This window comes from Sorex fumeus, unplaced genomic scaffold (assembly GCF_029834395.1).
Source record: "Sorex fumeus unplaced genomic scaffold, SorFum_2.1 ptg000098l, whole genome shotgun sequence".
In the NCBI taxonomy this organism is placed as follows: Eukaryota; Metazoa; Chordata; class Mammalia; order Eulipotyphla; family Soricidae; genus Sorex; species Sorex fumeus.
In genome coordinates this window covers 36,211,184-36,499,541 of record NW_026606155.1, presented here as the reverse complement: position 1 = coordinate 36,499,541, position 288,358 = coordinate 36,211,184, and the positions used below count along the sequence as shown (strand labels likewise).

The following is a 288,358-nucleotide window of genomic DNA, read 5'->3' as shown; positions in this document are numbered from 1 at the left end:
TTTGAAATCTTTGTCTCCTGCTATCATCTTGTAGGCTTTACCATCCAAAGATTCCTCATTAATCACCAGGTCCTTCACTTCTGGCTTTTCTCATATCGGGTGAAACTGTCACCACCTCATTTAAGCCAGTCACATATTGTTATTGTAAATACCTGAAATTTTTTCACCACCAAATTATCTCATCTAAGGACATTTAATTTTCTCCTATCCTCATGCCTATTCTTCCTGCTTGCTAATAAAACTACTATTATTGCATGATTTTGAGTTACACTGAACCATCCTTGAACCACTGCTTCTCCCTATCCCTGACCCCCATAGTTTTCACTTCCTTGGTATCAACTTTAGATGGCAAGACCATTCATTTCAATTCTTTATCTCATTCATCCACCTAATCTAACTGACCTTCTGTCCACTCTATCAGTAATGATACAATCTTGGATGAATATGTTCAACCTCTCTATTTATAAAATTGACCTCTCTATTTATAAGGCTGATAGGTCAATATGGTCATAGAAAATCAAAGAGCCAGGAAGAAACCTGTACCTCTGTATATTCTAGGCCTACAGCTACCTAAGAATCCCACTATGTTTCTGACTAGCTCACTCTCATCTCATCTGAATAGCAATGGCAAAACTCGTCCATTCCTTCTCAAGTCTCCAAACTCCTTAATCTCTCATCTCTTCACATCAGATGCTTCTTGTTTAAAGGAAATAGAAACTATCAAGGGGGAAAACACCTCAATTCAGTGAGATCAAATTCATTATCTTCCCTTCCTAAAACAATGGAGTAGGCACTCCCTCCAACCCCATCTATGTTCAAACATCTTGTCCTTTCATCTGCTGAAAACTCTTCTAATGTGCCTTACCTAGATTTCTAATCTCTTCATACCCATTAGAGAAACTTACCATTGCTATCATAAAAAATGCTTGATGTTATTGTGGAATTTCTCAGATAAAATTTCAAAGGATTCTGGCTCACTGATACATTTTAAGAGTCACCCCACTCATGTAGAGCTTCTTCTATTACAGGTTTATCCCAATAAGCACTTCATTATGATAGGGTATCTGGTATCCCTTAAAAAAAAACCATAGAAATGAGCCAACAAAAATAATGTTTCTACTGTCCCACATTATATCTCTGTGACCCTCTCTTCTCAAAAAAAAAAAAAAAAGCTGTTTCTCTCTCTCTGCCTCATTTCTTTTTTTTTCTCTTCCTTTTATTTTTTTTGTGTGTGTGAGGTTTTCTTGTCACTTTTAGTCCACACCTAGCTGTGCTCAAAGCTTACTTCTGGCTCTACAAACAGGAATCACTCCTGTTGGGCTCAAGGAAACATGTCATGCTGGGGATTAAATTTTAGTCATCTGAATGCAAGGTAAGTTCCCTACCTGAGGTATTATCTCTCCAGTCCCTTTATTTCTTTACTTTTCTTCTCTTCCTAATTCCCATTTGCTCCCACACCTGTCCCTGGAACATGCCTTACTAAGATCATCAGCTAATATTCCTTTTCTCCTCATTAGTCTTTCAGCAGCCCTCTCCTTCCATCCTGAAACAAAAAAAAAATAACATTGTGCCCTCTTTATTTATTTTTTCTTAAACTTCAAGTCACTTCTTAAGGTCACTGCTTGGTTCTAGCAGGTGCTGTGATTATACTCTCAATACCCCGGCTACTTAATTTTTAGATAATTAGAACAATGTTATCTAGATATTCAAGCCTCAGGCTTCAAACTCACAGACAATGTGCAATGGAGAACCTGACTTCACTGTATATTTATGTGGGTTCTGTGTGGTTTATATTAATCATCATTCTTCACTGGTTTTATTGAATCAGCATAATTCTATTCTGTGGTTTGCCAAATTCTGGTCGAAAAGTGATCATGTGACCCAACTCCAGCCAACAAAAAGAGAGCTTTTACTTTAGAGGGACTTCAGAGGAAAAAGATAAAAAGAAGTATGTAGAATTGGAAATTATAGGTAAACATCCTGTAACTATATGAGAGTGAGTTTAAGAGAACAATACCATGTAAGGCAGATCCTAGGAAGAAGGCACAAAGAGAACAGAAATGGAAAAATACTAAAAAAATCGATGGCATAATTAACCTGCTAAATCTGATCAACCCTGAAGTCCATATTGTCCTGGACCTTTACATTATATAGCTCATTGTTCAAGCAAGTCTGGATTGGTCTGATAATTTACTATCAAATTGATTGTTCCTGATACATTGACTGGTCTCTAATAATATTTGGATTTCCTCTAGAGTCTGATCATTTTTCTCTCAAATCAGTCATTCCATGACTCTAATAACCATTATGTTCATTAAAAATAAGTGATATCTCTGGCCTTCTCCTCTCAGTGTTAAAAAAGTATACCACATTAACCTACTGACTAGGTATTTCCCCCTAGATGATTTGAAAGTAATGAAAATATACTGAATCCAAAACTAAAGTTATTTCTCCTTCCACCATTCTCCAGACTCCTGGAGACTCTTTCTCCACTGCTTCTTGGAAATAGGGAAGCCATTAGGATTGTCACTGTCACTGTCCTCCCATTGTTCATAGATTTGTTCGAGTGGGTACCAGTAATGTCTCACAACAAATTGTGAGACTTTGTGTTACTGTTTTTGGCATATCGAATACATCATGGGTAGCTTGCCAGGCTTTGCCGTGTGGGCGAGATACTCTTGATAGCGTGCCGGACTGTCCAAGAGGGGTAGAGGAATCGAACCCGGGTCAGCTGGGTGCAAGGCAAATGCCCTACCTGCTGTGGCTTGATATTATAGACACCAACAAAGACCCATATTCTTATGTTCCCTGCTGCCTATCCCCACCTCTACTTTATCCTTAGCTAGATACATCTCAGTATATGAATCTAATTACTGGGGTTAATTAGAGGGGTTCGGGCTGGAGCAATAGCACAGCGGGTAGGGCGTTTGCCTTGCATGCAGCCAACATGGCCGACCCAAGTTCGATTCCTCCGCTCCTCTCGGAGAGCCCAGAAAGCTACTAAGAGTATCTCGCCCGCACAGCAGAGCCTGGCAAGCTACCCGTGACGTATTCAATATGCCAAACACTGTAACAACAAGTCTCACGAAGGAGACGTTACTGGGCCCACTCGAGCAAATCGATGAACAATGGGAGGACCATGACTGTGACCGTAATTAGAGGGGTTCAGCAGGGTGATACCATTTTACCAAAACTCTTTAGTGCCCTCGAGAATGTCATATGACGACTGGAATGGGAAGAAATGAGAGTGAAGATAGACGGTCGGCAACTACACCACCTCCACTTTGCTGATGACATAATTCTAATAACACCAAACATTAGCCAAGTGGCACAAATGCTGACCAACTTTGAGTGTGAGTGTGGAAAGGTCGGAATACAGCTGAATCTCACAAAGACAATGTTTATGAGAAACAGTCTCATTCCTGACGTTCCATTCACTCTCAATAGAACGACCGTCTCCAAACTGCAACAGTTATGTGTACCCAGGCCGAGAAGTCAACATGACGAATGACCTGGCACCTGAGTTGTGCAGGAGGAAGAGAACGGTTTGGAACACTTTCAAGATCGTCGAAGAAATAACTAAGAGGACAAAGAACCTCTGGCTTCAAGCACATCTCTTCAATTCCACAGTTCTTCCTGTATTAACATATTCCTCAGAGACCTGGGCCCTACAGAAGTAGGATAAGTACGCTATTTGGGTGTCTCAAAGAGGAATCCAAAGAACTATGCTTGGAGTATCATGTTTCACTCAAATGAGAGAAAGAATTTGGAGTTCCAACCTCCGTCAATGGTCAAGAATCAGGGACGCTGTCTTGTTTGCAAAGGCGTCAAAAATCAGATGGGCTGGACACTTATTGAGATTTGGAGACGACCACTGGACTAGAGTCATTACCGACTGGATTCCACAGGACGTCAAAAGATCGCGTTGCTGCCCACCTACAAGATGGTCAGACTTCTTCGTCAAGACCCTGAACAATCGGTTTGAGGCTCTTTGTGTTGCTAGAATGAACAGACGCCACTGAGCTCACTAGCACGCGACAGGGACAAAAGGAGACGTTCCTGGTGCCCGCTCGAGCAAATTGATGATTAATGGGTAGTCAAGTGATCAACTGATGAATCTCATATATATATATGTATGTATGTACATACATAATAGTATAACATATATAAAGAGTATATACATAACAGTGAATGCACAGTGGGTAGGGTGTTTGCCTTGCATGGACAAACCCGGGTTCTATTCCTCCGTCCCTCTGGGAGAGCCCAGCAAACTACCAAGAGTATCCCACCTGCATGGCAGAGCCTGGCAAGCTCCCATTGGTGTATTCTATATGTCAAACACAGTAACAAGAAGTCTCACAATGGAAATGTTACTGACACCCATTCAAGCAAATCAATGAACAATGGGAGGACAGTGCTACAGTGCTACATAACAGGTTAAAAATAGCCACCAGTGGGATGTGATAACATGTTTCATCTTTCTCATAAAATGGGAGACAATGTAGGGGTCTTTCCCCAACTATGTAACAACACTTCTTATCATTTAAGTCATGGAGCCAATTTAAGTTATAGAGTCTCTATAGCTGAATAATAATTGTCACAGAAGTATGCCATATATGATAAGATCTAATCCTCTAACTATATTTCTGTGCCAAAACAGCTAAGGAATAGATAAATGGCTCATCATCCATGGTGTTCTCCACACCAATTGGTTGCCAATTTAAGATGCATTTAATCTTTTAGGTAAAGGTAAAGGTAAAGGCCCTCCCGTTGATCGTCGATTTGCTCGAGCGGGCCCAGTAACGTCTCCATTGGAGACTTTGTTGTTACTGTGTCTGGCATATCGAATACGACACGGGGAGCTTGCCAGGCTCTGCCGTGCGGGCGAGATACTCTCGGTAGCTTGCCGGGCTCTCCGAGGGGGGTGGAGGAATCGAACTCGGGTCGGCCATGTTGGCTGCGTGCAAGGCAAACGCCCTACCGCTGTGCTATATCACCCAATTAATTCACTGAGATTTTTTGGATTCCAGACACTAAATTAGATACTAGGTTTTCAATGGCTAACTAAACAGACCAGGTCTCTGTTCTTGTGGTGCTTTAAGTTCTTGAAATGAGGTACATTTCTGATAAAAACTTCAGAAATGTTTGAGTACGTTTGTTTGTTTGTTTGTTTGTTTGGGAATCACATCTGGTAATGCTCAAGGTTTACTCCTGGCTCTGTAGTAAGGAATCACTCCTAGCGAGCTCCAGGGACCATATGTGGTGCCAGGGTCAACCCCCAATTGGCCACATGCAAGAGATACTACCTGTTATACTATATTTCCATCCACAGTGCTTGAGTATTTTAATAACTTAATTTGAAGTTAGAAATTTTAAAGTATATTATTAGAATTAGAATTTTAAAGTACAATATTTTGCCTCCAAAAGTGTTTTAAACTAATATTTGTTGAGAAATCATGACAGTTGTTCACTGAAGTAAAAGAACCTGATTCTTCAGCTCATTAAACGAATAGAATCTGATTCTGGAAAGACTGGTAATGGAGGAAATCTGAGACATTTTTCAAAATTGCCAACTGGCTTTTCAACTCACCAATCTAGCAATACAAATCAAGCAGTCCAAGATGAATCACACATGGTAACAGTGAAGGATGAAATAAGTAAGAACTTGGTGAGGAAATTTCAAAGTGCCATCCATGGAAAATTTGAAGAAAGCGAGGTCTTCTAGCAGGAAAGCCCAGCTCTATAAAATTCCATGCTATTGCTGGTTTGATCTCAGAGTCAAGTACCTGCCATTTCCAATTTAAACTGAACATGGAATAGTCATTTTCAGAATTGTTGTCTGAGTCAAAAGTTTATTCGATCTATAATCCAAGGGGTAAGTGGGAAAAGCCTACTTTAAATAGTTAATCTACTAGATTAACTAGATTATCTACTAGATATGTTTTGCATCAAAATATCCAGAAGGGCATCCAGCAGGATAGATCTACACTGTGTATATGGAAGCTATCCAATATCACCTGTGAAAAAAGGTCAAGTTTAAACTATGACTACCTGGGTTCCAACCACAACTATGGAAATTCCCAATTTTTTTTTTTGCTTTTTGGGTCCCACCCAGCAATGCCCATGGGTTACTCCTGGCTCTGCACTCAGAATTCCTCCTGGCGGTGCTTGGGGGACCATATGGGATGCTGGGGCTTCAACCCAGGTTGGTCACGTGCAAGGCAAATGCCCTTCCTGTTGTACTATCACTCCAGCCACAGAAATTCCCAACTTTTAATCATATAAATGAAGAAAATGTCTATGTGGTTCATGGTATACTATCTTTCCTGCTCTCCCCTGCACTGTATCTGGATAAGATCTTTGCCATCACCTTCAGAGTGTTTTGTTCTATAAAGAGTTCCTGACATACAGATATGACAATGTCATGTGAAGATGGAGATAGACTGGAACCATACTTCTATAAGTCAAGTAGTGCTGGCAACTACCAGAAGCTTGGAGAGAAACATGGAACAAAATATTTTTCTCAGTGTCCAAAATACAACCCTGCTGACACCCTAATTTCAGACTTTTGGTCTCCAAAACTATGAGAGAAAATAAAATTATTCTTGTTTTAATCCACTAAGTTGACATTGATATTTTACAGCTGTCCTAGGAATCTAATAAAGTCTTTCATCTAAAAGCTGGACATTCAAATTCCTTAACACTCAGCATCCTCGTTGCTAGGACTATTCTGAACCATATACAAATACACCTCATTTATTGAATTCTTCACTTTGCTCACAAAAATGTGCAAAACATCATTTTTTCAATGAAAGGATACCTTCATCCTCTCAGGAGAAATTTCAATTTTTTCATTTTTTTAAAGGAGGACTAATTATTCTTTGTCAGAACATATTAAAGTTTTAGCATTTATTTAAAATACTGTGAAAAAAGATTATTTGGTTTTTAGTGGCATCCAAATAGAAACTTAATGTTTGATTGTAGAAAATCAACAAAAGAATATAAGAACTTACTAACTTGACTCTGCTTTCTTACATAAGGAATTGATTACAATAGCACCAGTTTTCCAATTCTGTGATAAAACCACTAGTAAATCAAATCAGTGATTTTTATTAATTAATCGATTGATTGATTTTGCTTTTTGGATCATACCCAGCAATGCTCAGGGATTACTGCTGGCTTTGCACTCAGGAATTATTCCTGGTGGTGCTTGGAGGAGCATATGGGATGGTACTACATGGAAAGCATCATGTTAAGCGAAATGAGTCAGAAAGAGAGGAATAGACATAGAAAGATTGCATTCATCTGGGGAACATAAAGTAACAAAATAGGAGACTAACACCCAAGAGTGGCCGAGATCAGTACCAGGAATTTTGCTCCATGGCTTGGAGGCCAGTCACACATGCTATGAGGAAAGGGAGCTCAGATAAAGAAGGGAGCACCAAATAAAGGGTGTTGGGAGGATCCTCCCAGGATGGGAGAAACATGCTGAAAGTAGACTATAGACCAAACATGATGGCCACTCAATACCTCTTATGCAAACCACAACACCCAAAAGGAGAGAGAGAACAAAAGGGAATGCCCTGCCACAGAGGCAGGGTTGGATGGGGGGAGATGGAGGGTGGGAGGGATTCTGGGACCCGTGGTGGTAGAAAATGGGCACTGGTGAAAGGATGGGTACTTGATCATTGTATAACTGAGACCCGAACAAAAAAAAAAATTGTAAGTCTACAACTGTACCTCATGGTGTTTCACTAATAATAAATAAATAAATAAATAAATAAATGAAACAGAAAAGAAAATGACCACAGAAATAAAAAAAAATGGTGTCATTTTCAATTCAATCCTACAAGCATTTGTGAATTCGTTAATGGATTGTGCTTGATGATTAATGCTATGATTGCAAAGAACAAAGGTTGCAAATCATGGGCGGGGGGTGGGGGGGCGATAAACAACAAGGCAATCAAATCTCCATGAAGGTGCTGCAATAAGACTGTCTACAGGTGAATCACCCATAGGACTGTAGCACTGTAGTGCTGTCCTCCCGTTGTTCATCAATTTGCTCCAGGGGGCACCAGTAACATCTCCACTGTGAGATTTGTTGTTACTGTTTTTGGCATATCAAATACACCATGGGGAGCTTGCCAGGCTCTGCCATGTGAGCAGGATATTCTCGGTAGCTTGTGGGGCTCTCTGAGAGGGACAGAGGAATCAAACCCAGGTCAGCTGCGTGCAAGACAAACGCCCTATAAAGTCACGAACTCTGACCACCTCCCTTCTGACTTCTGGTGTCTCAGTGAGCCTTTTCAACTCTAAGGTGGAAGCTCACACAGTGAATTCAAACAAGGAAGTGTTCCTTGGAGTTTTGGTGTGGAGCAATAAAAGACAAAGGCAGGCAGCCCTAGATGAAAGAGCAGGGTGTGCTCCATATTCTCTGCCATGCTCCATCAGCCTTTCTGCTTCCTCGGAACTTCAGTTTGTACCCAGCCTTTAATTGCTCTTTCTCTATCTTATAACCTCTTCTCAGTTTCAGCATCAGCTACCAGTGGCTACATTTTCTCCATGTTTATTAATGCCAGCTCCTAAAACAAAAGAATCCTTATGGGTCTTTTTGCACATATCTTTTCACACTAAAATGTGTCTGCCTAAAAATAAGATCCACTCTTGTCCAGATCCTTGGCTAGGAATAGGTCATGATAAAACAGATTTAGATATGCCCCTGTTTACAAATTTTCAAAGGCGTGGAGAGAATTTGAATATTTTTTTCATTTCATATGAGGTCCCACATGATCTGGTTTACCAGTCTCTCCAACTTTACTTCAGGATGAATGAAATTCCAAAATCAGGCAAGATGAGGGATGGGAGTGGAGTTGCTGTTACTTGACAGTTGGTTTCTTTTTTAATTATTTTTGTTGTTATTGGTTTTTTTTTTTTTTGCTTCCTACTGGCTACCACATAAGGTGTTCCCTTTGCCCATAACATGTACTCAAATATGATATCCAAGAGATAGGAACCTTATCTAATTTGTGGATCATTTGCTGCCTCAACCTTGGCACAATGTCTGGGAATAAAGAACCACAAAAAGTATTTGTGAAGTAAATGTTGCCTTAGTAGTAAAACAACAGTGAATATGTAGGCTTGTCATGGCAGCAGAAGCCGAGGATAGGAATTGTGCTGATATGCTGATATCTAATTCACTGGCTGAGTAGATACCCCATGTTATACACTAATATTTCTCACAACTGTATGTTATCAGTCAAAGCTCTGTGGTCAATTTCACATGTACATTTTAACTTCTCTGAATATCTTCAACTAGACAGTCCTCAGATGTGAGGCTTAAACTTGAATATCCACTATAACCCTTTCCATATCCTTCTTTCTTATGGCTTCCTCATATCCTCTTATGCTCAACAAAATCATAAGTTTTTGTATGATACCCTGTGATTTACATTACTGTCAATGATAGGGTTTCATGCAAACAACATTCCAACACCACATTAACCACCATTGTCTCAGGGTCTTTTCCCCCTCCCCACACCATTTGTAAAGCTCAGTTTTGTAGACCAGTTCTCAAGGTTCTATTGTATTTGACCATTTAAGAAGCATAATAATTATCTTCCCTACTTGACCCTTATTCAATGCATGTTTATTGTGTTTTGTTTGGCTCATTATCTCCCTGTTAAATGACTGGAATTTCCTTCCTGATGTTTCCCAGAGATGATTCCCCATTTTGTTTAACCTAGTAACCACATTACCATCATGGCAATGTACTGAAAACACAAATTCAAAATAAAGAGAGGAAATGAAAAGAAACTTCTCCAAAAAAGTCAGATGGATGGTCAATAAGCACATGGAAAAAGTGCTCATTATCACTTACTATTGGGAAATCAAAATCAAAACATTTAAATATTATCTTAAACCAGTGAGAAAAGCACATGTCAAAAACAAACAAATAAAAAACTTATAAATAATCTGTGCTGGAATGGGTGTGGTGAAAAAGGAATTCTTATCCCACTGCTTGTAGGAATGTTGTCTGGTTCAACCACTATAGAAAACATTCCAGAGTTATCTCAGAAAAGGAAGTAGAGAACTTCCATATAATCCACAAATTCTATTTCTTGGTTTCTATCCCCAGGACACAAAAAAGAAAGACATATGCATACCTTTATTCATTGCAGCACTTAGCAAAATTAGCTAGGCTATAAAATCACCTAGGTGTTCAACATCAAATGTGTATTCTACAACAGGATAATGAAGATATCTTATATAGAGACAATAAAATATGATATTGATGCAAGGAATAATTAAATCAAGCAATTCCCTGCAGTTTGGATGGAACTGGAGAACATTATATTAAGTGAAATAAGTCATAAGGACAAATACCAGATGATCTTATTTATCTGTGGTATATAGAGTAACAGAACAAGGAAATGCAAGGTATCAGAGGAGATATGCATAGATTACCTTTGAACTTAGACTATAGAACAAAGAATTATAGGAAAGGAAAGAAATCAAAGCAAGAAGAGGCAAACAAATCAGACACAGGCAAAGATGTCCACTGTATCCATTCTTATTCAAAATTTTTTTTAGAAATATCAGCAACAATAATCAGGAAAAAAAGGGAAACAAAGGGGTTCAGATTGGAAAAGAAGTAAAAGCTCTATTTGTAGATGGCATGATATTATACATTTAAGACCCAAAAGATTCCACAAAAATCTTCTAGAAACAGTAAACCAATACATAAATGTGGCCAGCCACAAAGTGAATACAAAAAGTTGGTAGCATTATTATATACAAATAATAAATAAAAGCAGAAAAAAAATAAAGAATCTATTCCATTCAAATAGTGTTCAAGAACATCAAGTACCAGGAATCAACTTAACAAAAGTGGGAGATCTATACCATAAAATCTTTAAAAAAAAACTTAAGAAAGAAATAGAAATCTTTAGGAAATGAAAAAATATTCCATGCTCTTAAAATGAAGAATCAATATTGTCAAAATGACTAGCCTACCTAAATTACCATATATATATATTCAATCCCCATCCAAATTCAGACAACATTCTTCAAAAACTTAGAATAGTCTATAATAAAATTTGCACGGAATCATAAATGACCCTGAATAGCCAAAACCAAGCCAAAAAATAAAAAAACTGAGGTGTATCTCATTACCTAATTTGAAACTACTATAAAGCCATAGTGATCAAAACAGCATAGTATTGACAAAAATCAATTCAAAGTGAATCAAAAGCCTTGATATCCAGCCAGAAACTATAAAATACATTGAGGAAAGCATAGGCAGAAAGCTATGCTGGCAAAGGCAACAGAATTAATAATAAACAAATGGGACTGCATCAAATTTAAAAGTTCCTGCATGGCAGAAGAAACATGAGCTAAAACTAAAAGATAGACAACTTTATGGGAGAAAATATTTGTGGTCAACATGTGAGAAAAAGGGTTGATGGTCAGGATATACAAAGTACCCAAAATGATCAACAATAAAAATCCAAAAACCTCGGAGAGCCCGGCAAGCTACCGAGAGTATTCGATATGCCAGACACAGTAACAACAAAAGTCTCCAATGGAGACGTTACTGGGCCCGCTCGAGCAAATCGACGATCAACGGGAGGGTCTTTTTACTTTACACATAAAAGAAGGGGGACGCAAGCCTCCCTGCTCACAGCGGTAGGGCATTTGCCTTGCACGCAGCCAATATGGCCTACCCGAGTTCGATTTCTCCGGCCCTTTCGGAGAGCCAGGCAAGTTACCAAGAGTATCTTGCCCGCATGGCAGAGCCTGGCAAGCTACCCGTGATGTATTTGATATGCCAAACACAGCTACAAGTCTCACGATGGAGACGTTACTGGGCCCGCTCGAGAAAATCGATAAACAACGGGAGGACCGTGGTTTCGTGGTTCACATATAAAAAGAGGAGAGGAAACAAACAAGGACTTCTCTGAGGAAGATCAATAGATGACCAACAGGCACCTGAAAAAATTCTCACCATCACTTATCATTAGGGAAATCCAAATCAAGACAACAATGAGATACTATCCCACAACAGTGAGAATGGCACATATCAAAAATAATGGGAATAATCTGTCTTGGTAGGAATGTGGTGAAAATTGAAATGTGGTGAAAAGTGAACTCTCATTCACAGCTGGTAGAAATGTTATCTGGTACAACCTCTTGGAAAACAGTATGAAGGGTTCTCAGTAAAATTGAGCTACCATATGATCCAACAATTCCACTCTTGGATATCTATAATCAGGAAAGAAAAACATTCATTTAAAAGGACAAATAAACACTATTACTCAATGCAGCACTCAATACAATAGCCAAGGTTTGGAATTAGCCTAGATGTCCAACACAGATCAGTGGGTCATGAAGATGTGGAATATACACACAATGGAATACTATATGGCAGTAAGGAATGATAAAATGCAATTTGATGCAACATGAATGGAACTGGAAGAAATCATGTTAAACAAAGTAAGGCAGAAGAAGGATAATCACAGGATATCACTAATATGTGGTATTTAGAGTAACTGGTTGAGAAACTGCAGTGATTTAAAGAGGGTATGCCTAGATCATCCCTGGTCCTAAAGTATAGGGAGAAGAAAAGGCAACCAATGGAGACGGTGGGGGTGGAAGAGACAGAGGAGAAGAAACAAGGGACAAGGGTCAATATACATAGGCTGTATTCAGAGATGATAGTGCTAAATATCCAAACCACAGAGTCAACAATACTGAAATCATGAGGCCCAAACTTAAATAGACAAAATAAAAAGGTTGCCTGTCAAACTGTCGGGATGGGGTGGGGGTGAGGGTAGGAGAGGGAACCTGGGAACACTGGTGGAGGGAAGATGAAATTGGTGGTTGGATCGATGATGGAACATTGCATGTCTACAACACAACTATGAAAAACTTAAATTATTTTTATGAAAATCATAAAATAAAATTTGGGAACAAAGAAAAGGCAGAGAGGATGTAACATGGGGCAGGAAGACGGGGTCTTGAGCACATGGGTGATGCAGAAATGTGGTTTATCTATATATCTAAACCAAGGTGCCAACAACACTGAAAGTATGAAATCCAAACTACAACTATCAAAATTTAAAAAGTGCCTTCCAGGGAGTCAGGCTCGGGATTGGGAGGGTACCTAGGGATTTTGATGGAGGTAAGTTGAATTGGTAAGGAACATTTTATTTCTGAAACTTTTTATTAGAACTTTGTAAACTATGGTGCCCAAAGGCAACAGAAACTGAAAACTGGTCTTAAGTGGGAAGCTTACAATTTGCAGGGGAGGTGGGAGAGGGGGGACTGGAAGGGGGATGACACTCTATCCATATGCCATATGATGGAGAGTGTGCTGCCTAAATATTTTATACATGAAACCCCACATTAAGTTTTGTGAACCACGGTGCCTAAAATAAAATTTCTAATTAAGATTTTTATAAAGTAAGAAGAGCTACTTATGACCCAACTATTCTATTTCTTGACAGCTACTCCAAAATACAAGTAAATTGATTTGAAAGAAAACACAGTTAAGTACTATTTTTGTAAGCTAGCATATGAAATTAGAATGATTACAAAGGCAAGCAGTGTTAACAACTACTATGTTCTAATGAAACCCAAATTAACGTTTTCTTTAGGATCAGAGGTGCCCAAAATATAGCTTTAAGTAATTTACCTAGTAAGCCTGAAGTCAGCAAATGAACTATCAGTGGAATTATGACTACTTTAAGAAGGAAGTTTTCTTGATAAGTGATTCCAACATTATCTACATAAAGTCTCTGATTTATATCTACAGTTTGGAAAGCATTTCAGTGGTCAACAGCTTATTATGACTTTTAAATAATTTTCTCCATGCAGATGAAATAAAAAAAAAAGCGATCCTCCATTTTTAAGAAGAATAAGTTAATAGGGAAAACCATACTGTTGTCTTTATTTTTTTGGAGGTTTGGGGCCACACCTGATGGTGCTCAGGGCTTAGTCCTAGTTCTGTAATCACTTGTGGAGCTCAGGGGGTCACATGTAGTGCCAGGGATTAAACAAAGGTCAATGACTTGCAAGTCCTGTCCGATCTCTATAGCTCAAACCAGATAATTTTATGTCATACTAAAAGATAAACCAAAGATGTGAACTTTTCTTCTGTGAACCTTTTCATTACTCTACTACAAGACAGACTTGATGGTCCTCCAACCCTCTTTTGTGCCACATGAATATTAATGCTATGGCACATACCTCACCCTAATTATTCTTTAGGTATCTCTCACCTCAACTGAATTGTAAGTTATTTAAGGGCAGAAATAGTTTGTACCATTTGTACTCTTGCTGTCTGCTCAGACGACTTATATCTTGCCTGATGAACTAATTATATTACATTAACTAAAAAAGGACTCTCCATGTCCTCCCAGAGAATGTTACTGGCACAGAAATACTATAAAGTTTAAAAAAAAATACGTGTGTTTTATTGACTGGAACTCCGATGCCTAAATTAAAGTAATACCTAAAACAAAGCCAAATCTCTCTGACAGGATTTTAAATCAAGTGTTCTCTGTTTTTAAGAACCTATCCCAAATTCTCAGTCCCTTTGTCTGCTCACTCTTGCTGATGGCTTAATGGTCTCCAGCTGTTTTCACTTCCAAGGTTTTTAAGTTTTTCTTTCACTGACCAAAAAAAAAAGTCACTGAACAGCATATTCTGAAATTATATTTTAATTAAATTATTTCTCATAATAACCTCCCAAGTTTACATCCCTGCTACCGCCAACCTTAAAATTAGTTTATTCTCTTTCACACTCCAGTTATATCCTAATTCTATATCTTAGTGTCCAGTGGAAACCACCTGATGTCTTTATGTCCACCTCAGCACAAACTCTCTATCCCTCTGCTTGTTAGCAATGTGGTTTCCACTCCAATTTCCTTCAGATGTGTTTCAGATCATTGAGAAATTTATGAACTTTAGATTTCTATGGAAATAACGCTGAGGAAGCAGAGTCCTTCCAATTTTTGCAAAAAAAAAAAAAAGCTTATAGAAGAAATGCCATAAGTATGACTTTGCTCAGGCTTCAATAACTCAATAGAAAGCATTCCTTTTCCACACTAGAACGTCTAACCATGCTGACTAAATGATGTTTTTTTCACATATTTTTGTCTGGACTATTTAGCTAAGTGTTAATACTAAAAAAAATAACCATAGAAAATTAGAAGTTATAAATCGGAAGTTCTAGTTCCAGCTTAGAACTAGCTCTGTGATTTCTCTTAGTTGTCATTGTTGAGTTCACCAGACAAGCACTAGGATGAAGCAAAATAACAAGCAACACCAACAACAATAAAAAAAACAAGAGGCCATCTTACAGCACACAGCAACAAAGAAGAAAACCGGCTGGAGAGCCCCACAGCTCCCGGAGAATGCTCCAGGTCCCAAACAGAGCTGATATCACCGGGAGGTCCCAGATGGGGTAGGTGCTGCATTCCGCCTTCTCCAGATGGAACCCCGATGACCATGAGCCTGCAAGAGGGTACCAGGACATTTTTTCCAAACTGCGCGGCCGCTTATGCGGCTGCACAACATCTCCTTATATACAAAGTGATCAATGAAAAGTAAATCATCCAACGTTTCTCCCTGAAAATCAGACTTAAGTCTTTTGCAAACCACAACACCCAAAAGGAGAGAGAGAACAGAGGGGAATGCCCTGCCACAGAGGCAAGGTGGGATGGGGGGAGTGGGGAGTGGGAGGGATACTGGGGATCCGTGGTGGTGGGAAATGGGGACTGGTGGAGGGATGGGTATTCGAAATAAATAAATAAATAAAATGTCAAAAAAAAGAATATGTGTAGAAGGAAATAAAACTGAAAGGTCAAAAATAAAAAAATAAACCAGAATTGTACTGAACCTGTTTTAATACTGCTTTTACATATTTCAAGAACTATGAAGCGCCTGAGGTTGTCCCCAACTTGAAACATAAGAGGTTAATCTATCACAATTGCATGACAATGGCAAAAAAATATAATACATAAATAAAACATAAAATTCAAGAATAACATCACCATGACCTAGCAGAGTACACAATGTCAGCATATTTGTATCAGTTTTTCTTGTTCCCAAGTTGCACAGTTATGAAATGTAGTTCCAGAAGGAACCCTCCAAATAAATTGCTTGTATTTCAAGACAGAAGCCCTTGAGTTTAAGGAAACAGTCTTTTGTAATGGGCAATAAGCATACCTGCCTTTGCCACTAGGGGAACACTTTAGTCTCAGATGTCTGCCATACAAATATCTTTGAGAAATACTTTCGAACAAATTACAAACAATGCCTTGCTCACAGACATGCAGAAATGTGAGATACCCGTGGAGTACTGTTTTTTTAGAATTTGGCAGCCTTTTATATAGAGTATATCATGTCATACTTACATGTCATGTATCACATATCATGTCATGATAAATATTTATCATATATATATCAGATTGATCGTCGATTTGCTCTAGCGGGCCCAGTAACGTCTCCATTGGAGACTTTGTTGTTACTGTGTCTGGCATATCAAATACTCTCGGTAGCTTGCCGGGCTCTCCGAGAGGGGCGGAGGAATCGAACTCGGGTCGGCCATGTTGGCCGCTTGTAAGGCGAACGCTCCAGCGATAGCACAGTGGTAGGGTGTTCGCCGTACAAGCGACCAACATGGCCGACCCGAGTTCGATTCCTCCGCCCCTCTCGGAGAGCCCGGCAAGCTACCGAGAGTATTTGATATGCCAGACACAGTAACAACAAAGTCTCCAATGGAGACGTTACTGGGCCTGCTCGAGCAAATCGACGATCAACGGGAGGGCCTTTACCTTTACCTTTTTATATCAGATAATAAGTTAAAGGTAAAGGCCCTCCCGTTGATCGTCGATTTGCTTGAGCGGGCCCAGTAACGTCTCCATTGGAGACTTTGTTGTTACTGTGTCTGGCATATAGCACAGGGGTAGGGTATTCGCCTTACAAGCGGCCAACATGGCCGACCCGAGTTCGATTCCTCCGCCCCTCTCGGAGAGCCCGGCAAGCTACCGAGAGTATTCGATATGCCAGATAATAAGTTATTTTGATATATTGATCATCTTACTTAGAGAACTATTCCTAGATTACTTTTTATCTTTCTTTAGAATTTAAGTTTAGAATGCAAATGACAGCATCCTTTTTCTTTAAATATCTCAAAAATAAAATATAAATATTATATATTTAATGAAATTTTATATTGATTTATTATCAATCTTTATCTCCAACCCCAATATTATTTTAGATATGCGTATAACCTGTATTATTTTTTATTTCATACATATTTATTGAATGAAATAATATTGTTAAAATGACTATACAACCCATGGGATTGTTCACATTCAGTGCAGTCCTAGTTAAAACACGAATAACAAATTCTAAAGACATAAAATAAACTTTACTGATATTTATATGTAATTTCAAAAGACACTAAATAGTCAAAATAATTCGGAGAAACAAAGAATGGAGACATCACTATGCTGACTTCAAACTGTAAAAATACAGCAATCAAAGTACTATGATATCAAAATAAAATTGAGCTGACATATCAGTGGAATAAAGCTGATTTCACCGGCATGAATCCATGTGTGTGTCTGTGTGTCTGTCTGTGTGTGTGTGTCTGTGTCTGTGTATGTAGATAGATAGATAGATAGATAGATAGATAGATAGATAGATGCAAATATTTTTTTCTTTTTTTTTTTATTAGTGAAACATCATGAGGTACAGTTGCAGACTTACACATTTTTGTGCTTGGGTTTCAGTTATACAATGATCAAATACCCATCCCTCCCCCAGTGCCCATTTCCCACCACCACGGATCTCAGTATCCCTCCCACCCTCCAACCCCCGCCCCCCATCCCACCCTGCCTCTGTGGCAGGGCATTCCCTTTTGTTCTCTTTCTCTTGTTGGGTGTTGTGGTTTTCAAAAGAGGCAATGGGTGACAATCATGTTTGGTCTATAATCTACTTTCAGCATGCTTCTCCCATCCTGGGAGGATCCTCCCAACACTTTTATTTGGTGTTCCCTTCTCTATCTGAGCTCCCTTTTCCCTTACCATGTGTGGTTGGCCTCCAAGCCATACAGTAAAATTGCTGGTACTAATCTCGGCCATTCTTGGGTGTTAGTCTCCTATTTTGATACTTTATATTCCCCAGATGAATGCAATCTTTCTATGTCTATCCCTTTCTTTCTGAGTCATTTCACTTAACATGATACTTTCCACGTAGTACTACTTGTATGTAAATTTCATGACTTCCTCTTTTCTAACAAGTACATAGTACTCCATTGTGTAAATGCACCAAAGTTTCTTTAACCAGTCATCTGTTCTCGGGCACTCAGGTTTTTTCCAGATTCTGGCTATTGTAAAGAGTGCTGCAATGAACAAACAATTGCAGATGTCACTTCGACTATACTTTTTTGCCTCTCTGGAATATATTCCCAGGAGTGGTATTGCTGGATCAAATGGGAGCTCAATTCTAATTTTTTGAGAATCGTCCATACTGTTTTTCAAAAGGCTGAACCAGTCGGCATTCCACCAACAGTGAAGGAGTTGTCCCTTTCTTGCCACATCTGCGCCAGCACCAGTTGCTTTTGTTCTTGTGGATATGGGCCAATCTCTGTGGTGTGAAATGATATCTCATTGTGGTTTTGATCTGCATCTCCCTGATGATTAATGATGTGGAGTATTTTATCATGTGCCTTTTAGCCATTCAGATTTCTTCTTTGTGAAAGTTTCTATTCATTTCATCTCCCCACTTTTTGATGGGGTTGGATGTTTTCTTCTTGTGGAGTTCAACCAGCACTTTGTATATCCTTGATATCAACCCCTTATTGGATGTGTATTTGGCGAATATCCTTTCCCATTCTGTAGACTGTCTTTGTATTTTGGTCACTGTTTCTTTTGAGGTGCAGAAGCTTCTTAGTTTAAGATAGTCCCATTTGTCTATCTCTGTTTTCACTTGCTTGGCCAGCGGTGTGACATCTTTGAAGACACCATTAGCTCCTATGTCATGGAGGGTTTTGCTAACTTTTTCCTCAATGTACCTTATGGATTCTGGTCTGATGTTGAGGTCTTTAATCCACTTTGATCTTACTTTTGCACATGGAGTTAGGCAGAGATCTGAGCCCACTTTTTTGCATGTAGCCATCTAGTTTTGCAGCACAATTTGTTAAAGAGGCTTTCCCTGCTCCACTTCACTTTTATTGCCCCCTTATCAAAGATTAGATGCCGTATGCTTGGGGGGAAATGTCAGTATATTCAACCCTGTTCCATTGGTCTACAGCTCTGACTTTGTTCCAGTACCATGCTGTTTTAATTATTACTGCTTTGTAGTAGAGTTTGAAGTTAGGGAGGTTGACTCCTTCCATTTTCTTTTTCCCAAGAATTGCTTTAGCTATTCGTGGGGGCTTATTGTTCCATATAAATTTCAGGACTGTTTGCTCCATTTCTTTGAAGAATGTCATGGGTATCCTAATATTACCTGTATTATTTTATGTCTCAAAATGCTACAAGATAGACATATATTCACAGATGTTTGGAAACAAACTAAATAAATCATCAAGATCTAGTTACTTTTGCTTATTAAAGTCTTACTTCTCCATTAACTTGTAAGTCTGATAAACAAATAGCATATGAAAGTTGGGGTGGTCTAATGACTAAGCAATAGCCCTTAAAGTTCACTAAGTGCTTTACTGAACATCAATTATTCTCATTATCTAAGACAGTGCATCAGTTTTGTGTGTACAAGAATTATCTAAAGAGGATGTGAAGAGGGGCTGGAGTGATAGCACAGTGGGTAGAGCATTTGCCTTGTACGTGATCGATCTGGGTTTGATCCTCAGCATCCCATATGGTCCCCTGAGCACCACCAGGAGTAATTCCTGAGTGCTGAGCCAGGAGTAACCCCTGTTCATCGCCAGGTGTGACCCAAAAAGAAAAATAAATAAAGAGGATGTGAAGATACAGACTCTTGGGCCACAACCTAAAAGATTCTAATGAAACTGACCATTGTGCAGCACAATAATCACTATTTTCAACAAACTCTTTGAAGTATTTTAATGCAGGTTATCCTTGAACATCTGAGAAACACTGTGGCTTCAAGCTATAAAATGATAGAACATAGGGTTGCTGTGATATTATGATTTATTATAAGAAAGTTATGTATTGGATTTTTGTCTCCTTTTCTACCACAAAGCTCCTAAAACACTTGGAATTTTCTAGTAATGAGACCAATAAATGTGTCTTTTATTATGCTGTCAAAGTAACTTCTCAATGGGTCTGGCTGCTAGGAGAACCAACCACGTAATTAGAGGCATGAAACTTTCATCCCCACTCCCATCCCCCGCCCCCAAAGACACCCAGGGAGTGGAGAAGGGCTGGAGATGAAATTCTGTCTCCAAAGACTCATGATTTTCCCAATCATGACTAGGTAATGAAGGTTTCATAAAATCACATCCAAAAAGAATGAAGTTTGGAGAGTTTTTAGGTTGGAGAACATGTAGAATGTGGTGTCAACAATGTGCTTGAAGAGACCAAGGGAAGCTGGACACTCTTTCCCTTATCTTGCTCTAAGCATCTCTTCCAACTGGCTGTTTCTGAAATATATCCTTTCATAATAAACCAGTATGTGTAGAGTTGCTTCTGTACCCCAAGCCAGGTTGAGTCTTATCCAGATCTCCCCAGAAGAGGATGGGTGAGCCCACCAACTGTTCAAATAGAGCCTGACAGCTGAAAATCTCTACACTCCAATCACCGCCATGTTCATGGTCAGACTCCCCGGCTCAGAACAAGCCTCATCCAGAAATTAATCTGTTGGAAAAGCTCAGGTATGTGGGCTTTGTGACCAAATTCTCCAGACTATCATGGAGTCAGGAGTGGCCCACCTCCCCCCATCTCCCTGTTCTTCGGGATCTTAGTGGAACTACCTCTGGCACCATATAAGCTCATTAACATCCACAATCCAGAGACTCATAAATAAATCTCAAAAGATACCAAAAAGCTGCAGAGATCTTGCGGACTCCAAACTCACCATCCAGTTAAAAAGTTAACTCCAGCTGTATCACCCCACTCAAAATTTTAGAATTCCTGAAGCAAACAGCCATGACATCTCAAACTCTACACCATTGATATGCCAGCAGTAACACACCACATTAGATGGGATGTAAAGAAGATAACCAATCTCAATTATGAAAATATTAACACACAAGGCAAAACCTGTAATATGTTAGTAATCTCTCATACAAGGCCTTAAGGGCCCCAGGGTGAGACACAACAATCTTCCTACACTTTCTTCTAAGAAAACTTTACTGATAATTTTTAGCAAATTATTTATAATAAGTAATATAAAATAAATTATTTAGGTCCTACTATTGGGGTAGGCTTGTGTGGTGGTTGGGAAAATTGGAAATAATTGTGGTGGATAGGTGCAATAGTGATAGAATTAACGTTGAAATATTGAATGTAATAAATCAGGGGAGGGTGGAGCGATAGCACAGTGGGTGGGGCTTTTGCCTTGCACGTGCCCGACCCGGGTTTGATCCCCAGCATCCCATATGGTCCCCTGAGCACTGCCAGGAGTAATTCCTGAGTGCAGAGCCGGGAGTGACCCAAAAAGCAAAATAAATAAATAAATAAATAAATAAATAAATAAATCATCATGAACAACTTTATAAAAATAAAAATAATAAATAAATAAACCAATGATCTAGTAAGTGAAATGTTTCTTTGAATTCTGTGAGCTTCTCTAGCTAATTAATGGAGGGACTTGTGCAGATCTCTAACCATTACCCACTTGGTGTGAAGCACAGTGACAAGTTAGGATTGTGACCAGCACCTGAGAGGAAGGTCAGTTCTGTGAGCCTCAGTCCTTAGCCTGTGGTTAGTGAATGTCAGAATTTTGTTGAACTCTAGGATGCACAGTCAGTGTTTGAAGAATTGTTTGTTGATCTCGTCCTTGGCACACATACATTTTCATCTGTGACCAGAACTCTCATAGTTGCCACTCTAGAGGAAATTTTATAGTTAAAAAATATGAGAAAAATTAAAATAATAAAGTCAGCATCTTAGGGTTGTTACAAAGATTTAATTAATTTTTCAAAATTCTTAATACAGTGTCCTATATTTTCCAAGTCTACATTAAATATATATATATTCCAGTTTTTATGAAATATATCTGAATTCAAATTCATGATTTTGGATGTGTTTATTTTATAAATAAAAAATAGGTCTAATTCTAGAGAAATGAGAGAAATATTATAAGTGAAAGGTATAGATAGGAAATAATAAAAGATAAAGCTTGTAATATTTGAAGGTTATTTGCTGTTTTCTGTCTAAAAGCTGCAAGAAATTATTTGCTCTTTCATCTTCACTGCTCAGCTCCTGTCGGCTATATATTGAGTCAAATAACTCCTTTCATGCCCTCTACTGGATACTTGAAGCTAAGCATCAATAACACTGGGATTGAAATACTAATATATATGATCTTCAAAACCTTCTTTCATAGCTTTTTCAAATTAAAATTTAATTACATTGATTCTTTGATGTCAGAATTCCTTTTCTGTCCTTTAAATACAAATATTTTTATTTATTATGAAAATATTTTTTATAATAAATTTTCATTTGGTTTGATTTGGTTTTTTGATTTTTGGCCAATGTACTTAGAAGCTGGCTCAGTTTTTAAAGGTCATTCCCAACTAGGTGCTCAGAAGATCAAGAGGTGATAGGGATCAAACTTAGGACTCATGCATACCAAGAAATATGCATAATCCATTGTGCTATCTCTCCAGCCCCACAACACAAAATTTAGAGTTAGCCCTTCTAATTCCCTAGAAATTGTTTGTGGAGGGAAGGAGAGTGAATGATGAGGTTTGTGTTTATGCCACTTTTGAGAATCTCTAGAGTGGCAATGTCTTGATCAGGTATGTGGCTCAATGGTAGAATACTTGTTTTGCATATGTAAAGCCCTAACTTCAATTCCCAGAACCATCCTGGTCCTCCAAAACAGAAAAAAAAAAAAAAAGAGTAGTAATGTCATGTGATGTTTCTGAAATTTCTATTTTATTGTTGTCCCATTTCCAAAGTAACAAGTGAAAGTTGTATTAGAAGAGGGGAATAGTAGACTCAGCCTATTAATAAATTTTTATATTGGCTATCCCACTGCTCACACAGATTTTATCAGAAGAAAAGAAAAATAACTTTACTTGATCTTCTGGTCATCTCTCAGTAAAATGTTTGGGATTGGTGTCTAAAATGTATGCAACCAAATCAACTCATTCAAATGCTCTTCTCAATATTTAAATTATTACATATGGAATCGAACTCGGGTCGGCCATGTTGGCCGCTTGTAAGGCGAACGCCCTACCGCTGTGCTATCGCTCCTCCGCCCCTCTCGGAGAGCCCGGCAAGCTACCGAGAGTATTCGATATGCCAGACACAGTAACAACAAAGTCTCCAATGGAGACGTTACTGGGCCCGCTCGAGCAAATCGACGATCAACGGGAGGGCCTTCACCTTCACCTTCACCTTCACATATGGAAACTTCATAGTTGGTACACAGAGACTGCCTTAGGCTACCTCATGTCATACAACACATTTCAACCTCTGTCTGTACTGTGGGCCTCCTTCACTCAAGTGAGAGAAGGAATCTGGAGTTCCGACCTCCGTCGATGATATAAGATCAGGGATGCTGCCTCGTTTGCCTAGGTGTTGAAAATCAGAAGGGCGGGACACGTAATACGATTTAGAGATGACCACTAGACTAAAGCCATTACCGACTGAATTCCACAGGATGTCAAAAGAACACCTGGCTGCCCACCTAAGAGATGGTTGGACTTCCTCGTCAAGACCCTGAACAGTGGTTTGATGCTCTTTGTGTTCCTGAAGTCAGCAGACCATTGGGCTACATTAGTATGCGACAGGGTCGAATGGAGACGTTACTGATGTCCACTAGAGCGAATCGACATACAACAGGATGGGATCACAAGTGATTAAAAGTGATTACTCTGGGTCTCCAAAATTAATTTGCTGAAAGGTTCTGACCTGGTCTACACTGCAAGAAATAACCCAATCCAGTGTATCCAGTTACCAAGAACCTTCAAGCATTATGTAGACCCAAATGGGTGCAGAACTTTCTGAGTGAACTGTTACCTTTAATTAACATTCCCATAGTGTTACTGCATAGTTCAACTCATTCAGGTTGAGAAGGGAAGCTGCAGCTCTCAGTCTATAATTTTTTTCTTTCCATAATGACAGTAGTAAGATTTAGGGTGCACCTACATGCCAAGAACACTATTCAGAGTTTCATTCACTTTTGATGATAGCTTTATTTTGTATATGAGTCAACCAGAAACATCTAGCAATTTTCGCCAGATTACATAGACAGGGCATGGGATTGCTAGAAATTTGAAACAGGTCAGACCAATACCAAAGCCTGATATCTGCAAACCTTAGGTGACACCTGCAAACACTAGGTGAAATCATTCTGGGAGGTAAACAGTCTCCTCTGTCTGTTTTCATATAAGCTCAGTTCCTCTCTGTCATACCTCCGCATAAAGGAAGACTGGAGTATTATCTTTGGGTTACCTGGGCTATATTCTGATAAAAAATCACTGGAAAGAGGAATTAGATTCCTTCAGCTTTTTTATTTAATATTGCATGTTAAAAGAATTTTTTAAAAGTCTAATCATGACTGTTATACAAATATAAAACAAACACATGTCAAGACTTTTACTTACCTTATTAATTAAATGAGGGAACTAGGAAAATGAGGGACTCGGGAAATCTGAAAAAATAGATACAATACAATTGCATGGTGGTTTTTAGAATAAATCTCCATTTACAAATGCTTTAAAAGAGAAGCAAAACGATAGAGATTTATAAATAAAGAATAGAGAAATTAATTTGCAAATGTAAACAAACTTGGTGCCATTTTGAAGGGTGTGAAAGAAACTTGCCTCCACAGAGAAGAAAATTTTTATATATCTATGATATATTTGCATTGCTATCTATTTCTACAAGTTAACTTCAGAATTATAAGATATCCTGCTCAAAAACATATACATTTTTATAGGCAGATAATCCTAAATGATTAACACATTCTCATGAAAACTTATCAATATTGTTTATTACAATGTCTCTCTTGCCTTATATGAATCAAGTAGAAGAAAAATGAATTAGATTGATCCATGAGAATTTTCCTTTCTGTGAGAACATTCTTGGACAGTAATCAATTAAAAAAATTAGAAGAGTTAACTATTTACTCTTCCACACTAGTCAAAGCAGAGTATTTAGAGATTAATCGTAAAAGTAAAGATATTTTAACACACAATAATTCATGCAACTAACTGTTATTGACAGTTATTCCTATATGCCAAACTCAAGAAAGCCATTAATTTTCCAGGAACAACTCAAATAACCACAACTGAAACAATTAATCCCAAATAAGGTAAACTACAATCCTGAAAATGGTGGGAAAACTAGCCTGCCTGTTTCCCACATAGGCAGGGTCTCAGGACAGCTGGCTCATCTTTTATTTATTAATCTTCTTGACTGTGAATTTTTCACCATTCTTCTTTTACCCACTCTCATCACCCTCAACGCCATGCGGAGGAACTCTTTAACTTTCTTGATTAAAAACAATTAGGATATTCCAGTAAATTAATGACAGGTATTAAAACTCATATCAAGGTGGGTCAGAGGTAAGATTCTTTTTATATCAAAATAATGTCCCTCTCAAAAAAAAAAAAAGAAAAGAAAAGAAAAATCAACTACCTATTTCCAGGGAATGACATAGGTGGACTGGAAGATGACATGTTACTACCAGAAGGTGGCAATGTTGCTTCTCTGAACGTCTCAGATCAGCAAGGCACTAGCTGAGGTGAAAAACCAAGTGAGACCAATTCTTGACTCCTATATCTAATTGCTAGATATCACCCACAGAATTGAATGTGACTTAGTTCTACTTCAATGTTTACAAGATGATAGTCACTGTCACTATCACTGTCATCCCATTGTTCATCGATTTGCTCAAGCGGGCCCAGTAACATTGTGAGACTTGTTACTGTGTTTGGTATATCGAACACGTCACGGGTAGCTTGCCAGGCGTTACCGTGCAGGCGAGATACTCTCGATAGCTTGCCAGGCTCTCTGAGAGGGTCAAAGAAATCGAACTTGGATCAACCGTGTCGGCCCTGTGCAAGGTAAACGCACTACCAGCTGTGCTATCGCTCTAGCCCCATGAAATGATAGTACTCAATACATATGCATATCAAAAATGCAATAATATTTTTAAAGTATGAGTACATATACTTTTCCGCGCCATCAACTGACTGAAAAGTTCTGTCAGATTTCTATTTGAATGATATACAGAAGAGATGTAATCAAGGACTTAGGAAATTTTAAGTATACTTGGAAAGAACTGTATTCATAAAATACTCAGAATTTCTTCTAAAGAAATTCAAGTATTTTTAGCCTCAATCTAACTAGATGTTCCTTTATCTTCCCCCTCTGAAATATTGAACTGGTCACTTACTTCCCTATATGGTTCTTTATCCTTTGCATTTCATGGCCATATTTTCTTTGTCACCTTCCCTTGTTTGACTTGAGAAATATCCATAATTTATCTATTTATTATTTTATTTTTTCTCTAAGTTAAAAAATCAGTCTTAGAATAATCTCTTCCCAGTAGAAATAAAAGAAATATTTCTCAACTTTTCTTCCCAGCATACAAATAGTTTCAAACTAAGATTCTGGGTGATGTCTGACTTAAGCTTTACAATCCTCCTAAGGCCGACATGATATTTGAGAAAGATAACAGAAGCCACAATGGTTTATCCACACTTAATAAAAATTCAATAACCAAGAATTTTAGAAAAAATTAAAAAGTTTTTATTTCCAACTTAAATAATTTCACAAAATATATTTCAGTATATTTGCTAACATGCTATGGCAAAAAATAGTAATTGACTAGAAGCTCTTTTTCAAAAAATTTTTTCTTTCAATGCCAGGGATGGAACCCAGGAGTTCATTCATACAAGGCAAGCACTCAAGAGCAGATCCTCTATAATTTACCTAAACAACAACAGTTACAATAGCTTATTCATGGTCTTTTTATGTGTTACCTGGTTTCAATAACATAAAAGTTACTAAATGAAAAAGAATGATGTGTGGATGTTTTAGGTTCTGTCTCAGAAAGTTCATAAATCTCCATGAATATCTCTAGAATAGATATTCTAGATATTTGCTTAACTCTATAATTCACATAGCTGTGGCAAGAGGAGCAACTTCTTAGCCTGTTACCTTTTTTACCATATTCTCAGACGACAGAAATAATAATGTTATCCTACATTATTATCCTACATTATCCTACTGATCACCCACTACCCATTCAATCATCTCTCAGGTCAGAGATTATATTTTTTAATCTCAATCTCTTTGCTGAGAATACAAGTGCTGATGTTACGGATGGGACATGCAGGTTCAGCAACCCAACCACTAAAGACATGTGTGTCTGCACCATAAGTATTTACCTTTCATCTTTATGAACGTCAAAGTTACATAGCTAAGAAAGACAATGCAAAAAAAAAATATGACCACAGCAGAACACAGAAACTATGTTATAGCTACAATTAATTCTTCACAGCAGTCATGCATTTTTAATGTTAATATTTATGATAATCATCTCATATGTTTAGACAGAATTTTTATTCATTGGTTATTTATGATGCTTTGAGCTGGAAGCATAAACTGAAATGGAGAAGGCCGTGAATGGAGTTTAGTTAACAAGAATAATCTGGTCCTCTCATAAATATAAAGAAGAAAGCTCATCTCTTCAACCTGCATGATAATTAACTTAAGATGGAAAACCTATTAGGATTCTTTGCCTCTTTTCTCCTGTCCAATTTGCAATTCCCTCAGATGGAATATCTGATCGATTTCTCTTCTCACTAAGGGAGCTCTGGAATAATGTTTTATTTAATTGTTCCATTTTATTATCTGGAAAGTAACATGGGAAAGAAGCACTTTTAATAAAAGAGGTAACAATTAAATGCCTTCATCCAAATGAAAATATCGAGGGGGTGGTGGGGAAAAAAGATATCAGGAAATGTGCTAGACATTAATATACAGTTCGGTCTGAGAGTAGAAAAAAGGAAGACTTTGGACCCCCCCCCAGGAATGAAAGCGCATCCTAGGGCTGATGTTGAGGCCTCCGAATCTAGCTTTCACTTTGAAATGAATGTGTACATAGTTTCCTTGGAAGAATTCTAAAGATCTCTCATAGATGTTGCCCTTGGACTGAATTTCTTTAAGCCAATCCACCCATGAAGGAGTGAGCAATTAATTCCACATGCTGAACCTCCAGGTTGGATAACAGTATATTTAACTGATATATATATATATATATATATACACATATGTACACATATATGTAAAGTATGTGTGTAAGGTATGTGCATAAGATTGCTCTAAGCTATATGTCCTAAACAGCCATCTGAGTAATTCTGAATTCTTCAGGGAAACTAAGCATGGTAATATGTCTTGAAAGAGCTCATGAATCCCCACTTATTACTGGAATAATCCCTAGAAATGCTGAAAATGCAATAGAATAGCAATATTGTAAATTTTAAATGCCTGGAATGACTAGGGGCACTAGGAACTTGTGAGACAGCTCCATTTTTTGTTTCAGGAAAAGATCTGTGAGTCACTCATGACTATTTCCATGTCAAAGGAACCATTTAAGTTCTGTTTTCACAAAGTCAAGAGATGTTGCATGCCATGGTAAATAAAATGTTGCAAATAGGACATAATAACTGCTTTAAGTGGTCTCATCAGTCACTTACTCATAGTGAATGGTGGCTGCCTGCCAGTTAAACTACATCAAGATTCTAAGTATTTGCAGCAAATTTCTTTTTTCTTTTTTCCTTTCTCCATTTATCCTCTTGGTTTTGAAGTCACACCCAGCAGTATTCAGATTATTCTGAACTCTGAGCTCAAGGATTACTCCTGGTGATGCTCAGGCAACCAGATGTGGTGCTGGGGCTCAACTTTTAGTCACATGTGAAGCAAGTGTCTTCTCTCTTATGCTATCATCACTCCAGTTCAGAGAAGGTTTCTTGATAAAGGTGAACTTCACTTAGCCCAACCCTGACAGTATCTGGTCCCTTGTGGTCTTACCAACTATACTTTGTGGATCTCAGATCCCTCTGTTGCAGAGTTGGAAGAAGTCTCCTACCCCCGCTCCTGGCTGTCCTCACCGGGGCCCCTTGGAGGGGGGCAAGTTGAGTCTCCCTCCCTGCCCCGAGCAGAGCCCCAGCAGCTGAAAACCTCTGAAACCAGCCACAGCCATGCTTAAGACCACTCTCCACACATTTGGAGGAGACTCACGCATGAAGGAACCCACGTGTGCAGGACCCGGGGCTGAGATCTCCAAGCCTGCTCAGATCGGGACTGGGTCTCCTTCAACCAGATCCCCCATCTTCCAGTGGCTAGGCATTACACCCACCAACTGCCCTTGCGCCGTGTTATCCCATCAATGGCCAAGACCCAGGGACTATAAAACCCAGCTCCAAGAAGTGTGTGGCCACATGAGGCCGCGGGACCTCTAGTTCTCACTCTTGGAGAACCAACAGGCTACCGAGTGTATGCTGCCCACTCAGCAGAGTCTGGCAAGCTCCCCATGGCGTATTCTATATGCCAAAACCCAGTAACAATGATGCATCTCATTCCCCTGACCCTGAAGGACCCTCCAATGTGGCACTTGCTAAAATCCCAGGGCTTGGACGAATAGAGATGTTACTGGTGCCTGATGAATAGAGACGTTAGTGGTGCCTTCTCGAGGAAATCAATGTACAATAGGATGACAGTCATGCAGTGACTTTGTGGATCTCAGATCCCTTTGTTGCAGAGCTGGAAGAGGATTAAGTACTAGAGATGAAGCAGTTCATGGAAACTACCTGCCTCTGTAAGAGCCCCAGATGCCTGTGCAGGGATGGAAGGGGAAGGAGGCTGTCCTGAACCTCTGGCCTAGCCCAGCAGGCAAGTTAATTGTCAACAATGAGACTTCTAATTTGAATAGATATATGTTATATACATCACAGCATCATTTATAATATCCAGAAGTTGAAAAAAATCTAAGTACCCATCAGACAAGGACTGATTAAAAAAAATATGTGGTATATGTTCACAGTGGAATATTGCTCAGTCATTTTATTGAATTAATTAAAATTCTCCCATTATAGCAAAATGAATGGACCTAGAGAAGTTTTTGTGTTTATGAAATAAAACAGAAAAAGATAAAAATTGTAATATTTCACTTAGATGTTGAAGATAAAGAAATAAAATGGGTGAACAACCCAAAGTCATCTCCATGCCTCAGGCCAGACTGCCCGACTAAATATTCTGGATTTTCTGGAGCAATATCTCCAAACTATACAACACTGACATCCCAGTAGTAGCACAACAAATTGGATGGGATGTAATGTAGAAGTCAATTAATCTTGATTAACAAAAACATCAACACAGAAACCTTAACTGGCAACAACAGCTTAGTAAACCCTCAGATAAGGACTTTATGTCCCCAGGATGAGATACAACAATTATCATAAGTTTTCTTCCATGGAAAAATTTTTTGATCATTCTGTTAGCCATTTAACCATTTATTGCCAACAAGCAATAAAAAATAAATTATTTGGGACCTGCTACTCATGCTGATTAGGAAAATGGAGGCAATGGTGAAGGGAAGGTGACAGTGGTGGTGAGAATATTGAATGCCTTTAACAAATCATCATGAACAACTTTGTAAACTATCGTGTTTAAAATGTGGAAAAAATAAATGGTAAAATTTCTGATTTATGAAAAACAGGTAAACAAGCAAAACAAATTAAACTTCTTAGACTATAATAGCAAATCAGTGGATACTTCTGTAATCACCAGATGACTAGGAATCCCAAGGCTCTCTCTCACAGCCTGCATTCAATGGTCTTGCTCTGCTTCCCCACCCAGGATGGCAGATGCCATGAATGGACAGAGGAGTAAATGAGGGCTAGGCTGGTTGGTGATTAGTTGCCAATTATTCCATTCTCTCCACATGCCTGTTCCAATCTCACTAAGCCCCTCATTTCTGTCTCCTCCTGTCTCCCTCACTCATCTCTTGTGGGCCACTCTCCCACTAGTCTTGGTCTCTCTCCAGTCTCTCAACCTCCCTGCATTGGGGGTGGCATAATCAACATATCAAAGCCCTTTCTGATATCTGAAGGCAGGAGATCAGGCTCAAGGGTGAAATACCATGTAGGGGTTTTTCTCCTTTCCTTAGTCCAATAATTTAACTAACATCTTAATTAATATCTTAATTCTACTTCTTAATATTAGTTATTTTGTATGGACACAATAAGAGATACAATGAGATTGTAGAGTGGCTCTCCCAGGGACATCTCGCTATAGATCTCAGACTACAGTGCTCAGGCCAGATTCATCTTTCCTAACCCTAGCAGGGTCCTAATCTAGTTGTTACTTTTTGGATCATGATAGAATTTGTCCATGACCATGCTCTTAACTTAAAGTTAAGCATTATGGTGCTTTGGCCTGGCCCATTTCTAAACCAGGGTTGTTCACAACTTGCACTGGGTTCATCCAGTCTCTTGTCGGGACCCTACTTTTGGGGTGCTAGGAAGTAATGGTAACTGAGGTTTAAGTCGAGAAAACTTAAGATGCCCAGGAGTGAATATTATTAGGAGTCAATTAACTCCCAAGTTATAAAAGCGTAGTATTAACTGACTTCCAATGTCCATATAAAAAGGGTATTGCTCTGAAGTCACTGCAAAGGACATAAGGAGAAGAGAAAAGCAATATATACAAGTTAACAGTGTCTGATTAGGAGATAAAGGTGATTGACCAGTTGGGGAAGCAGAGCACAAAGAAAAAGTTTACAAATAAACACAGAGGAATGGGAGTACCTCAGGAGACTGAGGGTGGGTGTAACCCAATAAACCTAAGCTCTCTGTGGCAAGGCAGAAAGGTCAAACCAATGTTATACTACAGATACTAGAAGAATCGCTGGAGCGATAGCACAGCGGGTAGGGCGTTGGCCTTACAAGCGGCCAACATGGCCAACCCGAGTTCGATTCCTCCGCCCCTCTCGGAGAGCCCGGCAAGCTACCGAGAGTATTCGATATGCCAAACACAGTAACAACAAAGTCTCCAATGGAGACGTTACTGGGCCCACTCGAGCAAATCGACGATCAACGGGAGGGCCTTTACCTTTACCTTTACTAGAAGAAAATAGGGCAGTGGAGTGGGTAAGATGTTTGAAAACCCAGAATATCAATTCAGTCATGTATTATATATGGTTGTTCTGTGCTATAGCAGAGTTGACTGATAATGAATGAGAAATATGAGCAGCAAGGATTATAAATTATATTCATAGTATAGTATTTTTATTATATAAATGGTCATATTATATCTGCTTCTTTACAGAAAATGTTTGTTGACCTTTGTTCTATATATAAGGAAATAAAGGACACAGGATACCCAAATAGTTCAATTTTGATCTAAAAACAATGTTCCTATAAAGCACATTTTAGAAGCAATTTGGAAAATGTAAATCCTATATAATCAGACAACGTTTCTGTTACAATGTTACATTGCTGGCCTGATAATTGGTCTTTGAACTGTGGTTATATAGGTGAACGCCCCTTTTCCTAGGGGGTGCATATTATTGCAACTTGCAAATAATTGGAGCATGTAGACAAAGAGCATGTAAATGTATCAGAGACTTGCTGAAAGATTAATTATCAGTGAATCTAGGTAAAGTCTAAGAGCACTTATTCTATAATTCTTTCAACATTTTTATAGAGTTGCAAGTTTCCAAAACAAAAACTTGAGGGAAATAATAAGTTCAAGTCTAAAAACAACAATAATTTTAAAAGAACTTTCCAGGCAGAATATAAATAATGGATCAGTAGCACATGCAGAGGGTCAATCAGTTAAGACAAGTGGTTTGAGGTTAGCACATAAACCTCTTCAGCACTTGCACTTTGGGAGTTGTCATCTCTCATTCCCTGGCTCCCATCTTGTGGCTTTTCTGAATTCCTCTTTCTGGTAGGGTTTTTTTTTTTTTTCTGAGCTAATTCCAGACTGCAAGGGGTTTAACTAAAGATTTATTTGCCATTCAATTTCCACATTCAAAGCAAAAGGAGAGAGAGAACAAAAGGGAATGCCCTGCCACAGAGGCAAGGTGGGATGGGGGGTTGGGGGGCGGGAGGGATACTGGAATCAGTGGTGTTGGTGGAGAGTGGAGGAATGGGTACTTGATCATTGTATAACTGAAACCCAAGCACAAAAATTTGTAAGTCTACAACTGTACCTCATGTTGTTTCATTAATAAAAATTAAAAAAGAAAAAGTCTATGTTCATCCTTTCATAAAATTAAAAAAATAAAAACTCACATAGATGTATTTTTTAGCTTTTTTTTCTAGTGGGATATAGAAATCCATAATTGACTGTCATTTTGCCTTTTGAAACATTTTATTCCTTGAAGGCTTATTATCACTTTAATCATAGTAAACTCTTAATGTGCAGGAATGTTTAGCAGTTATACACCATTCTCAGCCTATGTTTCATCTGTGTTCTTTTAATAGATGCTTCTAAATTGCATTTTGTCTGGGGGCAGTGATCACAAGGGTTAGGAAAGAGGTGGGCTTAGCTTGAAAGGTTGAATATGGCTATGCTTGGGTGTGGAAGTTCCCACAGATCTGTGGGCAGAGACTATAGGCATGTGTGACTCTGAGCTGCCATCAGTGCAGTGGCAGCCTTCAGGATTAGTCCCTTGGCTCCCTTGTCAATTTGACCCATCATGACATAAAATCAATTTTAGCTCAGCAGAAATTGTGCAAGTGGTGACTTCTCAAGCAAATACAAGCAGCATTTTTTTATTAGTAGATGTCTTCGTCAAAGCCAAACTGTAAATCAGGAAAAATTATCTTTTAAGCACTAGCTGAAATTTAAAACAAGTTTCCAACTGTCAGAAAAAGCAATTAGGCTTAATTCACTGAAAAATGCTTGAACCATTTTCTAAAAATACAATTGGAAGCACATTAGTTGCTACAACCTTCATTCCAGGAAAGTGAGTTATATGAGTGTCTTATATTGTTTTATGGAACTTGGACACCAACATGATTTTTGGTAGACATCATGTCGGCTTCCTATTTGAGTGAGTTCAGAGTGAAGCTGAATAGAATTATATGGAAAAATGAATGACCATTATTGGCAGAGAAACAGCAAGGCATTGCCAATAGTCTTTAAGCACATATATACACACTTTAAACTCCCTTCAAATGTTTTACTAGTTATGTCCACATGGACTATAGATTCTATGCCAGTGGTACCTCTTAAAGCTGATTCCTAATGACTCAAACTGTTTTATATCATGGTCCTCTCAAAGTTTGGGGGAAAGAGAGAGTAATCTGTTGTTCATGACCCCGTATCTCCAACTCCCATTCAAGACCAGCAACAGGTAGCACCATACACCTTCAAAGAAAATAAACTATGATGGAAAGAAACATTTGGTGAGCCATGCATAAGATTTTTTTGCATAGTGAAATGAAAAGTTAAGCAAGCAGATAAATGCATGCAAATTGTATTTTATATCCTTTCTTTCTTTCCCCTTATTCTCCAGTCCTGCAATTTGCACTGAACCTTAAGTCTAAAGTTTATTGCCTGGAGAAATACATCAAAATCCCAAGAAAAACAGAAGAATAAAAATAGAAGACTCAAAAGTCTACACAGAATTCTCAAGTAAGTTCTTCAATATGAGTCAGAGACATGTTCAAGCAGTGGTTATGGGGGATAAACTTCTTGAGTTTCAGAAGGAGTAGAGTGTTTACAAGATAAAGTCTATTGTCTCTTTTCCTGAAACACAGAGAGAAGATAACCTCAAGAACTTAAAGATAGCTGAACACTTGAAGAAGGGGGAGTGAAAAGACATGTCAACATAGTGAGGCTTTGTACAAGGACCCCTCATCCCTGTGCATGAGCTGATGGAATATTCCCCCATGAAATTTGTGGAAAGACACAGCAAGGGGGATTGTACTAGCTTTTTCTCTGAAGTGCTGAGAAGAAACCATCTTCCCAGAACTTCCTCCACATGAAAGGGCTATCAAAATGAGTAGGATGTGAGCACTCCAAAGAATCTGACACAAAACCATCTCACCTAGACACTACCCATCTACATTCCACCTGTTTTCCTGCAGGGAATCCTGAGAATAATTAGAGGACATGGTGAGCAGAAAGAACTAAAGTGACTGTCAAGGAATGGGAAGAATTTCCAAGGAAAAGCTATGAGAAGGCAGCCAAATCAAAGATAAAATGGGAAAAATTACTGAGTTTCAGGATCACCAGCCAGAGTTGAGTCAGGAACCCCATGAACAGGAGAGGAATTTGAATTCAGCAGAGAAATTGTAGCTGTTGTGAGTACGTGGTTTGGATTACATTAACAATGGATATCATCAGAACAATGATTGAAACCAAAAGGTTTCTGTCTCGATGTCAACTTTACTCCCAAATCCCACAGAGTATCTGCCCACTGCTGGGGTGACGGCAAGGGCAAGGGAGATGAAATGAACCAGGAGATGACTATGAAGCCCCCAAAGAGATTGTTTAGTCTTTGTGCTATGGTTCTAAATACAGAGCAAGTTTGCCCTTCCAAGGACATGTGAAAATGCCTATAGAAATATTCTTTTGAGCTGGTAAAATCAAGGGAACATGGGTGTGGGGAGCTGTGACTACCAGCTTCTATGCAGTAGAGCCAGAGATGCTATTTAACATCCTATGATCCACAAGGTAGTCCTCATGCAGGGATTTATCCTGCCCCAAATGTTAATCATGTTAAGGTTGAGAAACCCTATCATGATGACAAAGTTACTGCCATTATTAGGAAAAATATCTCACAATTTTACTGCTATATTTTGCATATCTGAGTTTCTAGTATCTTCTCTCCCTCTCTATCTCTCTCTCCCTCTCACACACACACATACACACTCACACATACACACACATACACCATCACCATCACCACCACTACCACCACCATTATCACTACTGCAACAACACAAAGATGAAATGAACCAATCTGATACTTGAACATTCCTACCCAGAAGAAGCTCCACACCTATGATAGATTCAGTTGATATCTGCTCCTGCATTAGTTTTCAAACAAAACAAAATTAATCTCTCCTTGTGTTTTCATATAATGACCCAGAAGTGTTTGTTATTGCTTTCATACAAATTAAACACTGAAGTTTATGAAAACAAATTATGCCATCTGATACTTCCCAATTTCCCTATTGTACACAGCATCTCCCACAGTTGAAGATTAAAAACTCTTCAGGCATGAAAAGAGGAAGCCAGGGTGGTTTCCTATCATGACAATTGAGCTGTGGACTACTTTCAGTCTTTGCAACTTTTTACTGTCATCTAGACCAGGCCAGAGACCAGTTCTCTGCTCTTTAGTCTTTTTTTGCCCCCTGCAGGTCATTGCCCACCTTTTCTAGAGTTGAGTTACACACTAAACCTCCCAATGGTGGTGGTAGTGGTGTGGTGGTGGTCATGGGTGTATGTGTGTTGAGTTGAGGTACACACAAAACCTCCTAACCTTTATGGGAGTTGAGTTATGCACAAATCTGTGACCCTCTTCTACAATATATACTTATTATTTTCTTATCAATTAGCTTTTTATAATTACACTTAAGGTAAATGGAGTGATTGCGGAAAAGAGCACATCAATTTAGAATGGAGACAGAACAAAGACTGAGTTATGAGAGCCTCTGGAAATGTATTTTACAGAATTGTATCAATGATTCACGGATTAATGTTATCTAGGCAGATAATATCATTAAGACCATTTTTCTTCAAGTTGTCTGGCTTCTCTTTCAAGAAACTCGCTACCATCAGTGATAGTCTCAGGGTCCAGCAATATTCTGGCCAAATCCATCAACACAGTAGGATATTCATGGGGAGGTTTAGTGTGTAACTCAACTCCCATAAAGGTTGGGCACTGACCTGCAGGGGGCAAGCAAAGACTGAAGAGAACTGATCTCTGGCCTGGTCTGGGGGTGACTTGGCCACATATGTCTTTTTGGTTTCCAAAACTGGAGAAGTGACTTGTCCTTGCAACATTGTTCTTAGGTATCAGTTGCCTTGCAGTAATTTAGTGGCATCTCAAGTGTTTTTTTTATTTCAAGATTGGATCTAAACTCATTCAATTGCAATGTTGAAATTGATGGGTGAAAGTTAGCTCTAAATTGAGGTGGCAGAGAAAGTTCTTCAAGATCCAGCTGCTGGCCCCATCTCCAACCACTTTCTTTATCTCTCTCAGAGACCTGCACTCCATGTGCACCAAATAACGCCATTTTTTGGGTACTCTTATGCTCCAGTTACTGTATCTTGAACATATAAGAACACACTCTCCCAGTCCTCTAAATTGAGGAATAGAAACCCAGGTTTTTTTTTCCTGCTTCTATATCATTCATATAGAGGACCTCATTTTCTCCTACAAAAGATTAGAGAGATTTAATTGCAATGTTGGGATTGAATAGTGAAATTTAGTCCTAAGACACTTTATCAGGTAGTGTTTGTATTTACGTATACACGAACCATTAGTACTCCACTCTGTAATCCAGTCTGACCCCTACTACTATTATTACCTAAACCTAGGAGAACACATCTACATGAGTATCTGAGTCCCCCTGAAAGCAAATTGGACAGCAAGAAACCAGACAATCTTTGAGGTTTCTTCCAGGTCTAATGAATCAGGAACAAAGTAAAATAAATTAACTCCCCAAACCCAATCTAAGCAGTTGGCAAATATGCAAGAAATATGTAAGAGACATGGGTACCAAAGACCCTATCAAATAATCCTGCACTGATACCAAAATGGTTATGAGCAATAAGATTCCCTTGCCTGATCCCACATGGCTAATGGATTGTCTTTCTTTTACCCTGAACCTTCACTTGATCACTTGATCACTTGACTTCCCGTTAATCATCAATTTGCTCTAGCGGGCTCCGGTAACGTCTCCATTTGTCCCTGTCGCGTGCTAGTGTAGCCCAATGGCGTCTGTTCATTCTAGGAACATGAAGAACCTCAAACCGATCGTTCATGATCTTCACGAAGAAGTCTGACCATCTGGTAGGTGGGCGGCCACGCGGTCATTTGATGTCCCATGGAATCCAGTCAGTAACGGCTCTAGTCCAGCGGTCGTCTCCAAATCTCATTATGTGTCCAGCCCATCTGATTTTCAATGCCTTGGCAAAAGAGACAGTGTCCCTGATTCTTTACTGTTGACGGAGGTCAGAACTCCTGATTCCTTCTCTCATTTGAGTGAAACGTGATACTCCAAGCATAGCTCTTTCGGTTCCTCTTTGGGAGACCCGAATAGCGTTCTCATCCTGTTTTAGTAGGGCCCAGGTCTCTGAGGCGTATATTAATGCTGGAAGAATAGTGGAATCGAAGAGATGTGCCCGGAGCCAGAGGTTCTTCGTCCTCTTAGCTATTTCTTCAACTCTCTTGAAGGCGTTCCAAGCCGCTCTCTTCCTCCTGCACAATTCAGGTGCCAGATCATTTGTCATGTTGACTTCTCGACCTAGGTACACGTAACTGTTGCATTCGGAGATGGTCGTTTTGTTGAGAGCAAATGGAGCGTCAGGAAGGAGGCTGTTTCTCATAAATATTGTCTTCGTGAGATTCAGTATTTACCCTGAACCTTACCAAGTGTTTTTACTGTTGCTGCCAGGATTGTCTTATTTTTGCCACACAAACTTCTTTTTCCACAAAACACTTGCTCCTTTCTAAGATGTAGCAAAATGATCAGTCATCTTTGTTTTATATTAGTAATTTATGTGAAAGAAAGTGAAGGGCTCAGTAGTTCTCCTTTCAACCCAGACTAGAACCTACAGGTTTACTGGACCATGGAGAGAATCTGGAGTCCATTTATCTCTACCTTTTGTTTCTTATTTTAAGCATTGTGATTTACAATATAGTTATGAGTACAATGTTTCAGCATCACACCTTGCATCAGAGTGCCCACTTCCTCCCCCACCATGATCCAAGTTCTTGCTCCCCATTCGACCATCCCCATCTCCAAGCCTACTTTTGTAGACAAATTCATAGGTTCTGTTGCCTTTGAGCATTTATTTCCTTACTATGCCTCTTTATATCCCAAATATCAGAGAGATCATTTTGTATCTGTCCCTCACCTTTTGACTTCATTCAGCATGATAATCTCCAGATCTGTCTAGGTGGTAGCAAATTGCATGAATTTATCTTTTCTTATAGCCAAGTAGTCTTCCATAGTGTTTATGTGCCAAAGTTTCTTTATCCATTAATCTGTTCTTGGGCACTTGTGTTGTATCGATTTGTATATCCCTGATAATAAATGAAACAGAGAATTTTTTTCATATACCCCCTGGCCATCCATATGTTTTCTTAGTGGAAGTTTCTGGTCATCTCTTATTCATTTTTTGATGGTATTGTTTTTTTCTTGTTCAGTTTTGTAAGCTCTTTATATATCTTGAATAGTAAGTCTTTGTCAGATTAATATAAGGAAAATTGTTTTGTTTGGAGGCCACATTTGGTGGTGCTCAGGACTTATCCCTGGCTTGGTGCTCAGGGATCACGCCAGGTTGAGCTCAGGAGACCATATGAAGTTCCAAGGATTAATCCTGAGTTGTTGCATGCAAGGCAAGTGCCCTGCCTGCTGTACTGTGACTTAGGGTTCCAAAAAATATTTTCTCCCAGTTTATAGGTGTCTTTTTATTCTGGTCATTGTTTCTTTTGCAATGCAAATGCTTCTTAGTTTTCAGCCACTTAGTTTTTGACAGGACAGTGAACCACTGGAATTCCAGTCTCCTCTGGGGAAACTTGTACAGACTTTGTATATATGCTCTGCTATTCCCAACATTCATTTTATTTGACATAAAGAGTATGTCTTTTTTTTTTAAACAAAGTCCAGTTCATCGTTTGTTTGTTTGTTTGTTTGTTTGTTTGAGTGCCACATCTGGCAAAGAGCAGGGATTACTCCTGGTCCTCTGCCTAGGGATTATTCGTGGCCCTGCTTGAGGGACTATATGGGATGTCAGGGATCAAACCCAAGTTGTCCATAAGCAAGATTAGCACCCTACCCACTGTACTTCCTCTCTATCCCCAGCCAAACTTATCTTAAACTGGTTTGAATCTTTTAAATTCACATTGTTCAAGAACTGTGAAAATAAATGAATGACCTAGCTTTCGTAAAACAGAAAAATCTATAAAAATGACCAAAGAAAAGATAGCTGGCTTGGATAGTATCCGATAATCCTATATATTAATGATATTTTATTATTCAAATTTAAATTTCTGAAGGATAATAACAGATCTATGACAATAAGTTGATATCTCATGAATATAATTTTCTGGAAAAAATAACTGAAATTAATTTCTCTCCAAATGAAAATTAAAATCATTGAAGAATTAATTTCTCTCCAAATGAAAATCAGAATCATTGAAGATATCCATATGAAGACACAATTTCTAGAAATCAAAGAGGAGGGCAAAGTAAAGTAAAACTGGGATACACAAAATGACACTTTGAGAGATTTGAGAATCATGTCCAGGTAATTACCACATGTCTGGAGAGCCCAGTCTGGAAAATTGAGATGATTTAAAACTGAAAAACGATGTACAACAAACATATTTCAGGGGCTGGAGCAAGGGCACAGCGGGTAAAGCGTTTGCCTTGCACGTAGCCGACCCAGGTTCGATTCCCAGCATCCCATATGGTCCCCTGAGCACTGCCAGGGGTAATTCCTGAGTGCAAAGCCAGGAGTAACCCCTGCGTATTGCCAGGTATGACCCAAAAAGGAAAAAAGAAAACGTATTTGGAAGTGAGAGATGATAATCTAAAGTTAAAACTAACATTTATAGTCCTCTTAGAAATAGTTAAGTTTTTTTTTCTTAATGAATCACCATGAGGTACAGTTACAGACATACAAATTTTCTTTTTTTTTTCTTTTTGGGTCATACCTGGCGATGCACAGGGGTTACTCCTGGCTCTGTACTCAGGAGTTACTCCTGGCAGTGCTCAGGGGACCATATGGGATGCTGGGAATTGAACCCGGGTCGGCCGTGTGCAAGGCAAGCGCCCTACCCGTTGTGCTATCTCTTCAGACCTTATAAGTTTTCATGCTTACGTTTCAGTCATACAATGATCGAGTACCCATCCCTCCACCAGTGCCCGTTCTCCACCACCAAAATTCCCAGTATCCCTCCCATCCTCCCCCCATGTCTGTGGCAGACGCATTCCATTTTACTCTCTCTCTTCTTTAAGGTGCTGTGGTCTGCAATGCAAGTATTGGATGACTATCATGGTAGGTCTATAGACTACTTTTGGCACTCATCTCCCATCCCAAGCGAGCCCTTCAAACACCATTTACTTGGTGGTCCCTTCTCTATCTGAGCTGACTTTCCCCTAACATGTGAGGCCGGCTTCCACGCCGTGGAGCAAACCTCCTGGTATTTATCTCTACTATTCTTGAGTGTTAGTCTCCCATTCTGTTACTATATATTCCATAAATGAGTGCAATCTTTCTATGTCTGTCCTTCTCAGAAATAGTTAAGTTTTTTTAAAGGCTATAACTAAATATATTAATATTTCTTATCTTGACCAACATACGTAGAGAAAGTATACATAGTGACTGGAAATCCTGTGTGGGTATTCATGATGGCAGTTTTTGCTTCTGCTCATTCATTTGAAATTTATTTTTTCTGGAACTCATTTGACAAGGCAGCATTCAAATTGAAGCTAAAAGACATTGCTCAAGGCATATAATAAACAAACAACAGTAAAAAAAAATACATAGGTAAACCTCCTATGTCAAACTATGTGTTACTCCTGAATCTGGACTTTTGACCATTATGCAATATTGAAGTTTACGTTAAAGAAATTGTTCATTCATTCAGGAACTTCTGTTAATTGGTGAGCCAGCTGATGTTTTAATGTGTGCATGATCCCCCATTTTTACAGACTGCTGATTCAGGCAGTGGAGGGAAAGATAACTCATGTAGCGGAAACAACTGGTAGCAAGGATAGAATTTGGGGGACTGGTGCAATGATGTTAGCTAGACATGAAAACTACATAGTTATTAGCAGAGGATATAGAAAAGAGGGATCCAACATAAAATGCAGCTTTATAATAGGATTAGTAACTAGGGATGAGAAACTGGATAGCAAAGAGTGAGGAAGAAAAAAATTACTGACGATGACTCTACCTTTCAGATTGGAGACAGTGATAGCATTATGGAAAAGGAAATAGAATATTTAAAAGGTCATGTGAAAGGTAATGAGGACAGTGAGGATAATTCAGTTTTGTTGCCTGAGTTTATTCAATTAGGTGTACAGAGCTAGGGAGAGTCCTAGGGAAGGAGCTGTTGCCATATGATAGAGGTTAGCATCAAGAGAATAAGTGAAATCATTCAGGGGTAACTGGGATACAAGAGAAATAACAGAAGTGGAAGCTCAATGAAGCAAGAGCAATGAATGCATAATTAACAAAACATGACAACCCCAAAATTAAGGTGGCAAGTGAGGAGCACCAGGGCTGTACCGGGCGGGAAGCAGGGGATGCGTATCAAGAAGGAAATGATACAGGGAAGCCAAGCAAAAGAGGCCCAGTATAGATCTTTGGATTTAGCCATTAAAAAGGCATCAGCTCAAGGTAAATTGAACAGTGGCAGATAATGTCCTTTTAGAGGACATTAAAACCTACTTGGGAATAAACTATTTTGATGAAGGAATATTGTAGGTGTCTCACTGTAGCATTTAAAAAGTAGCTGTGGACATGGTATGGTAAATTCTGCCTCTGAAGTATACAAACATTTACAATCTTGCAAATAAAAGTTACTTTAATAAAAACTAAATTTTGTAACAATTAAAATAAAAATCTAAATATACATTGTATAAGAGAGTCTGATCAAACACGAAAGAAAAGTAAAACAGCATTAGCCAGGCACTGCTCATTCTTAGTTTTTAAGTGCACTGTCACTGTCACTGTCCTGTCACTGTCACTGTCCTCCTGTTGTTCATCGATTTGCTCGAGCGGGCCCAGTAACGTCTCCATTGGAGACTTTGTTGTTACTGTGTTTGGCATATCAAGTACATCATGGGTAGCTTGCCAGGCTCTGCCATGCGGGCAAGATACTCTCGGTAGCTCGCTGGGCTCTCCGAGAGGGGCGGAGGAATCAAACTCGGGTCGGCCATGTTGGCTGCATGCAAGGCAAATGCCCTACCGCTGTGCTATCGCCTGACCCTTTTTAAATGCAAAGTCAAAATAAAAGGCCTTCAAGATAATGAATGATCATGATTGCTTTAGTATGAGGAACAGAATTACATATTTGAAGTACATATTTTGAGAGTATAGACTCTCAGAGACTTTGATAATTTCAATGCTTACATTATTTGAACACCTGTATTATTCAGGTCTAGCCCTGAAAAGAATGTACTTCATTTTTATTTAACTAAATAAAATGATAAAATGAAACCATCACATGCTGTTGCTGTTAACTGGGTAAGAATAGCTATATGAAGTGTGTCCAGCTGCAAATATCCCATCAACACAACAAATAAGAAGGAGATCTTTGAAGCTGGAAATCCATTTAGTTTGAAAGTCTCAGAGGAGATTTCAAAATCATAGCCAATACTGAAACAAAACAAAACTAATTTCACTCACCATCCAATTCTGCAGAAATTGAATCCTGAATGATTAGAGGGCATGTGACAACCACATGGGTTTGTACAATAAAATAGAGAACAGTGGAGGGACTTAGATTTGGACCTAAAAAGCAAGAGTCTTGACATTTCTTTAAGGCCTTGCCAGTGAGTAGCAACCTAACTTGGCCCTAATTATTTATGCACCCTCTTTTCTTGAAATGTTTCCAGCTTTCTATCTATAGAAATCAGAGGGGAAATATATCTATAATGTACCTGGCAAGCTGTATGATAAAGGATTCTGTCTAGTCCTTCATGGAAATGAGTGGACAGGTTAATAGCCCAGAGGTCATCTGTGGATTTTTAGGAAACAATTGTCATCTTTCTTGTTTTATAATTGAATGTAAAAAAAAGTTGGGAAACACGTGAAACTAAAAATAATTAAAATTCATCCATGGGCTGGAGCAATAGCACAGCAGGTAAGGCGTTTGCCTTGCACGTGGCTAACCAGGGTTCGATTCCTCTGCCGCTCTTGGAGAACCCGGCAAGCTACCGAGAGTTTCTCACCTGCACGGCAAAGCCTGGCAAGCTACCCGTGTTGTATTCGATATGCCAAAAACAGTAACAAGTCTCACAATTTGTTGTGATACATTACTGGTGCCCGCTCAATGAACAATAGGACAGTGATACAGTACTATGAATCCATAAATCATCACCATTAGCACTTGGTACTTTGTGTGTGTGTGTCTGTGTGTGTGAGAGAGAGAGAGAGAGAGAGACCATTAATATACACCATTACCAAAAATCACAAAACCATACATATTAGATACTCGGCAGCCTATATTTTTCACTTAAAAGATAATGTCAATAATTTTTTAAAAGGGTTTGAAAATTCTTGGTGATTACTATATTATTTTATTGAAAGTACATATTATTTATTTAACTTATCTCATGTTATCATTTGGGTTATTTTAAACCACTTACCAATAAAGATAAGTACTTTAAATACTTTAATAATGAATTACTGTATTACTTAATTTTGCAGTTAACATAAATTTGAGGTTTTAGAATCATTGAATAAAAGTAAGCTAAAAGTTTTTCAAATGTTCCAAGATTATGGCAAAATTTATTTTCTGGATAATGCTTTATTTTTATCTTTACTATTTTATCACTTCAAGTGTATTTTATTATTTTTATTATAAATAAAAACTATTAAAATAGGCAAAATAACTGTATTTTCATTGAATGTTTTATTTTTCAACCTAGAAGATACATCAACTTAAAATTTTGTCTAGAAGAGTAAATTCCTAGCAGCCAGTTATGGAGAAAGAAAGGGAAACTTAAAATACAAGAAGATACCAATTTCTGCCACTGATCTTAATCAGAAAAAGATTGCTTATGCAAATAAATGTTAACTGCTTTCTCCCTCTCTCCCTTCATTAATTGGCAGGTGTTACTAATTGATAATGGTACTACTTACTTAATTAGTCTGATTCTGCTCAGAATGTTTTCTCAAAGCCAACCACTATCACTTCTAGCTAGTATGCCTCTTAAGATAAAACCAAACTGGACTGAGGATAATAGTTGAGTACTGGCCTTGCGTGTTTGAGGCACTGGATTCAATTCCCAGCAGCACAAATTACACAACACAACACACACACACACACACACACACACACACACACACACCAGGAAACCTTCACCTACAGCATAACCTACATATCTATAAGAAATGATAAATGCAGAGAACCTACCCTGTGAGATGACTACTAGACTTTCCTTTGCTGTTCTGCTCTTTTAAATATATATTTAAATATATATGTATGTTAATATAAAAATATATATCCATATATATTTGGAAATCAGTGTTAGCTACACAAATATTTTCCTATTGTGTATATTCCCTTGATACAGCCTGTTCACTTGTACATGTTCTTGCTCCTTATCCATGCTCTCCTTAATTTCTAAGCCAGTGCTCTTTGAAGATACTTAAACAGTTGTTGATGTCTATCAGTTTAATTGTCAGAATTCTTCTTAGGGGTCTTTAAGTTCAATATAAATTCTTACTCCAAAGTTTGCCTTCACTGTTATGTTTCCTTTCCCTTCCATTTTAATGTTCTATTTCAGTATAGCTGTAACTATTTTATGGGATCCTGAATGGACAAACTGCAGGCAGGCCCTTTCAAAAAGGAACATGGTGACTGCTGTGTAGTGTCTTAGTGATTGATAAAATCTTTCTTACGTAGGCTAATCATCTTAGGGGGAAAATGACTCTTCCTTTCCTGCAAACCAAGGAAGCAGCTGGCCAAGGGTTGATAATGCAAGCTGCCTTTGGTTAAGCAGCAGGAAGGATCAAGCCAGAAGAATCGATGAGGAATGACTAGTCAGCCTCTCCTAGAATGGGGCTTAGCTTGCTTCATAGTCATATGTCTTCTTTTCCAACAGCTTGGCTCCTACAATGAACTCTGGCCTTCAGTAGGAAGAGTCATAAAATATTCTAGTTTTCTAGTTTTATTAGGATTCAATGTATCTAGCTCTGCCCTTGGGCACAATAACTGATTCTAGGACTTCACACACATTCAATCCATTATTCACTTATCCAACATTTGGAGCAACAAAAAAGACAGGTCAGAAACCTATCAAAGAGGATAGGAGGAGGATTTGGAGAGGTTTTGGTCACCTCCACCGTCTCCATTAGTTTCCCTTCCCCTCAACGCATAGATTTCTACTGATTACTATAATCAAATAAGAACTCAGATCTATGAAAATTCTAGAGCCACCGCTGGTCTGGTCTTAGTTTTCATGGAACTTATATTTAGCGAAACACCAACAAATAAGCAATAAGTCCTACAGACACTGATGGAAACCGGTGTTGTTGATACTCAACATGAACCAGAGAAACAGTACAGGAGATAAAGTATTTGCCTTGCAAATGACTGACCTGAGTTCCATCCCTGACACCACATATGGTCCCCCAAGAACTATCAAGAATTATCTCTGGTCACCAAACAAGGAATTAACCCTGAGAACCACTGAGTTTTGCCCAAAAGAAACAAACAAGAAAAAGTATAATAAACCTACATTATGGTAGTAACATCTAAGATAAGACCTAAAATATATGATCCTGGTAGAAAAAGAGGCAGGTAAAGGAATCCTTTTTTAGAGGAAACAATATCTACAAAGGTGAGAAAAAATGAAATGATGACATATTCTATAAAATGTTAGTTGGAGAGGTTAGAGTAGGTAAAGGGTAAGAGAAATGGTAAATTATAAGATATAAGAAAGTGAAAGTGGGAAGGGCCCAAAGGGAGAATGTTCTAAGACATAGCATGGGAGCTAGACTCTATCTTAAAAGCAATGTACCCTCAACACATTTGAAGCAAGCAAATGAACTGATAAGTTTGTCTTCAAAAAGATCACTGATTATTGGATCAAGAATGGAAGGAAAGAAGCAAAGCTATATAAAAGTACTTTATCAGGCAGCTTATAGAAACTACAGATGGTCCTGTGACTGGAGCCAGGGAAGAGACAACTGGGTGACTAAAAGAAGTATAAATGTTTCGTTAGTTTTATAATAAATAGCATAAAATATGCGACTAAAAAACATAAAAATGTACTATGGCATCATTCTGGAGGCTGGAAGCTTAAAGTTACACTGATATTGGCAAAGGCATACTCCCTCTGATGCCTCACGCAAAGAATCTTTTCTCGACTCTTCTGGCTTCTATGTTTGCAAGCAAGCTCGTGCTTATAGATGTCCCTCTTAAGTCACATGGTCATCTTGTTCCTGTATTCTTCTGTCATCTTCACTCTGTTTGTCTGTCTCCATGTCCAAAATTCCTCCTTTTAGACAGACACCAGTTTTAGTAGATGAGTTGCACCCCAATGACCTCATTCTAACTTGACATTCTCTGTAAAGATATCATTTTACAATATAGGGTCACATTCTAAAGCACCAGGGATTTAGACCTCAACATATTTTTTCAAGGGCCATAATTAATCCCATAACATGGGCATGGACTTTTTTTTTTACTCAACACTGAAGTCTCGAGCAAAAGTCCTGGGTCCCAAGAATAGCTGAGATCAACACCAGGAGGATTACTCCATAGCTTAGAGGCCAGCCGGGCATTCTAGGGGAAAGGGCAGCTCAGATAGAGAAGGGAGCACCAAATAAAGGGTGTTTGGAGGATCCTCCCAGGAGGGTAGTTGCATGTTGAAAGTAGACTATGGACTGAACATGTTTGCCACTCAAAGCCTCTTTTGCAGACCACAACACCCAAAAGGAGAGAGAGAACACAAGGGATTGCCCTGCCACAGAGGCAGGGTGAGATGGGCGGGATGGGGGTGGGAGGGATATTATCCATGGTGGTGGGAAATGGGCACTGGTGGAGGGATGGGTATTTGATCATTGTATAATCGAAACCCAAACACAAAAAAATTGTAAATCTACAACTGTACCTCATGGTGTTTCACTAAAAATAATTTTTAAAAATTCCTGGGTCAGACAAGTGCCTTCTCCCTCAAACTGTGCCCCCCCAGTCTGCCTTCAAAGGACAGGGTATCCTCAAAAGGCTTGGGTATCCTCGGAAATGGGATCTCTGGGACTTTTTTACTACCATTTCATCCCAGTTTCTCCTCCCCTCAACTAAGAATATTTTCTGCATTTGGATTTTACATCTAGGATATTGTCCATCTACAGTTTCCTATTCCAAGAGGGAATGGTCCTGTTGCCAGTTTCCATCTCTGGCTACCACCTGTTACAAGTCTCAGCCCCTAAGAGCAGAGTTTCTCAAAGTATGGTTCACAGGTGCCTTGCAACAGAACCAACCAGAACTGTTGTTTAAGAGTTCATTTGCATTGGCTTACCCTACACCTCTCAATTAGAATCTCTACTTTCAAGGATATTATTTATAACAAGCTGTCCTAGTTGTTTTCAAGAAAGTTCAGAATTACTACTTTAGAATATGAATTTTGCGTACTTGGAATCCCTCCCACCTCCTGTTGCAGCTTGATCTTTCAGTGTCAACGCTGTTTCTAAAGATAGAGCTCATTCTAGGCCCTCCCCCACCTTTCCATTCAACCCATGCTAAAAGAAATAGGGACTAAAAACTTTCGAAGTAAGCTGATAATCTGACTGGCTTGTATTTATGAAAACCAGCCTGACCACAAGGTTAAGAACCAATGGAGGGACAAAGATGGTTAAACTTCAATGGTTAAACAAAACTTTTCAAGTTTCCAGTGTATAATTTGTAACAAGAGGGTGAAGAATAGTCCTGGATAACTACTCTGAAAAAAGTGTTGGTATTTCAGTTAACCTAGTAAAACAAGTGATGGTATACAGCTGATGGAAATTAAATGAGAATCCATTATTTATTGAAAAGTAAATAATACTATCTTGGAATTTTTTAAATAGCATAAAGTATATAAAACAGAATTAGTTAAGTATAGACCTATATGACATGTGTGTTAGCGGTAGTGGATACAGCCATACATAATCCTACTTGTTTCCCTCAGCTTTAAACATTAACCCCAAAGCCAAGAAAATTATAGTCTCAAAACTCTTAATTGCCTGATATTAGTTTAAAATAGAAAATTTACCTTATTTTTGGTACTTTAAGAGTTTGAACTTTTGAAAGATAGAGTCAAACAATTTGCTGATACTTGGATGGATCTGGAGAGTGTCATGCTATGTGAAATGAGTCAGAGGCTTAGGGACAGACACAGAATGACCTTCATTCATAAGTGAAATATAAAGAAACATAGTAGAGGAATAACTAATGCCAGAAGGTAATAGATAGGAATAAAATGAAAACTGGTCCTTGGTACAAACCTGGCCACTGTGGGGGAGGAAGGATAGGCCAGGAAAGAAAACACTAGGACAGCAATAGTGAGAAGTTGTCACTATGGAGGAGGACTGGTGCTGAAAGGAGATAAGGTGATATGCATGGTACCCTATCAGTAACGGTTTTGTAAACCACAGTTTACAAAAAGAAAAAAAATATGTGCCAGCCATAGAGGCAGGTTGGGGGCAGCAAGAGAGATACTAGGGTCATTGGTGGAGGAAAGTAGACACTGTAAAGGGAATGGTGTTGGAACACTACACACCTGAAACACAATCATGAATAACTTTGTAACTTTGTAATTCGCGTTGATTCAATTAAAAAACATTTTAAAGAATTTAAACTCTTGGAATTTGTCACCAAAATAACTGAGTAATACAATAGAGGGAGAAATATTTTTAAAACTGATTTTTTTGTAAATAAAACAAAAAAATGGTTTTTTGGAGCTTAGTTCACAAATTATTATGATTTCCTTGGAGATGGGATTTAGGATTAAACTGTACTTAACTACCATTAGAGAGCAGGCATTGAGCCCAGGGCAGAAATAGCACTCCTGAAAGTACAAAATGAATATTTAATGATGTTGATCATATTTTTGCTCAAGGCTGAGAGATTGTCACCTACAAAAGTTTAGGTGATCATCCTTCAAATATCTTATTGTCATTTGTAGATAAAACTAACAACAGACTCTTGTTAGTAATTTTTATGTTAATATTAAGAAGAGTATTTTGATATTTTTACTGAAGTAACATTTCAATGCAATACTCATATGCCTATTTTGAGTATATAAACGTACAAATAAAATCATGCAGAGTCAGCATTTCTGTGACCAAAGAGAAAATGTAGGGTAGAAAGGGCATGTTTGTTCTCTTTCTAGTATCAAATGGTTCTCCAGCATTGCTAGATCCCCAGCACCATTTCTTTCCATGTCTCCCCCAAATAAATCAGCATAGTTAGTACATGCCACATTAAGTACATCACTAACAGTTCAATTCTATCCTTTACTATAGAATTTTCCTTATCTAGAAATTAAAAACATTTAGCTGATGAAAGCAATTCATAATAGTTGCATTCTTATATGAAGATATATCCAATTCAATATGAAACAAAAAGAAACAAATATGTTTTTTCATGCCTATGAAATCAGTGATACAAGTGATGGACATCCCCATGACAGATAAAAAGGAGGGACAATTGGGTGTCTTATCTTTGCATCATCATCTTGTTTACTGCATACCTGCAAATCCACTGTTCTCTGACTACTTACTCTCAACCTTTCAAATATCAGTCACTATGCTTTGATTATCTTCGCGTATACAAATTTTATAAAGAGTTCCTCTCAGCTGCCACCAAGAACTGTTCTCTACAAAAACCCAAGTTTAAAAAAAAAGCTTTGATTTTCAATTTATTTTGTCTTTTCTTTGTACAGACTAATATTTTTGTGTTTGCTACTATTCAGGAGTGGGGAACATTTTTGTCAAGGGTCATTTGTATATTTATTACATTATTTTTCACCCACACAATAAAGGCATACAATCCTCTAGGAGTCAACAAGTAGCATATTTATCTGCTCATCATGTACCAGGATCAGACCACAGGATTTTATGGGTCTTATGTGGAGCTGGGCATTCAACACTTCTGCTGCAGGGAAACCCAAACTTTGAAAATAATTACATCCTTCCCTGGGTTTCAAATTTACATAAATTAAACTACTACCTCAAAAGATCTTTAAAAAGAGTCCAGATCTTTTTTTGTATTAGTGAAACACCATGAGGTACAGTTGTAGATTTACAATTTTTTGTGCTTGGGTTTCTATTATACAATGATCAGATACCCATCCCTCCACCAGTACCCATTTTCCACCACCATGGATAATATCCCCCCCACCCCCATCCTCCCATCCCCCCATGCCTCTGTGGCAGGGCAATCCCTTGTGTTCTCTCTCTCCTTTTGGGTGTTGTGGTCTGCAAAAGAGGCATTGAGTGGCAAACATGTTCAGTCCATAGTCTACTTTCGACATGCATCTCCCCTCCTGGGAGTATCCTCCAAACACCCTTTATTTGGTGCTCCCTTCTCTATCTGAGCTGCCCTTTCCTCTAGAATGCCTGGCTGGCCACTAAGCTATGGAGTAATCCTCCTGGTGCTGATCTCAGCTATTCTTGGGTATTAATCTCATATTTTGTTACTTTATATCCCCCAGATGAATGCAATCTTTCTATGTCTATCCCTCTCTTTCTGACTCATTTCGCTTAGCATGATATTTTCCATGTTGTACCACTTGTATGTAAATTTCATGAAGAGTTCAGATTTTAACATATGTACTTGTCCAGAAAGATGAGGAGCCGGTAGGAAACAGGAAGGAAGGAAAGAAGGAAGGAAGGAAGGAAGGAAGGAGGGAGGGAGGGAGGGAGGGAGGGAGGGAAGGAGGGAAGGAGGGAAGGGAGGAAAGGCAAGGTCATGACTAGAGAAATAGCACAGTGGGTAAGGCATTAACTTTGCACATAGCCAACCATAAAGTTTTAATTTTTCACAGTATTTAAGTCTATATAGAAGACTTTTGTATATTTATTTACATAAGGAAATATGGTTTTGGTTTTGGAGCCACACTGGTAGTGCTCATTGTCTACTCCCATCTCTGTACTCTGGGGTGGTTCCTGGTGACACTGTCGGTGGAGGTCATGTGGTGCTTGGGATTGGCCCTGGGCCGCCTATAAGCTTTGCATGCACTCAGTCCATTGAGCTATCCCCCAGCACTTAGAGAACACGCTTAAACATAGGCCCAGATCCCCGTATCCTCCAGCTTCAACCTCCAAGTCCAAATGGCTAAGCTCAGAATCAGAACAAGTTGATTTTAGGAACAATTCAGTGTCAGACTCAGAGCATTAGCTACACAAATCACATTTCACATACAGCTTTTTGAGAGCAAGCCTGAATTACTGTAGTTTATGCTATGTCCCTGTCCATTTTGACATTTGTTGTTAGTGCTTCAACCTGGGGGGGAAATGTAAGTGTCATTATAATAGCAGAATGTGTTAGTATAGAACCAATAGTGAGTTTCATAATGCAGACTTTTGTATGCATGTCAAGCTGATAAAAGGATGATAGATCAAGAGGAAGCAATAATGTAGCACTGAAGAGAATACACTTAGGAACAGAGCCCGAAGCAAATGTTGAATAAAGAGAAACATTTGTGGCAAGCTGGCTAATAAATGACATTTCCCATTACTATACAATGCTAAAAGTCTGCAAAAACCTATATCTAAAAATAATTTGTATTATAGTTGTGATAGAACACAAACCAGAGACCCAAGCATACAATGCCTTGAATCAGATCAGAATTTCTTTCACACATCACTTCCCAGGAAACTTAGCATTCTAGGGAAAGCAAGGTGACTATTTCCAGGTAGGAAAAGAAGGTTGGCTGCTTTTATTTTATTGTCCTGCCTCAGTAAGTGAAAGTGAAGGTGTTGCTCTCATCCTTATTATTTATAATGATTCACTAGAACTAGACCAAATTCTAACCCTAAAAGTAGAAAAGGAAAAAAATAGCTAGTCAACCAACCTCTTTTTCAAGGACATGGCCCAGAAATTGCATAAATCACTTATCCTTACAACTACTTGCAAAGAAGTCTAGAATAATTTAAAATTCAAGGTATATTTCTACTCACAGGAAAAAGCATTAAAATACAATTTTAAAATTCCCCCCACTTAATAGTTAACTAACAAAACATCAAGATATAAAGATATTTAAGGGTGTGTGTGTGTGTGTGTGTGTGTGTGTGTGTGTGTGTGTACAACCTCTCTCATATACAAGTATTCAAAAGAGTAATGAGGGAATTACCCTAAAGGCTATAATACTTAATGGTTATTATAGCTCAAAGCCAGAGAGACCTGAATTGAAATCCTGGCTCTACCTTTGATTAGGTGTATAGATCATACCTGTGTAGAGATCATAAAATGAGGATAATTCTTACCTAATAAAAATGCTATAAGAAGGACAGAGGAGATGATTCAAAGAGCTGGAGTGCATGCTTTACATCCAGGAGATTTAAAGTGAACCTTTACATGCATGCCCCAGGTTCAATTCCCAGCATTGCATGCCCCCCTAAAACTCACTGAGGAGTACACTGTAGGATGTACCTCCCAACTGCCATTTCTTTAAAAAAAAGTATCATGAGGAACAAACAAAATAATGTGCATTGCTGGACAAAAAAGAATTTAGTATTTGCCCTGCAATTCTGGTAGGGAGGTTGTTAAACCCTTAATATCTCTCCCAGGTGATGGGAGCTTTTTGTTATTCATGAACCCCTTTTGCCTCCTATTCCCTATCTTGGCAAAGAGGTTGGTTTCCAGATAGACCAAACTGGTTAGAAGGTTGGACTTTGGACCAATGTCCTAACCTGGAGATTGAATTAAATTATGTGTCTAATTTTGTCTTGAAATATCAGTGGAAAACTCTGGACATCAAAGTTTAGTGGAGCTTCCTGGTTTATGAACATGATGAATCCAGGAGGTCGACACATTCTGATTTCTAGAGAAGGAAATCCAGAAATTCTGTTTTGGATTTCAGACCTTGCTCCTGATTTGTTTCTTTCCTTTAAAAAATTATTTTTATTTAACTTCTGTGAATTACAAAGTTATTCACAATTGGGTTTTAGGTATACAAAGTTCTAAAACCAACCCCTTTACAGTGAATATTTCCCTCCACCAATGCCCCTAGTTTCCCTCACCCCCCCCCCCCCCCCCCCCCCGCCACCAGCCTGCCTCTATAGCCGGTACATTTTTCTTTTGCTTTCTTTTTTAAGACACTGTGGCTTATCAGATTGTTACTGATAGGGTATCATATATATCACTTGTTTCTTCTATAATAAAAACTGCAGTAGTAAATGCATTGTTTTCCTTAGTTTTGTTAGTCATGCAAATGAATTATCAAACCTGTATTTTGTAGTTATTCAGAACCCCCAGTTTATAATCAGACATATAGGTGCCCTAGGGACCCTGAAGTATGGCTGGCATTCAAAGAGAATGCAATCTTGTGGGCAAATGAGCCTTAAAATAAGCAATAAATCACTGTCACTGTCACTGTCCTCCCGTTGTTCATCGATTTGCTTGAGCGGGCCCAGTAACGTTTCCATTGGAGACTTTGTTGTTACTGTGTTTGGCATATCGAGTACGTCATGGGTAGCTTGCCAGGCTCTGCTGAGTGGGCCAGATACTCTCGGTAGCTTGCCAGGCTCTCCAAGAGGGGCGGAGGAATCGAACTTGGGTCGGCCATGTTGGCTGCGTGCAAGACAAAAACCCTACCACTGTGCTATCGCTCCAGCCCATTAAGCAATAAATATCTCATAACAATATACAAAGGCAGTGCTAGGAAAAATGTGAGTTTCAGACAAGCTATATACTATTGTCATGGGAATATGAGAATAATGAAAATGTTATCTGATCAATGTCAGATTGAATTACTAGAATCCTTCTGATGCTGAAATAATATTTAATTGTATGCAAAAGTCCTCATTGGAGTTTAGTATTTTTCTGAACAAATGATTCCCTCCGAACCTCATTATATGAATAGAAGATTGAGATGAGGACCTTGTGTCCCTATCACAAATCCCCAGGTCTTCCTCAATTAAGCAAAAAAGACTGTCTTCTTCAATAGCTCCAGCGTATAGTACCACAAGAAGGTCACTCATGAAAGATAGTCAGGTAGTTCCTTGGGACTTGGAACCCTCTGAAAGATGTAGTGTTTTATTCAAGCAAGGGATGACCTCATACCTAGATTCTAGGGATGGCCACCATGTGGAAGGGGAATCCCAACTCACTTAGTCATATTTTCTTGTAAGCCAAGCATCCAAGCATGTGATTTACAGTAAAGAGGAATGACCCAAATCTGGGTGAGACATGGAATGTGAAAAATATATACAGTGTGAGAAAAGAAACATGATTTGAAGTTTGGCAGTAAAGTGTTCAAATTCAGGGTCAGAGAGATAGTATAGGGTTTAAGGCACTTACCCTGCATACAACTGACCAAGTTTGGATCACCAGCAAGGTCTTGAGCATACACCCAACACAGCCAGCTGTGACCCATAATCCAAATTTAGTTTTTGCCACTAGTCAACAATCTTATTTGAGATAATTTTTTAAACTTTCCTGATCTCAGTTTCGCTTTCATGAAACACGGTTTCCACAGGGAAAGAGTGTAAATAACATCCCAATAGTGTTTAGCCAGAACCTGGCTAATCTAGAAACTGAACAGTTGTTAGTTCCCATCTCTTTTCTCTTCCTGGGGCACAGTAGAGGGGAAATCCTTCCACTCACTTGCTATTTAAAAAGCTCAGTGCAGAAAGCTTTCTAGGATTGGATTACCACTTATTCTTTTCCTGAAAGGCACGTTTTGGGTTACAGTTTTACTGTAAACATCTCCAAAACACTGCCGACAGAAAGATCAAGGCGATTTGCAGTTCCTAGAAGGTTCCCCTGATTCCCATGAAAGTTCGGATTTCAAGGCTGATTTGCTAGTTGATGGGATTCTGTCATCAGGAGTTTTCTTTCTCCGCATGGCTTCTTAGAAGAAAATCTAACTTTCACAGCATATCCCCCACAATCTCTCCCTTTTCCTTTGCACATATATTATGTTTTATCACACCGGCAGAGAGTGTTACTATTCGGCATTTGCCAGTGGAATGGAACTCAACTCTTCCATTACTGAGGAATCTTTAATTAAGTTAAAACTATCCACTTTTCTCTCCTATCTCCTCAATGCTGAAATCCCTTCTGCTGATATTGTGAATGCAGAAGTGACTGTAATTTCAAGGTCACTTTCAACAGATAACAATTTGTGTGGTGCCCTAGGGAGAAAGAATATGGGTCCTTCAGAAGAAATGTGCTCTTGAACTTGACATGATCTATGAGTTTCTGTACTTAAAGGTACCTTTAGATTGATACTTATCAAATAATAATTATGCACCTTTGATGAAGGATGTGTGCAAGCACTAATTATAAAATTGTTTACCCAGTATTTTTCAGTATTACTAATTCATAAAATGAGTCATGAAATGAGAAACAAATTAAAATGCCTCCCCCATAGAAAACTAGCTATAAATTATGAAAGTATATTAAGGAACATTATCTAGCCATTACAATGAAATTATAGATGCATATTTATTAGCATTTAGATACTAGCAATATGTATATATAAAATACAATGTAATAAATTGCTATATTAATCCCATTTTGATAAGCAAGTAAAACTAAATATTTATGAATTGTATGAATACTATGATTATGCTAGGAAGAGTCTAAAAGGGCCTGTATTAAAATTAAAATTATACTCCACTGCAGGCTCCTCGGGCAGCCGGGGAGCGTGTCCCTTTCACGCACCCTGCGTGTGCGCCCCTTTTCCCGTGGTGCCAAGCCCCTACCTCGGGCAGCCAGAGGAGACTTTGGGGAACATCTGCCAGAGTTCTGCCAGACCTCCCACCCACCTCTTCAGGGCCCCGCCTTTCACTGCAGCACTCTTGACTCACATCCCAGCCTTTATCACCTAATTCTGTGGAAAAAATCCTGGCCGCCTCAACCAAACTACAACAATAATCCACTGGCCTACTCCAATTCTAACAAAAGACCGGTACGCAACAAGCTATACAAGCCTAATATTAAAGAGTACCTCCTCCAACACTTCACTAGATGCCCATCATAAGCCACAGAATAATGCCTGCGAGGAAGGTCAGATTCTAGAAAAGGAGAAGGGTGACCACCATTGACTGACCTTATTCAGAATCCTTTCCCACGATAAGAGGGAACAGTGCTAGTGAATTTCAAGGTTTTATCTCTAGACAACCACAACAGCATGAAGATACAGTACAAATCTCCACTACAAGGAGAAAAGAAGAAAAGAAAAGAGTCCCAAATCCTCAACCGGGGTTATCCACGAATATGCTCTTTACAATAAAGAATTGTGAGATGAAATGCTGAGGATGTTCAAGGAACTACTCAAAGAATCAATGGAAGAGACATCCAGAAAATTAAATGAAGAAAGGAAAGAAACAGGGGAACAGATGGTAGAGAAAATACGGAAAGAAATGAGAATAGAAATAAAAAAGCTACAAAAATAAGTGTCATAAATAAAGGATTCAGTAGACGAAATTAAAAACTCAGTGGCTACCCTCAACAGTAGAATGAATACAGCAGAAAACAGGATCAGTGAGCTGGAAGATGAGCAAAAGAAATCACATAGAGAATAAAAACCAATGGGAAAAGACCTCAAAATAGCTCTAAGGAGAATCAGAGACCTATGGGATGATGTCAAGAGGAACAACATTAGAATAATTGGAGTACAGAAAGACAGGGAGGTAACCCCAATGAAAAAGTCACAGTCAAAGAAATCATTGCTGAAAAGTTCCCAGAGTTAAAGAATGCAGACATCCAGATCCAAGGAGCTATAAGGGTGCCAGCTAAAAGAGATCCTAATAAAAACATTACAAGGCATATCATAGTCAGAATGATGGATGCTGTGGATAGAGAAACAATACTGCAAGCAGCAAGGTCAAAGAAGGAAATCACATACAAAGGAGCACACCTTAAATTTACAGTAGACCTATCAGAGCAAACCCTCCACGCCCGAAGACAATGGTAGGATGTAGTGAAAAAACTCAATGAAATGAACACCTCACCAAGAATACTTTATCCAGCTAAACTCTCTCTCAAACTTGATGGAACGATACACCATTTTGTAGATAAACAACAGTTCAGGAACTTCATAAACTCAAAACCAAATCTAAAAGAAGTATTAAGGAGATACTGTAAGAGAAGAAGGAAAACACTTATAAACACAACCAATCCCTACAGAAAGATGGCACAAAACCCCATGACAATAATCTCTCTCAATGTCAATAGTCTAAATGCACCAATTAAGAGACAAAGAGTGGCAAAATGGATCCAGAAACTGAAACCAACATTCTGCTGTCTACAAGAAACTCACCTTAATGGTCAGAGCAAACACACACTCAAAGTTAAAGGTCGAAAAACAATCCTGCAAGCAAACAGTTCCCTCAAAAAAGCTGGGGTGGCCATACTAGTATCCGACAACATCAATTTCAGGTTGAAAAAGATTAGAAGGGACAGCAAAGGCCATTTTCTATTTATTAAGTGATACGTACAACAGAAAGAAATCACATTCTTAAATGTATACGTACCTAATGAGAGACCAGCTAAATACTTAAAACAACTGCTAACAGATTTTAAGGAGGACATTGCTAGCAACACAATAGTAGTTGGAGACTTCAACAGTGTCTTATCACTTCTGGATAGATCAACAAGAACAAAACTCAGCAACATTGGCTTTGAAGAAAGAAATAGAAGAGAGAGGGCTAATAGACCTATACAGGGCTTTACACCCCAAAAGGAAACAATACACATTCTTCTCCAGTGAACACGGAACATTTTCCAAAATAGACCACATGCTAGGCCACAAAACATACCTCAATAGAATCAGGAAGACAGAAACAATCTTTTCAGACCATGATGAACTGAAGATAGAAGTGAATCACACATACACACCGAAAAACAAATCAAACACCTAGAAACTAAACAACTCAATCACTTAATCACTTAACTTCCCGTTAGTCGTCGATTTCCTCGAGCGGGCGCCAGTAACGTCTCCATTTGTCCCTGTCACATGTTAGTGTAGCCCAATGGCATTTGTTTGCTCTGGGAACATGAAGAGCCGCAAACCAATCGTTCATGATCTTGATGAAGAAGTCTGACCATCTGGTAGGTGGGCGGCCATGCGGTCTTTTGACATCCTGTGGAATCCAGTCGGTAACAGCTCTAGTCCAGCGGTCGTCTTTAAATCTCATTACGTGACCAGCCCATCTGATTTTTGACACCTTGGCAAATGAGACAGCATCCTTGATTCTTGATCATCTTGATCGTCGAGGATGCTGTCTCATTTGCCAAGGTGTCAAAAAATCAGATGGGCTGGTCACACACCGAAAAACAAATCAAACACCTAGAAACTAAACAACTCAATGTTGAACAATGAGTGGGTCAGGAAGGAAGTCAAGGACGAAATCAAAAGATACCTGGAAACAAATAAGAATGAACACAGAACTACCAGAACCTATGGGGTGCAGGTAAAGCCGTGTAAGGAGAAAATTATAGCTCTGCAAGCATTTCTCAGGAAGGTAGAAAGGGCCCACATAAAAAAACTTGACTTCACAGCTCAAGATCTTAGGAAAAGACCAACAAAAAGAAGCAAAATTTGGCCGAAGGAAAGAAATAATAAAATTTAGAGCAGAAATTAACGATATGGAAACCCAAAAAAAAATCCGAAAGGTCAACGAAACCAAGAGCTGGTTCTTTGAGTAAATAGACAAGATTGATAAACCACTAGCAAGACTCACAAAGAAAGAGAGAGAACCCTAAAAAACCAAATCAAAAATGGAAAAGGGGACATCACAACAGAAACCAAAGACTACTTTGAAAGTCTGTATGCCACAAAACAAGAGAACCTAGAAGAAATGGATAAATTCCTGGATTCCTATAATTTCCCAAGATTGAACCAAGAAGTCTTGGGATACCTGAATTGGCCCATTTACATCAAGGAAATTGAATCTGTAATCAAAAATCTTTCCAAAAACAAAAGCCCAAACCCAGACAGATTCACTAGTGAATTCTTCCAAAAATTTAAAGAAGACCTTCTGCCAGTTCTCCTCAAGCTTTTACAGGAAATTGAAAAAACAGAAACTCTCCCAAACAGCTTCTATGAGGGACATATCTCCCTAATATCAAAAGCAAACAAAGACATCACCAACAAAGAAAATTATAGGCCGATATCCCTGATGAACACAGATGCGAAGATCCTCAAAAAAAATTAGCAAATAGAATCCAACAACTCATCAAAATGATCATACAACACAAACCAAGTGGGATTCACCCCGGGGATACAAGGATGTTTAACATTCAGAAATCAATCAACATAATCCATCATACCAACAGAAGTAAAGATACAAACCATATGATCATATCAATAGATGCAGAGAAAGCTTTTGACAAGATCCAGCACCCATTTATGATGAAAACTCTCACCAAAATGGTTTTGAAGGAATTTTCCTCAAGATAGTCAAAGCCATCTATTGACAAACCCATGGCAAGCATTATCCTCAATGGGGAAAAACTAAGGGCCTTCCCTCTAAGACAAGAATGCCCACTATCACCACTTCTGTTCAATATAGTAATAAAAGTACTTGCAATAGCGATTAGGCAAGAAAAAGACATTAAAGGCATCCAGATAGGAAAGGAAGAAATCAAGCTCTCTCTATTCGTAGGTGGTATGATACTATATCTTGAGAATCCTAAATCCTCTACTAAGAAACTCCTAGAGACAATAGACTTGTACAGTAAAGTCACAGGCTATAAAATTAATGCCCCCGAATCCATGGCCTTCCTATATGCAAATAATGAGACAGAGGAAAGTGACAGTTAAAAAAAACAATCCTGTTCAAAATCACGCCCCAGAAAGTCAAATACCTTGGAATCAGCCTAACTAAAGGGGTAAAGGACCTCTACAGTGGAAACTACAAAAAGCTACTCCATAAAAATAAAAGAGGACACGAGGAAATGGAAACATATTCCCTGCTCATGGATAGGAATAATTAACATTATCAAAATGGCAATATTCCCCAAAGCATTATACAGATTCAATGCATTTGCTATAAGGATACCCATGAAATTCTTCAAAGAAATAGATCAAGCACTCCTGAAATTCATATGGGACAACAAACACCCACAAATAGCTAAAGCAATTATTGGGGAAAATATGTGGGGAAGCATTACCCTCCTCAACCTCAAACTCTACTACAAAGCGGTAATAATTAAAACAGCATGGTACTGGAACAAAGGCAGGTCTGCAGACCAATGGAACAGGGCGGAATATATGTACACACAACCCCAAATGTATGAACATCTAATCTTTGATAAGGGAGCAAGAAATGTGAAGTGGAGCAAGAAAAGCCTCTTCAACAAATGGTGCTGGCATAACTGGACAATCACATGGAAAAAGATGGGCTTAGACCTCAACCAAACACCATGCACAAAAGTCAGATCAAAATGGATTAAAGATCTCAACATCAGGCCAAAATCCATAAAGTACATGGAAGACAAGGTCGGCAAAACCCTCCACGATATTGAGGCTAACAATATCTCCAAAGACCACAGTGCTCCACAGACTATGCAGGTGGAAACAGAGATAAACAAATGGGACTATCTTGAATTAAGAAACTTCTGCACCTCAAAAGAGACAGTGACCAGAATACAAAGACAATCTACAGAATGGGAAAGGATATTCACCCAATACCCATCTGATAAAGGGTTGATATCAAGGATATACAAAGCACTGGTTGGACTCCACAAGAAGAAAACATCCAACCCCATCAAAAAATGGGGTGATCAAATGAACAGAAAGTTTCTCAAAGAAGAAATCTGAATGGCTAAAAGGCACATGAGAAAATGCTCTACATCACTAATCATCAGGGAGATGCAGATCAAAACAACAATGAGATATCATCTCACACCACAGAGACTGACCCACATCCAAAAGAACAAAAGCAACTGGTGCTAGCGCAGATGTGGCGAGAAAGGGACCCTCTTTCAACTGCTGGTGGGAATGCCAACTGGTTCAGCCTTTTTGGAAAATAGTATGGACAATTCTCAAAAAATTAGAAATTGAGCTCCCATTTGACCCAGCAATACCACTCCTAGGAATATATCCCAGAGAAGCAAAAAAAAAAAAAAAGTATAGTCAAAATGACATCTGCACTTCTATGTTCATTGCTGCACTGTTTACAATAGCCAAAATCTGGATAAAACCCGAGTGCCCGAGAACAGATGACTGGTTAAAGAAACTTTGGTACATCTACGCACAGGAGTACTATGCAGTTATTAAAAAAGAAGTCATGAAATTTACATACAAGTGGTACTACATGGAAAGTATCATGCAGAGCGAAATGAGTCAGAAAGAGAGGGACAGACATAGAAAGATTGCATTCATCCGGGGAATATAAGTAACAAAATAGGAGACTAACATCCAAGATAGTTGAGATAAGTACCAGGAGTTTCACTCCATGTCTTGAAGGCCAGCCATACATGCTAGGGGAAAAGGCAGCTCAGATAGAGAATGGAACACCAAGTAAAGGGTATTAGGAGGATCCTCCCAGGTTGGGAGATGCATACTGAAAGTATAGACTGAACATGATTGCCACTCAATGCCTCTTTTGCAAACCTCAGCAATCAAAAGGAGAGGGAGAACAAAAGGGAATGCCCTGCCACAGAGACAGGATTGGATGGGGGTGGGGAGAGATACTGGGATCTTTGGTGGTGGAGAATGGGCACTGGTGGAGGGATGGGTACTTGATCATTGTATAACTGAAACTGAAGCACAAAAACTTGTAATGTCCACAACTGTACCTCAGGGTATTTCACTAATAAAAATTAATAAATAAATAAATTTAATTTAAATTAAATTAAAATGATAGAATAACAGCTGATTTTCATTCTATTCTTTTTAGTTTCCTATAACACATACATATTACTGGCATACATTTTAATTGTTATTATTAAAATAATTATTATTTTCTGATTGTTGCACTGAGCTCAATGAGATATAAGGAAAGCATATGGTTTCAGGATGAAAAGGAAGTGTATGTACTTGAAGAAGCATTGGATGAAAAAAGCATGCATCAGCTAAACACTAGGGTGCCTGCATCCTTAAACTTGCCTTTGTGTGAGATAACCTTGGGCAAACTGTCTCCCTTTTTTGTACATCACTTTTTCCACATGGAAAAACACAATGACATTCCACACCTTGATATGGTATCACTACAACTGGGCGCATACCTCTTACAGGCTCTGGTCATAGGAAAAACCTGCACACTGTCAGCACTCTGGATTTCCATTAGTGAAATGAGCTATGTGTTGGTTGGCGTATTTATTTAAAAATTCTGTTTATTTTTCTATTATTAGATTATGTTCTGAAAACTCTTCTACACATCATGGAGAGAGGCCTCTCTGTGGGTAATCTTAAATTGGTAATGATTTCCATCAGGAACAGTGAGCGGCTTTGCCTTTGTGCTTCTCTGTTAACTTTGAAGAGCTCTTTTTTTTTATAAGACACTGTATTGTTTAGTTTTTCAGTTAGGGCATTACTAAGGCAAATTTTCGCTGATGAACTGGCTTCTCAAAACTGGATAATATAGTGAAAGGCAAAGAATTTTCTGCGGTGGCTATTTCTACAATACATAGGCCACTGAAGAGAAATAGATTATAAGACAGACGTATCATTCAAGAGTGCAGGTTGACCTTCAGTTTTTAATGAAAGTTTTAATAATTTCTATGTGAGACTCTCTATGTGGACCATACGTTTGATCTTTGCAATGTCTGATGATATGGGGAGAAAGTGTCTCTATCTAAGAACAGCAGAACAAAGAAGGTGTTGTTAGCAATTGTTAACACTGATATTACACTGATGAGGATAAAGCTGATCTCAGGTATTTAAGTTAGAAGAAAATTCAATATTAAGAAGCCTTCAATGAATTTCTGAGATTCTTTTCTGGATGGACTCTAGAAGATGTGCACTTGTACATCTGGCAGAAAGCTGAATACTGGATATCCTATTCTAAGGCTACAGCTGATCAACCTCAGGTGTCTAATCATGATTCATTTTCAATTCCAATTTAACCATTAATTAAGGCAGCACAAGCAGTGTCCTTGACTTAACATTCGGTGCAAGAAACGCTCAGAATGAAACCATGATACACAACACTCTGAAAAGCCACTGTCGGGTTCCTTTATCACCTCGATAGCTGGTGCTCATGGTAGCTATGGCAACTAGCATTTAAGACACAGACACACAAAATCAAAGTCCTAGGCTGATGAGACAGCTCTCAGATGGCTTTGTTCCCTGTCTAAGATCTCACTGCCTGTTTTTGCATTATATTTAACCTCCTAAAGTCTCCAGTGATTAACTTACAGTTTGGGGAGGGCACGTATAGAGGAAACAAATGTACTAGAAGCAGGCTTCTTTAATGTCCCCTGATATTTCATAGGGAAAAAATGTGGTGTTTAGCACAGCTAGTGAGGCACCCTCCACAGCTCCCCCTGCAAGTTCTGCTGAGAAAGAGAAAGGCTGGTCTGTAGCAGCTGTTGCATTGTTGCTGGTAGTGTTGTCCAGCCCCCTCCAGAAGTACTGTCAGGCTCTGACAGAAGAGATCAAGCCCTGTGTTGCCTGGTCACAAACTTACCATAACCTTGCTCAAGCAGGGGGTGGGAACATAGTTTTCCCCTCTGGATGGATGATTTTTCAAGGGCTGAACTGAAAAAAGAAAGGAAGGGAGCAAGTGGGAGTGTATACTAATCTAGAATTAATTCTCTGAAAGTGTGAAAAAATGAATAAGTAAACTGAGCTCCTTATTTCTGTGTGGACTGAGTAAGCATTTTCATTTATTTTTTATATATATTTATAGCATGTATTATTTTTGTGTTTAAAAAGTAAAGGAAATGAAATTCACTTGGGAACTTGTAGTTTTGTTGATGTAGAGAATGGCCTGATATTCTAAAAGCACACTTTTCTGTCATTACAGAAATTTTTAAAAATTAGAACACCCCTTAAATTGGGAACATTTTCAGAATCCTAAAATTTGTTTTAGAAGACAAGGTATGGTGTACATTAAAGAGCACTTTAATCTTTTTTTTTTTTTCCCTTTATTTTATTTTATTTTTTTTAAAGTTGTAGATTTACAATTTTTTGTGCTTTGGTTTCAATTATACAATGATCAGATACCCATCCCTCCACCAGTGCCCATTTTCCACCACCATGGATAATATCCCTCCCACCCCCATCCCCCCATCCCCCCTGTCTCTGTGGCAGGGCAATCCCCTGTGTTCTCTCTCTCCTTTTGGGTGTTGTGGTCTGCAAAAGAGGCATTGAGTGGCAAACATGTTCAGTCCATAGTCTACTTTCGACATGCATCTCCCCTCCTGGGAGGATCCTCCAAACATCCTTTATTTGGTGCTCCCTTCTCTATCTGAACAGCCCTTTCCTCTAGGATACCCGGCTGGCCTCTAAGTTATGGAGTAATCCTCCTGGTGCTGATCTCAGCTATTCTTGGGTATTAATGTCATACTTTGTTACTTTATATCCCCCAGATGAATGCAATCTTTCTATGTCTATCCCTCTCTTTCTGACTCATTTCGCTTAGCATGATACTTTCCATATTGTACCATTTGTATGTAAATTTCATGACTTCATCTTTTCTAAGAGCTACATAGTACTCCATTGTGTAGATGTACCAAAGTTTCTTTAACCAGTCATCTGTTCTTGGGCATTCAGGTTTCTTCCAGTTTCTGGCTATTGTAAAGAGTGCTGCAATGAACAAACAAGTGCAGATGTCACTTCGACTATACATTTTTGCCTCTCTGGGATATATTCCCAGGAGTGGTATTGCTGGGTCAAATAGGAGCTCAATTTCTAATTTTTTGAGAATCGTCCATACTGTTTTCCAGAAGGGCTGAACCAGTGGACATTCCCACCAACAGTGAAGGAGTGTCCCTTTCTCGCCACATCCACGCCAGCATCGGTTGCTTTTGTTCTTTTGAATGTGGGCCAGTCTCTGAGGTGTGAGATGGTATCTCATTGTGGTTTTGATCTGCATCTCCCTGATGATTAATGATGTAGAGCATTTTCTCATGTGCTTTTTTGCCATTTGGATTTCTTCTTTGAGAAAGTTTCTGTTCATTTCATTGCCCCATTTTTGGATGGGGTTGGATGTTTTCTTCTTGTGGAGTTTAACCAGTATTTTGTATATCCTGGATATCAACCCCTTGTCAGATGAGAGCACTTTAATCTTGACTGGAATTCTTGTTTTGTTTTGGGGTCATACCTAACAGTGCTCAGGGCTCACTTGTGGCTCTGTGCTCAGGGATCACTCCTGACAGGCCCAGGGGTTCATTTGTGGTGCTGGGGACCAAACCCAGGTCAGTCATGAGCAAGGAAAGCACCTTACCCACTGTACTACCTCTCCAATTCCATGGCTGGAATATTTTTACACCCTTAACAGAAACTAATGATTGTCAAGCATTTCTCTAGAGGAAAAGTCATATTATTGTTGGCAAATATGCTTAAAAGGAAGTATTAAATTGATATCACTTTTGTTTTACACAATTGCTCTATTAGACAAAATACTTTGTTTTATTTTTTTGTTTTTTGGGCCACATCCAGCAATTCCAGTATCCCTGGAAGTGCTTAGGGGTCTATATGGGGATTGAACCTGGGTTGGTCACATGCAAAGCAAACTCCCTACTATTGCTCCAGCCAAGAATTCTTTATAATGGATGAGCCCTAAATTGAAAATAAAATAAATGTAACTTTCTTTTTTCATTTATTTCATGTGTTTCTCTGCTTTACTCTGTCAAAGCGATATTCTTAAAAATCTCCCAAATAAAGTTTTGTCTATTTCAGGACTCAGGGAAAGATTAAATGATTAATGGCTTGAGAAATAGAGTCAGTTACACTCTCTCTCTATATATATATATATATATATTCTCTATGTATATTATTCGCTGATCATATGTGATCAAATATGCAATGTTTATTTGCTAATTAAAGATTTAACTATGTGATCTGACCTTGGACACACTAAGTCAGGATGGAAAGAAAACCAATCATCTATGGATTTAAAATATTTTAAAATATGACCCATAGCACAAATAATTTTCCACTCCTCAGGCTCCTGGATTCTGTCACAGCCATTAGTGAGTTCTTCCCACCAATGAATATAGGAAAGGTTGGTAGGAAAGAGTTCTGAAACTTTCCTGTAGGTCTAAGTGCTGCATACAGGCATTTAGACCTGGAAATATTGTTTATTTATTTAGTTCTAATGTTGGTGACTATGTGAGGGGCACACAAGGTGAGAGAAAAGGAAGTCCCATTCTATTTACCTCATCATCCTTTTTAGCATGACACCAAAGAAAAGCAGCAGCAGCAGTTAAAAAGGTGCAGCTATTCGAAATGCTTTTTACTTTGGTCATTTGTCATCAAGTATAATGAGTATAATGTGATTTCTTAGCGCAAAAAGGCAGATGCCACTGAATGCAGCCATTAGCAAAACAAGGGTATGTCTTATTGATCTCTATAGCTAAAAGTTGTGCTTAAAATCCAGTGTTGACATTTATAAGGCATTATTCCCTGAGTAGCTCAGACATTCACCAGGGTGGAAACAGGGAATTGAATCAGGGTTTTCATTTACAAGTGACTTAGTAAGATTATTTACCTAGTTCACTTGAAAGCCTAGGTCCCAAAGCATAGCAACTTTCCATCTAAAAGTATAAAAGTGCACCAAAAACATGCATGAGAGCAATGAGTGGGCTGAGGGAGATGGAGAGAGGCCTGTTTGTACAAAAGACCCACCAGAACGAACATGCTCCCTATCTTGCTCCTTGTTCCCCAATACAGTCCTCAGCAGGACTTAGGATAGACTTAGGTTAATCAGAAACATGAGTTTTCAGTCAATCTTGGGATATGTAATCTTGGGAAAACTGCTTAACCTCTCTGAGCTTCAACTTTCCATCTACAAATCCATGCATATTTTTTAATTTTATTGAATCACCGTGAGATAGTTATAAGCTTTCATGTTTGGGTTACAATCACACAATGATCAAACACCCACCCCTTCACCAGTGCACATTCCCCACCACCAATATCCCCGGTATACTCCCCTTTCCCACCCTCCCTCTGCTTCCATGGCAGACATGTTTCTCCATAATCTCTCTCTACTTCTGGGCATTATGGTTTGCAATAGAGACCCTGAGAGCGTATCATGTTTGGTCCTTTATTTACTTTCTGCTCACATCTCCCATCCCGACCGATTCCTCTAGCCATCTTTTTCTTAGTGATCCCTTCTCTATTCCAGCTGCTCATGAGAAATTAGTGATCTTAGTGATCCCTTCTCTATTCCAGCTGCTCCCTTCTCCCCTTTGCTCATGAGGCAGGCTTCCAGCTATGGAGCAATCTATATGTCTCATGTATCTACTATCCTAGGTGTCAGCCTCATATTATGTTGTTTTATGCTCCACAAATGAGTTCAGTCCTTCTATGTCTGTCCCTCTCTTTCTGACTCATTTCACTTAACATGATACTCTCCATATCTATCCATTTATAAGCAAAGTTCATGACTTCATCTCTCCTGACAGCTGCATAGTATTCCATTGTGTAGATGTAACCAAAGTTTCTTTAACCAGTCATCTGTTCTAGGGCACTTGGATTGTTTCCAGATTTTGGCTATTGTGAACAGTGCTGCAATGAACATATAGGTATAGATGTCATTTCTACTGTGCTTTTTTGCATCCTCAGGATATATTTCCAGGAGTGGTATTGCGGGGTCATATGGGAGCTCAATTTCTAGATTTTGAAGGACTGTCCATATTGTTTTCCAGAAAGGATAGACTAGTGGGTATTCCCACAAACAGAAATCCATGCATAATTTTTAAATAATAATTTAAAATATATAAAGGACTGAATAAGCACAGCACCAGGTAAGTGTGAGGCCTTTCCTCTTCCTCCCTAAACTTGTCATCCTATTAATTGCATCTTAATCAGTAGAAAAAAGAACACTAGAAAAGCTGTGTCTCACATATGGATACATTAATTTGCTCAACATTTTATTTTCAGTCTACTGGTTTTTCCTCAACTACAAAACAACCATGAAAAAGTAGAATGGGATAGTTATGAGGACAAAAAGAAGTGATGTACATAAAGCGCATGTCAGAGGAGAGCATTCATATATTCATTCTTTCCAAAATACATGCAATATGTGACTGTGCCCAGAAACGGGGACACAAAGGAGGGTTGCCTTATCTACAATCTATATGGCCTGGAAAAGGAGTATGGAAAAGTATCAGGGCAGGACAAAATGCCAAAACCATATCCAAAGAAAGATGTAATGCTTAAGCTGAATCCTGAAGGAAAAGAGGGATACAGACAGATTGGGAGTAGTGGTGAACAGGAGGATATGTTAGACACAGTGCCAGTTAGCTAGAGCTCATGTAGAGCTTCCAATGCATTCTTTTTTTCCTCCCCTCAAACTTAAGTGAAACACTAAGCCTGAGACAACAAACAAAGCCCAAGATAATACTTTGGTGAAATAAAAGTAATGTAAGGATAACTCTTGTAAAAAGACAAATTAATGATTAATGTCACCATTGAGAACAGGAAAGCTGTCAGACCTATGAACAAGAACTATGTGCAATAAAAAAAGATAACCAAAACCAAAAAAATTGGAAGTTAGTAATTTGAAAGCCACACCAAGATAGTTGATGATTCCCTAAAGAGAAGGGGTTACTTGAAATTCACTCTATCACTGTATCACTGTCATCCCATTGTTCATTAATTTACTTGAGCGGGCACCAGTAATGTCTCATTCATCCAAGTCCTGATATTTTAGCAGTCTCTCCTTACTCATCTTTCCCAGCGCTGCTGTATGGGAGGCTCTTTCAGGGTCAGGGGAATGAGACCCGTTATTGTTACTGTTTTTGGCATATCGAATATGCCACATGTAGCTTGAGCCAGAGAGATAGTACAGGGGTTAAAGTGCTTACCTTGTATGCATCCTACCTGATTTAATCCATGGTACCACCTATATATAGTCCCCACAGCATCACCATGAGTCATCCCTGAACACAGAGCCAGAAGTGAGCCCTGAGGACAGCTGACTATGGTCCAAAAACAAGCATAAGATCATTCCTAATGTTAAATAGTAAGATTAAGGGGAGAGAAGTTAAAGAGAACAGGATGAAGAAATAATCCACAGAGAAATGAGTTGAGTTAAAGGACTCCAAAAGAGATGGTGAGGCTCTGCTGGTGACCAACCTCAGCAGGAAGTGTGTATGATTTGTAGGCTTAACGAGGCTGATGGAAGCAAAACGGCCAGAACTCAGAGAAAACTGAAATTATGTGAACAAAAACAAGCTGTGTGGACTTTCGGTAGAGGAGCGCAACCGTGCCAATCTCAGAGGAAAGAAGCCCAGGAGAGAAGTTGGGCCAAGAATCTAGAGTGAGTGTGGAAAAAGCCTCTTATTGCCATATTCTAAAAGATTCATCTGCTCTTTTTGCTATAGATAGGATGAACTATAAAAGAGATTTAAGTTGAGAAGGGACTGCAAAGTAATTGTTTAGAAGAAAATAGGCTAAATTTGGAGGGTGGGGGTGTGGCGGTGTTTAATTGTTTTGTTTTGGGTTTGCTTTGGGGGTCACACTCAGCTGTGCTCAGGCATCACTCTTGTTAAGTTCATAATATGTGGTGCTGATGTTCAAACCCATGTGAGCTGCATGCAAGGGAAAGCATAAAGCTTTGGTTCTGATTGTAGTAACATATCAAAAATACTATCATTGTGGCCAGAGAGCTTGATGGGCTGAGTATAAGCTCTGCACGCAGGAGGTCCAGGTTTAACCTCCAGCACCATATGGCCCCCAACTACTACCAGAAACATCCCTCTGAGCACAGAAATGGGGGTAACCCCTGAATATAACCAGATGTTGCTTCTTCCCTGAAAATAAATACCCATTATTTAAAAAAATTATAATATTTCAAAACAAGAAATTGACTAAATATATTATGGTCTTTTCTCAAGTATAATACTATATAACATTATAATGACATTAAATAAATAAAGCACTTCATACTTATTCTTAAAATTTACAATGGCATATTCAATATGATTCTCTTTATTACATGAACATTACTTATGCATAGAAATATTTGGAGAGAAATGCCTCATAATTTAACAGATCTTTTGTCAGTCTTAGTTTTTAAATTTATTGCTACTTTAATAATTTGTCATTATAATAATGTCCTTTGAGGTTTTTTATTTTGTTTAATATAAGCAAGAGAGGAACAGGGAGAGCCATCAGAGCAGCCAGAAGTGGTACCCACACACCAAGTGTCATGCTGAGACTGGCACCAGCACTAGCCAAGTGTGGGTCCCCCACCACGCAGAAAACAGAAATAATCAAAGCAGAAAATGAGAAAAGAATTTTAATTTTTAAATATTTTTTAAAAACTAGATATACACATAACCAAATTATCCTAAATAAAGAGATGTCAGTTCATTTATAAACTACATGACAGTGAGTTAATAAGAAATAGAATACCCAGGGGCTGGAGAAATAATATAGTGGGTAAAGCACTTGTCTTGCACATGGCTGACCCAGATTCAATCCCCAGGACTGTATATGGTCTCTGAGCACTGCAAGGATTGATCCTGAGTGTAAAGGAGAAACCTCTGAGCATTGCTGTGTGTGGCACCACCCCCCCCCCCAAAAATAGAACAGTAACATAAAAGAAGGTTAAAGTCATAAACTGTAATCTATAAAAGAAGAAATATGAATGTTTTCAAAAAAGAAAAACTATGTAACTTTTCCAGTAATCAAAAATAAAATGAAAACAAGGCAATACTTTTGTCTGGAAAAGATAAAAATGAAAAACCCAGAGTTTTACAAGAGAAAGAAAATAAATATCTTATCATTGTTTAACTTGAGGTGGAAAGCACACTTAGCTCCCGCTAAGGACTTACTCCTGATTCTTTACTCAGGGATCACTCCTGGTATTTCTCTGGGGACTTTATGTGGTGCTGGGAATTGAGCTGGCATCAGCTGCATACAAGAAGCAAGCACCTTAACCCTGTACTATCTCTCTAGCCCACTGTTTTATTTAAGGTCCTATAGATCTGTTTTATTATTGCTGTGTATTTTTTTTGCAGGATTGGGGCCATACCAGCAGTGCCCTAGTTCTGTGCTCTAGAGTCACTCCTGGAGGTGCTTGGGGGACTGAGGTACCAGGGATCAAACAGGGATTCGCTGCATGTGAGGCAAGTGCTTAACTGCCTGTACTTTATTTCTGGTCCCTTTACTGTCATTACTTTCAAAACACTATTTAGCAGCTACTTTTGTCAGAATGAAACTCAGGATTTCAAGCTGTCAAGGGAAACCCTTTGATGGTAAAAACTGTTTGAAGTATAAATTCAAAGAAAAAAATTCCTTCTAAGATAGCATATAGCCTAAGACCTAGCTCCTTAAACTAGTCATGACCCCTTGTTGCCTAACTAAAGACACACACACACACACACACACACACACACACACACACACACACTGGCCAGAGAGATAGATCAAAGAAATGAAGTTCATGAGTTTTATGCAGCTGACCCCCATTCTATCCCAGGCATGGCATACTTCCCTAAAAAGTATTACGGATAACTCCTAAGCAAAGATTCAGAAATAGTCCCTGAGGCCCAAATCATCCTCTCCAATAAATAAAATTAAATTAGTTAAAATAAGAAGCATAGACATAAGAACCTTGATTCTAGGGACCAGCAGCACTTCTGAACTACAAAAATCCAGGAAACCAGACTCATAACTGCCTGCTGGTGAAAAGAATACTTCATGCCAAGCCAGACTTTTGGGGACAAAGACCTCAGCAGTAACAAATACTCAACAGTAACAAACATCCTACATATTCCATCCTTCTCATACCAACATTTATAAACCTCTGCCACGGATGAAGCACCAAATCACTGATTTTTCAGTCTTCATCAAAATGACAATTCTAACAAACTGGCATTGAAACTAGGACACCATAATGGTTATGACCGTGCCTTGAGAAGTCTAAATACCAGATTGGACACAGCTATTATTATCAGTTCGCTCCCTTTGGAGGCAGGTCATTGGCATTTTAAAGAGGCCCAGAGACAGAAGGAAATACTTCCAGAGCGAGTTATCTTTAGGTAGTCCTAGATAGGAGAGATAGCATGGGTCAGGCGATTGCTCTCCACATGCCAAACCACAAAGGAGATTGTACAACAGCCAGGGCCAGACATATCACATAGGTGATGAGCGGGCAGAGACATAAATCAAACTTCCTAGAATGCAGGGAATGCTTCTGATGCTTTACAAAGAAAGTCTGCTTTTGACAAAAGACCCTCAAGTCCCTAAGGACCCCAGGATGCTAAGGATTGCAAAGCAGTTCCAAAACTTTAAAATGATTTATTCTATTTCTTTACTGTTTCCAAGCAATTTCTGACTGCAGGAGATAGAGATAGAACAAGAAAATGAAGTGTCCCATCTCAGCATTAGTACACATAGAGCACCCTCTCGGGAGGAATGTTCTGGACTGGCACAGCTCTCAATGCCACACCATAAGACTTGAAATATGGCTAGTCTAAATAGAGATTTGCTGATCAAAATACAAATTTTAAAGATGGTATTTAAAAAATGTAAACTAATTCATGACTTTATATTGGTTATATGTTGAAATAATATTTTTGACATTTGATTCAACAAAATATATTAGTAAATTTGATTTCATGAATGTGTGAGATCTGGGATTGATTCTTGAGGCTCCATCAAAAAATGAGATAAAACATTTTACTTATATTTTTGCACTCTTGCAGTGCTAGGAATGGATCTAGTGCTCCACATACAAAGTATGAATTTCAGCCATTTGAGCTGCCTCCCTGTTCTGATCAAATTTAGTTTTAATGTGGTACTAGAACTTTGGGGTTTTGTTTTTTATTTGGGGGCCACACACAGAGATGCTTCAGGTTTACTCCTGAATCTGTGCTCAGGGATGACTCCTGCCAGGGCTAGAAGGATCACATGGGGTTCTGGGGATTAAACCAGGTTGGCCTCATGCAAGCAAGTGCCATAACTGCAGTACTATAGATCTGGCCTGTTAATAGAACTTCTTAAAGAACATATGTGGTTCTTTATATATTTCTACCAGCAACACTCTGCAACACAAAAGGTAACAGAGACTGCCTACCACAAATATAAGGGAAGGATAAGTGTGCTGCAGATAGAACAGGGGTAGGGTGTTTGCCTTGCAAGGCACCCGCCCAGCCGAGCCCGAGTTGATTCCTTGCCCCTCTCAGAGAGCCCGGCAAGCTACTGAGAGTATCTCGCCCACTCGGCGAAGTCTGGCAATATACTGGTATATACCTGTGATGCATTCTATATACCAAACACAGTAACAACTGTGTATATACTGGTATATACCTGTGATGCATTCTATATACCAAACACAGTAACAACAAGTCTCACAATGGAGACGTTACTAGGCCTGCTCGAGCAAATCGATGAACAATGGGAGGACAGTGTTAAAATAGCCCAGACAGAAGTACAGATTCCATTTCAAATATGCCACTCTCTGAACCTGCTCACCTTGAAGAGATTTCTTCTTCCCCTTTCTAAGTTCCCTGTGGCAAAATGAAAGATGCATCTGATTGTAATTTTTTAGTCCCTCACTTCCTCAAGATCAGGAACCAAGTTGCCTTCAGTGTTTTGTCTGACTCCTCTCTACCTAAGAATGCTAGATAAAGATTTGATCCATATGAGTCAGAGATGGTACAGAGGTTAAAACACATGTGGAAGATTCCAGTTTGGTTCCCAGAACTACATGGTCTCTAAAACACCACTGGATGTAACCCTAGTGGCTCTGAGTACTGCCTGGAGTGTCCCCAGATACCCCTGAACTCTGCCTGGGGTGATCCAGTCATTCCCTAGCGCCACAGGGTCAGATCAACAAAGCATCCTCAGGCTTTCACATTGTGTCACCTTGTCTAGTGGACCAAGAATCTCCAGCAGGGTGTTCTGGGCATCCTGAGCACTGTGTGGGAGGGCCCTGCTCTCAAAATGCTTTGACCCATAAAGATATCATCTATGCAAATGTCCTCCTATAGTCTGTGATCATTGTTGAAGGCTATTTGTCAACATCTGTGATTGTCCATAGGTGTTCAGGTTCAGAGATCAACAAGCATAACTAATTGATGAGCATGAACATCTATTGCTAAAGTGCAAAGGTTTGATGACATTAGCGTTGACAGATGACAGTAGAGCAGTCTGGTTAACTCTGAACAATAGACCAAAAGACACCATTTTGGGCAAAGCACAAAACAGCAAGTATACATTTAAATAAGACAAAAGAAAGATATAGTAACATTTGATTTGTAAATAGAATAAAAAATATCTATTTGCAACAGAAAGCACTCATTCAATTACCACATGCTCACCATTCGCCACCAAAGTGTCCCAGACCTTTAACCACTGTCCTTACATTGCTACTAGCCTGCCTTTTCTTCCTTCCCCAAATTTTTGCTCCCTGCTCCTTTTGGTAGAACTCTAGCACTGTAGCACTGTCCTCCCATTGTTCATCTATTTGCTCGAGCAGGCCCACTAATGTCTCCATTGTGAGACTTGTTGTTACTGTGTTTGGCATATCGAATATGTCACAGGTAGCTTGCCAGGCTCTGCTGTGCAGGCAAGATACTCTCGGTAGTTTGCCGGGCTCTCTGAGAGGGGCGGAGGAATCGAACCTAGGTTGCCTGAGTTGACTGTGTGCAAGGCAAACACCCTATCCACTGTGCTATCACTCCAGCCTGTATTATAAGTAGAATCTGAAAAAAAAATTGTAATGTTCAATCTTGAAACATTTTTATTCTGTGACTACTCATACCAAAGGGCAATTACCAAAACAAGAACCTGTCCCATTTCTTTCTATTAAAATATCCCTGAACAAAGCTGAAGGTCTCCGCAAACTCTCTCCCCTTCCATTCAGGTACAGCCTGCCCCCAAGGCCTGGGACTCTTCTCTGGGCATGCGCAGCTAGCTCGATCTCGTAGGACAGCGGTTTTTTTCCCCTGATCTGCACGGGACCAGTGCAGGGACCCTTTCCGGAGCTGCAGCCACGTCCCACTACATATGCCCTAGTAACCATAAGCTACCTTCTTAGATGGAATCTTCTCTATTTTAGCTCAGCCACTAGAAACTCAGTAGCCAATAACCCATAAGCCTATCTCAACTCACACTGCATATCAAGCATAATAGTAACAGTGAACGTGAAGGACTAAACCACACTTGTCACAATGGTAAAGCAATGCAAAAGCCCACCAAGATTTCTTATTGAAGAGGCTAGCCCAGAAGACATCAACAGTACTGTAGTGTTAGACAACCTCTCTGACAAGGAATTCAGAAGGGAGCTACTTAGGATGCTTAGGGAACTAAAAGAAACAATGGAAAGCAATGCCAATAAAAGACAAGAGGATTTGAAGGCAGAAATGGGGAAAATGCAATCGGAAATGTCAGACCTGAAAAACCTGGTAGGCGAATTGAAAACCTCAGTGGAAGGCCTCAGCAGCAGAGTAACAGCCGCTGAGAACAGAATCAGTGAGCTCGAAGATGAAGTTCAGAGACTCTCCAGGAAAGAGCAGAAAATGGAAAAGAGACTCATTATTCGGGAACAGATGGCAAGGGAACATCGTGACTAAGTCAAGAGGGCTAACATAAGAATTACTGGAGTCCCAGAGGGACAGGAAGAAAACCTTGATGAAGAAGAAACCGTCAAAGACATCATTGCTACAACATTTCCAGAGCTGAAGAAAACTTGTGACCACATTCAGGAGGCTACCAGCTAGAAGAAATCTGAATAAAAATACCCCAAGACACATTCTGATCAAAATGACCAAAACCTTAGACAGAGACAAAATTCTGAAAGCAGCAAGATCAAAGAAAGAAATCTCTTACAAAGGAGCATCCTTAAAATTCACAGCTGATTTTTCTGATGAAACCCTCATGGCCCGAAAACAATGGTGAGACATAGTGAAAAAACTCAATGAAATAAATGCCTCTCCAAAAATACTTTACCCAGCGAGACTCTCATTCATAATAGAAGGAACAACACACAGTTTCACAGACAAACAACAGCTCAGGAACTTCATAGACTCAAAACCATGGTTACAAGAACAACTAAATGGGCTACTTTAAGCCAATAAAGGCCCCTCAAATACACCAAATTTCAACAGAACAATGGTACAAAATCCCATAACAATAATCTCTCTCAATGTCAATGGGCTAAACGCACCAATTAAAAGACATAGAGTGGCAGGATGGATTATAAAATTGAACCCAACATTCTGATGCCTGCAAGAAACACATCTCAATAGTCAAAGCAAACACAGACTCAAAGTCAAAGGCTGGAAAACAATCCTACAGGAAAACAGCTCCCATAAAAAAGCTGGGGTAGCCATCCTAATATCAGACCACATCGATTTCAGAGTGAAGAATGTCATAAGAGACAGTGAAGGCCATTTCTTATTGATCAAAGAATCTGTACAACAGGAAGAACTTACAATAATAAATGTATATGCACCTAATGAGAGACCAGCAAAGTACTTAAAACAACTACTCATAGATTTGGAAAAAGACATCAATAGCAACACAATACTAGTGGGAGACTTCAACACCGCTTTGTCACCTCTTGATAGATCAACCAGACTCAAGCTTAGCAAGGACATACTTCATCTGAGGGAAACAATGAAAGAAAGGGACTTAGTAGATATATACAGGACACTTCATCCACAAAAAGCTGAATACACATTCTTCTCAAGCGTACATGGAACATTCTCCAAGATAGACCACATGCTGAGCCACAAAACATGCCTCCATAAAATTAAGAAGATAGAGATTGTATCAACAATCTTCTCAGACCATAATGCGCTGAAATTAGAAGTAAATCACACACAAAAACAGAAAACTAAATCAAACACCCGGAAATTAAACAGTGCGCTATTGAACAACGAGTGGCTTAGACAGGAAATCAAAGAGGAAATAAAAAGATTCCTAGAAATGAATGAAAATGAGAACACGAGCTACCAAAACTTATGGGACACAGCAAAAGCTGTGTTAAGAGGAAAGTTTATAGCTCTACAAGCATTCCTCAAGAAGGAGGAGCGAGCACACATAAGTAACCTAACCTCACAGATTAAGAGCTTGGAGAAGGACCAAAAAAAGGAGCACAACCCGAACAGGAGAAAGGAAATAATAAAACTCAGAGCAGAGATTAACGAGATGGAAACCCAAAAACCAATCCGAAAGATCAATGAAACCAAGAGCTGGTTCTTTGAGAAAATTAACAAGATCGATAAGCCTCTAGCAAAACTCACAAAGAAAGGGAGAGAGAAAACCCTAATAAACCGAATCAGAAATGAAAAGGGGGTCATTACAACAGAAACTACAGAAATTCAAAGGATCCTCAGGGAGTACTTTGAGAAGCTTTATGCCATAGAACATCAAAACCTCAAGGAAATGGATAAATTCCTAGACTCCTACAGATTCCCAAGGCTGAACCAAAAAGACCTGGAATACCTGAACAGACCTATCACCATCAAGGAAATTGAAATGGTAATTAAAAGTCTCCCCAAGCACAAAAGTCCTGGCCCGGATGGATTCACTAGTGAATTCTTCCAAATCTTTAAAGAGGACTTACTCCCAATCCTCTTTAAGCTTTTCCACGAAATTGAAATATCAAAAACACTTCCGAACAGTTTCCACGAAGCAAATATCACACTGATAGCAAAAGCAGACAGAGATACCACAAAGAAGAGAATTACAGACCGATATCCCTTATGAACACAGATGCAAAGATCCTCAACAAACTACTAGCAAATAGAATCCAACTACTCATCAAAAAGATCATACACCATGACCAAGTAGGATTCATCCCAGGGATGCAAGGATGGTTTAACATTCGGAAATCAATCAACATAATCCATCATATCAACAAAAGAAAAGGTAAAAAGCATATGATTATATCAATAGATGCAGAGAAAGCATTTGACAAGATCCATCACCCCTTTATGATGAAAACGCTAGCCAAAATGGGTTTAGAGGGGACTTTCCTCAACATAATTAAAGCCATCTACCACAAGCCTACAGCAAGCATCATCCTCAACGGGGAAAAACTGAGAGCCTTCCCTCTAAGATCAGGGATGAGACAAGGATGCCCACTATCTCCACTGCTGTTCAATATAGTACTGGAAGTACTTGCAATAGCGATTAGGCAAGAAAAAGATATTAAGGGCATTCAGGTAGGAAAGGAAAAAATCAAGCTCTTACTATTCTCAGATGATATGATACTATACTTAGAGAACCCCATAACCTCCACCAAAAAACTCCTAGAAACAATAGACTTGTATAGTAAAGTTGCAGGCTATAAAATCAATACCCAAAAGTCCATGGCTTTCCTATACACAAACAGTGAGAGAGAAGAAAGCGACATGAAAAAAACAATCCCGTTCACAATTGTGCCCCAGAAAATCAAATACCTAGGAATCAGCTTAACTAAGGAAGTAAAGGAACTGTACAAAGAAAACTACAAAACGCTACTTCAGGAAATAAAACAGGACATGAGGAAATGGAAAAATATCCCCTGCTCAATGGTCGGGAGACTTAACATTGTCAAAATGGCAATACTACCAAAAGCATTGTATAAATTCAATGCAATCCCTATAAGGATACCCATGACATTCTTCAAAGAAATGGAGCAAACACTCCTGAAATTTATATGGAACAATAAGCCCCCACGAATAGCTAAAGCAATTCATGGGAAAAAGAAAATGGGAGGAATCAACCTCCCTAACTTCAAACTGTACTACAAAGCAGTAATAATCAAAACAGCATGGTACTGGAACAAAGGCAGAACTGCAGACCAGTGGAATAGGGTTGAATACACTGACATCTCCCCTCAATCATATAATCATCTAATCTTTGATAAAGGTGCAAGTAATGTGAAACTGAGTAAGGAAAGCCTCTTTAACAAAGTGTGCTGGCAGAACTGGATGGCTACATGCAAAAAAGTGGGCTCGGAACTCTGCCTAACACCATGTAAAAAAGTAAGATCAAAATGAATTTAAGACCTCAACATCAGACCAGAAATCATAAGGTACATTGAAGACAAAGTTGGCAAAACCCTCCATGACATTGAAGCTAATGGTATCTTCAAAGATGCCACGCCACTGGCCGAGCAAGTGAAAACAGAGATAGATAAATGCGACTATCTTAAACTAAGAAGTTTCTGCACCTCAAAAGAAACAGTGACCAAAATACAAAGATAGTCTACAGAATGGGAAAGGATATTCGCCGAATATACATCTGACAAGGGGTTGATATCAGGGATATACAAAATACTGGTTGAACTCCACAAGAAGAAAACATCCAACCCCATTCAAAAAATGGGGCAATGAAATGAACAGAAACTTTCTCAAAGAAGAAATCCAAATGGCAAAAAAGCACATGAGAAAATGCTCTACATAATTAATCATCAAGGAGATGCAGATCAAAACCACAATGAGATACCATCTCACACCTCAGAGACTGGCCCACATCCAAAAGAACAAAAGCAACCAATGCTGGCGTGGATGTGGTGAGAAAGGGACACTCCTTCACTGCTGGTGGGAATGTCGACTGGTTCAGCCCTTCTGGAAAACAGTATGGAGGATTCTCAAAAAATTAGAAATTGAGCTCCCATTTGACCCAGCAATACCACTCCTGGGAATATATCCCAGAGAGGCAAAAATGTATAGTCGAAATGACATCTGCACTTGTTTGTTCATTGCAGCACTCTTTACAATAGCCAGAAACTGGAAGAAACCTGAAGTGCCCAAGAACAGATGACTGGTTAAAGAAACTTTGGTACATCTACACAATGGAGTACTATGTAGCTGTTAGGAAAGATGAAGTCATGAAATTTATGTACAAGTGGTACAACATGGAAAGTATCATGCTAAGCGAAATGAGTCAGAAAGAGAGGGATAGACATAGAAAGATTGCATTCATCTGGGGAATATAAAGCAACAAAATATGAGATTAATACCCAAGAATAGCTGAAATCAGCACCAGGAGGGTTACTCCATAGCTTAGAGGCCAGCCAGGCATTCTAGGGGAAAGGGCAGCTCAGATAGAGAAGGGAGCACCAAATAAAGGATGTTTGGAGTATCCTCCCAGGAGTGAAGATGCTTGTTGAAAGTAGACTATGGACTGAACATGTTTGCCACTCAAAGCCTCTTTTGCAGACCACAACACCCAAAAGGAGAGAGAGAACACAAGGGATCGCCCTGCCACAGAGGCAGGGTGGGATGGGAGGGATGGGGGTGAGAGGGATATTATTCATGGTGGTGGAAAATGGGCACTGGTGGAGGGATGGGTATTTGATCATTGTTCAATCTAAACCCAAGCACAAAAAGTTGTAAATCTACAACTGTACCTCATGGTGTTTCACTAATAATGCAATAGGACAGCAGTAGGGCATTTGCCTTGCACGCAGCCAATAAAAAACAAACAAAAAATAAAAACAAAAACAAATAAAATAAAATATCCCTACCATCCCCCATTATTTTTTTTAAATAATTATTTAATACTTTAATTTTTTTCATAATCACTGCATTGTAGCACTGTCCTCCCATTGTTCATCAATTTGCTCAAGCAGGCCCAGTAATGTCTCCATTTTGAGACTTGTTGTTACTGTGTTTGGCATATCTAATAAGTCACGGGTATTTTGCCAGGCTTTGCTGTGAGGGAGAGATACTCTCGGTAGCTTGCTGGGCTCTCCGAGAGGGGCACAGAAATCGAACCCAGCTTGGCAGGGCTGGCTGCGTGCAAGGCAAATGCACTACTGCTGTGCTATCACTCCGGCCCCCACCCCCTATTCTTACTGGGCTTTATCAGTTTTTGTTTTGGTTTGGTTTTTGTTTGAAGGACATATCCAGGGGAATTCTGTATGGCCTGATAGTCTACTTGGCCTAGTACTTAGAACTCTTGCCCCAGAAATGCTGGAGAAACCACACTTTGATCTACCATATGTAAAGCATGCCAATCAACTCTTGACATATATACCTAGCCCCTAGACTTTGAAGTTTTAATCTCTTTGTTGTTGTTGTTGTTGTTGTTTTGTTGTTGTTTAGGGGCCACATTTGGTAATGCTCAGGGCTTACTCCTGGTGAGCTCAGGGGACCATATGGGGTGACCTGAATTTAACCTGGGTCAGCCTTTTACAAGGCAAAGAATGCAGAGAGCCATGAAGCAGTGGGAGTTTAGTAGAGAAGACATTATATATATACATACATACATATATTTCATAATATATGTTGAGAGAGACAAGCTTGGGGCCAGGAAAGTGGATAGATGAAGAGATAAACTGCACAGTTTCTGTTTCCCTTGGGCACCATCCACACAGGGTCTGGAGAAGAAAACAATGTACCTTTTTCTTCTTTCCTTGTTTCACTCTTGCAAAAGTCAGCCCCACTATCAGACTTCAAACCAATACGATTAATGCTGGAACTCAAATCAATTCTACAATGTATTTGCTTCTTTGATCCAACCTGGGAACTTGATCACCATTTATAGCAATCTTTTTTTCCCTTAAGAAGTATTCTTCAATGCAAGCAAGGAAAATGGGGACAAAATGGACTTTAGGGACAAAATAATTCCTTTGGGGGTCATATTGAAGCCACACCCAGCTTTGCTCAGGGCTTATTCCTGACTCTGCCACTCAGAGATCACTCTGCAATGATTGGAGTAGCAATTTAGTGCTGGGAATTGAGCAGAGGTCAGACATGTGTAGGGCTAGCACCTTGACTCCAGGCTCAGCTGGAGTTGGTCTATTTCGGTAGCCCCAACATAATAATCCTAAAATGCAACCTACCTATCTATCTATATTGAAATTATTTCATAGTAAACTATGTTGCCTCTTTAAGGACAACATGTTGGTCTCTATTCTAAGCTGCTGTGTAATTATGCAGTATCATGCCAATGTGGTTATTCCAGAATATTCTATGCATTACATCTGATACCTACTATAGGCCAAGCTTACTTCCTTCTTTTCATGTTTCAAAACCATTACACTTCTGCTAAAGCTATCGCCATATTCATATTCAGTTTTCCTGTTTAAGGAAAAGTATTCAGCTTCCTGAAGCCACTAAGAATCTAAGGTATTTGCTCAGGACCATATTTCTGCCCAAGTTGAGTACAGGGACACTTATTCTCTGTTTCTAAACCCCCAATCATAGAATATCTCAAGAGGAAAATAATACAAAGCATTGTACAGTGGTGAGAAAAGGGTTCTAGCTCCAAGATATGGGGAGGAGGATTCAATTAGTATTTAACCTTTCACTTTGTGGAAGAAACACTTGAGGTAAAGGTAAAGGCAAAAGGCCCTCCCGTTGATCGTCAATTTGCTCGAGCGGGCCCAGTAACGTCTCCATTGGAGACTTTGTTGTTACTGTGTCTGGCATATCGAAGACTCTCGGTAGCTTGCCGGGCTCTCCGAGAGGGGCGGAGGAATCGAACTCTGGTCGGCCATGTTGGCCGCTTGTAAGGGGAACACCCTACCCGCTGTGCTATCGCTCCAGCCCCATTGGCCGCATATGCAGATGTCCATGCTCAGTCTATTCTCACTATGATAGATTTAGAGCTCCCAATGCAGTGCCACTGAATGTGAATTGGAGAGATGGCGGTAATATACCATGACCTGGTTTTCCACTCTTAAGATTTAGATGAAAGCTTGTAATCATAGATAATAGCAAGATGTAGCAGCAAGTTGTGAATTTTTATTATTTATTGCCTTTTATTAAATATGTTTTCATATTTGTTTTTATTATTTGTTTCATATGTTTTTATTAAATATGTTTTCAACATATTTAAGTTTATAGGATTTAATTTTCAATAGTAATGGTGTTTAATGACTAGCTCACAAATTTCCTGAAAATACTAATAGGTTTTTGTGAGACAGTGCCAGGGGGCCCCAGCAGACTTATGCCGTAGATTGCTTTTTGACTTTGTCCATTTTAAGACAAGATGTGCATAGTGAAATCCTGAAATGATCCCTCAAGGACCAAACTTAAAATCCTATATTCTCTTCTGAGACATTTGGGGGTTTGTGGGTTTTTTGGAAGGGTCCCACCATAGTTCTGGTCTTACTCAAACTTTTTCAATTTGAGAATTTTTGTAGACTTATCGCTATAGGTGGTACATCTCCCAGCAAATTAACTTATATACATGCAATAAGAGGAAGATTTCCATATTCTTCAGAACCACTATTACTCATGAGAGAGAACTAATGGGTTATATTTTATTTGCTTCAACCATATTTAGATATAAATGAATATAATTTTCTTAAATAATAACATAAATCCCCCAAAAGAAAACCTGTCACTTGCTGGAAAGTGAAGCCAGAATAAAGCATTCCAATAGCTCCTTTCCCTCTTTAACTGGGTGGCTAGCATTCTGACAACCCAAAATATTATTTTAGGAGCTTGAGACACAGGGAGAGGGCAGAGACAACCCAAGAGAAAAGGTTACAATCACAGTTTGTTGAAGAGAAAATACTCTCACAAAGATAATAAGCCATGACATATTGCATTGAAGTGTGGCTTTCCATGAGAAATTCCACATCACAAGTTTCTCATGCAATATGGACCTGAAGTTGCCCCTAATCTTCACATTGAGAATCTAAGGGTTTACACAACCTGCTGTGAAACAAGGCTCTGACATAAATCCTCCTTGCTGCAATGTTTCAGCTACAAAGGAGACAACATCTGCCAGGATGATTCCCAACAAATTGTTATAACCCTCCCACCCCCAAATACACAGCATTATTTTTCTCCAGTGAAGGTCCAGCCCTTCTTCTACTTAGACACAAGTTTTGTCACATATGGCTGCCCATTTCAGGGTTAAAGTGACCATGCCGTGATTTGATGTTAAAAAAGAAGGAAGAAAATGAAAATTGTATGACACACTCAGCAGGGGATATTTTGAAAGCTAACTTGGATGGTTTGTCTAAAGTGCATGGCCAGGGGATTTTTACCAAGAGAAGGTCAGTGGGGTCTTCATCTGAAAATTCCCAGTGAAGAGTGACAAGGACTTTAACTGGAGGCAATACTTGACTTCAGCCGTGGAAACTAGGAACAGCATTCTGCGTGGCCTCACCACAGTAGAGGAAACACTATTTACTGTTTATCTGAAAGAAGCTTCAGGTTTCTGTCTTCAGTTTTTCAATGTTATCTTGATACTTCTTGATCAGATGTACCACTGCTTTAAAATCTTTGTGACTATACGATGCTGGTATGGTAGCTGGTACTGAAACTAAGAGAGACAGATGTGGGGTGAAGGAGGTAGCTCAAAGGACTGCAGGCCTAATATAAAAGACCTCAAATTTAATCTCTCATCCCCAAGCCTTCTGAATCACTGAGCCAAGTATTAGTCCTGCCCCCTGGGCACAATTAGAGGATCACTCTTCTCCATCCCCCCAAAAAAGAGAAAGCCTGGGGCTGGAGCGATAGCACAGCAGGTAGGGCATTTGCCTTGCACATGGCCGACCCGGGTTCAATTCCCAGCATCCCATATGGTCCCCTGAGCACCGCCATGGGTAATTCTTGAGTGCAGATCCAGAAGCATCCCTGTGCATTGCCAAGTGGACCCAAAAACCAAAAAGAGAAAGCCAGTTTTCTCTCATTTGAATGATTTTCCCACTACAAAGATAATTCTTCTATTGAAATCCTAACTCCCACTACCTTACACTGTGAGCTTATTGAGACATTGGATCTTAATAAAGGTAATGAAGTTAAAGAAAAGGCATCAAGGTGGGGCACAGACCAGTAAAACTGAGTCAGACAAGAGGGAACCTGGTATGACGAGACTCAAGGAGCAAACCCCTAAAAACTAAGGACAGCATCTTTCCTCAGCCTCTCAGAAGAAACCCACAAAGACAAACCCTTGATTTTGGACCTCTAGCACATTGAGAAATCTGAGGCAGCATATTTTTGAAGTTTATAATCCAGTCTGATGTACTCTGCTCTCCATCACTAGCAAGCAAATACTCTAGCATATCCCAGAGGGCAGTAACTAGCAAGACAAAATGCTCCCTTCCCTGGGTTTTTCATTCCTATATGATAATCTCCTCAGTCTTCCTGTTTGCTTTATAGACTTTGTCTCTAGCAGTTTAAACTGCCTTGAGGACATGGTTAAGTTCTCTCAGAAAGGGTACTAGGTAGACCTGTGCAGTATAATAGGAAACATCAGGCATAAAAACCACAAATAATAAAAACAAGACCAAAATCTGGACAATTTGGCAATAGGTACCAAAAGCATTAACATCCGTTGTATCCCCCCAATGCTATTCCTTTATTTTTAAAAGACACATTCTTGGATAAGCACAACTAAACTAGGATGTAGTCAACCACTGAGTTATTGATAATACTAGAAAAGGGGAAAAGTATTCTATTAGAGGTTCATCAAATAAAACCATATTACTGGGTCTAATCCAGAAAGGGAGGCAGAGCCTTCCATACTGCTTAGCTCCTGGCAACCTCTACACCTGAACTGCACACATCACAGTTCCTGAAGCACTTGGTCATTTATACAGCTGCACAACAGATGCACTCAGCAAATTATATACATCTTACCATTATTCTTCCTGTCATTTGATGAAGAGAGCAACCTTGATTTAACCCCTTAGCATCTTCCAGGGGTTTACAAAGATTTACGCCCAACACAGCAAGAACACTAGAAAACCAAAGGGGAAAACACACTGAAGCCCACCAAGCTCAATGAGAGAAAACAGTATCACTAAAGACATAAACAATACCAGCAGTTCCTCAGACAGTTAGTGACACTATGATGAGGATGTTCAATGAATTTGAAGAAATGATCATATAGATAGAAGAAAAAGATGAAAGTATAAGAGTCGAAATGAAAAAGCTACTACAATCAGAGATAACAGAAGTGAAGAACATGGTAGGTGATTAAAAAAAAAAGTCAATAGAAGCTCTGAATAGCAGAATAAAAGAGGCTGAGCAAGAGATCAAGGAGTTCCTAGATAAGGAGGAAACTTCTAGGAAATAGCTGTCACTGTCACTGTGCTCCCATTGTTTATCAATTTGCTCGAGTGGGACCAGTACCATCTCCATTGTGAGACTTGTAACTGTGTTTGGCATATCGAATACGTCACGGGTGTGCAGGCGAGATACTCTCAGTAGCTTGCTGGGCTCTCCGAGAGGGATGGAAGAATCAAACCCGGATCGGCTGACCCAGCCGCATGCAAGGCAAACGCCCTACCTGCTGTGCTAGGAAACAGCAGAAGTTAGAAAATAGTCTGAAAATAAATGAACAGCATACCAGAAAACTATGGAATGAATTTAAGAGGAGCAATATAAGAATCACTGGAGTCCCTGGCAAATATGATGAAGAAACAAGAATTAAAGAAGTCATTGATAAGAGTTTTCCATAATTGAGGATTATAGGCACCAAGATTCAAGAGGCCTAGAAGTCCCAGTGCAAATAGATTCAACTATGGTAACTCCAATATACATTGTACTTTAAATGACAAATATCTCAAATAGAGACAGAATACCCAATGCAGGAAGATCAAAAAAGGAACTTACATTCAAAGGAAAGCCTATAAGAGATGTACAATAGGTCTACCAAATGGAATTTTAAGCAGTTTGGAGGTATATAGTACAAAAACTCAACAAAATGAACACCTTCCCAAGAATACTCTGTCCAACTAGGTTATCACTGAGATTTGAAGGAACTATAGTTTTGTGGACAGGCATCAGCTTAGGGAATTCATAGCCTTCAGAAAAGTTTTGAAGGAAGCATTGAAAGAGCTCCTCTAAAGGATTGGACAGAGCTCGAGCAATAGTACAGCCGGTGGGGCATTTGCTTTGCCCATGGCCCACCTGGGTTCAGTCCTTGACACCCCATATGGCCCCTGGAGTTGCCAGGAGTGATCCCTGATTGCAGAGCTAGCAGTAAGCCCTGAGCACCACTGGGTGTGGCCAAAAACTAAAACATAAAGGAAAGGACAAACCTTCCAACATGTTCCACTGAGTATGTCACTCACTAATGGTGCATATGGCTACTGTTTTCTAGATTAAGAAAGCTGTATTTACTTTTAGCTTGCTAAAAGATTTATATATATTTTCAATAAAAAATTAACATCTTATTTATAATGTTAAAATCACTTAGCAATTGGGCCAGAGAAATAACACAGCAGGCTAGGGTTTTCCTTCTATCACTTATCACTTAACTTCCGTTAGTCATCGATTTGCTCGAGCGGGTGCCAGTAGCATCTCCATTTGTCTCTGTTGCGTGCTAGTGTAGCCCAATGGCATCTGTTCGCTCTGGGAACATGAAGAGCCTCAAACTGATCGTTGATGATCTTGATGAAGAAGTCTGACCATCTGGTAGGTGGGCGGCCACGCGGTCTATTGACATCCCGTGGAATCCAGTCGGTAACAGCTCTAGTCCAGCAGTTGTTTTTAAATCTCATTACACGACCAGCCCATCTGATTTTTGACACCTTGGCAAACGAGACAGCGTCTCTGATTCTTGATCATAGATGTCGATTGTCGGAACTCCGGATTCTTTCTCTCATTTGAGTGAAACGTGATATTCCAAGCATAGTTCTTTCAGTTCTTCTTTGGGAGACCTGAATAGCGTTCTCATCCTGTTTGCTTAGGGCCCAGGTCTCTGAGGCATATGTTAATGCAGGAAGAACAGTGGAATCAAAGAGATGTGCCCGGAGCCGGAGGTTCTTCGTCCTCTTAGCTATTTCTTCGACGTTCTTGAAGGCGTTCCAAGCCACTCTCTTCCTTCTGAGCAGCTCGGGTGCCAGGTCATTTGTCATGTTGACTTCTCGACCTAGGTACACATAGCTGTTGCATTCGGAGATGGTCGTTGCCTTGCATGTAGCAACCAAATGGGGGTTTGACATCTTCAGCACCCCATATGGTCCCTTTATCCCCTTCAGGAGTGATACCTGAGCACTGAGCCATTAGTCAGTCCTGAGCACAGCCAGCGGTGCCAAAAAAAATTCACTTAATGATCAATCATCAAAGATTGACTTCATTGATTTATTTTCTGATAATTCCATTTGCCATTTCTTTAAATATTGTTGGAGCAATTAATATGAAATAAGTTTGTTATATACCTGTGAGGAAGATAGGCTGGGGATGGAAGGGAACCTGGGGATATTGGTAGAGAGCGGGGACACTGGTGGTTAAAGCGTTGTATACCTGAAATAACTCTATTATGAACAACTTTGTAAATCACAATGTCTTAGTTAAAAGAAAAAATAAAACCATAAAAATTACTTTCTTGCATAATGAAATATGTCGCATTATAGTCTAGATTATAAAAGTGTAAGGTTGCAGGAAATTCCCAATTTATATCTTCAAATAAAGATAGCCAATTAGGATCAACAGAAAAAATAAAACCATGGGATCCAGAATATATAAAATAATTGCTTTTCTTCTTTCCTTTCTTTCCTTGCAGTATAAGGTATCAAGCTCTTGGCATCACACATGTGAGGTATGCACACAAACACTGGACTACATCCCTAGCACGGTGAAAGAGTGTTTTATGGGAATGTCCTTGAGATAATTTGGTCTACTTTTTATTTGGAGGATACTGCCAAGCAGTGCTCAGGGGACCCAAGGGCCTCATTACTGATTCTTGACCAACCTGGCTGATGCTTCACTGTGAAAGTCGAATATGTGGTGCTTTTAAGACTCTGTGGTGTCATAGATACCTGGGTCACTCTTGTGGTAGTCTCTAGGAGTATCTCTCAGTCAATGCTAAGTAAGAGAGCTGGGGAGCTGTGGAATTCAGTTATGACTAACCTGACTAGGGAACATGGCTAAAATTGTGAAAGGGAACTTTCTCATTCTGAATTCCCAGAAGCTGTCCAGATAAGACTGGTCAAAAAGGTTTTGTGTACCTGGGGCTACTTTCATGTTCCCTCTTGCTGCGGCCTGACCTTACTGTTATTAGATTTCTGTAAGATTCTATCTAACTCCTTATCCTGCTCCAATGATTATTTTTTTCAAGCTTTTCTGAGTTCTCAATTAAACTTAGTGCACTGGATCTTTTCAAGTGCCTTTGTGGTGACTAAATTGGTTGATTAGCCAGTTCACAAAGCTACAAAGTCTACCTCCTCAGGAAGAACCAATTTTTTCCCTAAATTTAAGACCCTGACAGATTTACTGGCTTTCCCCAACACCTTTTGGAATGGCTGCCAAGTTGACAACTTTTTGTCTTTAGGAAGATTCCCTACCGCACAGGATCCTATAAGTCCTAAGCAATCATATTTGAGCCCCCAATCTTGTCATTTTAGCTCTAGATAAACAGCTATAAAAAGTATTCTAAAAATGTTTATGGTTATCAGAATCAACTAGAGGACTTATTAAAACATGTATCAAAAGACCCACTCTAAAAGTTATTTATTCTACTAGAACTGAGGATAGGGCCCAAGTATTTATTTGCATATCTAACAACTTTTAGGTGACACTGATGCAGCTCTGATGCAGCTGGTCTGGGATCCACATTTTAGGAACCACCATTATAGTTTTCAATAATTTCTATAATTTCATTATAGGTAACTAAGTCAAGGATAGTCACCCGGAGATAGGGCTATTATCTTCTCTCAGGAATCTGTCATTTGGAACAAAGACATACATACTGGTAGGTATTAGAACAGCACCCAAGGAATAAAATTGAAAAAATCAGCACCATTTAATTTCTAGAACTGTTCTGGGTCATATTGTTATGGCCCAGTCATGGTTGTCAAATTTTCCAATAAATTCTATTCTTTTATTTTGCATACACTGGCTATAAAGGAATTTCTTCCCTCTCCCCCAACTTTTTTTGAGCCACACCCATGATGTTCAGGGGTTATTCCTGGCTCTGCACTCAGAAATTATTTGTGGTGGTTCTTGGGGACCACATGGGATTCCACGGATTGAACCTGGTCTGGCCATGTGCAAGGCAAGTGCTCTTCCGGCTGTACTATTGTTTTGGTCCCTGACACAAAAAATTTGCTTGCTCCTGAAGAACTTGAATGAAGACACAAGTAATTCAGTAAAGGACCCTACCGCAAAAATAGACTATATTCCAAGTGTTTTAGACAGATGTAACATGAGATGAACAGAGAACAGTGATAGAATTGATGAAACTCTGAGAAGTCAAATATGCAACCAAAGATTAACAAGAGCAGGAAGCTACCTCTGCCACTGGAATGGAGGGACAAAGGGAGGTTTGATCTGGAAGGAGGAGGAGCATGATGGACCAGTCCAACAGGTCAAGTACTGCTGCCACTGTTGAAACATCCCCCGAAGCAACTCTATGGAGGTGGAATGACCTGACCTCTCCCTTCCTCACAGCAGTGCCCTTCCCTGCCGGGAAGCTCAGAAAAGCCTGACTGATACACAGAACATTTTGGGGCACTGGGAAGAACAAGGTGTGACTACAAAAACAAATCAAGAATCAGAACTGTGCAAACTTGTAATTCTCAGTTTTTCTTCCATTTTTGCGTACTTAATAAATTAATGAGCTAATAAGTGCATGCTATATAATTCCTAGTCATTTTTGTTAAGAATAAAAATTTTATTACTGAAATAGATTTTAATTAACACATCCCATAATTAGGGCTGACACTTCTGAGATAATCTTTGGGGGTAATTACAAGTGTTAACAAGACCTGGCGTTTGTGTAATTCTTTTCAACTTGAAAATATATTTATGAATCTCATCTAATGTAATCTTTAAAGTCCTGCTGTATTGGTGTCTTTCTTAATCCAAGTTTTCAAATAAGAAAACAAAGGTTGAGAGAGAAACACACACACACACACACACACACACACACACACACAAAGGCAGAGAGAAAGAGAGACAGAGCAGAAACAGAGACAGAGAAATAATAACCAATACAGAATAAGCACTCAAATTTCTCACTATCACTATCACTATCACTGTCACTGTCATTGTCCTCCCGTTCATCAATTTGCTTGACTGGGCCCAGTAATGTCTTCATTGTGACAATTGTTACTATGTTTGGCATATTGAATACGTCATGGGTAGCTTGCCAGGCTTTGCCCTGCGGGCAAGATACTCTCTGTAGCTTGCCTGGCTCTCCGAGAGGGATGGAGGAATTGAACTCGGGTCGGCCATGTTGGCTGCTTGCATGGCAAATGCCCTATCCGCTGTGCTATCACTCCAGCCCCACATTTATTAAATGAGGGAAAATGGCAAGATTCCAACCTGAACTTAACACAAAGCCTCAATTGCTGCACACAACACATAGTATTGTGTGAAACACATGCAAATCCACAAATTGAAATTCTTTCTGTTGATATCTCATTTTCTCCCTTATCTAAAACCCAAATTCTAGAGTAAAAACTTATAATACCCAGAGAGGTATTATAAAAGAAGAGCAAAATACCTCATGGCGCCTTTTCCCCTCCTTCACTTGTAGATGGTCAATTAAATCTATTTTCAGTGGCCCTTGAAAATATCTATCACAGGTTTGTAATTAACAAGCAATGAGTATGAGAAGAAACAGTTCTTTTCATAAGGTCATTCCAAATAGCAGTGGTTGTTTAAAAAGAAGAAAAACTAAGAAATCCTTTGAGAATCCACGTGAATCTAGGTAGAGTGGAAGTATTATCTGATGATTTATGAGACTACTTAGTGTCCTAGAAAAATTTCCATCTTGGGGGCTGGAGTACAGCAGGTAGGGCATTTGTTTTGCATGTGGCCAATCTGGGTTAGACCCCCAGAATCCCATTTGATCCCTGGATCCTGCCAGGAGTGATCCTGAGTGCAGAGCCAGGAGCAAGCCCTGAGCACTGCTGGGTGTGGTCCAAAACCCCAATAAATAACAACAATAATGATAATTTCCAATTGCAACTTTTGGTCCACAGATTACATTTTTGGTGCTAAAGAGCTGCCTTCCGCTCTCCTGGTTCCCAATGAAACAGTGTTTGGGGCTCAGTTTAACTACTCATGACCACTCAGAGAAAATAGTATTTCCAAACACAATGCTCACTTTCAATATGAACTATTTTAATAGATTTAGTAAAGTAAGTAAAAGTAAAGGCCCTCCCGTTGATCATCGATTTGCTCAAGGTGGCCCAGTAACGTCTCCATTGGAGACCTTGTTGTTACTGTGTTTGGCATATCAAGTAGCTTGCCGGGCTCTCCGAGAGGGGCGGAGGAATCGAACTCAGGTCGGCCATGTTGGCTGCGTGCAAGGCAAACGCCCTAACCGCTGTGCTATCGCTCCAGCCCTAATAGATTTAGTAGGAAGAACAACTTAGATGTACACATTCACTCATTTCTATGCTCCTAGTTCATTGTGTAGTTTGTCCTTCATATATGCAAATGAGTAACTTGTAACATGATAGGTTCCTATAACACTATTATAGAGGGAGGATTTATTTATTTATTTTTGGCTTTTTTGAGTCACAGCCAGTGATGCTCAGAGGTTACTATTGGTTTTGCACTCAGGAATTACTCCTGGTGGTGCTTGGGGGACCATATGGGATTGAACCCTGGTTGGCTTCGTGCAAGGCAAATGCCCCATCCACTATACTATTGCTCTAGCCCCAGAATTCTTTAGATTTCAACTTTTGTTACTGAAGACCAAGGAACTTGCTCTAAGGCAATTTGTCCTGTGAAATTCTTATACTTGTTATCTTACAAAAATTCACAGGGATAACTTAATTAAGTTAAATATTAAATTAAACAATTTAAGCTGGCTAGCTTGTCTAGCCAGCCTAGACTGTAGAGAAAACTTCAAAAAGAGAAATGGAATCCTTTTTTTTTTTCCTGAATAAAGTTGAGTGATACAACTGCACTGTAGCACTGTCCTCCCGTTGTTCATCGATTTGCCTGAGTGGGCCCAGTAACCTCTCCATTTTGAGACTTATTGTTTCCGTGTTTGGCATATTGAATACATCACGGGTAGCTTGCCAGGCTTTGCTGTGTGGGTGAGATACTCTCTGCAGCTTACCGGGCTCTCCGAGAGGGGAGGAGGAATCAAACCCGGCTCGGCCAGGCTCGGCCGGGCTGGCTGCGCACAGTCTATACTTATTTAGGAGTTTTCCAGAAAAAAATATGAGGAGGGAAAGGCAGGGACACACAAATGGAAAAACCTAGATAATAAAGAACCTACATAATAATGCATAACCCTTGGAAAATAGTAGCGTTACCATCATCAGTAGTTTAGCATGACAGTGAGGAGGGCTCCACTGCACAGTGGTCAGGCAGGTTGCTTTTCAATGCAAAGGTGGTTGTCGATCCCATCAAAGCCAAAAGAATGTCTCCCAAGAGAGGGCACACTGTCTAAACTATAAGCCTCTAGCTGGTATAGTTTTATTTTGCTTCCTCAATCCAAGACAGTTGGAATCAAACCTAGCATCTCACACATACAAAGCATGCATGTTACCACTGAGCTAAATTCCTGGCATCTACCTAGTTCCTGATGAGAAATGAAAGGGGAAAAGAGTTGTACAAAGTTTTTATTATTTGTTTACAGACATATTATAGTATATACTACTTCAATATAATGTGTGTGTGTGTGTGTGTGTGTGTGTGTGTGTGTGTGTCAGGGTCAGATGCGGTAATGGTTATTGTATCACACCTAGCAGTGCTAAGGGGCTACTTCTGACTCTGTGCTCAAGGGTTGCTCCAGGCAATGCTCAGGGGATCATGGAACGCTGGGAAAACTGAGTCTCCAGCATGAAAAGCATGTGCTCAGCCCTTCAAGCTATCTTTTATCTGTAAGGATAAACCCTGCCTTATAGAGAGTATCCACACTCAATTTTTTGGTTCAATAAATTTCAGAGTCACTTATTATGTTTCCATCTAAAAGCTTTTCAAAGTTATAAAATTGGAAGAGTCTAGAATCATCCCAGGTCAAGTTTCTTTCTGAATATTTTCCACAATGAATTGCAATACATTAAGTCTACCCATTAGTGAGGCTATCACTGATTGTACTCTTGATCTGATGGCCAAGGGAACATTTGTATTGTCTGGGTTCCACTTAAGATAATATTTGAAGTGGATGGAATTGCTCAGACTAGGAGAGCAACAAAGGCATATTTTTCTACACTGAAGAAAAATGTAGGAAAATTTGCCTTGTCTATGAAGAATAGGCTTGTTAAGAGGAAACCTGAATTCAGCATTAAAACCCCTCTCTCAGCTAAACAAAACATTTCCCTCTCCCCTGAGGTTTGCAACTTGTTCCACAAATACTTTTCACTTGAATCCAAATTAGTGATGCACCACAATGAAATGATAAAACAAATGATAAAGCTTCCACCAAAGATTAGATGAAGTCGTTTGAAATTTTAATTATGTTCTTTCTTATTACTAGGTGCACAATCTTTAGAGATCTTACAAGCTGAATTAGGGGTGTGAACTGATCCTTACATACGATTGAAACACATCAAATGTCATTATAACATCCTTTACTTTTTCAACTGAAATAGTTGGCTGCATACAAACACACAGACACACACACATTAAAATGACACCCGGAGATGTGATTTTTAATAATAACTTTTCACAGTTGTTTTTCGCTGATTGTTGGAAAAATGCCATGGAAAATTTACATATCAAAATTAAAATCTTCCTAAAGAGCTAGAATTCTGCTATACACCTTTCGCTTACCTTTTAATCAGCATGTGGTGTATTAAGATCATGATACGATTATTATTCAGCTTAGGGAATTTAAAAACTATTTGAAAAGTCTGAAAAACGAAGGGAGAGTGTTGTGGATTTAAGAGCATATGTATGCATGCGTGTGTGTGTGTGTGTGTGTGTGTGTGTGTGTGTGTGTCATTCATTAACAGTTTAGACAAGGACGTCGTCTTCCTGGGAGTTGAATACCATCCGAGCGGGAAATCCGCTACGGAACAAAAGCATGGCTGCACCACCGTGCTATTTCTGCCGCAGCATCAGGCTCATGGTGGAGGGTTACGGCCACTGTTGTCTATTATACCGCATTTTACTAGTGACGGTCTCCGTTATTTTGTCCGTTCAGTGAACGAAACTGTTCCCCACGTTCGGGTTGGGTACTCGGACTTCAGTAAGGTTGGAGCGTGGGGGTAGAGAAGAAAAGCGAGGAGGAAACTGCTGCGAGTAGGGCACGTGGGGATTTCTCTCCCCCGGGGCTGGCGTCGCCTCTTCGGTGACACGGGGGAATTCCAGGTCCGCATTTAACCCAGAAAACAGTGCGTCCTACTAATTAGACAAGGCAGTGAAGGCTTAATCTCTTTTCCTGCTAGGGTCAACGGAGCCCGGTTAGCTCCGAACTTCCTGGCCCGTAAGTACTAGCCTCGGACTTCTTCGAGCTCTCAGAATCCCCGAGCGGCCGAATGGAAGTCAAGTCAAAGGGCACAACCGCAGAGGGGCTGCGACCCCGGCCTCTCTTGCCCTAGCTGTCCGCAGCTCGGTTTTCAGAACCACCACGACCAGCACAGCGAGGCTGGAGGGCGGGGAGGGGGTGGGTCTAGGAGGGGGGTGGGTCCGAGGGGCGGGGACGAAGAGGCCGAGGTGTATACCGGGAATTGTAGTTTTTGAATATCAGTAGCTTTGCTGTTTAGACGCTGTTTAGGGAAGCAGAACTACAACTCCCAGAAGCCTTCGGGCCTCGTCCGGGGAGTCCATGCGCACTGGGCGCCACATTGTATCCTATCAGGCGAGGCGAGGGTGATGTCACCTGCGAGTGGGCAACCTACAAGCGGCAGTGAAGGAAACTGTTTAACCGGATCCCATTGTACCCGGAGTGCAGAGCTGCCTTTCCAGCATGCAGGGGCTGCTCAGGTAAGGGGTACGTGCCGCCTTGCCCGCTGCACTCATTCATTAAGTCGTAGCCGCGCGGTGGCGCGGGGGTGGGCGCGCGGCTTCGGGCCCCGCGGTGGCGTTGCGGCGCGCCCTCCGGGTGCTTCTCGGGATCTCCCGGGCCAGTAGGTAAATATTAAACCCGTCCTTCAGGTTGCGTCTGAGTAGGAACGGGACCTAGACAGTTCTCAGCTGCCAAGCTGGGTCTGGGAAAATGGCGCAAGTGCGGCGCAAAGCGAGGGGAGCCCGGAGGAAAGTGCCCCCCAAGGACTGGGGTTCCTCCCTCTTTTCTTTCGGGGGCGTTTTCGGATGCCAGGAGACCCCTCGCGGGGTGCCACTCCACGCCTCGCAGCAGCACCTGAGCTGGGGGGCGCTGGAGGTCGTGGCTCCCGCTGGGCACTGCGGGCATTGCTGCTGTCGGCAGGCTCTGAGGCGGGGAGGCCAGCTGGCGATCGGGAAGGAGAGGCTCGTCTACGCGTCCGAGTCTCGCCAAACCCACCAGCCCGGGCGCTCTCGTTTCCAGCCTCGTTCGGAAGGGACCGGGCGACTGCGATCCTGGCAAAGTTGCAAGCTGAACGACTTAAAAGAGAGCGAGGAGGGAAACTGGGCTCTGCGGAGGGCACGGGGGAGGGGGGGGGCGTGTTGACGGACAGCCGCGAGGGAGATCGGGCGGCTCGCGGACAGGGTTCGAGGCGCGGGCTTGCACGCCCTCACCCTCTGGCCCGCGCATCTCGGTGCCCACCCCGTGCTGTTTGTTCCCAACAAAAGGCCACCTGAGCTGGGCCAAGCATCCGCCTTTGAGTCGTGCTGGACTGAGAGGTGGCAGGGCTCTGGGATCTAAAATAATCCCATGATCAGACTCCAAGTAGGACGGGAAGCTTGTCGGTAATCGGGTGTTCTCAGCTGGTGCCGAAAACTCGGCTTGTGAGCCCCTTGCCCGCCAAGCCCTGGTCTGTTCTCCTGGCTTTCCTCTCCCCTCTCCTCTGCGCCCTCGTTCTTTTCCTTCCTCGCCCATTCATCAAACCCAGCTCATGGCCCGGTTCTCAAGTTGCTCTCAGCATTCGGGATTGGGTATTTAGTCTCGAGCCTGGATGAAATATTTGTGTGGGCCCAGGGGTGTAGCTAGCTTCACTCGGTTCCCCGCCTCGGCCCGAAAGCCGAGGCAAAGGCCACCACGACTGGTTTGCACCCTTGGAGCGGGTCGTTTCTTGAGACTCGTTTCTTGAGGGATTGAACCGAGTTTGTCTGCAGGATGAATCCCCGTTGCCATGGCGACTCCTGCCGTCGGAATCTTAACTGCTCCCACTGCTGTTTCAATTCGATGTGGCTCTGCAGGCAGCTGGGAGGGCGTGGCCGGTGGGTGTGGTCACGGTTTGCTGGGGGCCCAGCTGCTCCTCCTTTGGGATTTTCACACCCCCAAAACTCCCCTTCCGCCACACACACACACACACACACACACACACACACACACACACACACACACACTTTCTCTTGCAGACCATTTCTTTGCTTTTCCTGTGCCCTGTACATAGCTCGCCCCTCCATTTCCCGCTCTAGAAATAATTGGAGCCATCTCTCAAGGCCATCTATGCACGCTGCAATGCAAAGGCCTCTTTCTCCTTGCAGGCTAGCTGCGGCTGTGTCCTAGTAAATGGGGAGACAGCTTTCCTGAGGAGGACATTTGCCTCTGTTCTTTATGAAGGAGCCCCTGGCCACCTGTGCAGGTCCTTGTAGCCTTGTGCAGGCCACAGTGCAGGCCACAGTGAGAAATTATTATGGACAGTTACTAACTGAAATTGAACTCTGCACCGGTGCCAGCCCTCGAGGCTCTCCTGAGAGCCTGCCTGGAGGCTGCAGTCCCTGGGGTCTAGAACCAGCAGCGCCTGGCTCTGAACTATCCTGCCTGCCCGCAGCTCTCCTGGTTTAATCCTTTACTTCCGTGCAATGTGGGGAGTCAGGGATAGTTTCTGAAAACTGATTCTAGGTAGAAAATCTTGTGATAGTGACTCTAAGAAGGAGGACTTGGCCTGCATCTCTTTTCTCAGTAGAATCTTGAGAATTTAAACCCAGCTTCTGACCTATCTCTGAGCCTAGACCAAATAGCCTGGCCCTTCACAGCGACCCTTCAAAGTGAGTAACAGCCTCATTACTATTTATAATAGTTTGTAAGTTATGATCCAGGTTGTAATATTTACCATACTAAAAATATTCTGGTATTACCATCCTAGTTATTTGGAGTTCTGTTTCTCCCTTTAAAATTGTTTCATCATTTTATGAATTTTCAGTTGATGCAGTTATTTGTAACATAATAGTCTTAAACATCATTAAATTGAATACAAACCTCAGTATTACATCCCTTCTGCTTTCACTTACTGCCAAGTTGGATTATGGCAGATCCTGCAGTAAAGGAGATAAAGGTGGAAATCTATGACCATCAATGTTTAAGTGTTGGAATACAGGTGAATGCAGCCGCCATTCTTCAGTTCATATTAAGTAGGTGGTTGTAGTTCTGTGAGAAATTGTTACACACTAATTTTGTCCAAGAACTTATTGACCTGAAGTTTTCATTTGTCTGCCTACTTGTCACCCTGAGTTCTCACACCTTTGCCACCGTGTGTGTTCTCACTCTCTGAAGGTCTCGGGGCTCAATTTTGTCTGGTCCATCTCTGTCTCTTCAGCATTTTAAAGCCAGTGTCTGGCTATTAGTAGGTGTGTAGAAAATATTTGTTTTGTCAGTATTAAATCATAGCAGCAGAGTTGGAGATCCAGAATCTGTATTCTTTCCACCAATAGTTCTGTCATCTGTTAATAGTCTCCATTTTCTGTCAAGCAGTTTCATCTCAGCAGGAGATGAAGCTTGTGAATGAATAATAAAAAGTTGCCTATGAGTTTGATGTAGATGTAGTTAATGATTTTTTTTTATTTTTGGAATATATTCACCTCCTAGATCCTCTCCAGTTATTACCCTAAAACAGGCATTTCTCTATTTCTCTATAACCCTGACCCAGTTAATTTCCCAGGATGTGTGTCAAGAAACTAGCAAGATTTGAAACTAAGAGAGAGATACCTTGAGGCATTTGCAGACCACTTCTTGGGTAGAAGTCCTGGATAATTGCTCTCTCATCTATGTTGCTATAAACAAGGCCCGTGTTTTAGGCTGACTGAGAGTATGAGGCATTTGCCTAATATTTGTAACATTATGTTATCATCTTGTCTTTGGATTCTGTGGGTTTTCAGAAGAATGAATTCATGAGGAGGTGTGATAGTTAAAAGAGGGTGTGGTGGGTCTTGTCCTTGGGCGAGCTTGTTGGAGCTTAGTGAATAGGTGCCAAGGAATTTGAATCCTGGCTTTCAGGCTTTGTGGACATGCTCTTGTTAAGAATGCAAGTGTGTCTGTGTGTGGTTTTATTTGAGCTAGTTACTTTGTTGAAAAGACTACTTTTGGTTGCTGCTACTATAGCCATCAGAACAAATAAGGTGTTTACAAACAAAACATAGTTAAGATTGAAAGTGTTTCATTTTATAAGTATTTTGGAGGTGGTGTAAAAGAGTGGCTATGACTTGTGAATCTTGAGGTCTCTTGTGAAATCACTTAAGAAGTTACAGCTGTTGGAACAGAGGAAGCAAGCTTTTCCCATAAAGCTGGTATCACTGAGAGCCTTAGGTGTTTGGTGCAGGAAATAAACATAGAACTTATAACTTCTGTGGGGCCCTCTCTGGCTTAGTGTCCTGCTGCTAGGATTTCCCAGTGTTAAGTTTGTCCTTATAGTGTAGGAAACAAAGTAATTTAGTAACAAAGTAACAAAAAGGCTAGCAAACTTGTTTAAATCTCAAAATTCTTTTACTTTGTTGTTCTACATTTTGGCTTTACAACTTCCAACTCTGTAATAGAAGAACAGATGATTTATCTAAGTGAATTTCTATAATCTTAAACACTCACAGGGCCCCTTCTTGGTGGTTTCCTAGAGAACTGGATTGAGAGGCAATTGATAGTATAGGCACAAGAGGGCAGTTTCTGTAACAGCTGGTTGGCAGACAGAGTTACAGGATGTCTGCCTTGACATTGCATTCATTTAGCAAATGTGCTCTCTTTTTTTATATAGGTTGTGCTTAGAGTGACAGGTAGAATTTGAAATTGAATGATGGTCTGAACTGTGCCTCCCTCCCCTTTCCCCTGAGCCGGCATTTAGCATTTGTTCTGAGAGACAGATGAAGATGAGATGCAAGTTGATTTGGGTGACCTACATTCCACTGCAGTTTGTGAGTCTATTTCTGCAGAGGAAAAAAAAAAGTGTTTGCCTTTTTATTTTCTGTTACCCATACCACTATTACAGAAGCAGAGAATTCAGCATTTCCAAGTAAGTTTGCATTCATAAGGTGCATGTCTGAAGATGAGTTCAATGTATAATTCTAGGGCACAGGAACACTGCAGCAAATATGTCAGGCTTCCCTTCCACTCCTCCATCCGAGTTAATCTGAGGTTACCAAACACACCCTTAGCTTTGGTGAGCTTATTTTCTTTACTGATGTTTAAGCGTGCCTGTGTTTTCAGCTCTGTATGTGACTGCTGTAATGGCCCTCTCAGCTGGAATGTGCACTCATTCTTCCAGTGTCCAAATTCTGCTGCTTTCCAATCTGTTTTGAGTGCCACCAGATTTCCAGAAAGCCTTCCCTGTGCATTCCTCTCCACATCGTTTATTTAACATCTCCATTCTTCTCTATAGTGCCCTTAGCCAGACCACACAACATAACTAACAGCCATACCAATTGTCAGGTTATGGAGGCAATATCTTCCTAATACTTGCATTGGCTACTCCATTGATTGTTCATAACATCTCTACACAGTAGGTACTGTTGTTACCATTTACAGATGAGAAAACTGAAGCATGAAGAAGTTAAGGAACTTTCATAGCTCACCCCACATAGGTAGTAAATGCAGAGTGTAATGGGGACCTAGAGCAATTTAGTTCTTTATACCTCACACGTATTGCTTTGCTTGTGCTATTCTTTTCACTTCATTGTGTTGGAATTCACAGCTTCCTTTGAGTCTCAATTCAGAAATAGTCTTGGGTATTTGAGTGCTGTGTTGATTAAGAATAAAAATGCTTCTGAATGGTTTCTTCTAGTCCAGTTTTCTAGAACAGAAAGTACTGCGGAAGATTAAATGTTGCAGTTGTGTGCAAAATTTCCTCCTTTTTTCCCTGTGAGTGATAGACACATTATTTGCATCAATAATGGTTTTATAATCCCTCCCTAAATCTATTTGGAGAAGGTCCAACATTAGACCCTATTTGCTAATTGAGATAACTTTCAGTAAGTGGATTCCCTTATCTGAAAAAGCCCTTCTCACCCAGAACAGGGCCTTAGAAGCCTGTTTTGAGAGTTAAGAGGATCCATCATTTCTTAGCGTCCCTCTTTTTGTTTTGTTCTGTTTTGTTTTGTTTTGTTTGTGTTTTGGTGCTACACCTGTGTCTGCATTCAGGAATTACCTCCTGGAGGGTTCCTGGACCATATGGGTTGCTGGATAGTCATGCAGTCTTTTGGCTGCATGCAAGGCAAGTGCCCTACCCACTATATTATCATTCTGGTCTTCCCTGTTGTCTTTTAACATAAGTTGTAAAATCTCCTTTGAAAAGGAAAATAATGAAAACTTGAGCAACTGTCAAATGTGTTGAGTATTGAGCATTCTTGGATATTAAATTTAGCTTACTCCCAACCTCATAAGAGAGATTTTTATTTATTTTAACAGTGGAGCAAAAATGGTGCCAAATATATAGTTATAATTTCTTTAAATCATAGCCTCTATAGTAAATTAAAAGTGTTAAACTAAGTTAGCAAGTTAAATTTCCAGTATAGTTGGGTGGTTTCTTGACTCACAATAGATCTTTTTTTGGGGGGAGTGGGAGTGGAAGGTGACTAAAACTGGATATTGTGCCACTCTGACAATTTTTAGCAAACACTGTAGCACTGCACTGTCCTCCCATTGTTCATCGATTTGCTCGAGCGGGCCCAGTAACATCTCCATCGTGAGACTTGTTGTTACTGTGTTTGGCATATTGAATACGTCACAGGTAGCTTGCCAGGGTCTCCAAGAGGGGCAGAGGAGTCGAACCTGGGTGGCTGGGCCGGCTGTGTGTAAGGCAAACATCCTACCGCTGTGCTATCACTCCTAAAATATTGTACCACGTAGGGGAATAATAGGAAAGTAATGCCCTGATAGCATATTGCCAGGAAGGGTAAATGAAAACAGAAAGCTTGTGAGCCATTAGGCTACTCACGTATAATATTCTGTCAATAAACTTTGATTTCAGAAGCTTCCACCTCACCTACAACCCCCATCATCTCGTCATACTTCCTAAGTATGTCATTCACCTTTAGTAATAACCTGAGCTCATTCTGTTCTATAAATTATATCAGGGCCTGAGTTGAAGTCTCTTTGTATTCCTGTCAGCCATGCAATTAAGGTCATCTATTTAACTGGTTTTTGTTTTTTTAATCCATTTTGCCACTCTGTACTGGTACCACTCTTAACTGGTACATTTACACCATTGACATTGAGAGAGATGATTATTGTGGGGTTTTGTGCCATTTTTGTGTCTTTTTTATTTCTGGAATAAAAAAAGTATCTGCTGTGTGATTGGTAAACATAGCCTATCTGATAATCTTTCTGAATTTAGACTTCTACAAATAGGAAGACTAGATCTAAGCTTCGGGTATTGTTGGGCAATACAGATGTCTTTTGTTTTTTGAGTTAGTGATTTTATATTGTGGCTTGCTGCTAAGCTCAGTTTGCTAGTGACATACACACCTTGTCTTGTTTTGGAGCCACAAACTACACCTGTAATCTTTGTCAACTTTGTTTTTGTTTTTACACTCATTATGCTCTTGGTCATAAAGGAGGATAGACAGAACACAGTGAATTTATCAGTGCATAAACTGTGCCGTACCATAAAATGCATTATGGATTTTTCAGACCTCTAAGTTATAAGAAAGATTTTGCCCTTAGTTTGCCAAGGAACTCTTGACAGGTGTCCTCCTGGGAAGAGAAGGTCTTAGGACCTTGGTGTTTCTTGGGATTGTGATGGAAGTCACTAGTATTTGTGTGATGCCATTTTGAGACTTTACTCTTCATAAGGCCACTGTAGATTTGCCCCTGAAGAGTAGAGAATAGCATCATTTGTATAGTGATTGAGCTAGCTCATAAGTACCTAATCTTAAGTTTATATTTGTTTCACAGAGATTTGGTGAGACCAAGCAGTGAAATGTCAAATCTTGAGTTAAGTTTGAACGAGTTAAGTGAGATGGTTAAACTGGGGGCACATGTAACATTATTATAAAGCTTTGTAAAACATTAAGAAAAATAAAATGGGTAAATTAAGCCACTTGAAGAAAGTTGCTGCATTCTTTACAGTTGGTGGAATTGTGGATGCAGAAAATTCCATATATATGGTTCTGCTCAAGGTATTGATGAAAGATTTTAAAAATGCATTTAGAGTTACCTCATATGGTTGCTAATTGATTTAGGATGGTGGTGACAAAATGACAATAATATTTTGCTTGTTTCCCATTCTCTTTGTGTCTCTTTGTGTTTGTATTAGAGTTATTTCCTTCCCCCCTTTCCAGAAACCCTATTGTTTTGCATTCAATTCAAACTAAAATCAGGGTCTGGAATGAACCATGTTGAATTTGAAGCTTGTGGCTAAGGATAAAGACATCATATTCTCAGAAGGTTAAATGAATAATGGCCTGTTATATTTTTGCACTTAAGTCACTAATAGAGATTGGATTGGACTAGAAGACCTTCATGACACATTTAGAGGTTTGATATTTTATGAGTTGGTTTACTTCCATCTACACAAGTTCTAGGAACTGTGAAAAGAGAAATTTCCTTGCCCATGACATGTTCTGCTAAGGGATTGATTTAAAATAAAGACTTAATTATTTTTAGTTTGACCCAATTTCTCTTCGGGCTACGACCGAAGCTACCTTTCTAACACACCCCAGCACTACCTTTCATACTCCAGTCCTTGAAGTGAAATTTGAGTCTGGAGGACCAGTGACCCTATTTCCTTGCCAATTCTCTCATGGTCTGCTCTGGACAGGAGATGATTCCTCAGTTGGCCACATTCCACTCAGAGAGTCACAATCACAGAATTTACAAAGAAGCACATCTTTCCCCTCCCACTAATTCCCCAACTTAAAATCACCACGTGTGGCTGCACAGATGGGAACTTTATGTCTTAACGCTCCAAAATTCAGGTTGTTTTTCAGATGGAACAACTTGGGAAGTGGTGGAGGGAAGGGCAGAATGAGTTATTGGGTTGCACTTATCTTATCATTTGTTTCCCACTAGATTGCTCTTGTTTATACTCTCTCTTAGACCAGGAATTCCTGCAGCCTTAAGCGTGCACATTCGCAGGGATAGTCTTTGGGAAGCTTCCTTTTACTTCTGCTTCATTTGTGGACTGGGTTTTTCTCTTTCCAACCTGAACTAGAAGCAAGGCTTGGTATATTTAACCTGCTGCTCACTCTTGTCCCTCTGTTGAAAAGGCCTTAAAAACTGTAACTCAGGGAAGACACCTGAATAATTTTTCTGATGAAAAGAGGATGTTGATGAGTAGATTTAAATTCAACACCCATGGATAGGCAAGAAACAACAGTTTAGGTTCAGATTTGGATAACCTTGGCAGTTCCTTTAGCTTCCTAAGCCTCTGTTTCCTCATCTTTGAGAGTGTAAAGATTCTAAAAATTGATGTAAGTAAGGTAAGGTAAAGGTAAAGGCCCTCCCGTTGATCATCGATTTGCTCGAGCGGGCCCAGTAACGTCTCCATTGGAGACTTTGTTGTTACTGTGTCTGGCATATCGAATACTCTCGGTAGCTTGCCGGGCTCTCCGAGAGGGGCGGAGGAATCGAACTCGGGTCGGCCATGTTGGCTGCGTGCAAGGCAAACACCCTACCGCTGTGCTATCACTCTGGCCAGGAGCGATAGCACAGCGGGTAGGGCGTCTGCCTTGCACGCAGCCAACATGGCCGACCCGAGTTCGATTCCTCCGCCCCTCTCAGAGAGCCCGGCAAGCTACCGAGAGTATCGAGCCCGCGCAGCAGAGCCTGGCAAGCTCCCCATGACGTATTCGATATGCCAGACACAGTAACAACAAAGTCTCCAATGGAGACGTTACTGGGCCCGCTCGAGCAACGGGAGGGCCACCAGTGCCCCCATGATGTAAGTAGTGTTATCTTATAAAATAATGACTATAAAAATATAGTATTATGCAACATTGGTATGAAACCCGTTGGTTTTCCTAGAACGGAGATCAGTGCTGGGGACCTCTACTTTATTTCATACAAGTCCTTTATCCCTCCCCCTTCTCTTTGTGGTAATGACCAGGGTTTTCCCACAGATGTGGTGGTGCTCACACATTAGTTGTGGTCCTCACCAGAAGTTGCATGTCAGATTGGATATTTGGCTTTTGTGCTCACTGAGTTTTTTGCACTCCTTTTTGGTGCCTGCACACTTGCTCACCAGGTCACAATCTCAGTTGAGTGATATGACCTATGTATGTGATACTTGCCAGAGGTTTCTGCTATGTTCATACATAGCTATGTTTGCCAGGGGTTACACTTCTTGGATATGAAACTTGTACATCTTTTAATTTGTAGTCCACACCAGGGCTTTTTATCCCCCCCCCCCCCCCACACACACACCATTTAATAGTGCTTACACACACACACCTAACTAAGCTGCAGTGTAGCTGGCAGTTATAGATAGCAGAGTTGCCAGGCTCAAACAGCGTTGCTCCTAGGGTGGTGCTTAGTGCATGTGGGATATCAGAGATTTGAACTCATGACCATATTCTTGCAAGGCAGATGATATAAGTTGCAGTGCTTTTTTTCTCCTCCTCCTCCTCCTCTTCCTTCTCCTCCTCCTCCTCCTCCTCCTTCCCTCCTCCTCCTCCTCCCCCTCCCCCTCCCCTCCTCCCCTCTCTTTTCTTTCTTCTTCCTCCCCACTCTTGACTCCTGATCCTATCACAGTGTACCTGATGTGCTGTTCTTGACTGAAACTAAGCCTTCAAAATCTCTTGATCCAGGACTAGAGAGAGATAGTGCAGGGATAAAGCACTTGCTTCACATGCAGCAGATTTGGCTCCGGCAGGAGTGATTCTTGAGCATAAAGTCAGAGGTAAATCCTGAGCACCACTGGGTGTGGCACAGCCCCACCCTTGCCCCCTTCCCAGAACACCCCAAATCCCACCCCCACCTGATGATCCACCCTATATTCTTTTTAGTAGAATAGTTTTTAGTTAAAGTTTCTTGGCCCTTGGCTTAGAAACTTCCTTAGGATGAGGCTAAAGAGTGTCGCTTGGTGAGATAGAGTTCTGTTTAAATTGATAATCACTTTAAACCAGAGTTTAACTGCAAGTGTATATAGGAGGGGTACAGCCAGCTGTTAAATATTTATGCTTTTTTTTTTTCCTGGTTTAGTTGCCACAAGCAGTGAGTGCTTGCCTGGACCCCTTGCATGAAAAGTAGGTGCTCTGTCCTCTTGAATTATCTCACTGGCTTTTGCTTTGTATGACCAGCACAGTACTAATGAAAAGTGTGGGGCCAGAGAGATAATAGAGGTTTGCATGTGACCGACTCTAGTTAGGTCCCTGGCACTACTTACGATCCCTCAAGTACTGCCAGGAGTGAATCCTGAGCATAGAGCCAGGAGTAATCCCTGAGCACTGCCAAGTGTGGTCTCCAAACAAAAAATAAAATGAAAATAGAGTGGATGAATCAGCATTTAGCTGTTTTATCACAGATCTCCCCACACCTTATTGCCACTTTATCTATTTCTTAATCTTGATCTTTAAAAGGTATTTGAGTTTGGTTTGTATTTAAAGTTTAATTAGATTCAGATGAGAGTCTCCAAAGAATATCCATGAGTGGGCCAGCCTATTATCTTTTCCTGAGATTTGGAAGCTCAGTACTACTGACAGTTTGGATAGAGCTCTTCTTTGTAGTGCAACTTTGGCTGCACACTATCAGGTCGTTAGTAGCTCCCTTGGCCTCTATGCCCTAGATGCCAGGATCAACCCAACTTTAGTAGGCAACAATGCCTCTAGACATTGCCACATGGCAACATGGCCTGAATTTGGATGGTCTGAGAACTGTAAACTTTGGATCAGAGTTGCATGTTTAGGGATGAATTGGAATTCATCTGGGAAACTGAGCCACCCTGCTGTCTTTATTTATTTGGGCAGTTGGTTAGAGCAAAGTAAAGGTCAGTAGATTAGACCCTTTGGGGTCACTTCTCCATTCTTCCATGACCACAGCCTGGGAGGCCAGCCACATTTTCAGGACATGTCCTTGGTCACAACAGGGGACTGTGAGACACTGATTCTGGGTCAGGGCAGACCCAGCAGAGCTAGTGAGTAAACAGCTTTGAAGCCCCTTGTCCGTGTTGGTAGGTCAGTTATGTTATCTGTGGATAAGGAAGATGAGGCTTTGGGAAAAGAAATGATCAGCCCTGTCTGTATTGTCATAGGCCAGAATGCTTTCAAAAGGGATGTTCCCTATTTAAAACTGACAGGTTATCTCAAATCAGCAGTTTGGAAAGGGCTCTGAACAGGATTAGCAGAATGTTCCATTTTCCCCATCTCCAAACAAAAAAAAAAGTCTCTAAAATTTGACTCTGCACCTTGGGTTTTGGCAACACTTAAAACTGTCTAAACTCAGAAAATCAATGTGCAAAATTGGTGTGCAAAGGAAAAATGCTGTAAGAATCTTAATCCAGGTTTTATTCTTGAGCAATCAGTGCCACGCTAATAGTGCTTAGGGACACATATAGATTCAGTTGAAGGGTATTAACCAAAGTTTCTTCTCAGGGAGAGATGGAATTTTTGCAGGAATTCACATTTCTCCCCAAAGTCTGGGTAGCAGCTCTGCACTCTGATTGAACATGAGAATACTCCAAGGGGGATTCAGAAAAGAGATGCCAAGGGATTCTGATTCAGTAGCTCTGGGTTTGGGCTCCATTTCCAAGATTCTTAAAACTCCTCAGGTTTTTGTGATATTTAACCAGGACTGAAAACAAGTGGGAAAAATAAGATCTTGCTACTGGGAAATGTGGTTATAGTTGGCAGATATGTGCTGAGCCTAGATTGCTGGCTGGTTAAATACCCAACTTGGGTTTTTTAATTTTGTGTTCATTTGATGTGAATACATAATATGTATATATGATTCTATGTATAATTCTCCTTTTCAAGTTCTTGCCTAGGGTAATTCAGTTTACACATTAACCTAGTGTTTAAAAGGGGGAAGAAAAGCAGAAACCACTAACCACAAATGATCCACACCCCGAGTTTCCTTGCAATAAAGTGGGTGGGAGAGTAACACTGAATGCTCTTACTCGTTTTTAATTCTGGAGAGAGAGTCATCCTAGAAAGAATCTAAATTAGTTCACACATAATTTTAACTCTGAATTTTTCATGAGACACTCCTCTGGCTTCACAAACATAAAATAGATTTGTTTGTTACAAGTTTCCTTCCTTAGAGTATCCCATGTACCACCATGGTCAACTTCAAAATCCAGATTTATAACAACCAAAAGTGTGAAATAGAGTAAAATGACTCACTTGGACTTATTTTTTTTTCAATTTTTATCAAGACCCTTCCTTCCTTCCTTCCTTCCTTCCTTCCTTCCTTCCTTCCTTCCTTCCTTCCTTCCTCCCTCCCTCCCTCCCTCCCTCCCCCCTCCCTCCTTCCCCTTCCTCCTCCCTCCTTCCCCTCCCCTCCCATCCCCTCCATTCCCCTTACCTTCCCTCTTGGCGTGATAGTGCAGCTGGTAGGGCGGTTGCCTTGCACACAGCCGACCGGAGTTTGATTCCTCTGCCCCTCTTGGAGAGTCCAGCAAGCTACCTGAGAGTATCTCTCCTGCACAGCAAAGCCTGGCAAGCTGCCCATGATATGCCAAACACAGTAACAACAAGTCTCACGATGGAGACGTTACTGGGCCTGCTCCAGCAAATTGATGAACAACAGGAGGATAAGGAAAAAATAATTGAATTTGAAAAACTATTTTAAGGACTAAAGAGAAAATAGATTGGGTAGGAAATCCAAGCCAGGAATATTTCCAGTAATTCCCCTCCCTCCCTCCTTCCCTCCCCCCCCCCTCCCTCCCTTCCTCCCTTCCCCTCACCTGGTGGTGCTCAAGTCTTACTCCTGACTCTGAGCTCAGGATTGGTTCTAGTGGTTCTTGGGGTGCCAGGGATTGTACCTGCGTCAGCTGTGTGCAAGGCAAATGCCCTACCCACTGTACTATCTTTCTGGTTTATCACAAAGATTTCTGGCATAGTAGAAACGGGAATAACCAAATTTGGGGGAGAATATTAGGCTGGACTAATAACTTTAGGGGTTCTGTCACAGGCTATGGAAGATTGCCTAAAATTCAAGCAATTAAAATATTATTAATTCTTTTATTGGTATAAAAACTGTTGGGTGTGGACATTTTAGAATGGTATTTTAATTATTTTGATTTGGAGATCATACTCATTTGGTGCTTGGAATTATTTCTGACTGTGCTCAGGAATGACCCCTGGAGCTGCTGAAGGGACCATATACAGTGCAAGAGATCAAACTAGAGTCAGCTCAATGCAAGGCGAGTTCCTTACCCAGTGTATTATATCTCTGTCCCTAAAATGGTATTTCAAATTCAATTATTTTTTCCTTTGGAATACAGAGTTCTTCCTTTCATTCTTCCATATCCTTCCTATATCCCATCTTATTTTCCTTTCTCCCTTCTTCCCTCCTTTCTTTCTTCCTTTCTCCTCCTCCCTGCTTTCTTCCTCACCTACTTTCTTTTTCCTTTCTTCTCCTTTCCTTCCCATTCTTGATTGTGTATGGTGGATCATTCAGTATCAGAGATCAAACCTTGGAGCTATCCCCAGCCCAGAGTTCTTGTTTCATTAAAAGGAAGCTCAGATCATCCTGTTTTCAGCTTCTGAAATAAACAGAGTACATTGTGCAATAAATGAAGAGTCTTCCCAGTGAAGGATGTGTTGCTTTCATGGACACGTATTTTCATGTTTTGCTTATTCAGATCATATTCTTGTTTTCAAAAGAATACTCACAACATCACTTGTAAGCAATATACTATTCTCTCAAATCAGTTTCCCTGTTACTTGTTATTTCTATAGATCAAAGTTTCTACTCTCAATTCTTTTATTCCCTATGCTAATTTTGAATCTCTTGATGGTCTATGTTTTTTAGTACTAGAGAAAAGTTAGTATGGTGTGGTATTAAAGAAAGAATGGCAGTTGAAAAGACAGACTATAGGGACCAGAATATAGCATGCAGAGTGCTTGCTTTACACATGACCAACCCAGGTTCCATTCTCATCACCCCTTATAGTCCTCCCTTAGCCCACTGTAGTGCAGAGCCAGGAGTAAACCCTGAGCACTGCTGGGTGTGGCCCTCCCTCCAAAAAATATTAAGTTTAATTTTAAAAGATTATAGGGTTTCCTAACCTCAGTACCTGTTATTGCAAACCTTGATGCCCCAAATTGTGTGTGTGTGTGTGTGTGTGTGTGTGTGTGAGAGAGAGAGAGAGAGAGAGAGAGAGAGACAGACAGACAGACAGATAGACAGACACAGAGAGAAAGACAGAGAGCGAGAAAGGAAAAGACAGAGAGAAAAGGCAGGCTGGGTGGGAGGGAAACTGGGGTCATTGGTGGTGGGAAATGTACACTGTGGAGGGATCGGTGTTGAAAGACTATATGACTGGAACTGACCATAATCAACTTTATGACTCTTTATCTCATGGTGACTCAAAAAAAAAAAAAGAAAGAAAAGCAAAAATTAAAAAAATAGATTATAGGGTTTTTTTGTTTGAAGTCTTGAAATATTCTAAATTGATATGGTTACATGGTTTGTGAATATACTAAAAAAAAGCTATACTTTAAATGGCTAAATTTTATGATATATGAAGTACATCTCAATATAAAATTTTAAAGGCTGAAAAATTTGACTTAAGTAGAACCTTTGAAACAGAATTTTATTTACTTATTCATTTTTGAGTTTTGTTTTGGAGCCACACCCGTTGATGCTCAGGATTTACTCCTGGCTGTGCTCCAGGGGTCATGTGGGATGCCAGGGATCAAACCCAGGTTGGCTGAGTATAAGGCAAGTGCCCTACATGAGAAACAGATTTTTTAAACTTTGAAACTAGTATCTGTTACTTTAGAGTTTTCCCCTTCATAAACATCTCCCCCCTTTTTTTCCCCTTGAACTAATTAGATGTTTAACATAGACAAAAAATAAAATAGGTGTTGTAATTTCCTTATGAATTATGGACTACTAGAGGCCTGAGAAACTTTGTTGTAAGGAAAGTTTTGTTGTAAAGAATCTGTTACATACTTTTCTTATACCTCTTAAGCATGAGCTAGGGCATTGAAGGATAGAAAGCTTTGCACATTTTTATACCTGCTGTGATGATAAGCTAGGGTTTTGGTAGTGCATTTGACTTAGTCACAATTTTCCTTAAACTTGTTCCATTTGATTATTTTGTAGGACTTTTTCACTGTAGAAACCATTTTACTATAAAAAGCACCCAAGTATATAATCTTACCTGTAAAGCTAACTGTGTATGTTGGATAAAGGAGTATTTCATTTATAAGGGATTATGTAGCTCAAGGTTTCTCAAATTTGGATTCAGGATCCTCCGAGAAACACTACATTAAAAGTTAAATTGCTGAATGTGTGGGTACTCATTGGTTGCCAGTGGGCTCATAAACTCATGCGCAGGGGTATGCTTTGTGGTATTGAGCTACAGTTCAATTATAATATGCCTACCCAGGCATATTAGTTTTACTGCTTTGTACCAAATTACCACAAATGTAGTGACTTAAAATGCCACAAGGTCAGAAATCTGGGCATGTTGTGGCTAGGTTCTTTTCTCAGGAGCTCACCAGGAGAAAACTCACATGTTAGCCAAGGACTTAGGGATTCGTTCAAGGCAGAATTAATTTTATTAATTTTCTAATGACTTAGGACCAAGGGCTTCTAGTTGTTGACTAGGGATACTTTTAAATTCTAGAGAGTGGTCACTGCCTTCCATAGCCCACTTTGGCACTTTATAGATGATATTTTACTTACTTTCAGACTTGCTAGAACACATCTCTCTGGCTTTCTTTCTGCACTCAGTGAAAAGACTCACTTCTTTCTGCATTTGTTCATTTAGTCAAAAGACTACTTTTTTAAAGACTCACCTGATTGGGTCAGACCCACCCAGAATGATCTCTTGGCCATACAATGTAACATAATTGTGAGAGTATTTTACCATATTCGTAGATAATATTCACATTCAAAGGTAGGGCACTTATATGAGGCAAGGGGAAAAGGGAACTTAAAGTTTCCCCTAATTTATCAGTAACAAATCATGCGGAGATACTGCTGATGATTAAGATGAAATTTCAAAGGCCAAAGTGTATGGAACCTCAAAAGTGCTTGAGGACCAACTTTGTCTTCCTAGAATGTCTCTTCCTTAGCTTTATTGTTTTAAAGTTTTAAAGTTTTTTTGTTTCATTTGGAGTAATAATTAAAACTTATTATTTAAAAATTCTTACACATTGCTGAATATAATTATGAAAATGCTCCTCAATGCCTTAGCTTCACTAATTATAATTCATGATTAATCTTCCCAGCCTCAACTTTTCCCCTGAAATATGGGAACATTTTTAAAAAAATCTGTGAATACTTAAGTCTTTATGTTAAAAAAAATCAGGAGTCTCCTTAACAATATTACTGTATGTCACTATATCACTGTATCACTGTCATCCCATTGTTCATTGATTTCCTCAAGCAGGTACCAATAACGTCTCCATTCATTCCTAGCCCTGAGATTTTAGCAAGTGCCACATTGGAGGCTCTTTCAGGGTCAGGGCAATGAGACCCATCATTGTTACTGGGTTTTGGCATATCGAATACACCACGGGGAGCTTGCCAGACTCTGCTGTGCAGGCAGGATACACTCGGTAGCCTGCCAGTTTCTCCGAGAGTGAGAACTAGTGAGAGGTCACACGACCGCAATTGTGGCTGCGTGCTTCCAGGAGCCTGGTTTTATAGCCTCTGGGTCTTGGCCATTGATGGGATAACATGGCGCCAGGGTCAGTTGGTGGGTGTAACGCCTACCTACTGGAAGATGGAGGATCTCCGTGGAGGAGGAGGCCCAGTCCCCATCGAGCAGGCTTGGAGGTCTCAGCCCCGGGTCCCCGCACATCTGGGTTCCTCTGCCGGTTCCTGCATGCGTGAGGCTTGTCCGAGAGTGGTCTTAAGCATGGCTGCGGATGGTTCCGGAGGTCTTCAGCTGCTGGAGCTCTGCTCAGGGCAAGGAGGGAAACTCAACCCGCCCCCTCCAACTGGACCTGGTGAGGACAGCCAGGTATGGGGGGCAGGAGACTCTGCGTTGTTCTCTTCCAGGAGGTTGGTTTTATAGTCTATATATGTATATAAATGGCATATTGGGATGAAAGGAGACATTACTGGCACCCGCTCAAGCAAATTGATGAACAACGGTGATTGTGATATATATATATAAATTTTATATATAAAATAACACGCGTTTGAAAGTATCTAGTGAGCTTTAAAATATCCCTCCCCTGTTTTTAGAAAGTTTGTTTAATCAACTCAGGATTCAAACACTATTCAGAAATTTTAGCTTTTTATGTTTCCCAAACTTTCTAAAATCCCTGTGCAGTATTTTTCTTGCAGCTTACTTGTAAAAAGAAATGATCTATTTGTGCTGTAGAATTTTTCATAGCCTGAAATTCTTGGTACAGCATCTTTCTCCATTTCCTATAAATTAGTTAGTATGAAAATAATTGTTGCCATGGACCTATCTGGTCATTAGAGATGGAAAAGCTTTACTTGGTAAACAGAATCTGTAGCAATGATTTACTCAATCCATGTGTACATAGATTAAGAAAGGCATTTTTGGGAGTAAAGCAAGAATACTAAGGTCTTTCAACAAAGTCTCACACTGGAGACATTACTGGGCCTGCTCGAGAAAATCGATGAACAACGGGAGGACAGTGACAGTGACAGTGACTAAGGTCTTTAGATTCCTATACTGGAGAGTAGTATAAGTGCTATTTATTTTAGAGTGCTTGAATTGGTTCAGTTTCAATTCTTACATGGAATATACAGCACATAGCACTGTAGCTCTGTCCTCTCCTTGTTCATTGATTTGCTCGAGCAGGCACCAGTAACATCTCCATAGTGAGACTTGTTACTGTTTTTGGCATATTGAATACACCACGAAGAGCTTGCCAGGCTCTGCCTTGTGGGTGGGATACTCTTGATAGCTTGCCGGGCTCTCCGAGAGGGATGGAAGAATCAAACCTCGGTCCGCCATATGCAAGACAAATGCCCTACCCGCTGTGCTATTATTGATCCATTATCATTCTTAATAAAGCAGCAAAAATAAATTTTTCAAAAGGCATCGACGAAGGGGATCAGAACAATAGTAACAGGTGAGGGCGCTTTGTGCTTGTGGCCGACCCAGGTTCCATCCCTGGCATCACATATGGTGCCCACAGGAGTGATCCCCAAGCAAAGGGGCAGGATTAAGCCCTGGGCATAGCTACCCGCAAGACAAGCCACCCCCAAGACAAGCCAAAGACGGCAGTTATCCTCCTCCGGGTATTCCGGAGGTTCATACTGATGTAGGCAGATAGGGAAGACCCCCTCCCAAGGCAATGGCAAAAGCCGACCTTGCAAAAAATAGGAAAAAAGAGGAACTAAGGCCTGATCAGACCCTCACCTATCTACAGCAACAAGCCCAGAGAAACTCCTGCAGAAACAAAAGGCTGGGAAAGGGGTTTCAAAGAAGACCATCACCACTCCCAACCCCTCCTTCCCTGGTAACCTCCTTTTGCCTAGGTAGAAGCACAAGTGGGGACAGGTTGGAGAAACCCTATGAAGGCCACCTTGAACAAAGGAAGGGCATGTGCTTCCCGAGTCCATGTGGTCGGGAATGGAACCCCTGTTGGCCACGTGCAAGGCAATCGCCCTACCGACTGTGCTATCCCTCAGGAGGGATAACTGTCGTCTTTGGCTTGTCTTGAGGGTGGCTTGTCTTGCGGGTAGCTATGCCCAGGGCTTAATGGAACCCCTGTTGGCCACGTGCAAGGCAATCGCCCTACCCATGTGCTGCTTGTGCCCATGTGGCCGGGTGGCAGGTTCCCGTGGGGGGTGTGGGGGGTGGGTGGGTGTCGGGCCCCAGGGTGGCCCGCGTGCATGGAGAGGAGAAAGATGGTCACCTTCTCCCCATCTGCCCCGCCACCCGGATCCAGGCTTACTGGGATCTTGTCTCACCTCGCAGAAAAGAAAGTCCAGAGTAGACGAGCAGTGAGGTGAAGCGTGTGGAGGTTTTGAAGGGAAAGAGGAAGAGAAAGTGGGAAAGAGTAATATGCTCAGGAGAGAGCCCAGGCTTCTCCTGTGAGTCCCAAATCACCACCCCTGGAGGACAGAGAACAGCTGATAATGCAAATCACATAGCGAGGTTTATTGTTCCAGCCTGCTGGGGTCCAAGTATCCGCCCCAGAGCAGCTGGCTTCAGCAAGGGCCTCGAGCATCAGATTCAGCGAGTTCTTATACTTTTTTTTTTGCCTCGTGACATCCAGCCCACAACACATAGGTCCATTAAGTGAAAATTGGGGGGGGGGGGGGCTGGAGGGATAGCACAGTGGGTAGGGTGATTGCCTTGCATGTGGCCAACCGGGGTTCCATTCCCAGCATCCCATATGGTCCCCTGAGCACCGACAGGAATAATTCCTGAGTGCGGAGCCAGGAGTAATCCCTGTGCATCGGCGAGTGTGACCCAAAAAGCAAAAAAAAAAAAAAAAAAAAAGAAAAGAAAAAAGTAAAAATTGGATTTGTTTAGTTCTTTGACTTAAGTGTTTTTGTTAAATCTGGTTTAGTTTTCCATAAAAGGAAAAAGTAAATTATTGAGAGGAAGATATTTCTGTTTTGAGTTTTAGAAAATAATCAAAATTTTTACAGCGCAAAGATCATGAAGTAATTGCTTTTTTTATATTAAGACTTTGTTAACTATTTCATTTCTGTAGATTCTCCAAAGACACGACCTTTCTTCATAGACCAGATGTACATTTTAAGTACTTATCATCAGAATATTCTATTTTTAAAACTGCTGTATTTAATATGTTAAGAGACTAATTTTATATGACTGCCACTAGAAGAGGTTGTTTCATTTTGTTTTAGAGTGAAAAAGAATAGTATATATTGAGATAAAATCTTAAGAGAATAATAATAGAAAAGGGAATCAGATCATGCTGTTTTTTGCCAACTGTGCCATTGGCTTTCATTTGCCACAGGCCATATGCAAACAAATTGGTAAGGAAGTTGGGAAGAACTAACATCTTGACAATATGGTGTCTTCCTACTCATGAACATGGAATATCGTCATTATTTAGTTGTTCTTTAATTTTGTTCATTGTAATTGTATAATTTTCTTCATACAGATATAATATATATTTCATTAGATTTGTACTTAAGTATTTCATTTTAGGGGTGCTAATGCGAAACAGTACTGTGTTTTTAATTTCAAATTTTAGTGATTGTATTCTATAGGAAAGAAACGGACTTTGTATACTAATATTGTATCCTGATATTCTATCTTTAGAGATAACCATTATTAAATTAGGAATGATTTCTTCTATTTCTTGTTTACTAAGAGTTTTTAATTATAAATGCAGGTTGATTTTGTCAAATGTGGTTGGTTTTTTTTTTTTTTTTTTTTTGCTTTCCCTTACTGATCTGATTATGTTATTTACTTACCAGGATAAAACCTACTTGGTTGTGGTGTATAATTTTTGGTGTAAAGTGCAATGCTGGCCTCATAAATTGAGTTAGAAAGTATTCCCTCTATAGTTTCTGAAAGAGATTGTAGAGAATTAGTTACTTTTTCTGTTAATGTTTGGCAGGCCTCCCCAGTAATCTTATTTGGGTTGGAGCTTTCATTTTTGAAGTTTATTAATTACTGAGCCTCTGTTTGTATTAGTTGTAGGTCCTTTGAGCAGAAATGGATCTATTTTTAACTGGTGCTAAAGAAGAATTTCCAAAGAGTTTAAAAGTGAGATTTCTTAAATGATAAGCAATTTTAATTAGTTCTTTGACTGTGAGTGAACCATTTGATGTTAAGATCTAAGATCGAGTCAAAGAATATCATGAAAAACATACATGCATACATATACAAACAACATACACATACATACTTTGAGTGTGTTTATATATCTGTCTATTTAACTATCCATCCATAAAATCAGAAATTCTGGAAAAAAATTATCAAGAGATAAAAATTGGGTTCTATTTTTAAGAGCTGTAAAGTGTAGCATTTTACATATAATCCTATGTGTATTTTAATAAGTGGCATGAATTTAGACACAATTTGCTTGCTTTGCTATAGATATTTCCATTTCTTTTTGTTTTGTTTTGTATTTTAGCTAGTTCCTATTGCGACTGAGTTTTAAAATAGTCTGATTCAGTGGTTTCTTAATTTTTTCATTAACTTTGATCCCATTCAAATGAAAAAATCCCCAATAAATTTGCTTAATATTATTAGTTATAGTAAAAATAAGAATTGAAGCCTCTACAATAATTCTTTAATTAAAAAACTGTAACCCACTTTATAGCAAAGCGGGTAGGGCATTCGCCTTACAAGCGGCCAACATGGCCGACCCGAGTTCGATTCCTTCGCCCCTCTCGGAGAGCCTGGCAAGCTACCGAGAGTATTCGATATGCCAGACACAGTAACAACAAAGTCTCCAATGGAGACGTTACTGGGCCTGCTCGAGCAATGTTACCAAATGATGATATGATAATTTTATTACTGGGCCTGCTCGAGCAATGTTACCAAATGATGATATGATAATTTTATTATAATACTGAAACTTCTGGAAAACTCTACACTTTCTGAGAGAATGACCAAAAATTTTAAAGTAATATCTTTAATGTTATTTTAAAAATAGCTTTTAATTTTTAAACATCCCTACAAGGTCTAGCTCTTGGGGATCCCCAGAAAATATTCTAGGAATTATCACTTTGGGAGAGAGAGGAGAGAGAGAGAGAGAGAAGGAGAGAGAGAGGAGGAGGGAGAGAGGAGGAGGAGAGAAGAAGAGAGGGATGGCGGAGAGGGAGAGAGGGAGAGAGAGGAGATACCTTGGAAAACTGGTGCAGCCTTTAGGACACAAGTAGAACTCAATTGAAAAGACACCCAGTAATTTCTTTCACCTATGTCTAATTCTTCAGTGATTTTTTCTTTTGGTGGGCGGGTGTTGAGTGCCACACCTTACAGCCTCTGTGCCCAGGGGTCACTCACTCCTGGTGGTTTTCAGAAACTTTAACCATTGTATCGGGGACGTATTTGGTGCTTTTTGTACCAATAGTTCCTGGAACAAATGGTACTCTACCTAGCCTGGGTAATTTTCGAAGCTCTTCTCAGAGTATAAGAAAATTTGTTTTTTAATTCTAAAGTTAATACACATTACTGTACAAAAGCGGCAGGCAGGGGGGTAATATAAAGCAATTGAGAACAATCTCACAAGAAGAAGCAAATATGTCCACATCTGGAAAATCCTTATGAAGTTTTAGAAATTGTTTTGATTATATGTTATTTGTTCTCTGTTGTATCCTACCCCAAACCAAATGTCACGAACATTTTCATATTATAAAGACTTAAAATTGTGCAAAAACCACATATCTTAAATTTTACCATCTTAACCATTTTAAGTATACAGTTCATTAGTGCCAAGTATATTTACAATGTTGTGCAACAGATTCCTCAAAACCTTTTATTTTGTTTAACTGAAATTTTATACCAATTATACAACTTCCCATTGTCTAATTGGGGTGATGGGGAACTATAATTGTTGTTGGGGATAGGACATAGGTTGGCCTTGTTCAAAGGTAGCACCTTTCCTGGTAGACTCTTTGGTCCCACATAGTATTTTAAAAATTTGTTGAATAGAGCCTATTTCTCCAGGCCATTTGTCTTTATTCCTTCTCAATTGGCCTATTTTGCTTTTTATCTAGTTAAATCTCAATGTTTTGGCCATATTATAAAATGCAAATTTGTAATTAGCAATGCAAATTTAAAGCTACCAGAACTTCTCATAAATATAGAAAACAATCATAAAACCCCTTTGTGGGGAACTTAAGAACTCTCAAGGCACATTAAAAATGACCTGGAATATATCTCTCTGATTAAGAAACTCTGATTGGCTTAATTAATTGCATTAACAAGTCCTTTTCCCATTATCTGTGGTGAAAACTTAGGTCAGTTCCTGTCATTTTATGGCCAATTTGCATTTCTGGAGTTTGCCTCTGTGGTTTCTTACTGTCCATGGTTTTTCTGCTGATTGGAGATAGAATGAGAAGAGAATAGTGATATGTAGTTTTTTCCATCAGTCTGAATATATTTGGAAGAATAGGAGGTAGAACAATGCATTTATCCAAATATTAGCAGGAGGGAGACAGAAGTTTATATTAGAATGGTTTATGTGATAAAAGAAATGTTATACCCAGTACTTTTTGTTTATAAACAGTGTTGTAAAATAGATACTCCGATGCTTGACTAAAATATTTAAAAGCAGTGTCTTTATAGTACCTAATAATACAAAAATGTTCTACTTATCTGATTGTCTCTGTGTTGCTATTTTGTTAGTTAACATTTTGAGACAGATGTTATTTCTCCTACCTAAATGCTGTAGGTTTATTCTAATATAGAAAGAAGAGCATTGAGAGGCTCATAGTTTGAAACTAATTTTAGAATTTTATTGTAACCCATAAATAGAGTATAATGCAGGGCCTCCCAGTCATTATTAAGAAGACGTCATTATTAAGAAGACATCTGCTTTATCACAGTTCTGTTTACTCTTCCCCACCCCCCCACCCCGGAGTTCTATTCTGAGGTGTCTTTTTCATTTAAGAACATAATACGCAACACATAATGTGTATGTACCTCTTGCTCAGGCAGGTGTTGCAGGTTGTTAGTCCCTATCCATTGTTTAGGAGATGTGATTTGACTCAGTATAAAGTTTGGGATCAAGAGTTCTTTGCAGTAAGACATAGATTCTGGAGAGGTCACTTTTGTACGTCTCCTAAATTCCTATCTTCCTACTCTGAAAGAATCAGTATTTCTCCTGTCTGATTCATTTATTTCTCAGGTATCATTCAGAGAACTAACATTCTAATCCAGGTGGTTGGACTCTTAAGAACTGATAAAGCAGTATTACAGAGAAACAGGCACTTTTACTGTGGATAAGTGACACTTTTGTAGGAAAATAGGCCATTGGATGTTTTAATTTCCTAGAATATTTCCTTGTCTTCCAGTGATAAAATCTTTTGAAATATTTTTAATAGGAAACAGAATAGAAATTATAAGATCTTTTGCTTTATGGTTGGTAAACTTCTAAACTAAAAATAATCAAACATACTTTTCTTGTTAAATGGTAAGGAGTTCCATATTATCTTTTTTTTTTTTTCCTCCTTGGGTCATACCCGGTGATGCACAGAAGTTACTCCTGGATCTGTACTCAAGAATTACCCCTGATGGTGCTCAGGGGACCATATGGGATGCTGGGAATCAAACCTGGGTTGGCCATGTGCCAGGCAAACACCCTACCCATTGTGCTATCACTCCAGCACCCCATATTTCTTATGTCTAAAAATATGCATGAGTTATGAAATATGAAACACAACTTTGTCATTCTGGTCCAGCTATTTCTTTTCATTTTTTTCTTTTTTGCCCCAATAGGAATCAAAATCCGGGTAAAAAATGTACAGGGTACTGTTCTGCATCCATAGTTCTCCTTGTTAAATTCTTCTTACAAAAGTTCTATAAATTTATGACTGATGAATTTATATTTCATAGCTTCCTTTAAGTAGTTTTTTTTGACCATTAGAAAAGAAGGTCTGGTCAAGTGAATCAAGCTTTGACCAACCATTTGCAAGTCATTTAATCTTTTATTCACATTTTTCCTTTACCAAGATTCTAAAATGCATAATTTCTTATTCTATTGAAGGAATTTTTTTTTATTAGCAAATCACCGTGAGGTTATAGTTACAGGTTTACAAACTTTTGTGCCTGCGTTTCAGTCATACAGTGATCGAGTACTCATCCTCCATCAGTGCCCATTTTCCACCACCAATGGTCCCAGCATCCCTCCTACCACCCCCACCCGTCCCCTCCACTGTACCTCGCCTCTGTGGCAGGGCATTTCCTCTTGCCATTGAAGGAATAATTTTAATATCCAAATTTAAAACTTAGAAAGTTTAGGTCCATGTTGTAGCAGTAACACATAATCCATAGGGTCACATTGTCTAGTTGAGAAGCATAAACATTTTGAAATAATTTTTTTTATAATATTAAACAAGTCATTTATATTTTCAGTGGTTCCCAGGAGAATTAGTACAAGAAATTAAGTCAAAGTTTCAAATCACATATTATGGCTTGAATGGTAGAAATTCTCCACTTGGGATATATAGATTCTTTTGTCTGCTATCTACTTGTATAACTGCAGTCAACTCTGTCTCTCTGTCTCTGAGTGTGTGTGTGTATCTGTCTTAGTCTCTCTTTCTGAACTATCTTTCCATCCAAGTATGTCTTTTATTTGGGGGTGGGGGAAATACATGGTGCTCAGGAGGTCTGTAGCATAATGTTTTCAGGGTGAATCCATGGTGGTAACATAGATTAGTAGTCTACTCTTTTATGACTGAATAATATTTTTCCATATGGCTAAAATACATTTTAATTATTCATTCATCAGTTGATGGATATTGTCTGTGCTTTCATTTTTTATTTTTATCTTTTATAAAGACACTGGTTTACGAAGTTGCTCATAATATAGTTGTTTCAGGCATGTAATATTCCAGCAATCACACTACCAATGTCCCTTTCCTTCCACCAATGTCCCCAGGTTTCCTCCCACCTCTAATACTGCCCCTTTAGCAGGCTTATAACAAATTTATTTCATATTACTTGCTCCAACAAAATTTAAAGAATGACAAATGGATTTTTCAGAAAATAAATCAATGAAAATCAGTATATGATGATTAACTGCTATATTATTATTATTATTATTTTTATAATTTCGCTTTTTGGGTCACACCCCGGCGATGCTCAGGGGTTACTCCTGGCTCTTCACTCAGGAATTACTCCTGGCAGTGCTAGGGGACCATATGGGATGCTGGGGATCGAACCTGGGTTGGTTGCGTGCAAGGCAAACACCCTGTGCTATTGCTTCAGCCCCCATGACTGCTATATTTTTAACGTTTCTCAATCTAGTAGAGGGCAATTATATACACCATTGGTGTGTAACATTCTTACTGCCACATGTTAGGAAGTTTGTCCTGTCCTTTAAAGGAGCTCCTTTAACTCTTCTTGAAAAACTGTGTTTTAAGGCCATGAATTCCCTAAACTATTGCCAGTCCATGAGGCACTGTACTGTTACTTCAAGGTAAAAGGTAAAAGCCCTCCCGTTGTTCGTCGATTTGCTTGAGCGGGCCCAGTAACGTCTCCATTGGAGACTTCGTTGTTACTGTGTTTGGCATATCGAATACATCACAGGTAGCTTGCCAGGCTCTGCCGTGCAGGCGAGTTTAAACAATAATACAGTTGGACAGAGTGATTGGTGATGTGTTTATTTTTGTAGTAAATCCTTCCATACTCTTTTGGCTTATACAGTTTCATTTGATAGATCTGCTATGGGGCTGGAGCTATAGCACAGCGGGTAGGGTGTTTGCCTTGCACGCGGCCAAAGACTGCCGACCCGAGTTCAATTCCTCTGCCCCTCTCGGAAAGCCTGGCAAACTACTGAGAGTACCTCGCCTGCACGGCAAAGCCTGGAAAGCTACCCGTGACATATTTGATATGCCAAACACAGTAACAAGTCTCACAATGTTATTGGGCCTGCTTGAGCAAATCAATGAACATTGGGAGGACAGTGACAGTGACAGATCTGTTATATATCTTATGGCACTCCTTTATAAGTAAGTTCTATTTTTGATCTTGCTGCTTTCAATATTCTTTCTCTGTCTTTGGATTTTGTCTTTTTGAGTATAATATGTCTTGGAGTTTTTCTAGTTGGGTCTATTTTTGCTGAGACCCTTCAGGACTCTTGGATCTTGGTACCTATAGTCCCCAATTCTGGGAAATTCTTATTGATGATTTTTTTAACTGTTTGTTCTTCATCACATTTGCTTCCTGTTCTTCAGGGATTCTGATGATTCTTAAATTGTTCTTTTTGAACTCATCCCACAGTTCTCTGGTATGTTGTTCATTTCTTTTCAAACTGTTTCCACCTTCTGCGGTTTCCTAGTGGTTTCTTCCTTCTCACCTTGGAGTTCCTTGATCTTTTGCTCAGCTGCTCTTATTCTGCTATTCAGGGCTTCTATTGAGGTTTTTTTTTTTTTTTTTTTAATATCCGCTGAGCTTGTTTGGAGGTTCTAGCAGGGGAGCGCAGCTACTCCTATACCCTCGACTGAAGACCGGTCCGTCTCTATCGGGGAAGGCCGTCCTCTTCGACCGAGCGCGCAGCTTTGGGAGGGACGCACATGGAGGGGTGAGGGAGGAAGGGGACACCCGCCTAGCCAGCCAGATCAGCTGAATCAACCCTGGCGATCAATGGGGTGACAGATGTTGCAGCCAGATCGCCCTCACATCCACAGCGATAGCACAGCGGGTAGGGCGTTCGCCTTACAAGCGGCCAACATGGCCGACCCGAGTTCGATTCCTCCGCCCCTCTCGGAGAGCCCGGCAAGCTTCCGAGAGTATTCGATATGCCAGACACAGTAACAACAAAGTCTCCAATGGAGACATTACTGGGCCCGCTCGAGCAAATCGACGATCAACGGGAGGGCCTTTACCTTTTACCTTTTTAAATATCCGCTACCATTTTTTTATTTCTGATTCTTATACTTTCTTGAGCTATCCTGACTACCTTTGCCATTGTTCTTTTGAGTTCATTAAATAGCCTTGTCATGGTGTTACTTACCTAAGTCATTTTCAGAGAATTTAATGAACTGATTAGTGTTGTTTTCATTCATTAAACTTGGTGGGGGCCTATGTCTTTTCCCCATTGGCTTTCTAGTGTTCTTGCTGTGATGTGGGTGAGTCTTTGTAGTTAGGTGCCCCCTGGAAGACACTAGGAGGTTAGATTAGGCTGAAGCTCTGCTTTTTCTTCTCTACCCGACCTCACCAAATGACAGGAAGCATAACCGGAGTGGTGGAGCTGTGGGCAGAAGATCAGGAAGGAGCTGCATGGTCGGCCTTTAAAATGGAACTGGTAAGGTGTGGAGGCTGCTGGGACCTACCTGGAGGGAGGGACTCAGACTCCCATTCCAGTGTAGGCCCAGAGATGTCAGCCAGAGCAAATCTCATCTGAAGTGTTAGAGCGGTGGCAGTCTCTGGGACTTTGATTTCCTATTGTCAAATGGAATGGTTTGGATTAGCTCCTCAGCTAAATAGATTTGTTGTCTCCAGTGTTTTGTGAAAGAGTGAAAATTCATTGTCTGAGCTGGCCCTGAGTGTTCATGATCAGAAATCAGGATTATTCCCTTCTATATCTGGCAAAATTGAAACATCAGATAGGTGATTTGTCAGGTAATAAACTTAATGTGATACGAAATCAGAATTAGAACTCAGGTCACCACTAACCATAACATTTTAGTTAATCATCTGACAGTAGCTTGGGATGTTAAATTCACCTGCCCATACTTTCTTCTCCTTCTGCAGCACTGATGGACAGTTTTTACCCAAAGTTTGTCTAATGTGGCATTTCTTTCCTACCCAGCCTGGACATGACCTTAGAATCAAAGCATTAGTCTAATCACCACAGTGAATAGACAGGGATATCCCTAGCATAACATTGTTGGAAGGATAATCAACAAGATTCAGAAGGACCAATATTCTTCATCCTAAAGGAGACTTATTAGATGTTTGATTCAAGAAGATATTGTTACTTGCTCATGTAGTAAATAAAATTATGGGTTGCTACATGACCATGAAAAAATTATGGATTTCTATGTAATCACACTTTAAATAAATAAACTTACTTGAAACAGCAGACAGTTTTATGTGAGACATCTACATACTTACAAGTGAAGGACCCCTTTAATGCCTGAAGGACCCCTTTAATACCGCTCTCCTACTCCCCATTTCCCACCCTCCAAGTCAGGAATTTGAAACTACTACTCTGTGCTACTTACTTTTTATTTCAGTTTCAGTTAAACTTGAAGATTTCTTTTTAAGAGATCTCATCAGTGGTTTTCATACTCAGTGCTTGTGTAGTCCCACGATTCCCAAGGAGCCTCCCCCAACCCCCACCCCTGTGCCTCACAGTCTTTTAGCCTGTCTGCTTCAAACGATAACGCTGCTTGGGATTCTCAATGAAAGTTCAGTTAGACAAAGCGTTTCACAGTTTAAAAAATTTGAAAACCGCTGTTAACCCCAATGTCTTATTTTGCACAGTGTTTGGGGTTGCCCTATGTGTTAAGGCTGGAGCCAAACTGAGAGAGTGTGGCTCAAGGCTGTTAGTCATCCCTACCCTAGCTGCTATTCATAGGACAATGGACGATGTAAACTGACACCGCCGCCAGCTGGGTGTGCAGCACAGACTTATATGGAAAGAAAAATTGTTTACATTGTTAGGCCAGGGGGACTCTAAGCTCTCCTACCCTGGAATGAGATTATGTTGTCTACATATTTTTGTTTGTCTTGTTTGTAGATATCTCTCACTGTTTGGGGTAGATGGAAGGATGGTAAGGCTTTAAAACTTTTTTTTCTTTTTGTCTTAACTATTTCATAGTACAACAGTGTACAGAGCAATGCCCTGGGTAGAAGATAGTTTCTTTTCTCTCTGCTTCCCCATGGTGGTTGTGATATGCTTTTGCATTGGCCTGGTTTTCAGCACTGTCCAAAAGTCTCTGGTCTCTTTCCTGGGTTTTGCCAACAGTGAATAACTTGGGCTCACTTCCCTGCAGTGGCCATTTATTGCCCTCATGCAGTCAGAGGCGATGAAAATATCAGCAAATATTGAATGTGATATTCAACATACTGAGCCTGGGCTACCCATTTGGTCGGGGATGTTAGTACCAAGCCAAATGTGGTGATTTGCAGGCTTCTCTTACCTCAGTTTCTCCTGGAAGGTGAGAGCGGTGGGGGATCCAGGGTAACAGGAGCATGTGGCTGATGACAGCTTGCTATGGAGATCTCAGCTCCATACCTGGGTGTGGGGTTTAGAGTATTTCTTGTCCTCACAACTGGCAGGACCCTGTAGGCAGTCCGTTTGTTTCCTTGTCCCGCTCAAAAAAGGTCCCCTCGTGCAGACCTTTCTGTTTTCTTTGCAAAGTCCAGTGTCACTTTGTCCTTCCTTCCTATAGATTTTAAGAGCTCTGATGATGGAAAAACTGTAAGGATGTTCTCCAGTTCAGCTCATATTTGACTAAAGTAGAAAAACTGAAAACTAGGAAATAAAAGGAAGAAGGAAAAACAAAACAAAATAACACAATCATGTGAGAAAGTGTTGTCAAACAACTGAACAGTCACTTTTGTTTTGTTTTGGTCCAAGAGTGCTCAGGCCTTCCTCTTGTCTCTATACTCTGTGGGGGAGCCAGGGACCATATGGGGTGTTGAGGCTCGAACCCAGGTTCGCCACATGCAAGGCAAGCACTCTGCCCACTATACTATCACTCCAGCTCCTGAACAGTGATTTTTGCTTCTCAGTCATAAAGATGAAATAAAGGGGTATAGTGAACCTGGTGAAAAACTTCACGAGTAGGGATTTCTTCTTGTCATCTCTCACATGGAAATGAAGTGATCTGCAGTTTTCTTTCCCCATCTCTTTACTTCTCTCCTTGCTACTACTATTGTGATGGTCAGACACACACACACACACACACACACACACACACACATGCTTGGAGGTGGTCCCACAGTAGTCCCACAGTTTATTGAAGCACTGGGATTGCCATTCAGCAAGTGAAAGTCTCTAGGCAAATGTTGGCAATAGTAGGGATCAACCTCATGACCTAAATTTATAGGGCATACTTCCCAGCCTCCCCCATGCCCGCCTCCAGCCCTGTCCTAGGCCCACTCTGCAGTTTTTAAGAGGAGACTATGGTATTATCTGTTAACCCTTGAACAGCCCTAAATTTCTTTCAGAATGAATTAGGTTGGTTAATCACAGATTTATTGTTCACCAGATTAAAAACTGGGCACTTGAGTTCTGTCATCAACATAATTTACACAAAGACTCACCAAGTTACCCTTCAGGGAGAAAGTTTGATAAAGTAACAATGAATTGGAAATTATAAATGTATTATATTTTGTACCTAGAAACTTACTGTGATTTTTAGCTTTCATAGCATACCCAGAAGTGTTCTGGATCTACTTCAGTGATTGGGGATTACCCCCAGTGGTGTTGGGGGACCATGTGGTTTCAGGAACTGAACCCTGAGCATGCACTTTAGTCATTTGACCCATTTCCCCATTTTCTTTAATTTGTTTTGATGGGGAGGTGTATCATTTGTAAATTTAGTTTTCTTCCCAAGGTAAATTAGAAATTAGGAAGTATTAAATGTTCCCTCATCTGTGCATCTGTGTCACTGGAGCTATTGCTTAGCTTATTATAATGTAAACTGGTCACTGTCCTCCCATTGTTCATCGATTTACTTGAGCAGGCCCAGTAACGTCTCCATTGGACACTTTGTTGTTACTGTGTTTGGCATATCATATACATCACGGGTAGCTTGCCAGGCTCTGCCGTGCGGCCGAGGATACTCTCGGTAGCTTGCTGGGCTCTCCGAGAGGGGCGGAGGAATCGAACTTGGGTCGGCCAGGTTGGCTGCATGCAAGGCAAACGCCCTACCGCTGTGCTATAGCTCCAGCCTAACTTATTATAATAAGATTATAATAATAGTCAAGGTACTAATGTTTCAGGTAATGAGAGTAGTAGTATAACCTCAAAGATTATTCAGAAGCTGTTATAAATGGTATCCCCAGAAATCTGAGAAGTTCTGTTCTTAAGTGCATGGTGGCAGTTTCCTGATTCTGATGATATATCTTTGTTTTATAAGATATTACCAATGGAGGAAGCAGAGGACCATTCTGTATCCTTTTAAAGAATTTCTTACAATTCTGTGTCTATGGCAAGTTTTAAAAAAAGTGCCTAAGAATGATTATCATGGGGGCGGAGCAATAGTACATGGGTTTGAGAGTTTGCCCTGCATGCAGATGACCAAGGTTTGAGTCCCTGCACCCTATATTGTCTCTGAGCCTGCCAAGAGTGATCCCTGAGTGCAGAGCCAGGAGTCAACCCTGAACATTGCTGAATGGGACCCTCTCTTCCCTACCCCTGAAAAAAAAAATTATCATTCTGCTTGAGACATTTTAAGTCTGATTTCCTTCCTCCTTTCTTTTCCTCCATTTTCTTTCTTTTCTCCTTTTTATTCTTTACTCAGATTTTTTGAGATATATTCCACAAAAATAACTGTCATACACATTTTTTTTTTCTTTTTGGGTCATACCCAATGATGCACAGAGGTTACAGTTACTCTGGGCGGTGCTCAGAGGACCATATGGGATGTTGGGAATTGGACCCCAGTAGGCCACTTGCAAGGCAAACACCCATGTGTTATATTTTGTTTATTTTTGGCTACTTAGGGTGTTTCAATTTTTGGTTATTATGAATAATGCTGCTGTCAGAGTTCATGTACAAGTTTTTGTGTGAATATATGTTTTCAATTCCTGGGTAAATACCTGAATGTGGAATTGCTGGGTCATATGGAGATTCATCTCTAGCATTTTGGGAAGTTGCCAAGCTATTTCCCAAAGTGGCTGCATCATTTTATAGTTCCATCGTCAACAAGTGAATGATTAAGCATTCCAGTTTTTCTGCCTCTCACCTGAAAACCCAGTGTCTCTTGAACACTGTATGTTTTATTCACAAAACATTTTCCCTTGTCTGGTGGATAAAGGGATAAGTTGTTGAATGGTAATTTTTGAGGAAGTGAAATAAATGAAGATCAAATAAATTGTTTTCAGAAAGATTCCATGTAGTTCTGAAAACCTTTTAGCTGTAATTCTACAAACTTTGACTAGCTTGATATTACCAGGGATTTTAGATTTCTGCTTTTATTTTCTCTAAGGACAAAAAAAGAAATATGTCTTTTCCTCAGCTAGACATGGAAGGTTCAAACAAACATAAAAGACCCCTGAGTTATGAGTAGTTCCATGGAAATATATGCTTGGTTTTTGCCTAGAATGGTTTCTCTGAAATCGTTCTGTGCTTCTTATGTGCTGTTCACCACCAGAGCGTAATGAAAGAGCTGAATCAAGGTTTGTTCCATCTGTGTTTGTAAAGAAATGGTGACTGGATGCTGGTCAGCTGGCTTGGGGCGTCTGACAGACCTGTAATAGACCATGTTTTCTGCAGACGGCAGCCTCTCAGCCTTGTGAAAGGCCTGCACCAGGCACTGGTGCTGCATTTGCTCTGTCAGAGCTGAGGAGAACAAGACCTTTCATAAGTCTACCATGGCAATAAACAGGCAAGGCCTGCGGTCCTGGAAATATCCCAACACTCCTGCCAAAGGTAATTTCCCAGCTCCTTTGCCCTGCGCAGCCAATTTAGGAAGTAAGCTAAGGTGAGGGCTGGGGTATAGGTAGGCCAGGGAACACTAAGAAATGTTAAGTTTCAGGTGCATAGATAGAGTAACTCCCACTGCCTCCTGGCCACTAGTGCATATTTTTGGTTTTTATGTTGGCAATAAGCAGTCAGGTAATTCCCTGCTGAAACCACACTATACATAAGTGAATACCAGCTTCTGTGTTTGCTTTTCTCACATTTTCTTCTTGCAAAGTATAGCTTTATTGTACTTAATTTTTTTAAATATTTGATTTTTGGGCACACCTAGTGATGCTCAGGCCTGGCTCTGTCTTCAGGGATCACTCCTGATGATGCTCAGGGATTGAACCCAGGTTGGTTGTATGCAAACTAAACTCCCTACTTATTGTATTATCACTCCAGCCTGCAATTATCATTTTTGCAAAGCACAACTTTCTTTTTTTTTTTTTCCCTTTATTTTATTTTTTTTAAAGTTGTAGATTTACAATTTTTTGTGCTTTGGTTTCAATTATACAATGATCAGATACCCATCCCTCCACCAGTGCCCATTTTCCACCACCATGGATAATATCCCTCCCACCCCCATCCCCCCATCCCCCCTGTCTCTGTGGCAGGACAATCCCCTGTGTTCTCTCTCTCCTTTTGGGTGTTGTGGTCTGCAAAAGAGGCATTGAGTGGCAAACATGTTCAGTCCATAGTCTACTTTCGACATGCATCTCCCCTCCTGGGACGATCCTCCAAACATCCTTTATTTGGTGCTCCCTTCTCTATCTGAACAGCCCTTTCCTCTAGGATACCCGGCTGGCCTCTAAGCTATGGAGTAATCCTCCTGGTGCTGATCTCAGCTATTCTTGGGTATTAATCTCATACTTTGTTACTTTATATCCCCCAGATGAATGCAATCTTTCTATGTCTATCCCTCTCTTTCTGACTCATTTCGCTTAGCATGATACTTTCCATATTGTACCACTTGTATGTAAATTTCATGACTTCATCTTTTCTAAGAGCTACATAGTACTCCATTGTGTAGATGTACCAAAGTTTCTTTAACCAGTCATCTGTTCTTGGGCATTCAGGTTTCTTCCAGTTTCTGGCTATTGTAAAGAGTGCTGCAATGAACAAACAAGTGCAGATGTCACTTCGACTATACATTTTTGCCTCTCTGGGATATATTCCCAGGAGTGGTATTGCTGGGTCAAATGGGAGCTCAATTTCTAATTTTTTGAGAATCGTCCATACTGTTTTCCAGAAGGGCTGAACCAGTGGACATTCCCACCAACAGTGAAGGAGTGTCCCTTTCTCGCCACATCCACGCCAGCATCGGTTGCTTTTGTTCTTTTGAATGTGGGCCAGTCTCTGAGGTGTGAGATGGTATCTCATTGTGGTTTTGATCTGCATCTCCCTGATGATTAATGATGTAGAACATTTTCTCATGTGCTTTTTTGCCATTCGGATTTCTTCTTTGAGAAAGTTTCTGTTCATTTCATTGCCCCATTTTTGGATGGGGTTGGATGTTTTCTTCTTGTGGAGTTTAACCAGTATTTTGTATATCCTGGATATCAACCCCTTGTCAGATGAAAGCACAACTTTCAAGGGTAGATTCTCTCAGATTTTCATCTAAACACCTCACACACTCATTGTGAGCCTCTGTGAGTGGGACTCGTTATACATATATAGGGTCTGGGGGGAGGTAAATGTTCCTTAGGATTTCCTTAGCCCTGTTTAAATTTTAGTGTTGTCTAGTCATCCTACCTCTGACTTCCTAAAGCCCCTCCTCAAAATGCCTTAGTCGAGCAGAAGAGGACCCCATGTTCCTATCCTCCTTTCCTTTCAGAGTTGCTCATCTTGGGACTGGAGAGGCTGTAAAGTGGGTAAGGTTCTTGCCTTGCACATGGGAGACTCAGATTCTATCTCGCAACAATCCCAAATGGTCCCCTGAGCACTTCTAGGAGTGATCCCTAAGTGCAGGGTTAGGAGTGATCCCTGAGTGCATTGTCACGAGCACAGTGATCCCTGAGCACATCAGGTATGGCCCCCAAACAAATCCCAAACAAACAAAAATTGCTGTTATCAGGCACAGCTTTTCAGTGTCTTATGTTCTTTTGTCAAATAGATTAAAATGAATTTGTGTGTGTGTGTGGCGGAGGGGGGTGGGGATAGGAAGGAGGTATGTGTGCTTTTAGGATACTTACTTATCATCATACCCATGTATGTTGCCTACTCTTTTTTATTAAGCCTGTGTCTTATAGATTAGGCAAAGAATAAACAACAAAAAGAAAAAAAAGAAAATTTTAAGTACATCCATTTCAAGAGTCAATTTTATTTTATTTTTAAAATTATTTTCATTAAAAATCCCCATGATTTACAAAGTTGTACATTATACAGTTGTTTCAATACCACCAGTGTGACCTTCCCTCCACCACTATCCCCAGTCAAGGGTCAATTTTATATCAACATGCAGTATTGGAATAGTTGAAGACTAGAGTGACAGCAGATGCTTTTCTTGCTGGCTGTACCATTGTAGGATTTTTGTAGTAATTTACGTATTTCACATAGTTGCTTCAATGAGAGCTATTAAAAAAGGAATTTTAAATATATGCAGTCCATACATATTTCTTTTGACTTGTTTGTGGCCCAGCCATTAATTGATTGGATTCAGATTTAATAGATAATGCCAAATGGCCCTAGGTTAGTTTGTCAATTTTTAATTTTTCAAAATATCTTTCATTTCTGGACCACGCTCAGTGCTTAAGGCCTACTCTGGGTTCTATACTCAGGTTGCTCCAGGCAGTGCTCAGGGGACTATGTGATGCTAAGAATCAAACCTGGGCCTCAGCACAAGAAAAGCACAAGAACTATCTGGAAAAGACTCTGTTAGGCGGGAGAGGGGAAGTAAATTGACCTCCCTAATAAATGCCTAAATTACATATGTATGGAGGGTGAGGGGTGGTGGTGTCAGGGATTAAAACCAGGGTCCCGCACATGCTGTGCTTTATCCCTCAGTCATATCCCTTGCTTGGTATTGGGGCCCTTTTTATTACTGACTATAGTGAGCCTGAAGGCCAGGCTATAGTCTGGTTGATCTCAAGACCAGTTTCTTTTGCCTGATTTCAAGGTGTCACGGTTTAATTGAGGATTAATCATTGTCAGAATTTATATACCTGCATGCAGCCTGAATACTGGGAATGGATTTATCTTCCTGGGCCCACTCGAGCAAATCGATGAACAAGGGGAGGACCGTGACCGTGACCATGACAACTTACCTACTGAGATTCTTTCCTTGATCTCTCTTACAATTTTGCTTTTGGTGTACTCTGATTGTATCAGTGTGGTTTGTAATTAGAACTCAGGGTAGAATTCTATATTTTTTTAATTCTTTAAAGTTAATCATGTTCTGTCCAGTAAGGTAGCAGCTACTTACATGTGGCCATTAAGAATATAATTAAAATTAAATAAAAATTCAGTACTTCAGTTACACAAGTCACATTTCAGATGCTCTACAACCACATCTGGTTTGTAGGTCTGCTGTACTGTAGTGGGAAAGAAAGATTGCATCCATCATTACGGAAACTTTGATGGCCGTAGGCTTTTCTCTACCCTAGAAGGCATTAATTGCAACAAAGTGATTTAAAGTGAATTAATTTAAAATGAAAAATCATAATAAAAGCTTAGGTAAGGAGAATTCAGAAGCTGGCTCAGCCTGTCTTTCTCCAGAGAAATGAGAAAGGTAAATGAACATACTATCCCTGTTCCATCTTTTTCACGGAAATGTTTCCTTGCTTAGTTTTATTTTCAGAGAGTGTAGTTGTATGCTATAATCAGACTTGCTCACAGTCAAATATAATAACATGAAACTGTATATAAGTATGTTATTATGTATCATTCCTTTCTATTAGGATCAATGCTTCTAAATCAATTTGCAAGATGAAATGAGAATAAATTAAAATTTTACCAATATCTGGCTGAGGCTAGATAGAGTTTAAGCAGTGGAGCAATCGCCTTACATGATGAGGCCCTGAATTGGATGCTTGATATCACATACACTTTTTATTTCTTTTCAGAAGGGGTGCATTAGGTTTTACTTTGGTTTAAATGTATGCTTCTTGAGTTATTTTTGGACACTTTTAAAGACTGGATATATGTTATCTTTATCAGCATTTAAGTTTGAATTCACAGGTTATTCATTTATAAACAGTAGTCATAAATATGCTCTTTCCCCCACACATCCATATTAATGCTTTTGTTTGACTGATATCCAAGGATCGAGTCTATATACAGGTGAATATAGATAGCATATTAGTGTTCTAGGAATTTTCAATAAGTGGACAGGGTAGTGGCAATGAGCTGAAGGACCTTTCTTAGTCAATCTAAGCATTCTTTTTTTTTTTTATCGAATCACAATGGGCTGGAGCAATAGCACAGCAGTAGGGCATTCACCTTGCATGTGGCCGACCCCAGGTTCGATTCCTCCACCCTGCTCGGAGAGCCCGGCAAGCTTTGGAGAGTATCACGCCTGCATGGCAAAGCCTGGCAAGCTACCTGTGATGTATTCGATATGCCAAACACAGTAACAAGAAGTCTCACAATGGAGACGTTACTGGGCCCGCTCGAGCAAATCGATGAACAACGGAAGGACAGTGCTACAGTGCTATTGAATCACCGTGAGATACAGTTACAAAGCTTTCATGTTTGAGATTCAGTCTTACAATAATCAAACACCCATCCCTCCACCAGTGCACATTTTCCATCACCAGTGTCCCCAGTATCCACCCTCACTCCCAATCTCAACTCTCCTCCTGCCTCTATGGCAGACGATTTCCCCCATACTCTCTCTCTGCTTTTGGGCATTATGATTTGCAACATAGATACTGAGAGGCTATCACATTTGATGCTTTTTATCTACGTTTGGCACACATCTCCCATTCCAAACGATCCCTTCGACCATCATTGACTTAGTGATTCTCTCTCCATTCCAGCTGCCTTCTTCCCCAGCTCATGAGGCAAGCTTCCAACTATGGAGCAATATTCCTAGCTCTTGTGTCTACTGTACTTGGGTGTCAGTTTCATATTATGTTATTTTATATTCCACAGATGAGTGCAATCATTCTATGTCCCCGTTTTTCTGACTCTTTACACTTAGTATGATACTCTCCATGACCATCCACTCACAAGCAAATTTCATGACTTCATCTTTCCTAACAGCTGCATAGTATTCCATTGTGTAGATGTACCAACGTTTCTTTAACCAGTCATCTGTTCTCAGGCACTCAGGTTGTTTCCAGACTCTGGCTATTGTGAACAGTGCTGCAATGAACATACAGTGCAGATGTCATTTCTACTGTGAATCTAAGCATTCTTTCATTTCTGTTAAGCAGTTCTCAAAGGTTTGGGAGTACACACACACACACACACACACACACACACACACACGCACACATCTGGTTTCTCTTTGATTCTGGATTTTGGTGGTGATGATGTCTTCACTGAAATTGTCTAGGTTCCTATCCAAACTTAGGCCATATGTGTGTTGTTAAAGATGAATTTAATACCACCACCACCAGAAGCAACAGCAGCCTATCTTTAGAAACCTTATAGGTGAGGTTTTTAAAATAATTTTACCTAAGGATTGGAAAAACTTACTCTATAGCAATTAAGCAGTTGACATAACCCCTTTGGGAGGCCATTTGGCATGCTGTGGTGAGAGTCCTGAATCTTGTTCTCTGCTGCCATCAGGGATAAGCAAAAAACTCTGTTTATCCTTGTATAGCAACTGAAGAAGCATATTTTGCATTTTCTCTTTCATGAAAGATCATTTACATATATATATGTATATATATATATATACATTTTTTGCTATAGTTCACACCTGCGTATAATCTGACACTTTTTTTTAAGTCTACAGCAAATTTTTATGTAGTCTTCTATAAATACCCTTTCTCCCAGGAGTAAAACTTGGGTTACAAGTCTAGAAAATTGGAATTTCTGCTCTCTAGATTTGGATCTTTAGATCTATTCAAGACTTAACAGTGCCTGTATTTCATATGTTTAGACATGTATCATGTAGAACTTGGTTTGAACAAGAATTTGTCAGTCATGTGCTCTAATTCAGTCTGTCTTTACTTACTCTGGCTTTAAGCTCCCAAGAGCCTGCTTTTCTAGTATTCTTTGGGTGCCCACTCCTTTGCCTCAGGGACTGTGATTCTGTATCTCTCCATGTCTTTTTTCATTCTTATTTGTATTCCAACATTGAATGCATGCATTTACCTTGTCTGGGTGATAGCCATTTATTGTTTTTTGACAAAACTGGCAACTGTGGTTATAGCTGTTTTTATTGAAAGCACAAATTTTTCAGAATGACATCCATTGTTCATATCTGAAACACAATGAAAAGTATTGTCTTGTATTCAATTCTTGCTTTGAAGCATTTGAGCAAAGATAAACTCTTACTCAGGTGTCAAGAAACTCAAGCATTATGCATTGAAAACAACAATAAGAAATCTAATGGAAAGTATGTTCAAGCTGCATTTTAGGTCTCTGTTGATAATATTTTTACACTTAGTGGTTAACTTGATATCTTTATCATTTACATAGAGTTTGAGAATAGCATTGTGGACATTTTCTTTATTGTAGTCCCTTTGGCAGAATGACCCCTGGAACATTTAATTTAACTTTGTAGTGGGGTTTTGAGCTGCTGTCTACTTTGTGTGTAAAGTATTTTGTGATGTCTTCATTGATGTGCTTTCTCTGGGCTAACTTGATTTTTACCTCTTTAGGAGCAGAGAAAGCACCTAGGAATAACAGAGGAACTATTCTTTTTCTTTTAGCAGACACATATACCAGCTAATACTTTTTCTAATAGACATAATTTTGTTGTAAGTAAGAGAAACTAACTTAAGTGGCCTCTCCATCTCTCCAGTTACCAGGGGGATGTAGGCTACCAGTTTTATCTGGACAGAAGCATAGGTGACCTGGGAATTTAGAATTCAAGGAAGAACATTGACTTGGATTATTTTAGGTCTTTACTGCATTGCCACAGTTTGGGAGCTGGATTGGGAAGGTAGAAGGTAATGACAACCATTGTGCAAGTATTGAAGAGGATCATCCCTGCAAAATCAGTTTTCTAGCAGACAAAATCAGTACCAATATTTATTTGTTTGATTGTCAGATCTTTGAAACTAGAGTGCAGGTTGGACATGTATCTATGCATCGTAGTTCCAGCCTTGATTAGAACCTCGCTTTTTCATTTACTAAGAAAAATAAAATAGAAGTTATGAAAAATCAAATAGGGAAGAATTACCATTGGATTGGGAGGCATCTGTCCTAAAGTAAAATGTAAGCATCGAAAAATAAATAAAGTTGAGGGGGAAAAAACTGGAAAAAAAATGCAAGCATTCTTTCCCTAGAATTGGAAATGGCACTTAGGTTGAACAACATTTCTGTGTTGTGTAAAGGGCACTACATGGCTGCATGGCTGACACTGCCAGAGTGGTCCATAAGGTCCTGGTTGCTCTCATTCTGTATCTCTGGCTTTGTTTCTTCTGCCAGATTCTCCTCCTGCTTGCAATGTAATTGAGCATTGGAAAAGAAGCCGCCATTTGTAGTGCGTATGACACACAATAATATTCACAGAACACTGTCAGATGAACTCCCAGTCAGTTTAACTCTTTATAATTCACAGTAAAACAGCTAACCACAGCTTTGAGTAAAAATATTGTTTCTCCATAAAATGAGATTCAAAGTAACGATTATAGGATGTGCCATTAAAGTATTTCTCATCTGTTCTAATATTAGCCCCTGATTCTTTATACAAACTCCTTTGCAAATACTGTTGGTACTTTCAGAAAGTGAGCCACTGTATAGAACTGGGTTTCATGTAAGCAGGAAAGGTGTGGTGTGCCTTTCATTTCCTTCCTTCTGTCCCTTACTCCTGAAAGTGGGCTTTTAGCATAGAGAAGGAAAAGTCTCTTATTGTCCATTAGAGACCACCTACATTTTGTCCTCTTAATGAAGGTAGCTGACTGTAAGACTGTGGGATTGATGTTTGTTGAAGGTCCTGAAAGACTCGTTTGGGATGGCCAGATATTAGACGTGTGATTTGCCAGTTTAGTTTGGCAGTTTAATTTGTTTCAACACCAAACATTTCTGTAGTTACTGTCTATGCTGCATAAAGTGTGCAGAAAAAGGAAGATTTCTGTAGCTATTTTATCAGTCAGTCATACTTGTGCCATTTTTTTTTCAGTTTGCCAGACATGACCTGAAGCCAGTAAGTATGACTAGGAGAAACTGTTGACATTTTAGAGGAGGAATTTATTCTTGACTCTTGTTGAGGAAGACAGGAAGGGATCCTGTTTACTGTGACAGTATCACTGCCAGCACCCATAAGCACACCCAAGACTTACAGATGGGTGTGGTGCTCTTTGTTGGGAATGTCAGGACTGTTGGAAGTAGGCTATCTCACTGAGACCAGTGATTTCTTAAGCCTCACCATTATCAAACTGTATCTGTGTCTGTACTGAGAGGGTCCCATTGGGACAGGACTGTTGCTGTGTGACTAAGGAATATGCCATATTTCCCTTCCATTTTTTTTCTTTTGGATTACCATAGTAGATACATATGTTATACAAGGGAAAGACAACTTAAAAAAAAACCTGCCATTGTGGTTTCCTCAGTTGGAGATAGGACAAAGATAGTAGATACCTTAAATATTTTTTTGTAAAGAAATTCTAGGATTACAACACTTTGATCCACAAGTTTTTTTTCTGAACACTTAAAATTTTTATTTTCAATCTTATGAGGGACATGGGGATGTGCCCTAACTGGTGATGATGAAATCTTTTGAATTTGTGGCATGAAAATATAACCACAGTGTCAACAGCTGTCATCTATTCATCTTTTTTTTTCTTAAGGAAAAAATAACAATTTCAGTGGTTCTCACTGACACAGTTTCAAGGACCTAATGGTTTCACATGACACAAGTTAGATAGTAAGATATTTTACCTAGAGATAATATCAGCTTCTCATAGAATTTAGAAACAGCATTCTAGCTCAGCATTGCCCCACCTCCCCCATCCCCACCCACTTACAAGGGCTAAAGGAAGGAGAAATTATATTGGTTAAAAAATTGTTCAGATCATCACTTAACTTTGATGCTATCTGGAAAATCACTTAACTCAAACTGTTTTGTCTTCTCTCATACATACTTTTCCAACAAAAACTAAAAGGAAAATACCTCTGTAGAAGCAGAAGGGTTATTTTTAGATTATTCGTCTATATTTGGGCTTCATTACTCAGAATTTTCCCCCTAGGGCCAGGGTCATGTTTATGTGTACTGTGCTTGATGACTTTTCCTTATTCTCCTAACCCAGAGCCACCTGGAGACGCATACTCAGTGCACATGGCAGTCTGTAATCTGAATAAATCCTGTGTCTTCCTTGCTGATCTTGCTGATCTTTCCTCTCTGTCCTCCCCCAAACCCACGGTTTTAGATCAAAGGTTACTTTGTTTTAGGCTTACCTGTGGTTTCAAGTAATTCATTTTTCCTTGTTATTAGTGGCAGCTTCTTGCTAGAATGTCTGCTCCCCTATCCCCCCGACCCCAGTCCAAGTTCTATTCAGATTCCATTAGTTTTTAAAATTAGATTGCATTTTAGAAAATGTGATAGAAGTCTTACCAATTCTTTTTAAAAAGAGATTTGATTATGAGTATTTGTAGCTCTGGTTAGCCAGATGTACTGAAACCAAGGACTCAGTGGACCGATATAGAAGACCTCTTGGAATTTGCTTGGTGTATGCCATCTCGCTAAATCTGACAGGTCAGCTTTAGAAGTTATTGATTTAGTGTGTTTACCAAGTACTCTTAGCTTTCATTGAGCTGAGAATGTTCTTGTTTTCTTTCATGTTTAGCAATCTTCCTAATGCCACTGTATCATGAGTTTTTTACTTTTGTGGACTTGATTTAGAAACTTCACATGGCTCTCAGAGGGCATTAAAACCTGTTTTGAAGTAAATATAATAGAGAGATTTCTCCACTTATGGTTAACAGTATGGCTTTTAGTTCTAATGAGAATGTATAAGGTGGTATAAAATTTGCTTGATAAACCTCTTGGTTGAAATCCAGCCTAATGGTGTGGGTCAGCGCCTGTTTTCAGTAACCTTTTGGAGTCCTTCAGTGAAGCCCATGCCTCTGCTTGGTATTTTCCATCCTGATGGGTGGCCATGGCTACTTTCCTATAAATAGTTCCCTGGATTGAATGCCAAGAACGCAAACCTCCTACCCCCAATTTTAATAGTAGAATGTTTGAGTTAATGAAAACAGTCATACTGGCAAAATTTGCATTGCCAATTTATTTGTTTAAGGCTTAAATTAAGGCTTAGCATTAACTTCCTTTGCAAATGAAATTTCAGTTGTGGTGTAGGTAAGGTAAATCATGTGAAAAACCTCACTATTTCTCTGTGAAGCAGAAGGTGTCTGGACCTCTTACTACTTCCTTGCAAATGAGTTCTAAAATATGATTGTCATACTTCTAGTTCTTTCAGACTAGAACTGGAAATAGAGGTTTTACTGGTATAACTTAAACAGAGTAACTGGAAGTAAGCATTGCAACCGAGCAGGATGGTGGTTGTGGTGATGCTGGGATATGGAGAGTGGGGGCTTTTTCACAAATTGGAATCTTCCTTATATAGGGAGCAGTTAGTGTCCCAGCTGGTAGCATGACACTTCTCCATGGGCTTGTGTTTTCTTTGTATGCAAGCTTTTAAACACTTAACAGTTAGAACATGTTAATTAAGCTAATCAAGACTTCCAAATCATATGACCTCGTCACAGTTTTCTGTGGCATGTGAAACTTCTGTCAGCCCATTATCAGATCTAACAGTACTCTCTTCCCTACATATTTTGCTGCTTTCAGTAATAGAGATGTTAAGACTGATCATAAGTTAAATTTGATCAGTTTGTCAGATCAAAGTTTCCTTAAGGTCAGTAATTAAGCTAAGCTAGGAAGGTAAACTGTCATCTGTTTTGCAAATTATGTATGGGAATTTTTTTTTTCCAGCTTGTTTCTGTCGGGGGTGGGGGGCAGAGAACATGTGGCACACTGTCTCGTTTCTTACTTTTGATAGAAACGCAAGACTATTAATCATTTTAATTTGTTCCTAATTCTACTAGGAAATAAGTTTGTGAATAATTATGATGAAAAAATGGTCATCGACTCTTAACTTTGGTGTTGGAGAAAGAATTGAGTGGTAGGACCATCACCGTCTGTATCAAAATGTTGCTTCTTGGGATTGAAAGTCTTTCATTGGTGAGAATATTTGGTGATTTGGTAACTAATACAATTACACTTCAGAACACATTATCTTTTAAAGTGACTGATCTAGTGATTAAAGAGTTTGGATCCAGAGCCAGATAGCCAGGTTCAAATCTCAACTGTATCATTTATTGGCAGTGTATACTTGGGCAATATTCCTAATCTTGGAGCCTCAGAATCGTCCTATGAAATAATGCCAGTAGTAAAAATCCCATTTAGACTAGTGGTTAGTATTGATGAGACAATCCACTAGAATTCAGTGTTTGGCATATGACAAGTAATTTTTAACGTTAGCAGTTACTGTCAACACTGAATAGGTCGAAAAGAGCATGCTGTTGAACCAGCAATATGCAACATAGGTATAGGAGCGTAGACTTTGGAGTCAGTGAACTTTGAGTCTGAATCCTGCCATTTACTTACTAAGTCAAGTTATTGAGCCCTGAGCCCTGAGCCCTGTGTTTCAAATTAATGGTAAAGTTGTAGGCAAAATAGTACATGTTTCGTGGTTTAATGAAGTTTCAGTGAGGGAAAGCAGGCTGAATGGTGAGCACATTCAGTAGATATATTATTAATTGAACATTTACTATCCATTAGGTCTGAGGGTTAGCATTATATTATCCCCATCCCTCCAGGGAGGAAACGAGTTTAAGTAATTTTTTTTTTTTAGCAGTTTGTGCACTGAATTTTTTCCAACAGTGTTGGTGTTTGAATATTTGTACTTCTTCATATTTTCTCAACATTCTTCTTCTATATTTGTTCAAGCCTGATAAATAACACCCATAGCCAGCCTCACTGCAATAAAGGCTGTTCTGCAGATCTGTGTATTGTCAAAGTCTTAGTGAAACAATTTATCATAATTTTGTATATCTCTGGAACTATTGCATTTTCCCATACTAACAGAATGTATCAATAACATCTCTTCTAAATGCCTTTGACCTCCTTTTTTTTGGATCTTAAAATGAGAAAAATGTCTTTTCAAACTTAATAATCATTTTAAAAATTGGAGGAGAAAATGCATTGATAAAGGAGACTAATTTGGTAACTATTTGCTAATATATTGAAAATTTCCTACTCGAAATATGTCATCTTCTTAGCTGGGAGATGGTATAGCAAGCCATTTGGTACATCTTTCTGATCAACTGGAGAGTATTGTGTTTTGTACAACTAGCCAACTGCTTTGAAAGGTTTCAGTAGGACATCAGACAGCTGGTGTAGAGAGGAAAGGTGACATCTCATTTAATTGAGTAACCTAGCCGACTTAAGAAAATATGTTTCATTATGCTTATTAACAGGAAATACTTTCTTATTTTTTAGAAAAGATCTCAATTGAAAAAGTCACTTTAAAGAGGGAGGACACTCAAGTTGTTTTTTATCGGAGGGATGTTGGTGGTGGTATAATTAACTCTCTTACCAGAAACCGCCACTAATAGTTTCTTAAGCTGTTAGATATAAGAAGCAGGTAATTTTCAGCAGATCAAAAAGAAGAAGTTAGATTTTTGTTTTTGGTGAAGTAATAGTTTTCAACATCTAAGCATCAAAAGACGGAAAATTGGTAGAATTACGATTCTGCTGACACACTGTCTGGTCCTTGCTTGAGCCCTTGGTTTTGCCTTTTGCCTCTTTCTCCTGTTCCATATGCTTTAGGTGCAAAGTTGCCTTTGTATTTCTGGAGGAGGCCTAGCATTTCCTACCCCCAAGCCTTTATTGTTCTCTCTCTTCTTTCTTTAGATTTTTTGTATGGCTGACTTCTTCTCATCATTTAAATATTAATTCCAATGGTATCTTCTCAGATGTCAAACTCATGACTTTGCATCTTAGAAAATCATTACTTCTCTAGAATCCTTAGAATCCATGCTCTCTAAACATCCCATTTTACCTCTGAAATAAGACTAGTTATGTTTATCTCCTCTTGACTAGATTATGACTTCCATGAAGATGAGTTCTTGTCTTTCTGATCTCCAGGGCTTCAAGAATCCTCCCCGAATGGGTTGATTTATTACTCACATATGTAGTTGTGAATACATCCTACAGCTTGTTGTTGTTGTTGTTGTTTCAAGTACTTTTCAATTCTTGGGCCACACCTGGTGATTCTCAGGGCATAATCCTGGCTCTGCATCAGGGATCACTCTTAATAGTGCTGTTGGATATGGGGTTCTGAGGACCAAACCTTGGTCATCAGTGTGCAAGGCAAGCACCCTATCTCCTATTATCTCTTCAGCTCCTTGCTTCATGTACTTAATGTAGAGTAGGGGTCGGGTCAGCAAACGTTTTCTATGAGGTGCTACACAGTAAATATTGTAGATTTGGAGAGCCAAAAACATCTCTGTAGCAATTGCTCAGAAAACCTCGATATAAACATGAGAGTGGATGTGACATAATAAAAGATTATTTAGAGGGGCAGATGAAAGGAAATTAAGGCACTTGCTTCGTTCTGGTTCTATTCATAGAAACAAATATGGCCCCCCAAGCACACCAGGAGTAAGCTCTTAACACAGCAGGTATAGCCCCAAAACAAATTATTTTGAAAAAAGTGTTTTTAAGGTGAGTGGTACTGCATTCATCCCATGGGCTGTAGTTGACTCATCCCTAGTGTTACATCAATCTAACTAGCCATTCTGGGAGATATGTGAAAAGGTGTGGGATGTGAAAGGAGCTGTCATAATTATAGGCACAGTTCACTTGGTTTGCAACTAGGAATATTCTCCTTAAAAGGATGTGTAAGGAAAAACTGCTTGTAGCATAACAAAACCATTCCCAAAGAGAAATTTCACGGGTGGTAGAATATGTATTAGTATTTCTGTTGTAAAAGAAAAATTAAATATTTCTCTGGCATTGCAGTAGAAATACCAAAAGTATTAAGTTTATTTTGACTGTTCCTAGCCAAGCAAATCCAACATAGGACTTAGTTTAGGCAAATGAAGTAAATTTAGGGGGTGGAATGATGTTAAATAATAGAATATTTTATGTATCTCTCAAGGAAGAATAACTAAAGGCTTTTGCTTTTATGTGCTTTGCTATGTGCTTTGCTATGTGCTTTGCTCTGCTTTTTATAAACTTGAATTTATAAAACGTTTTGCACCAGAATTGATGCAGGCCCTATTGTTTATAGTAAGATGTCTCTAGTAAGACACTACCACGTGTCCAGATTTGCTAGGAGCCAAGAAAACTGGTAGTTCCTGGACTTTAATATTGCTCCCAGAAGCAGGAACCAGCTGGTCAGTGGGAAGAGTCTCTGAATTAGTGCTTTAATTTTTTTGATTTTTTTTTTTTGTTTTGGGGGCCACACCTAGTGTTGCTCAGGGCTTATTTATTCTTGGCTCTGCGCTCCTGGTGTTGCTGAGGGACCACTGAGGTGCCAGAGATCAAACTGGGTTCTGCTGCGTGCAAGTGTTCTGCTGTTGTACTATCTCTCTGGCTCCTCTAAGCTAGCTCTTTCTTTGAAAGATCACAGATACATAAATGGTATGCTGTTTAGTTTGCCTCTGGAATTGGGTTTCTTTTTTTCTTTAACAAAATGGTCAAAGAAAATTCAATTAAAATTAATTCATTCAACTGAGCAAGTTGAATGAGATGGTAAAGTTTTTGGTAAAATTCCTAGCAGTAAAAATTCATATAGTTTTTTCTTAGTACCTACTATTGATTTTTTAAAATTGTGACTAAAATGTATATTCATGTATTGTTTTAATAGTCAGGTTTCTCACTTACCAAGAATCTATTTAGAACCAATCTTGAATTTTATTTTATTGCTAGATATTCAAATTAGTATATAATCTTGAGGAAGTCATTCAGTATTTCTTAGCTTCTTTATTTATATAAAGAATAAATATGATCACTCAAGTTTTTCATAATTTGTGATTATTTTTAGTTGAATGTATGTGAAACTTCAGTACTTTGGATTTTTTTTGGGGGGGGCACACCCAACATTGCTCAAGGGTTATTCCTGTCTCTGCATTCAGGAATCACTCCTAGCAGGCTTGAGGGATCAAATGGGATGCCTGGATTTGAACCCTGGTTGGCCGGTCACATGCAAGGCCAGCGTCATTGTACTATCTCTCTGCTCCCATCCCCACCCCTGAAACTCCAGTTTTATTGAAAATAGTACCAACACTCATGAATCCCATAGATCTCTTCAAAGCTATTAATATGTTTCTGTATCATACAGTAATAATTTGCTTCTCCCTCAAAACTGTTTCGAATAACTCCTGAGAATGTAACTGACGATTTTGATGAGTAGGATCTTTTTCTTTTGGACTGGGGTATTTGGAGTTGGACTTGGGGATCATTTTTATTGGGGCTTAATATGTGGTACCACATCCAAGGCAAGCACCTAATCTACTATACCAACTCTCCCACCCCCAAAATTCTGTAATTGACATCTTTCTATCAATATATACAAAGGCTATTTAGAGAAAAATAATTTATTTTCTTAATCTAATACAGGTCCTTGTAAGATGAGTGTTTTGGATATCTTTCATCAGTTGTTTAGGAGATATCTTTATGGCCTTCTGAATATGAGAAAGTTAGTTCAGGGAAGATCAGCAGCCCTTACATAAAGACTGTCATAAGCCCAAATGTAGAATTTTCTGGGATCTGTCTCCACAGAGACAGCTGCTGGCCTTTGTACCCCATTCATATTTCATCTTTTAAAAAAATTTTAAAGTTGCTGTAATTGCCTGTGGCCTGAACACTTAGATTGCTTAATACCTTTTGTGGTGCTTATCTCTAATATTCTATATTTTATTGGGTTTACGAATCTCTCCTTTGTTAGACTATAATCTCCTTAATAACTGGAACCAATTATGGTTTCTCTTATTTCTCCCATCCTATCAGACAGCGTTACCTGATAATATAGGTTTTTTTTTTAATTTCTTTTTTCTTTTTGGGGTCACACCATGCTATGCACAGGGGTTACTCCTGGCTTTGCACTCAGGAATTCCTCCTGGTGGTGCTTGGGGGACCATATGGGATGCTGGGAATCGAACCCAGGTCGGCTGCATGCAAGGCAAATGCCCTACCTGCTGAAATATCTAGTTAGCACTTTGCAAGGTTAGTCTTTCTCTTTTATCTTCTTGATTTCTGAAAGGCATGGAGTCTGGTTATTCAGTTGTGTATTCCTAATCTCTTTACATGTGGCAAATTCTTCACCCTTAATAAATTGCTTACATGCTAGTTATATGAATAGAGACTGAATAAAGCTGTAGCTGAACAATAACATACTAGGGTATCTAGATTTATGTATTTTTTTTCTGCTGTAGATACTTCCTGGCAGCATAATGTATTGCTCTTTAACATTAAATGTGTTAATTACACATAATAATTATCTGGTTCAGACATAATTTAAATGGTGTTTCTTGTATCAAAGCCTTCAATGAAAGGCCCTTGGGCTACTCTATACTCTATTAGGTGATTCTAGGATGAGCAGGCTGGCAATGCAGAATATTGTTAAGAGGGTGGCTTGAATTCAGGTCTCCACTATGCTAGTTAGGAGTGATTTGACCTTGTGGAGGTCGTGCTCAAAGGTAGTTTCTCATTAGTTAAGTAGAAATGAAACCAGTATCTGCTTGTGCCTCTTTCTCTTTAGGATCACTAGGAAAAATCTAATGATATGTTACATGTAGAAGTACTTAGAGAACTATAAATTACTTTACAAAGGGAGTATACTATTACATGTTATGAAGGAGGATGACACCCTATAGTTTTAGCACTTACATTTTTGTGTATGTGGTTATATAAGTAATCTAATCTGTTATTAGGAAGAGTTGGCTCTTATCCAAATAGGGTCCTCATGTTTCACCTGTTCTACCCAAGTAGAACAGTAAAAATAGTACTAACTAGTTAAACAGAATTTTCTTATTTTCATGCCTGTTTCTTTTTCTAAATGGAAAAAGAGAGCAGTACAGTGCAGCTCATGAATTTCATTCTGGAGCAGAACTCTACGTTCTAGACTCTGTGCACTCTTCCTATTCTATTTTCTTTGTCTCATTTGTTCTCATCTTCTGGATCCTTTCTTATATAGGCGCTGTGATAGAATTTTCAGATTCTTGATGTTTTTCTCAAATGTTTGTCTTGTTTTAGGCATTTCCCCCACCCACTTATTATATTCTTCCCTGTCACACAATCTGTTTTTCTCAAACTCTGTTTGTTGGGACAAAGAGGTTGAAAGGCAGAATTATGGACTGTTGTCTCTTTAAGAGTAGTGTTAGGTGCTGGTGTTTTCTAAATGATCCCTTCTTAGCAATGATGGTAACTTTCACATTCCTACAAAATATGTCCTTTTTGTGCTCTTGATTTTCAAAACTTGTGTTATTTTAAAGCCTTACAGAATAAGTCACCCCTTATATCCCACCCATCCACAGACTTATTTAAAATTTATGGAAAGTCAATTTGGTAAAATTTGCTTCCCAAATAAGTATCAATTGCTTGGTGAAAATACGCTCTATATTATTCACAGTAATTTGTAAATAAAAAATTTTGAAATTTTTCTTAAAAATGAAATATTTTTTGGGACTATCGTAAACTAAGAAGCTTCTGCACCTCAAAAGAAACAGTGACCAAAATACAAAGACAGTCTACAGAATGGGAAAGGATATTCACCAACTACACATCTGATAAGGGGTTAATTTCAAGGATATACAAAGTACTGGTTCAACCCCACAAAAAGAAAACATTCAATCCCATCAAAAAATGGGGAGATGAAATGAATAGAAACTTTCACAAAGAAGAAATCCGAATGGCTAAAAGGCACATGAGAAAATGTTCCACATCATTAATCATCAGGGAGATGCAGATCAAAACCACAATGAGATATCACTTCACACCACAGAGACTGGCCCATATCCACAAGAACAAAAGCAACCGGTGCTGGCGAGGATGTGGTGAGAAAGGGACACTCCTTCACTGTTGGTGGGAATGCCGACTGGTTCAGCCCTTTTGGAAAACAGTATGGTTGATTCTCAAAAAATTAGAAACTGAGCTTCCATTTGATCCAGCAATACCACTCCTGGGAATATATCCCAGAGAGGTAAAAAAGTATAGTCGAAGTGACATCTGCAATTGCCTGTTTATTGCAGCACTCTTTACAATAGCCAGAATCTGGAAAAAACCTGAGTGCCCGAGAACAGATGACTGGTTAAAGAAACTTTGGTACATTTACACAATGGAGTACTATGTAGCTGTTAGAAAAGACGAAGTCACGAAATTCACATACAAGTGGTACTACATGGAAAATATCATGTTAAGCGAAATGACTCAGAAAGAAAGGGATAGACATAGAAAGATTGCATTCATCTGGGGAACATAAAGTAACAAAATAGGAAACTAACACCCAAGAATGGCGGAGATTAGTACCAGGAATTCTACTCTATGACTTGGAGGCCAACCACACATACTAGGGAAAAGGGAGCTCAGATAAAGAGGGGAACACCAAATAAAGGTGTTGGGAGGACCCTCCCAGAATGGGAGAAGCATGCTGAAAGTAGACTATAGACCAGACATGATTGTCACTCAATGTTTCTTTTGCAAACCACAACTCCCAAAAGGAGAGAGAGAACAGAGGGGAATGACCTGCCACAGAGCCAGGGTGGGATGGGGGGATGGGGGGTGGGAGGGATACTGGGATGCATGGTGGTGGGAAGTGGGCACTGGTGGAGGGATAGTATCTGATCATTATATAATTGAAACCCAAGCACAAAAATGTGTAAGTCTGCAACTGTACCTCATGATGTCTCACTATTTAAAAAAATTTAATAAAAATATAAATAAATAAAAATATTTTAAAAAATAATAAAAAAATGAGATATTTTTGTTTGGCTCCATGACTTCATTATTAGGTTGTATTCTTATAAAATAATGCAGTGTTTTAAGAGATACTAGTTTATGACTTAGGGGGACTAAAGTGTATAGAAAGAGAGTGGGCTTAGGAATAGAGCAGGCAGGGTTTAAATCCTTGCTGACTCTTCCTAGTTCTCCTAGAACAACTGCTAAGATTTTGATTTCACTTCATCTTTTGATACCTTTTCAATTGTAGTGGGACTATGGTAATCTGCTTGCTACCATTAATATTAAAATTGGTTAAAGTGATGGTGTGTCCCATATGGTTTCTGACCCATATGGGATCAACTAGTAAGTTAGTTGTCCATTGAATTTAATCAAATGAAGCATAAACCAGGATTCCTTAGAAAACAAGAAAACCATTAACAATTGTCCTAAGAGCTTAAAGTCCACTGAATCACAGAATGAAAACGTTAAAGAATATTTAACTGTAGCACAGGCAGGTCTAGAAATTTAATAGTTTCATTAAAACTTCCCATCTTTCCCTCCCACTTGTACTATCACTGTATTCACAGGCAACCATTATAAATTCCAGGTATATATACCCGTATAACTTGAATTCCAGGATAGAGGAACCCTTTCAAGCTGTAGTATTTTCAAAACTTGTGTTATTTTAAAGCCTTACAGAATAAGTCACCCCTTATATCCCACCCATCCACAGACTTATTTAAAATTTATGGAAAGTCAATTTGGTAAAATTTGCTTCCCAGATAAGTATCAATTGCTTGGTGAAAATAAGCTCTATATTATTCATAGTAATTTGTAAATAAAAAATTTTGAAATTTTTCTTAAATATGAAATATTTTTTGGGACTATCGTAAACTAAGAACTGGGAGTTATATGAAGTTCCAGATATTAGCCTCCCAGAGGTAACACACCTTTCTCTGTTTCTTGTGCACATAGACATCACTGTCTTCCTTTCCTGGGTGTCCATATTTAAGGGAATAAGGAACTTTCTGTCAAACTGATTGCATTTGAAAGAAGCAGCATATTTGCTTATGCCTCTCAAAAACAAGGTGACAAATCAGGTATATCATACTCAGACCTTACCCATTTTTTCACTGAGCCAGAGAGCGGTTTGAGAAGTTCACAAGAAAGATGAACAAGTTAGCTTTCTGAGTGGCCCATATCTGCTTAGTTCATCCTTGTATCCCAGGACTGAACAGGGTACTGGGCACAAATTAGGTTCATGGGTAAAAGAATAAAAATATAAAAATGATCATCCCACAGAATTATAAGTTTGCGAATGAGTAGGGGAGGGTTGATTCTTAACCTCTAATGAATTGTACATATGAGGAAAAACCAGTTTGACGTGTGTGTGTGTGTGTGTGTGTGTGTGTGTGTGTGTGTGTTTAGGTTGATTATCTATGGGCATCTCTCTTAGTTGCTTTTCCAGTATGAGCAAGTACGGTTGTTAACCTGCATGCTTTTCCACAAAGGGACAGGCTTTTCCCAACTACGCACCACTGCTGGGTGAGGCGGGGCAGTATTTGTAAGAGGAGAAACCATGAAGGAACAGGTTGGCAGGTTAGAAGAACATTTTACTCTCTTGCCTGTAAATAGGAGAGACAACTAATGAGAACAACTCATCCTGGTTGATTATTTTCATGAAATGGGAAATGGTGTCTAGCAGGTAAGTAATGATTTTAGGAGAGATATAAAGGGGATAAGCACAGAGGAAAGGTGAAGGTTTATATGCTGAAATTGTGTATAAGCAAGATTTAAGCATTTTTCTATCATGTGTTCAAGTAAGTTGACTGTTCCCATAAAATGCGAAGCCTGACTTTCTTTGCATTGTTATTTTGAGGTCTTTTTTGGTGTAATACAACCTTTTATTTAGACATTGCTTTTTAAAAACTTCTTTAGAAAATAATTACCAGCATTCCCCTTAAAATTTTGTGATCAAAAGATTAAGCGGTTATACTTTCATTTGGTGCCCTTCTGTAATTTATACTTTCTATTACTGTATTTCTTTGCTTATTTAAGGTTGGGTCAGAAGCCAGTGTAATAATAATACATTGGAATATTATTATTCTAATGGCTATAGAATAGGTTGTAGGAAGCAAGAATTTGAGATTAAAAACAAAATCATCACTGTTGGGTCAAATTTCCCAACAAATACTTAGGAAAAATTCCTTTTTTTTATACCCCACTCGTAGCTTCTAGTCTCTTAATAGTGTCCCTGGAGAGGATAAAATTAGAAATATTTACGTTTGTAGCACAAAATATACTGTACTCAACGGGATTCTGAACTGTACTCTTTTAGTGAAAGTAAACAAATTTTTATATATTTTTAATTATAGGATTGTATTGATAGACAGTGTGGTAAATGTTTTGGTAGCTTCCTGACCACTCTCCCTCATTCCAAATTAGTTATGCTCCTAAGGGAAAGTCATTGCTCATATTGATGTTTTACAGTAAAACAGATTGTTTTCATTTTGAAAACTAACAATTGTAGGGTTGGGTGTGGTGAAATGGAAAAGTGCAGAAATGAAAGCATCTGTAAAGCTAAGTCCGAGCACACACTCTGACAATGGACTGTGTTCCCAGGAGGACATTAAAGACTCATTGCTTACCTTTTAATTTTTTTAAAAAAGTAAGATGGCACTGTACGGCACTGTCCTTCTGTTGTTCATTCATTTGCTCAAGCGAGCACCAGTAATATCTCCATTGTGAGACTTGTTGTTACTATTTTTGGCATATTGAATATGCCATGGGGAGCTTGCCAGACTCTGCCATGTGGGCGGGATACTCTCAGTAGCTTGCTGGGCTCTCCGAGAGGGGCGGAGAAATCGAACCCAGGTTGGCTGCATGTGAGGCAAACGCCCTACCCGCTGTGCTATCATTCCAGCTCAAATGGATATAAAGTACATTAAAACTGGCTGACATGGCAGAGGGTTGACAAGTAAGTTATTTGATTTTTTTAAAAGGTTAATTTACAACTTGCAGCACCTTTGTAGACATTAAGAAACAGCTTGATAATGAGGCCCAAACGAAAATGTAGCTAAAACCCATTAAAAAAAAATTGGAACAGAAGAAACCAATATGCAAGTGTGCTTCCTTTCTTCTCTAGCCTCCATTTTATTTTCTAGAGGGTACCATTCACTCTTCATATTTTTTAATCTATTATTTTATCACACGCTAGACAATTTATTTGCATTTTTAAATGAGCATATTCTTTTTATATTCATGGAATACTGTATCTATTATGTAATTAGATTTTTTATTTAGTACACTTGGACCTCCTAACATCAGAAAAGATTTGTTTGTTGTTATTGTTTTGTTCTTGAGGCCACGCTTGTCTGTGCTCAAGGATAAGGGGATCATAGGGTGCCAGAGTTGAGCCTGGGCCTCCGCTTGCAAAATATATGCTCAGGCTCATTAAGCTATTTATTTTCCTGGCCCAAGATGTCACATTCCTTTTAGTGTCTATATAGTATTTATAAATAAACATTACCATTACCATAAATAATCAACTAGTCCCACATTAATAGTTTCCTATAAAATTTAGCATCTTGATAACTTAGCTATTTAACAATATTTCTTAGTATCACAATCAATCACAATCACAAATCATCCTGTTATTCGTCGATTGCCTCGAGCAGGCCCCAGTAACGTCTCTTTCATCCTAGCCCTGAGATTATATTGAAGGCTCTTTTAGGAGAATGAGACCCATCATTGTTACTTGTATTTGGCATATTGGGTACGCACGGGGAGTTTGCCAGACTCTAATAATTGGGTTAATAACCTCAGACCAGCTACTCCAGACTAGGTGAATGAGTCAAAATGATAATTTCAAATAGAACTTTCCTTGGTATCTCATTTACAACTTTTTCAAGTGAGGCAGTTTCGTCTCTAGTGTCTAGTTTTGAATTGCTCAATAAAGCAATTACTGTTCCCACCAAATGATACGGAAAATTACAGAGTTGGGGAGAGTGGGCACATTGAATAGGATTAGCTTCCTTTGCACTTCCCTTTTGATAATGTGGAATGACTTTTTCTTAATTTTCTTTCTGGTTTAGACTTAGATCAAGAGTCTGATAATACATATATATATATACACACACACACATATATATACATATACATATACATATATGTATATATAGAGAGAGGCAAGAGAGAGAGAAAGAGAGTAATTAAAATCAGTAAAGATCTTTCTTCATACTTGTTTGGTTCCTGCATTTTCAGAATTGTTTGTTAAGCTCTTCAAATAACTTCTTAAGGTACAAGGGAAAGTAATATTAATGAGAAAACACTTTTTATTATAGCTGCTAGTAAGTGCTATTTTTTGTTGTAGTTTTGTTTCGTGAAAGTGATGATACAACGTTCACCAAATTCACTATGGTGTATGTTCTTTGTGGTGTCATCCAACAACTTTCAGAACATTGCCCTGACTACTTCCCGTCCTCTGGGCCTTAACATTCTTTCATTGTGTGCATATAGGTCAGACAATTTTTAAGTGCACATTAAAAGTAAAACACTCTTTTACCCCCCAAAAGTACATGTTCAACTTTATACTTTCCCAAGATTCTTTTACCTCTTAGCACCCAGAAATGTCATTTTTTATTTAACCTCTTTCCAGATTATTCAGGGATCCTGAAGGTGACCTAGAACTGAATTGCCCAAACAGCCCATTAACCAATCAGAACAATTTTCTGTTGCTGTCAGTATTTTCCCAATGGTTAATAGGCATGCCCTATATACTGATGCTGGACCATCTGTTGTTTAGATCTCATCACTGTCCTATGAGACATTCATATTTATACTGTAGTATTATGTAACAATCTCTGATAAACCCACTTTAATTTGTGTCTTTCAGTGAACTTTTCCTTCCGAGTTAGAAACTTAATTTTACTTGATAACATTATGCTAGGAATAATTTTATATTCTCAGAATAGTTTTTTCCCCTGGTTATCTAGAGTGTATATTTAGAGATTTTTTTAAATTGAATTACCATGAGATTCCATTACAAAGTTTTCATGTTTGAGTTTCAGTCATACAATGATCAAACTCCCATCCCTCCACCAGTGCACATTTTCTACCACCAATGTCCCTAGTATCTCCCCCATCCCCATCCAAGCCCTCCCTCTGCCTCTATGTTAGATAATTTCCCCCATACTTCTTTTTACTTTTGGGCATTGTGGTTTGCAATACAGATACTGAGAGGCCATCATGTTTGGTCCTTTTCTGCTTTGAGCACACATCTCCCACACCTAACGATCCCTCCAATCATCATTGACTTAGTGATTCCTTCTCTATCACAGCTGCCTTCTCCCCTAGCTCATGAGGTAGGTTTCCAACCTTGGAGCAATCTTCCTGGCCCTTGTCTCTACTATACTTGGGTTTCAGTCTCATTTTATGATATTTTATATTCCACAAATGAGTGTGGCCATTCTATGTCTGTCCCTCTCTTTCTGACTCATTTCTCTTAGTATGATGCTCTCCATGACCAAGTACTTATAAGCAAATTTCATGACTTCATCTTTCCTAACATCTGCATAGTATTCCATTGTGTAGATATACCAAAGTTTCTTTAACCAATCATCTGTTCTACAGCACTCAGGTTGTTTCCAGATTCTGGCTATTGTGAACAGTGCTGCAATGAACATACAGGTGCAGATGTCATTTCTGCTGTGCTTTCTTGCACCTCCAGTATATATTTCTGTAAGTGGTACTGCTGGATCATATGGAAGCTCAATTTCTAGTTTTTTGAGGAATGCTCATATTGTTTTCCAGAAAGCCTGGACCAGTCGGCATTCCCACCAACAATGAAAGAGAGTCCCTTTCTTCCCACATTCATACCAGCACTGGTTGTTCTTGTTCTTTTTGATATGTGCCGGTCTCTGTGTTGTGAGATGATAGCTCATTTTTTTTCCTTTTGGGTCACACCCAGCGATGCTCAGGGGTCACTTCTGACTCTGTACTCAGGGATTATTCCTGGCGGTGCTGGGGATGGAACCCAGGTCTGCTGCGTGCAAGGCAAATGCCCTACGCACTGTGCTATCGCTCCGGCCCCAGTAGCTCATTGTTGTTTTGATTTGCATATCGCTGATGATTAGTGATGTAGAGAATTTTTTCATGTGCCTTATGGCCTTTTTTTTTTTTGAGGAAGTTTCTACTCATTTCTTATTCCCAATTTTTGCAGGTTGGAGGTTTTTTTCTTGTAGAGTTCTACTAATGTTTTGTATATCCTGGATATTAACCCCTTATCTGACGGGCATTAGGTAAATAACTTTACTATTCTGTGGGCTCTCTCTGTATTTTGGTCACTGTTTCTTTTGAGGAACAAAAGCTTATTTAGAAATATACGAAGGGATAAGGTCTTAGTTGCATAATCTTCTGGAAGATATGGCCAGCAAATAATTAATATCTAACCTCATTGGACATTCAGACTTCAGTTTCATGTAAGTCCTTAATGAAGTCTTAACTTGATCCATAAACAGCATCTTTTTACCTTTTATATATTCATATAATTGTGTTCATTTGATTATTCAAATGAAGTGGCAACTGTTGTTTGATAAGGAGGACTACAAGCATTTCAAACATACATACCAAAGACAGAATCTCAAGAAGAAACATGTACTTCAGAGAAGGTTGCAGGAAAGGAACTTTACCATGTTGCTTATGCATACTTAAAAATAACTAAAAGAGAATAATTATGAAAAGTGTACTTTTATAAAAATACAATTTTTAAATATAATTGAATGCATCTTTTTTTTTTTTTGAGTCACACCCAGCGATGCCCAGGGTTTACTCCTGGCTTTGCATTTAGGAATTACTCCTGGCGTTGCTCAGGGGACCATATGGGATGCTGGGAATCAAACCTGGGTCGGCTGCATGCAAGGCAAATACCCTACCCACTGTACTATCGCTCCAGCCCCTGAAGGCATCTTTAAAACATAACAAGTACCAAGTTTTTTTCATGTCTGAGCGTCCTGATGCCCCCTGTTTTGGGTTACATTTGTGATGCCCTTATGTTTTTAAATTCCAGTATAAGTATAACTGAAACAGCAAATGCAGGGGGGAAAATACTAGAGTGAAAGAGAAATTGTACAGTGGGTAGGGCACTTGCATTGTATGTGGCTGACCCAGGTTCAATCCTTGGTACTACAGATAGTTCTCCAACCCTGTTAAGAATTAATCCCTGAGCACAGAGCCAGGAGTAAGCCCTGAGCCTCACTGGATGTCGCCAGAAAACAACAACAAAAAAATTCCCCCAAAATGAAAATTTCCCCATTCATCTTCTTACAGGCCCCAGAATATTTGAAGAACTTGTAGCATAATAGCATCTATGAATCAGAAATTATAAAAAAAACCTGCCTCACATCACAAGCAGAAATTAAATCAAAACATTGTTTTTTGAAGTTTGTCACATTGTTCTCTCTCTAGCTGACGGCTGCAACCTTGGATATTTACTTCTCTGTGTTTCATTAAGGTTGCATCAAGTATTACTGAAGTTGTTAGATTGGTTAGCTGACATAGAATAACTTTTAAATGGGTGATTTCTGTGGCTCTGCAAATCCATAGAATATTGACAGTGAAGCTGTCTTCGTTTTGAGGTATGGGTTTTGAGCTATCTATAATTTTATATAAAAGAATCAATATAATGACTAACACATTTTTATTCCGGTGTATACTTAGACTTGTAATGAGGGTAGTAAAAAGGTTTACAAACCTTTAACTTCCTATAGAATGCTGACACCTCAGTGATTCACTGATGAAAATTCATTATCTACATGAAATAATTCTTGTAGTCTCCACAAACTTAAGCACACACGGAAATAATAGTTTTCGTTCATTGAATATATTCTGAGGGCTAGAGTGATACCACAGTGGGTAGGGCATTTGCCTTGCACGCGGCCAACCCAGCGGACCCGGGTTCGACTCCTCCGCCCCTCTTGGAGAGCCAGGCAAGCTTCCGAGAGTATCTCGCCTGCATGGCAAAGCCTGGCAAGCTACCCCTGACATATTTGATATACGCCAAGCACAGTAACAACAAGTCTCACAATGGAGACGTTCCTGGATCCGCTTGAGCAAACTGATGAACAACAGGAGGACAGTGCTACAGTGCTACAGAACATATTCTGAGTACAAGGTATTGACTAATTACTTTAACAACTTTACATATACTTCCATTTTTGGAAGGTTATCTGTGCATGTGGGGAGTGCGAAAGGGGGCAACAACTAGTTTTCACTTTGATGATGATGGTGATGTATATATAAACATATATATGTGTGTGTGTGTGTGTGTGTATGTGTGTGTGTGAGAAACCTGTTTTCTGTTTTTTTTTTTAATTAGTACCCGTTTGTCAGTATTAGGTTCATATGAAAAACCCAATGCAATCTTTTAAACCCAGACCAAGAACTCTATAGCATCAATACTCAAACTTGGTACACATTGGAATCCGTGTAGAGCTTGGGAAAATCACTCTGCCTGGGTTCCCAATACTAGAGAGTCTCATTTAATTGGCGTAGAAATCTGCCTGGCCATCAGATTAGAAAAACTATTTTCATACTTTGTGCTTTCATATTTTATACTGTGGCTGACCCAGCATATATGGAAAAAGCCTTCCATGAAGTACCTTTAGATGATTTTCTACTACAAACAATGAATCCTGGACCCTGGTAGATGACTCACAGGGCTGGAGCACAAACTTTTATGTGGGAGACCCAGGTTCTATTCCTGTCACCAAACTGCCAAGAGCAGTCTCTGAGCACTGCCACGGATGGCTCCCAAGCCTTAGAAGTTAAAGGACCCTGTATTATTTCTATTGCAGTGTTGTTCGCCTGGAAAAGTTGTACAAAAATTAAGGTACGCTGATATATTACTATTTCCAGCACTGCCAGGTGTCCTCTGAGCACCACCAGGTGTCCCCCTCCCCCTCGCCCCTGCCAGAAAAAAAAAAAAACAAGAAAAGACAAATGTTGTAGTGGACACCCTTATTAATATTATCTGTACCCATATGTGACAATATCTGTAGGCTCATTAAAGCAATAAGTTACCACCAGAATGCCTCCTCTCAGTCAAAAGCATTGACTTTCCCATCCATAGGTTATCAGATTGATCATTGTGGGGCCTGAGGGTTTTTATTTTTCTTCTTCCCCTTGGTGTCTCCTTCTCCCCTTCTCATCCAGGTTTTTTTTTTCTTTTTTTTTTTTTTTTAGTTTGTTCTGGTTTTAGAAGCTTTTAACATGTAAGTGCCTTATGTAGATTCCCCACATGAAGGGAGGTCTGGAGAAATTTCTCTTGGTCTTTTTAATGCTTTCTCTTTGTGAATTCTTTTTATAGACTGACACTGTCCTCCCGTTGTTCATCGATTTGCTCGAGCGGGCCAAGTAACGTCTCCATTGTGAGACTTGTTGTTACTGTGTTTGGCTTTGCGTGTAGGCGAGATACTCTCGGTAGCTTGCTGGGCTCTCCGAGAGGGGTGAAAGAATCGAACCTGGCTTGGCCAGGCTGGGCCACGTGCAAGGCAAACGCCCTACTGCTGTGCTATCGCTCCAGCCCTTATAGACTGACATGACACAATAATGCCCTCACTTCTAGTCATTAGAGGGTAGGTATATCTCTTGAGGACTGGGGCATCCTGAAAGAAGCGGCAGCACCCACTACAATGGCATAATACCCACACCAGATGGAAGCCAGTGTACCCATTTACTGTCTGACCTGTATGCCTCAACTTGCATCCATTCGTAGTACACCCATCTGTAGGTGTCTCTTGGAGGTTTTCTCTGTATAGTCTATTGGTAGGATTTTTATGGAGGGTAGGGTATTTCTTTCTCTGGATGTTGCATTTTTTTCACAACGTGACTCCATTCTCTTTCCTCATTGTTTCTGGGTGGCTTCTCTGCCAAGTGATGAATAAGGGTCATTAGGAACAGCCTGAGCATAGGTGTGGCACTGGCTTCGCCCAAAGCGAACCATGCTGAGCATCAGGCATTGGAGAGTAGCAGGAGTTAGTAAACAGCTCCCCACATTGTAATTTTAAATCTGAAATCAGAGCCTTCTTAAGCATTTTTGCATTTGTTATGGGAAATGGTAGCAGTGTCTGTCCATGTTCAGAGTGATCTTTTTGAGAAGAAGTATGGAACCCAGTGTCCCTAGCTGCTTGGAGAAAGTTTTCTATTTTGGTGACCGATTATTGCCTTGGGGCATCCAAGCTGCCTTCAGACATAGAATATAGCATAATAGGTACATGAGTTCAGTGGCCAAAGAATGTATAAAGAGAATTCAGTTCAGTGTTGGTAATGTTAGAATCTTTACACTAAGTTGGGTGTGTGATGTAGTTTTTTTGCAAGTGGTTGGACTGAATTACTAAACACATTGAGTCCTTGAAGATACTCAAGCAAACTAAGATTTGGTGTTAAAACAAAACAAAACAAAACAAAAAACCCTTTTACTTAGAGCCCCAAACCTTCAGAATTTCCTACACTTTGCAGAGAAGTTGCTCATGTGCAGAGCTGTTGATGCAGCGTTGACAGTGGCCCTGTAGAGATTAATCCAAACTCATGCCAGGAATTTGCTCTGCTGATATATACAAGAATGTCAGCAAAAGGAATCTGCTTCATTTTTTCCACAGAGCAGTAGGTAAATAAGTCTTCTCTCAAACTTTTTCATGTAGATCTCTCTTCCTTTTATAATGACCACTTAAAACCCTCTGAACATATAGGGTTTATACAGTTCTTCAACATTTTTACCCTAGGGGACTGGCACATTTCTTAATTTCCTGTCCACAGAATGGCAGTTATAACCATGGCAGTAGGCTAATGGCTTTCAGCCTTTGTCCAGCAGTAGATTGGTCACACTACGTAGACAAGTGATTCAACACCACTGTCATGAAGGACTTCAGAGTGCTAGATTCTAGCTTCTTAAATCTCCTATAGGGTTGTGTAACTTTGGGGGGAAAATAATCTTAAAATAAATCTTTATGATTTGATTATCAGTAAATGTTTATTTGCATACCTATTTTATATACCTACATATCCAGGGCTACATAAAAATTTCTCAGGCTAAAATGGATCATGAATGGAAAAAGTTTAAGAAGCCTGAGGCTAAAGGATTCAAGGAGACATCACCTCAGCCCAGACTGTGAATGGTTTCTTGCTGGGCAGCTGTGGGGAATCTCCCACACAGGATAACCTGGTGTGCCTCTTTTGTGAAGTTGGCAGAGCTTTTTATTTGGACCCGGTTTTTGGAAGCTCACATCCAATTTGGGGCTCGTAGGCTGAGCTTTCATCAGTACTTTGTCCTGGATTTCACCTACCTGGTCTGCTGCCTTGATTCTGTTTTGGTAGGTTTGTTCTCACTGTTATAACTATAAGCCATCTCAAGTCATTTTCTTGCAAAATAACAGAGACAAACTTTTTGTTGTGTAATGGACAATGAAACTGAGTATCTAGGAATCCTGGCATCTTTCCTAAAGTCCTGTAAGAGGAGTGGCTGAAAGGGTCATTGAATGTGCTATGAGCACAGAGCTGCCCAAGTCATGTTGTGTCTGCTCATTAGTTTTTTCCCCCAGGTTCAAAACCCCAGATATTTTTCATGAGAAGGATGGGATGTCCTTAAAATGGGGTGTCCTAGTTACCAGGGAGTGAGGCTAATTTTAACCAGGAACTATTGTTCTAAATGGTGTTTCATCTTTTCCTGTTACAATTGTACTAAAGCGATCTTGGCATAAAGTAGGCAGAAGAACATGAAAATAGGAAGTTAATTAGTGAGTTTTCAAACTTGCTTTCTGTAAACTTGAACATAGAAAGCCCTCTACTTAAGTGTTTTTCCCTCTTTTATTTGCAGTTCAGAGAAGTGTAATTTTCTCTGGAGACTAATAGATACGATTCTCTCTTGAGGCTGTGTGAAAAGAAGTATACCTATGGCCATAAAATGCCTGGATGATAAACTGTAGCTGCCGTATTTGAGAAAGAATAAGATTGAACAGCATTTGATTTGGGGGCTGGTGAAGAACAGTGATAATACTCATTCATATGATAGCACTCATTCATTCTGGGATCCTGCCTCTGGGTTTCTGGAGAGAGAGACTTAGTATTACTGCAAAGATGGTGTCAAGAATCCTTGGTCTCGAGTATCTCGAGTATCTCTTATCTTCTCAGACTTATACTCAGTTTTGCTTGAACATCTGGAAAATAAATTTGGTCAAATTATGTGTATATACTTAGTTTTATATATATAAAAAATATATATCTTTTTAAAAAGATTTGCCGTATTTATCTCAGTTGTGAAGGAGTTCAAAAATATCTAATAACATATGTCTTCATAGGCAGTGTCTTCTAACATCATGTGTGTTTTCTGCGTGAAGGGTATCAGAGGTTTGGCTGCTGATCTGCAAACATCAACAATCATGTACTTCCACGTGTGATTGTTGAAGTGAGGAGACATTTTGAGAGCCCCACATTTACTTGCAGTGGTGAAGGTTCCTTAGGGGCTACTTCAGTTGAATCAACAGAGGATCAGAGCTTATAGTGTACAGGTGATTGCTAGTGTCTTGCAGTGTACAAGCATTGTTTTCTGGTGAATGTGATGCCTTAATCATATATCCTTTCCGAAAGATCAGTGATGTGAATCAGGAAAACTGTTTTGTTTTTAAAGAACAAAACTTGGTCTCTTGGAAGAGCAAGAGCTTTGATGTGACAAAGTTGGCCATTGAGTTGCAGCTTCCTATGTTTGTGTAAAACTCCCACCCCCGCTTTTTCCAACCTTTAAAATTGTCATACAATCTGAGTGGATTCCTCAGAGACAGAGAAGATAAAAACCCAGCAAGGGGGGGTGGGGTTTGGAGGAGGAAAGATAATTTGCATTTCTTTCAGCTTCATCCTAAATTTGTTTATTGATTTAACTTGTAGACTAGCAACAGGTCAGCTGGCCCAAGGGCATAGGCTGTCTGGCAAGGCAGTGCTTTCTTTGGTGGGGAGCTCCAATGACACTTTTGGTTTGGCTCTTCTCCCAGATGATCGAGACGAGATGTCCTGGTTTCCAGACTGGTTTCTGTCACGTGAACAGCACAGACTTCCTAACTCAAGAACTGTGTTATAGTGGCTTAAGGGATTTATACCCTACACCCAGGGTTGAAGTATTGAGTCATAACAGAAAAGTTGCAGCTAGTTTTCCAAGGTAAAGACTTGGAGGCTTTTGCTCTTTATGTGAGGAGGTGGTATATTGTAGCAGGAGTCTGGGTCGTTTGGAAGTTTGGAGGAAGATTTAATTTTGTGTTGGTCAAGAGTTAGTCTGGCTTGCAGGTTTTCCATGAACTTTACTCTGGGCGCCTTGTCTAGGGAGAAAATGAGAAAGGAAGGGATCTGATTCTGGCCTCCATTTTGTCCATTACTGCCTACGTTGGGGCAGAGCGCAGAGGAGGGAATGTGCCCTGCTTCCAGTGCCCTGCTTAATACTACAGAGCAGAAAATGTTGCCCGGGTGACAATGACCTTTTCAAATGTTGGGATTTGGGTTTGCCCATTGATGGTGCAGCTCATGGTTTTCCATTTGCATCAGAAAAGTCAGTGGGCTGAAAGAGCTGCCTGCTGGGTGAGTTTCCAGGAGCCACTCCAAGAAGTGCCCTATTAGAACATCCTTTTGGGACCAAGTATGTGGGAAGGCTTGTCCTTCCACTGGACACACTTGCTGAGAAACGCCCTTTCCTTTTCCTGATGGAGAGGATGTTGAAACTTGTGGGGAAAACACATTGCCTCAAACGTTTCTCCTACAACCTTTAGACTCTATCCTGTGATTTTTTTAAAGCTCCAAATAGTATTTGGCATGTGTTCTGCTTGGGAAATGAAACCAGACATGAGGAATGCGAGAGGGAAGAGAGATGGCCAGAGAAAAAAAAGCAAAGCAATTTTTTCCTTTCACATTCTTCTTGATAAGAGAATTTGGGTTAACATCATCAAGTTGTTGAAACCCAAATTGCTTGTCAGAGCCCTTTGGAAAATTGCTAAATGTGGGGTAAACTACCATCCTGAAAACAGTAATGAAACAATTAAAATTGACCATTCCCCTATTTGCCTTGAAAGTTGCTCTGAAAGTGTAAGTGCTTTCTCTTGCCCCTCTTTTTATTTATGTCTGTGGCATTTACTTTAGAAATTCCAAAGGCATTTACAATAAGAAAACAATGACAGTGTTTTAGTGTTGAATTATAATTGGAGCATTAAATGTGAAATACTGTCTATCTTGATTAAAATAATAGAAAAATTGTATGGTCCCAACCACACTTTGCAAGTGAGTACATGTAAGACTTCTCAGTTGTTTAACCAAGTTGGAGGCTGGCAGGAACACCCTGTGTCTCCTTCACTTCCTTTCTCAAACATCTTAACTCTTGTCTCCTGTAACCATTTTGGTTTTGGGAAAATCTTGGTATCTCATCCAGTGAGCTGAGTAGCTGCACGTCATTTTATAAACATGTGGTAGAAGTCCCTCATGAACCCATAGAAATCATGTATGTGGGGTTTGAAAAGATAGTACAGGGAGTAGTGTGCTTGCCTTGTGTGCAGCTGAACTGAGTTTGATTCTCTTTGGCCTGAGGTGCCCTGAGCCCTTCAGGAGTGATTCTTGAGTGCAGAGCAAGGAATAAGCAATGATCACCACCAGGCGTGTCCCCCCAAACAAGCAAAACAAAACAAAAAACCCCAACCCCAAAATAAAATCCAACAAAAAATCATGTCCATGTGATGCAAAGCTAGTTTGGCATCATGACTACCCAGTTTTCCGACTGTGTCTTAGATTCTCACAGTATGTTGCTTTGTGAATAACACATCTTGCATATCACATGTATTGTGACTTGGCATTATCAAAAGAATTATGTTAAGGAAGGTTTTCCTGTGGTCTGTAAGTTCTCCAAAAATACATTTTTAAAAATCATCTTGATTATCATCATCTACATTCCCTAAAATTTGGTTCTCATATTTTGACTGTTATCACACTCAGAGTCTTGTTTGTTTTATTAAAGAGCAGTACAAATGACTCTGACTTAGAGCGAGGCCACAGATGGATTGAATTTTTTACTCTTTGCTAAGCAAAATGCACCTGCTCCAGAATCTTAAGTAGCTTTTTAATTGCTTCCTTGTGCATGGCATAGCAATAGTCATCTGTAAAGTTATAGATGGATTGCATTTTGGATGTCCTAGAAGTGACTCCTTCCCCTGCAAGCATGCCAGAAGCTGAGATTAGATGTGTTTTGGTTGAGGGCCCAGCTGTCACGGTGGGATTTGTACTTTCCCTCAGGCTGACCTGATTAAAAAGGGGCTGAAATGTGGAAACATAGGCCTCTGTTTCAGTAACAGTACTCTCCCCCCTAATCGGGCAGAAGGGCCTACTTAACTGTTTCTAGTATGTTTTCATGAGGCTGTGATTAGTAAAACCTATAAGTTTTCCACACCTGTATCTCTAGCACCTAACTCATTGTCTGGCCTATTGAGGATCAGATATGACAGTGGAGTAAGTGAATACCTCTTTGGTAAAGTGTTTGCAGAATGTCAGGAATGGGAAAAATTCTAACAGTGCATCTATTTCCAATTGAGCGTGTCTGAGGATGGGTAGAAAACCAAGTGCTAACTAGTGGGGCCAGAAACTCTTGGCCAGAGTTTCCCAAACGCTTTGCTTTTGGGAATTTGCAAAGTCCACAAGGACAAAATCCAGTTGTGAGACTTCTGTCAGTATCAGAAAAACTTGACAAGTGGCTAAGGAGTACTTGGTCCAACACTGACTTCAAATGTTTTTGCAGTTGTGGAAAGCAGATCAACAGGCAACTATGGGAAGAACACCCAGTCACACAGCTCCAGTGTGCAGGGATGAGGCCATCTGTTCACTTAGGCATTTATCCTTTTGGATTCAGCAGACATTTATTGAGAATTTAGTGTCTGCCAGGGACTGAATGAAACTTGGTTTCTGTCTTCAGTATCTCATAGTCTAGTGGGCAAAATAAACATAAATTCAAAAAACAAAAAAAAAAGGACTTTATATGGATGGATATCAAAAACTGCTCTAGTCCATCATAGTCTTTTTTTTTTTTAGAGAAATGTTTATTGGGTGCTGATTATATCTCATGTGCTGTGCTAGGCTCTTTGGAAAGAAGGATGAAAAAAATGAAAGGGTGTACCCTCAAAAAAATTTTTTGAAGGAGGCAGGCATGTGAGGGATGGGGGGGAATCCAGAACAAAACAACGATTGATTTGGCTGATGTTAAAGGAAGTCAAGAGGAGAATAAAATAAAACTTTTATTTTCAATTTACTTGTAAAATTATTGTGGTGGGAGGGATTGCTATCTTAGAGAATGTGATCAGGAAGGGGCCTTCCAAAGGGGTAGCTTTTAAGATGGCACCTAAAGGATAAATGGAACTGTAACTTCAAAGTGTCAGGAAAGAAAATTCCAGACAGGAATATGTGCAGAAGCTCAGAACAGGTGGCATTTTGAATTGGGGAGGTAAGACCAGCCCGGTTAGAGCATGGTGAATAATGGCAAGTGTTAAGAGAGAACAGACTAGAGAGGGCAGGGGCCTGGACCCCAGCGCCTCATACTGCGGAGTGAAGAGTCTGGCATTTATTCTCATCACATCATAAATTTGATCATGTCACTCAGTTCTACAGTGTCTCCTGGACATAGTCCAACTTTCCTGCATGGACCACAAGTTCATCCATGGCTGGCTCTTGTCTTATTTTATTTTCTACCTTTTTATTATCTCTCATAGACTGAATTACTCATGCCCTCCTGTCCGCATAGTCATCAGAGCCGGACACTTCTGAACTCTTCCTGCAGGTTTTGCAATTAATTCTCTACCTGACTATTCTCCCTCATCTTCTGAGACCCTGCTCTGATACCAATGCTTTTTGTGCAGTATCACAGTAAGAGGCTTAATGGAGATAGACCTGGAAGATGTGCAATCTGATCTTTGACAGAAAAGATTAGCCAACCCCTTGACAAACCCTCAAGGGTCAGGAGGAAGAGTAATAAAACAAATTTAGTCATTGAAATGGAGGATGAGGGGCGACTGAACTAAGGTCATGGCCTTGAGGTCAAAGAGGGTGTGGGCTGAATTCCAGTCAGGTTATGCAGACAGGTATGACCTTTGCTCAGCTTCCCTACCCTATTTGGAAACCAACTGGGCTTCTCCAAAACACCATCTCTACCTTCACCACCAAATCAAATCTCTCTCAGTGGTTCTCTTTGTAATTGCCCCCACTCCGCCCCAAATCTCCCATAGGTCTCATGTGTGAAATGGAAATGATGGGATAGATAAAATGGTGGATGTGAAAGTGCTTATTGAAATCATGTGGGGATCACATGTCAGGTTAGGGGCGCACTGGAGCAGTATTGGGGAGCTGCCTAAAATGCCTACCGCCAGTGGTGGTATCCACTGTCAAGTGGCACTGTGACTTTTGTTTCCTGTTTTCATCTTTATGTAAGCTCTGAACAGTGAAGTACCCAACTTGGGTATATAAACAGCTGCTTGTTGTACATCTCAGTCTTGCCAGTTACAGTTTTAAGAGCTGGGTTTAATAGAGAACTTTGTGTTTGGGACTCCATAGAGAAGCCAGCATAAAATTGGTCTTTGGCTTTACTGAGGCTTTTAAACACAAATCACCTGTCAAAGGCAATATTTTGGTCTTTAATAAAATGATTTTCAAAGATGTTCTTCTATGTAATGGGCTCTCTATCTCATTCCCCATCTTAGAAACTAGCCAAGAACATCATATTCTTTTGTTTATGGAAATGTTGGCATTTTTTTACAACTTAAAAAATGCTTTGGACCAATTTTTGGATATTAATGATTCCTCTGCACCCCTCGTCAGTAAGGTCAGAATGTAATATAACTTAGGATTAAGTACAACAACTTCTAAAATGCAAAGTAAGACAATTGCTCTATTTGTTTCTCAGCTGCTTGCTTTATATTTCTGTATGGGCAAGGTACTTGGTGACACATACCGTGGAGATAATTTTTCAGGGCAGGGGGGAGAAAGACCCAGACCACAAATTACTCTGATTCTTGACTGCATTGTTGTTTGTGTGGATTGGGGGAGGGTGTGTGTGTCACAAAACATCAAACCCCAAAAAGGTCCTAGGCCACATTCTGCTGGAAATGCAGTTATCCAGGAATGAATGGACATGAACTTGAAAGCTGAACATAGACCATAAGGCACTTCAGGAGCTGGTCCTTGCTCTTTATGTTCTGGCCCTCATCTCCCAGTAGCCTGAGCATTGCTTCCTTCCCCATATGCGCAGGTGCTTACTTCTACTGAAAGGAACAGTAATTCCCAATCTCTTCATTTAACTATCAAGTGACAGAATGTAAAAGATGATAGCCAGGTTACTGAATGGGCTGTTGTTCCTGTCCAAAGGACACACCATAAATGTAACAGTTACATTTTAATTTAATAAGCTATATAAGCTACCTGTGGCATATTCGATATGCCAGAAACAGTAATAATAAGTCTCACAATGGAGACATTACTGGTGCCTGCTCAAGCAAATTGATGAACAGCAGGAGGACAGTGCTGCAGTGCTACTATATTACACAGTCTAAAAAAATTAATATTAAGCACAAGGAGAAATTCTGAATAATTTTGAACACAAGGAGAATAATCTGACATTGTTGAGATATTACTATATTTTACAAAAACAGGTTTGTAACAGATTGGAAGGAAAACAACTTTTTACCACACGTAGTTTGAGTAGCTGGTATGTAATTTGGATATTTTTGGTACGAACTTTTTCATATGCACATTCCTCCTTCTTTGTAGGTTTCTTTTTCCCCTCCCTTTAATCTCACTGCACTGTTTTATTATGACAGTAGTATGTCTTTATTCTGAGAACAACATTAAAAGAGAAGGGTTTGTGTGTGTTTATAAAGTAACCCAACTATCTAACATGAACTAACCTGCTGATCACATTTTGGCATGTCCTTTTTACCTGCATATATATATGAGACATTGTAAATCTTATTATATAACTAAGTGCACATAACTAAATACAAATACTAAAGACTGCTCAGTGATCTTTCATTTACTTACTGTCTTAAATTCAGGTCAAAATTTCTAACTTTTTGGATCAACATGAAAAGTATCTTGTGAAATGAAGTGAAATGAGTCAGAAAGAGAGGGACAGGCATAGAAAGATTGCACTCATCTGTGGAATATAAAGTAACAAAATGGGAGACTAAACACCCAAGAGTAGTAGAGATAAGGACCAGGAGGTCTGCTCCACGGATTGGAAACCGGCCTCACATGCTGTGGGGAAAGACAGCTCAGATAGAGAAGGGAACACCAAATAAAGGATGCTGGGGAAACCTATTCAGGTTAAAAGATACGTGCCGAAAGTAGACTATAGATCGAACACAATGGCCACTCAATACCTCTATGGAAAACCACAACACCCAAAAGGATAGAGAATAAAAGTGAATGCCCTTCCGCAGATACTACACAACAAAGTCTCCAATGGAGATGTTACTGGGCCCGCTCAAGCAAATCGATGAACAACGGGAGGACAGTGACAGTGCCCTTCCACAGAGTCAGGGTGGGGTGGTTGCGGATGGGGTTGGGATGGTGGGAGGGATACTGGGAACATTGGTGGAGGAGAATGGGCACTGGATGGGTAAACGATCATTGTATGACTGAAATGCAAACACCGAAAGTTTGTAAGTTTGTAAATATACTCACGGTGATTCACTAATGAAAAAATTAATTTAAAAAATGTAATATAAAACATTAAAAAAACAAAATTTATAACTTTTAAACAATGTATTTAAAAACAAATTTCTTGATTTATTTTTAGTCAGTGTTTGATTTGAACACCTATTTGTTATATATATGTGTGTATACATACAAACACATGCACACACACACACACACACACACACCCTTATTATATAAAAATGAGTCATGAATGGAAACAGTTTTTAAGAAGAACTGATCTCCTTAAACCACAACTTACCCTTTGTATAGTACTTTTTTCCTAGTTTTATATTCTCATTTTCTTTCTATGGATAATGCTCTGAAACTTTCCTGAAAACTACTTTGGTAGTATCTTTGAATATTTCCTTAGTCACTGTTTCCAGAAGTAGAGACACTGGACCAAAAAAAACTGTGACTAGTTTATGGCTTTATATGTTGCCCTTCAGAAATATTGGACAAATTGAGCTGCCACCAGCAGTGATTGGGGCTCACTGCACTGTTCTCAGAATCGGCACTCTCAGCATGGGAAGAATGTTGATGATAAGGGCAGAAGAAAAGAGTGGGCTGCTTGAGTTAAAAAAAAACAGAGGGAGTACGAGATGTTTATGGGCATTAAAAATGATGTGTTGGCTAAAATAGATTATAGCTTTAAAGAAATAGAAAAGAAAAATTGTTGGGATTTATTTTGAAGGGACATTCAGAGCCAGCGTTGGGTAGTCATTGGCAGGTTTAGAACAGGGATATGAGGACTTCCGTGGCGCAGCATACAGCACACCTCCTACCATACCTACTCATTTCCCCTGTGTGCTCTGCTCCCCTTCCTAGCCTTTGCATGTCCTCACTGCCTAAATGTCATGCTTTCCATAATCTATCAAAACTTTGCTCATCAGCAACCAGATTCTTCCCCTTTATAAGTCTTTCTCCATTACTTAATACTTATTGGCTTGACATAACAAGTAGTTATAATTATGTGCCACATTACTCTTTCCAACCAGATTATAAACCATGTGGATTCCTTTTTTCTGTGTTCTTCAGTTCTGCCTGCTATATAGTATGTATTAATACATATTTACCAAAGCAGTTCCAGCTATTCCGTATGTCTCATGCTCTCTTGCTTGAAACAAGAGATGTGTCTATCAACAGAATGGAATATTGGATGTTTTTACTAATTATTTCAGGGCCAGTTAAATCACCATATAGGACTTCATGATGGGTTCCTTGTTCTTAACTTTTCCCCCTCTGCTCATCCCAAAGATTTCTGGTTGCCATCTTTCAGAGCCTAATATCCTTGGCGAATGGAAGACATGCCTCTAGAAAAATTTTTAAACTATATTTGTGAAAACATTTTCCTGAGTTTTCATCATTGTATTAATTTCAAATTATGAAATTTAAAGGCTTTGCCCTTGTATTCTCTATTTGGAAGAGATGCCATACATTGATGCATTGGATTTCACTTTAAAACTCAAGTACAAAAAAAATCCATTGCCTTACTATGTAAAATTAACCATTGTTAATGTTGGCACGCTTGCTTCCAGTCCTTCTTCTGCGAATGTATTTTACTTATATAAATAACATATAAACATATTGTTCTTGATCACTTAATACATAAAATCTCCTTTACTTTTATCTTTATGTCCTAAGGTGCTATTTTGGGGGGGTGTAAAGTCCTTAGTTTAAATGAGATTTTGTATTCAATGTTTAGTTCAATATTCATTGAGTCAGTATGTATGTATGCCATGCACCCATGTCTCCCATTGCATCATATACCGGGTCTCAACATTGAACTCCTGTTCCTATGAAATGATTAAATAGAATAATTTCAAATGTTTGCAACTGTCGCAAAGAACACAGTACAGGGAGAGAGAGTAACTGTGCTTCTGCAGATACAGTTCGAGGTAGCCTTTCAGAAAAGTGAAATTCATTCTGAGATCTTTTTAATTTAATTTAATGATGAGAAGAATCAGTCATGCATATAGACCAGAACATGGGTCAGGACATCGTTGATGTCCTGAAGTTTGCATGACCTGTTCGAAGTACAGTGAAGAATGATGCTTGTTAAGGAGAAGGAACCAGATTGTTGGAGCCCTTGGAGACTGTTGTTTGACTTTTACCTATTATATTTGTAGAGAATGGAGGCAAGGTTTCTATAAAAGAAGATTGATACCTAATATTCATTGAACATTGGATCGATATTGTGAATAATATTAGAGCTACAGGAATTAAAGCTGGAGTGAATGATCCTTAAATGTTTCTTACTGAAAAATCTTCCGTCTTGGGGCTGGAGGAATAGCACAGCGGGTAGGGCGTTTGCCTTGCATGTGGCCGACCCGGGTTTAATTCCCAGCATCCTATATGGTCCCCTGAGTACCAACAGGGGTAATTCCTGAGTGCAGAGCCAGGAGTAACCCCTGTGCATCGCTGGGTGTGACCCAAAAAGCCAAAAATAAAAAATCTTCCATCTTGGTCCACTTCCCATCCCCCCCCACACACACTTATTTTCCATTTAATAGTTGGGGTAGCTTGCACTTGAGACATTTCTAACAGGTAATTCTAGTCTGAAGATAATAGAGCCAGAGAGTCGTCACTTAGATTCTGTCCCAATCTCAGACAGGAGAAAGTTCTTCCTTTGTGTCTCCTCATAGCGTCCACTCCTTAGTTTGAAATTACACCTTAGAGGTAGCACAGCTCTGATCTGTTTCTAGATAGCAACCCTGAAATCAAATCAAAGATAGTTGTTGGCCTCTATCTCCCCCTTAGGCCTTCTAGGAAACTTTCAACAAGTAAAGTGAAATGCCTCTGTTCCCTGCCTAACTTCAGTCCTGGCCATTTTGGGTTTATCCTATAAATTGTAGAGTGTGACTTTGCCCCCAGTACAGAGCCTGGAGACATTGGAGGGTGTGATGGTGGTGACTCTTTCTTGAATAGGTCTTTAAAAAAATTTTTTTTAATTAAGATTGTGTGCACGCATTTGTGTGTGTGTGTATGTGTGTGTTTGTGTGTGTGTGTGTATGTGTGTATTGTGAGAGATCAAACGTAGTGCTTCCACCTGCATGGAGGAAGCTCTATCACTGAGTATTATCCCTGCCCCAAATTGATCTAACATTTAGAAGAAAAAAGAGCACTTGATCCATTCTTGCACTTCTGATCATTTCATATCTTCATTTTTGCAGACGTTAGTCACTCCAAGGAATAGAAACACATTCAACCATGGCCCCAAGGAAGAGAGGTGGACGGGGGATTTCATTCATCTTTTGCTGTTTCCGAAATAATGATCACCCAGAAATTACTTACCGGCTACGAAATGATAGCAGCTTTGCTCTTCAGACCATGGAGCCAGCACTACCCATGCCCCCTGTGGAGGAGCTGGACGTCATGTTCAGTGAACTTGTGGTGAGTCTCAGATTTCTGTCTTGATATGCTGTAGATCTAGGAGAAAGCAAAATGATGGTGCAGGCAGATCAATTTGATTAACTATGGACTTGTCTCTCTTCAGTGATATGACCCCATGTGCATCCTCACCATCATTGAGACTGTAGAAAAGGGGGAAGAGGAAAAAGGATCATAGACAGAGTGCAAGGACACTTTGTCCGACTTTGTCCCCCATTTGCTCACTCTGTACTTGTGTGCAGTCAACAATTTCCTCCTTTTGCTTTGCACCTCCTGACATTTTTCTGTGCTTTCTCCAACCCCATTCCCAGTGTGTAATATTAATATCTTTTTAAAAATTACTCATACTACCCCTCCTGTCCTTGATCTTTTGATGAAAGACATTATTACTTAAGTACAGTATAATTATTTTTCCTAATGACAGGATTGGAATAATAACTGTTGTGGGAAACTTTTTATAGACACTATCACATTTTAGAACCCACTATACTGAAGTAGAGATGTATCTAGTATAGGACTCATTCATTAAGAGATGCAAGTGCACTTGGAGTGGTATTTTTTCCCAGTCCCTGTTTCATAGGGTATCATGGCATGGTTTAAAGGACATTCGCATGGAGTTTAGGATAGGAAGTCTTTGACCCAAACTAACTGCTCTGACTTTGTTATCGGAGAGCCCGGCAAGCTACCGAGAGTGTTGGATATGCCAGACACAGTAACAACAAAGTCTCCAATGGAGACGGTACTGGGCCCGCTCGAGCAAATCGACGATCAACGGGAGGGCCTTTACCTTTATCTGAATAAGTATGAAAAAAAAACAGAACTTTTCTGAGTCTGTTTTCTGGAAAAAAAGAGGGAAAAAATAATAACTTCTCAGTTCTCTATACATTTTAAATGAGAATAGTACATGTGGGAACGATCCAATGACAGACCCTTATTAGGTGCTCGAAAGATGTTGCATAGGTATTCTGTTCTCTATTGGTCACCAATGGCATTTTGTAATTGAGTTAATTCTAATCAGACCATTTCCTTCATTTAACAAATACTAGAGATTGGTATAATTTCACATAACTCATAAGGCCAAGAAAGTTATGTTATATAGGTCATGTCACTGCCTCTCCCCCAGCCACCAACTCTCCATCACGCATGTGTGTGTACACACACACACACACACACACACACACACACACACACACACACACAGAACTGAGGGACTCACTCCAGTTTATCTAGACAAAAGTTTGCCAGAATCTCATCTTTTAAAGTAAGCCAGTGTTTTGAGTTCTGCTCTACTGCATGATTAATGCTTGTATTACCAATCAAAACTGGTTTAGAAAATGAGCTGTTGGCAACTTTATAATGTTGAATATTTCTAGTATTTGAGGAATCTGTCCTTTCTCATCTTTACTGCTTACAGAACTGTATTCTAGATGTAATGAGAAGGCTCCAAATAGAAATCGAAACTTGCTCCCAAAGAGCTGACTGTTTCGGTAGCAAAAGGGGACAAGTAATGAAGGTGTAATGCCACCAAAATAAGTGACACCACTCACCACCATATAGGTTGTACACAAATGTAATGCGGGTTAGAAGACATGAGGACAAGGAGATTAGGGATGATTTTCTGGATCAGGTGAGTGATAAAAATTGATAGAGAAGAGGACCAAGGTCTTTCTCAGTCATTGTAGGTGAGTTTATTATATAACAGCAGATTCTCAATGATTATAACAGCAGAGGCTTATTGCTTACTGATGCTTGCATGTCCACTGTGGATCAGCTGTGGTTCTTGCTATCTTCTATGCAACACCTGGTTCCAAGAGAAAACCTGCAAGCAGGCTCTAAGACGATCTGCTAGCAGGCTCTTTAGGCTTGTGTTTGGAAATGACACAAGTCACTTCTGCCCATATTTCTTTGACGTATGCAAATCACACAGCTACTCTTGAGTTCACAGGCTAAGGAGTATCAACTGGCACCAGATGTCAGTGGCCAGACTTGAAGTCATTGGAGTGGGTGGAGGACACATAATTCTCTCCTAGGGAGGGGTAGTGAATCATCTGCCATGATGGCAATCAGAAATGACAGTAATGATGCATTGATGGGTTTGGTTTTATTTTCCACTTAAACTATTTTAAACCAAAATAAGAAGGAGAAAGATGTTGTTGATAGAGAGAGCTTTCCTCAGTGGTAGTAAAACTGGTAGTAGGGCTGGTGCCCTCAAAGCTTTCATATCCATTGGCCTTTCAGTGGTAGTCTGCCAGTCTTCTAAAATGTGATTGAAGCTAGAGCCTGTGTGGTGGCTGCTCTTTGCACGTCTTGAAGACAGTTTATTGTTCTCTATTCATCAGGGAGAAAATTCCACTCTGCCTCACTGATGTCTTTATTCTGTGTGAAAATTGTCTACAGCTGTTAGTTGTTAAAAAGCCAATGCCAAACTAGAGGTTTAAGCCAAAACCATTGGAAAACAAATTATCCTGAGGTTCATATGTGTCCTAGTGAGTGATGGATAGATTTATGTCTACTCCTGACTTAAGGGACTTAGACCACAAATCCATCCAACTGCCAAGGATGTCCTAGGGCGAAGGCATTGGGCTCAGAGCCACTGGAACCCTCTGCCCAATATTCTCCTGAGAAATTGCAGAAGCAATTCTGCCTCTGCCTATGCACAGGAGAAAAAAGCCACGTGGAGAAGTAGAGGGTGTATGACTTCCATAGTCCTAGGGTAAATTCCTTTAAGATGGTATCCGTTGAAATTTTCATTTATTTTCTTGTCTATAAAAAGGAGAAAATTTCATCCCTCTGAAGAAGTTGCTCTGAAGATCACAGAAGCAAGTTGTTTTTTTTTTTCAAAGCTGGCTCCTAGTATAGGAATTTTATTCCCTACTTCCTGGTGCAGCAAGAGGGATGTGAGAAAACTGATATTTTAGGGGACTCAACACCTTTAAGAAGTACCTCAGGTTTTCCCTGTTCTTGAAAGTTAATTTGCCTACATTGAGTGAGCCAGTGTTGAACCCAACATGCTGCCATCATACCTCCATGTGTTTTGGGAAGCAGCTCATCAGAGTCTCTTGTAAACCAGTTTCCTCTGCATAATGTGATGAGTCACTCATTTAAAAGTGATACCAAGTAGGTTGCTTTCAGAATTGCTTAATGCGACTTTGTCATCTCATAAATAAAGCAAGTTTGCATTTAATGAAGATGGACTGTGTCCTTGCCTTATTCTGTCATAGGTGGTCTACAATTGTCAGTGAAACTTTCGTTTGTCCAATTACAGGTTGTAGTGGGTTTGGGGTTCCCTGTCCCATACTCTATCTTTTATTATTCTATGACAGCTATATTGAGCTAGAATTCATATACTGTGTAATTTTACTCATTTTTTAAAACCCGGTGAAATAAAAGAGTTTTATTTAGGAAATAGGAAAGAAAAGAGTTAGAAAAAAGAATTCCATAAAGTAAAAAATTAATCATATGCCCCAAGTTGGGATGTGGATGATTCCCCATGAAATGCACCGAGTTAACCTATTTAAAAGATACAATTCAGGGGTCAGAAGGATGGCTCACAGGGCTGCAGCATATGCTCTGCATGCAGGAGCCTTGGGTTCCATCCCCAGTACCACATGGTGCCCCAAGTACTGCTAGGCGTGATCCCAGAGCACAGAGCCGGGGGTAAGGCCTGAGCACTTCTGAGCATGGCCCCAAACCAGAATAAAAAAAATTCAATTAGTGTAGTCTCTGTTAACTGAGTATATTATAACTTTGGGAAATTAGTCCTTTTTGTTTTTTCTCTGAATTATTGTGTCTCACCACCCTGCCCTCCCACCAGTTCCCTTTTGCTATGTCCTTTGCCTCCTCCACAAGTCAGGAACATAACCCCTCTAAGATTTAAAGCAGCTCCCATGAAGTAGTCAGTTACAATTCTTTCTCCCTCTTCTACAGACTTTTAAAGGACTTAGAACATCCATACCATCCAATTTAAAGAGATGTTTTAAAAAAGAACTCTTTCCATCGGTAGTTGGGGAGATTTTTTATGGAATAAACAAAAGAATGTGTCGTTAATTGGCAATTACTTTGTTCTCTCTCTCTCTCTCTCTCTCTCTCTCTCTCTCTGTGTCTGTCTGTGTCTGTGTCAGCATCTGTATCTGCATCTGCTGTATGCTAGACTTTGAGGTAGGAGGTGGGTACAAAAAATGACATTGCCCTTAATTATTTTGTGAGACTTTAGGTCCAGCAGGGGAAACAGGCAACTAAACAGTTTTAGACCAGGTGTCCAAGGGCTATGTAAAGGACTGCTCAAGCAGTGTGTTTAGATAAGGGAAGAACCTTTATTCCCCATTTTTCTTAAGGACCAAGTTACAGTCACAGGGTGATTTTTTTTTTTTAATCAACCTCAGTTCTTGTGTCTAGGAGTAACATTTCAGTTCTTAGGAGCCTAACTCCTCTTTGGAATAACAAAGCTCAGGCTCTCTTCTCTTCTCTGTTTCTCTGCAAACCTACCTACTTTCATGAAGTATATCCTGTGAACTTGATGCTATAAATTTCCCAGGAATGAACCTCCCGGGGCAGTTCTGCAATTGCCAAACTGTCCTTATCATTGGTGGATGTCTAATTCTGCATTGAATCTCAGCAAACCCACTTTTGGCAGATGAAAGTTGAGTCTTCCAGGTTAGCATTTGTGAATGAAAAGGAGGTATTTCATTCCCATCTGCTTGATTCTATAACTCCCAGCTGATTTCAACCACACTGAGGAAGAAGAATGTTATATTATTTAGGCCCAAGTAACTAACATGGGAAGGTATGTAGCTTGTGAAAGGTTCTAGGAAATTTCCTGGATGAAGTGACATTTCATATAAGACATGAAAAACAAGCAGGAATTATCCAGGAACAGCAACTATTAACGGCAAGGAGTTGAGGCAGAAAAGTGTGAAATGTTCATGAAATTGAGAATTCAGTATAGACTGTGCATGATTGAGACTGGGAGGATTGGGGATTCTGAAAGGTGAGCCTGGAAAAGGGGGTGGTGAGATTTATGTTGATTATGTATTTCAGATGTTTATTTGAACCAGAGCAAAAGTATCGCTGCTTTCCTATAGGTTTTCTCTGTGAGCCAACTATACTAAAGTATGTTAAATCTGTTTGCTATCTGGTTACATTTACAAAAATAACATTGTTCTTCACAGTCTGTGTGAGAGGCTAGTAAGTTTAGCAAATGGTGTCATGTTTCCCAGGGTAGATTCTGATTGCTTTCCTTTAACTCCAGTTGTTGGCTTCCTTTTACAATGGACACCTTCTCTGGGTCCTTTGATTTAAAAACAGAAAGGAAAGGGGTCTGGAAGATGACTCAGCTGGTGGAGCACATGCCTAGCATTTTTTGAGCCCAGAGTTCAATTCCTGGTGCGCCATGGACTAAGTAATGGTATTAAGTTGGTGGCCCCTGAGTACCTCCAGACTTCAGCACCGAACCATTAAGCCTGCACCACCAGCCAAGCATCACTGAGAGAAGCCGCTGTTTAAAATAAATAAATAATATAATAAAGTGAGAACATTTCTAGAGCCCCCCTTTCGCTTCTGTGCACCATACATATGCCAAGAGTTGGTTTAAGTGTTCCCACAAAATATTTCACAGCAAAAATTATACTGGAATCAGTATCCCCGACAGGATTCCTCAGCTCTTTGCCTTGTAAAAATGAAATGACCCACTTCTTTTTTTGGATGGCATTTTACCAGATTAATCTGATAAAGTTCCAGATTAAAAATTATTTTCTCAGTTAAACTGAACAGATTTAACTGATGTCTGATTATTATTTTGAAGCATATTGTAGTAAATCTCACCGTTAGTAGTAGATATATCATTTGCACATTTATACCTATTTCATGTTTTAATGTTCAAACCAGTATAGAATTTGAAAAATGAAGATTGTAGGAATGAAAGGAATTGATATATAAGATGAATTTACAGTTAAAGTAAGCGATGCCGTATGAAATCACTTTGGGACATATATCAGTAATCTCTTCATTTATTTTTCAATATCTCCTGAAGTCACTTTGGTATAAAAGGAGCTATGAAAATCAAAATTAGTTACATGAATTTTTTATGTATAAATATTAGTCTCTTACCAGCTTTGTAATTTGTTAACAATTATTTTTGAACTGTCAGCATAATTTGTAAGAGCTATTGAAGCTCTTTAATAAAATTCTTATTATCACAAGAACCTATGAAACATTTCAATAATTTTATCTTTTACTTTTATAGACTTGGATACAAAGATCATTTCTAAATATAGAATTCTTTAGAAAGCAGGTTTTTTTTTTTATTGTAGGAGTACTGCTATTTATTCAGCCACTGATTAGCTGATTGAATTGGGCATGAACTCCACCTTACTTTTTTTAAAATTTTTTTATAATTTTATTTACTGAATCACCGTGAGAGCATTTACAAAGCTTTTGCGTTTAAGTCTCGGTCATGCAATGAAACACCCATACCTTCACCAGTGCCCATTCTCCACCACCAAAAACACCAATATACCCCCATCCCACACTCTCCCCTTACCTGTGGCCTACCTGTGGGGCAGATGATTTCCACATTACTCTCTCTCTACTTTGATCCATTCAATATTTTGACAGCAGACCTACCATTATTATTTGGGATTTTACCCCAACACTCAGATCTGCTAAAAAGGCAACTGTAGACAATTTGTTTTCTATTGCTGGTTAAGAATAACATATGATATCATGTGGCTGCAGTAGTGGTCGTGCCATTTTGAAATTCTGAAAATTTAACACTTAAAAGTCTGGAGGAATTTCTGCCAAAGCCTGCTGGGTTCCAAGATTCATTCCTGAGTGTCTGGGATCATGGCCGTTAAGCAGCTTGATCAGGAGCCAGAAAGGCCGTTCATGGGTGGTGACTCAGAGTCTCGTTGGGATGGAGAGGAAAGGGCTGGCTCCACCCCCATCCCGTGAGGCCCCGCATGTCTCATCACTGAGGGCCCAAACCTGACTGTCCAGTGGCCTCTGGAAGATGGCAGTCACCAAGCCGCCTAGGGGGAGCAGGTGGAGAGACAACAGCCTTTCCCCCCTAGGGTGGTCCAGCGACAGTAACCTACTGCGGGGTCTGGACGCATTTCTGCCAAAAGCCAATGGGTTCCGAGATTTGTTTCTGAGTCTCTGGGATCATGGCCATTAAGCAGCTTGATCAGGAGCCAGAGAGGCTGTTCATGGGTGGCAACTCGGGGTCTCATTGGGGTGGGGAGGAAAGGTCCGGCTCCACTCCCATCCCGTGAGGCCCTGCATGTCTCGTCAGTGCCGGCCCAAACCTGACTGTCCAGTGGCCTCTGGAGGATGGCGGCCACTCTGCCGCCAGGGAGAACAGGGCAAGGCACAAAACCTATTCCCACCTGGGTTGGCCCAGTGCCGGTAACCTACTGCAGGGACCGGACACATTTCTGCCAACAGCTCTTGTGTTTCGAGATTTGTTTCTGAGTCTCTGGGATCATGGCCATTAAGCAGTTCAATCAGGAACCAGAGAGGCCATGCCTCTGATTATATAGCTAGCCCGAGGTGGTTTGTGGGTGTGTCTCCCACATACCTAATTTTTGGCCATTTACTTTCTTGATAAACTTTGCCCCAAGTTTTTGGGGTCAGGCCAAAGGCACAGCAGCAGTTTTGGGGTATCTGGAAGTCTGAAGGCACCATCAGGCTGCTGATGCACTTGCCTCACAGGTACAGATTGACCTGCTGGCGACATCATACCAGAAAGCAAGTATTCTTATGGGATCTATTTAATTTATCTCCAAATAAAGATGAGAATTATGTTAAAATTAAATTTCCTGCTACCTAATTGAAAGAAAAAAATAGTTATAGTTTTAACCTGTCATCTTTTAGAGTATTAAAAATTGCTGAGTAATTAAGTAGAGGACATCAGACTATATAAAAACTCGAAATAAAGATATTCCTAGATGAGTCTTAAAGTGTTCATTTGTTTAGAAACCAGAAATAACAATCTACAGAAGAAGGTGATATTAAAATAGTTCTATTTCGGTCTGGAGATAGAGTGCTGTGGGTAAGGTATTTGCCTTGCACACAGCTGACCCACGTTTGATCCCCGGAATCCCATATGGTCTCCCAGGATCCCCTAGGAGTGATCCCTGAGCACAGAGCCAAGAGTAAGCCCTGAGTACCACTAGGTGTGGCCCAGCATCCCCCAAGCCCGGCAAAGAAAAAAAAGTTACATTTCTATGCAGTTAAAAATTCTTGAGGCCAGAGAGATAAAATCGGGATTAAAGCCTTGCGTGCACCTGACTCAGGTTCGATTCCCCAGTAACCACATTTGTTTTGAGCACTGGTCAAGAGTGAGCTCTGAGCAAAACTGAAGGTGGCTCCCAAACAAAGAAAATTCTTTTCTTTCTACAAACATAGAAAGGACAGAAGAGAAAATTCTGTTTAGCTAAAGGATGTGATTAGTTCACAGAAAAGTACAAAATTATTAAGTAGATTTTCCATAGACTGGATTTTGGTATGAAACAACCTAATGAGTTCATACAGAAATGTTTAGAACTCTGTGAAAATATGTACTGTATCAAAAGGGAAATGGGAGCATAGATATGGAGTGTTGAATGTGTTCACTGCTAAAATTCCTATTTAGTTAAATTAGATGTGAACTGCTGCCAATAGAGAATCAATTCAAAAATGACAAAAAACAGCACCAGCCTCAGAACTTTACAATTATTTAAAATCTATAATTTATTTTCTATTTGAGGTAACATGATATACAGTAGTGTCAATGTCTCTTATTTTGTGTATGGTTATTTTGCCACTACCACCAAAATACCCCCAAAAGCCTCTGCGACTGCTCTTATGACCCTTAGAGGTTGCCCATTCCCTCCTTCCCTTTAGGAACTTTAGTTTTGTTTTAAGGGCCCAGGGTTTTTTTTCCACGGGTTACTGTTTATTCCCTTGCTTTGCTTCTTTATGCCACATGTGAGATTGTGACATGTTTCTCTCTAACTTGTTTCGTTTAACATGAAACTTTCCAATTCCATCCAAGTCATAGCAAAATTTCATCTTTTTATAGCTGAGTAGTATTCCTCTGTGTGTGTGTGTGTGTGTGTGTGTGTGTGTGTGTGTGTCCTTGAGTTGGTTCCAGAGTTTGAAGTGCACTGTGATGAAAATAGATGTGCAATATCTCTTTGAAATAATGTTTTTTTGTGTGTGTTCTTGGGATCGTTGCCTAGGAGTGGAATTACTGAGTCACATGGAATTTATATTTTTAATTTTTTGAGAAGTTTCTAGACTATTTTCTATAGAGACTGAATCCGATGACAGCCCCATAAACAGTAAATGGAATGGGACTTCCTTTTTCACTTCATCTCTATCAGCACTGGCTGTTTCTGGTCTTTTCTATGTACATCATTTTCACTGGTGTGAGGTGCCATATAACTTGACAATCAGATGGATTTTTTTTTTTTATATGTCTGCTAGCCATCTAGATGTCTTCTTTGAGAAAAGGTCTGTTAATTTCCTTTCCCTATTTTAGAGTGTAAGAAGGCTGCCTTTGCAGTGCTCAGGGACCCTGGTGATTACTCCCAGCAGTACTCAGCTACCTGGGCCAGATGGTTTATGTCTGGCCTGATCGTGATTCTGGGGCCTACCAGGGATACAGCAGCAGTGGGAGTGCAATGTTGGGGAACTCAGGGCCCTGTGCATGCAAGGCATACAATTCTACCCTTTATCTTTCTGATCTCTCCTATGTCCATGTTTTGATGGGCTGTTGATGTTTGAGCTTTGTGAGCATATGTCTCACATTATAGCCCTTTGTCAGAGAGGTAGATTATGTGAATACTTTCTTGCTTTCAATAAGATATCTTTTTATTATAGTGATAGTTCTTTTACATTACAGAAACTTTTTTTGTGGGTTTGTGTGTGTGTGTGTGTGTGTGTGTGTGTGCTATACGTGGTAGTGCTTAGGCCTGACTCTTGGTTCTGCATTCAGGGATCACTCCTAGTGGGGCCTGGTAACCATGTGGGCGTTCTGGGAGTTAAACTCAGGTTGGCTACGTGCAAGGCAAGTACCTTTACTGCTGTACTGTCTCAGCAGCCTCCCCACCCCACTGGCCAAAACTTTGTTCTGATGTAGTTACGTTTATTTTCGCTTTTTCCTTCTTTGCCAAAAACATCAAATCATCATTGAAGATAATACCTCTGAAGTCAGTATCATGGAGAGTTCTGTTGTGTGTATGTTTTCCTGAGTGCGTTTTATGGATTTATTTCTGACATTGAATCTTTGATCCAGTTTTTAATTAACTTTCGTGTATGTTGAGAGATAGGGGTCCAATTTCAGGTTTTTTTTTCTTTCCTTCTCTGTGGCTAACCAGTTTTCCCAGTACCATTTGCTCTACAGATCTTCCTTGCTTCATTTAATGCATCTAAATCCTTTGTCATGAACTGTCATGTGTGTCAGATTTTGTTTCAGCTTTCACTTCTATTCCCCTACAGATTCTGAGGATCTGCTGCTAACATCACACTGTTTTTTAATTATAATTTTATAGTATAAACTGAGAGGATATAGTACCTTCATCCTTTTTCTCAGAATTGCTCTGCCTATTCAGGGAGTTTTATGATTCTATACAAATTTTAGAGTTATTGTTCTATGTGCTGGGAGAATACCATTGGAATTCTGATAAGGATTGAATTGCCTTGAATTAAGTGTAATGCTTTACATAGAATGGTCATTTTAACGATGCTAATTCTTCCCATTTGTGAATATGAGTAATTTCCTTGCGCCTTTTTCTGTTTCTTTTAATAGTGACTTAAAGTTTTTAATACCTTTTTTTTTTTTTTTTTGCTTTTTGGGTCACACCCGGCGATGCACAGGAGTGACTCCTGGTTCATGCACTCAGGAATTACTCTTGGCGGTGCTCGGGGGACCATATGGGATGCTGGGAATCGAACCTAGGTAGGCTGCGTGCAAGGCAAACGCCCTACCCACTGTGCTATTGCTCCAGCCCCATTCAATACCTATTTCTTTCATCTCTTTTTAAAAATTGATTTCTAGGTACTTGACATTAATGAATTCAATTGTAAATGAGATACTTTTTTATTTTTCTTTAGGTTCATTGCCTGAGTATAGAAATGCAACTGAGTTTTGTGTGTTGATTTATGTGACCTGGTTCTTTATTGCATTATAAACCATTATTTTGACTTTGAAAACAACTAAAGGCATGTAGTACAGGGTGAGGTTGACATTGGTGACTTTTTTTTTTTTTGCCTATATCTGTATTACCTTTGAATTTTCATTTGTTTGGGAGCCACATCCAGCAGTACTCAGGGCTCTCTTTTAGCTCTGTTCTCAGGAGTCACTCCGATCAGTGCTTAGGGAACCATATGTAGTGCTGAGGAAGCACCTTAATCCCTAAATTATTTCTGTGACCCTGCTCCTTTGAATTTTGTTTGGCTTCTAACAATTGAATTACTCCTAAGAGTCAAAGTAGGATTGAAAATAGATGTTCATTTTAGTAGACAGTATACATTTCTTTGTGTTAATTGAGGACTTACCTTCTTAGACATGGTAAGATAGTCAACATAAATTAAGTTTCTTCCTTATCTTCTGATTGACCGAAACAAAAAAAATCCAAGGTCGGGGAAGTGGGTTGAAAGGGTTGAAGTGTGTGCTTTGCTTACAGGAGTCCTGGAGTTCAATCCTCAGACTGATTTGCCGGTGCCTGAGCATCCCCTTGTGTAATACATCAAAAATAAATAAATAAAATAAAATGAAACTTAAGGTGAAACCACAAAACTGTTTTATTTCTTCCAGATATGTATATTTTATTTCATCATGACGCTCACGGTCCTCCCGTTGTTCCTCGATTTGCTCGAGCGGGCCCAGTAACGTCTCCCTCATGAGACTTGTTGTTACTGTGTTTGGCATATCGAATACATCACGGGTAGCTTGCCAGGCTCTGCCGTGTGGGCGAGATACTCTCGGTAGCTTGCCGGGCTCTCCCAGAGGGGCGGAGGAATCAAACTCGGGTCGGCCATGTTGGCCGCTTGTAAGGCAAACGCCCTACCGCTGTGCTGTTGCTCCAGCTCCATCATGACAATCTCAGATAACCTTTCCTATTAAATTTAGATTTTATGTTGCTTTGTTATCAGTCAGTATATATTTCTGACGTTTCTTAGTTTAGATAAAGGGCACGGAAATGAAGAATAATGCTAAAAAAATGAGAAATACAAAAAGCAAAAACCTAGAATACAAATACTGCAAAACCATCTTTGAAGTATTAATGTTTTTAGGAAGATGATTATAAATTCCCTGAGATTTATTATTATTGTTTTTCATTAAATTTTCTCTAAATTTTCATAGCTTTTGGCCACAATTTTAATCTGTGGCCGGAGACATAGTATAAGGGTTCCTGTGATTGCCTTGCATGTGACCTACCCTGGTTTGATCCCCAATACTGCATGGTCCCCATTCCACAGAATTGGGGTATGTTTGTGCCCTACCCTAAATATGTAGTTAGCAGCTTTAATGTAGTGAAAATATAAAACTGGTAGTGGTAATTTATTAATTACTACATTTTGAAAAAATTCTATTAGCTAATATAACCCTCAGGCTATGATAGGCAAATTATGCAAAGTCAATGTATGTACTGACTTGCCAACTTGCTACATGTTTTCATATAAATCTGTGGAGGTTTTCAAAGACTGAGAGAATAATTTCATCTCCATAAGTTGTGTAATTCAGGTAAGCTTTCAAGTGTAATTTAGAAAATGGGTTTCAGTGACTTTCAGAACAGTCTAGTAGCTAGTACAAGTGACAGCACATGTGAATATATTTTTTATGTGCTAAGAATCATTTAAATGTCTTTTGCTCTTTGAAATGGTTATCATTTAGCTTGTGGGAAGTAAAGCCCAAGAAGTGGATGGTGTGTGTTTTGCTTTTAAACTGTCTTTGGATTTTTTTACTATTGTGCTTGGACCGTCCCTTGCCCTCACCTTTTATTCTCAGAATTCCTCTGGAATTTCAGATTACTACTTGATGCACCTTAAATGAGTTCAATACCAGAGACATCTTTTAGTTATGATGTTTTAGTTATGACTCATAGCTGAAGAACCACTTAACTACTGCTCCCCCCCCAAAAAGAAACAAAAACTAAAAATTGCATTTTTTCCCACTTATCCAACTTTAAAAGAATTCTCTAAGAACATCCTACAGCTGCTGTTTATTTTATTACACAATGTAATATTTAAAGACTAAACCAAACCAAATAATTTAAAGCAAACTTATATCTCTGTTTTAAAGGAAGATGGGTATTTTTTGGAAATAGAAATCAGTGTGTCCTGTTTGCTCTGTTTTAAAGAGACTTTAGTGTATCCCCAAAGGGACACTCACTAAGTTGAAGCCACTGTGAGTATACAGTTTGCACCTTTTAAAGCAGAATGGCATAGGTTTGTATAGGACTTTTTATCCTCAAAATCTTCCCAAGGCCTAGACAGTGCCTGGTCAAGAGCATAGTAAATGCTTATGACCTAGATGAAAATTACTGAAGGACAGCACATAAAATGCTCAAAAGTTTTTCATCAATGCCTACTGAGTCCTTGAGTTGTAAGATTTATATTTATCTCAAAGTGGTAGTGATAGATTTGGGCTGGTTCCTGTGCTTTTACTGTACTCTGTTCATCTGTTTTTGCTCTGTGTGTCAATTACTTAGAAGTGGCTAGCAGGAAAAGGTAGTAGATTGAATGTAACAGGATAATAATAGTTAAGAAATTTATTTGTCCTTAGCAGTGTCTCTGCTGTATATTACTGGTGAAAATAAATAGCTGCAGTGTAGGTAGAGACTCATTATGGTAGATGTATTTTCAGCCAGGTAAAACTAGTCTCTAGAGGGTTTGCTAAGCAGATTGGGGAGGCGACTGGTCTAGCAAAGAGCAGGGCATATGTGGAATTTAGCTTCATACTTCACAGAGTCTTAGGGCGCCTTATATGTTGTATTCCAACTGATTCTATATCTCAGGAAACAAACTCCCTCCATTTTGAAAAACTGCTTAAAAATTCTGTAATACGAAGAGACTGGCACTTATCACAAAGAACATCAACAATCAATGTTGGCATGGATACAAGGAAAAAGGGACCTTTATTCACTGCCTTTTGGGAAAACAATGTGGACATTCCTTTAAAAACTAGAAATTGAATTTCCATTAGAACCCAGTAATTCCACTCCTGGGAATATGCCTTAGGGCCTCAAAAAGACAATGCAGAAAAGACATTTGCATTCCTATTTTCTGTGCGGCACTAATCACAATAGCCAGAATCTGGAAACAACCCAAGTGCCTCAGAACAGACAACTGGATAAAGAAGCTATGGTACGTCTCCACTGTGTAATACTACAGAGTCATTTGAAAAGATAAAGTCAAAATTTACTGAGACGTGAATATATCTGGAGAGTGTCATACTGGGTGGAATGACTTCGAAGGAGAGTCATACACAGAATGATCATTCTCATAAAGAAACACAATAGGAGAATAATGCCCAAATACAATGTAAACAAAGACCAGGAGAACTGATTCTTAGTAGGAAACTTGCCATAGTGGAGAGACGGTGGCTAGGACAGAGAAGAGACCATTATGACAGTGATGGGGGATGTGGTCCTTCTGGACTAGAATTGGGTGCTGAAAGGAGGTAAAGTGATATGCCTTTCAGTAACAGTATTGGCACCTGCAGTGCCTAAAAGGAAAAGGAAAAAGTGCCTGCTGGAAAAAGTGAAAAGAAAAAGGCACGTTGGGGTGGGCTGGGGTTGGGGGGCAGGTGTGGGAGAGAAAGTTGGGACTTCGGTGAAGGGGTTGGTTCTTGAACATGGTACCCCTGAAACTCAGTCATGAGTAACTTTATGATTCATGGTGATTCAATAAATTTAATTTTTTTTCAATTCTGTTATGCCTGGTCACCAAAAGTTGTACTAGGTTGTTGATGTAAAAATTGAGCATTTGGATTTATGGATGGCTGTTGGGAAATGGTTTTAGCATATATTTAGTTCTTTATTGTGGATTACTTGGAAACTGTCAATATGTCAGCCATGTACTGTCAATGGTCCCCTTCTGACTATGTTTCCTTCCTGTGGCCTCATCCTACTTATCTCATGCTTATGTGCCCCCATTTATGCAGTTTTTACATGTGTCCCCTTTGCAATTCCTGGAAACCCAGGTTTAGAAATGATGATGTAGACTATTTACAATTTAAAGTTACTCTAATGAGTTTCTACTTTAAAAATAACCAAAGAAACTAAATCAGAGGCCTACAGGTTACCCTGGATATAGTTTGTACTGCCTACAATTAAAGGGAGGAAAGAAAACTGTATAAAACAGTTAACTATTGATAGTAAGAAGCAAAGAATTATTTCTGTTAGTAAGCTTTTGCTTGTGGAATTTCTCACTTCTTTTTATATATCAAAGGAAAACATGTCTGTCAGACATAGAAAACCCTACTGTGTAGGTGGTGGTGAGTCAGATTGTGGTAGTTCGTGGAATGACTGAGAATGTTGGCAGAATTCTTACAAAACCTTCAAAGACTCTTATATGTGTATACATATCCCTTTGGGGAGTTAAAGCGGTCTGTTGTTTTCCAGTTTTGTCTTTCCTGACTGGTTAGAAGCAGATAATAATTCACTCAATTTAAATCAACAAAAATATTACCTTTCATATTTCAAACCACACTATGAAAATAAGACTGATCTCAGGGTCGTTGTGGTTAAATTTGAAGAGTTGCATTGGTAATTCATTACTCCTGGATGAGATAGTCATTTGCTGCTGTGGGGATGGATGATCATAAATTTAATGAATTATCACAAAATAATAGCATATTTTCTTTGTGTGTATATATGTGTATATACTAAAAATAAATTGTTTTCATCTAAGAAATAATGAGGGAAGAGACTCCCTCTAATCAAACGGTAATACACTGAGTTGGAGAATGCAACAGAAAACAGTGTTCCCATCTATTTTTTAAGCATCAATTTTATTTTTATGCCATAGCTTGAGCTCTCAATCCTTCATCTGCCTTGTTGGACTTTTTCCCATTATGAACTTTTCACTGTGTAATGTGACTTAAGTACTGGTACTTGCCTGTTGGGTAGTATTGAGCTGTGTGATAAGAGGAGAGGATTGAAGCACCGGAAGGTTCTGTCCAGAGCTTCCAGCAAAGGCATTGCTAAAGTTGGGTGTGTCCCTGAAGTGAACTTGAGGGTGCTGCCTGCTGGGCATGTGGTGACCCTCCCTTGGGTGAGTTTGGATGGATGAATAGGGCCTATTTGCTAGGGGCAAATACTGAAGTATGTAATTTGAAGGAGAAAAGTTAGCTTTAATCATGTGGTAAAAAATTCTGTGAGTTCCATACATTGATTCAGATGGACCAATACCTTGCCAAGGAACACTAAAAAGCCAAATACCAGGTAAACAAAAACTCCCAGAGTCCAATCTTGGCTTCTCCCTCTCCTCAGTCTTAAAAACTCTACATTCTCCCCACAATTAAATTATATGTTCTCCAATCTCTTTGTGAATATATATTAGTCTATGTGTGGTTAGCTTAACTCATCAGAAATAGAAATTCTGAATTCCTTTATTAGAGATTTTTCTTATTAAGAATTAACTTGTTGACTCATGAAAATTGTTTGATTTGGAAAGTTTTCAAAGAATAAATGCCTTAAATATTACTTTGGAAGTTTCATAAGTAATCCCCAATTTCAGTTCATTTACATTCCCCTAAGCTTTTCAATTCATCCAAGATTCTGATTTTATATTATTTGAAAATTCCTTCCCACTATCTGGGAATTCAGTCAATTTCCATCTATTTTTCCTATGCCAATTATTCTGATTCTATATAGATTTTCTCTATTTAGCTACCTTCTTTGCAGAGGACTGGCAAGATTTGGGGGTAGGAATTTGGTGTTGGGCCACATCTGGCCGTGCATAGGGCTTAGCCTTGCCTCTGTGCTCAAGAATCATACCTGGAAGTGCTTAGGGGGTCATAGTGCCAGAGCTCAAACTCAGGTGGCTGTGTGCAAGGCAGGTGCCTTACCTCTGTACTATTTTTCCAGACCAAAACTGATGAGGGTTTTTTTTTTTTTTGGTACAGAATCTTATAGAAATATGGCTTAATAATATGTTTTGTTAGGGTATAATATACCTAAAACTTTGATTTCTGCATCCAGCTTTCTTTCACATTCCTTTATTCTGAATAAGAACTGTATAAACAATGCGTTTTCTCTGATATGAACATGTAAAATATGTATTTTATAACAACATGAGAAGTTTTATTGATTTTAGCTTTTAGGAAACTTGAACTTGCTGTGGAGAAAAATGATGGTTGGTGCCAACGTTTTTTCCTTTCATTATTTGTGAAACCAATTTACTTTAAATATTTTCAAACCTTGATCCAAGAAGAAACATTCTGATCAATGAAATACTTTATTTCTTAGGTCATTCAAATCTAAAGTTTAGTAGCAAAACCAGAATTTGTTCTGCTCATCTTTGCTTTATCAAATTGCAAAACAGTGGGGCTGGAGCAATAGCACAGGGGGTAGGGCATTTGCCTTGCACGCGGCCGACCTGGGTTGATTCCCAGCACCCCATATGGTCTCCCAAGCACCGCCAGGAGTGATTCCTGAGTGTAAAGCCAGGAGTAATCCCTGAGCATCGCCAGGTGTGACCCAAAAAGCAAAAAAAAAAAAAAAATTGCAAAACAGTATATTCTAACACAGCCATGTTCAAGAAAAGAAAAAAAAAATAAGGTGAAAGGCAAGATTAGAAGGTGACCTAGAAGCAATCAGGATGTTCCTGGGGTTTGACTAAATACATCTGTTTGTTGATATTAGTGGAAAACTTAAGCCAATATTTCTCTGTTGTGTCTTCATAAGAAAAATACAAACAGAAGAATACCCAAGGATTTCTCCAATGGAGACGTTACTGGGCCCGCTCGAGCAAATTGACGATTAACGGGAGGGCCTTTACTTTACTTTACTTTACTTTACTATTAGCACTATCACTTAATTTAATATTAAGGGACTTGAGGGGAAATATTGACATATAGCTTGGCAAAAATGGACTGTGTACTAATAAAATCTAAATAATATTTGAAGGAAAGAAAAAAATATTTCATGGTAGTGATTTTGGCTTCAAATAAAAGTTGTGCTTGAAATTATGGTATTTCCCATATTGAACTAGTTAGTCTAATGGGGGTCCATATTTTTCCCCTCTTTTTCATACATTTCTTTGCAGTCAGTTTTTCTTCTAAACCAGCTCCTTGGTTTACCTAATGTGCAGCCAATATTTTCTCTCCTTACTGAACAAAACTTATACATGTGTTTTTATGTATATATTTCTCCTCTAAGAGACTTCATTTACTGTCTTTTGTTACAAGAATAATGAACACAAGAGGCATATATAAAAATGTAGTGTGGGGTTGGAAACATAGTACAAGGTACTAGTACTTAGTACTGGTACTTGACTTGCATAGGGAAGATTCTGGTTTCATTCCCAGCACCACATGTGGTCCCCTGGGCATTGCCAGAAGTAACTCTATAGCTAGGAGTTAGCCCTGAGAGCTACTGGGTGGGACCCACCCACAATACCCGGTCCTCCTGCCCAACCCCTCCAAAATAACCTTACCTGGCAGTCTTAAGTCCAGAAAGCCACATTAGACATGGAGGCACAATAGGTCTGGAAGTAGCTGCTGACTTGGCAGTTACACAGCTCTTCATCACCACCATCCCCAGCCCTGCTTTCACACCTACAGCCTCCCTGTATGGAGTGCTGGAGGGGCAGGTCCTTCTTCCAGACCATTTGGGCTGGATGCTTTACCAACACTGCAGGCTGCACTTGCAGTCCACATGGAGATGCCAAGTCCAACTGAGGCAAAATTCATCTTGGTCACTAGGCAGATCTCCTAGAAGCTCCCTTAAAGTTCACCAGGAAACGAGTCCAATGTTTGGTTTTCTTTTCTCTATTCTGGATTTTTGATTTCCTGAACTCCAAAAACTAGACTTTTTTTAAGTATAGTCACTGTTTATTGAGATATCATTTACATGCAATAGAATTCACCCCTCTTAAATATAAAATTCAGTGCGTTTTAATAAGTCTGTTTGTGTAACTACAGTTATATAACTGTAATACAGTTCTGTTTTGTTTTACTTTGGGGGCCACATCTGGCAGTGTTCAGGGCTAGCTTTTGGCTCTGAGCTCAGAGATTATTCATGAAAATGTTCAGGGACCAAATAGGGTACAGGAGATCAAAACCAGGGTCCACTGCATGCAAGGCAAGTTCTTATCCTCTGTTCTATTAAATTGCAGAGTTTATGAAACCAGTATGTTGAGATGATTATCAAATTATTCATATTCTATTTCCCCCTCCTTTCAATTGGGCTTTTATTCCTCTTCCTCCATCAGTAGTTATGAGTGGCAGTAGCTGGAAAAGAGAAGCCAGAAGTTACCCAGAAATTTTGTAACTGAAGAAAACTCCCCAGGAATGGCATTAAAAGGATAAATTCAAACACTGAAACTAAAATTAAATTAGAGCTCCATAGGAACCATAGATTTATTTTTTTTGAGTTATAAGTTGCAAAGATTGAAAGAAAAAGACAGTAACTTTAATGACAACAATCAACAACTTAGATTTTATCAAGATAAGTGTCTAGTGATTGTCAATGAAATGAAAATACAAGGGCTAGAGAGATGTCTCAACAGGTTGTGCACATGCTTCACGTAGGGTAGGTCCAAGTTCAATCCCTGGAACATGAGCAAAAAGCTGGGAGTAGCCCATTGAGCATCACCACCATTGGGTGTGGCCACAAAACAAAAATAAAAGGGAAACAAGCCACAGACCAAGATAGTTTTAGTGTACACCTCTGATAAAGGACATATTTTTCAGAGCATATTTAACGCACTAATAATAGGACTGTCACTGTCATTGTCCTCCCGTTGTTCATCGATTTTGCTCAGGCGGGCCCAGTAACATTGTGAGACTTGTTACTGTGTTTGGCATATCGAATATGTCACGGGGAGCTTGCCATGTGGGGGAGATACTCTTGGTAGCTTGCCGGGCTCTCTGAGAGGGCTGGAGGAATCGAACTTGGGTCGGCCATGTTGGCTGCGTGCAAGGCAAACACCCTACCTGCTGTGCTCTCGTTCCAGCCTAACAATAGATCAGGCAACTTAATGAACATGGACTGGAGAATAGATGCTTTATGAAAGAACTCTTGTGTATGGCTTATGTTAGTGGTCAGCAGGGAAATGCATATTAAAATTAGGAGATACTTAATTACATAAAGAAGAATTTACACTGGTTTTTAAGTTTTTGCAGTGCTAGGGATCAAATCCAGGGACTAATGTATGGTGTACATGAAGTGCCACTGAACTACCTCCTCAGGTCACTACTTCATGTAAATTGAGGTGGCTAAAATTAAAAAGACAGCATCACCTCAATAAAAATAAAAAGGAAGAAAAAAGACAGCACAACTTTTAATGAGAAGGTGGAGTAATTCAAACTGACATTTATTGCTGATGGGAGAGGAAAATGGTACAGCCAGTTTCTAAAGTGTCAGGTGCTACACCCATTTCAGTGTATACCTTTGCCAAACTTACAATTATGTACTGGGCATATCATTATATTTACATTGCACTGCAAAGAAAAAATGGGTTTAATCTAAATGCATTTGTAATCACTATAATAATCACCATTTTTCTTCCTTCGTCTTCCCTTCCCGACTTCTGTCTCCCTCCCTCCCTCCCTCCCTCCCTCCCTCCCTCCCTCCCTCCCTCTCTCTCTCCCTCCCTCCTTTTCCCTCTCTCCCTCCTTCCTTACCTCTCTCTCCCTCTCCTCTCCCTCCCTTCCCTCCAATTATGTCATATTGTTTTGGGAATTAGTAAGTAATGCAAAGATGTTTTTGTTTGGGAACCACACCCAGTATTGGTGGGACTCAGGGGACTCTATGGGGTGTCGGGGATCAAACTCAGGTCAGCCCCATGCAAGGATAGCGCCCTTACCTATGTTAGGGCACGGATCGTGATCTCCCTTTAACGACAAAGAAACTCCAGAGACTGCAAACAGCAAGCAAGGTTTATTGTAAGACTGGCTAGCCAGGGTCAAGCTGCCTACACAGACACGCAGGTCAGTTAGGTGAGGCAAGACCCCGAACTTCTTCAAAGGGGATCTTATATAGGCCTTCACTGGCCGTTACAGCAAAGCCCGCGCATTTCATAGCCAATAGATTTGTAACAACATATGCTTTCTTAACCAATCCAATTAAGGGTACATCACTTCCTAGCCTATAGTTTAAAGATCAGCATTTTGCGTCGGTGCTTAGGAACTGACAGGTTTTTAAGGCAGTCCTGGGTCTTGCAACATGGGTCTTATGAGAGACATCCGGTTATCTGGTCTGACCCCCACCCTTCGAGTACCTGTATCTGAATTCCTTGCTCAGGGGCAGAAAAACCAGTTATTTTGCAGTGCAGGCTCCTATAAAGTGGATCTGAAAAAGCTTATCTAGACCTGTTCCTTGAAAAACAAGTTATTTTGCAATGCAGGTTCCTATTAAGCTAAGCTAAATTAATTCTGGTGGTAGTCCATTTTGGGCCTGTCCCTTACAACCTACTGTCCTGTCACTTTGTCACCAGTAATGCAAAGATGAACAAAACAAATTTAGGAAAGAGAGAACAAAAGGGAATGCCCTGCCCTGCCTCAGAGTCGGAATGGGGGGGTGGGGGGGTTAGGGTTGTGGTGGTGGGAGGAATACTGGGATCATTGGTGGTGGAGAATGGGAGAATGGGCACTGGTAGAGGGATGGTACTCGATCATTGTATGACTTAAACACAAGCACAGAAGTTTGTAAGTCTGTAACTGTACCCCTAATAAAAATTTTTTTTAAAAAATTAGTTCCTAATGCTCTGATAATGAGCTTAGAATGAAAGTCAAATATACCATAATGCTTAAAGTAGATGAGGACAGAGCTTCCATCCTAGATAAATCAGGAAAAACTGCCTAGAGAGAATAGTAGTTTCCTGTTAGAGCTAAGATGCGAGGACTGATCCTGAAACATGCTGGGAAGGGTTCTGTGTGAAAAAGAACAGCCCAGCAGATGCAGAAGATTCAACAGTGTAATCAGAAGAGGTAAAAGGCAGCTGCTGTTGGAGAAAGAGGAGATAAAGGAAAGGGAGGGGAAGAGGTAGGGCTGATCTACAAAGGCTATTATCAGGGAGAGCCTTAATCTAACCAGCAGTGGAATTTGGACTTTATCCTGAAAAGTAAGAGAACCTAAGACTTTTGTCACCTTATCTTTCTAACTAGATTATAAATTCCATAAAATCAGGTCTGCTATTCATCTTTGCTTTCTTACACCCCCCCCCTTGCATATTTTATTTTGGGAAGCCTCCCCAGCTCAGAGTTACCAGGGATATACATTTTGTGCGGTCTCTGGAGGCCAGTGCTGCGGACTGCACCCAGGCCCTTGCATGCCAGGCATGTTCTCCGGCCCTCTGAGCTTTTTCCTCTGACCCTTTCATCCTTGTACTCTTTATACGATATGCCAGACACAGTAACAACAAAGTCTCCAATGGAGACGTTACTGGGCCCGCTCGAGCAAATCGATGATCAACGGGAGGGCCTTTACCTTTACCTTTTACTCTTTATAATGTCTGGTGATAGGCTGTCATGGGTGGGACAATGAATAAAGGAGAATTGATCTCTAAGGCTGACTGTTGAGAATGCTCTGTGCTTGGTTCAACCATATTACTAAATGGAATGAGTCAGTGGAATGGAAGTGGGAAGGGTGGAGGGAAGATGTTACTACACTCTGAACCTGTATCTAGCTCTTCCAGTTATTATCTATATAATCTATGTCACTCTCCCTGCTTAGAATCTGTTTATGTCCTCTGGTTGACCTTAGGATAAAGAGCAGAGTAGACCATATTGCTTTCTGTCTGTTTAGTTCTTATTCATCTTTGAGCTCTGGCTTCGCTTCCCTTCCCTGGTCAGCCTCACCCTTTCCCAAAACTAGATTCTCAAAGCTTAGCTTCTGGTGAATCCCTTCCTTCCTTCCTTCCTTCCTTCCTTCCTTCCTTCCTTCCTTCCTTCCTTCCTTCCTTCCTTCTCTCTTTTTCTTTCTTTCTCTCTTTTTCTTTCTCTTTCTTTTTCTTTCTTTATTTCTTTCTCTCTCTTCCTTTTTCCTTCCTTCTTTCCCCTCCCCCCCTTCCTTCCTTCCCCCAGTGGTGCTCAGGGCTCACTCCTACTGGAGCTCAGGGAACAATATGTGTTGCCTAGGATGAATTGGCCACATCAAGGCAAGCGCCCTACCTGCTCTAGTCCCATGCATTGCTTCTTGTGATTCTTCATGTGATCATGAAATTATTTTATTTTTACCTCTGCCTGATCAAGTATATGCTTTCTTGTATTTTTTGATCTCCTGCATCTTGCACAATGCACATTTTGTAGAGCCTCAAAAAAAAATTTTTTTTTGAATGACTGAATCCTTTTATAAATTCTCCCAGATGTAGCACAGCAGGTAGGACATTTGCCGTGCACACAGCTGTCCCGGGTTTGATTCCTCCGTCACTCTAAGCAAGCTCAGCAAGCTACCGAGAGTATCCCGCCTGCGCGGCAGAACCTGGCAAGTTAACGAGAGTATTGCACCCGCATGGCAGAGCCTGGCAAGCCCCCCGTGGTATATTCAATATGCCAAAAACAGTAACAACAAGTCTCACAATGGAGACATTACTGGTGCCCACTCAAGCAAATCGATGAACAACCGGGGGACAATGCTACAGTGCTACAGTATATTATTTCTTTTAATTTTTTTTTCTCTTTCTCTTTTGTTGTTCTTGAAGTAATCAGGTGTCACACACTTATTGCAGTCACCACTGTTGTACCAGAAGTTGCACATTTGTTGTGGAACCAGTAAACAGGTGTGGTCACCAGGACCACACTCTGGATGTGTGCACCAGGCATTGAATTGGCAGCCTTTTGCCTCCAAGGCAGCCATTACACCACTCTCTTATCTCTGTCCTATATATATATATATTCATGTTTTTTCAGGTGAAGTTGAGGCTCAAAAGTTAAGTCACATATTTAAAGATGTATGATTCAAAAGACCCACATATGGACTGAGAGGTCTCTGACAAGAGCCTTGTTCTCCTAGTGCGCTCAGGAAGTTGAGTGGATACATGCAACTTCTGATTCACCCCGTGCTGGGTCTCTCCCCAACAGATGATGAATGGGTATCAACATGAGCAGTCTAGTGATTAAGATTGTGGCTTATGAGCAGTCTACTTTCTCTCCTACTATTTATTTGCTTTGTTACCCTGAACAAACCTTTTTAATGCTTCAGTTTTCTGGAGATTGGGTAATATTAATCATGATACAGGACTGTTGAAAGGATGGGCTAAATTAACACATAGAAAACACTAATTTCAAGCACTCAGAGAGTAATCAATAATTGCCAGTTATTACTATTATCAGTAACCAAAAATTACAGAGATTCTATGGCAATACTTGGAGCTGTTTATTTCCTGGAAATTTCCCTTTTGCACCAAACATTCTGTTAGTCCTAGTTCAGGTGTTTTCTCACCATTTAAAATGGCCTATTTCTGTGTCTTGATAGAAGTTTTCTACCTCGAATAGCAAAATAAGGTTATATAAAAATCCATTGCTGTGAATTTCTAGGTTTTAGGCTTTACACATTTTCTTCACACCTCTAATGGGTTGGAAATAACAGGTCGTTTGTGTAGTAAAGGATGCACTCATAATAACACTGACTCTCTCACAGAAAGCTCAGGCCTTTTTCCCCAACTAAGCACCATATTATTAGACTATTTGAACAACTCACCTGACTCTACCCTAAATAAAATCCTAATTAATGTAAAGTAACCTACATCACCATTATTTTTCTCCTTCCTCAATAGGCAAGAATAGGTATGACTTTTAGAAAATTAGAAAAGGAAGAAAACAAGCAAAAGAATCACTATACATATACACCTCACCCCTCCTTCTTTGTGCACACATGCATGCGCTCACAGAGACACACACACACACACACACACACAACAACAACAACAATTGCTTGCTGAAACTTGAATATGCTTCCTCATGGTGAAGTTTTCTGCAAGTGTCTCTTGATCCTTCCTTGGTTGCCCATTATTGAAATTCCTTATGGTTCTTTGTGGTTAGGGTGTAATAGTGTATGGGCTGGGTGTGTGTTTTAGTGGCTTACCTCTCTAGCTTGCTCTGAAGAAAGTAGCACCCAGTTTGTATTTAAATGATGAAGGAAATGGCAACAGTATAGTTTCCTCCATCTCATATAGGCATTGCACAGGCTCAGTTGATATTGATGATTTTTCATAACAGCCCTTCTAGAGAAATTATATGTCCATTTTAGATATGAGAAAGTAGAGACTTAAAGAGGTAGAAATTTCCCCAGAAATCAGCATGTATCAGTCAGGATGTCTGTGAACAGCCCAGGAGGTGTTGGTATTACTAAGTTGAGGTGGTAAATGGAAGGCTTCAAAAGACAGACTGTGGAATGTGTAATTATTTTATAGGAAATGTGGAACAAATGAAATTTTTTGAAATGGGAGCTTAAAACAGTGCAGGTGCTCTGTTTTATTTTAAGGCAGTGATTTTAAAGTGTGGTCCCCAGACCAACTGCATCAGCAGCACTTAAAAATCTATTTGAAATGTGAATTTATGCTCTTCCTCTAGCCACTCAGTTCTAAACATTGAGCCATCCATGATTTAGTAACCCCCCATACTTCTGATGCTGGAGTTTGGGCACCAGTGCACCAGGAAGTCTGGGAAGAGAGGTGGAGGGGCCATGCCAGAAGTTATGTGAGCAGCTGCTGTTCACTTTCCTCAGGAAAGAAACAGGGGAAACCGTGAGACTTTTTAAGAAAAATAGAAAGACTTGCTGACCAAGTAGAGGAAGAAATGTAAGATTTGAAGCAAGTGAAGTTCGAAATGTAAGATTTGAAGCCAGAAAAACTACAGATACACAACAAAAGCATTCAGAACAGGGCTTTGTTTCTAGTTCTTAGGGACTTTAAATCTCATTGTAACTTTTTTTTCGTTGTTTCATACCCACCAATCTAACAACCAGATAATGTTCCACAGAGAAATAAAAGATGTGCCAGATATTAAATACCAGTTATTAAATGCCAAAATTTTTTCTTGAAACATTTTTTGTTAATTATCCTATTGCTGAATAGGTGGTGGTGGTGATCAGGAGGTGTTGGGTCACACCTGGCTGTGTTCAAGGATTACTCCTGGTTCAGTGCTCAGGGATCACTCCTTGCAGGTTTAAGGAGATCATAAAGGGTGTCAAGGATCAAACTCAGGTCTTTCATATGCGAGGAAAGCACCTTTCTGGCTGTTCTATATCCCTGGCCCTTCATCTGGTTTGTATGCTTGTGAGTTTGTAAATCACCTTTCTTCAGAGAGCCATCTAAGCTGTACACCACAGTCACTGTCACTGTCCTCCCATTGTTCATCAACTTGCTTGAGCGGGCCCAGTAACATTGTGAGACTTGTTACTGCGTTTGGCATATCAAGTATGTCGTGGGTAGCTTGCCTGGCTTTGCCATGAGGGCAAGATGCTCTCAGTAGCTTGCCAGGCTCTCCGAGAGGTGTGGAGGAATTGAACTTAGGTCAGCCATGTTGGCCGCATGCAAGGCAAATGCCCTACCCGCTGTGCTATTGCTCCAGCCCGCACACCACGGTAAAATGAATATTTCCAGAGCCTGGTCTGAGAACTGCGTCTGGGTTCTTCAGACGGCTCTGAGTTTAAAGCCCCACCATTTACAGGTGTGTGGTCTTGAGCAAATTACTTACCCAATCTTCAGCCTAACTTTTCTCTAGCTGGCATTACTCAGGGATTGTGATTACAATGGGATAATGAATGGAACTTCTAGGGTTGTCATAGAAGCTGCAGGAGATGTCAACCTGGTGCTCAGCAGATCAAGTGCTGAATAACTATTACTGGAATCAGTGGGGATAGAAGATGTTACTCCCATGATCAGGAACTTCTTTGACTTCCCCTAATTAAGAGAATGAAATCTTTTAGGACTTTTCACAATCCAGTCACATCCTATTTCTCAAATTTCTTTTGGTTGACTTTTTGGGGGGCCACATCTGTCAGTGCTCAGGGTTACTCCTGGCTTAACAAGGTCACTTGTGGTGAACTTGGGGAATCTTGTGGGGTGCTAGAGATCAAACCAAGGTCTGCTGCGTACAAGGCAAGTGTCCTGCCCACTGTATTATCTCTGTAGACCCTTCTCACATTTTTAATTTGATGACTCTTTGCATAAATATATCAGATGCTCCAGCTAAGCTGGTCATTGCAAATACTACCCAAATACAGTAGCTACCCCAAATACAGTATTATGTTACCACTTCTAGTCCTTCAAGGTCAAGGTTAATCGCTGTTTGTGAAGAGATCCAGAGCAAACCCTAATCCAGAATATGATTAATCTGTCAGAACTCAAACTTGATGGTCTTGAATGTTCAGTACCCTCTTCCTATAGCAGTATATGATGTCTCCAAATAATTTGGCCTATGCTGACTCACTTTCCCGTTCTTTTGGTGTGTGTATTGCTGTGACTCATCCCATTGATGCCCTTGGTGCATAGTCCTATGTTGAAACGTGTTTTCTTAATGGTCACATGTACCTTAATTTCTTGATATTTTAAGCCTTGCTGGTAATCCTATTGTTGTTTGTTTCGTATCACCATAATGATGCTAAGAACTTTCACTATAGGAAAACATTTAATCTACAAAATACTAAATATAGATAAAGGGATATACATGATAACCTTTCATTATCTGTATTGCAAACCATAATGCCTGAGAGAGAGAAAGGAAGAGAGACAGAGACAGACAGAAAGAAAGAAGAAAAGTGCCTGCCAAGTCTGGAGGGAAGTTGGGGACATCGGTGATGGTAAACATATACTGGTGAAGGAATGGGTGTTGGAACATTATGTCACTGAAACCCAATCACAAACAAGTTTGGTACTGTGTATCTCACTGTGATTCAATAACAACAACAACAAAAAAAGCATAATAATAAAAACAAATACTAATTATTATTTCTCTTTTCAGGATGAGCTTGACCTCACAGACAAACACAGGGAAGCTATGTTTGCACTTCCAGCTGAGAAAAAATGGCAAATATATTGTAGCAAGAAAAAGGTAAGATAATCCTTGTGACTATAAGTAGCTGGGACCATGGTTATATACTCTTTGCGACTATAGTTAGCTGAAAAATCATTATGTTTGATTCGCTTTGGTTTACCTTTTCACCACCAAAATTCACTCAGCTCTTTATAATGGAAAGGCCATGTTGAATGTGTCTTATTGTGTCCTGGGTACTACCTGGACTCAAATGCCTACTCTTTGACTGCTTTTTTTTCCCCCCAGCATTGCACTGGGCATCCTCGCCCCCCATCTAACTCCACCACTTCTTTCCTGCATCCACACCTCTAGCCCTCACTTTTATTTTTGTGCAACCGAGACCTGAAATCACATTTTGTTGCACAAGATCAGATCACAGCACCACCACTCTTTTCCCCCTTGTTCTTTACACAAAATTTTGTTACAGAAAGAGAAGGGGAGAGAGATACTGGGCATAGAAAAAATACCAAAGTTCTCATTTCTTTACCATTCAAGGCCCTAGGCATCATGCCATGAATTATATCTTTTGCGGTCATTGTCTCTCAGCCATATGGCAAATTATTGGACTATATCCACCCTCGTTTTGGGAACCAATCCTGGTCATGATCATTATTTACCTTTTTATTCAGTAGAGATTTAAATCAAGATGGGGTAGGTGAAAAAGTCTGGGCTAGCACCTTAGGAAACCTTTTGTCAGTTTCCTAGAAAAAAAAAAGGGGGAACAAACTAGAAGAATTTTCAAGGCACAGTATTATCAGCTTCACCTTTTTTGTGGTGACTTGTTATGTTTTGGGGCCTCCTTTGCCTACATGTCTCTTAGAACCCTTGCCCCCTCTTTTGCTGCTGTCTGCAGTGAATCTGCTGCATTCAAGGAGCTTCTTTCCAGCAGAGAACCCATTCCCCTGACCCACCAGGCTTTATGCACCTGGTTGCATGTGTCACTCATCTTGTTAAGTCCAGTATCTGATACTTCGAAATGAACAGATGATGAATGAACCAGTGAGTTGTCACTACTGTGATACTGAATACCTTCAAAAATTTTTAAGGAATGTGTAATTTTCTACCTGGGCACCTCTAATTGAGAAAGCAATGTGTTGGGTTTAATTTCAGGGTCATTTGCTGAGAGATGTGTCCCACTGTAATCTCTCTGTCTGATTTCTGAGTCACTATCAAATCAGACCAAATTAGTTGAACGTAGTTCTTAGTGACCAGAAAGATATATCTGTGAATGACTATTTCTTTTCTCTCTTGTACACATCTCAGCAGCTAGGGGTTGAACTGATTGTTATAGCTCAGGAAATAGATGTAATATACCAGGAAACAATTTTAAAATGAAAATAAAATAATAGGTAGAGAAATAGTTCTATGGGCTGAAGTATAGTTTTATGGGCAGGAGGCCCAGGTTCTATCACCGACACCTCATGATTCCCCCAAGCCCTGAGCTGGGAGTAGCTCCTTAGCACAGGATGTCTCCCTCCAGAAAAATATTGAAATAAAATTTGTTTGTTCTACTTGGAAGCTGCTGCATTGTCTTGTCTTTGGAAACAGGGAACTTGTCACATCTTAAAGACCTGATCAAGGATCAGAGAGATAGCACAGGGGTTCAGGGACTTACCTAATACAAGTCTAATGTAAGTCTAACTTCATATGGTCTCCTCAGCACAAGGCCAGGAGTAAGCCCTGAGCACCACTGGGTGAGGCCTAAACCTCCTCCCTGCCAAAAAATTAGAACTAAGAAAGCAAAATGTTCCAGTTCCCATGTACACAAAATAGACAACACAGTTGTCTATTTTGGCTCGTCCAGGTTCAGATTTCTTCCTCAAAATTAGGAAGCAGTGTGAAGTGAGGATTGAAAATATGCGCACAGGAAAAGAAAGGGCAGGAAAATGGAAGCAGAGTACAGAGGGGAAAGTTTGCTTCTTTCCCAGATTTTATTACACCCTTGACAGCAATTGCAAGTTAATCATGGGAACTACTGCCCCTTCGATTAGAAGAGAAAACCCCTGGAGATAGTAATGACCTCGGACTCACAGCTGCTGCTCATTTTTCAATTTCAGTCCCATCAAATCCCCTAGCAAACCTTGTCTAATGTGTGCATTGGTGGGAATAGCTTTTTGTTTGAGGATGGACATATACAATTCTCATTTCCTGACAGATGAGTCCATCCTGCTAGTACCTGGCCTGGCTGGTACTACTAGTACAACCAGGCCAGTTCTACCTATTTCATTCTCTCAGCTTAGATTCCTCATGTGATTCCACAGTGGCATGACTGAACAGGAAAGTCCCATGAGCTTATGGATTGGCCTCACTTTATAATGGATGTTTTAACATTACATTCTCTCAGACTGTTATCATAGAGAGTGCCTTCAGTTTTAAACTGCCTTGGAGGGGCACTGTAATGATTTGGGAAGTCACGTCATAAATAAAAGGACCCTCAAATCAAAGCAGGCAAAGACTCTGACCCAAGTCTCTGGATGGCAGGTCCCATATTCCCCTAGTAGTCTATGATGATCATCCTTAATACAAAGAGCAGATTATTTTCCTTGGAACATTTCCGGTGAGCCTTTTCAAATCAGGCTTGTCATCGGCATGCCAAACCACATCCATTTCTCAGGCTGAAAGTCGCACACCCGCGGCCCCTTTAGATTTTCCATCGTTCAAGATTAGAACCCAGGGCATTACATTTGTTCTCACACATAGTGAAGCCATAGAGTAAGAACCGACTAAAGCCAACAGAAACATGAAGCAGTGAAAGGCAGGCTTTTTGTGTAAAAGTCAACAGCGGTTTTGGAGGCAAAGAGATTGGGAAATGAAGATGGGGCCAGGCCTTTCCCAGCCAAGTGGCTCTTTTCCATCCAATCATGACTTGAGTCCCAGCACTGGCTATCTGCTTATCAAGCTCTGCATTCATTTCTGAAACTTCTCTAAGTCTCTGGTTGAAACCCCATTCCAGAGCCAAAAAAGCAAAAGTATTCTGGAGCTAAGAGAATTGGAAAGAAATTAATTGGAATGTTGCCTAATTGAGTAATCCGGAGGAGAGCAAGAGACGGATGCTGTGCCTTCTTGAAAGTCCAAACAAATCACTAAAAGTCACTGGATTGGTTGGTGTCTTGTGCAATGATCCAGTGTCCTTTTATTATTGTTAATTTTTTTTTTTAAAGCTTCCCATGAAGTTCCAGAAAAAGGTCCTATTGGTAAGGCTGGGGGTATTTTCAAATAGGAAATGTGTGTGGTTCTTATCTTTAAAGGTAATTCCCTTTTTAGTTCCAATCATAACATACTCTTTTGTTTAAGTGAGGTTTTTCCCATTCTCCAGCCAGAAACTGCATCTGTTAACAATCTTTTGGATTTTTAAACTGAAGCTTTTTAAACAATGAGCCATCTGACCACGAAAGGCATCTGGCCATGCTGTATTTGCTTATTGTTAACATGATTTTTAAACCCTGGGAAAAGTAAGGAGTAAATCTTCAGAGATGATGAAATAGAATGGTGTGTGCACTGTATTATGCTAACAGCAATCTTATCAGCACAGGCAGAAATCTTCTTTAATTGTAGTTCTTCACAGAAGCAATAACTGTACTAATTGTATCATGTAACCAGTTCCTATAAGTACCCAGGAAATACCTTTTCACCCTTTTGAACTTAAGAGTTTACAACTGAAGGGGGAAGAGGCAGATATTGTTAGCTGTAGTATCAGGTCATGGAGGTGACAATCAGAACTGGCTGATTGCTCAGAACTTTTTCTTTTTCTTTTCTTTTTTTAATTTTATTGAATCATCGTGAGATAGTTACAAGCTTTCATGTTTGGGTTACAATCACACAATGATCAAACACCCATCCCTCCACCAGTGCACATTCTCCACCACCAATATCCCCGGTATACCCCCCACTTTCCTACCCTCCCCCTGCCTCCATGGCAGATCTTGGAGCTAAGCAAATGGCTCTGAATTCTTCATATTTCCTTTCCTTATCTTTTAAACACTACTTTGGAAAAGGTAAATTTTTTTCTCTGCTGCTTCTGTGTTTGACTCTTAAATAATCCAAAAATCTTCCCTTTTTCTGGCTGCAGTTCAGCCGCTGTGATTTGTGCAAAGCTGGGTGTGTGGTGCTGGGCACACTTTGAAGAAATCTAGAAAAGTGGCAAAAAATTCAGTTGCTACTCTTCAGTCACTCCTTTTATTTGGTTTGTTTACCCTAATTGGATCACTTTACTCCTTTCCACACACACCCACACACTGCTTGTATTGTTTATGGTTACCAAGATGCAGATCTTTCAGTTTCTTTGAGAGTTGAGTTACTTCTGTGTTTGGAGTGGAGGGAGGAAGTGGATGGATCAAAACTTGTGTTTAAAGGAACTTATGCAAAAACAATGGAATTAAAAACAAAAGAGCCATCACATTCTACACAACTGTCAAACAGCTTCACAAACTGGAAGATGAGATGATATACATCAATCCCTTGAGTTGTTCACAGTACCCTAATGAGAAGTTGCAGTGGGTAGGCTGAGAAGCAGTGGTCTGATGTAAGGCTTGGACGGTTCAAAAGTGAAGAGAAGTTAGGTTACCTCCCCTTTCTTAGAGGGAAAAGGTTTTGAACCTTCAGATGTCCAGTTTGCTAGATGTATAAATTTGGGAGAGGGAGCCAATAAAAGAGAGAAAGAAACCAAGTTTCTAGACTTCTTTAGAAGTAGTACTCAGTATCAGCAATAGTTTTCTGGGAAACTGTGACTAATTTTTTTAATTTTTTAATTAATTAATTAATATTTTGCTTTTTGGGTCACACCTGGTCACACCTGGTGATGCTTAGGGGTTACTCCTGGCTCTGCACTCAGGAATTACTCCTGGTGGTACTTGAGGGACCATATGGGATTCTGGGAATCGAACCTGGGTAGGCCGCATGCAAGGCAAACACCCTACCCACTGTGCTATCTATAGCTTCAGCCCTGTAACTTTAAACAAAGTTACATATAGAAGATAGAGTTACCATAGCTAATTACTATGAATAAGAGGTAAGTGTCTATGTTATATCTCTTCTGTGTTATATTTTTCCCCACACTGTCATCACTAACCCTCCCCCCCACGCCCAAACACAACATATAAGGTTAAGCAATTTCTATTCATTTATCATATTCACACCTACTTGTTCTAGTTCAGGGTCTCAGTGTCCAAAGCCAATTCTAGCAGCTCAGGGCTCCAGGTGAGAACCAACTGTGGTGCTATTCATTACACAGCACATCACACCCACAAGCCTGTATTCACTCAGATGGGGATCCTTTAGAATTGCCAGTGAACTGAACATGCACACCCTTGACTGTGAAAGAAATCAAAGTACCCAGAGAAAACCTAGGCATGGGGAGCACATGCAAAGTCCTCACAGACAATGACCCCTCCAGAATATTTTTTTCTCATCAACATTATAATGAGATGATGTTGAGCAAATGTTGCATTTGAGAACTTTCTGTACCAAATTTGGTTTTGTATTTGAATTGAATTTTCAGCCTAATAGTGGATTTCAGTTGACATTTGTGTTTATACATGATAGGGAGTTAACGTGATAGAAGTAGTAACCATTAGCAGTAAGACTGGGCAGTTTTTCTCCTTCTCTGTAAAAGCCATCCAAGGGGAACAAATTTACTGGAGGACAATAGGCATGTCTAGGCTCTGCAGACTCTACATAGTCCCTAGCTTTGTAAGATGGGAATTGATCCATACTACTAGATTAAAACAATAAAAACTAAAAAGCTCTGATATCTGGGGCTTCACTTGGTGAAGCAAATTCACCCAGGGAAGCCCACTTGGTGTGTGATTTAATGGCTACTTTCTCTAAGGCAGACTTTCAGATGGAGTCCTCTGATGATAAAATTCTTCAGTCAGATTTCCTAGAGTGGATGATCCTAGTAGTAGAAGATAAAATCAAATAATGCCAAAATCAAATATTCCAAGTGTTGCCAGAAGCTCCATGGTAGGATAAATAGCTGGACTTGGGCATGTAGAAAGGCACAGTTAAGCTCTGAGGTGAGGATCTGGTAGGGTTGGTGACTGAGAGCATAGTTGACCCAACACATGCATCCATGGAGCAGTTTAGCTAGTGAAAACTGATGCTATCATACCTCCGTGCTGTCACCTGGAAACTGACTCTTTTCCCAACATTTGATCTGTGTTCACATACACTGTATGCTTTTCCTCTGGGTTTGGTCTTTGTCCCTTCTGCCAATGCTTCAAAGGTCACTTTTAGACTGTTGACCTAATGTGATCTTTATCAAACACAATTGGCAGCACTCATTAGGAAATCTATGAAGAGACTTTAACTCTTGAGAGATGAGGACAATAGGAAAAGATAAAAATAACTGAGATTCATTCATCAGTGGGAAGAGAGACAGTCAGCTGGGAAGTTTGATGCAGTTTGATGCTTGTAGGGTATGGCCCAGAGAAGCTATGTATATAGTTGTTTTCTTTTTTAATAAAGACACCATTATTTATAAAATTATTCATAGTTGAGTTTTAGGCATACTGTGTTCTAGCATCATTCTTACCACCAGTGTCAACTTCTCTCCACCAGTGTCCCCAGACTTTCTATAATCCCCCAGCCTGCCTCTTTGACAAGCACATTTTTAAGTTTGGTTGTTGTGGTTTGGATCTCCTGCTTTCAGTGTTGTTGAATCTTCACTTGGAATATGGAACTTTACCACTCCTCTACACTATCAAGATATCCAAGGGACCCTTGCTCCCCATTACTTCCTGTCCACCTCTTTTTGCTATCCTCCTTGATTTCTTTCCCTCTCTGTTCTTCTTCCTATATTCTAGGGTCCAGGGTGATCAAATTATCCCACTATTTAATACCTTGCATTTCCTCATCTGGTTATATCAGCTATATTATCTGTCAAAATATTGCTAACTGCTGGTTGGTAAAAAGCAGTTGTCTCACACCCATCCTGTAAAATCCACCATGCAATACAACCATCTCCCCCAAAGTTCTACCAGTCTTTCCCCATGATTCAGGAACTCCTAGTATGACTCAGCCACAGACTCTTACAATGTGTTCCTACATTGCCTCATTAGTTCCAGTTTACTGATGCCTGTTATTATCCTGGTTGATAGTATTTTGAACACTGGTCTGATAGTATTTTGAACATTAAACAAGTGTGAGATGCTGACTAGCCTGACACTGGTGACCAAAACCCAGTTGATAATAGTGTTCAGAGGCTCAACCGTTGGCCCTGGAGTCAGGTCCCATCCCTGGTATTGCATGGTTCCCCCAAGCACTTTCAGGTGTGACCGTCAACCCTCCTCTCATTTTCTTCGAAGTATAACACTGTATAATTAGTACAATAAAAGGTTTTGCTGAAGGTTATGTAGAGAGGTGGTTGGACAGATGGAAACGGTTGTTAGGTGGGGATTGTGGATACTTTGTTTTGGTTTCAGTCATACAAAATTTCCATAGTGCATTTTTCTTCCTCCTCCTATGGAATATTTTTTTTCTTAATATAAAAATGAAATTGCTCTTTCACATAAAGGCAGACAGTGTATCTTGTGTAATGCAGTTTAGTCAAAGCATCAGGATCTCTGAGACACACATGTGTACCTAGAGAGATTGGCCCTTATCATAGAAGCTGACTAAGCAGCCTCCATAAAACTATGCCGTTACCAAGTCCATGGAGCAGGCGCTTGGGAAGGAAAATCGAATGTAAACTGAAGGAGAGCAAGGATAAGCTGGAGCCCACAAGGACGTTCTGGCAGCTCTGTCATTTCTCTGTTGCAGGTGTCCTGTAGAACCCTGGGCTTAGTCAAGGAGGTCAGTACTCACCCCACTGGCTCAGGAAATGCTCACAGAGGAGCCAGTGGGGGTGGAGCAATTACAGAGCTATAGTCTGTTCCACAAGGAGGATGGTGAGCCTGCAGAGGGGACACATGTGTAAGCTGCAAAATGGGACACTGCTCCCCACTTCTCCCGTATTTCTTTTGTGGCAGCCCCTATCTGGAAGCCGTAGAAAGGGTGCTCTTCAGCCTTTGCTGCTTGAACATTAAAAAACCACCTCATCTCTGGTGAAATGAGAAGGAATAAATATTATTTAAACTGCAACCAGGCTTTTTGTTGTCAAGACAACCTAATTCCTCCCCCCCCCCCCCCATGTCTACTGTGGGGAGCTGTTTTCTCTCTTCCTCTTTTCTTTTTTAAATTTTTTACCCTTCCCTAGAGAATAGAACAAAGAGGAATCTGTGAAACACCCAGAGTTTTTCAGATTGAAAACACAGTGACCTTGACCCTGATGAGATTCCTCCAGTTTTTTGCCAAGAAACCCACTGAAGGCATCTTTGTCATTGCTCTTTATCCCCTAAAGAGTGTGCTCTCAAAACCGGTGACCCATTTTCTTCTCTTTTTTCGTTATAAAACCCAGTGCTATCAAAATGAGTAGTGAAATTTAAATTCAGAGAAAACATTCAAGACTTCTCTGCCTCTAGTAGCAAATAAAAATTAAATGCTAATGAACAATGATGGTTTATGAGTATTTGCCTCTTCCTGTAATCCCTTTGTTCAGTAATCCTAGCTTGGGATATTTCTTTCTTCCCAGGGCTGCCAGCACTATTATCTCTGCTGTGCCTTGCTCCCACCCTTGCCTTGTACAATCTAGAAGGGTTCTGAGCAAGCCTAGCAAGCTCCCCGTGACGTATTCGATATGCCAAACACAGTAACAACAAAGTCTCCAATAGAGACGTTACTGGGCCCGCTCGAGCAAATCAACGAACAACGGGAGGGCCTTTACCGTTTACCTTCTTTTTTAAAAATTCAGTAACCAATTTAAAATTCTGTGGACAACCTCTGGGGCCTTTTGAGGTATATTATGTAATAGTGCTTTATTTTTAAGACTTAAATGTACTGCCAGCATAAGACCCTTCATTGGGGAGCGTTATCTCTAAACCATGTTGACCCCTCATAATTATTCTAAATTATAGCCTAATATGTGTGTGACTCTATTTTTCTAAGATGTCAAGACATAGTTATAGAGAATACTTTGCATTTAAATTAAGGTGCATTTGGAGGGTAGCTGTGAAGGTAGGATTTCTTTTATTAGTTGTAGAATAATTGAGATGATTTGATGTAGTGCTATCAGATCAACTGAGATGTGCTCACACTGGCCATTGTTACAGTCATGGATAAAATGACCACAGTATGGATTGTTTCTGTTGTTCATTCACCTGCTAACCTGGGCTTCCTCCCCATCTTCTTGGAACAATAGTAAGAAATTCAGAAGCACCTCTGAGTTGAAACTGCACTTTTAGAGTTGGAGGTATTGAGTAAGAGGATACAATGTAGATTATAGAACTAGGTAGAGTTTACTGCCAGCAGAAGAAATTGGTAAATAGAGGTCCCTGTTGATAGCAAAGATTTTAGGGCATTTATTATTAACATGTCTCAGCTCTAACTGAATCTTATTTCAAGTCTTAATTCTATTTAGGAAGACTGAGGCTAAGAGAAAGAAAAATTCTACCTCTTTTCTCCTCTCACCCAAATAGCCCCCCACCCTCCTCACCTGCAAGACTTTTCTGATTCCCTGCTAACTCTGTGGAGCCCCAGGAACCCCACACTTCATTTGACTTGCTGGCATATTATTTGCTCCCGTTTAAGTGGGCATATGTATAGCTTGAGCTAGCTTTTAAAATATTTAAAAAGTGCCCTTGAAGGGACTGGGGAGATATTACAGCTGGAGGGTGCTTGCCATGAATTCTTCTTATTCAGTTTGATCCCTAGCACCACTTATGCTTCCCAGTACCCCTCCAGTAGAGACCCCTAAGGACAGAGTTAGAAATAAGCTCTAAGCACAACCAGGTGTGGCCTCAAAACCAAAAACCGGGGGCGGGGGTGGGGGGAGTCTCTCTTAGTTGCTTAGAGAAGTCAAACAGTTGATGATATCTTAGGGTTTGGGTGTTTTTTTTAATGGTGTAAAGAGTATTGTAAATGAAAACATTGCAATTCTCTTGTAATGGGAGAAGATCCCTTTGTAAAATATGACATCAAAAGATTGCATTAGCAAGTCAGTTTTCATAAATAAGTAATCTATTAGATTGGAATGAGCAAGATTTACAAGTGTTCCCTGTTCAGCAAGAAAATTTGTTCAGAGTTGAGGCATTTTAATTCATTCTAGGTATGTGGTTTCTGGAAGTTTAGCAACAAAAGAGAACGTCACCATCAAAAGGGATAGTAGAAGAATGTTTCGCACAGTTGTGATGCTGTTACTAGAAATCTCAAACCTTATTACAAGAGTAATCTTTCTGGATTCTGGTGAACTAGCATTCTCTATTTATTTCATTTTTTTCTTTTTTTTTTCCTAATTTTCACGATTAATTGATTTGCAATACTAGGGCTTCAGGGGTTTAGTTTCACAACCGTATATGTTTTATTGTTAACCCTCCTGCCATCAGAAAGATCCTCCTTGCGCCTTTGATAACTCTTCCCCCTTATTCCCTTTGCAACTGCTGTAGTTTTTATTGAATCTAGGAGTTATTTTTCTGGTTTCTTACCAGTTTGTTTGCTTGAGATATTTTTATTCCACATATGAGTAAAACATCGATCGTCTTTTGCTTCCTTATTTCACTTACCATAATTACTTCAAGTTCAGTTCATTTTGTTCCAAAGGGCACACTTTGAGCTCTTTTTTTAATGACAAGGGTACTGTTCTATTAACTATACATTACACGGCTTCTCTAGTTATACATTGATGGACATTTAGATTGATTCTTTTTCTTGGCTGTTATAAATAAACAACAAAAACATGGATCTATAAACATTTGGTTGAAAATATCTTTTTTCATATGCTTCAGATAAGTTCCTTAGAATGCTGTTGCTGAATCATTTGGGATTTCCATTGTTACTTTAAGAAGCCTCCCTACTGTCCTCCACAGAGACTGCATCAGTTTACACTTCCACCAAGTACCAGAGTTCCTTTTCCCCAGCATCTCCCCAAAACTTGTTTCCAGTGTTTTTGATATAGACTATTCTCATGGATGAGAGGTCATATTTCATTGTGGTTTTGGTCTGCATTTCTCTGATAAGAAGTTGTGTTGACCACATGTCTTTTTTGCATAATTGTCTAGTCATGCCTTATTCCTTTTTTTGTTTGTGTGAATTGGGTTGCTTGCATTTTTTGTGTGAGTTGTGTGAGTTCTTTTTATATTTTGGATATTAACCCATGTGAGACGTATAGTATATAAAAGAACTTTTTCCCAATTGCTAGGAGGCCTATTTGCTTTTATTACTTTAGAACTTTTTACTTTGATGTAATCCCATTTGTTTATTTTGTGTTCCCCTTGGGGGAGAGGGCAGGTGGAACAGTGGTGAGAACCACACCTGCTGGTACTCAGGTTCTCCACAATCAAGACATGCACCTACCCTGACTGCATCTCTGGGCCTTATGTGTATCCTAACAAATCAAGTTAAAGATTACTGTAATTATAAAAAAAAAAAAAGGAACTCCAAGGTTTAGAAAACAAAAAGCATTCTATTCAAATAGTCATAAAATTGTACAAAAGTACAGAGTATTAGAAATATTTAAAAATGGACCATTCACTCAGTATTATTTATTTGGATTCAGAACAAAGGAAACTGCTCTATGTGGTTCACTCTTCCTCTCCTCTAGACCTCTTTGCACCTCCAGTTCCAGAGCCAGACTTCAGTTCCAGATAGAAACAAAACTTTTTGTTTCTATCTTTAGCAAGCTCTTGACTGATGTGTGCTATCTCCAAACTCCGGAAGTTCCTCTGAGGCATTCACCACTTCCCTGGCTGGTGACTAACATGCAGGTGGCAGAACCCTCATCACTGCACAAACTGCTGACTACAACTAGAAATTACTCACTTGATTTCTTTCTTCTTCTCTGACCAGAGCATCTTGATCGTCAGCATCTCTATAAAAACTGTGAAAGTCTCACCTCTTGGTTGTATTCCTTGATCCGTTCACATATTACAAAATTGAAATCTGCAACTTGTTCTTCAGTTCTTAGGGCTAAAGTCCAAACTCATTTCTACCCAGAAGTTAATGCATGGATTTGGGTAATGTTGATTCTCTAGTGTGATTACTTGATCTTGCTTTATTCTTTGTGGAAACAGTGTGTGTCTGCCTTGTAAAAACCACCTGTTATTAGTGTTCCTTACAGTGATATTTCTTCAGTGAGTAATATCCCATTATCCAAGACCTTACTTCCCCTTAGGAAAGTTAGGGAACACTTGGGTAGACAAGGGTTGAGGAGAGTGATGTGTGCTTGCCTTCACTTGTAATCATTCAAACAGTAGTAAAAAAAAAATAACAATAAGGCAATGTATGCTGGAGTAAAGTATGAAATCTTACAAACTAAGGGATATGAAGTCATGGAGAGTGTGAGGATTGGGTGGCCTGTAGAACTCTGATTTCATCATGAAAATAGGGGCCAAAATAACTACACCCACAGTGTTCACCCCAGGCTTATCATTCTTACCTACTTTGAATTTATGTTCTGTGGAGAACATTCCTGCCAGAGCTCTCATCACTGGCAGATTCATGGAACCATGGCTTTGAATGGATGCCCTAGTAGCACAGTAATTCCCAGCTACCACAGAGAAGCTATCTTTGGCTTCCAAATCTTAGTTCTTAGCAGGTTCCTTTTAACAGCTCACTTTCGACAACTCTGGTACAAGACAGTTCATCATGTGCTGATTACAAGGTTAGGAGTACATGACTAGGTTGGAGCTTTTTTATCTTTGTCATGGAGTACTTGTCAACAATGCTATCATGGAACCAAGATTCTAAATGCAACTGTGTGGGTTCTTTGAGTCCCTAGCATACGTGTGTTGAAGTAGCTAGGTATGGCTCCTTTTCATTTTCAAAATTCTTTAATCTGCAGGTTTAGAATTACACATTGAGTAGTCTCCATGATATCTGGTGTCTCTGATGCAAAGGGATATTATCCTGTCTTACATCTGAGGAATTTAATACCAGCTGCCAGTTACGGTTATCACCAGACCAAGAGACTTTCAAGGGACTTGCAGCAGGGGAGGTGTTCCAGAGCAATGTACAGCTTTTGTTTCAGATTCCTTAACATTATGATTCAGATTCTTTAGCACTGTGACTTCCTTCCCAGATTAACTGAGTGTACTGTGAATTACCTCAAGGAAGCTGACAAGGAGATTTGTCTTTATTACTAATTCTGAACAATAGGGAGTTGAGGCTAGAGCATTTTGAGAAGCATTGAGAGGTTATGAATGGTCTCAGTAAGAATAGTGTGGTAATTGATTAGTAATGCCTGCCATGACACATGATGGGAGAGTATGGCATATGTTACAAATACTTGCCATCTTTGCCCTTAAGGGCTTCTCTTGATTCTTAGATCATAGTTGGACCTAAGTATCACATTCCTTGCTTTTTTCACCCGTTGAGTCTCCTGTTGGGGGTTTTTGCAGGCACAGAAAAATTGTCAAAAGCTTCCTAGCTTACTCATCTCCAAGATACAGTGGTATTAAAATTATCAATGGAAGAGAGTAACCACTTTGAAAATGAAAGCAGAGGAAATTAAATCCCACATTTCTTGAATTTTTCCTACATGTATTTATTTTATTCATTAGTACTAATTTGCCATTGCTTTTAAGTCCATGTTATACATAGTTCATAGTATGGCTTCTTCTCTTTGGGATGTAGCAAGAAGCTTTGAGTTTGCAGTATATGCTGAATATGCTACTGATATTTCTAGTTTGGGTTTCTCTGAATACCTTACACTCCCCAGGAATTGGGTAATTTGTGAATCTAGAAAAGAAAGGTTATAGTAGAAAGTCTACCAAAGAATACCAACCTTAATTAAATACAGTATGTTTTAAATTCTCCTGTTATTCAGTGTAGTACAGAGCAACATTGACTCCGGCAGTCTGAAAGATGGTATCCTTTTATTTAACCCATATGTAAAAAAAAAATGTTTTATTTTTCCCAGTTTCTATGGTGTATGTCTTCATGTCCTCACCATCTGAGTATTTTGAGACAGATTTGTTAGATGCTTTATTTCAGAAATATAGTTGGGACTCTGTTTTATGGACAGTTAATCCCATTTTAACATTTTTCACAATCATCCTAAGAATGCTTCTTGAATGCAGTGTCCCTTTGGACTGTTTGTGTGATTCTCTCTTCCTAGTTTAAGTACTATTTTCCACAGTGCTTTCTTTATAACCTTATGTTAAGCCTTATGTTGCAAATCACAAACACACCTTGTTTCCCTAAGAGCAGGTTACAGAACATCCAGACCTGCTTAGGACATTCTGAAAGCTGGTCTGGTAGCCACAAATCTGGTAGCAAGATGTGAGGCAACAAAGGCCATTGACGCCAGTGATTGGATTTCCACACTACATAAAGGTTTAGTGATGTGTGTCCAAACACGTTAATTAACCAACCAGCTGTGCTAAATTGTACCTGGATCTCTAACTCTCCCTGGTGGTTTGTAGGTCCAAGCTTTTACTTAACTCAAAATTACTATATGCAAGTAATTTTGTTAAATGTTTTCGTTCATCTTTGTATCATAAGCAAAGTGACTTTCTTTAGGGAAATGTGGGATTGTATCATTTTTGAAAACAATTACTGGAGAATGTTTCTTTTGCCACAAAAGTGAAGGGGAATTGTCATCTGCAATTGGCTTCAGCTGTTGGAGTTAAGCTGATTGAGCTCTTTGGACCCTTGTCATACAGATTCCATGTTGTGAAGGCCTATGCCAAGGAAATGACTAGTTAAAATAAATAAAAGAAATGTATCTTAGTTTGGGAGACTGTAAACCCTCAGCTTTTTTGTTCCTGTTAAAATTTTTTTCAAAGATAGGTCAATGCATGAAATACTCCACTAGAATCCTATCATATATAATTTCTTAAGATTCCAGTTCTATATGAATAGAGGTGGGTGGGGTATTTTTGTTGTTATTGTTTTGTTTTTAGGAATGGGAACTTTCTGGAACAGATAGGGTCCCTGAACTGCTTCAAAATGCAGCTGGTTTCCTTACTCTTGGATCATATTGTTTTCCTCTTTTTTCACTGCTGCTATTTTCCATAAGGAGATTAGATCTCTTAAAAGCAGCACTCCAAAAGGAGTATGTGATTTGGGAGAAAAGACAAATGATAGCAGGATGAGAGTAACACAAGCTTGACTTTTGATGTGCTTGTGTTTTATTTGTTTTCTTTTGTGTGTGTTGGGGGGGCAGGACAGTTCACACTTGGTAATACTCAGGAGTTACTCTTGGCTCTACATTCAGAAATTACTCCTGGTGGTTCTTAAGGGACCATATGAGAAGCTGGGGATTGAACCCAGGTAAGGCACTCACAAAATTGCCCTACCTACTACTGTTGCTCTGGCCCCATGCTTGTGTTTTGATTCATGTCATTCTGATGTTTTTGCCATTCTGATGTTTTTGCTTTTTACCTGCACAAACTTTGAGCATACACAGAAAATGTAATGATTTTTGCTGTCAAGGAAATGTTTCAGAGCATTTTTTTGTGGTGGAGCATAGGAATGCTTAAAAATTATTTTTCTCTTTTAATAATATGAAATTAAAAGATACATTAATAAAGGCTGAAGTTTAGTAAATATAATAGGAGTGTTGATGACACTTGACTCTTGTCATAATGAGTTTAGTTTATAAATGGGTACAATTCTTTGTAGTTAGATTTGCAAAGTCTAAGCCCAGTGTCATAAGTTTGTGATCTCGTAAACCCTCAACTCTAAAGTTAGGAACATGTTCTTGTGTTCTCATTTATTTTCTATTTATGGATCACTAATAAGGAAAGCAGATAGCTTTGATCTTTCATTCATTATATTCTAGGCTATTATAATATATAATATCATCCTGTTATATATATAATATATAACACATAATTATAATATAGTTCCTAGGTTACTAAAACTCAGCAAATGTTTGTTGACTGAATAAATAAATAAATGAATGAGGAGGACAGCAGATGGCCATTTAGGTTAAGGTCAGAAACTCGGAAATTTGAACATGATGAGTAGAAGGATTTGGTTCCTATCCTGCTCTTTTAGAATCCTTACGTTCAGCAGTGTCGTGTTAATACTGCTCTCCAACTAGACTATATGTTACTCTTACATAGTTTAAGGCTTCGATTCAAACTGTAAAGGAACAGTAAGTTGTCAAGTATAATTTTCTCTACGGCCCAATCGGATGGGATAGGGAGTGGGTTTAAACTGGCTGAGGTCACAGCGTTGTCGTCGTCGTCGTCGTCGTTGTTGTTGTTTTGATTTAAGAAGTCTTGAATAAGTGCCCCCACTATTTGCTCAGTAAATTTCTGAGAAAGATAGAAGACCAGGTGTAGCTGTAGGTGTAAAGGAAATAGAGTGGAATGGTTTTAATTCAGACTTTCATTGATGCATAAAGATGAATATTATCACACTCAAAGTCTACTCAAGGTGACAGAAATTGGCAGCTTTGAGGAGAGTGGAATTGGGTGGTCAGGGTGGGATAGGTGTTCTTGAGTAAGCAGTTTTGCAAGCCTGAGCACTTAGTTGTAAAGAGCCTGGAGTAGAATACAAATCTGAAAGCTTGGCTTCCACATTGTACCACTAGAGTCTGTATTCTCTTCAACCAGGAAGTACTAAAGTAACTCTTACTGTATTAAACTGGTTATTTTGAAATAGGAGTACTGAATGCTCCACTGCATTCTTTGGAGTTATATCTACTTTTCATGGTTTTTAAGATATTCAACTAATCTTAAGTTTCTAGACCTGAGAGATAATTTAGGAGACTGCTCTGTATGCAGAGGACCTATGTTCAACCACCAGCACTGTGTGGTCCCCCAACCATCACTGGGAATGATCCCCTCCAAGTAACCAAGCACTAAGCAGGATGTAGCCCTGAGTACCATTGGATGTAGCCTGTTGTAAGAACTATATCTTATGCACACGCGGGGGAGGGATGTGAAGATGATGATGTGTTGTTGGTGGATTCTGGGTGCATCTCTCTCTCGCCGCCCACGTTCAGTGCTCTTGAGCTGCTATGTATGAACTAGATCAGGATGGCTCCTCCTTTGTGCTTTGCTGCTGTGTGTGCTATTGTGCTCTCTTCTGTCTGTCTCTCTATTTCTGACTCTGTCTCTGTAGTCTCTCTTCTGATCTCTTCCAATCTCTCTCTCTGGAGCTCTTCTGCTTCTCTCTCTGGAGCCCTTCGCTCTGGATTCCTACTCTCTCCCTGTGGATTCTGAATCTGCCCCTGAATTCTGACTCTGCCCCCTGGATTCTGACTTCTGACTCTGGCTCTCTCCAGTCTTATAGTCTTAGTTTATATAGCAATCACATGGGGTGGTGACACAAAGGTGGGTTGAGCATTAACAAATCAACAAAGAGAGGTAAGACCACTCTTCCAGGAGAGTAACTCAAGGATAAAATTTCATCTAAAGAGATTACTCTGGATTACTAGGAGATCCACTTAAGGGTGGGATCCCATTCAGAGTGTGTCACTTTCTTCTTTCCTCAGCTAGTAATCCACTTAAATAGTTGTAGTAAATCTACTTCTAATATTTCTAGCAATGTCCTTCTGTATGATTACAGTAAGAGATATATCAACTTAAAGTTTGGTTCTTCCTGAGGACGTCTTACCACAGTTCTCAGACCAGGTTAGTCTTCCTAACCCCAACAGGGTCCTAGTCTCGTCGTTACTTTTGGATCATTACAGCATTTGTCTATGATCATGCTCTCAACGTATAGTTGAATATTGTGTCACTTTGGCCTGGCCCATTTTGATGCCAGGGTAGCTCACAGCTTGCCCTGGATCCATTCAGTCCCTCGTAAGTACTCTGCTTTGGGGGTGCTAGAAACTAAGGGAAACTGAGTCGAGAGAGCAGATGCCCAGGAGTAAATATTATTGGAGTCAATCAACTCCCAAGTTACAAAGCATAATATTAACAGTCTTCCTGTGTCCATACAGAAAGGACATTGCTTTAAGGTAAACTAAGTTCCCTGCAGCAAGGCTAAAAGGACAAACCCATTGTTATCCTACAGCCTGTGAATTTTTAAAAAATATTTTAAAAGAAACCTGATTATCAGTAAAACTGATTATTTTTCTTTTTAATTTTTTAACTGAATAACTGAATTACAAAGTTATTCATGATTTAGTTTCAGGATTACAGTGTTCTAATAGTCATCCCTTCACCACTGTTCACCAATGTTCCTGGTTTCCCTCCTACTACCCAGGCTGCCTTTAAAAGTAATTCTTGTCCATTTAAAAGCAAATTGTGCCTGGACTGGAGAAGTAGTGCAATGGCTAAGGTACTTGATTTGCTTGTGGCTGCCATAGGTTCAATCCCACACACCACTTATGGTCCTCTGAGTACTGCCAGGAGTAATTCCTTAGCACAACTGAATGTAGCACAAAAACAAAACAAAAAAAGCAAAATTTGTCTGTGATTATTCCCCTGTTGACCAGTGTTGCATCTTATTTGTAACTCAACACTCCTCTAAGCCTTTAATGTATCTGAACTGGTCCAATCCCCAACATCACATGTGGTTCCACCAGTAGTGATCCCTGAGCACAGAGCCAGGAGCAAACCTCCAGCACAGGTGGTTATGGGCAGGGATTAGGGAGTGAGAGAGAGATGCTCTTTTGACATTAAGGGGGATAAGGGAGGATCTCTTAGAGTATGTTTACGAGGCACTGACCACATACTTAGAAGAAAATTGTGCCAAATTAAAAAAGCTATATATTTATTTATCTTCAAATTAGGTTCATTGATTAAAGATTGATAATGTGTATAGAGTATGCAGTTGATTTAAGACTTTTATGGATATAGACATAAGCAAATATACTCATCCATTTGTGCTCTATCCAGTCTCTAAAGATTGATTTAAAACCAAAAAAGGTCTGAGGGAAAGTCACACTGGTGATGGGATTGGTGTTGGAATATTGTATGCCTATAACAGCTGTATTATAAATAATGTTATAAATCAATAATAAAATTAACTTTAAAAGAAAAAAAGCAGTGTTCTTAAAAGCCCTAGAGTTCTGTTTTTAGCAAAAAAAATTTTTTTGTCTTTTCAGAGTTTGAGGTAACAGGAGCAAAGTAGATGACCAATAAAAGAGGTTAAAACTATAGCTTATAAGTTGAGTGCAAAGGCATTAAATGTTGATCTTTTCCATCTTCAATAATATTATAAAAGGTGTAGCTGTTAAAGCTAAGAATTCTGTAACTGAATCTGTATTACAAATGATAATGCCCAGAAGGAGAGGGGTGGGGAGAGAGGGAGGGAGAATAAAAAGCAGGAGGGAAGAGAGGGAGAGAGAGAGGCACGAGAAGGAAAATGCCTGCCATAGAGGCAAGCTATGGGGGTTATGTAGGAGGGATATGGGAAATGTACACTGGTGGAGGGATGGGTGTTGGAACATTGTATGACTAAAACTCAATCATGAAAGTTTTAAACTATGTCACAGTGACACAACGATTCAGTAAAAAAAATTAAAATTAAAAAAATTTTTTAAAAATTTTGTAATTGAGTCCCTGAAAAACATTACATTAAAAAATCATTAATGTGGGGGCCAGAGTGATAACACAGCAGGTAGGGCATTTGCCTCGCATGCAACCAACCTAGGTTCGATCCCCGGTATCCCATATGGTCCCCCAAGCACCGCTAGGAATAATCCCTGAGTGTATAGCCAGGAATAATCCCTGAGCATAGTTGGGTATGACCCCCCCCCCAAAAAAAAACTCATTAATGTTAGAAATTAGGACCTCAAACCAAGTATAATATATACAATGTTTTCCATGATACTTCACTATTAAAGTTGTGTGGAATTCTTGGGGTTTATAAAGACTTTGGAAATTTCTCCTCTCACCCCCCATTTTGGAGAGAAAAATAAAATGAGAACTAGAAATATTTATACTTATCCAGGAATGTTGATTGAGTAAACTACATAGTAAGTTCTGGGCTATCATCTTCAGTTGGTCTCTCTGGTCATCTTTCTACCATACCACCCTCTAAGAATAAGTGCTGTTTGCAAAGATTCGCAAAAACCAATAATCAGTGGAGAATTTAATAACATGCTCTATCAATTCAATTCTAAGTATCTAATATAGTGGTTTTGTAGCTGCTATGTGATCTAGGTATACCCATGTGTTAAGGATGGCCAGAAATTTCTGTGGACTAGCATTGGTCTAAAGACCAGCAGTGGAAAACCACTGAAATAGACTTTGTGAAGATAAGCATCTGAACTTTAAATGTTCATATATCCAAGAAAAAGCTAAACTAGATTTCAACATGAATTCTCTATTCTGTAGGTATAATAAAAAAACTATTGAATGTAATTTTAGACATTCATATTTAGGATAATCTTCTCTAGGTGATATTGTTACCAATAGTTAATTTTAGAGAAGTGGGGAGCAGTGTTAAAGACTAGAATGAAGTCAATATTCTTATAAGAGAAAATTTCCTGAAGTAATTGGTAAAGGAAATAACCAAAATTAGGCTAAAATGTATATGATTTAGGGATGAATTTTAGTGTCCATAACTGCTTAATACTATAAGCTCATATTCAAAAGCTATTGAGAAATCATGAAGATGACCTTTAGACTGAAGTGTGTAACAGAAGAAAACAGGTTAGGAAAAAGTTTTGAAATCATGTTGATATGCACACATAAAGAGAACACAGTGATAGAAGGGTACAGGAATCTCTCTGTCTGTCTGTCTCTCTCTCTCTGTCTGTCTGTCTGTCTGTCTCTCTCTCTCTCTCTCTCTCTCACACACACACACACACATACACACACACACACACAAACTCATACACAAATTTAAGGAGGTAAATTAGATTTAACCTGGGTTGAATATTAGACTTATGTTTGAATCTTCAGAAATGTTGCCAAAAATGGCAACAAGGACTTGAGAAGTGAATGCATTCAGTGCTACTAGCAATATCTGGTTCAGAGTAAGTGACCCGTTCTTATACTTAATGTCTGATTGTGATTAATCTGCAGTTTAATTCTTCCACTGCCTCTGAATCTGCAGCAAGATGAACTTTGGCAACTCATCCTTTCTCTCTTTGCCTCTCTTCCCTTTGTAGTAAAACAAGTATAAGAAAAACACCTAACTCATAGGGTAGGTCAAATAAAGAGTACAGTGCTTAGGCCATTTGACACAGAGTGCGCTATCTGTTAGATATTGCTGTGGCTTCTGTTACAACTGATCCAATTTAGACAGTCGTGTCTATTTTTCCACTTGTTTCTTCAGAACAAATATGTAGAGCTGAAACATATGCCTCAAAGAATAATACATGTAAGGGGTTAGTAATACATAGAACCCTGTTGCTTTCCAGGAATATCTTACACATTATACTTCCGTCCACAGTGTCTCTTAAGGACTTCCTAGGAGAAGGTCTCCCCCTTGGCATGTGTTGTAGCCAATGTTCCTCAGGGGGTGCCAAGAGACCATTTACTTCTGGCCTGTACACGTGCAGAAGTACACAACTCCAACAGTCAGAGGAAGTAGGAAGAGAGAATTCATTCACAGATGTGTTTCATTTGGCTACCACAGCACACATCTGTATTAGAAAAACCAGGATCACACAGAGGAAACTGAAGATACTTTGCCAGAATGAGGAACTCTGAAGGTTACCCCCATGAATACAATGATAAAAGTACATTTGCAAGAAACTTTCAAATATATTAACTCATTTGATTTTCTCAGCATTGAAGCATATGATATAAAAATAAGATTTTATTCCCTATTTTGATAATAGTATTTAGGTCTACTCTTAATTTGTTTGCTTACTAAAGCATTTCCAAAGCATAAATATTTCTCTATATGTACTAATCTCCAGTTTCTAAAATGATTTTTGTTTTATAACCATGACTCTTAGGCTTACAATATAGAAGCTCTCTTGGGATTTCAGACATGGGATGTGATTTTGTTATAGTTTTGGAAATTTGCCCTTGTTTGGGGAATAAAACAGGTCTGGCACCTTCTATTCATTTTATGGGCTCAAATACCATTGAATATCACTGTGGGTTTTGGCTTGCTGAATATATTGGGAACAGTGAGGTTTTACTAATGTTAATACCCCATTTTAAGAGATCAGGGTTCAGCATTTTACTGCCAATTTTTTTTACATGTTAAATAATAGCCAAGGGTTTTTCTAAAATTCATCAAATGTCCTAGTTATTTTAGACCATGGAAGTATAGTCCAGCCCAACTTCAAAGTCACTGCTGTAATCTCTCTGCCTGTCATCTGGCTTGCTCAGCCTCTAGATGAAATTCATATAGCTGTGAGAGTTCAGGTAACAATTACTACCAGTTTGTAAGGTACTGTGAACACTCCCTACTTTGCATCCTTTTTGATACTCGAGCGGGCCCAGTAACGTCTCCATTGGAGACTTTGTTGTTACTGTGTTTGACATATCGAATACGTCACGGGGAGCTTGCCAGGCTCTGCTGTGCGGGCGAGATACTCTCGGTAGCTTGCCGGGCTCTCCGAGAGGGGCGGAGGAATCGAACTCGGGTCGGCCATATGGGCTGCGTGCAAGGCAAATGCCCTACCACTGTGCTATAAGAATAGTTTGAGACTGTGTTTTCTTTATCTTTTTTTCAGCAAGGTATTGTGATTTACAGAGTAATTCATAGTTGAGTTTCAGGTATCCATAGTGTTCCAGCATCAATCCCATCACCACAGTCAACTGCTATAGGACCTGGAAATTCCACTTCTAAGTATCTACCATCAGGACACAAAAACTTTTTTTTTTATGTAACCCAAGTAGACCTCCTTGAAAGGTTTACTTAGAGTAAGGTGGTTACTAGTAGTTATTGTTTAAAAGTCCTACTTTGAAATCACTATCTCAAGACTGGGGTTCTAATACAAATAAATAGATTTTTTAAATGAGATATTAAAGCAAAATAAGTGGTTAATTCCAACATTGTCATGTGTCTGAACGAATATCTTCTTCAAAGGGATAGGAATGGGAGCCATCTACTGTAGGAAGAGGAAGATTTGTTGTACTGAGGTGCTTTCTAAATGTGAAACTGGAAAATAGTTGAAAATTTCTTCTTCATGCTATTTGACCATACAAATGACTTACAGAGGTTTGCCAGCTTGCATAGACATCACAATGCATGGACTGGATATTTTCTTCAGTCAGAGAGAACTTCAGCTACCACTTTTCTGGAGGGGGGGGCGTTGAAGCTAGTGGGGTGTGAGTTCAGGCTGGCATAAAGTTTTCATCCATAGAAGAGCTGTGAGCCTGCTTCATGAGATACAAGCTTGGCTCAATAGGGTCCTGGCCTCGCTGGGTTTTGGTACCCCTGAACTCAAAGCATAACTGCAGGACCAGGGACTAGTGTGTGCCCACTTGGCACCTTTCATTCAGTGTCAGGCTTACCTCTGTCTCCTTGTCAGAAGTGATATCCTTTGGTCACAATAAATAAGACTTTTCAGAATTTTCACTCTCTGCTAGAGTCTGAATGAATTTAACTGAACAAGTCTGATTAACAACAGGATGAATCCAGTGGTCATTTTAAAAACAACTTTCTTCCTGTGGATATTATCCAAATGGTCTATTATTGTCCTCAGTGTAATAGTGAACCCAGAGGTGCAACAAACACAGCCTTTCCCAATAATTTTGTGTCCCAGAAGGAAAACAACTCCATACCATTATGTGGCTAAGTTCCTGTCTAAATTCCCCTGGACCTATAGATACCCTTCAGGAAAGAGCTTCTTTGTCACACTAACTCAGACTATACTCTCTGTAGATAGGGTGAGCTGGACACTCTCCCAGTGAAGCAAACAGTCTAATGATATAAAACCAACATTTAAATACAAATACCTTCTCTCTCAGTGTTTTCTGATGCTTTGTTTGCACTTTGTATACTTTGGAAGTCAGACGTGCTTATGGTTATTATGTGTGTATCACTTTTTGTTTTTTGGATTTTTTTTTCTCTAGGACCAGGAAGAAAACAAAGGAGCAACTAGTTGGCCTGAATTCTACATCGATCAGCTGAATTCCATGGCTGCTGTATGTATGCTCTGTGTTCTACAATCCAGTTTCAAATGAAAATCAAGTACAAAGATAACAGTTGCACAATAAATTAAATTGAGCAGTAGCTACCGAATATCATTAATTTACAAACTCCATTCCAATACTCAAAGTTGGAAAATAAAAGGAGCAGCAATGATACTTGGCAAAGTGATTTTTTTGCAGTATGTTTTAAATAAAATCACACACTAAAATAAAATCACACACTAAAGTAAAAAGATTTTAATGTTCTAAGGAACCATAATCTCAAATCTGGCTTATGTTCAGCTTCAAACTGTGATTGCTCTGTGATTTGGAGCTTAGTTATAGCAGCACTAGTCTAAAAGTTATCATTATTTTAAAATAGTTTGGTGAAACTATACTTCACTGCATTCCTCCCATTCTCTCTTTTACTGAGGACTTGCTTAGTTCTTGAGTTCTTGATTTTATAGAGCACTAAGGTGCTCTTTTACTACTTTTACTACTATAAGTGACTTGTGGAGTAAAGTGATTCAATGAAAAAGTATAACATTGAGATGTCCTTGGGAAGTCTTTTGTACGTGATTTTTTTTTATTCAGTCTTTGCTTAAAAGGCATTTACTGAAATATGGATTCTGGTCACTTAGATGTCTTGTGATGTCAGTGTTTCATGTAATTTGAAGGTTACCTATTGATCCCAGCTAGAAAAATGCAACAGAAAATACGTCATCAATCTTTGAACCTTACTGGCTTAAATTCTGTTAATGTTGATAAAAATTGGTGGTTATACACAGTGGATAACTCTTTCCTCGACAGGTATGCTCATCATTCTAAGAATCTGTTGGATTTAGTGTATTATATCCCTTATATCCATACTCATTCCCTTAAGATATTCCTCTACCTCTTTTCCTGTTTCCCCTATATGGAGAATTCATTTCTTTTTATTTATTTATTTATTATTTTAGTGAAACACCATGAGGTACAGTTGTAGACTTACAAATTTTTGTGCTTGGGTTTCAGTTATACAATGATCAAGTACCCATCCCTCCACCAGTGCCCATTTTCCACCACCACGTGTCCCAGTATCCCTCCCACCCCCCATCCCCCCCACTCCACCCTGCCTCTGTGGCAGGGCAGAGAATTCATTTCTTATCAGTTAATGCAAACATTTTAAGTTACTAAATATTTTGCTACTACGGAAAAAGTTAAAAACTGAATAGAATATGTGAATCATTTATACTTTCCCTAAACTTTTAGAAGTCTTGAATCTTAGATTTCCATTTTTCTAGCTTTATAAAATTTTTTTAAAGATACCTCTTAGGTGTCACACAAAGAATAACAAAATGAATTGGCAAATAGACAGGGGTATTTAAATTAAAGAAGAGCTGTTTAAGCTTTTGCCGTTAAGATTTCTAATCCTAAAAATAATAGAAAAAGAACTGAAAATAACCACTAACCCTTATATACAAGTAACCTAACCATGACAATGAGGAGTAAAGGTCAGCATTTGTATGAGTATGTGAACAGATTGTGATGATCATCATGAATATTTTTGCACTCACCTAAATAATAATTTAGTCATTTATATTTCCTGTCTATAAAGTCTCTTCATTTTTTCAACACTTTTTTGGGAAAGAACTGTCTGGCAGGCTGTCTCTTTCCAATTTAGTATCTGTAGTCCAACAGAACCAGAGAAGTTACTTAATGAATTAGTGAATTCAGTTCTATGAATAGAGAATTACTAAATATGGATTGTTCCTTTCTTCAAATTTGGATCAGTCAGATTAATTTGCCCTTCAGTGATTTAATTCACAGCTTAGCTCAGTTCCTGTGCTGGAGGGTCTGTGATGTGCAAATATGTGGCACTTTTTCAAGAGCGTCCTTTCTCCTCAGACTGGCTTCTTGGACAACCCTTTGCTGTGTTGAATGCTCTACATTTATAATTTTATTTACTTCATAACCCAAAATTGTTTCTGGGAGTGTCTCAGGATTATTAAGTTGCCAATTTCTTAGCTATTGTTTGCATGTTTAACACCTAACAACGCTTTGTAGTGCTTTTCTAAGGTTGAATCAACAGCTTTCTGGGGTTAAGGTAAAAAAAGCATTAACAATTGGCGAATCATGAGGCTTTAGAACTCTTCCTGCATACTTAAAGGAATGGGGAGACCTGATGAGAAGTATAACCCTTTGCCGAGTTTTCCTTTTTTTTTTTTTCTCACTGTATTTGTTCCCACCACTTCCTCCCACGGTTCTGGCTAATCTGTGTAGTTACTATATTGAAAAATTCCCAACAGCACATAGTAGAAATCTTGAGACTTTGTCCTTGGGGACTGGAAAGGCACACAATTCCTGCAGGCCCTCTTATGGCCTTGCCACTCAACTCTTTGGCTCTCTGATTGCAGAATTGTTGAGGGGCATTTGTCCACATTGTTACTAGCCATTGTCTTAAGCATCAATAGCAACTACTGCTATTCACGGTATATCATGTGACAGACAATGTACAGGCACTTTACATGTTGTTTTAAATCCTTTCAAGCACCTAGTGCTCAGACCGCTATTAATAGATGCGGAGTCTGAGGCACAGAGAAGTTACCTTGCTTAAGGTCATTCTCATTAGAAAATAGAGCTGGAATATAAATCCAACAGTCTAAGATCAGAGGCATCTTCCAGTTTAACTCGGTCCTTAAAACACACTCTCTCTCTCTCCCCCCCCCTCACACACACGCGCGCGTGCGCGCGCACACACACACACACACACACGTGTGTGTACACATTCACATGCCTTTTCTAGAGTAAAGTAGGCATCTGTAATGCCTTGAAAGCCTGACAGACAACCAGGTTGAGAACTGCAGTACTCATTGGTCTGTGACGTAGTTTGTGAATTGAGTTCAGTTACTTGCCTTCTAACAAGAATGCTTTGTTCTCTAAAGGACCCTCTGAGTGATATGTTAGCTTTTAAAGAGTGAAAAACACTATAATAAAAGTGCAGCCATACAGGTTTGAGAACCTGGCCTTTCTTTGTAGGCAGCTTCTCTATTCACTCTGAAGGAGGATGGTTATGAGTTGAAGTTGTGTGTTTAGTGGAGCTGTGGTTTGCTTTTGTAGCAAAGGAATGGTCCAGACAGGGGCTTAATTCCAGACTTATAGTCAGGCACGATTTCCATGCCTAGATATGTGTCTCAGTCCTGCATGTTCCATATATCCCTCAGCGGCTTTGGCCCAAGATTCTCTGCCAGGATGTGCCTTGTGCTTGGCCCCCCTCTCCAAATGAGTAGTAAGTGCTCAGAGTTCCCTATGGGTCTACTCTGGACCCATCCTGTGTGTGTACCCCAGTGCACACTGGATGTCTAGCAAATTCACCTTTCTCTGAAATGCAGGGCCTTTCAATTTAAGCCTTTTTCGTAAACATGAAGTGTAAAAACTTAAGGCTTTGTAGAAATTACATTAATTTGAAGCTACATTTAAAATATCGGGTCCATCTGCATAGTCTCTGTTTCCACAGTACAATAAACAGAATCTCAGATCCAAATCCAATTATATCACATATAGAAAAGAGTACATTGTCTTCAGTCTCAAGAACAGGTAATGTTCATAGATTGGGAAAGTTTCCTTTACTTTTCTTGAAATTTCATAAACCTCTCAACTTTACTAGAAATGTAGATGTGCAGTATCTCTTTGTTCAGATGTTCTACCCTCTCCATGATTATTAGAATAAATGCGTGCCTCTTTAGAATTAGTGAACTTTAATAGCAGATTTTTTCATTTTGAAGTTGTTCTTTAATTTTTTTAATCTATTCTTTAATTTTGAAGTTGTTTTGTGTGATTAAAATTACAAATATGTTGTCTAAAACTCAACTGTGAATGACTTTGTAAATCATGGTGCTTTAATAAAATTCTTTAAAAATTACAAATTTGGGGGCTGGAGCAATAGCACAGCAGGTAGGGTGTTTGCCTTGCACGCAGGGTTCAATTCCTAGCATCCCATATGGTCCCCTAAGCACCGCCAGGGGTAATTCCTGAGCACAGAGCCAGGAGTAACCCCTGTGCATTGCCAGGTGTGAGCCAAAAAGCAAAAAAAAAAAAAAAAAAGTACAAATTTGGTGTGATAGGGGTAAAGGATTTGATTCTGAGCTATAGCTTCAAAGTGATTGCTTAAGAGTCTAAACTAGTTCAGCTGCTACTTCAGCTATACTGGAATGGATTTATGCTGAATTTTCCAGAAATATGTCTCATGGAGTCACAAAATAATTCATTTGCTATTTCTGCAGATGGTTTTTTTCCTTGAGCATCCTCTGATGATAGCTGTCCAAGTGCTTTACCAGCAAGAGGAAAGCTTTAGCAGAAATAAACAAGTTAATAAATAAGAGCTTAAAAATGGACATGAATGAGTCTGATATATCTTGTCCTGATAGCAGAGTAAAATTTAGGCTTTAGTTACCATTTGATAAATTAAATGCTAATATTGTTGACTTAGAAAAATTAAGTAATCCCTTGGTGATTTGTGAGAAAGTTCTAAAAGAAAATGAGAGACTAGATCATTCATACCCTTGGATTTTAATATCTTCATATATTTTCCAGCCAGAATTAACAATAAGCAAAACACACCAAGCCTTAGAGACCTATTCAGACTAGGATGAGGCAAAGAACTGCTCATCAGAGGGTGAGGCCACCTAACACCCTAAGAACGAGAGATGTTTTTATTGTAGTTAGGTGATCATGAGCAAAGGAATTGAAAAGACTTTTTAACAAGTCTATAGACCTTACCGTCATTTATGACTTTTCATTGTCAACTCAGATCTGCCTCTTTAGAGCCAGATTCCTCAGAGGAAGGCCCACAGACCTGAACATCAGCTCTGCGAACTAGTCATAAATGTAGTAACTTAGACTTGACCCCAACCACACCAAGCCAGAACCTGCATTTTAATAAGATCTTTAGGTAACTTGTGTCCGCATTAAAATTTAAAACTACTGTAGGAATTCCATGGGAGAAATGTTGTCTCTCTGTCTGTATCTATTTTTCCTCTCTTTCTTACCCTAAACTCCCTGCCCTCTCTGTCTCTATAGCCTGATCCAAATAATGCCAAATTAGTTATAAAAGTTAACCATTTACCCTGAAGATGTTGTCTATCTTAGTATAATGTCCAATTTAATTGTTCATTTTAAAAACTAATATGATTCATCGAAATGTGTAAAAGACTATACTTTTCAGTTTAGGAATAGCAAAGAGAGCATGGTACTATTGTAGCCCACTTCTGTTTGAGAGTATATTAGTTCTAATAATTTGAACTGCCAGGATGTTGTGTTTAAGCACAGGTTCAATCTTCTATCAAACAAATAGGATCATCTGAATCAGAGTGCCATTATAGAATGCTTATGCAAACACTGGGACAATCAAATCACTATTCAGATTTCTAACCACTTCCTTAAGGCTTTATTTAAAATTTGAAATATCTGACTTCTATAATGATAACAGATCTGTGAAATTTTTTATGTTTCTGCCCCACAGTTTGGCCTGTAGTAAATCAGCCATAGATTTGTTGATTGATTGTATTTAAAGGTGATGGTAGCATGTAATCGGTGGGCTTGTCTTGGTTGTGCCATATTTAAAACAGAATGTGAAGAAATAACTTGTTTTATTTATTTTATCTCTGCATAGAGAAAGTCTCTCCTAGCATTAGAAAAGGAAGAAGAAGAAGAGAGAAGTAAAACTATAGAAAGTTTGAAAACAGCACTAAGAACAAAACCAATGAGGTAATTTTTTTCCTGAGTAGCATGTACTATTTCCTCTCATCTTTCTCTTTTTTATCGCATTATTTTCTTTTGTTTTCCCTTCTCCTCATTCCTCCTTGCCTTCTGTTTTCTGCAATAGCCAAACTTCCAAGAAAGTTTTAAGTTAAAATCATGCAATTGAGTCCTGGAAGGTCTACTTCAATCAGTACATTGATTTTTTGTTTGTTTGGTTGGTTGTTTTGTTTTGGGGGCCATAAGAGGCAGTGTTCAGAATTTACCCCAAACTCTGTGCTAAGGAATCACTCCTTTAGGTGCTCAGGGAACCATATGAGGTGCTAGGGATGGAACGTAGGTCACTCATTGTGCAAGGCAAGCACAGTGCCCCTGTACTAGCTCACTGGCCCCTCATTACTTTGGTTTTCTTCAGTTAAAAGATACTCAAGCAACAACTAGGATGAGAAAGAAAGAAAATAATTATTTGTCTGTTTTTGAGCCACACTGGTGATGTTCAGGGTTTATTCTTGGCTCTTTACTCAAGAATTACTCCTGGCAGTCCTCAGGGGACCATATAGGATGCAGGGATCACACCTGGGTTGGCTGCATGCAAGACAAGCACCCTACCCATGGTGCTATAGCTCTGGCACAAGGAAAAGAAAAAAATTTTAGGAGGCCAACTAATGTTGGTGAGGAAGTGGAAAATTTGACAGCTTCGTTTATTGTTGGCACAAATGCAATTTTTCAAATTATAGAGGCTTTGACAAATAGTTGAAAGTTCCACAGAATGCTAAAGCAGAGTGTTATCATATGAACCAACAGTTCCATTTAATGAATAGCCAAGGGAAGTAAAGAATGTTCTCAAAACTGTTGCACTTGAACACCTAGATTACCATCATTCATAGTAGCTAAAAAAAGTAGAAAGAAACCAAATTCTATCAACTGATAAATGAACATTATAAAGTTTGTAAGTCCATACAGTAGAATATTATCTAGCCATTAAAATGGATAGAGTAATGGTACATGCTATGACATGGATAAAGCTTCAATATATCTGTGCAAAGTGAGAGATGCCAGATACAGAGGGCTATATGTTACGTGATCTTATGTAGATGATATATCCAGAGAAGGTCAGTCCTTAAAACAGGAATATTCGTAGATTGCCTAGGATTGGGGAGAGGTAGAAGTAGACTTTTTGGAGTCGTTAAATTATTCTAAAATTAGACTGTGCATATGTTTATCTGAATATATTAAAAAGTAATTGAATTCTAATTTTTAAGAGTTTGCATTTTATGGCATGTGAGTTATGTCAGTAAAACTGAAGGGAGGATGGGCAGACTTTCTGGAGACAGTGATTCATTTCCTCTCTGGTAATCAGCTTTCAATGTGTGCCTCTAGCAGCTTCATTTTCCATTAAGAGCTACAAAGTCTGTAGAGTTGATTGGAGGGCTTTACTGATACATGGAACAAGTGATATGAGTGAAGCCAGCTTATTTATTTACTTTTGATATATCTGGGCCATATTGTAAATTGCTTAAAATGCCTGGAAAAATAACATTTTTCTTTATTTGACTAGCAAATGCTACATACAGCAGATAAGGCACTTTGCCTTGCACATCCCAGGTTCTATTCCTGTCACCACATATGTTCTGAGCACCTGAGCACCACCAGGAGAACACTGAGCAGAGAGTTAGGAGTCAACCCTAAGCACATCCAGCTGTGGCTCCAAAGCAAAAATAATAAAATGCTACTTATGAAAATATTCTGATCAAAAATCCAAATCAATTGTGTAACAGGTGTTTTAGCCTATTTTAACTAGATTGTTGTTGAGAGTTTGAGGGACAGAGTGAGATAAACAGAAGAAACAGTAAGGGTGGGGGAAGAGAATAAGACAGAAATAGAATGTATCATAAATTTGAAAATTTCTGGAGAAGTCATATAACCTACTAGTTGTTAAGGCTATGTTATTTCACGATAAATATTTTGTTTCACCTACATATTGGTGGTGGAGAATGTGCACTGATGGAGGGATTATTTGTTTGATTGTTTGATAAATGTATGATTGAAACTCAAACGTGAAAGCTTGTAGCTGTATCTCATGATGATTCGATTAAAAAGTAATAAAAACAAAACAAAATCAATGGGAATTATTGTGAATTATTCTCACTAAAATTTGAAAATTTCTGGAGTAGTCAGACAACCTGCTCGTTGTTAAAGTTATATTACTTCTCAACTTTTCAGAGGCTCTAAGAGCAGATATTCTCACTAATAGGTAAAGGTAAAGGTAAAGGCCCTCCCGTTGATCGTCGATTTGCTCGAGCGGGCCCAGTAACGTCTCCATTGGAGACTTTGTTGTTACTGTGTCTGGCATATGGAATACTCTCGGTAGCTTGCCGGGCTCTCCGAGAGGGGCGGAGGAATCGAACTCGGGTTGGCCATGTTGGCTGCTTGTAAGGCGAACGCCCTACCTGCTGTGCTATCGCTCCAGCCCAATAGACTTTATAGTAAACAATGCTGTGTATGAGTATGATCAAATTAATGTAGAACCATATATTATTTTTAATCTGGCTTTTTAAAATTGGAATTCCATGTATTCCATGTATTACTAAGGTTTTCATACAACACCTTCATGATCATTAACTTCATGAAGAAATATTTTTGAATTTATGGATCCTTTTTTATTTTATTAGTGTGTAATCATAGAGATTTTGTTTTGTTTTTTAAGTTGAATCACCGTGAGATACAGTTAGAAGCATTCATTTTGAGTTTCACTCATACAGTGATCAAACACCCATCCCTCCACCAGTGCACGTTCTCCACCACCAATGTCCCCAGTATACCCTCCCCTTTCCAACCCTCCCCCTGCCTCCATGGCAGACAATTTCCCCCATACTCTCTCTCTACTTTTGGGCATTATGGTTTGCAATATGAATACTGAGCGGTTATCATGTTTGGTCCTTTCTACTTTCAGCACACATCTCCCATCCCAAACGATCCCTCCAACCATCATTGTCTTAGTGATCCCTTTTCTGTTCCAGCTATCTTTCCCCCCATCTCATGAAATAGGCTTCCAACTATGGGGAAGTCTTCCTGGCCCTTGTGTCTGCTGTCTTTGGATGTCAGTCTCATCTTATGTTATTTTATATTCCACAAATGAGTGCGGTCATTCTATGTCTGTCCCTCTCTTTCTGACTCATTTCTCTTAGCATGATACTCTACATTACCATCCACTTACAAGTACGTTTCATGACTTCATCTTTCCTACCAGTTGCATTGTGTAGATGTACCAAAGTTTCTTTAACCAGTTTTCTGCTATCAGGCACTCGGGTTGTTTCCAGATTCTAGCTATTGTGAACAGTGCTGCAATGAACATGTAGGTGCAGATGTCATTTTTACTATGCTTATTTGCACCCTCAGGATATATTCCAGAAGTGGTATTGTGGAGTATTATGGAAGTTCAATTTCTAGTTTTTGAAGGAATGTCCATATTGTTTTCTAGAAAGGCTGGACCAGTCGACATTCCCACCAACAGTGAAAGAACATCCCTTTTTCCCCACATCCATGCCAGCACTGGTTGCTTTTGTTCTTTTGAATGTGTGCAAGTCTCTTGGTGTGAGATGATATCTCACTGTTGTTTTGATTTTCATCTCCCTGATGATTAGTGATGTGGAGCATTTTCATGTGCCTTTTGGCCATTTGTATTTCTTTTTTGAGGAAGCTTCTGTTCATTTTTTCTCCCCATTTTTTGATGGAGGTTTTTTCTTCATTGTACAATTCTACTAGTGTCTTGTATATCCTCTATATTAATCCCTTATCAGAATGGTCACTTGTCACTTGTCATCCCATTGTTCATCAAGTTGCTCAAGTGGGTGCCAGTAACATCTCCATTCATCCCTGTCGCATTCTTACTTGTCCTTCCCAATGCTGTCATATTGGGTGCTCTTTCAGGATCAGGGGAATGAGAACCATTATTGGTACTGTTTTTGGCATATCAAATACGTTACGGGTAACTTGCCAGGCTCTGCCATACAGGCAGGATACTCTCAGTAGCTTGCTGGGCTCTCCAAGAGGGACGGACTAAAATACTCCTATCAGATGGGTATTGGGTAAATATTCTTTCCCATTCTGTTGGCTCTCTATTTTGATCACTGTTTCTCTTGAGGTGCAGAAGCTTCTTATTTTGATGTAGTCCCATTTGTTTATGTTTGTTTCCACTTGCTTGGACAGTGGCATTTCATCCTTAAAGATGCTTTTAGCTTTAATGTCATGGAGGGTTCTGCCTACATTTTCCTCCGTATAGCTTATGGATTCTTGTCTGATATTGAGGTCTTTAATCCACTTTGATCTGGCTTTTTGTGCCCGGTGTTAGACAGAGGGTTTTTTTTTTTCAGATAGCTATCCAGTTTTTCCAGCACCACTTGTTGAAGAGGCTTTCCTTGTTCCACTTTACATTTCTTGCTTCTTTGTCAAAGATTAAGTGATCATAAATTTAAGAGTCTGTGACAGGGTATTCATTTCTGTTCCATTGGTCTGCAGGTCTGTTATTAGGATTTTCTAAGTATAGTTATCATATTGTCTGCAAATAGTGATAGCTTAACTTCTTCCTTTCTTATGTATAAGAAATGGTGTATAATATAATATAATATATAATATATATTATATAATATATGTAGCATATATATATATACACACACCCTTGATATCTTTTTCTTTCCTAACAGCTATGGCCAGAACTTCCAGTACTATATTGAATAGAAGTAGCAAGAGCAGGCAACCTTGTCTTGTGCCCAATCTTAGAGGAAAGGCTTTTAGTTTCTCCCCATTGAAAATAATGCTTGCCATGGGCTTGTGGTAGAGGCTTTGACTATATTGAGGGAAGGTCCTTTGATGTCCATTTTGCTGAGAGTTTTCATCATAAACGGGTACTGGATCTTGTCAAATGCTTTCTCTTCATCTATTGATATGATCATATGGCTTTTATCATTTCTTTTATTGATATAATGGATTATGTTTGAATGTTAAAACCGTCCTTGTATCCCCGGGATGAATCCTTCTTGGTCATGGTGTACGATCTTTTTGATGAGTTGTTGGATTCTGTTTGCTAGGATTTTGTTGAGGATCTTTGTGTCTGTGTTCATCAGGTATATCAACCTGTATTTCTCTTTCTTTGTGGTATCTCTATCTACTTTTGGTATCAGGGTGTTATTTGCTTCATAGAAACTGTTTGGAAGTGTTTCTGATTTTTCAATTTCCTGGAAAAGCTAAAAGAGAGTGGGAATAAGTCCTCTTTAAAGATTTGGAAGAATTCACTCATGATTCCATCTCGGCCAGGACTTTTGTGTTTGGGGAGACTTTTTATTACTGTTTCAATTTCCTTTATGGTGATAGATCTGTTCAGGTATTCCAGGTCTTCTTGGTTCAGCCTCAGCGGGCTGTAGGAACCCAGGAATTTATTCATTTCCTCAAGATTTTCGTGTTTCATGGTATAAAGATTCTCAAAGTAATCTCTGAGGATCCTGTGAATTTCTGTAGTTTCTGTTGTGATGTTCCCCTTTGCATCTCTGACTAGGTTTATTAGAGTTTTCTCTCTCCCTTTCTTTGTGAGTCTTGCCAGAGATTTATTGATCTTGTTTATTTTCTCAGAGAACCACCTCTTGGTTTCATTGATCTTTCAGATTGTTTTTTGGGCTTCCATCTCATTAATTTCTGCTGGAAGTTTTATTATGTCCTTCCTCCTGCCTGGTTTGGGCTCCTTTTGTTGGTCATTCTCCAAGCTCTTAAGCTGGGAGGTTAGGTTACTTATGTGGGCTCGCTCTTCCTTCCTGAGGAATGCTTGTAGAACGGTAAACTTTCCTCTTAACACAGCTTTTGCTGTGTTCCATAAGTTCTGGTAACGCGTGTCCTCATTTTCGTTCGTTTCCAGGAATCTTTTGATTTCCCATAGAAATATTTTCATACTTCCATTTATACCTAACCAGTTGACTAGACTAGAAATTAATATCTATGTTTGCATTATCAAGCCCTGGATTCAATTCTAATTCAAAAAAATAAAAAAGACTTCCTCAGTGTAAACCTTTTAATGTTTTAGAAGTGTTCCTTTTCCCCTAAACTTTTCCATTAAGGCCAGTTAAAAATGTTCAAAGATACTTTTGTCTAATACATTTTCATCTTTCCCTTGTGGCAGATTTGTGACCAGATTCATCGACTTGGATGGCCTGACTTGTATTCTCAACTTTCTGAAGACCATGGACTATGAGACCTCAGAGTCTCGTATACATACCTCGCTCATTGGCTGTATAAAGGCGCTAATGAATAACTCTCAAGGCCGGGCCCATGTCCTGGCTCATTCTGAGAGTATTAATGTAATTGCTCAGAGTCTGAGCACAGAGAACATTAAAACAAAGGTGGCTGTGCTGGAAATCTTGGGCGCCGTGTGCCTGGTTCCCGGAGGTCACAAAAAGGTTCTGCAGGCCATGCTGCATTACCAGAAGTATGCCAGCGAAAGAACCCGCTTTCAGGTGGGTGCCCAGGTGCTCCTCCTGCCACAGAGACTTTATTTGCCTTGAAGGGGTACAAAACTCTAGATGTCTCCTTGGCATTGATGACTCATACTTCAATTTCAAGCATTTCCACTTCCATAGGTTTTAGTACCAGAAAGTAAAAATAAACTTTTGTACCTGTCAACCTCTAGTCTAGGATTTATTGAACTTTAAATGTGACCCTACCTGCTATACATTATCGAGCACATGTTTTTATTTTTTTAGTCCTCAAACCATTTTTTCATTATTAAATGATGGAAGTTCATAGTGGTGACTTTCTAGGTTTGTGTGAATACACCGTGGCATTGGTATAACCGAAGAATCACCTAATATGTCTCTTAGAACAGTGTTAAGTGATGCATGACGGAGTTATTCAGAAATTTATTTGTGCAGAGACTCTAATAATGAATTGTATACTGGTAATTTAAATTAGTTAAATGTTGGAAAGTGAATAAGTAAAGTCAAGATTCCATTCTATCAAAAATAAGGATAAATATTTATGTTAAAATCAGATATTGCTGCAGAAGCACCTCGAGGTGTTAGGGGAAGCCTGAGTTGTAGGCAGTTCCCTCCCATGGCCCTTCAGCCCAACCCCCACAAGGCATCTTAATGTTCAACACTGTGCATCCCTCCTTGAGAGTCAACCCGTCCTCTGTTTACCAAAAATAAAAGTCACATATATGAAATTATTCTGCTGCTTTGATAGTAAGACAAAGACCTGCAAAGTAAAAGTCCACTTACTGTCTGAACCTAGAGGAACTGTGAGAAGAACAGCATATCTTTTAAAACAAGAGTGGGATGTTCCCTAAAAATGTTAATTTGTCATTCTTATTTGATGAGCTAAATAAACAATGAGATTATGTCATCATATTTAAAAAGCCAGCAGTTAACAAAGCATGGTCTTTTTTACTTTGTATCATGTATATGCAAATGTATACAATGCACAAATTTTGAAGTAGAGGTTTTTCATCTTAAGGGACAACAGTGACTTTTCATGGATAAATGTAACTCTGTTGAGACATGAGGATAAAGCAATGAATAAAGTGAGTGTAATATTAGTAATGATGAGTTCTTTGTTATATTTGTGTTTTGACAGACATTAATCAATGACTTAGACAAAAGCACAGGGCGGTATCGAGATGAAGTGAGTCTCAAAACTGCTATCATGTCTTTCATCAATGCAGTGCTGAGCCAAGGCGCAGGAGTGGTAAGAACTTTCTGTATCCCAACTTAAAACACATAATTAAAGAGTAATTCTTTCCAAATAGGACTAGAGAATCTAATAATGATAAATATGTATTGTATCACCCCTTTGCTTTTAGGAAAGTTTGGACTTCAGACTTCATCTTCGCTATGAATTTCTGATGCTAGGAATTCAACCTGTAATAGATAAATTAAGAGAACATGAAAATTCGACATTAGATAGGTAAGTCATACTTTTCATCAGAGTTTCTGTCTTTCCCACAAATGTAGTTCCAATCTGTGAATGCCCTATGACCTCTTCTTTAACCAAGACCCTTGCATTCGTGTTAGTGTAGTTCATGATGCATTTAGAGTAAGTCTTTCTCAGGGAAAGCAGCAGCACATTGTGTCTGTAGAGAACTTAGTGTGAGCTTTCGAGTAGTCTGTAACAAGTCCTGCCTCATACTTGCTGTGCATTCTCATCAATTTTTCTGAGCCGTACTGTTTAAATACCTACAAGAAATAGTGTTGTGATACAGACAGATTGCTCCATAGCTGGAAGCCTGCCTCATGAGCAAAGGAGAAGAGGCAGCTGGAATAAAGAAGGGATCTCTAAGAAAAAGATGGCTAGAGGAATCGGTAGGGATGGGAGATATGTGCAGAAAGTGGATAAAGGACCAAACATGATAACCTCTCAGTGTCTGTATTGCAAACCATAATGCCCAAAAGTAGAGAGAGATTATGGGGAATCATGTCTGCCATAGAGGCAGAGGGAAGGTGGGAAATGGGGGGTATACTGGGGATATTTGTAGTTTAGAATGTGCACTGGCGGAGGGATGGGTGTTTGATCATTGTGTGATTGTAACCCAAACATGAAAGCTTGTAACTATCTCACGGTGATTCAATAAAATTTAAAAAAACAAAAATAGTGTTGGTGATAACAGTGTTAACACTCTTTTAGACTGTTAAGGAAATTGGCTATAAAACATGTAGAACGACTTGGAACCTTGTTTAGGCAGTCTGTGAATGTTAATTTTCACCTTCCTATTCATATTTTCTTGTCTGCATTCATTTTGGTTTCTATAGCATGTCCAACTCACCTTCAAGAAATAGGATCCCACTATCAAAGTCTTCTACCATTCTTCTTCCTCATCTCCTGCACTCTAGCCTGCTCTTGATAGTCCCTAAACATGTCAGAGACCTTAAGCAGGGCCTGTGCGCTAAATGGTTTCCTTAGCATTAAAACACTTCCCGAGACAATGAAATTATTTGTTCCCTGCAGAAAGAAAATTCCAACCATTATGTGCACATTACTCATCTCATCTTTCATCTTCCTCTCTTCCCTTTACTGTAGTATGTTTGTCATGATAGAGCTTGGTATTGTCTGCAGCTGACTAGTGGTTTTTGCTTCTTTATACCTGCAAACTGGGGCAGGCAGTGGTTAAACAACACTGATGTAAAATACATGATTTGGTTGTTTAGAAATTTGTTAAGTATTTATCAGTTACCAACTATGGGCTAGACATCTTGGGCTGTCAAGCTGGTTTCTTATGGTGATTTTGTTTCAGAGTCTTTTCCTTAGAACATATTTAATTGAAGGCATTCAGTTTGTTAGTTCTTCAGAGAAAAATCTCTGAAAACTTAAGAAAAGCTTTAGCATAAATGTCCAGATTTCTATACATCTGTTTTTGAAGACTGTTCTAATTTGAATAACTTCTGTAATTGTCTTCTAGGCATTTAGATTTTTTTGAAATGCTTCGCAATGAAGATGAACTAGAATTTGCCAAAAGATTTGAGCTGGTACGTCTGTGTACAATGATTCCAATTCGACTTTTCAGTTCATGGAATTTACCCATTACAATATATGTCTCAGAGTTGACATGTGCCATTGTCATGGTAGTTGCAAGAATCAGAGTTCTGTTTTGCTGCCAAAGTGGCAAGTTTGCTCTTGCTTGCCTTGAATTTGCTTCCCTTGCATTATAGGAATTGATAACTGGGCATTTAACTTAGATGTCTTTTTCATGTGAAATAGGTTCACATAGACACAAAAAGTGCAACTCAGATGTTTGAGCTGACCAGGAAGCGGCTGACTCACAGTGAAGCATATCCCCACTTCATGTCCATCCTGCACCACTGCCTCCAAATGCCTTGTGAGTATCTGTCATTTCCATGATTGTTTCATATTTGAACACAATCCAACTTTGGTGCTAATGAAATTAGGTGCAAACCAGGGATTTCAGAATTTGGTTTTGTGACAGCCCAGTGTGCCTCTATACAGCTTTCAGGAGATTGTGAAGTTTGCAGAATTAATTTTAAATTAATTTAACTTAAACAGTAAAGATATACTTTAAAAAAAAATTTAAAAGCAGTCAAACGTGCCTCTCAAATAAGTAAATGTTCATCGTATGTCAAAATTCCAGAAACTCTGGGACACTTGGTGTAGACGTAAATATCTCTGGTTCTGTGACTCTTGTGGGTAACCACTATTGAAAAGTATTTGTTCTGTTTTAGAAACAACTGGAAGCTTTTACCCCCCTCTTTCTTTTTTAGACAAGAGAAGTGGCAACACTGTTCAGTACTGGCTACTACTAGATAGAATTATACAGCAAATTGTTATCCAGAATGACAAAGGACAGGACCCTGACTCCACACCTTTGGAAAACTTTAATATTAAGAATGTTGTTCGAATGTAAGTTTCTAATTTTGCTTTCAATAAGAAAATAATGACAGTGTGAGACTTTAATTTTACCCTGCTTCAAAATAGCACCTTGAAAAACTGAAATGTCTGAGCTGTCCAACATGAGTTCTTACTTATGCATTTGTGATGTATTTAAGTCACTTCTGGGTTTAAATGGGTTTCATGCACAGTGAGAATTTTATCTGCACTAGACTATTTTTGTACCTAGAGAGCATGCATTTAGCATTGGTCCTTTTATATTTTTTGTAATGGGTGTTCCTTTATTATGCAGGTTGGTTAATGAAAATGAAGTTAAGCAGTGGAAAGAACAAGCAGAAAAAATGAGAAAAGGTAAATGATAAAGTTCTGATAAGAGAAGTGATGGTTTTGTTGGTTATTAGAAAACTCAGTTTTATTTTCTACATATTTTAGAAATTTACATGCTTCTTTTCATTGACTTTATCAGAGTTGTCTTCCATGATTTAGGGCATCTTACATTGTGTTTTCCTACTTTAATTATCATGTTGATTCTCAAATACTTTATCCTTCTACTATAATTGTGACAGTTATTTGGAAAAGTTTTTAACAACTGCTGCTTAGTATTTTCTTAATTCACACTTTATTAATTACTATTGCAACCCTTCTCCCTCTGCAGTAACTGTTCTGTAAAGCATACTAGATTTTAAGAACTAAATAGTAAGGGATTCTTAGGATAACCCAGAATTTTTTTTTGGAAGGTGGGATTTGGTGTTTGGATCAACCACACCTAGATCTGGTCAGGGATTATTCCTGGGTCCCTGAGTACCATATGTGGTTTCAGTGATCACACTCAAGTCAGCTGCATGCCAGGCAAGCACCTTAACTCGATGCTATCTCTCTGGCCCTGATTACCCAGAACTTATTTTTTTTTAACTTAATATTTATTTTTATTATACAATATAGGTATCAGACACCTTTTTTTAATTCTTTGTCTTTAAATGTGGCGATAGACTTATTTCATTATTTATATGTCAGATGAGTCATTATATCCAGCATTTTAAGAGAGAACACTCTCAGTTGGTTTCAGCAGCCCTGTTCTCCACATAATCTTAACTTTGTACTAGTTCTAAAAAGATAGCTCATTCAGATAGACCTGTTTTAGAAAGTTACATTATGAAACAGATTGACCATGAGTATCTGAATATGTTTTTGATACTACCACTCAGGATCAAACGGCAGGAGAATCAGTTGTGCCCTTTACTTTGTCATTCACTCTGTCATCCACTCACAGAATTATAACACTCCCCCTCCCTCTAGCATATTAGCAAACTAAATGAACCCCTTTGAGAAAGCAATCCTGCTCCTCCCCAACACTCTTCTTTCACTGTGCTGGCCAGCTGACTTCCTTTTCCTTGTCCACGTTATTCAGTCAACACGGGTGAAATATAATAGCAAAATATTTAGTGTCTTGAAAAAGAAGGTCTAAGAGATGCTCACACATTTCCTTTCCTCTCATCACATCTATCCTCTGCCATTGAGCAGAAAAGCATACTGGTTGCATAATAAGTGATAGAAACTTGGAGGATTTAGGCAACTAAAAGAAATGGCAATGGGAATGTAGACAGATTTAAAGTTAGACCATGGGTTGAGAGTAAGAGAAAAGTAATAAAATAAAATTAGTTCTTTTCAAGTACCTATTTTATTGCATAGTCATCAGATTTCATGATAATTATTTTCCCAAAAGATTCTTTAAATGATGCTGTTGCTTAAAAAATTATTACCTAAACTCTGTTATAATGCAGTAAAAGTTTATAAACCAATCTGGGGGCTGAAGAAAGAGTGTGATCATTCTGTAGTGAAATATGGGTAGCAAGGGGGCTGGAGAGATAGCACAGCAGTTAGGGCGTTTGCCTTGCATGCGGCCAACCCGGGTTTGATTTCCAGCATCCCATATGGTCCCGTGAGCACTGCCAGGAGTAACTCCTGCGTGCAGAGCCAGGAGTAATACCTGTGCATTGCCAGGTGTGACCCAAAAAGGAAAAAAAAATATATATATATATATATATATATATATATATATGGGTAGCAAGGACAAATAAAGAAGGCATATGTTTACTAATCAGAGAGAGGAGACACTGAAGGGACAAGAAGTTCCTTGGACCTGATAAGTGAAGACAATTCGGAGAGCATTCCCATTAGTGCAGCACACCAAATAAGTGCTCAGTAAAAGCTCAATGAGTGGGAGGTAAATCCTGTGTCAGGAGAATCCTATAAACTGGAACTCTCAAAAACCCTGGCATCACAGCAGGAACAGAGATTTTTTTTTTTTTTGAAGGAATGTTTTGAATCTGAAGTCCTGCCTCTGACCTACAGAATAGATCCCTGCAACAGGATCTGGAAGTCCTGGAATGTTAAAGCTAGCAGGTGGTTCCACAGCACAGCCAGATTAATCAACAGCTTGTAGTAGGAAGGTCAGGTCTCACAGTTCTGTTCCTCAAAGCGGAATGAAATAGAGAGAGAAGGAAAATGGGATGCAGTGAGGTTGTTTTTCTCAAGTCAGGGAGGCTTTCCCTAGAATGGTATGAGTGGGTTGATGGTTATCTGAACTGTAAGGTTGGTAAAATCCAAGAATTTTAGTGGCTTGAACCCTCCTCTGCCAATTCCAACTTTGGAGGACTTAGAAGAGAGAAAGTCAGACAGAAAGAGCAAGAATTTAAATGTGTTTATAAGATTCAAAAATAAAGACCAATTCTGTATAGCTCGGCCACAGTGGGTTATGTCTCTAGTGGGTTATTGATATAAAATGAATAGGCGTTGGAGCCAAGTATTTGAAATGGAAACCTGCAGCCTAAACTTCATTAGTTTTCTTTTCCAGCGTTCATCACTCCAGTCAGTGCTAGAGTCAGCAGGCTTATTGGCAAAGTAAATAAGCATTATGCTAAATTGGCTGCCTTGTTCCATTCTAGCTGAGTTGAGGAAGTCAGTAAAACTACAGCTAAGAGCTAATATTTTTTTCCCCCATATTTTGGTGACTCTCATGACCAGCCAGTAACACTGCCCTTAAGATATTTAATGCTGAGTGATAACATTTGCTTTCACACGTTTAATAATTTTTTGCTGGAAGCTTAAAATAATTCAGGTCCACGTAGCCTGTTTAGCGACTGGGGGACAGTAGAGGGTAAATGACTCCACTTGGGGACAAATGGTAGGTCTGACAGCAACATTTCCTCACAATGCAAGATCCTTCCATTCAGCCTTCCTGCTCTTCAGACCTGAGCCAACCACCTAGCTCAATAAATGCCTTGTATTCATTTCAGATGTGTAAAAAAGAGGCCCTTTTGTATTTACCTTTCCTGCTTTGGCTAAAAGACCATTTCCTTGACAGGTTTCTGAATTCATTACCCAGAGACATCTTCACCACAGCCTGTTGTTCCATCTTTAGAAAAGTTACCTTAGGGCATCATCCGGAGCCTTCTGCAAAGTGAAGTCTAGACACTTTGGGGTCTGAATCCCCCTTAAAACAGGAACACCTTAGAGACCGGGAGTTCCTCCCTTTGATGGGAGAAATTTAGCTAATCAGAAACCTCATGCACATGGGCACAGAGAGAGAGAGAGAGAGAGAGAGAGAGAGAGAGAGAGAGACAGTGAACGTTCATTCTAGAGAATATGCTTTAACATTAGAGTTCTCTGTTTCCTTGTCCAACTTTTTTTCCTGCACAGAGCACAATGAGCTACAGCAGAAATTGGAGAAGAAAGAGCGAGAATGTGATGCCAAGACCCAAGAGAAGGAAGAGATGATGCAGACCTTAAATAAAATGAAGGAGAAGCTTGAAAAGGAGACCACTGAGCACAAGCAAGTCAAGCAGCAGGTGGCAGACCTCACGGCGCAGCTCCATGAGCTCAGCCGGGTAAGGAGCGAGCGCCCAGGCCTCACTGCATCTGTGCTTCCCAGGCGGCTGCCCAGGCTCACTTCCCCCAAGCCGCTCATCCGTTAGGAGACACTTTGCCTGGACAAATAAGGCTGAAGCTGTGTCTTTATTCATCACTGGTGATAAGCCCTGCCTGCCTCTAGCATAAATGTTAGGCTGGCGGGGAGGGGTGTTGACTGTGAGTGTTTGGGTATACCTCCTCCAATAAGAGCAGGAGAAATCACATTCACTTCTCAAAATGAGCTGCTCCAGGAACGTCCAGCTGTGGGGTGGTGCAGGGGAGATGCATGAACCTTTGCAAACAGGCTCTAGCGTGTGGAATACGCTGTGCTGACTGAGCAGAGTCCTCTGTGGCCCTAAAAATTTCTTTGGTTTATTGCCCTTTGAAAGCAGTCTGTGTCAAAGAGTGACTTTCTAAGCCAGAGAGACAGTGCAGAAGTTAAGACACTGACTTTGCATGTGGTTGATACCCGCATGGTCTCCCAGGTACCATCAGAATTCCCCCCTGAGCACAGAGCCAGGAACAGCTCCCTGAACACTGCCGGGTGTGGCCCAAAAACTTCTTCAAAAGGAGTGAATTTCTCTATAATACACATTTTAGGCAAAATGTCATACTCTCAAAGTCATTCAGAGACGGCTTAACTTCTTGAGCTGACCTCCTGTTTTTCTCTTTTTCCTTTTTCAGAGGGCCATTGGTGCGTCAGTCCCAGGAGGACCATCTCCGGGAGCCCCAGGAGGACCCTTTCCTTCCTCTGTGCCGGGGTCTGGCCTTCCTCCTCCACCACCTCCACCTCTTGGAGATGGAATGCTCCCTCCTCCACCCCCGCCCCTCCCTCCTGGGGGCCCTCCTCCTCCCCCAGGACCTCCTCCCTTAGGGGGAATCATGCCACCTCCTGGTGCTCCACTGGGCCCGGCCCTCAAGAAGAAGAATATTCCTCAGCCCACAAATGCCCTGAAATCCTTCAACTGGTCTAAGCTGCCTGAGGTAAAGTGCTTGTTCGCTTTTTCCTCTTGCTAATGGGAGCCATAGCAGCTCCTGGGCTGTCACTGCCAGGGGAAACCGCTTTAGCTGATAAAGGACTTCATTTTATAGCCTGGACTCAGGATTCACTCTTGCACCAAGATTTAAGTGAGAAAGCGACTAAAATAAATGACATGTTGGCTGAAATCAGCTCACTTGGGAGCATCTGGTAGAATGAAAAATTTGTGGCAGCAGCACTTCAAAAATAAAACCATGTCTGTTCTTTTTGTGTGAAACTGTATGTAAATCACAGCACTTGCTGACTTGATGTTTGCAGAACAAACTTGAAGGAACAGTATGGACCGAGATTGATGATACGAAAGTATTCAAAGTTCTAGATCTTGAAGACTTGGAAAGAACTTTCTCTGCCTACCAAAGACAGCAGGTAACAGCATGTGCCCTCTAAGGGAAAAGAAGAAACGTTAGAAACCATGTTATTGTGCATGATCCCTGGGCCATCTGCCATAGTCTTGATGCAATAGATAACTTAGTCCTAGGCCATTTGATATCCTCTGCTGTTGTGTTTTTCTTGTGATTTTTAGGGCCTATGTGAAAGTGTGTGTGTGTGTGTGTGTGTGTGTGTGTGTGTGTGTGTGTGTGTGTGTGTCTGTGTGTGTGTGTGTTCTCAAGAGGAAAGTATATAAACTTCCTAATTAGGAAGCTTTGTACCCTGGTAGTGTGTCCAAGATGCTGTCTCCATTGGTGGAAAAAAATTCTGTGTATTGTTATCATTTGTGTTATTCAAAATGGGTTACTAGCTCGTAGAAGTAGAATTGCCTAATTTGTCGCCTCATAATCTGTTTCTGAAGCCATATTAGTTTCTCTGACTTTTTAAAACTATATATCCACTGATTGTTTGGTCCCCCTCCTCCCCCCTCCACATACACACACACACACACACACACACACACACACACACACACACACACGTGGACTGCTTTTATGAAATAGATTGGCTGCTTGGAGTATGGGCATTGGTAAATGGCAGCTAGCTAGAGCCAATAGCCAAGTTTTACTACATGTAATGGATGTTATATATGAAGAAATAGGGCTGAGAGAGCTTAGCAAGTGTGAAGATGGCAGTGATACAAATAGAACCAAGAAAGCTGCCAAAATATGTGCAAAGCTTTTGTGATAAGAGAGAGAACCAGCAATTTGGTGTTTGCTTTCTGCCTATACTGATATGGTGAAATTATCAGTTGTCCCACAGTGAGCCCTGGGAATGTATAAGTGACACCTCACATTTCTCAAGGGCATCTTCGGGATAGGCCCAAAGAGGTACCAGCAAGGTTTCTCAGTACAGAGGATTTAATTTTGTTTGCTTTGTTTGTTTTGGGGGCCACACTCAATGATGCTCAGGGATAACTACTAGCTCTGCACTCAATAATCACTCCTGATGAGCTTAGGGTACCATATCAGATGCTAGGGATCAAACTCAGGTCCACTGTGTGGACCAGAGCAAGTATCCTACATGCTATACTAGCTCTCCACTCCCATTGGTACAGAGAATTTAAGAAGAATAAAGAGAAGATGTGTGGGGTCAGATACCTGAAATAAGAAAAAAAATACAAATTTCAGCGTATAGGAAGAAAGATTCCTAACAATTCTTAAAGGTGCTTCAAGACAGACAGAGAGCAAGGGGCAGAGAGCCGAGTGTGTCTTATACAGGAACACACAGAAGATGGGCATCCGCACAGGGACTTTCCCTGGACTTGGCCAGGAGTCCTCTAACTCCCACATGATTCATGCCCAGGGTGGAGCAGCCTCAGACAAGCAGCAGATTTCCTAGTCTGTTTAGTCTTGGCCGTTTCCCAAGAAAGTCTCAGGACAATTCTAAGCAAGCATGGAGGGAAATGATCCGATGCTGGGGGAGAAGCAGAAGTTGAAGACTTGGGGCTGGGGAGATAGTGCAGGGATTAAAGCACTTGTTGCCTTGCATGTGGCCAAACCTATTTTGATCCCCAGTACCACAAGTGTTCCTATAGGCACTGGCAGGAGTGATCCCTGAGCACAGAGCCAGGCCGTAAATACTGCTGTGTATAGTCCAGCCCCTACTAACCTCACACATACACACACACACACACACACACACACACACACACACAAAATTTAAGGTGTAAATTTCCAAAATGGCTGTTGATACATGAGGAATTAAACAGAAGTGTATTATGGCATTAAGCTAGAATATTTTCAGAGAAGAGAGGGGAAGCTTCTGAGCAATGGATTTTTGTTGTATTAGGAAAGTACCATAACATAAGTGTTTTGGCAGTGTGATCCATAAGTGGGAGCTCTTAACTTTGGGCCCTCAAAATATTTGAAGGCAAATTTGTGCAACATTGTACGAACCAAATAAAAAGGAAGAACACACTCACATTCTCTCTCTTTCCCCTCTCTCCCCTCTCTCTCTCTCTCTCTCTCTCTCTCTCTCTCTCTCTCTCTCTCTCTCTCTCTCTCTCTCTCTCTCTCTCTCTTTCCTCTCTCCACTCTTCCCCTCCCTTCACCCCGCCCAGGAGTCCTGACCTTGACATAAAACCTTAGGACATTTTAGCAGATTTCATAGTGGATTCAAATACTTAGGCCTCATTACATGTCCTGTTGAGTTCCCACTTTAGTTTCAGCCTGGCTACTGGTCCTTTCTGGCTGCATAAGGAAGATTTGGAAACCACAAAGTCATCAAAAGGAAGGGCTTAAAACAGCAGTTACTCCAAATGATGCTATTCAAGTCTGAGCTTGTGGGTTGCATTTTTTTTTTTATTAAGGCAGGTGGTTGAAAGACCCAACTTTACAAGATTCATAATTAACTGGCTTTCAGCAGAAGGTGCAGAAGGATGCTGCCAAAATGCTCTGGGACAAATATGTGGACAGTTCTCTAGAGCTCTGTGAAACAGGGTTGCAGAAAACCTAGCAATTGGGTAATTGTCTCTTAGCAACCAACCACTGTTTAAGTAATCAGGAGTCATTCCAGTCAGGATAGAGCAGAATATTTCAGTTATACTTAACACTTAGTAGACTGGTAAGTAGAATCATTTGTGACATTTTCCATAACACTTCCTGGAGAAAAATTTCAACACACCTGCTCACTTGATTCAAGTATATTTTCCCTCTTGGTTCAAGTATTTGAGATGAGCACTTTCAAACCATAACTGTATTTCCCCAATTAAGGTAATTTAATCCATTTTAATTGAATTTACTAAATGTTGGGAATAAAAATCTTCCAAGATTCTATGTGCATATGTAGGACAGAAGGAAGCAGAGAGCCTGTCATTAACTGTCCCCTAGTCTCAGAACTAATTGCAGCATCGGAGACCTTCCAGTCTTGGCGATGCAAGTGTATTACCATCACACTTGAATTGCTCTCTTTTAATTGCCAGTTACTACTGGGACCCTATTTTTATTACGGAATCTCCTCTCTTTCCTCCAGAGTTATAAAATCAAACCCTCTGGACCTTAGCTGCTTGTTTAGCCATGTAAAGTTATCAGTGGAGGGGAAGGAATACCTGAATACAATATCTATATACAATCAGTAGGACCACTACACACAGTAAGATTCTGAAAAATATCTAAGGTTGAATTGGTGTAATTTAGATAAAAACTAATTACTGATACAAAGTAGAGAGTTTATATAAATATATAGGCACACAAATATGCCTGCACTGATTTGAGAAATATTTGATCATTAAAATCAGAGAAGATATTTACACTATCTTCCTCTTTTGAAATGCTTCAGAAGATACAAAACTTTTTCTCGGTTCCATATGTCAGCTTACAGTATAAAAGAGGTGAAGAGGGGCTAGAGCGATAATACAGCAGGTAGGGCGTTTGTCTTGTACACAGCCAGCCCGAGTTCGATCCCCCAGCATCCCATATGGTCCCCCAAGCACCACCAGGAGTAATTCCTGAGAGCAGAGCCAGGAGTAAGCCCTAAGCATCGCTGGGTGTGACCCAAAAAAAAAAGGAGAGAGAGAGAGAGAGAGAGAGAGAGAGATGAGGAAAATCTATAGTCATAATGCACAGATAGATAATATTATGTGCCACCTACATCCTTTTTGTTGAGTATGATATTCAAATTTTCCAGTCTCATGAGTACTAAAATTTAACTCTCAAGGAGTTAAATTTTCTCTTTTACTTCTTAACCACTATACTGATCCTAGAGATAGGCACATCTATTTCGCAGATGATAGAAATATGACCATGTGTATTTATTGTTTGACAGATGGCATAGTCAAATCTACAAGTAGCAGAATTCTCACTATCACTTTGTTCTTATACCATCATCTTACTCATTGTGAATGTCAGATTTTGTTAAGGATTTTTTTTTAGCTCCAATTTTAAGATAAGACCGTTTCTCTTTAGGAATTTGCTTTCCCAATGTGGAAATCAAAGGTGTGCAGAGCTGATTATGTAAACTTATGTGTTGCATGAAATGAAATGGAATAGAGAATGGTTATACCTGTTCACATTCCAGAAGTTCATTTAAAATTCAATTTCTTGAAACTCAGACTTCTCTTTCTCATTGAAGCTGTATTACATGTGCTTTCCAGGTCAGCCACAAAAGACACATGTTAACATATTACGTTGCATTAACATAGTGCCTTTCCCAGTAGTACTGTTTCCGATACAGTAGTAATAGTACTAACTCAGGTACAATTAAACACTTTTATTTTCATGTGAAATTTTTATCCTTAAATGGTTTGGATTTATTCTCCCAATTCATGTAGGTGGACAAAGAGAAAATGAAATAAAGGTGCTTACTTTACCTAAAGTATCATATTCAAAGCTATCTCTGCCCCTCTATGATTTTTGCCTGAGGATACCCTTTCTTGAATTATTGTCAGTAGACAACAAGAGAGACCTATTGTCTTATTCTAAGAGCTGAACTATCGGTCTTATTGTCAGCATGTAAAGTTCAAGCCTCTATGTTCAGATTAGGGATCAAAGAATAACTGCTATTTCAGGCTGCATAACCCGACCTTGCTTGCTAATATATAATATATGTCATCCTTAAGGTCTCATTTGGAACATCTTTGATTTGTCAATATCTTTTTTTTTTTTAGAAAATAATTGAAAAACTATATTTTGGGTATTTATTTCAATAATCATGTCCTTAGCCATGGCATATGGCATCTGAAAGCAGAAGAAGAATATTATAGATAGAGGCATACTTCCCTCACCCTTTATCCCCCCCCCCCTTTTCCTCCCTCTTCACCCCTCTTTTCATTCTTCTATCCAGAGGACTGAACTGATGGCAACCCGGCAGATAGGCAAGTTCTCTATTCCTGACCTATACCCTGGTCTATATTTTTCTTAGGGCCTTTTATTAGTTTTATAAAGGGATCTTAACCTGAAAATGATTAAGAACCATTCATGCTAAGGTTCTCAATGCCTTGAAAGTGTTGAGTCATTATTTCATATGGAACCCTATCTACTGAAACCTGTCAGTGCTAGTTCCTGCAAATGCAAGTCCCAACATCTGATTTGTACTCTAAGTCCTAGCTCTACATCAAAAAGTCATCTGGAATAATTAGACGTTCTGTTAGGTGTAGCCAAATATAGCCAAATGCAAATAATTCTCTAATGGTAGGCCCAAGCCAATTAGTGAATAATTTAAGGTTTCAGAAATTATCTTAACTTCTTTCACTAGGCCTGGAAGTATTACTTTTAACATATCCAATGTAATAAGCTTTGTGATTTTACCTATATTATAATTACAAGACTCTTAAGGAAGGAGAATCTAAACGGTTAATAATTTACCAAATTCTCCCTTGGCATTCCTCATCTTTCCCTCTGGAAAGATAAGATACTTCGCTATTAATTGTTAACACTTATTGCTGCTGCTAATTACAAATGGGAGATCTTGGCCAGCTGTTCAACTCAGCTGAAAGAGGAGCAAAAGCAGGGGAGAAAATGGACCTTATCGTCCTCCTAAAGGACAAATAATGTCTGACAGCCTCCAATTATTGAACTTCTAAGTATGTTTCAAGTACTCTACAAACTGCTTCATGTGCCTTGTCAAATTTAATCTTCACAATAACCCAAATGTTGACCTTATTTTGTAAATAGTAATACTGAAGCTCAATCCACATATTAAATGATAACTGCTTGATTCCATTGTCCAGTGTAGGAAATAGTTAGGAGCTTAAGTTTTCTATCATTGGGAACTCATTGGGAACTCATTGGGATCTAAAATATGCCAAGAAAGCTGTAACATGTCAGATGCTTTGAGAATGAGTTGCCAGAGAACTTCATTAGATGTTATCTTCTTCGAAGGCCAGGTAGTAAGCAGCAGGTCTAAACTTGGCTAGTAGTTAGTGTCTTTAAAACAGACTATAGGGTAAGATGACCTCATGAGTTCCTTCACCTCATGAGTTCCCTTCACAATAGTTTTCTTCTATCCTTGAAAGGACACACTGTACACAGCTTGACAGAGCAGGGAGAAAGAAAAAAGTTTCTTGTGACTTTTTTTTTTTTGATGAAATTTTGGAAAAGTGCTCCTTCCTTGTTTGGGTGGCGCAAGGGGAGAGCACATTTGGTTTCCCACTACAAGAATGATGTGAAGCAGCTCATGTGTGTAAAATTGGCCTTGGCAACTCTGTTGGGACCAAGAAATGAAGGAATTTGCTGAGCAAATGCTGGTTGTGCAAGTGGTTGGCCCAAAAGCCAATGTGCATTTTTGCACACCAAAGCTTTTATTCATTCCAGCACTGCAAAAGTATGCCAAGAAAGCTGTAACATGTCAGATGCTTCTTCCTATTTTCCTTCTTCAAAACTTTTCTGTGAACCATTTTTTTAAGAAAAGAAGCTGTTTGACCTTGTATCTGCTAAGAGTGCCGTGAAGCAGTTGAAATAGAGCTGCCAGTGACTGCACATCAGATGAATATTGTTGTCTCTTAATTGCACATCCTTTTTCTCATACCTACCCATAAGCACCATAGGACTCCTATGGGATCCTGAAAGTTAAATTTTACTGACACATGTTACTGAAATTGTCTTTTGTCTTTTCCTAGTCTCCCTTATAACAAAAGAAGATAGGAGATTATTTCTACCCTGCATAAATGTATGGCAATAGAAGTAGTATCCTCAAGTTGATGTAATTGATCACTATTTCTTGATTCAGATAAAATCATCAAGTTGAATAAATGGAATCCAGTGACTCTTTCATAGATATTTTCTTACCCAACTTGACTTTTTCTGGGATGTGTTAACTTTTTCTCTTTTCTGAATTTGATTTGCCATAATTGAAATTTGTGCGTAATATATACCATCTTCTCCAGAAACCCTGAATGCTTTGTACTGAGCTTTGCGCTATATCTTGAGTCGCTTTGTACTAAGTTTCACACTGTCTCTCAAGCCAGCTTCTTTCACCTTCATTAACTCTCATTGCTGATCCACGGGACATAAGTCATCTCTTATCCCGGGGACATAAATCATCATGTGTTTCTGATCTCCTTGACTGCTTTGACTTTCCCTCCATTTGTTGATATAATTTCTGAACTGCATGTGTCTGATTTGCCTTTTCCATGCCTCTTGCCATGGCTGTAGGATTTCTTTGTGAACAGTAACTCCAAGCAGGTAAGTAAGAGAGTTACTACATAATCCATGCTCAGTATAATCCCTAAGCTTGAAATTTCTTGGTTATATGTATTTTTTTCTCCAAATAAAGTAAACCCAATTCCATATTGAATTTCAACTCTTCACTGAACATGTAGAGCTGTACCCAAAATCACAGCATGACGAAACAGTTGAAGTTTGATTTCATGGTGCTTCTTGTTATAAATTCTATATTGCCTTTGTTTTCTAAACTGTTAGTTTCAGAGCTCTTTGATTTCCGTATATCTTCAAGATGCTATAATCCATTTTAAAAATTGATCCTAACTTCTGTTTAAATCAAGCATGCTATTTATCAAATTAAACTCCCATGTTTTCACCTTGATGATAAGTTTATTCAAACATGATGATAAGTTTATTCAAACAGTATTTTATTATATATAATTACTTTAGTCCTCCTCCACCATAAATTATGACTGACTGTCATTACTTACAACTTTCCTGCATAACAGTAGGGTATGCAAGTGTTTTATAGTTAATTCAAGTAATTGAACTAATGCCATGAACTACCTCCTCCCTGCTGTCTATCTGACTCCAGGGAAATAAAAGATACCGTCTGGGCCTGGGGCCTTCTTATTACACATGAAGACATTTGGAAGATTTTATTGCTCAGCTCTTTCAGTGCTCAGGATGCAAATGGTTCTGGGATGAATGGGCCCTGCAAATGTCTGGATCAGCAATGGCATGTCTTAGCTAAGTTTGATTCATAGTGACATTTTCTTCTGTCTTCACTACATAAGGATCTGAGGGACAAAAGGAGGCCAACAACTCAGTGATAATTTATGCACACTTAGCATCTTCAACTTAGAAGCCCGTTGTTCTTCCAAATAATGCTTTTTCAAACGTGGGTGGTCAGCTTTTCTTACATTTCCCATTTGTCAACTAGATTTGAGTCTTTGTTTTAATCCCACTGCCTCCCCACACCCACCCTCACCCCCACCATCTTGGCATTGCCTGTGTGTGTGTGTTTGTGTGTGTGTATTGTGTATGTTTGTGTCTGTGTGTGTATTCAAACAGAAAGATAAAGGGAAAGTGTGTGTCTGAAGCCAGAATGTCCCTGTTTGACTCAATGGATTTTTTTCATGTACTTTATAGAAAGAAGCCGATGCCATTGATGACACACTGAGTTCCAAACTTAAAGTCAAAGAACTTTCTGTGATTGATGGTCGGAGAGCCCAGAATTGCAACATCCTTTTATCAAGGTATTATTGATGTTGAATAAATATATCTGACAGAATTTACTTTTCTATCATGTGATTCCAAACCTTGTTTGAACTTGATCTCTTAATGGTACTCTACTGAGGTTCAATTCTAAGATTCTCTGCCATTTCAGGTCAGGAGAATTCATGGTGTTTGCTTTCTCCGGGGGAATGTATCAGACCTGGATGCCTACTTTCTTAATAACCACAGCCTCCTAAATTTGAAAAGCAGAACAACCCAAAACAATGTTGGTTTTGTCCGCCCCAGGGAGCCTATAAAATGTACTTTTATTTCTTCTTGGCTTCGGAGTCAGGACCAATGATATTGGCTCTTTGTTTTATTCTGCTTTTGACAGTCGCCTTTTTATCCTTTGAGGTTTTATGATTTCATGCACATTTTTAATGTTGTTTGTTGTTGTTGTCTATTTTTTTAATGACTACAAGGGTATGTAAATGTAAAAGCTCAGTGAAATGCTAGTTTATCCAGTTTGTACAGAAATCTGTCTTATAGCTAGTGAACCATCACAGCATTGGAACTTGAAAAAAATAAAGGAAATTTGGAAGCTTAGAATCTAATGGTAACTACAGGTGATGTCAAATCATCTTGGGCATTTCAAGTAGCTTTTCTTTATCTAGTTTCTTCTTTTCTCTAAAGAAACTTTGACTTTAGGCAAAAACAATTAGGATAAATGAAGAGGTAAAAAGTCCAAAATTTGGGACTTTTAAAGATAAGTTATTTGTACTCTTGAATGAGTATGTAAATGTATTGATACTGGTATAAGGTGACTTTTCTTCCAAGTAGCATAAAGAGGGGAGATGCAGTCCTTATGTTTTTTAAACATTTTTAAGAGCAAGTTTTTTTGAACATAAACAGCTGCTACTAAGACTTTGGAAATGTGATTGTTTTCAGATATATTTTACTTTAGGGAGCAAAGATTATTTTTGGTGAAAAAGAAATTGAAGATGATATATTTAATTTGACTGGTAAAGTATTATGAACTACCCCATTGCCTTTTATTATGCCTCAGTCTGGAAGCTCTGTCAGTGCCCATGTTCCTTTATTCCACATTTGCTCCCCAAATACATGTTCAAGGAGACAGCACTGGAATCTGAAAATAGACTGATAGTTCTCCTAAACTTTTAATTTATACATAATTTATTAACATTTACTTTCTACCAATAACGTTTTAATAGCAAAACCAAGTGACAATTTGGGGAAAGATTTTGTGTTTTAATCTTAGAATTTCACCGCTATTTTGTGCCTTGGTAACCTAGAACAGTGTTTCTCAGTTTCTCAATCCTTTTTTAACCTTGGCCCTTTTCCATTCTAGATTCCTACCATTTTTTCCTATTAGTTTTGTGCTTTGCCCCACCCCCCCCACGCACCCCCATTATGAAACGTTCACCTATGGCCCCTTGGAATATCCTGAGGACCCACAGGGAAATACTATGGCCCCTTGTTGAGAAATCCTGAATCAGAAAAATACTTTAAGAACAACTTTCCAGGGACGGGGAGATAGTAAAGTGGTTAGCCTGCTCCTGATCTTTGTGCAGTTTCCAGGTCCACGTGTTCTGTCAAGTATTGAGCATCATGAGGTGTGGCCCTGGAGGTCCCCAGCACTGCTGGAGTGGCCCAGATATCCCCAGTACTGCAGGGCTGGAGCAGCATTGCATCCTGGGACCCTTATTCTGAGCTCACAACCCTGTTGTCAGAGAATCCCCAACCCCTTGGGCCACGTGAACCCCTCTCCCACATCTTGGGGGTGGGGGTTGAGGGGTGGAGGAGAGGGGAGGATTGACAAAGGGATATATTGCTCCAATTTTCTGTAGTTTTTTACTATTCACAGAGGTAAAAATGATTGCCCAACTCTTCAGACTGATTACTCACAGTATGAGGTGCCAACCAAAACGATTACACTGATTATAGAAAAAGTTGTCACTCTTTTTGGCAAATTTCCCATGCCTGTATTGAAGGAATTATTTTGTATTTGTGGTATATAATTCCGTGGTTATTTCAAAAGTGGCAGAACTCGAGGTAACCTAGAACTTGAATATGTCCAGATCTCCCTAAAAGATAATTTAAAGAACTTGCCTCATATCTGTTACCTATGAAAATTAATTTAAAAGTGTATTGAAGTGAGCATAATTTAAAAGTATTTAGGGGATAGCAATGCAATATTGAGGTTAATTGGCCTTAGGGTAATCCCTTCTGGTTCAGAGGCCTAGAAGGCAGGGGGTTTAGGGTGTCCTAGCTCCCACCATGTGAGTGACTGGGTCATTGGTCTAGCTCTTAGAAAAGATACTGCCTAAAAGGGTGTGGTTTGGGTCAGAAGCTCCAAGCCTTGACTTCCACAGACTTAAGAGACTAGAATGAATAGAATAGACTGCAGTGGGCTAGACAATGCCAACCCATCCTTTACGCTCTTCACAGAGAAACTTTTTTTTAACTGAGTATTGGCAACAGGTGGCAAATAAAATTCATTCTGCTTTATTGCCTAAAACAGACCTCTCTCACTCCTCCTCCATTCCCCTTCCCCTCCACCCCCCAAAAGATAGAAACTTAGAAGCGGGTTTATATTGCAAAATGAAGCCCCCTAAAATATACTTTATGAAGTGCTCTGCCATTCTTACCCCCTTCTCCCACCCCCATGCTCACTTAACATGGCAGCTGGAGTTTAGTAAACCACAAAAACTACTTTAAAGTTGGGGGATTTGGCTCAAATCCACTGAAGCTGAGCTAAGGCTGATCTCGCCTTCCCTCCGAACTTACTTTAATTACGCCTGGATGTTCCAATTCTCTTGGCAATTTTTTTGAAATACTTGAGTGGAGCAAGGTAGACTTAAGTGCTTGTTCTAAATGGCCAGTTTGTTTCCTGCTTGTAAAGAAAGTCGAAGGCAATGTCTCCAGAGTTACCACCTGCCAGCACAGCAGAGTACTGCCAAGCTTTAAAAGCAATTAAAAGTTTAGAATTGGTAGGGGCCTTAAATTACAGAGATTAGCCACTCATTCTGCGGATGACAGATGATACTAAGAACTCAGCAACCTAAAGAACCATCCCTGAGGGCGGCCTCCCCAGCTCCTCTTTCCCCCAGGGTCTGGTTTCTTTGTCTGCTCCCAGAGGCCACGTGCTAGGCGGCATGTTGACAGGTAGATTTTCTTAAGTACTAGACTTTAAAGTCTCGGGTCTCTTTGTGAGCCACATTAGGAGAAACCAAAATTGTTATGAATTAAAGCTCATGTTTAGTCCAGACTGCCTCTGGGGGTTGAGGAGCATAAATATATACAATTTCAAAAGCTAAAACTTCTGCACTCCATATGGGGATCTAATGAAATGCAAATCTGATACTTCAAGTATTGTTCTCACTCAGATTTTCAACTCCTTTTCTTTTAAATACAAAACAGGAGGACTGAGCAGAACTACACCCTGGATTGAATTGGTCTCTTCAGCTCCGTGTGAAAAAGCTAACATTTTTGTCCTTATGAGCAGAGCTTTCCTCAAGATGACTGTAGATGCCCTATGGCCAGTTGGTTTTTCTTTAGTATCAGCTTCACTTCTCAGCTGCTTCTCTTCCTTGGTCTCTAGTGGCCCACTTGATGTTCACACCTAACTGATTCAAGAGCCTTTAGTGTTCTATAATCTAGGGTCCCCAGGGCCTGGATTGAGGCGCATGCTCCAGGAGCTTTTGCCTCTGACCTACAGTTCTATGCCAGCTAAATTGTTCCATTTCAATGTGGGGGTTTTCCATCACTATTTTTTTTACAGCACAGTGATTGTCCCCGGAATGACTAAAACAATCTGGAGAAGTTTGTCCCAAGTCCAAGGCTGCAGATTATAGCCCTAGAGTTGTAATAGTATTGCAATTTTGAGTAATAGGATGATTTTTATTTCTCAATATAGGTAACTTGGCAAGTTAGTTAGATGCTGTGTTTGGAATTAAACCATGAAATAGGTAACAATAGCAATATAGTAGAGTTTTCCAATTTGTTCCTTCCCTTTCCTACTAATAGACGTTGTTAATATTGTTTTAACAATATTATGTCTAATTTTCTAGAAAAGGACAAACAAGGGGATGTACAATGGGATAGATCTTCTTTCGCTCCACCCCTAATTCATTCCTTCTTCCATGGTCTTCATGCCACACACTCCAAAACCCCCATTTATGTGTGAAAGCACCAGGTAACCCCATGTGCTTCACTTCACAGATCCCTTGCCACCTTTCAAATAATGACCATGTCTTCTCATTCTTTAATTCTTCCCTTCCTGATGGGTATTGTATACAGAGAGGAAATAGGAAGTAATACTATGGGAGTGTTTCGGGAAGTGTTCATAAAAACCCTGCAAGGCATTCTTTAATGATCAATAGTTGCTCATGAATATTAAGTTATATCAGAGCTGCATTTTTTCTGGTATAAGAAAGTCTGCCTTATAGAATATAATTTATTGAGTCCTTTTGTGGATCATACACTATGCTGAGAACTACAGTGCCTTTTGTACATAATTACACGTGCACAATTCCTTTTTAATACAAATGTTATTATTCCTATTTTATAGATAAGGAAACTGGGGCTTAAAGAAAAAGAGGGGCTTGAATGCCACACTCAGCTGTTCTGGAAGTTACTCCTAGCTTTGTGTTTTATGGGATCATTTCCAACAATGCTCAGGGGATCATTCTGTGCCTAGCACCTTAACCCCTGTATCTCTCTGGCCGAAGAAAGATTTTTCCAAGGTCACACTGACCAGGAAGTATCCATCTGGATTAGGACCCATTCTATCAGATGCCATAACCAGTCCCTTCAATATGTTGTCTTATTCTACATCTGCCTTTCTCTTCAGTTCTAAATGCAGCTATTCTTGAAGAATAAGTAAAGTAATGTAAATTTGCTCCATTGGCAGTAACTTACAAGAAAATAAGATTTTTAAAAATAAATCTGGGTCTAATGCTTTTACAAATATACAACAAAATATTGTTACAGCTAATAATTCGATTAAGATTTCTTGCCCTGATTAAAGATTTGGTTGTGTTTAAGAAAAACACATTTTTATAAGTAATGTTTCAGTTTTATGACTCATGCCATTCAACACATTATTATTCTGACACCACCGACATGAGTACTTAACTTAGTAAATCATATGAATTTATAGCAGACAAAATAGAAAGCAGATTTGTGTTCTTAATTTAAAATTTCCCTGTTAGATTCTAGCCAAATTAGCTATGTTTGTAAAAAGAATTTGGGGTTAGCAATTAAGAGCCTGGGGTCTGTGTTTGGATATTACCACTCTCTAAAGACTTAACCTTGGGTAAATCACTTACAGGCAAATCACCATCTGAACCTCAATTTCCCTCTCTATTGGAAAAGGAAAAAGACCATCACAGCTATTTTGAAATCCAAATGAAATAGCATGTGTGAAAACTTTTGAACTGTAAAGTGTTTATACATTTTATTTTGTATGTTAACTGTTGGTCAGTTTTTAACAATAATAACGTTTCCAATCTTCTTGAACTTCATTTTTAATCTGACAACAAACTTTAAACACTTGTGATAGATCAAGTTAAGAATTCGGTTTTATTCTTCTACCTGCAGTTCTCAGTAAATGTGAAAGTGCATAGTTATGTATGGTTGTTCTCCCTGTTTCTTCTTTTCCAATCCCTCATTCAAGGAAGCTCAGCCATAGAACACAACAGCTTTGTTCTCTGTGTCAGCAGAGCATTACAAAGCCCCCAAAGAATGTGAAAACAGTTCAAAATACTATTTTTAGAAGCAATATTTTCAGGAAATAAGCTTTCACTAATGGACTTTGAGAAAAACAGTTTTTGAAAATAAGCAGCTGTTGTAGCAAAATGAATTACCTTGTATTAAATTTTACTAAGTAAGACAAAAATTGTTAACAAAATAAAACCTTCTTTCCCCAGGTTGAAACTATCCAATGATGAAATCAAACGAGCGATTCTGACAATGGATGAACAGGAAGATCTGCCCAAAGACATGTTGGAACAGGTGAGCTGTGAACAGGTGATGATCTGTCTCAGATCATCAGTGACAGCTGTCAGTTGGGAGTTGGGTGTTGAGAAACCCCGTTTGTTGCCCAGAGACACTTTCCTCATCTGTGAACTGTGGAGCCTGTCCCAGGCCTCCTAAGGCTTCATGACTTAGTTTTCTCATTTCTCATAAGAGTTGGGTGAAGAGAAAGATCACAAGTGTGTCACATGCTTGGGACTCACAGCACCAACTGTGCCAAATTCTACTACAATTAAGTTAGTTTGCCTTAGAGGGTCATATAAGTGTACTAGGTTGAGTGAAAAAAATTCTGTTTCATACAAATACTTCACTAGAGCTGTGAGATTGCACTACATCTCTCATTCATGACCAGATTCTCAGTACTATTTGTGTCTTAGTCCTGGCTCATCATTGTTACAAAACCCACCCTTAAACAAACCCCAAGCACTGCCATCTATATCACCTTACTTGTACATGTCAGAGGATAGAATGTAAATTTCTTGGGGCTAAGTTTTTTCTCTAAATTGTGTGGTATTCTTCTTGTGACATAAATTCACAGTAAATTCAAATGGTAGAAAATATGGAGTAGAAAATATGGCTCTCCATATTTGTTAGAAAATATGGAGTAGAAAATGTTGACTCTCTATTCAGAGTCAACACACATCCTTGTGATGTTTGGAGACCGTGTATATTCTTATATTCTCCAGGACAGGCAGCAATTAAATGTGATAATCTAGCCTTTCTTTATTCCTAAATTTTTCAGCACTTTGTGATGAAAGTGTGTGTGTGTGTGTGTGTGTGTGTGTGTGTGTGTGTGTGTGTGTGTGTGTGTGTTGCTGGGAATCAAACCCAGGCTCTCAGACATGCAAGGAAATTTCTCTACTGTTGAACTCTAGAATCACCCTGTGCTGTTTGTCTCATTCTACTTGGGATGTAATCACAGTCTGAGTAGTTTTGGTCCAGTCTAATTGAACTGCTTCTGGTTGACTGTGAAAGAAAGGAATCCTGATTCCTTAGGCTGAGTTCTGCTCAGCTCTAAAGAACAGATAAAATGACTACATTGCGCTACTCACAGTGAAATGTGAAATGGTGAAATAACCCCAGCGGGATGGATTGCCTGTTGGATTAACTTTCAAGGATTTTACCCAGGTCATAAGAGGCCTGAGACAATCAGGGAGAGTGCTCATTGCAGTGTCAGTAGATCTAAAGGGATCTGCTGCCCCGACCCCCACCACCCAAGTGAAAACCCTGATACTTAGTGGTAAGAGAACTTCTCGTGTTATCCTTGACCTAAATATTCCAGCAGTTAATGGTTTTGCATCCAGATCCATTGGATGCCCAATTATGAATCTGAATCTATCAAAGTAATTCCTAAATCTAAAATCCATTTTTCCAATTATTTTCATCTCCGCCACTCGCTTTCCTCTCTCACAGTATACCAGTGAAAACTATCACTGCCTTCAGAGGTGGAACCCACCTTCCTCTGCCCTCTCTAACCCCCAGGTGGCCCTGCATTCTAGTTGCCTGTGTCATAGGTTGCTTACCCAGAGTAAGAACATCGCATAGGCCTCAGGCCTACAGCCCCTATCAACAAGGTCATATGTTTAAAATTCCACAAGATCTGTTTACTGTGAAGTTGCAACCAGCAAAATTCCTCCTTGAGAGAAAAGATTTCAAAATCTTGCCAAAAGGGTTTGCAGTGCAAATAGGATGTACTTCAAATAAATACAAGTAAGAAAATCAGTCTACTGAAGCAAAAGCTGGCCAACTAGGATACTTTTGACTTAATCTCTCCTGATTAATTCTGTGTGTTCCCCCTTGCTCGCTCTTTTCATAGCTCTTTTACCACTTTTCCTCTTTACCTTTCTTTCACAGAACTCTTCCAGGATGCTAAAAGTCAGCATTTCCATATTTGTATTTCTGTTTTATACTGAGTCACATTCATTCCCTCCTATTTTCTTTGCCCCCATCTTCTCTATACTCTACTATCTTGCCTCCCTGTACCGAGAAAGAATCAGAAAAATTTCTGATTCATTGTTATGGTTTGAACATGGGAACATTTATGTCCAGAAGCTATCAGGCCATAGAGACCTGTGAATCCCTGGTATCCATTTTCATCTCCCTATCTTGTTAGGAAATAGGGGTGTCCCTAGCCTCTCTTCTGGCCCATCCCTTCCTTCTGTTCAGGGTTCCAGCTGACTTGGAGGACTTACCCCTACATCTTCCACCTCACTCTTCTTGATATGTAACTTGTTCAAGACTCTCTCTCTCTCTCTCTCTTTCTCCCCCCCTCCCCTCTCTCTCTCCTCTCCCTCCCTCCCTCCCTCTCTCCCTCCTCCCCTTCCTCCCTCCCTCCCTCCCACCACCTACTCTTCTCATCCCTGAGTGGCTGCTGTCCTCTTTTATCACCCAAATTCTTGAAATTTTGTCTACCTCAGTGTGGCTTTCTTACCTACCTAAAGCTGTCCTCACTAAGGATGGTCATTGCCACCTTATTGCCAGGGCAGGGGCACTTCACAATCCTTTTCTTTGATTTTTTTTTTTTATGGTCACATTAATGAAACTCCTTTCTTTGGCCCTGTGACATCACATATTCTCTCCATTGCTTCCTCACTTGTTTCCACCCCTTAAATGCCCTCCTGGTGCTATTTATTTGGGCCAAGGTGAAGGCCGGGAGCAGAGTTGGACCACATCCCACCATGTCCAGGGCTTATTCATGGCTTTTTGCTCAGAGATCATTCTTGGTGGTGCTTGGGAGACCAGATGCCGTGCCAGGGATCGATCAAGGTTTGGCTGCATGCATGGCTAGCACCTTAACCCTTGGACAGTCTCTCTGGCCCTGATTTTTGCTCTTGCTGGTTGCCCTCTTTACCAGGATTTCAAACACTAGACTCAACTTTCTCCACTCTTATAGTCCTCCAGTTCTTCTCTTCCCAAATTCCTTATTAAATTCTGTTTACATTGTTGCCTGAGCCAGAAACCCCAGCCTCATCCTTTTGACACTCAGCTACAATAATACACCCAGTAATACTGCAACAAGATAGGCCAGTTCTATTAAACCCCATTACTCAAGGCCGACTCCTTTTATGACTCTTGCTCCACTGCTCTCCTTCCCTCAGTACTGTCACAGTTCCATAAACTGATATGCTGCCCATTTCAGATCCCAATACACTCTTTCTGGGATACAACTTCTAACTTTACAAACTCTGCCTCTTTCCCTAGAATTTCAAATCTTTCTCTCTGCAGTGTGATCCAACACTGACCACCTCTTCTAAGGTTCTTCAGTTACCTACAGCAGGCAGTTGAAAACCTGCTACGTGGAGCACCCATTGGTAGCATAAAATCATGGGTCCAGAGGGACAGTGTCACTAAAATATATCCAAGGGTTTTTGATCTAGAGAATGACAAAGTGCACAAACCTGTATAATAACTGTTTATGCCTTTAAAGAAAACAAGATATTTAGAAAGGTATTTTCCAGCTTTATTAATTTTCCACATTCCATGCTGATCTTCTCCAAAATAAAATATGGATTCAAAAACTTTAGTTCCCATTATATTCCTCTTATCTATCCAACTCTACCTAAAACCTAACATGAGATGCAATTATATAAGCCAGATAAATAAGCAAATTGAATGGAAAATTCAGGTAAACTAAGCATTCTAGCATGATGTAATAGGGGGAAAAAAACATAGAGCTTGGAGTCAAGAGACCTCATTCTATTTCTGACCATAAACTTGCTTTGTAGTCCTGGGTGAGTTGCTTAATCTCTCAGGACTTCACTGTGTCATCCTCCAAAAGAGCAGATTACCTAAGGTTCCTCTAATGGTCTATCCAAAGTGGGTCACAGTAAAGAACTTCTACATTCTACAATCTGATTTGAGAGGCAGTATATAAGAGAAAGTTACCAGGAATGAAAGCTTAAAAGAATTTAACTACTTCCCAGTGAAAATGAAAAGGTTTAATTTATTTTGTGTCTCATCACCTACCTGTAACCAGAGTTAGTAAACTACGCATGTTAAAATTTCATCTTGAGAGATAGATTAACTGAAACTACAAACAATTACCACAGTGATTTATTATAAACTTCACTTTTTAATATTGCATATCCTTTTCAGCTCCTAAAATTTGTTCCTGAAAAAAGTGATATTGATCTATTGGAGGAACATAAACATGAACTGGATCGGATGGCCAAGGCTGATAGATTCCTTTTTGAAATGAGCCGGTGAGTTTTAAAATGCTAGAACAGTTCTATTTAGTCAGAAGGAGAGTGGACCAACACAGAATGATCTCTCTCATATATAGTCGATAACAAAAACTTAACAGATGAATAACAGATTCCCAAAGGCAACAAAAACTGAGAACTAGCCTTCAGTAGAATACAGACCACAAGGGAGGAAAGAGGGATAGGATGGGGAGGAGAGTGGCCACTCTGGGGGAGAGTGTTGAGCTGGAATGTGTCAGGCAGAAAACCATATCACTAGCAGTATTGTAAATCACAGTGCCTGAGGGGGAGAGTGCCTATTATAGAGACAGAGTGGGGTGGGGGTGGAAGGGAACGGAAAACTGGGGACACTGGTGGAGGGAAGTGGACACTGGTGATAGAATTGGTGCTGGAACATCAGATGACTGAAACTCAATCATGAATAACTTTGTAAATCACAGTGCCTTTTTTAAAAAAAATAAAGCATTAAGAATAGGTAAGTAAATGCTGAAATAGCATAAGAGGCCGCTAAGGAAGTTCAACTTTCCATTCATTTTGAATTGTTACAGCCAATTAAGCTTGTTTAAATTCCAAGATCTTCTCGAGTCTTGGTGGTGTGGAATGTGGCTATTTTGTTTGAGCTCTTGCTCATGGATGGGCCAGGGTCAGAGTTTGCTCACAATTATCTCTTTCAGGGCCTCTTTGGCTTATGAGTTTTGACTTAATCAAGTTATAACTTTTTCTGGTTCCAGTCAGTGTCATTCTCCTCACCACTTTGATTTCTTGGCATTGCATCTCTATCCTCTTAGTAGTTCTGTATGTCAAGGTTGTTATAAAAGGGGTGAGGGATAGGAATGGGACAAGGGCGGGTATGGACAGATTTGACCATATCAACCTGACACCCACATGCATAACATGCATAATTGATTGGCCAGTCTAGATGTCAGATCATGACACATGCAGACATTAGTAATTGACAGTGGCACCTTTCCCAACAAGGTGGGACACACTTTTGCAATCCTACTCTAAAGAGCCCTGGGGCAGGCTCTGCTTCATAATTAAGTTTGGCATGTGAGCTGAGTCTCTTCTCCCCCATGCCTAGTGAACTGAGTCTGCATTAGCAAAGGATCAGTGGTCCTGAAACTTGTCAACCCCAGGGCAGAGCTCTTCCGCCAGTGATAAAGGTTTACAGTGACAGGCCCAGGTACATATGCACCCCACATTGCATATCTGATGTGTTCAGGCTTTTGCTTCTTGCTATTTATTTTCTTCAAAGTAATAATGTAGGACATGGAGTGTTTTTGAAATATTATTAAGTATGCTCAGCAATTCATATATAGACAAAGAGATGAATATCTGCAGTAGTTGCCACTTAATAATTGTCTAGACCTTTGCATATGATAGTCCACTTAATCCTATTGCGAAAGGCTGCTGATAGCTACCAACAAGAAAGACTAGACTTGGAAAAAAATGGGATTTCTCTTCAAAGTCACTGAATAGTAGAATCTAGACTGCAAATCCAGCCTATCTAATTGTATGGTATAACTCTGGAGAGAAGGCTGAACTCCAGTGCTACTGAAGGTTCTACCAGAGAGCAGATTAGGCAGTGATTTCTGAGGGTTAGGATGAGAATACCCTTCATTAACCCCACTTATTCTGGTATGGACTAGAGGTCAGTGTGGTCAGTGTGCATCCCTCTGCTCTGTGATCACTAACTGCTTTCTTGGAATGCAAAGCTTGTTATCTGAGGGAAGCTGATACAGAGTAAGCTGAAGAAATAAAGTTTGGAAATGTGAAGGTAGGAGAATGGGGAACAAATGCTAGAAACAAGTTTTGTTTTATAGTTTTGCCACATGTGAACTTTGTCGAAAGTTAAGAAGCATGGGAAGAGGGTTAAGAAATATCACTTTAGAGGACAATGAAGATAATATAGTGGGTAGGACATTTGCTTTGCAGGCTGCCGACTTGCATTCAATCCCCAGGACTATATATCATCCCTCAGGCCCTACCAGAAGTGACTCCTGATCATAGAGCCAGCAATAAGCCCTGAGCACAGCCAGATGTGCTCCCCGCCCCCACCCCCACCCCCCCAAAAAAAGAAAAGAAATGGCCATTTAGGAGTCTTACATGATCATTCCCATTTTTCCATGTTTACAAGAGGCACTAGCACTCTGTGGAAGGAAAGTGGGCTACAATCAATCGTGGTCAGGTCACACTTTTCTTTTAGCAGTTGTGTAATCTTTTTGAAGCTAAGTACCATGCAGCAGTTGTCCAAATACCTAATGTAGGTCAGAGGGAAATGGGTTCCCCAGAAAAAGCAGGCCTCATCCTCTGTGCTTCTCTCCAGGAGAATAATTAGTGCAAGTGAATTGAGTGGGTAAGTGAGGGATAGAGAGAGGAAGTGAGTTGACTGCATGTGGTTAGAGTAGAAACATGCTCTGAGGTACCTCTGCATCGATAACCACTGAGTGAACATAAATGTATTAAGCGAATGTTCATTAGTCCTTGCTTGTTTTTTACAGAATTAATCATTATCAGCAAAGATTGCAATCACTGTACTTCAAAAAGAAGTTTGCAGAGCGTGTGGCAGAAGTGAAACCTAAAGTAGAAGGTAAACCAGACTGAAATGGTGTTTATGCTCATCTATAAGTGAAATCCAAGTGCATATAGTAAATTATATTCCTTTGGTGATTTCCGAAGGGGGTGCAGGGGGTCCGGGGGCCATACCTGACACTGCTCAGTTTATTCCTGCGCTCAGGAATTAATCCTGGCATTGCTCGGGGGACCATATGGGATGCTGGGGATTGAACCCAGGTTGACTGTTTGCAATGCAAATGCCCTACCCGCTGTACTATTGCTCCAGCCCCTGATAATTGTTTAACCTCAAACTTTTTTGTCATTCTAATGGGTCATTACTGAGAATCTGCTTGACTGGTTGGCCTAGCTTCATTTGATTCCAGGGTTCACACACACTTTTTGGTCTTCTCTGTAGAATGGGTTTTTTGACAGTAGGATGGGTTTTTGGATATTGTTAGTGAGGAATTTATAGGACCACTGTTTAGCAATTGCACTTGTAATTAGTTTTCTTGCATTAGAACCTTACCAGATTTTTCTAAGAAATGGTTTAAGATATCATACACCTTGATTTTAAAGCTGTTAAGTTTTTTATTGTTTGAAATGTAAGCAAGGCAGCAGAAGAGAATGGCCACCAACGCAGGCTAGACTCAGGACTCTCCTCTCAAAGCCTGCTCTTTGATGATATGTGCAAGCAGTAACATGTAAGGCATCTGACCCATTTTACTATCAATGGAAATGATCAGTAATCCTGTTGATCTGACACATCAGGCCAAAACAGTATTTGCAAAAGAATTCGGGGCATTAATTGGTTGTTCTTTGTATTTGTACCTGCTTAACATTTATGAGTCAGTCAAGAAAGGGACTGGCAATAGGATTGTGAAGCTGTCTCCTGAGTCTTTGGAGCAAGTTGTTTCAGGTGTATAGGTATAGAATGGGTATCGCTGAAAAGGCTTGGTTATAATAATAGTGTTTTTGTGTATTTTGTTGTGAAGCAATTCGTTCTGGCTCTGAAGAAGTGTTTAGAAGCAGTGCCCTAAAGCAGTTGCTAGAAGTGGTATTGGCTTTTGGAAATTACATGAATAAAGGCCAGAGAGGCAATGCATATGGATTCAAGATAGCCAGCCTGAACAAGATTGCTGACACAAAGTCTAGTATTGACAAGTAAGTATGGGATCATCCAAAACTCAGAGGATCAAGGTGGTTCACTCAGACCTTAAGTTGCGCTCCTGGACCTCTGTTGCAACTTCAGGTTTGTTCTCTCCTTCTCATCATTCTCATTGTTTCTCCAACACAATCCTCTCCAGTGTCACAACCACAGGTATCCCCAAGTGCCTCTTGGCCATTTATCCATCCATTTTCTATCCACAGGAGTATCACTTAGTGTAAATTTTATGCTATGGAATTCTTTTAGTAAAACGATTATAGTAGAATATACTAAGGTTCACTCATCATAAATGTGAAGCTTGATGAATTCTCACAAATTTAATACATCTGGATAACCAGTACCCAGATCAAGAAAGATCAGGGAGACCAGAGGTAGTACAGTGGGTAAGTCACTTGCCTTTCATGGAGCTAACTCTGTTTAATCCCTGTTTAATCCCTAGCGTCACATATGGTTCCTTGAACACCGCAAGGTGTGGCCCTAAAATAAAAACAAACAAGAAACACTGTAAGAACATAGGAAGTCTTCTCAGGATCCTTTTAGTCTTTACCCCTTCATAGAACTGTTCTAGATAAGAACAAAACTGATGATAAAAAGTAAAGTTTGCTATGTTTGTAGATTATATTTTCCCTAATACATTGAGGCTGCCAGCTGTGTGGAAAAATTAAGATGTATCAATGCATTTTAGCTGTTGGTATTCAGCTGCTCATTTCAAGACTCATTAAAATGCATCCTAGAAAGTGCACAGCCCTGTGTGTTCAGTGAACTGAGTCTTGTTAGAGCTACTGAGATGTGAAAATGTACTGGTGGCCTTGACAGGTACACCACGGGTTTCCTGGCTCTAGTTTCCTATGACCCTCCCTCTCCCACTGCCCAATGCTGCACCTGTGTCTTATAAACCCATATTGCCTTCTAGAGTGCCCGCCAAGGCACCTGTTTCGATGAATTAATTTTGCTTGATCTGAAAACGTATGAGCAGGAGGGCTACGTTCACTCCTTGATATGCCTTGTTTCTTGTAATGATCAAATAATCAAGTGTGTGACGATTTTATTTTTTCTTCAAGAATTCGCATGTCAGGTGGAGTTCATACCCAATTCAGTCAGCCTAATCAGTGGCTGAATAAATAGCAGTACTCCTACAATTAAAAAAAAAAAAGAATTCACATGCCAAATGAGGTGATACGTGGATAGCAAATAAATTTGGATATTCTGACCTGATTATAAGTCATCCTACTCTAAGAAAAGCTTGTATGTATAACAAAAGATTTATATTATATATATATATATATATGTATCATACTGTAAAAAACAAAACATTTCTCTAAAATACAAAACAAAAAAAAAAGCAACACTCTTTCCTGTGAGGGAAGCTGGCATAGCCTCTCTCCTGCTGCTCCTTCAGCAATGGGCAAGTGAACAGGCATGTTGCTTCCTAGGACAACAGAATTCAAGTAGATGAGGCAGTGGGACATCTGCAGTATAGTGGCAGAAATTATTGGTCCCGCTTTACTCTGCTGAGCTTTCTTAATTATCGAGAGCAGAAAAATCATGAAAATGGTTTTAAAATGTTCACTTAGAGGAGTAAAATTGCATGGACTTCTTTGACACCACATGAGTAATCAGAAATGGTTTTTATTACTGTAGAAGTGAATATTTCTACAACTCTGTTTCAGTGTAGCTGGAAGTGGATGGGACTGTTGTGATTAGGTGGTAAGCAAACTAAGTTATGGGAGTGTTTTGGGTTTTTTTTTTTAAATGTATTTTTACCCTCTTGTTACTTTAAGTAAACCAGTGGTTCTTGACTCTGGCTGTATGTTAAACTCACCATGAAGTTTTTTTAAAAAATACCCAGACCTGGCCCCACCTCATTCCAAAGAAATGAATCTCCAGTTGGCCCAGGCATCTGGGGTCCAGGTAATTGTAATATGCGGTGGGGTGGCGTTGAGGACAAGGGACCGAACGCCCACAATTTGGCCAAACAAGACAGTGTTATCAGATGACTGCTTTTTCAACCCAGGTCAGTCAGGGTTCAGCCCCATCAGCACCAAAGAGGGAACTGGGGTATGCAGTTAGGAACTGAAGTGTTGCTAAAATTAGAAAGTGGATTCTTGGCTGCAAGCATATCACACCCATGATGGCTTAGTCCTGGCCAGTTCTAAGACCAGGCATGAAATCAGGGCCTTCTGGCTTTCTGATCATTATGCACAGCAGCAGCAAAACAAATGAGTCAGATGCAAGGTACAGAAATTAGTAGAGTTGGAAGAAACCTTGGATGACAATTCTCAATAATTACCATGAGTGAGCTGCTACTCTGAACTTTTAGATTTGAGGCCAGAGCTGTCTCTTGGTGGATTAGACACCCACCACACCCTGCTCGCCCTAAGCTTAAGGAGCAGGCCTCGCCCGGGGTGGATGCATTGAAAAGCTGGTCTCCTTTGGCAGTGATTCACCTTCAGCACCGTCACCACCACATGACCCAGATTCTGAAGAATGCTCAGTCTGGGCCAAAGAAGAACTCTTAGCCCCCGCATGTCCTTTTCAGGGAATGTGTGCTTCCTGCTGGTTGATATTCACAGTAAGCTTCCATAGCTGTTCCCTTTCCCCCACTTCCCTTACAAAGCCCTACCTAACAGAAACCTCCAGAGTTTGAAATGAATGTATTTGTATGAGTTCAAGTACTTGAGTTTATCCCAATCAGAATGTGGAGGTATTAACTATGTTGAATGCTCTTTTTTAATCATAGGAACATCACACTTTTGCACTATCTCATAACTATTGTGGAAAATAAGTACCCCAAGGTTCTCAGCCTAAATGAAGAATTGCGGGACATTCCTCAAGCAGCAAAAGTAAAGTAAGTGTTTATGATTAATTGAGTTTTTTTAAAAAATCACTTGGAGTCTGCTTGAGGCACTGCCACAGTTAATACTGCATTAGAAAGTCCTCTGTTTGCTTTCCCCTACAATGTGTAGCATCACGTTTAATCATAACCAAATTATTTGAATGATCCCACAATTTGCAATCTAAATGTAGTACATTGACCCCAGTACATACCACTGGTGAGTTAATTAACACAGATTGCAGCACCGGTGACAACGTGTTCAGTGCCCTTGGAGTGGTTTTTTGTTTGTTTTTGTTTTGGGGGTTTTATTTTTGGATTTTGGGGTCACATTTGGCAATGCTTAGGAGTTATTCCTGGCTCTGCACTCAGGAATTACTCGTGGCGATGCTCAGACCATCTGGGATCCTGGGAATCAAACTCTGGTCAGCAGTACAGCCAACACCCTACCTGCTATACTATTGCTCCAGCCCCTTGGAGTGCAATTTTTAACTTTGCAAAGCCTAATTTTTTTAGTTACTAGTGGATAGGAAAGGAATGTGATTTTACTAGTCCTTTTAAAAGGCAGTTCTAAAATACTTGCATAAATGAAGGTATGTGGCTAAGCAAATAAAATACCTCAAGGTAAGAGCATTTGCTAGTTCTTTTCCCATCTGCATACGTCCAGAAAGCAGCTATAGTCTTTTAATGGAAAGCAGCCTTTATGCAAATGAAGAAACTAAAAATAAAATGGCAAGTTGCCAAACTTTCACCACAAACTTCGCACCACTTCTCAGAGATGAGGAGTAGGCAATTTTTCTTCAGCAATTCTCTCTCTCTCACCCACTGCCTCCTGCACCCCCTACACCCCAAGCTCATTTTTAAACATATTTAAACTGCATCTTTTTGCAGTGAATTCAAAATGTATGATGATCAGCTAATTTTTTTTCCCCTCTCTAAGGCAGTGGAAATGAAAATCAGTTATTACAACTCTAAGAAAAACTACATTTCATTGAAATTTAAGCCGTCACCTCATAACACTCATTATCAGAGCTTTAGTGAAAAGCAGTGAACTAATGATATAGAGCAGCTTATAAACGTGATCATGAATAAGCCAGTTCCTTTTATTTGTTCAAGCAAAATGTCTCAAACTTATTTCCACCTAGAGTCATTTGCTTAAGTATGGTTTGGGCAAGATTAAAGCACAAACTACTTTGTATAGATGGGAGATCTTTATAGTCTGGTTCGTTTCCTCTACCCATCTTGGAGAGCCTGGCAAGCTACCAAGAGTATTCAATATGCCAAACACAGTAACAAGAAGTCTCACAATGGAGACGTTACTGGGCCCGCTCGAGCAAATCGATGAATAACGGGAGGGCAGTGATGATGATGATGATCATAAGTTTAAACCTATAAGACATATTTGCTGGCTGGAAAACAAAAATACAATTCCATAACCCAAATTTTTTCATTTTAAAGTGCATTTGTCTTAATGCCTCTTTTCTTGTGTCTTAATATTCAGCAACTATCTTTTTGCTTCTGACATACTTTGTTTAGCATTACCTCCTCAAATTCCATTTATGTTGTCATGAAAGAAGATCATCTTTCTTTTTCGCTGAGTAGTATTCCATTATACTCATATGTCATAGCCCCTTTTTTAGTCATGTTGTTATAGCATTTAGGTGTCTTCCATATCTTGGCTGTTGTGAATAATGCTGCTATGAACATAGGGGTACAGATACATTTCAAATCAGTGTTTTATATTCAGTGGGTAATATATGGGAGCAGCATTGCTGAATCATACAGTGTTTCTGGTTTTAGTTTGTTAAGAATTGCCATACCATTTTTCTAGAGGTTACACCTTTTTACATTCCCACTGATTCATTTTTCTCCATACCCTCCCCAATACTTACTGTTTAGTCATTTTGAATTTGGTTATTTTGAAGGGAATTTTAAACTTCAAAATAATAAGCTAGTTGGACCTCCAAGCATAGCATCTTTAAACCTGTCTTATATTTACTACGTGTAAATCCCAAATTGGTAACTGAAATGTTGCTACTGTCACAGCATGACCGAGCTGGACAAGGAAATAGGCACCCTGAGAAGTGGCTTGAAAGCAGTTGAAACGGTGAGTATTTGTTTTTTATTCTAATTCCTACTTTCTCTTTACTAGCCCTAGTGCTTGTAAATTCCAGCAGATGAGTTGCTGGTTGCCTTGGTGTGGGGAATAAACATTGATTAAAAAAAGAAAAACAATAAAAACAACAAGGAAGACACAAAGGCAGCTGTGTTTGGCCTGGCGGCTGGAATACAAGCAACAGGATGTCCTGGGGAGCTGCTGGTGTCAGAGCTAGGAAATAGGACCAGAAGTTCCCCTCTGTTTTCTGCCTTTGAGGCAGGACTCCTCAACATGGATTGGGCTCAAGAATGCCCTCGATGTTCAGTGTTTAAGAAGCAGTGTTTACTTTTGGTCATCCAGCAAGACTTCTGTTTCTGTGAACTGAGCCTTTGGGAAGTATTTATTGAGCAGGTACTTGTGTGGTGTCGGTTCTCAAGAGAGGAGGTCAGGGGAATTCAGAAACCTGCCCTCCTGGTGTTGCAGTGGCAGAAAAAATTCCAACCGGTGAGCACTCACCATGGCTCAGCCTGGCCATGTCCAGATAAGCACAGTGAGAGCCAGGGTGCCTTGAGGAGGACAGTGGATTTAGGTTCATCCATCCAAAGCTTGGTGAGATTGGAGATATTAGAGGACATTTCTCTCCTGGAAGAAGTAAACTTTGAGCTGTGTCTGAGAAAGAAGTTGTGGTGAAGTTGAGCAAATAGGAAAGATGTGGATTGAGGAATAGGAGAACTTGGTGAGTTCAGGAATGGGGGGGTGGGGGTGGAGAGCAGGACAAGTTCCCAGAAAGGGATTACAGGAGCGCCTTCCCCTTCTTAACAGTTCAAATGATAAGATATAGACTTTGGGGCTGGAGCCATAGCATAGGGGGTAGGGCGTTTGCCCTGCATGCAGAGGACCCAGGCATGCAGGCATGATTCCCAGCATCCCATATGGTCCCCTGAGCACCGCCAGGAGTAATTCCTGAGTGCAAAGCCAGGAATAACCTCTGTGCATTGCCGAGTATGGCTTAAAAAGCAAAAAAAAAAAAAAAAAAAAAAAGATACAGATTTAAAGCAAATATTACCGGGAAGATCTTCACCTACCCAAGTATTTATGCATCCTAAGTGTTTTGCAGTTATCACTTCCATTGTTTAAAAGTATTAAAGATGATATTCTCCTGATTTTATACTTCAATCAAACACTTTGAAGTTGCTTTCATATTTCTATCTTCCCCTTTCACCTACCCCCGCTAACCCTACCCTAGAGATACTCATTTTTAGGCCAAAATACTAGTGTTCTGGTGATTTCTTCCAGTCAGAGCAAGCCCCACAATTGATGTGTCTCCTTACACTAGCATTCGATTTTCATGGTGTAGATAATTGTCTTCCCTCTATCAGTGAAGAAATTGAGACCCAGGCCACTTAGCATAAGAAGAATCAAGCCATGGGTCTGGAGATGTGACTTATGTCATTCAAGGCCCTGGCTTTAATCACAGCACCATGTGCTTCCCCACTATATCTCCCTGAACTGCTGGGTGTGTCTGTGATGATAGCAATAACAAAAAAAGAAAGAAAAAAAAAACCACACTAGTAGAGTTGAGTCTGAATCAGAACCCTTAGTCCATGATCTGCTCATTCCTTGCTGTTAGTGCTCTGCCAAAGAAGTTGCAAAAAATAAATAAATAAATAAATAAATAAATAAATAAATAACCAAAGTACCAGAGAGATAGTGAAGTAGGTAAGGTGCTTGCCCTGTATGCAGTCAAACTCCAGTTCAAATTCCTAGCACCAGATACAGTTACCCAAAACTCAACAGAAGTGATACCTGAGCACAGAGCCAGGAGTAAACCCTGACTACTACCAGATATTGCCCAAAAACAGAGGGAGTGGGGGGAGAGAGAAAGAGAGGAGAGAGAGGAGAGAAAAACCTAGACTTAGGTAAGTTAAGTGATACATAGCATTACTGGTGCTCGAGTTAAAAAAAAGTAAAGGCCCTCCCGTTGATCATCGATTTGCTCGAGCGGGCCCAGTAACGTCTCCATTGGAGACTTTGTTGTTACTGTGTCTGGCATTACTGGTGCTAAGACTCTGAAATCAGGCAAACCCGAGTGAAAATTCTGACTCTGTCACTTACCAGTTATTTGACTTTGAGCAAAGAATTAAAGCCTTCTAAATCTGATTTAAGTGTGTGTACAGTGCCTCACTTATAGAGGTATAATGGGATTAAATAAGAAAATATATGTGGCAATGGCTGAGATTAATTAATGGAATTATATTTGAGTCAGCCGTGTGTTCATCTAATTAATAGATACAGATAATTAACAAGAGATTAATACTCCTACTGGCCTCCTCACAAAAACAAGAGTATAGAGAAAAAGAAAAAATGTAGCTGTTAATGGTGCCAAAGGCTATAGTTAAAATTCTACTGACCCAGATATCATAGTTGAGGAAGTAATTAGACTTGGCATAAGGGAAAAGAAGAAAAAAATTGGAACACCAGAATTCTCAGCACAGACTATCTATAGTCAGACTTTCTTGCTTTCAGCCACACATCCTTTTAAATCAATTTGCTCTCCATTATTTATTTCACTTCTATTTTATCAAAATTCTAACCTGCTTTCTAAAGACAGTATAAGAAAAATTTCTTTGGTTGTTGATTAAATTGCTGGTTTTTCAGATATGTATGTACATGTGGGCATGAATTAGGTGTAGTGGATGGAAGGGTAAGGGAGCTAGACTATTACAAAATGTTTAAGGACTAATCTCGATGTGTTTGCCATGCTGATTTATTCCATTTAAGGCATAAGAAAAATAAACTAGGTATGTCTGTCTGTGAAACTCATGTTGACATTATTCATTTCCTGTGTCAAGGAGCTGGAATATCAGAAGTCTCAGAATCCACAACCTGGAGATAAGTTTGTGTCTGTTGTCAGCCAGTTCATCACAGTGGCCAGCTTCAGCTTCTCCGAGGTTGAAGATCTTCTAGCAGAAGCTAAAGATCTGGTAAATGTCCACTCTGCACCTGAGTTTTGTTAACTGGGCTGCTACTTTCAAATAATAGACTCTAAGAGCATTTTGGTTTCTTCAATGGGGATCAATTGGAAACACCCAGTACTCTGACATATCTGCATGATGTAAACCATAAGTACTGTGATAAGTTTTTCCTGGTTGATACTGAATCAAAGTTACTTCTGGGAATCAGAGAAAAGTGCCTTATGAAAACCAGAGGCAGAATAAAACATGAGCTCAGGGATGACCAAAGCCACATGCCTCGGTACCTATAAATAATCCACTCACCTGAGATGGTACTCAGGTGATGGGATGTCCCCTTTTGAAATCCCAGGATAACTTATCAAATGAGATGCATTATAATCCACAGGCTCACTGCAACAGACATATTTTCCAATAAGACATTTCTTTTTTTAGGATATTTGCTATTTAATTTTTTTTTTTTATGTAGAGGAAAAGGTCTTCCTCTCCACTTCTCTCAATTTTTTTCCTCTCCCTAAATATGGACATAATCATATGCATGTATGCATTTTCTCTCATTTCTTCTCATTTTTTGCAAATATTCAATCCCTAGCTCACCCAATTACAGTCTCTGATACCATCCACCTCTCACCCACCCACAATGCTCTTTTGCTTTAAAACTTGAATAGTGGCTGTCCTTTTCCTGTTGTCAGCTGTTTAGTTATAAATATGAATGATTACTTATGTACATGTATTATACACAAACTGGTTAAAATTCAGCAGTAGTATTTGCTAGGTGTGTTAGCTAGGGACCAAGGGCAACTAGCAACTAATCACTCCATGACTAGCCCCTGCCCTTCCCTGCAAACTTGAATCCAAGAGTACTGGTACTGCTCACATGTCCTGAGCATAGATCTGGCAGCTCAGTCCTTTGGAGTCCCCACAATTGCAATATAAAACCCCCAGTGAATACCAGAGCCAAATGTGCAAATACTTCAACCAAATATGACTCCCCACCATCACCACCTCCTCCCACTCACAACAATGCAAAAGAAAGGAGAGACGAGAACCAAGGTACATGGGCTAATCTCCAGCTTCATGAAGGAGGTGGGAGGACAATACCTGTTCAGTTGACTGCTGGGAGAGAGCTGCCCTTTGCTAGCCGGTGATTGCCGCAGTCAACAAGTACCAGCAGCCTCCATGGTGGGAGGCCCTGAGCACCAGTGTATTATGTACTCACTGTGCTTTCGAACCCGCATTTTTTTTGTTTTGTTTTTTTTATTAGTGAGACATCATGAGGTACAGTTGTAGACTTACAAATTTTTGTGCTTGAGTTTCAATTATACAATGATCAAATACCCATCCCTCCACCAGTGCCCATTTCCCACCACCACGGATCCCAGTATCCCTCCCACCCCCCATTCCCCCATCCCACCCTGCCTCTGTGGCAGGGCATTCCCCTTTGTTCTCTCTCTCTTATTGGGTGTTGTGGTCGAACCCACATTTTGTAAGGGAAGCGACTCCACCTGGATCTCAAGCCAGCCATTATAGTCCCTACCTCATTAAGGGTCCAAACAGTTCATAAAAATTAATTCAATTGGTAATTTGGGGTTTAAATGCACATTCACATAAAGCCTCCTTTTTTTTCTTTCTTTTTTATTTTTTTTTTCCTTAGTGTGGGAACTTTAGTCTGGGGCTAGTTTACTTCAGATTTCTAAGACTAAAATATACATGACTTCATCATCACTAGAATTCCTAGATAAAAAGATCATTCAGAATGACTTGAAGTGCATGAACTTGAATGTTTTAGGAACTCAGTTAAGAACTGTCTATTGCTGTTTTGTTCATGCCAGAACTTTTAGAAATTAGCTTATAAAACCATTTAGTGAGTGGGAATGCTGGGTAGCGTGTAAAGAATGTTGGGTTTTTCCCTAAAGAGCTCTGGTTTCTAACAGAATATTTCCAAATAAGTAAAACATTATGAGCTGCTCTGCAGTAAAAATAAAAAAATAAATAAATGTGCAAGGTTGGAGAGGTCTTTCAGGGGTTAAGGCACTTGCTTTGCATGCTGCCATCCTCAGACCAAATCTCCTAATCCAGATGATGGTCCATGTGAAGGTCTGTCACTGCCAGGGGTCTCTCCTGAGTACAGAGCCAAGCCAGGACCTCAGCACTTCTGGCTGTGACCAGCAGAAAGGGAAAGGAAAGGGAAAGGGAATGGAAGAAAGTTTTTGTTATAAATTTAAAGATAGGAAATAATCATTTAGGAAATGTTATAAAATACATATAACTTGATCAGTTATTTAATAATAAATATGTGCAACAATTTCTTTAAGTAGTTATTATTGAATACTTAAATAGCAGAGAATAAATGTCTACCTTAATATTAGAGAATATCTACCAAAATGTTATTGAAGTATTAGAAAAACAACAATATGTAAAGACAAAAATGCAAGAGAAATAAAAGCAGAAACATGGGAATAAAGACTATACAGACACTTCATAGTTGAAATATGAAGAAAGTTAAGATCTGAAAAATGTTAATTAGCTGATTGGGCATGGAAGGATTGAAGAGTCATTTGACTTTGAAGCTAAGGGACACTATCCATAGTGATTTATGAATGTGAGCATTAGATCCTTAAAGAAATATTCTAACAGTTTGACTAGTATTAAATATTTGACTATCATAATAATGCTGAGACTCCTGAAAATCTGAAAGACTCAGTACTTTACTGAGTTATGAAGATAACCACCTGCAGAACAAATCATAGAAATGATTAGAATGAAAGGAATGCCCTGCCACAGAGGTAGGGTGGGATGGGGAGGATGGGGGGGTGGGAGGGATACTGGGACTGGTGGTGGTGGAGAATGGGCACTAGTGGAAGGATGGGTATTCGATCATTGTATAATCAAAACCCAAGCACAAAAATTTTTAAGTCTACAACTGTACCTCATGGTGTTTCACTAATAAAAAATTTAAAGAAAAAAAAAAACAACAAAAAAAGAAATGATTAAAATGGAAAATACTGTAGCACCATTTTATATATCTATATATAATATATTTTTAAACTATATATAATACCATAGACAACACTTTATGTATGGTACTTTATTTTTTAGTTCTCCTTTTAAAAACAATTAAGGGCTGGAGCGATAGCACAGTGGGTAGGGCGTTCGCCTTACAAGCGGCCAACATGGCCGACCCAAGTTCGATTCCTCCGCCCCTCTCGGAGAGCCCGGCAAGCTACCGAGAGTATTGGATATGCCAGACACAGTAACAACAAAGTCTCCAATGGAGATGTTACTGGGCCCGCTCGAGCAAATCGACGATCAACGGGAGGGCCTTTACCTTACCTTTTTAAAACAACTAAATGATATTTAGTTGTTTTAAAAGATTTTCATTAAAATAATGAAAAATAAAATATCATTGAAAGATTTGATTTGCATTGTGTCTTGCATTTTGTTTTCCAAAGTTTTAATTCTAAAATAAATTTTTAGAGTAAAATATATTTCAGTCATGAATTATTGGTTACATTGAATAGTCCATAATCAGCTGTTGTTTTCTAATTGAGAATCAGCATTATTAATTAATAATTTGGCATTATTATATAGGATTAAGAAAAACAACTACTGAATCCCATTTGCTTTTTATAGTGACCATACGCACCAAAAAATGATATTAAGCTATTTTAGAGAAAAGTTGATCACTTGATCACTTGACGTTCCATTAATCATCAATTTGCTCGAGCGGGCACCAGTAACGTCTCCATTTGTCCCTGTCACTTACAAGTATAGCCCAGTGGCGTCTGTTCATTCTAGGAACACGAAAAAGAAAAGTTAACAAGACAAATCTTCTTCCTGCTGAGTTTTCTCTTAGTTTTAAATCTTAAATGCTCTGTCCTACTATATATTTTTTTTTTTTTTTTTTTTTTGCTACAGTTTGGTTAATACAAGTCATGGGAGGTAATTGTTGACACTAAGTTGAAGTGAAGTCTAGAAGAATCATGTCTAAAGTCAAGGAGTCCTGACCGACCATTTCACTTTAGGAGTTGGTAGGCATACTCAGAGAGACACATCTACATTCACTAAAATCTAAGGAGTTGTATTTATTTCACTGTAAGCCTTCATTATTCTTGAGATATTCTTACCTTATCAAGGAACTGAACTGAACTTCTCAAATTTTTTTTTCCAGTTTACTAAAGCTGTAAAACACTTTGGGGAAGAGGCTAACAAAATACAGCCCGATGAGTTCTTTGGCATTTTTGATCAGTTCCTTCAAGCTGTGTCAGAAGCCAAACAAGAGAATGAAAACATGAGAAAGAAGAAGGAGGAAGAAGAGCGCCGAGCCCGCATGGAAGCTCAGGTAAGAGGACAATTCATCAGTCAGGTCTACCTCCTAGAAGTTCTATTGATGAGCTTAGTCTTTAAACAATATTCATTCTGGTTTGGTAGCCAAAAAAAGAGAGAGAGAGATCAAAGTACTCTCTAGGATGCTACTGGGCACTTCAATGGGTATAAAGTTTCTCTTGAGCAACTTGGCAGTATATATCCAAAGCTTAAAAAAAAATCCACACTCTTTGATCTAATATTTCATTTCCTAGAAATTATTCTAGAGAAAATCTGTACAAAGAGAGCAGAGATCTTAATAGCCTCAACTTGGAAGCAACCTATTGTTTACCAAAAGAAAATTGTTCTAAATGATCTAATAGCTACATAGTGGAATCTTTTCACAGGCCTTAAAAGTTGTTTCTCTTTTAGGGGGGATTGTTTTTTGGGGCGTTGCACCCAGTGGTGCTCAGGTCTTACTGACCCTGCACTCAGGAATCACTCCTACCAAACAAGGGGACCTTATGTAGTGCTAGGGATTGCTTGATGGCTATATGCAAGGCAGTACTATGTGGTAGCCCAGAGTTGTGTCTTTAAAGAATAGTTAAGAATTCAAGGAAGCTTAAAAAATGAATTTAACATTTTACAAAATGTCAAAATCATTTAATAAAAATAATTATTTTGTTTTTGTAATATTAACATAGAAAATCAAACAGTAGACTATATCCTCAAAAGATGCACATATTCCATCTCTTAGTAGTAAAATTAAGCCAATAACCCTTCTCTTACTTATTATTTGAATTATCTAAATTTTCTATAATATGTATTTATTTGCTGTTTTAATAATCAAAATTCCTTTTTGTGATGATGAGGATTGAACCCTGGGACTTGCTGTGCTCAACCGCTGAGCCACATCCCTGATCCAAAACTCTTCTGTAGCAGTATCCAGATCCAGTGACTACAGGCTGAGCCTTTGATTAAAGTAGTGCACTCTGATGATTTCCTCTCTTTGTAGCAAAAGAGAAGCCAACATTGGGGGGGGAGGGGCATTTAATATGATAGCTTTTTGTTTCCTAAATGAAAATGTGAATTCCCTCTTTACCGCCCTCACTTTCTTTTTTTAACTAAAAGTTTACCTAGGTTCTCTAAGTGGTGTGAGTTGGTATAGGTTCCACTGGCAAAGCATGGTCATTTCTCTTAATTGTCCATTCCTCCTCCAGTGAGACCTAAGTCCCAGTTACCACTCTCATGATATTGAAGGGAGCAAGGAGCTATAGGTGCCCATAACTCCTGGGATTTAAAGCATGTAGCCATCCACTGCCTCACCATCTTCCCTAAAACCCAAACTCAGCGTTTGATCCTTCTCTCTAAGAGGATGCTTTTTATTTGCAGCTCAAAGAACAACGTGAAAGGGAGCGTAAAATGAGGAAAGCGAAAGAAAACAGTGAAGAAGGTGGAGAATTTGATGATCTAGTTTCAGCTTTACGCTCAGGAGAAGTGTTTGACAAAGACCTTTCTAAACTGAAACGGAACCGCAAGCGTATCACCAACCAGATGACAGACAGCAGTCGGGAGAGACCAGTCACCAAACTGAATTTCTAATTTTCCCTGAATACTTTTTTAGAAAACTCATTAGCAGCCCCTTTGAAGTGAATAGAACTTTTCATTACACTGCCTTGTAATTTCGCACAGTGGCAATTTTTTCTTTTTTTCTGTGAGTGAATGCGTGAATGTATGTATATGTAAATGTATGTGTATATGTATATATATATTAAAAAAAGTGTATATAGAAGTCTGGATTTTGTCTGGAGACCTATATGTAAGGTTAAAAAAAAAGTCTATGTTAATGTATGTGCTCAGAAGCCTTTCATGTATGCATTCATATTGAGTGTGGTTCATTTTCTGTCCCTGAACACCATGTCTGTTCAGAAGCACAATACTATCTCCTGAAAGAGATGACAGAGACATTCCCTAGAGTAAAAGAAAAAGAAAAAAAAATCTGAGAAATATTATATGGTTTCCAAGCTTGGTATGCTTTTAAATTCTTTTCATTGGTAGAGCTGGTGTTGGAAACGTACAGAAGATAAATGGGTTTTGATAGCTGAGTGTGGTGCTGGAGACATCACATCGGTAGTTGGCAGAATCAGCTATGAAGTTCTGACATGGGTGTGGGGATTCAGTGTGTAAATGTGTATTGAGAACTCTGCACACAATCTGAATTATGTAGAATGTCAGCCAGAATTCTTTTATATATTTAAAACTTGGACATAAACTTTTTTCCTATTGCTTTGAGTTTTCCGCTGAGCGCTCTTGATGATTTCTTTACATTACTTTCGGAAAGAACACTATTTATCTAAATGCAGTCTCTGTTCTTGTCAAAGAACAGAGATTGCCAGAATGTGTTTGTTATTCTAACAAAATAGCTGTAGAAACATGTAAAAATAAAAAATTCCACCCAAGACCTAAAAAGAGGAGTTCTCTGATGGGATAAACATTTAAAACATTTTTTTAATGGGGTGCCTTTTTTGTATTTTGTTTTATAGGACAAGCTGCATCTTCTGTAAATATAGGTCTGAACTTAAGGACATTTAGTGAATGCACAAAATGTTGACAACACCACAGAGATGCCAAGATCTATTTATCTCTTAAGCCTGTTTGAAGCAGTTTGCTGTTTATATGTTGTCATTTAAAATTGTGTGTCAGTAAAGCTACCTGTAAAATTTCAGTCCAAAAGATAAAGCTCTCAGGGAGAAATGAATAAAAACAATGAACATTAGAAAAGAAAATATAGATGCTTACCATTAACTTACCAACTCTTAATATCCTTAAATTATATGATATATAAAGAGGACTGTTAACTGTTGCTTTTCTTTGTCTTTTTTTTTTTTTGGCTTTATTTATTTGTAGTTGGGGAGGATGAAGTTTCTCTCTTTTCTTTCCATCAATCATATTGTGGTTTGGTTTCCTGTGGAGAGAGTAGTTTATCCTGTTGCACTAGACCATTATTAAATTGAGTTTTTCAGTCAATTAACAAATATTTATTAAACATCTACTATGTCCCAGGCATAGTAGGGTTTCAGTGGTAAGTAAGCAAGACAGTCCCTGCCCCCAAGGAGCTTGAGTTCTAATGGGGATCATACGGGGAATAGAATTCCAATGTGTGCGCTGCATAGGAATTGTGCTATTTAAAACTCATTTGTATAGACTCTAATGCTTAGTACAGATGGCATGGTCTCTGTGCTATGTGAAAGCTGTGAAATAGTGCTCTAAGAGTTGTCAAGAGCTGTGGTTTTACATTTTCCCCCCTCATTGCAAACTTAGTGACTGTCTGCACAATGTACGGAAGAAAATGATTCAAGCCAAGAGCAGTCACAAACACCCAGCAGAGACTGTGCTTCCCCTACCCCTAGTTACCAAGGTCTGTAAATCTCCATGGATAACATGCAGCCAGATACAGCTTGAAAAGATGTGGAGATGAGGAGTGGGATATGCTGATGGTTGGTCTAGTCCTTACTTAACTAAAGTGCCTCTATGTATATTCTTTTCTATTTATAGCAGGAGAAATTTTGGTCTGGCTCAATGTTGAAACTATTTAGAACGTGGCTCTGTTTCACGGTTTAAGGAATAGACAAACGGAGTCCCACATAGGAGCAGGCAGGTAGCATGTCCCTGTGCCCTTGGCAAGCTTCCTCATTTTGATTTGATAATCCTGGTGGGCCTCCCTTACCATTTCCATGTTTGGTTTCTTTCCCCAAAAACTGTGTGCAGGTAATTCTATGTGCCATTGTTGAAGAAAAATCTACTTTTTTAGATTGGTGCTGGTGTAAGTAGCCACTTTTCTCTCTTGGGTGTGTATTTTCAAGGTTTTTTTGTGTTTTTAAATTAATGCCAAAAAAGAAAAAGCATTATAATTTGTAAACTTAATTTTATGTCTTGTATCTTATTAGCTTAGTAGTTGGAACCACTTAGTCTTTAGGTGCAAGACTGTTGTTAGAGTACAAAGAAAAAATGTTGTATGTGTTATAAGACTGTACATTTTTAATAGCAATATGCAATAAAGAAATGAATTCATTGGTTGTATGTATATGCTTTCTCCAGTTATTGAAACAGCATTTTCATTTTTGTTCTCTCTACCATCAAGTTGAAATTTTGCAAGTTGTTTATTAACCTGATACATACATACATACGGGACCAAGAAGGGTATCATTCTCTGACAGCATTAAGTGTGTCCAGAGTTTACCATGTGCTACCTCTTCCTATAAACTTCTTATATAATTTTATATGTAATATGTAGTTTCATTGGGCCTATAGGTGAAATTATTCAACTTCAAATTTTTCAATTATTGTTTCAGTGAATATTTGAAAAAATTATTTTCTAGGATCAAATCCTTTTTTAATTTTGAAGAATTTATTTTTGTAATACTACAAATTTGGAAAGTATCACTTGTACTGAATAAGGACTGTGTATTATAAATATTTTCTAAAGATTTCACCGATACCATTTTTACCATTAACTAAATTTGAACTGAAACTGCAAAAAAAAAAAATTGTCCTGTGATTAATAGAGTGCCCAAACTTCTTTTTTTAATCCTTCTGATCTTTGAAATGTATTTATGATATTCCTATAACCAGCGTCATTTTCATCTAGTCACTGGATTCTGATGGTATCTAAAGGCTATTTTGTTTTCTGAAAGCTGGCATTTACCTAGAGACCCTTTTACATGGCAGAAAATTTTTATTTTTTTAGATTATTTTTTATAACTTTTTCAAAGTCTAGTTTAGGTAACATGGCTACAGTAGTATTAATGTGGGACTAGTGAGATAGTGCAGGGGTTAAAGAGCTTGCCTTCCTTGATTCTGACTGGGTCATTCCTTATCACCCTAGATATTCCTCCAAGCGTGATCCCTGAGCACAGAGCCAAATGTAAACCATAAACACTGCCAGCTTTGACCCAAAACCCCCAATAATAGCATAACATTTATAGTATTGATGTCCAAATTTACTATACCCCACCTTGACCAAAGTGCCTCAGATACTCCACCACTACTTCTATCACCTTTAGTTCTCCCATTCCCTGCCCTTACTCTGGTGCTTGATAATCTGTGTTGTAATCCCAAAGCCAAGGCTTTGTCACTGTTCCGTACTGTTATTTCCTTGCTTCGTTTTTTCCTGTACTACAGATGAGTGATATCATCTGATCTTTGTCCTCCCTCTGACTTAATTTTGCTTAATGTAATACTCTCCAGTTATATCAAGTTGTAGCAAACTGCAAGATTTCATTTTATACTGCAGAGAACTCCATTGTGTACATATACTACAACTTCTTTATGCACTCATCTGCCGTTGGATATTTTCATATCCTGGCTTTTGTACTAAGTGCTGCAGTGATTGTAGTATGCAATATATCTTTTGGAACTAATGATTTTGTGTTTTGGGGGGAGGTGTCAAGAAGTGGAATCACTGGGTCATATGGGAGACACAGGCAGAACATCCCAGGACACAGATCTCATAAGTATCTTCAGTGATTTGAATCCATTAGCAAAGATAACAAAAATAGATCATTCTATTTCAAATTAAAAAGGTTTCACATGGCAGAAAAACTCCATCTAAAATAAAAACACTATTGAATGGAAGAGAATATTTGTAGACAGTACAATGAAGAGGCAATATGGCAATACACAGTGACAGATTAAAAAAAAACCATTTTTTAAAAATGGTGAGAACCAGAGTCCTGGTGAACTTGAGGTTACCAACAGCAGGACACCAGTGCGGTGGGGAGGGTCATTGGAAGGGGACACTGGTAAAATGGGGGTGGGAAGCAGACACTCTGATGGTGGTTGTGGTATTAGAAATTGTATGTATGAAACCCTACCATTAACAGTACTGTAAATCACAGTGCTTTAAAATACATATGTATACATACGTATAATTAGAACCTGGGGGGGATGGGGAAGATGAATAAACATTTCCCCGAAGAATTCATACAGTTGGTCAGTAGACATATGAAAAAGCATTCATTATCACTTATCAGAGAAATTTAATTTAAACAACAGATACCATCTTACACCAGAGAGAATGGCATGTATCAAAAAGAAAACCAATGTTGGCAGGAATATGATGGAAAGGAACCCTCAACTCACTATTGGTCGAACTATCTGGTTTGGCCTCTGTGGAAAACTATGGAGAGTCCTTAAAAAAAGAATAGAAACTTATAAAAATCAGCAAATTTTATACCCAAGCTCACAAATTGGCCCATTGTTCACTTGCACATATATGCATGTGCTGCTATGTACAGAACCATATAGATCCTCAGTTTCCCTTAGTATACTAATAGAAATCACTGTCATCCCATTGTTCATCAATTTACTCAAGCGGGCGCCAGTAACATCTCCATCCCAGCCCTGAGATTTTAGCAGCCTCTCCTTACTCGTGTAATAGAAATAGGGGGAAATATCAAACCTTAAATTTTCTGAACCATTACATTTACTTTCATGTCTTTAGTTCCACCCAGTTTCTCCACCACCAAAAATCATCTCAGGGGAAAATGTGCATCTGACAGAGGAGAGACGTATTTGATCCCTCCAATACTCTATTCCTTTTCTTTAACCTAAAGTGGGTTTATGTGAGGCAAAGAACAATTTTTATTTCACTAATGTGGACACATTTGGAAGTTCCAAGGCTGAGAATGTAGCTCAGCAATATGCCTCATCTGTGTAAAACCCTGGGTTCAGCCCCCAGAACCCAGGTTTTTGTTTGTTTTTAAGTAGCATCACCAATTCCCTATCAAGTGGAAAGTTTAAGAACCTCCAAGGTTTAATAACTACTTGATATGCTTAGCATTGAGAAACTTAAGACTGTATACAGATTTAAAGTTACTGAAGCTGCGGCTAGAGCGATAGCACAGCGGGTAGGGCGTTTGCCTTGCACACAGCCAACATGGCCAATACAGGTTCGATTCCCCGCATCCCATATGGTCCCCCGAGCACTGCCAGAATAGTAATTACTGAGTGCATGAGCCAGGAGTAACCCCTGAGCATCGCTGGGTGTAACCCAAAAAAGCAATAAATAAACAAAGTTACTGAAGCTTCTTGCATGGGGGTTGGCGTAGACCTTTCCTTAGATGGAAAGTGATCCTTTCCTCTGTGTGGTATAC

At 39.5% G+C, this 288,358-nt stretch overlaps 1 protein-coding gene across 2 annotated transcripts; it reads left to right on the top strand.

Annotated features, from left to right (window-relative positions):
• The first annotated feature begins 97,024 nt into the window (after nucleotides 1-97,024).
• Nucleotides 97,025-285,286, top strand: DAAM1 (dishevelled associated activator of morphogenesis 1). Of its 2 annotated transcripts, XM_056133323.1 has the most exons (26): nucleotides 97,025-97,140; nucleotides 172,825-173,044; nucleotides 201,156-201,245; nucleotides 225,149-225,220; nucleotides 230,856-230,950; nucleotides 237,108-237,441; nucleotides 238,559-238,669; nucleotides 238,785-238,888; nucleotides 240,378-240,444; nucleotides 240,677-240,794; nucleotides 241,195-241,333; nucleotides 241,614-241,672; nucleotides 245,021-245,208; nucleotides 245,915-246,214; nucleotides 246,528-246,635; nucleotides 253,790-253,819; nucleotides 254,951-255,057; nucleotides 260,968-261,052; nucleotides 265,169-265,275; nucleotides 267,777-267,865; nucleotides 268,824-268,992; nucleotides 271,737-271,844; nucleotides 273,876-273,936; nucleotides 276,780-276,911; nucleotides 281,071-281,241; nucleotides 282,597-285,286. In XM_056133323.1, the coding sequence occupies exons 2-26, from the start codon at nucleotides 172,862-172,864 to the stop codon at nucleotides 282,804-282,806; spliced, it is 3,237 nt and encodes a 1,078-aa protein (XP_055989298.1). In that variant the 5' UTR covers nucleotides 97,025-97,140; nucleotides 172,825-172,861; the 3' UTR covers nucleotides 282,807-285,286. The 2 variants fall into 2 exon arrangements, with proteins under 2 accessions (XP_055989298.1, XP_055989299.1); XM_056133324.1 differs by lacking the exon at nucleotides 253,790-253,819.
• Nucleotides 285,287-288,358: the final 3,072 nt, after the last annotated feature.

Coding starts and splice junctions, on each gene's coding strand:
- DAAM1 (XM_056133323.1), top strand. CDS start 172,862: ATGGCCCCAAGGAAGAGAGGTGGACGGGGGATTTCATTCATCTTTTGC. Junction 246,215..246,527: donor ACTGGTCTAAGCTGCCTGAG/GTAAAGTGCTTG, acceptor TGATGTTTGCAG/AACAAACTTGAAGGAACAGT. Junction 246,636..253,789: donor CTGCCTACCAAAGACAGCAG/GTAACAGCATGT, acceptor CCATGGCTGTAG/GATTTCTTTGTGAACAGTAA.